General features: G+C 47.2%; 1 protein-coding gene across 2 annotated transcripts; it reads right to left on the bottom strand.

Annotated features, from left to right (window-relative positions):
• Window positions 1-83932: 83932 nt before the first annotated feature.
• On the bottom strand, window positions 83933-233386 carry EDC4 (enhancer of mRNA decapping 4). 2 transcript variants are annotated; one of them, XM_040408982.1, is made up of 29 exons: window positions 233201-233386; window positions 209410-209578; window positions 206739-206850; window positions 204335-204434; window positions 203789-203975; window positions 198707-198857; window positions 190559-190663; window positions 189222-189331; window positions 185944-186000; window positions 185189-185272; window positions 182287-182382; window positions 180402-180501; window positions 172843-173023; window positions 164195-164261; window positions 162768-162862; window positions 158379-158557; window positions 151337-151422; window positions 139590-139752; window positions 136054-136505; window positions 128245-128397; window positions 118991-119027; window positions 118700-118877; window positions 118381-118536; window positions 109673-109788; window positions 106262-106427; window positions 97527-97713; window positions 91943-92162; window positions 89447-89610; window positions 83933-84476 (listed from the first exon to the last, which is right to left on the bottom strand). In XM_040408982.1, exons 1-29 carry the CDS (start codon window positions 233277-233279, stop codon window positions 84287-84289), a joined length of 4140 nt encoding a protein of 1379 aa, XP_040264916.1. In that variant the 5' UTR covers window positions 233280-233386; the 3' UTR covers window positions 83933-84286. The 2 variants fall into 2 exon arrangements, with proteins under 2 accessions (XP_040264916.1, XP_040264917.1); XM_040408983.1 differs by lacking the exon at window positions 185944-186000.
• Window positions 233387-288358: the final 54972 nt, after the last annotated feature.

Genomic DNA, 288358 nt, shown 5'->3' with positions numbered 1-288358 from the left:
AGCCGTCTACACAAGCGACATTTCCCCAATGTCGTTGCTGGTACCTCAACCCAACCGTCACCCCGAAAAAGATGTTCTGTCTGTAGCAGGAGTGGAATGAGGCGTGACACCCGCTATTTCTGTCCTGACTGCCCTGACCACCCTGCCCTATGCTTAGGGGAGTGTTTCCAGAAGTACCACACACAGGTACACTTAGCATAGGGATTGCATCTCACAGGACAGGCACACAGGGCTATTAGGGCCCTTTTACTCACAGCTGCTGCATACCTCTCCTTTCACCTGGGATAAAGTGCATAATGTACTTCGCCACATCTTTGGGCGATTTGCGCTTTGCACATTGTCCCATGGGGAAGAAGAGGTTTGTCCTATAAAGGTAAAAAAAAAAAAAAAAAAACACCGGTAAGTAAAAAAGTTAACGTTCAGTTCAAAAAGTTAAATAAAGTTTATATGTTCCGTTCAAATTTTATTATAAAGTTAATAAATTTATTGCGTTGCGGCCTGGTTTTTTCTTTTTTGTTTTGTTTTTTTTACCTTCCAGGTGGACCAACCGATGAACCAGCTGCAGCACTGATGTGCATTCTGACAGAAGCATTGCGCTGCTGTCAGATTACACAAAAGTCGGTGTATGCGGCGCTGCAAGACGAGATTTCTCCTCTGCAGTAAAAGATATGTTTGCCGAGGCATATGAGCTGAGGAGGCGGCGGTGTTCATATACTTTGGCAAACACTTTGTATATAAAAAAAATTAAAATCCCGGCAATGATTTATTCATCCACATCGATTGATGTGAATGGAGAAATCGGGTTTGCCAGGGCATACGAGCTAAGTGGGTATGGATGTTGGGCGGAGCTCCTATGTCCTGGCAGACGCCTTTCCCCTTCTTTTTTTTTTTTGGCAGAGATTTTTTCATCCACATTGATCGATGCGAATGAAGAAATCTGTGCCGTTCATTTTTTCTTTCAGCCCAGAGGCTGAACGAAAAAAAAAAAATCTCATTACCCGTATGCTCAATATAAGGAGAATAGCAGAAACTCCTAATGCTGGCCATACATGTAATGATTGCGGAGACCCTCAAATGCCAGGGCAGTACAAACACCCCACAAATGACCCCATTTTGGAAAGAAGACACCCCAAGGTATTCACTGAGGGGCATATTGAGTCCATGAAAGATTGAAATTTTTGTCCCAAGTTAGCGGAAAGGGAGACTTTATGAGAAAAAAAAATCTATTTCCGCTAACTTGTGGCAAAAAAAAAAAAATTCTATGAACTCGCCATGCCCCTCATTGAATACCTTGGGGTGTCTTCTTTCCAAAATGGGGTCACATGTGGGGTATTTATACTGCCCTGGCATTTTAGGGGCCCTAAAGCGTGAGAAGAAGTCTGGGATCCAAATGTCTAAAAATGCCCTCCTAAAAGGAATGTGGGCCTCTTTGCGCATCTAGGCTGCAAAAAAGTGTCACACATCTGGTATCTCTGTACTCAGGAGAAGTTGGGGAATGTGTTTTGGGGTGTCATTTTACATATACCCATGCTGGGTGAGAGAAATATCTCGGTCAAATGCCAACTTTGTATAAAAAAATGGGAAAAGTTGTCTTTTGCCGAGATATTTATCTCATCCAGCATGGGTATATGTAAAATGACACCCCAAAACACATTGCCCAACTTCTTCTGAGTACGGCGATACCAGATGTGTGACACTTTTTTGCAGCCTAGGTGGGCAAAGGGGCCCACATTCCAAAGAGCACCTTTAGGATTTCACAGGTAATTTTTTACACATTTTGATTTCAAACTACTTACCACACATTAGGGCCCCTAGAATGCCAGGGCAGTATAACTACCCCACAAGTGACCCCATTTTGGAAAGAAGACACCCCAAGGTATTCCGTAAGGGGCATGGCGAGTTCCTAGAATTTTTTATTTTTTGTCACAAGTTAGCGGAAAATTATGATTATTATTATTTTATTTTTTTCTTACAAAGTCTCATATTCCACTAACTTGTGACAAAAAACTCACTTTGCCCATCACGAAATACCTTGGGATGTCTTCTTTCCAAAATGGGGTCACTTGTGGGGTAGTTATACTGCCCTGGCATTCTAGGGGCCCTAATGCGTGCAAAGTAGTTTGAAATCAAAATCTGTAAAAAAATGGCCGGTGAAATCCGAAAGGTGCTCTTTGGAATGTGGGCCCCTTTGCCCACCTAGGCTGCAAAAAAGTGTCACACATCTGGTATTGCGGTACTCAGGAGAAGTTGGGGAATGTGTTTTGGGGTGTCATTTTACATATACCCATGCTGGGTGAGAGAAATATATTGGCAAAAGACAACTTTTCCCATTTTTCTTTACAAAGTTGGCATTTGACCAAAATATTTCTCTTATTACTCAGCTGCAGCGATCCACAGATATTTCTCTCATTACTCAGCTGCAGCGATCCACAGATACCGCACTTTGATAGTACGGGAAGTGCCAGAATGCTTCCGTGATGCCCAGGAGATTTGGCAACTCATGCAATAGATCTCTCCATTTTTCAGGAACCTCCTGAATATTCTTCTTTTTTCTTTTCTTTTTTCTTTTTATCCCAAAGACAGAATTAAATGAAACATATCGCAAAAAAAGCAGAGAAATAAAAATTTAGAAAATTTAGAAAAAGAGTCTCTTAATGGCTTGGATAATTAAAGCATCCCAAAGTTACAGATTTTTAAAACTAGGCTCTGCCAGGAAGGTGGAAAATAACAGGAACGGGATAAAATCCATCTAGTGGGATTATTAATAATAATGCTTATTTACGGCATAGTGAAATAAAAAAATATATATATTCCTTTAACCATATGCACCTTGCTATAAACAAAAAAGTTGAGGTATTTCAGGGGAAAAAGAGCAAAAGTATGGACACTAATGGGAAATTTAATTTGCATCAACCCTACCAACACTTTGCTATGGAGGTAATAATTGGTCCACCTCGTAGTCGCACACATCAGTTGTGCTGCGCTCAGGGCTCGGGCTGTTGTGTGCTCCTCCAGTCCCAGGCTGTAGAGAACAGAGAGCTGCTGATTGGTGGATTAGAATCTGATCAACCAATCAGCACTTCCCCTCGGAAACATTAATGATAATTGCTGTTACCAACTGTCATTCCTGGTTGCCGGCTGCAGGAGGAGGAAGATGTCTCCCAGCTCTGCTGCATCACCCCCTCTGTCTGCAAGAGAGAAGCATCCGTGTGTCTGTAGTGAGGTCTGCGACCCCTCTTTAGATCATGGTAAGTTCTCAGTCAGACATTGCAGGAGGGGGATCATTACTGGACCATGGAACTGTATGGGATGATTTATGTGTATGAAGAGGTTCATCTAAACCACTGCATAAGACGAGTGGAGCTTGTTCATAGCAGCCAATAAGGTTCCTGTGCTTTTGGTTCATCTATTCACTGCCCCCTTCATCGTACTGGTCACTTCCCACCCTAATTTACAGATCACTGCCTTATCTTACAATTCACTTCCATATATTACTGGTCACTGTCCTTTCTTACTGGTCTCTATCCGCCCTATTTTACAGCTAACTGTCCTATCTTCTCACTGAGATTGATGATATAGAACACCAAAGAAGATGTGTTGGGAATTATGGGTTATCTCAATGTCCTGTTTTTGGGTATGGTCATGAATCAGTAAAATCAGTTTTTTGATACTACAATTGGGGTTATGGATGATATTTATTGTGGGTGACAATCACAACTTACCCATTATTAATTATTGTATCGCCCATTATCGTATGTATCAGTGGTCTTAATAGTCTGACATTTCCACTGTCTTAGGCTACTTTCACACTTGCGTTCGGGGTTCCGCTTGTGAGCTCCATTTGAAGGCTCTCACAAGCGTCCCCGAACGCATCCGTCCAGCCCTAATGCATTCTGAGTGGATGCGGATCCGCTCAGAATGCCTCAGTCTGGCTCCGCTTGGCCTCCGTTCCGCTCAGCAGGCCGACACCCTGAACGCAGCTTGCAGCGTTCGGGTGTCCGCCTGGCCATGCGGAGGCAAACGGATCCGTCCAGACTTACAATGTAAGTCAGTCAATGGGGACGGATCCGTTTGAAGTTTACACAATATGGTGCAATTTTCAAACGGATCCATCCCCATTGACTTTCAATGCAAAGTCTGGACGGAATCGTCTGACTAACTTTCACACTTAGATTTTTTTCTGAACTATAATGCAGATGGATCCGTTCTGAACGGATCCCAACGTTTGCATTATAGGAGCAGATCCATCTGTGCAGACACCAGACGGATCCGCTCTGAACGCAAGTGTGAAAGCAGCCTTACTGGTCATTACCCTATCTTACTGGTTATTATTCATCCTATCTTACTGGTCTCTGTCCTATCTTACTGCTTACTATCTCCCCTCTCTTCCTGGATGCTGCTCTATCTTACTGGTCTCTGTCCTATCTTACTGCTTACTATCTCCCCTCTCTTCCTGGATGCTGGTCTATTTTACTGGTCAATCTCCCCCCTATTTCACTGGTCACTGGTCACACAAACACCAGCAACCATGATAACACCAAGGTAAGGAGAGGCGATGATTAATTCTACTTTCAAACTGGCATTTTAGCTTTCCGTTTGCGAGATCCGTTCAGGGCTCTCACAAGCGGTCCAAAACCGATCAGTTTTGCCCTAATGCATTCTAAATGGAAAAGGATCCAATCAGAATGCATCAGTATGGCTCAGTTTGCCTTCGTTCCGTCTCCATTCCGCTTTGGTGTCCGTCTGACGCAACTGAGCCACAATGTAAGTCAATGGGGACGGATCCGTTTTCTATGACACAATCTGAAACAATAGAAAATGGATCCGTCCTCCACTGACTTTTAATGGTGTTCAAGACGGATCCGTCTTGGCTATGTTAAAGATAATACAAACGGATCCATTCAGAACGGATGCAGACGGTTGTATTATCTGAACGGATCCATTGTGCAGATCCATGACCTGAATCCAATTGAGCACATCTGGGACATCATGTCTCGCTCTGTCCACCAACGTCACGTTGCACCACAGACTGTCCAGGAGTTGGCAGATGTTTTAGTCCAGGTCTGGGAGGAGATCCCTCAGGAGACCGTCCGCCACCTCATCAGGAGCATGCACAGGCATTGTAGGGAGGTCATACAGGCACGTGGAGGCCACACACACTACTGAGCCTCATTTTGACTTGTTTTAAGGACATTACATCTAAGTTGGATCAGCCTGTAGTGTGCTTTTCCACTTTAATTTTGAGTGTGACTCCAAATCCAGACCTCCATGGGTTGAAAAATTTGATTTCCATTTTTTTATTTTTGTGTGATTTTGTTGTCAGCACATTCAACTATGTAAAGAACAAAGTATTTCAGAAGAATATTTTATTAATTCAGATCTAGGATGTGTTATTTTTGTGTTCCCTTTATTTTTTTGAGCAGTGTATGTTATAAGTAATATTTTTATCATCCTACCGATAACTACTGACTCTATTCAGACAATTTCTATACGCTGCTATCATTTTAATATCATATTGCTGCTATTAATTTATACTGCGGTTTCCTATATATATGCTGCTACTACTCTAGGATTTTGGCTGATTAATTGTAGTCCTTTTTTATATTTTATACCTATAATAATAAACATATATAGTTGATGCCATAGTGTGAGTGCTCGCTTACTCCATTTATTATCAATGTTTTGACAGTTGCTGGCTATTATGGGATGATGGGAGTTGTATTTCTACAGCAGCACTTGCTGAGCCAAAAAATAAAAAATTCTAGGAACTCGCCATGCCCCTCACGGAATACCTTGGGGTGTCTTCTTTCCAAAATGGGGTCACTTGTGGGGTAGTTATACTGCCCTGGCATTCTAGGGGTCCTAATGTGTGGTAAGTAGTTTGAAATCAAAATGTGTAAAAAATGACCTGTGAAATCCTAAAGGTGCTCTTTGGAATGTGGGCCCCTTTGCCCACCTAGGCTGCAAAAAAGTGTCACACATCTGGTACGCCGTACTCAGGAGAAGTTGAGCAATGTGTTTTGGGGTGTCATTTTACATATACCCATGCTGGGTGAAATAAATATCTTGGTCAAATGCCAACTTTGTATAAAAAAATGGGAAAAGTTGTCTTTTGCCAAGATATTTCTCTCACCCATCATGGGTATATGTAAAATGACACCCCAAAACACATTCCACAACTTCTCCTGAGTACGGCGATACCAGATGTGTGACACTTTTTTGCAGCCTAGGTGGGCAAAGGGGCCCACATTCCAAAGAGCACCTTTCGGATTTCACCGGCAATTTTTTACAGATTTTGATTTCAAACTACTTTGCACGCATTTGGGCCCCTAAAATGCCAGGGCAGTATAACTACCCCACAAGTGACCCCATTTTGGAAAGAAGACACCCCAAAATCATCATTTTCCGCTAACTTGTGACAAAAAATAAAAAGTTCTATGAACTCACTATGCCCATCAGCGAATACCTTAGGGTGTCTACTTTCCGAAATGGGGTAATTTGTGGGGTGTTTGTACTGTCTGGCCATTGTAGAACCTCAGGAAACATGACAGGTGCTCAGAAAGTCAGAGCTGCTTCAAAAAGCGGAAATTCACATTTTTGTACCATAGTTTGTAAACGCTATAACTTTTACCCAAACCATTTTTTTTTATTAAAACATTTTTTTTTTTATCAAAGACATGTAGAAAAATTTATATATGGATGTTGTTTTTTTTAAAAAATTTTACAACTGAAAGTGAAAAATGTCTTTTTTTTGCAAAAAAATCGTTAAATTTCGATTAATAACAAAAAAAGTAAAAATGTCAGCAGCAATGAAATACCACCAAATAAAAGCTCTATTCGTGAGAAGAAAAGGAGGTAAAATTTATTTGGGTGGTAAGTTGCATGACCGAGCAATAAACGGTGAAAGTAGTGTAGTGCAGAAGTGTAAAAAGTGGCCTGGTCATTAAGGGGGTTTAAGCTAACGGGGCTGAGGTGGTTAACTTAGGGGTTTGCTACGAGGTCTGAAATAATTTAGGGTTCTGGTCAGAGGTTAGAATACATTTTTTGGCTTGGTTTGGGTCTGAATTAATTCAGAGGTCAGGTCTGGGGTCTCAATTACATATACAGCAAGCTGTAATGCACAGTGTGCTCTGACTCCTTTTTCCTGCTTCCAGTACATCAACTTCAGGAACTGAATGTTCACTTGTCACCTTATATGTATAATCCACAATTGATATTGACACAATATAATGTTGTTCAGTTCACCTACGGTATGTGGTTCCAATGTTATGGCTGATCGGTGTGTAATGTACTGTGCACCGCAGTTGGGCAGCCATATAGCAGAGCAAGTTTTCATTGCAACTTTAATTCTGATGCCCTTTCCTTAGGTTAGGCCATCAGTGCTTGATTTCTTGGAGTCTGCCATGTCCCTTTCATAGTATACACAGGCACAAGCACAGCCCCTTTCTGCAGACCATGCACAATTCTAATAGGCCACACATCCTTTTCATGACATGGCACTGCCCCCTCGGAGTACATTTGGGGGCCACAGCTGCATCTGATCCCACACACAGGTTCATGGAGGACTATAGTACGGGAAGTGCCAGAATGCTTCCGTGATGCCCAGGAGATTTGGCAACTCATGCAATAGATCAGTCCATTTTTCAGGAACCTCCTGAATATTCTTCTTTTTTCTTTTTTCTTTTTATCCCAAATACAGAATTAAATTAAACATATCGCAAAAAAAGTTAAATACAAAAGCAGAGAAATAAAAATTTTGAAAATTTAGAAAAAGAGTCTCTAAATGGCTTGGATAATTAAAGGATCCCAAAGTTACAGATTTTTAAAACTAGGCTCTGTCAGGAAGGTGGAAAATAACAGGAACGGGATAAAATCCATCTAGTGGGATTAATAATAATAATGCTTATTTACGGCATAGTGAAATAAAAAAAAATATTTTCCTTTAACCATATGCACCTTGCTATAAACAAAAAAGTTGAGGTATTTCAGGGGAAAAAGAGCAAAAGTATGGACACTAATGGGAAATGTAATTTGCATCAACCCTACCAACACTTTGCTATGGGGGTAATAATTGGTCCACCTCGCAGTCGCACACATCAGTTGTGCTGCACTCAGGGCTCGGGCTGTTGTGTGCTCCTCCAGTCCCAGGCTGTAGAGAACAGAGAGCTGCTGATTGGTGGATTAGAATCTGATCAACCAATCAGCACTTCCCCTCGGAAACATGAATGATAATTGCTGTTACCAACTGTCATTCCTGGTTGCCGGCTGCAGGAGGAGGAAGATGTCTCCCAGCTCTGCTGCATCACCCCCTCTGTCTGCAGGAGAGAAGCATCCGTGTGTCTGTAGTGAGGTCTGCGACCCCTCTTTAGATCATGGTAAGTTCTCAGTCAGACATTGCAGGAGGGGGATCATTACTGGACCAGGGAACTGTATGGGATGTTTTATGTGTATGAAGAGGTTCATCTAAACCACTGCATAAGACGAGTGGAGCTTGTTCATAGCAGCCAATAAGGTTCCAGTGCCTTTGGTTCATCTATTCACTGCCCCCTTCATCGTACTGGTCACTTCCCACCCTAATTTACAGATCAGCCTTATCTTACAATTCACTTCCATATATTACTGGTCACTGTCCTTTCTTACTGGTCTCTATCCGCCCTATTTTACAGCTAACTGTCCTATCTTCTCACTGAGATTGATAATATAGAACACCAAAGAAGATATGTTGGGAATTATGGGTTATCTCAATGTCCTGTTTTTGGGTATGGTCATGAATCAGTAAAATCCGTTTTTTGATACTACAATTGGGGTTATGGATGATATTTATTGTGGGTGACAATCACAACTTACCCATTATTAATTACTGTATCGCCCATTATCGTATGTATCAGTGGTCTTAATAGTCTGACATTTCCACTGTCTTAGGCTACTTTCACACTTGCGTTCGGGATTCCGCTTGTGAGCTCCATTTGAAGGCTCTCACAAGCGTCCCCGAACAGATCCGTCCAGCCCCAATGGATTCTGAGTGGATGCGGATCCGCTCAGAATGCCTCAGTCTGGCGGCGTTCAGCCTCCGTTCCGCTCAGCAGGCCGACACCCGAACGCAGCTTGCAGCGTTCGGGTGTCCGCCTGGCCGTGCGGAGGCAAACGGATTCGTCCAGACTTACAATGTAAGTCAATGGGGATGGATCCGTTTGAAGTTGACACAATATGGTGCAATTTTCAAACGGATCCGTCCCCATTGACTTTCAATGCAAAATCTGGACGGATCCGTCTGACTAACTTTCACACTTAGATTTTTTTCTGAACTATAATGCAGACGGATCTGTTCTGAACGGATCCCAATGTTTGCATTATAGGAGCGGATCCGTCTGTGCAGACAGCAGACAGATCCGCTCTGAACGCAAGTGTGAAAGTAGCCTTACTGGTCATTACCCTATCTTACTGGTTATTATTCATCCTATCTTACTGGTCTCTGTCCTGTCTTACTGCTTACTATCTCCCCTCTCTTCCTGGATGCTGGTCTATCTTACTGGTCAATCTCCCCCCTATTTCACTGGTCACTGGTCACACAAACACCAGCAACCATGATAACACCAAGGTAAGGAGAGGCGATGATTAAGGCTACTTTCAAACTGGCGTTTTGGCTTTCCGTTTGTGAGATCCGTTCAGGGTTCTTACAAGCGGTCCAAAACTGATCAGTTTTGCCCTAATGCATTCTGAATGGAAAAGGATCCAATCAGAATGCATCAGTATGGCTCAGTTTGCCTTCGTTCCGTCTCCATTCCGCTTTGGTGTCCGTCTGACGCAACTGAGCCACAATGTAAGTCAATGGGGACGGATCCGTTTTCTATGACACAATCTGACACAATAGAAAACGGATCCGTCCTCCACTGACTTTTAATGGTGTTCAAGACGGATCCGTCTTGGCTATGTTAAAGATAATACAAACGGATCCATTCAGAACGGATGCAGACGGTTGTATTATCTGAACGGATCTATTGTGCAGATCCATGACCTGAATCCAATTGAGCACATCTGGGACATCATGTCTCGCTCTGTCCACCAACGTCACGTTGCACCACAGACTGTCCAGGAGTTGGCAGATGCTTTAGTCCAGGTCTGGGAGGAGATCCCTCAGGAGACCGTCCGCCACCTCATCAGGAGCATGCACAGGCGTTGTAGGGAGGTCATACAGGCACGTGGAGGCCACAAACACTACTGAGCCTCATTTTGATTTGTTTTAAGCACATTACATCTAAGTTGGATCAGCCTGTAGTGTGCTTTTCCACTTTAATTTTGAGTGTGACTCCAAATCCAGACCTCCATGGGTTGAAAAATTTGATTTCCATTTTTTTATTTTTGTGTGATTTTGTTGTCAGCACATTCAACTATGTAAAGAACAAAGTATTTCAGAAGAATATTTAATTAATTCAGATCTAGGATGTGTTATTTTTGTGTTCCCTTTATTTTTTTGAGCAATGTATGTTATAAGTAATATTTTTATCATCCTACCGATAACTACTGACTCTATTCAGACAATTTCTATACGCTGCTATCATTGTAATATCATATTGCTGCTATTAATTTAAACTTCGGTTTCCTATATATATTCTGCTACTACTCTAGGATTTTGGCTGATTAATTGTAGTCCTTTTTTATATTTTATACCTATAATAATAAACATATATAGTTGATGTCATAGTGTGAGTGCTCGCTTACTCCATTTATTATCAATGTTTTGACAGTTGCTGGCTATTATGGGATGATGGAAGTTGTATTTCTACAGCAGCACTTGCTGAGCCAAAAAATAAAAAATTCTAGGAGCACGCCATGCCCCTCACGGAATACCTTGGGGTGTCTTCTTTCCAAAATGGGGTCACTTGTGGGGTAGTTATACTGCCCTGGCATTCTAGGGGCCCTAATGCGTGCAAAGTAGTTTGAAATCAAAATCTGTAAAAGGCCGGTGAAATCCGAAAGGTGCTCTTTGGAATGTGGGCCCCTTTGCCCACCTAGGCTGCAAAAAAGTGTCACACATCTGGTATCGCCATACTCAGGAGAAGTTGGGGAATGTGTTTTGGGGTGTCATTTTACATATATCCATGCTGGGTGAGAAAAATATCTTGGCAAAAGACAACTTTTCCCATTTTTTTTATACAAAGTTGGCATTTGACCAAGATATTTATCTCACCCAGCATGGGTATATGTAAAATGACACCCCAAAACACATTCCCCAACTTCTCCTGAGTAAGGCTATACCAGATGTATGACACTTTTTTGCAGCCTAGGTGGGCAAAGGGGCCCACATTCCAAAGAGCACCTTTCGGATTTCACCGGCCATTTTTTAAAGATTTTGATTTCAAACTACTTCACACGCATTTGGGCCCCTAAAATGCCAGGGCAGTATAACTACCCCACAAGTGACCCCATTTTGGAAAGAAGCCACCCCAAGGTATTTCGTGATGGGCATAGTAAGTTCATGGAAGTTTTTATTTTTTGTCACAAGTTAGTGGAATATGAGACTTTGTAAGAAAAAAAAAATAAAGAAAAAAATCATCATTTTCCGCTAACTTGTGAAAAAAAATAAAAAGTTCTATGAACTCACTATGCCCATCAGCGAATACCTTAGGGTGTCTACTTTCCGAAATGGGGTCATTTGTGGGGTGTTTGTACTGTCTGGCCATTGTAGAACCTCAGGAAACATGACAGGTGCTCAAAAAGTCAGAGCTGCTTCAAAAAGCGGAAATTCACATTTTTGTACCATAGTTTGTAAACGCTATAACTTTTACCCAAACCATTTTTTTTTACCCAAACATTTCTTTTTTATCAAAGACATGTAGAACAATAAATTTAGAGAAAAATTTATATATGGATGTCGTTTTTTTTGCAAAATTTTACAACTGAAAGTAAAAAATGTCATTTTTTTGCAAAAAAATCGTTAAATTTCGATTAATAACAAAAAAAGTAAAAATGTCAGCAGCAATGAAATACCACCAAATGAAAGCTCTATTAGTGAGAAGAAAAGGAGGTAAAATTCATTTGGGTGGTAAGTTGCATGACCGCGCAATAAACGGTGAAAGTAGTGTAGGTCAGAAGTGTAAAAAGTGGCCTGGTCATTAAGGGGGTTTAAGCTAAGGGGGCTGAGATGGTTAACTTAGGGGTTTGCTATGAGGTCTGAAATAATTAAGGGTTCTGGTCAGAGGTTAGAATACATTTTTTGGCTTGGTTTGGGTCTGAATTAATTCAGAGGTCAGGTCTGGGGTCTCAATTACATATACAGCAAGCTGTAATGCACAGTGTGCTCTGACTCCTTTTTCCTGCTTCCAGTACATCAACTTCAGGAACTGAATGTTCACTTGTCACCTTATATGTATAATCCACAATTGATATTGACACAATATAATGTTATTCAGTTCACCTACGGTATGTGGTTCCAATGTTATGGCTGATCGGTGTGTAATGTACTGTGCACCGCAGTTGGGCAGCCATATAGCAGAGCAAGTTTTCCTTGCAACTTTAATTCTGATGCCCTTTCCTTAGGTTAGGCCATCAGTGCTTGATTTCTTGGAGTCTGCCATGTCCCTTTCATAGTATACACAGGCACAAGCACAGCCTCTTTCTGCAGACCATGCACAATTCTAATAGGCCACACATCCTTTTCATGACATGGCACTGCCCCCTCGGTGTACATTTGGGGGCCAGAGCTGCATCTGATCCCACACACAGGTTCATGGAGGACTATAGTACGGGAAGTGCCAGAATGCTTCCGTGATGCCCAGGAGATTTGGCAACTCATGCAATAGATCTCTCCATTTTTCAGGAACCTCCTGAATATTCTTCTTTTTTCTTTTCTTTTTTATTTTTATCCCAAATACAGAATTAAATTAAACATATAGCAAAACAGTTAAATATAAAAGCAGAGAAATAAAAATTTTGAAAATTTAGAAAAAGAGTCTCTAAATGGCTTGGATAATTAAAGCATCCCAAAGTTACAGATTTTTAAAACTAGGCTCTGTCAGGAAGGTGAAAAATAACAGGAACGGCATAAAATCCATCTAGTGGGATTAATAATAATAATGCTTATTTACGGCATAGTGAAATAAAAAAAAAAATTTCCTTTAACCATATGCACCTTGCTATAAACAAAAAAGTTGAGGTATTTCAGGGGAAAAAGAGAAAAAGTATGGACACTAATGGGAAATGTAATTTGCATCAACCCTACCAACACTTTGCTATGGGGGTAATAATTGGTCCACCTCGCAGTCGCACACATCAGTTGTGCTGCACTCAGGGCTCGGGCTGTTGTGTGCTCCTCCAGTCCCAGGCTGTAGAGAACAGAGAGCTGCTGATTGGTGGATTAGAATCTGATCAACCAATCAGCACTTCCCCTCGGAAACATGAAGGATAATTGCTGTTACCAACTGTCATTCCTGGTTGCCGGCTGCAGGAGGAGGAAGATGTCTCCCAGCTCTGCTGCATCACCCCCTCTGTCTGCAGGAGAGAAGCATCCGTGTGTCTGTAGTGAGGTCTGCGACCCCTCTTTAGATCATGGTAAGTTCTCAGTCAGACATTGCAGGAGGGGGATCATTACTGGACCAGGGAACTGTATGGGATGATTTATGTGGATGAAGAGGTTCATCTAAACCACTGCATAAGACGAGTGGAGCTTGTTCATAGCAGCCAATAAGGTTCCAGTGCCTTTGGTTCATCTATTCACTGCCCCCTTCATCGTACTGGTCACTTCCCACCCTAATTTACAGATCAGCCTTATCTTACAATTCACTTCCATATATTACTGGTCACTGTCCTTTCTTACTGGTCTCTATCCGCCCTATTTAACAGCTAACTGTCCTATCTTCTCACTGAGATTGATAATATAGAACACCAAAGAAGATATGTTGGGAATTATGGGTTATCTCAATGTCCTGTTTTTGGGTATGGTCATGAATCAGTAAAATCCGTTTTTTGATACTACAATTGGGGTTATGGATGATATTTATTGTGGGTGACAATCACAACTTACCCATTATTAATTACTGTATCGCCCATTATCGTAGGTATCAGTGGTCCTAATAGTCTGACATTTCCACTGTCTTAGGCTACTTTCACACTTGCGTTCGGGGTTCCGCTTGTGAGCTCCATTTGAAGGCTCTCACAAGCGTCCCCGAACAGATTCGTCCAGCCCCAATGGATTCTGAGTGGATGCGGATCCGCTCAGAATGCCTCAGTCTGGCGGCGTTCAGCCTCCGTTCCGCTCAGCAGGCCGACACCCGAACGCAGCTTGCAGCGTTCGGGTGTCCGCCTGGCCGTGCGGAGGCAAACGGATTCGTCCAGACTTACAATGTAAGTCAATGGGGACGGATCCGTTTGAAGTTGACACAATATGGTGCAATTTTCAAACGGATCCGTCCCCATTGACTTTCAATGCAAAATCTGGACGGATCCGTCTGACTAACTTTCACACTTAGATTTTTTTCTGAACTATAATGCAGACGGATCTGTTCTGAACGGATCCCAATGTTTGCATTATAGGAGCGGATCCGTCTGTGCAGACAGCAGACAGATCCGCTCTGAACGCAAGTGTGAAAGTAGCCTTACTGGTCATTACCCTATCTTACTGGTTATTATTCATCCTATCTTACTGGTCTCTGTCCTGTCTTACTGCTTACTATCTCCCCTCTCTTCCTGGATGCTGGTCTATCTTACTGGTCAATCTCCCCCCTATTTCACTGGTCACTGGTCACACAAACACCAGCAACCATGATAACACCAAGGTAAGGAGAGGCGATGATTAAGGCTACTTTCAAACTGGCGTTTTGGCTTTCCGTTTGTGAGATCCGTTCAGGGTTCTTACAAGCGGTCCAAAACTGATCAGTTTTGCCCTAATGCATTCTGAATGGAAAAGGATCCAATCAGAATGCATCAGTATGGCTCAGTTTGCCTTCGTTCCGTCTCCATTCCGCTTTGGTGTCCGTCTGACGCAACTGAGCCACAATGTAAGTCAATGGGGACGGATCCGTTTTCTATGACACAATCTGACACAATAGAAAACGGATCCGTCCTCCACTGACTTTTAATGGTGTTCAAGACGGATCCGTCTTGGCTATGTTAAAGATAATACAAACGGATCCATTCAGAACGGATGCAGACGGTTGTATTATCTGAACGGATCTATTGTGCAGATCCATGACCTGAATCCAATTGAGCACATCTGGGACATCATGTCTCGCTCTGTCCACCAACGTCACGTTGCACCACAGACTGTCCAGGAGTTGGCAGATGCTTTAGTCCAGGTCTGGGAGGAGATCCCTCAGGAGACCGTCCGCCACCTCATCAGGAGCATGCACAGGCGTTGTAGGGAGGTCATACAGGCACGTGGAGGCCACACACACTACTGAGCCTCATTTTGATTTGTTTTAAGGACATTACATCTAAGTTGGATCAGCCTGTAGTGTGCTTTTCCACTTTAATTTTGAGTGTGACTCCAAATCCAGACCTCCATGGGTTGAAAAATTTGATTTCCATTTTTTTATTTTTGTGTGATTTTGTTGTCAGCACATTCAACTATGTAAAGAACAAAGTATTTCAGAAGAATATTTAATTAATTCAGATCTAGGATGTGTTATTTTTGTGTTCCCTTTATTTTTTTGAGCAATGTATGTTATAAGTAATATTTTTATCATCCTACCGATAACTACTGACTCTATTCAGACAATTTCTATACGCTGCTATCATTGTAATATCATATTGCTGCTATTAATTTAAACTTCGGTTTCCTATATATATGCTGCTACTACTCTAGGATTTTGGCTGATTAATTGTAGTCCTTTTTTATATTTTATACCTATAATAATAAACATATATAGTTGATGTCATAGTGTGAGTGCTCGCTTACTCCATTTATTATCAATGTTTTGACAGTTGCTGGCTATTATGGGATGATGGAAGTTGTATTTCTACAGCAGCACTTGCTGAGCCAAAAAAATATCTTGGCAAAAGACAACTTTTCCCATTTTTTTTATACAAAGTTGGCATTTGACCAAGATATTTATCTCACCCAGCATGGGTATATGTAAAATGACACCCCAAAACACATTCCCCAACTTCTCCTGAGTAAGGCGATACCAGATGTATGACACTTTTTTGCAGCCTAGGTGGGCAAAGGGGCCCACATTCCAAAGAGCACCTTTCGGATTTCACCGGCCATTTTTTAAAGATTTTGATTTCAAACTACTTCACACGCATTTGGGCCCCTAAAATGCCAGGGCAGTATAACTACCCCACAAGTGACCCCATTTTGGAAAGAAGCCACCCCAAGGTATTTCGTGATGGGCATAGTAAGTTCATGGAAGTTTTTATTTTTTGTCACAAGTTAGTGGAATATGAGACTTTGTAAGAAAAAAAAAATAAAGAAAAAAATCATCATTTTCCGCTAACTTGTGAAAAAAAATAAAAAGTTCTATGAACTCACTATGCCCATCAGCGAATACCTTAGGGTGTCTACTTTCCGAAATGGGGTCATTTGTGGGGTGTTTGTACTGTCTGGCCATTGTAGAACCTCAGGAAACATGACAGGTGCTCAAAAAGTCAGAGCTGCTTCAAAAAGCGGAAATTCACATTTTTGTACCATAGTTTGTAAACGCTATAACTTTTACCCAAACCATTTTTTTTTACCCAAACATTTCTTTTTTATCAAAGACATGTAGAACAATAAATTTAGAGAAAAATTTATATATGGATGTCGTTTTTTTTGCAAAATTTTACAACTGAAAGTGAAAAATGTCATTTTTTTGCAAAAAAAATCGTTAAATTTCGATTAATAACAAAAAAAGTAAAAATGTCAGCAGCAATGAAATACCACCAAATGAAAGCTCTATTAGTGAGAAGAAAAGGAGGTAAAATTCATTTGGGTGGTAAGTTGCATGACCGCGCAATAAACGGTGAAAGTAGTGTAGGTCAGAAGTGTAAAAAGTGGCCTGGTCATTAAGGGGGTTTAAGCTAAGGGGGCTGAGATGGTTAACTTAGGGGTTTGCTATGAGGTCTGAAATAATTAAGGGTTCTGGTCAGAGGTTAGAATACATTTTTTGGCTTGGTTTGGGTCTGAATTAATTCAGAGGTCAGGTCTGGGGTCTCAATTACATATACAGCAAGCTGTAATGCACAGTGTGCGCTGACTCCTTTTTCCTGCTTCCAGTACATCAACTTCAGGAACTGAATGTTCACTTGTCACCTTATATGTATAATCCACAATTGATATTGACACAATATAATGTTATTCAGTTCACCTACGGTATGTGGTTCCAATGTTATGGCTGATCGGTGTGTAATGTACTGTGCACCGCAGTTGGGCAGCCATATAGCAGAGCAAGTTTTCCTTGCAACTTTAATTCTGATGCCCTTTCCTTAGGTTAGGCCATCAGTGCTTGATTTCTTGGAGTCTGCCATGTCCCTTTCATAGTATACACAGGCACAAGCACAGCCCCTTTCTGCAGACCATGCACAATTCTAATAGGCCACACATCCTTTTCATGACATGACACTGCCCCCTCGGTGTACATTTGGGGGCCAGAGCTGCATCTGATCCCACACACAGGTTCATGGAGGACTATAGTACGGGAAGTGCCAGAATGCTTCCGTGATGCCCAGGAGATTTGGCAACTCATGCAATAGATCTCTCCATTTTTCAGGAACCTCCTGAATATTCTTCTTTTTTCTTTTCTTTTTTCTTTTTATCCCAAATACAGAATTAAATTAAACATATAGCAAAACAGTTAAATATAAAAGCAGAGAAATAAAAATTTTGAAAATTTAGAAAAAGAGTCTCTAAATGGCTTGGATAATTAAAGCATCCCAAAGTTACAGATTTTTAAAACTAGGCTCTGTCAGGAAGGTGAAAAATAACAGGAACGGGATAAAATCCATCTAGTGGGATTAATAATAATAATGCTTATTTACGGCATAGTGAAATAAAAAAATAATTTTCCTTTAACCATATGCACCTTGCTATAAACAAAAAAGTTGAGGTATTTCAGGGGAAAAAGAGAAAAAGTATGGACACTAATGGGAAATGTAATTTGCATCAACCCTACCAACACTTTGCTCTGGGGGTAATAATTGGTCCACCTCGCAGTCGCACACATCAGTTGTGCTGCACTCAGGGCTCGGGCTGTTGTGTGCTCCTCCAGTCCCAGGCTGTAGAGAACAGAGAGCTGCTGATTGGTGGATTAGAATCTGATCAACCAATCAGCACTTCCCCTCGGAAACATGAATGATAATTGCTGTTACAAACTGTCATTCCTGGTTGCCGGCTGCAGGAGGAGGAAGATGTCTCCCAGCTCTGCTGCATCACCCCCTCTGTCTGCAGGAGAGAAGCATCCGTGTGTCTGTAGTGAGGTCTGCGACCCCTCTTTAGATCATGGTAAGTTCTCAGTCAGACATTGCAGGAGGGGGATCATTACTGGACCAGGGAACTGTATGGGATGATTTATGTGTATGAAGAGGTTCATCTAAACCACTGCATAAGACGAGTGGAGCTTGTTCATAGCAGCCAATAAGGTTCCAGTGCCTTTGGTTCATCTATTCACTGCCCCCTTCATCGTACTGGTCACTTCCCACCCTAATTTACAGATCACTGCCTTATCTTTCAATTCACTTCCATATATTACTGGTCACTGTCCTTTCTTACTGGTCTCTATCCGCCCTATTTTACAGCTAACTGTCCTATCTTCAATTCACTGAGATTGATGATCTAGAACACCAAAGAAGATATGTTGGGAATTATGGGTTATCTCAATGTCCCGTTTTTGGGTATGGTCATGAATCAGTAAAATCCATTTTTTGATACTACAATTGGGTTATGGATGATATTTATTGTGGGTGACAATCACAACTTACCCATTATTAATTACTGTATCGCCCATTATCGTATGTATCAGTGGTCTTAATAGTCTGACATTTCCACTGTCTTAGGCTACTTTCACACTTGCGTTCGGGGTTCCGCTTGTGAGCTCCATTTGAAGGCTCTCACAAGCGTCCCCGAACAGATCCGTCCAGCCCCAATGGATTCTGAGTGGATGCGGATCCGCTCAGAATGCCTCAGTCTGGCTCCGCTTGGCCTCCGTTCCGCTCAGCAGGCCAACACCCGAACGCAGCTTGCAGCCTTCGGGTGTCCGCCTGGCCGTGCGGAGGCAAACGGATTCGTCCAGACTTACAATGTTAGTCAATGGGGACGGATCCGTTTGAAGTTGACACAATATGGTGCAATTTTCAAACGGATCTGTCCCCATTGACTTTCAATGCAAAGTCTGGACGGATCTATCTGACTAACTTTCACACTTAGATTTTTTCCTGAACTATAATGCAGACGGATCCGTTCTGAAAGGATCCCAACGTTTGCATTATAGTAGCGGATCCGTCAGTGCAGACACCAGACGGATCCGCTCTGAACGCAAGTGTGAAAGTAGCCTTACTGGTCATTACCCTATCTTACTGGTTATTATTCATCCTATCTTACTGGTCTCTGTCCTGTCTTACTGCTTACTATCTCCCCTCTCTTCCTGGATGCTGGTCTATCTTACTGGTCAATCTTCCCCCTATTTCACTGGTCACTGGTCACACAAACACCAGCAACCATGATAACACCAAGGTAAGGAGAGGCGATGATTAATTCTACTTTCAAACTGGCGTTTTGGCTTTCCGCTCGTGAGATCCGTTCAGGGTTCTCACAAGCGGTCCAAAACCGATCAGTTTTGCCCTAATGCATTCTGAATGGAAAAGGATCCAATCAGAATGCATCAGTATGGCTCTGTTTGCCTTCGTTCCGTCTCCATTCCGCTTTGGTGTCCGTCTGACGCAACTGAGCCACAATGTAAGTCAATGGGGAAGGATCCGTTTTCTATGACACAATCTGACACAATAGAAAACGGATCCGTCCTCCACTGACTTTTAATGGTGTTCAAGACGGATCCGTCTTGGCTATGTTAAAGATAACACAAACGGATCCATTCAGAACGGATGCAGACGGTTGTATTATCTGAACGGATCCATTGTGCAGATCCATGACCTGAATCCAATTGAGCACATCTGGGACATCATGTCTCGCTCTATCCACCAATGTCACGTTGCACCACAGACTGTCCAGGAGTTGGCAGATGCTTTAGTCCAGGTCTGGGAGGAGATCCCTCAGGAGACCGTCCGCCACCTCATTAGGAGCATGCACAGGCGTTGTAGGGAGGTCATACAGGCACGTGGAGGCCACACACACTACTGAGCCTCATTTTGACTTGTTTTAACCACTTCCCATCTGGGCCCTTTGCCCCCTTCCTGACCAGGCCAAATTTTGCAAAACTGACATATCTCACTTTATGTGGTAATAACTTTGGAACGCCTTTATTTATCCAAGTCATTCAGAGATTGTTTTCTCGTGACACATTGTACTTCATGATAGTCATAAATTTGAGTCAAAATATTTCACCTTTATTTATGAAAACATCCCAAATTTACCCAAAAATTTGAAAAATTCGCAATTTTCTAAATTTCAATTTCTCTGCTTTTAAAACAGAAAGTGATACCTCATAAAATATTTATTACTTAACATTCCCATATGTCTACTTTATGTTGGCATCATTTTGGAAATGTCATTTTATTTTTTTAGGACGTTAGAAGGCTTAGAAGTTTAGAAGCAATTCTTCAAATTTTTAAGAAAATTGCCAAAACCCACTTTATAAGGACCAGTTCAGGTCTAAAGTCACTTTGTGGGGCCTACATAGTGGATACCCCCATAAATGATCCCATTGTAGAAACTACACCCCTCAAGGTATTCAAAACCGATTTTACAAACTTTGTTAACCCTTTAGGCGTTCCACAAGAATTAAAGGAAAATGGAGATCAAATTTTTAAATTTCACTTTTTGGGCAGATTTTCCATTTTAATCAATTTTTTTCTTTAACACATCGATGGTTAACAGCCAAACAAAACTCAATATTTATAACCCAGATTCTGCGGTTTACAGAAACACCCCACATGTGGTCGTAAACTGCTGTATGGGCACATGGCAGGGCGCGGAAGGAAAGGAACTCCACATGGTTTTTAGATGCCATGTCCCATTTGAAGCCCCCTGATGCACCCTTACAGTAGAAACTCCCAAGAAGTGACCCCATTTTGGAAACTAGGGGATAAGGTGCCAGTTTTATTAGTACTATTTTTGGGTACATATGATTTTTTGATCATTCATTATAACACTTTATGGGGCAAGGTGACCAAAAAAATTGGTTGTTTTAGCACAGTTTCTATTTATTTATTTTTACAGCGTTCACCTGAGGGGTTCAGTCAAGTGACATTTTTATAGAGCAGATTGTTACGGACGTGGTGATACCTAATATGTATACTTTTTCTCATTTATTAAAGTTTTACACAATAATAGCATTTTTGAAACCAAAAAAATATGTTTTAATGTGTCCATGTTCTGAGAGCTATAGTTTTTTTATTTTTTGAGAGATTTTCTTATGTAGGGGCTCATTTTTTGCGGGATGAGGTGACGGTTTTATTGGTACCATTTTGTGGGACATACGCATTTTTGATCACTTGGTGTTGCACCTTTTGTGATGCAAGGTGACAAAAATTGCTTGTTGTGACACAGTTTTTATTTATTATTTTTTTTTTACGGTGTTCACCCGAGGGGTTAGGTCATGTGATATTTTTATAGAGCTGGTTTTTACGGACGCGGCAATACTAAATATGTCTATTTTATTTTATTTTTTCTATTTTGAATTTTTTTTTTTATTCCTTACTTGGGATTTTTTTTTTTTTTACATGTGAAACTTTTTTTTATTTTATTTTTTCAACCCTTTATTTTTTTATTTTTTTATTTTACACTTTTCGTCCCCCATAAGGTCATACAAGACCTCTGGGGGACATTTACTTCACTTTTTATTTTTTTTTACACTGTTGATTTCTCCTGTAACTAGGGCTGACATAGTAGCCCCAGTTACAGGACAAATGCACCCCTATAGAGGCTGTACAGCAGCAATCCTGCGCTGTACAGCCTCACAGCAGGGCTGATCGAGGTCTCTGAGAGACCTCACACAGCTCCTGCACTCTCCGGTCACGGCGGTCACATGACCGCCGGGCCGGAACAGGAAGCGCACAGCGCTTCCTGCTCTGCAGACACAGCGCTCGGAGAGCGCTGTGTCTGCAGCGATCGTGAAGGCAGGGACACCTGGGCACTATCCCTGCCTCCTCTCTGGGTTGCCCTGCTGTCACTGACAGCGGGCAACCCGATCAGCAGCTGCACGATTAGCATGCAGCTGCTATTTCTGACAGGACGTTTTAAAACGTGCTGTCAGAAATAGACGTCCACCCATAGGACGTTTATATCCTATGGGCGGACGTGAGGCGGTTAAGGACATTACATCAAAGTTGGATCAGCCTGTAGTGTGCTTTTCCACTTTAATTTTGAGTGTGACTCCAAATCCAGACCTCCATGGGTTGAAAAACGTGATTTCCATTTTTAAATTTGTGTGTGATTTTGTTGTCAGCACATTCAACTATGTAAAGAACAAAGTATTTCAGAAGAATATTTAATTAATTCAGATCTAGGATGTGTTATTTTTGTGTTCCCTTTATTTTTTTGAGCAGTGTATGTTATAAGTTATATTTTTTATCATCCTACCGATAACTACTGACTCTATTCAGACAATTTCTATACGCTGCTATCATTGTAATATCATATTGCTGCTATTAATTTATACTGCGGTTTCCTATATATATGCTGCTACTACTCTAGGATTTTGGCTGATTAATTGTAGTCCTTTTTTATATTTTATACCTATAATAATAAACATATATAGTTGATGCCATAGTGTGAGTGCTCGCTTACTCCATTTATTATCAATGTTTTGACAGTTGCTGGCTATTATGGGATGATGGGAGTTGTATTTCTACAGCAGCACTTGCTGAGCCAAAAAAAATAAAAATTCTAGGAACTCGCCATGCCCCTCACGGAATACCTTGGGGTGTCTTCTTTCCAAAATGGGGTTACTTGTGGGGTAGTTATACTGCCCTGGCATTCTAGGGCCCCTAATGTGTGGTAAGTAGTTTGAAATCAAAATGTGTAAAAAGTGACCTGTGAAATCCTAAAGGTGCTCTTTGGAATGTGGGCCCCTTTGCCCACCTAGGCTGCAAAAAAGTGTCACACATCTGGTATCGCCGTACTCATTTGGGCCCCTAAAATGCCAGGGCAGTATAACTACCCCACAAGTGTCCCCATTTTGGAAAGAAGACACCCCAAGGTATTTCGTGATAGGCATAGTGAGTTCATGGAAGTTTTTATTTTTTGTCACAAGTTAGTGGAATATGAGACTTTGTAAGAAAAAAAAAGAAAAAATCATCATTTTCCGCTAACTTGTGACAAAAAATAAAAAGTTCTATGAACTCACTATGCCCATCAGCGAATACCTTAGGGTGTCTACTTTCCGAAATGGGGTCATTTGTGGGATGTTTGTACTGTCTGGCCATTGTAGAACCTCAGGAAACATGACAGGGGCTCAGAAAGTCAGAGCTGCTTCAAAAAGAGGAAATTCCCATTTTTGTACCATAGTTTGTAAACGCTATAACTTTTACCCAAACCATTTTTTTAAATTAAGACATTTTTTTTTTATCAAAGACATGTAGAACAATAAATTTAGAGAAAAATTTATATATGGATGTCGTTTTTTTAGAAAAATTTTACAACTGAAAGTGAAAAATGTCATTTTTTTGCAAAAAAAATCGTTAAATTTCGATTGATAACAAAAAAAGTAAAAATGTCAGCAGCAATGAAGTACCACCAAATGAAAGCTCTATTAGTGAGAAGAAAAGGAGGTAAAATTCATTTGGGTGGTAAGTTGCATGACCGAGCAATAAACGGTGAAAGTAGTGTAGTGCAGAAGTGTAAAAAGTGGCCTGGTCATTAAGGGTGTTTAAGCTAACGGGGCTGAGGTGGTTAACTTAGGGGTTTGCTACGAGGTCTGAAATAATTTAGGGTTCTGGTCAGAGGTTAGAATACATTTTTTGGCTTGGTTTGGGTCTGAATTAATTCAGAGGTCAGGTCTGGGGTCTCAATTACATATACAGCAAGCTGTAATGCACAGTGTGCTCTGACTCCTTTTTCCTGCTTCCAGTACATCAACTTCAGGAACTGAATGTTCACTTGTCACCTTATATGTATAATCCACAATTGATATTGACACAATATAATGTTGTTCAGTTCACCTACGGTATGTGGTTCCAATGTTATGGCTGATCGGTGTGTAATGTACTGTGCACCGCAGTTGGGCAGCCATATTGCAGAGCAAGTTTTCATTGCAACTTTAATTCTGATGCCCTTTCCTTAGGTTAGGCCATCAGTGCTTGATTTCTTGGAGTCTGCCATGTCCCTTTCATAGTATACACAGGCACAAGCACAGCCCCTTTCTGCAGACCATGCACAATTCTAATAGGCCACACATCCTTTTCATGACATGGCACTGCCCCCTCGGTGTACATTTGGGGGCCAGAGCTGCATCTAATCCCACACACAGGTTCATGGAGGACTATAGTACGGGAAGTGCCAGAATGCTTCCGTGATGCCCAGGAGATTTGGCAACTCATGCAATAGATCTCTCCATTTTTCAGGAACCTCCTGAATATTCTTCTTTTTTCTTTTTATCCCAAATACAGAATTAAATAAAACATATCGCAAAAAATGTTAAATACAAAAGCAGAGAAATAAAAATTTAGAAAATTTAGAAAAAGAGTCTCTTAATGGCTTGGATAATTAAAGCATTCCAAAGTTACAGATTTTTAAAACTAGGCTCTGCCAGGAAGGTGGAAAATAACAGGAACGGGATAAAATCCATCTAGTGGGATTAATAAAAATAATGCTTATTTACGGCATAGTGAAATAAAAAAAAATATTTTCCTTTAACCATATACACCTTGCTATAAACAAAAAAGTTGAGGTATTTCAGGGGAAAAAGAGCAAAAGTATGGACACTAATGGGAAATTTAATTTGCATCAACCCTACCAACACTTTGCTATGGGGGTAATAATTGGTCCACCTCGCAGTCGCACACATCAGTTGTGCTGCACTCAGGGCTCGGGCTGTTGTGTGCTCCTCCAGTCCCAGGCTGTAGAGAACAGAGAGCTGCTGATTGGTGGATTAGAATCTGATCAACCAATCAGCACTTCCCCTCGGAAACATGATTGATAATTGCTGTTACAAACTGTCATTCCTGGTTGCCGGCTGCAGGAGGAGGAAGATCTCTCCCAGCTCTGCTGCATCACCCCCTCTGTCTGCAGGAGAGAAGCATCCGTGTGTCTGTAGTGAGGTCTGCGACCCCTTTTTAGATCATGGTAAGTTCTCAGTCAGACATTGCAGGAGGGGGATCATTACTGGACCAGGGAACTGTATGGGATGATTTATGTGTATGAAGAGGTTCATCTAAACCACTGCATAAGACGAGTGGAGCTTGTTCATAGCAGCCAATAAGGTTCCAGTGCCTTTGGTTCATCTATTCACTGCCCCCTTTATTGTACTGGTCACTTCCCACCCTAATTTACAGATCACTGCCTTATCTTTCAATTCACTTCCATATATTACTGGTCACTGTCCTTTCTTACTGGTCTCTATCCGCCCTATTTTACAGCTAACTGTCCTATCTTCTCACTGAGATTGATGATATAGGACACCAAAGAAGATATGTTGGGAATTATGGGTTATCTCAATGTCCTGTTTTTGGGTATGGTCATGAATCAGTAAAATCCGTTTTTTGATACTACAATTGGGGTTATGGATGATATTTATTGTGGGTGACAATCACAACTTACCCATTATTAATTACTGTATCGCCCATTATCGTATGTATCAGTGGTCTTAATAGTCTGACATTTCCACTGTCTTAGGCTACTTTCACACTTGCGTTCGGGGTTCCGTTCCATTTGAAGGCTCTCACAAGCGTCCCCGAACGCATCCGTCCAGCCCCAATGCATTCTGAGTGGATGCGGATCCGCTCAGAATGCCTCAGTCTGGCTCCGCTTGGCCTCTGTTCCGCTCAGCAGGCCGACACCCGAACGCAGCTTGCAGCGTTCGGGTGTCCGCCTGGCCGTGCTGAGGCAAACGGATCCGTCCAGACTTACAATGTAAGTCAATGGGGACGGATCCGTTTGAAGTTGACACAATATGGTGCAATTTTCAAACGGATCCGTCCCCATTGACTTTCAATGCAAAATCTGGACGGATCCGTCTGACTAACTTTCACACTTAGATTTTTTTCTGAACTATAATGCAGACGGATCCGTTCTGAACGGATGCCAATGTTTGCATTATAGGAGCGGATCCGTCTGTGCAGACACCAGACGGATCCGCTCTGAACGCAAGTGTGAAAGTAGCCTTACTGGTGATTACCCTATCTTACTGGTTATTATTCATCCTATCTTACTGGTCTCTGTCCTGTCTTACTGCTTACTATCTCCCCTCTCTTCCTGGATGCTAGTCTATCTTACTGGTCAATCTCCCCCATATTTCACTGGTCACTGGTAACACAAACACCAGCAACCATGATAAGACCAAGGTAAGGAGAGGCGATGATTAAGGCTACTTTCAAACTGGCGTTTTGGCTTTCCGTTTGTGAGATCCGTTCAGGGTTCTCACAAGCGGTCCAAAACGGATCAGTTTTGCCCTAATACATTCTGAATGGAAAAGGATCCAATCAGAATGCATCAGTATGGCTCAGTTTGCCTTCGTTCCGTCTCCATTCCGCTTTGGTGTCCGTCTGACGCAACTGAGCCACAATGTAAGACAATGGGGACGGATCCGTTTTCTATGACACAATCTGACACAATAGAAAACGGATCCGTCCTCCACTGACTTTTAATGGTGTTCAAGGCGGATCCGTCTTGGCTATGTTAAAGATAATACAAACGGATCCATTCCGAACGGATGCAGACGGTTGTATTATCTGAACGGATCCATTGTGCAGATCCATGACGGATCCGCACCAAACGCGAGTGTGAAAGTAGCCTAATTATTATGTCCACTGCTTTTGGTAGTTCACAGCACAAGGAGAGATTTATCATTCCTGAACACCAGAAAACTGATAAACAAAAGTTGCAAATTCTGTTTAAAATGTTTGTAAATGGCTTTGTACTGCCAGCCTCTCCATTTTTTGAAAGGGGTGGGCTTGGACATCAGCCCCAGAAGATTTACTTAATGTATGCCAGTTTTCTGCTGTAAATGATGACCGAAATCTATGGCAGCTGTGAGCTGGCCAAGAATTATTTCAGGACGCATAGACTGTCAGAGGATGCACTTAATTTTTAACCAGGCATGAACTTCATGATAAATTAAATGCATCCCCCTGCTCTTGATACATTTCCCCTGAGATGTTTGGTGAGTGGAAAACAACTCCAAACATGTTCTGACAGTTGGTAACTGGAGGTTAAAAGGGGTGGCTCACTTCTGGTTGGTAATGGTGAGGTGCTACTAACTTGAATTGAGGACACCCTGCCTCAATCAACAAAGTATATTGATAATAAATGGAGTAAGCGAGCACTGACACTATGGCATCAACTATATATGTTTATTATTATAGGTATAAAATATAAAATATAAAAAAAGGACTACAATTAATCAGCCAAAATCCTAGAGTAGTAGCAGCATATATATATAAAACCGCTGTATAGCAGCAATATGATATTACAATGATAGCAGCATATAGAAATATACACTGCTCAAAAAAATAAAGGGAACACTTAAACAACACAATGTAACTCCAAGTCAATCACACTTCTGTGAAATCAAACTGTCCACTTAGGAAGCAACACTGAGTGACAATCAATTTCACATGCTGTTGTGCAAATGGGATAGACAACAGGTGGAAATTATAGGCAATTAGCAAGACACCCCCAATAAAGGAGTGGTTCTGCAGGTGGTGACCACAGACCACTTCTCAGTTCCTATGCTTCCTGGCTGATGTTTTGGTCACTTTTGAATGCTGGTGGTGCTTTCACTCTAGTGGTAGCATGAGACGGAGTCTACAACCCACACAAGTGGCTCAAGTAGTGCAGCTTATCCAGGATGGCACATCAATGCGAGCTGTGGCAAGAAGGTTTGCTGTGTCTGTCAGCGTAGTGTCAGGCCAGTACATTAGGAGACGTGGAGGAGGCCGTAGAAAGGGCAACAACCCAGCAGCAGGACCGCTACCTCGGCCTTTGTGCAAGGAGGAACAGGAGGAGCACTGCCAGAGCCCTGCAAAATTACCTCCAGCAGGCCACAAATGTGCATGTGTCTGCTCAAACGGTCAGAAACAGACTCCATGAGGGTGATATGAAGGCCCGACGTCCACAGGTGGGGGTTGTGCTTACAGCCCAACACTGTGCAGGACGTTTGGCATTTTCCAGAGAACACCAAGATTGGCAAATTGGCCACTGGCGCCCTGTGCTCTTCACAGATGAAAGCAGGTTCACACTGGGCACATGTGACAGACGTGACAGAGTATTGAGACGCCGTGGAGAACGTTCTGCTGCCTGCAACATCCTCCACCATGACTGGTTTGGCATTGGGTCAGTAATGGTGTGGGGTGGCATTTCTTTGGAGGGCCGCACAGCCCTCCATGTGCTCGCCAGAGGTAGCCTGGGTGCGTTTGGCCCTGGGTTCCTCCTAATGCAAGACAATGCTAGACCTCATGTGGCTGGAGTGTGTTAGCAGTTCCTGCAAGACGAAGGCATTGATGCTATGGACTGGCCCGCCCGTTCCCCAGACCTGAATCCAATTGAGCACATCTGGGACATCATGTCTCGCTCTATCCACCAATGTCACGTTGCACCACAGACTGTCCAGGAGTTGGCAGATGCTTTAGTCCAGGTCTTGGAGGAGATCCCTCAGGAGACCGTCCGCCACCTCATCAGGAGCATGCACAGGCGTTGTAGGGAGGTCATACAGGCACGTGGAGGCCACACACACTACTGAGCCTCATTTTGACTTGTTTTAAGGACATTACATCTAAGTTGGATCAGCCTGTAGTGTGCTTTTCCACTTTAATTTTGAGTGTGACTCCAAATCCAGACCTCCATGGGTTGAAAAATGTGATTTCCATTTTTTTATTTTTGTGTGATTTTGTTGTCAGCACATTCAACTATGTAAAGAACAAAGTATTTCAGAAGAATATTTTATTAATTCAGATCTAGGATGTGTTATTTTTGTGTTCCCTTTATTTTTTTGAGCAGTGTATGTTATAAGTTATATTTTTATCATCCTACCGATAACTACTGACTCTATTCAGAAAATTTCTATATGCTGCTATCATTGTAATATCATATTGCTGCTATTAATTTATACTGCGGTTTCCTATATATATGCTGCTACTACTCTAGGATTTTGGCAGATTAATTGTAGTCCTTTTTTATATTTTATACCTATAATAATAAACATATATAGTTGATGCCATAGTGTGAGTGCTCGCTTACTCCATTTATTATCAATGTTTTGACAGTTGCTGGCTATTATGGGATGATGGGAGTTGTATTTCTACAGCAGCACTTGCTGAGTCAGAGGTTGGAGACCATTGTTCTAGAAGTTGAAATAATTTCTTGCATTAATCGTTATCAGGGTTTTGGTTTATTTCTAGTTTACATCAAATTTTATATTTCTCCTCTATTGCCTCCACAATTGCCTGGAAATGATTTATATGTTCTATTCTTCCTTGCAGGTGTGCACATGTCCATTTTGAAGGAAGGATGACATCACAGCTACAGAGTTGACCGTCTGATAGCCTAGCTCGACTGCCCGCCTCTCCTGAAGACTCCTCAGTCGAGTGGAGGACATCATCTCTGAAAGAGGGTCCCACAGATGCATCCTAGCAGTTTGAGCACCATTCCTACAAGAGTCAATTCTCTGAGTGATTTCACTGGGGAATTACTCCAGGGTGGTACTTGTGTTGGGATGCACCTCTGGCTGACTATCATCATTCTATAAGATAAAAGATTTGTAAATGTTTAGATTAAATGGCTACTATCAGACAACCAGGAATGGATGTCTAACATCCCATGATCTATGCAGCTTATCTGGATACTTCATGCAGTACGGGAAGTCTAAGTGGCCATTTATGGACAGGTAGGAGAGATAGTTAGCTAATAAATGAGAAATGCATATATGAGTGATAATGTAATGATCAAAAGAGGAGAAAATGTGGCAGGAAAGAATTAACTCTGATTTCTTGTATCAATCATTATCAGAGTTTTGGTTCATGTCTGGTTTCTTTCCACTTTCCTGTTTCTCCTCTATTGATATAACATTCAATTATTGCCTGGAAATGATTAATATGTTATATTCCTAGTTGAGGGCGTGGATATGTCCATTTTGTATGAAGGATGACATCACAGCTACAGAGTTGACCGTCTGATAGCCTAGCTCGACTGCCCACCTCTCCTGAAGACCCCTCAGCTTTTTGAGAGTTGGGTGGAGGACATCATCTCTGAAAGAGGGTCCCACAGATGCACCCTAGCAGTTTGAGCACCACTCTTACAAGAAGAGTCAATGCCCTAAAAGCGTGATTTCACCGGGGATTACTCCAGGGTGGTCCTTGTGTTGGGATGCACCTCTGGCTGGCTGTCATCATCCTTTTAGGTAGATAATGAAGTGAGTGCTGTCAATAACCCCATAAAGAAGTGGGAATGTTCAGATGAAATGGCAACTATGAGGTGGTCAGGAAAGGATAGCTAACAACCCATGATGTATGCAGCTTATCTAGATACTTCATGCAGTACATGCAATTTAAGGGGCCTTTTCTAGACAGCTAGGACAGATAGTTAGCTAACAAATCAATGAGAAATGCATATGAGTTTTAATGTAATGATCAAAAGAGGAGAAAATGTGAAAGGAAAGAATTAACTCTGATTTCTTGTATCAATCATTATCAGGGTTTTGGCTTATGTCTGGTTTCTTTCCACATTCCGGCTTCTCATCTATTGATATTACATTCAATAATTACCTGGAAATGATTAATATGTTATATTCCTAGTTAAGGGTGTGGACATGTTCGTTTTGTAGGAAGGATGACATCACAGCTACAGAGTTGACCGTCTGATAGCCCAGCTCGACTGCCCACCTCTCCTGAAGACCCCTCAGCTTTTTGAGAGTTGGGTGGAGGACATCATCTCTGAAAGAGGGTCCCACAGATGCACCCTAGCAGTTTGAGCACCACTCTTACAAGAAGAGTCAATGCCCTAAAAGCGTGATTTCACCGGGGATTACTCCGGGGTGGTCCTTGTGTTGGGATGCACCTCTGGCTGGCTGTCGTCATCTTTTTAGGTAGATAATGAAGTATGTGCTGTCAATAAGCCCATAAAGAAGCGGAATGTTCAGATAAAATGGCTTCTATGGGGTGGTCAGGAAGGGATATCTAACATCCCATGATGTATGCAGCTTATCTAGATACTTCATGCAGTACATGCAATTTAAGGGGCCTTTTCTAGACAGCTAGGACAGATAGTTAGCTAACAAATCAATGAGAAATGCATATGAGTCATAATGTAATGATCAAAAGAGGAGAAAATGTGAAAGGAAAGAAGTAACTCTGATTTTTGTATCAATCATTATCAGGGTTTTGGCTTATGTCTGGTTTCTTTCCACATTCCGGCTTCTCATCAATTGATATTACATTCAATAATTACCTGGAAATGATTAATATATTATATTCCTAGTTAAGGGTGTGGACATGTTCGTTTTGTAGGAAGGATGACATCACAGCTACAGAGTTGACCGTCTGATAGCCCAGCTCGACTGCCCACCTCTCCTGAAGACCCCTCAGCTTTTTGAGAGTTGGGTGGAGGACATCATCTCTGAAAGAGGGTCCCACAGATGCACCCTAGCAGTTTGAGCACCACTCTTACAAGAAGAGTCAATGCCCTAAAAGCGTGATTTCACCGGGGATTACTCCGGGGTGGTCCTTGTGTTGGGATGCACCTCTGGCTGGCTGTCGTCATCCTTTTAGGTAGATAATGAAGTGTGTGCTGTCAATAACCCCATAAAGAAGCGGAATGTTCAGATGAAATGGCTTCTATGGGGTGGTCAGGAAGGGATATCTAACATCCCATGATGTATACAGCTTAGCTAAATACTTCATGCAGTACATGCAGTTTAAGGGGCCTTTTTTAGACAGCTAGGACAGATAGTTAGATAAAAAAAATCAATGAGAAATGCATATATGAGTGATAATGTAATGATCAAAAGAAGACAAAAATGTGAAAGGAAAGAATTAACTCTGATTTCTTGTATCAATCATTATCAGGGTTTTGGTTTATGTCTGGTTTCTTTCCACTTTCCTGCTTCTCCTCTATTGATATAGCATTCAATTATTGACTGAAAATAATTAATATGTTATATTTTTAGTTGAGGGCGTGGATATGTCCATTTTGTAGGAAGGATGACATCACAGCTACAGAGTTGACCGTCTGATAGCCCAGCTCGACTGCCCACCTCTCCTGAAGACCCCTCAGCTTTTTGAGAGTTGGGTGGAGGACATCATCTCTGAAAGAGGGTCCCACAGATGCACCCTAGCAGTTTGAGCACCACTCTTACAAGAAGAGTCAATGCCCTAAAAGCGTGATTTCACCGGGGATTACTCCAGGGTGGTCCTTGTGTTGGGATGCACCTCTGGCTGGCTGTCGTCATCCTTTTAGGTAGATAATGAAGTGAGTGCTGTCAATAACCCCATAAAGAAGCGGGAATGTTCAGATGAAATGGCAACTATGAGGTGGTCAGGAAGGGATAGCTAACAACCCATGATGTATACAGCTTATCTAGATACTTCATGCAGTACATGCAATTTAAGGGGCCTTTTCTAGACAGCTAGGACAGATAGTTAGCTAACAAATCAATGAGAAATGCATATGAGTCATAATGTAATGATCAAAAGAGGAGAAAATGTGAAAGGAAAGAAGTAACTTTGATTTCTTGTATCAATCATTATCAGGGTTTTGGCTTATGTCTGGTTTCTTTCCACATTCCGGTTTCTCATCTATTGATATTATATTCAATAATTACCTGGAAATGATTAATATGTTATATTCCTAGTTAAGGGTGTGGACATGTCCATTTTGTAGGAAGGATGACATCACAGCTACAGAGTTGACCGTCTGATAGCCCAGCTCGACTGCCCACCTCTCCTGAAGACCCCTCAGCTTTTTGAGAGTTGGGTGGAGGACATCATCTCTGAAAGAGGGTCCCACAGATGCACCCTAGCAGTTTGAGCACCACTCTTACAAGAAGAGTCAATGCCCTAAAAGCGTGATTTCACCGGGGATTACTCCGGGGTGGTCCTTGTGTTGGGATGCACCTATGGCTGGCTGTCATCATCCTTTTAGCTAGATAATTATGTGTGTGTGCGTTGTCAACAACTCCATAAAGATGTGTGAATGTTCAGATGAAATGGCTACTATGAGGCGGCCAGGAATGGATGTCTAACATCCCATGATCTATGCAGCTTATCTGTATACTTCATGCAGTACAGGCAGTCTAAGGGGCCTTTTCTAGACAGGTAGGATAGATAGTTAGCTAATAAATCAATGAGAAATACATATGTGTGATAATGTAATGATCAAAATGGTGAAAAACTTTAAAGAAATAAATTATTTCTGATACCCTGCCTGCCTGTAATCTAATTTCATTCATATTAATAATATATTCTTTTGTGCTTGAGAAAATTATACTTCTATACGCATAAAAACTTTTTTAACAAGAAGACCTCATATCTTGAGGACCCGTCGAGCCTACCATCAACACCCCCACATTCCAAGAAGACAGAAGACAAGGACACATATCTCTGGAATATGACTGCTCGCATTCTGATTAGTTGTTTACCATGTTCAATACTACATGCTCTTTGCATGCTGTATGTGACTATATTGTCATATTACAATATATTGTCATATTACTTTATTGTAATCCCCTGTGGGGACCCTTAAAATGAGTGGAGAGGCAATTCTTCTTGATCTAGATGATCGCGTTAATTGTCTTATGAAGAATGCCTTCATTAAAGTGGGCAACGTTAACCAGTTGTTGACTGCCCATTTATGTACATCTGGGGGTGTGTGTTGCATTTAACTCCACAAGGACATTTCTGAGTGTCATTGCAGAGTTACGATATTTTCACATCTGCGCTTTAACTTTCAACTATTGAGATCCGTCATAGGATCTCAAAAGTGGGGAAAATGCATCAGTTTTGTCCCCATTCATAGTCAATGGGGACAAAACTGAACTGAAGGGAACAAAGTGCACCAAAATGCATTTCGTTCCATTTCATTGTGTTCCACTGACGCACACAAAAACACTGCAAGCAGAGCTTTTGAGTGCGTGCTGGGATACAGAGCAAGACGGATGGTAAATAAATGGTGACATGCACTCGGCTGGGATCCGGCTTTTGCGGATCCGCCATTTACAGACAATAAAACACTTAAGACCGGGTACATGAGACCTAATATGTATATTTACTCATATTCCTATGTAGTCCTACAGCCTGTCCACCTCATGCTGTGAGTAGAGACTTTATCTCTAGACCTCCATACATTTCCTTGGGATTGAGTGATTTGCTTGTGTGAAGATTGGTGCTTATCTTATTAAACAATACCATAAGGGCCCAGTTGACCCAACATCTGGTATTAGCATAATTGAATTGGATGAAACAATAGATGTTCCTACCACCACACAGCCTCCCAGATTCAGCGGAGCCGAAAGTCATCCTTTATCAAATACAGAAGGATCAGAACAATATGGGATACAACTCACACAATGAGATATATAATACCCTCTACAAGATAGGCCATCTATCTATCGCAGGTCCGATTCTACCTAACTGGTCTGAAAATTCAGTCATCCAACTGTCCTGAAAATTCTTAGATGACACTTAACCAGTTCTGTTTCAAAATGAAAGTCATAGTTTATTTCAGTTTAAGTAGTCATAGGGGAAAACAGCAGGACACTTTTATTTGGGCTCCTTATCACATAGAGAAATAAACATAATACACGGTTATCCATTTCAAAATCATTTATTAAAACAAAATCCCTACAGAGAAAAATTGTGATCCAGAAGAAGGCAAAAACCAGCCCTTTAATAACAGAGGACACAGCACCCTCTGAGCAGATCCTGGAATGTCACCTTCATTATGTTGTAGGGCTGGTAGGACATACGCACGTACACAACCAGTTCTGGCTGCTATGGCATGGCCACATGGGGAAGATTGCCCAACATGGAAATTTTACTGCAGATTTTGCTGACATTCCACAGTGGATTTCGGTGCGGATTTACCAAAGATCTAACTCTACGGATTGCAAACAGTGAAAATATACAATGGAAATCTGTAGCATAAATTAAACCAATCAGATTCCATCTTTTATTTTGAACAGCTCCTTTGAAAAATGAAATGAGGAATCTGGTTGGTTTCTATGGGCAACTAAGCCAGTTCTACTTTACACCAGTTTGATAAATGACCCCCATAATTCGTTTTGAATGTGTACTCTTTGTGGAAGCTTCCATGCTGATTTTTTTTAGATGAGGTATTGGTCATTTCAAAGACAATGTATGAGAAACTGGTTATACTAATATCTTGTTAATGTGATAGTTTGGTAGATCGCTACTTATTGGCACCAAAAGAAAAGTCCACTGGAATGTAGCAAATGGACTTGAGGCCATGGATGTGCATCTTACACCTCAAATCTGTCTTTACACTCCCTAACTTACTATTGTTAGGGCAGCTTTTAAATGCCATAGTGATTAGGGGCCTTTCTAGTGACAAGTACATTGTAGAGTCTCCAGTCAGTCAAGAAAGGGTTAATACTTGGGACCACTGTGGCTGACTTCATAGTAAAAGTGCATAAGGTAGGAATCAATAATAAGCCCCTGTAGTAACTATGGCAATTGTTCTGCTGATGTCATAGATGCATAAGTCTATGACATAAAGTACCCACAGATGAAGGTTCCATAAGAGAAGGACAAACAGCCATTTGCAGAGTCATGCTTGATGTGTCTGGAGACCTAGAGCTTCACCATCTATAGAGGGAGGAAGGGGACGCCCGCCTAGCCAGCCAGATCAGCCCAATCCACCTAGTCAATCAGGTCAGCCCTAACCGCCTAGCCAATCAGATCATCCAAATTAGCCCTAACCATCAATGGGTCGACAGATGCTGCAGCCAGATCTCCCTCACATCCAGCGCCAGGTGCTGAAAATTTACGTGTAAGGCCAGGAGTGGTGGAATTTGGCTATCTCTGTAAGAGGCTGGCACAGAGTGTTTAATATTGTGTAACTCAGGGATCAGCAACCTCCGGCACTCCAGCTGTTCTGAAACTACACTTCCCAGAATCCTCCTTTCACTTCTGTGGGAGTTACAAGAACAGCCAAGTAAGTTTGCATGCTGGGAGTTGTAGTTTCACAGTAGCTGGAGTGCCGAAGGTTGCTGATCCCTGGTGTAACTGCTTACTAATCTGTTTCTTTAACTCTTCAACATTGAACATGTACACCTTCTGATAAAATATCTTGTTCCATTTTAGCATTAAACTTCTAAGCCCCTAAATCGATACTCTTCCCCTTATATGACATGGACCCTATACAACTCCCTAGCGGGGATTTGCCTATAGTATCTAACTTCAAATATCTGGGTATCACTATTACAAAAAATGCTGATTCCTTTCAGGCTCTTAATGTTAGGCCTCTTTTGGACTACTGTAAAGATAAATTTAGGATCTGGGGAGGCCTACCATTATCGGTGGCAGGCCGCATTTATTTGATCAAATTGGTCGTCCTACCTAAATTTCTATACATTATGGAGAATGCTCCCGTTATTATCCCAAAGAAAACCTTCCAGCAGTACAAGTCCATGCTAGCGCCCTTTCTGTGGGGACCTAATAGACACAAACTATCGGTGGATACCCTATGTCGTCAGAGGAGAGATGGAGGCATGTCTTTACCAGATCTATATACTTACTACTTGGCAGGACAATTACGTTACTTGAAGGCATGGTTAAGTACTGAAGTCCAAACACCCAGATCTGAATTCCTTCTGGCTGAATATTTGAATGTGAAATCGTTATGGCCTGTTCTAGAACGTCCAAGTTTATTCCCTAGACGACTGCTACCAATACATAGGTTGGGTATTCAGGTATGGAAAGCATGTAAAACCTTACATGGGTATTCGGATCACATTCCAGATGTCCCTCTATGGGATAATCCTATGTTCCCATCTCTACTGTCATTGCCTGGAATTCAGTTCTGGAAGAGGCATAATGTATATCAGCTAGGGGACCTATACGATGATAACAATTTCTGTGCATATGATACACTGTGTAGTAGATATGACCTGCCTAGGAATTCATTTCACAAGTTTCTACAGATACGCCATGCTCTGCAGACACATTTTGGGGCGGCACGGACCCAAATCACCAGATTTCCTATGATTGGAGTGATTCGATCCCAGGGACCCAAAGGATTTATTTCAGGATTGTACACCCATCTATTGAATACCAAATATAAACTAACTCCATTAAAGGTGATATTGAAATGGCAAGCATTGATTCCGGATCTTGCTGATGATGATATTGAGGATTTACTAGAGTCCCCGGTGCTGGTGTCCCCAGCAATAAATAATAAGTTTATACAATTATGTATATTGCATCAGGGATACTTATCTCCTTTACGTTTGTTTAAAATTGGTTCACTGACTCATTCCTGTTGCCATAGATGCTCCATGGAAGGCGCTGATTTTTGGCATCTGATTTGGATGTGCCCACACATCCAGAGGTTCTGGACGAAAATTACAGATTTTTTAACTAGTCTTATGAACCGCCCAGTGCCCATGGATCCCAAATTGTGCATCTTTGGCATCTTAGATGATGAGTTATGGGATCATTATGAGAGGATACTTTTGAGGGAGACCTTGTTTATGGCAAGGAAGGCAATAGCAATTAGGTGGATGGGAGAGAAAGAACCCACATTGAAACAGTGGAAAAATTTAGTAAATATCATCATCCCATATGAAAATATTGTGTATAAGAACAGAGGGTGTGCCTCCAAATCCGCTAAAGTGTGGGAAAGATGGTGTTCCTCACCGCAATCATTGTATACTAGTCAAGATCTATCTAATTCCCTGGCTGCTGTATCTAGACAAGTGTGAATTATTTAATAAAATATTGCACTGAATGTACTGAAGGCAAGCATAATGTATATGGAAATGTGTATTTGGTAACGTGAGTGATCAACATGACATGGTACATATTGTATTTATGGTTTTTTTGTACGGTACATACCGTTGTGTGTACTTTATATACCTGTTGTATTTATATGCTCAATAAAAAGAATTAAAAAAAAAACTTCTAAGCCCAATGGAAGGGCAACCCTCCAGCCATGGTTCCCTAGAGGTTTCCCTTACAGGGGGTTTTCCTCTCCTGAGTGCGGGGGGGGGGGGGGGGGGAATGACTCTTCGTGAGTCGGGGGTGTGCCATGTTCAGTGCCCTATTCATAGCGATTGGCCTTAGAATAAATTGGAGGTACTAAATAAAAATACAGTCATTTGATGTTAAATTAATTCTCTCTATTTTACACCCAATTTAAGATTTTTGTGCACTTCTTTCATAATATTTGGATTGGTTGGTATTGCTTGGGAGTGAGCGTCCAATAAATATTACATAGCGACAAAGCCAGATATCCAGTGGTGCGTTTTTAAATCTGTGCAGCAAGAGGATGGAGCAGAGATGACAAGCTTTTCAGCGATGACACATTTATCAAAAAGGAACTCGTGTCATGATAAAGTTGATGTGCAGCGCCCTGGCTCATAGAAAAGGCACTAGGTGAGGAGAGAGGAGAGGGTAGGAGCGGTGACTGAGGCAGTGAGGGTGGCTGTGGTCCTCAAGGTGCCTGACACTATGAGCCTATGGCTTCATTTTCCAGCTAAGTGCATAATCTTTAACGCTGGTAGTTGAACGGACATGGCTGCTCATTGTGTCCTGACCACAGTTCCATGGCCCCGGGTACTGACCTCACATTCTCTTGTTGCGTGGACCTCAGGTACTGGGGGTGTGAAAGGATGCTAGCTCCAACTCAATAGAGATCAGTCATGCCAAGAGGACTGCTTCATCTTCCTCCCTGGGGCTTAAAGGGTTTGTGTAGGTGCTATACATTGATGAGCTATCCACAGAATAGGTCATCAATATCTGAGCGGTGGGGGTCCAACACCAGGCACCCCGACCGATCAGCTGTTTGAAGAGGAGACAGTGCTCCACTTCCCGTGGTCTCGGAAGTGAAGTGTAATCACAAGTACTCGCTCTATTCACTTGAATGCCACCACTGCAAAGGATTCGCCGCCGAGTGTAATGAAGAGGAAGCAGCTCGTGCATGGAGCGTCACCTCTTCAAACCGCTGATCAGCCGGGATGTCAGACCCCCACCCATCAGATATTGATGACCTGTCCTGAGGATAGATCATCAATATATTCCTTCTGCACAAACCCTGTAATCTTCTCCTGGAAATGTAATGGGACCCTAGCAGTCGCTGAGCCCACACCAGAGTTCCTTGTCTCCGGGAACCAGTGGCGTTTTTCCCCCCAGTGACCCCGAACGGGTGGGGATTGGACCTTGCAGGGGGACGGTGCTTGCAGGGGAACAGTCTCCTCATAGCAGGGCACATGTTGATTTTTAAAGCAAGCTCAAAGAGGTAAGGTTCTAATTTGCCATCGGAGGAGGAAATCTGAAATTGCTCCCTTATGAAGCATCAGCAGACGTTGTGTCTAGGGCAGAGTTTTGCAGCCTCGGGTTCCAAACTGAGGTTTTACCAATTCCTGGATCTTGGGCCAGAGGTTTAAAACTGTGTTTAAATGGGTCTTGCAAACATTTAGTAAGCTTACCATGTCAATTAATTTGAAGACCATTGGCCGAAATACCCAACTTTCTGCCTGGCCCTCAAGGACTCGGTAATGGGCTTAGTTACCCCACAGCAGGCTTCATATTCCTTCCAGAAGAGAAGCTCAATCTTCCTTCCTGGGGCTTCATCTCCACCCTGGGAAGTTCACCAGTAATGACAGTAAAATCTGTCATTCTGCACAATCCACCTTTCCCCATCCCCATGCCACATTTATATCAGCCAGTTGTGCTCACCCAGATGCTTTTGCTCTACAGGCACATCAGATATACCAAGTGGACTGACATGCAGGCTTTCTCCGACTGCACCCAATCATTCCAAAGAGAACCAGGATCTTTTTCATCAGCCTCTCAGCGTATTCGACTGGCCAGGTGTAGAAATCATTATCCTATTATTCATTTATGCTTTTAATAAGGCCTGAGGGCATTATTATACATATTAGATCCCAATTCTGTAGAAATACTCACCAACTTCTGATTGCTAGTCATCTTTTAAATTCCCAATTGATAAGGGCCTGTCTAGTGACGTGCTCATATTAGAGGCTTTTGTACACCCACAAAAACCCACACATTTTTGAATTTGTTAGGGCAAGAAGAGTTTCCTTTGAAGAGTCTGCATTTGAAAAGAAATGTGAACACATCATTATCAGATTGTGGAACCGCGGGTATAATGTCAATCATTTAAGTGGGGCCAAAGAAAGCACTGCTGCTTGAAGAACCCATGTACACAACAAGAAGATCATCTCAAGATAGATGTGCATCTACATGTGACAAATTTACCATGAGTACACATTTCAGCCATATCTGTAAGGATATTGTGGCAATCATCTGCAAATCCATACTTGTCCTGTGTAAGGATGCTGACCTACGTTTCATTTTACAAAAGAAAGTTACTTTTATATAAAAAAGAGCTGTTACAGAGGGAAACATTTTTTTTCCCCCACAGCATTTAAAGGGGTTGTCCCACAGAAAATATTCTACAGTTTTCAAACCAGCACCTGGGTCTGAATATTTTTGTATTTATATGTAATTAAAAATTTTGCATAGCCACAGAGTTATTCAATAAAATGTATCTGTGCAGCGCCACTTGCTGTTTTATTTATTTTTCTTATTTCTTCGACCTGCTCACTGAGATGGCCGCACATGCTTAGTTTCATCCTTCAACTGGCTCCTGAGCTGTGATAGGGAGAGCATGCACATGCCCCCTTAGCTGCAGCAGAAAAGACAGTCCATTTGAGCTGCCAGATTTCATAAGGACAAGAGGGATGTCATTGTACTGTCCAAAATTCACGGTAACGGCATCACCCCTGTCCCTGTGCAAGGTACCGCGGCAATGGTCCTCAAGCCCGATTGTATCGTCGACTACAATCGGTATATAGGAGGTGTTGATCTCTCTGATAAAGTCCTCAAGCCATATAACGCCATGCGCAAAACCCGGTCATGGTACAAAAAAGTTGTGGTCTACTTGGTACAGGTTGCCTTGTACAACTCTTTTGTGCTGTCCCGGAGCGCTGGCAACACAGGGAAATTCCTCCAGTTCTATGAGGCAGTCCTCAAGGCCCTGATCTTTTCTGACCGGGAAAGAGCAGCCCAGAGTACCTCGGGAACTGGAGGCGCCCGGATCGTCCCTGGCCAACACTTTCCAGGTGTGGTCCCCCATACTGGAAAGAAGGGACGGACCCAAAAAAGGTGTAGAGTGTGTCACATGAGGGGGATACGGAAGGACACCACCACTCAGTGTGCCACGATCATCCGGGCCTCTGCATTATTGGGTTGCTTCAGGGAGTAACACACTTCCATGGAGTACTAAATTTATAAATCCCTTCCCCAATTTTAATTCAATTTGTTACTGACAATTGAAAAAAAAACTACAGTCAGGTCCATAAATATTGGGACATCGACACAATTCTAACATTTTTGGCTCTATACACCACCACAATGGATTTGAAATAAAGCAAACAAGATGTGCTTTAACTGCAGACTGTCAGCTTTAATTTGAGGGTATTTACATCCAAATCAGGGGAACGGTGAAGGAATTACAACAGTTTACATATGTGCCTCCCACTTTTTAAGGGACCAAATGTAATGGGACAAAATAATAATCATACATCAAACTTTCACTTTTTAATACTTGGTTGCAAATCCTTTGCAGTCAATTACAGCCTGAAGTCTGGAACGCATAGACATCACCAGACGCTGGGTTCCATCCCTGGTGATGGTCTGCCAGGCCTCTACTGCAACTGTCTTCAATTCCTGCTTGTTCTTGCCTTCAGTTTTGTCTTCAGCAAGTGAAATGCATGCTCAATCAGATTCAGGTCCGGTGATTGACTTGGCCATTGCATAACATTCCACTTCTTTCCCTTAAAAACTCTTTGGTTGCTTTTGCAGTATGCTTTGGGTCGTGTCCATCGGCACTGTGAAGCGCCATCCAATGAGTTCTGAAGCATTTGGCTGAATATGAGCAGATAATATTGCCTGAAACACTTCATAATTCATCCTGCTGCTTTTGTCAGCAGTCACATCATCAATAAATACAAGAGAACCCGTTCCATTGGTAGCCATTCATGCCCACGCCATGACACTACCACCACCATGCTTCACTGATGAGGTGGTATGCTTAGGATCATGAGCAGTTCCTTTCCTTCTCCATACTCTTCTCTTCCCATCACTCTGGTACAAGTTGATCTCTGTCTCATCTGTCCATAGGATGTTGTTCCAGAACTGTGAAGGCGTTTTTAGATGTCATTTGGCAAACTCTAATCTGGCCTTCCTGTTTTTGAGGCTCACCAATGGTTTACATCTTGTGGTGAACCCTCTGTATTCACTCTGGTGAAGTCTTCTCTTGATTGTTGACTTTGACACACATACACCTACCTCCTGGAGAGTGTTCTTGATCTGGCCAACTGTTGTGAAGGGTGTTTTCTTCACCAGGGAAAGAATTCTTTGGTCATTCACCACAGTTGTTTTCCATGGTCTTCCGTGTCTTTTGGTGGTGCGTTCCTTCTTTTTAAGAATGTTCCAAACAGTTGTTTTGGCCAGGCCTAATGTTTTTGCTATCTCTCTGATGGGTTTGTTGTGTTTTTTCAGCCTAATGATGGCTTGCTTCACTGATAGTGACAGCTCTTTGGATCTCATCTTGATGCTCCTGATGAAGGGGAGTTATATATCCCCGAAACGCGTTGGGCCTCCTCCTCACCCCACCCTGATTGTCCAAATAAAGGAATTGACAAGAAGTTCCAGCTACAGGACTGCCGTTTTTTCCTGATATTCTAGAAGCGAACCAGGCGCAGGAGGAAGGGTTTGGGGGTGTTTTGAGTTTATCCCCCATCTCTCCTCCTGGGTGAAGTGAGTACGAAACAAGTTTCACTTTACAGATATGGTTTTATATGCTTTTGGCTCAAAATCCACTGAATAATCAATTTCCAGTTTGTCAGACATAGTGACTCTGGTAAAATATTTTAGAAAATTTTTAAGATAATATAACCATTTGGTAATTTAATATTGCAAACAATCATTTAAAGAGTGGCGCCCCCTTGTGAGATAAAAAACCTTTTTACTCCTCCCTAATTGCTTAATCTTGAGAGTTGACAGCAACAGATTCCAAATGCAAATAGCAGACTTGGAATGAACTCTGGACCTTTTATCTGCTCATTGTAATTGAGATAATAAGGGAATAACACACACCTGGCCATGGAACAGCTGAGAAGTCAATTGTCCCATTACTTTTGGTCCCTTAACAAGTGGGAGGCACATATGTAAACTGTTGTAATTCCTGCACCGTTCACCTGATTTGGATGTAAATCCCTTCAAATTAAAGCTGACAGTCTGCAGGTAAAGCACATCTTGTTCGTTTCATTTCAAATCCATTGTGGTGGTGTATAGAGCCAAAAATGTTACAATTGTATCCGTGTCCTAATATTTATGGACCTGACTGTATGGTTCTCAGACTTGAGACACCCAAAAAAAAAATTTTTTTCCCCAAAATGATATTTTGTAAAGCTAAAATAAATAAAAAAGTAGACATATTAGGTATGGCCGCGTCTGTAAAAATCTGTTCTATCTTTCAAGTTATGGAAACGGGGATTCTGGCCAAACAGGGATGTAAATATATATCTTTAATTCTGTTGATGGCTAAAAGTTGGAGGACGGTAAAAGAATTATGGTTCCAAACCGGGTTCTATGTAGACAACATAATATAGGATAATAGTATCCTCACAGAATTAAAGTTAATTGAACAGAAAACCTGGTGGAAATACGGTATATACAAATTAGGTCAGGTATGGGAGGAGGGGGATATAATATCTTACGAAGAGTTAAAGAGGAAATACCAACTGAAAAACATAGGGTCAAGGTTTTATTATTTACAACTAAAACATGCGCTGTATAAGACGATAGGGAAAGGCACACAAATAACTACTTTACCACAGACTTTGGAGAATATTACTAAGTTAACAACTGGCAAGAAATTAGTTTCAAGAATATACCAATGGTTGTCGTACCAAAAGAGAGAGAGAGGGGAGTAATATTTCCTTTTTCTTTCTTCCTTTTTTCTTTCATAGCAACCGAAAATATTTATATGTAATGTAATAATATAATAATGTAATGTGGTAAGGTGAACAGAAAAGTGTATGGTAGAGTCCTGAAAGGGGTGTATATCCCACCCAGCTTCCTCAACTGGGTGAGGTAAATAAAATCCAGAAGGTTAAAATGGTCTCAGCAATGTGTAGGTTGCTGAGACAGTTTTGTTAAGTTTATGGGCTGGATTTTATTGGACTGGGAGAAGGTAGGATTGGTAGAGGGACCTCCCCAGTCCACCCCATTCCGGGACAGGTTTTCCCCTAGCCTGAGGGATCCCAGCTGAAGCCAGCTGGGATCATCAAGGGGAAATAAAGCACAGTCCAGGCTGTCAGTCTGGGGAGAGTAATGCCTGGAGAAAGTCTGGGAAGCTGGCTGCCCTGCTGGCTAGAGAAGCCAAGTTCTCTGTGTGACCTGTGTTCAATAGGTGAGCTAGGATCTTCACTGTATTAGCCAGGGCCCAGACAGGCAGGTGTTTATTTTAGTTTGGTTTATGTTTTGTGGTTTTGGACCTTCACCTTACCCAGTGAATTATAACTGGGGTTGCCTGTATTGCCGGAGTGTGATAAATAAAGCAGCATTTGGACTTTAACCCTGTGGTCTGCGAGAGAATCTGTCATCGCCGCCCAGCCTGAGAGTGTAACCCCTTACAGTAAGAATAAGATGATTATTGAATAACTATGTAAAAATTGGAAAAATGCAATAAAGATTTAGAAAAAAAATAAAATCTGTTCTATAAAAATACCCTATGACTTAAACCCTCAGATGAACACGGTCAAAAAAAAACAGTGCAAAAAAAGGTATTTTTTTGTCACATTACATCACAAAAAGTGTAATAGCAAGCGATCAAAAAGTCATATGCCCCCAAAAATAGTGCCAATTAAACCATCCTCTCATCCCGCAAAAAATGAGCCACTAACTAAGACAATCGGCTAAAAAAATTAATAAAATTTACTCTTAGACTATGGAGATACTAAAATGTTTTTTTTTTGTTTAAAAAAGGATAATATAGTGTAAAACCTAATTAAATTTAAAAAAGTAGACATATTAGGTATCACCGCGTCCGAAAGAATCTGCTCTATAAAAATAGCAAGCGATCAAAAAGTCATATGCCCCCCAAAAGAGTGCCAATAAAAACATCCTCTCATCCTGCAAAAAATGAACCCCTACCTAAGACAATCGTCAAAAAATAAAAAAAGGCCTCTTTCACACGGGCGTTGCAGGAAAATGTGCGGGTGCGTTGCGGGAACACCCGCGATTTTTCCACGCGAGTGCAAAACATTGTAATGCGTTTTGCACTCGTGTGAGAAAAATCGCGCATGTTTGGTACCCAAACCCGAACTTCTTCACAGAAGTTCGGGCTTGGGATCGGTGTTCTGTAAGATTGTATTATTTGCCCTTATAACATAGTTATAAGGGAAAATAATAGCATTCTGAATACAGAATGCATAGTAAACTAGCGCTGGAGGGGTTAAAAATAAATAAATAATAATTTAACTCACCATAGTCCACTTGATCGCGGCCAGGCATCTCCTTCTGTCTCCTTTGTTGAATAGGACATGTGGTGAGCATTAATTACAGGAACAGGACCTTTGATGACGTCACTCCGGTCATCATATGGTACGTCACCATGGTAAAAGATCATTAGACGTACCATGTGATGACCGGAGTGACGTCATCAAAGGTCCTGTTCCTGTATTTAATGCTCACCACAGGTCCTATTCAACAAAGGAGACAGAAGGAGATGCCGGCTACGCGATCAAGTGGACTAAGGTGAGTTAAATTATTATTATTTTTTTTAACCCCTCCAGCGCTGTTTTACTATGCATTCTGTATTCAGAATGCTATTATTTTCCCTTGTAACCATGTTATAAGGGAAAATAATAATGATCAGGTCTCCATCCCGATTGTCTCCTAGCAACCGTGCGTGAAAATCGCACCGCATCCGCACTTGCTTGCGGATGCTTGCGATTTTCACGCAGCCCCATTCACTTCTATGGGGCCTGTGTTGCGTGAAAAACGCAGAATATAGAGCATGCTGCGATTTTCACGCAACGCACAAGTGATGCGTGAAAATCACCGCTCATGTGAACAGCCCCATAGAAATGAATGGGTCGGTATTCCGCGCGGATGCGATGCGTGAGGTGAACGCATTGTTCACCTCACGCATCGCATCCGCGCGGAATACGCGCCCGTGTGAAAGGGGCCTGAGGATGCCTGCACATGGTGCAGATTTTCATATGGAAAAACCGCAGCGTAATAGAGTACCAGCAAAGTGTATGAGATTAGACAAATCTCATCTACACGTTCTTTTTACCTTAGGTGCAGAAATTGACCTGATATGAGGATTTTGAAATCTGCGGCATGTCAGGTGTTGCTGCATTTTTCTTGAGTGGATTTCACCCTTTTCAATGGAAGGATGAGATCTGCAGGAAATCCACACCAAAAACCACATAACCACACTGTGCGGCTTTGGTGAGGAATCCATGCGGATTTTCTGCACACAAATCTGCACAGTGTGCATCTGGCCTAAATGTACAGCAAGGTGTATGAGATTGCACAACCCTCATGTACACTTAGCCTTGCGGATTTAGAAATCTGCAGCATGTCGGCTATATTTGTGGCTTTGGTGTGGATTTCACTCTTTTCAAAGAAAGGGTAAGATATGTGGCAAAACTGACCTAATACACACCGAAACCCGCAATTAACACTTGCGGTTTTTGGTAGGGTTTGGGTTCAAAGACATAAATTTGTGTGGATATTCTGTACGTTCACCTGCACACTTTGCGGATTATGTGCAGTTTTCCCACATGGATGTTTCTGTGGAAAAAACACAGCATAATACACTGCCAGCAAAGTGAGTAAAATCTGACACATCTCGTGTACACAACAAATTTGCATGAAACACATAATTATGCCAGGTTTTTATAGCGGATTTGGTTCTCTTGAACAGAGTGTCCACCTACATGAAGATTGTATGGAGCCATAAGTCATATGGACAGGGATCATATCCCAACACCAAATAAAAGGAATACAAAAATCCAAATCTTTTATGGTGGGGGTATATACATAGGTACTGTGACACAGTAAAGGGAATTGTATGTGAATGCAGGTATTTTCCTCCCAGTGTGTGCTGCTGGACTAATTAGCAGTCAGGTAAGGTCAAACCTTTGTGTCAGGTGGAGGTGGGAGTCACTCCCGTGGTGGCTCTGCTGGACTTAGGGAGTCGGGTGACCCTTGTGAGGGCTTCCCTGGTGCAACCCACCGAGTTTACGGAATGGAAAGTTGGGGTGCTCAGCATACATGGGGATTTAAAAGAGTACCCCACTGCTCTGGTGTACCTAATCACGTGTGCCAACAGGCAGATCCATGAGGTGGCCGTAACCACCAGCATGCACTATAAAGTGATACTAGGAAGAGACTTTCCATTGTTCCCAGCCTTGTGGTCGGCTGTTGTACATACTGATCCCCGGGAGATAGGGAAAGCTCTAGTAGCAAGGCCTGGCCCAATTGTGGTGTTAGAACACCAGAAACCCAAGGCGGAGGGGCCTACGGTAGGTCCAATGGGTGAGGGGGAGACAATCCCACTGAATAGGATAGGTAGGGAGCATAGGAAGATAGCTCAGCCAGCCCAGAATCGGGCCTATAATCGAGCATCTGGGGTCCGTAACTGTTGCCGGGGAGATACGGTTTTGGTTTTTGGGCCTCCTGTACAGTAAGTTCCTCGCTAGGTGGCAGGGGCTCTACAAAACATCAGAGAAAGTTGGAGACACAAATTACAAGGTACGCCAGCCAGGTCGGCAAAAGCCGAGGCAGGCCTACCATGTCAATTTACTAAAACCTTGGAAGGTTAGGGAGACCTGTACTGAGAACAGCCCGCGGCTGTTCTAGGGGAAGAGACTCCGCTCCCTCTGCTACAGGGGAAGCTGCTGCCACAGAAAAGATTACTGACAGCCTTTTCCGCTAAACAGACTCAGGGGGCCAGGGAGTTCGTTAGTTGGAACCAGGGCCGATGCAAGGATTTTTGCCGCCCTAGGCAAGATAAAAATTGCCCCCCCCCTTATCAGATGATCTGCCCATATCATGACATCACATATGTTCCACCCCTTTCTCAGCTTTTAAATTAAAAGAACTGCTATGTTTCCCTTAGGGTTAATCCAGCTTCTTGTAGCTGTCTCTTTTTGCGGAACAGAATTGCGGACCCATACATTTCTATGGGATCCGCAATTCCGATCCTGAAAAAAATAGAACATGTCCTATTCTCGTCCGCAATAGCGGACAAGAATAGGCATATTCTCTTAGTGCCCGCAAAATGCGGAACGCACATTGCTGCTGTCCGTGTTTTGTGGATCCGCAAAACACACATGGATGTGTGAATGGACCCTAAATGTGAGGTAAATTAGTTTCCAATGTAGTAACTAAACAATTACATAATAAACATATTGCATTGTCTACTTACCACCAGGACAATAAGATGATCTGGTCTCTGGCTGCATTCTGGCTCTTGGTCTGGCTCTGGGGACTCCCTTGTCACTCTCTTCTCCCCCCCTCCCTTGTCACTCTCATTCCAGTCCCCCCCTCCCTTGTCACTCTCATTCCAGCCCCCCCCCCTGTCACTCATTTTACCCCCCCTCCCTTGTCACTCTCATTTTACCCTCCCCTACCTTGTCACTCTCATTCCAGGCCCCCCCCTTGTCACTCTCATTTTACCCCCCCCTTGTCACTCTCATTTTACCCTCCCCTACCTTGTCACTCTCATTCCAGGCCCCCCCCTTGTCACTCTCATTTTACCCCCCCTTGTCACTCTCATTCCAGCCCCCCCCTTCCTTGTCACTCTCATTGCAGCCCCCCTTCCTTGTCACTCTCATTGCAGCCCCCCCTTGTCACTCTCATTCCAGCCCCCCCTTCCTTGTCACTCTCATTGCAGCCCCCCCCCCTTCCTTGTCACTCTCATTGCAGCCCCCCCCCTTCCTTGTCACTCTCATTGCAGCCCCCCCTTCCTTGTCACTCTCATTGCAACCCCCCCTTCCTTGTCACTCTCATTGCAGCCCCCCCTTCCTTGTCACTCTCATTGCAGCCCCCCACCTTCCTTGTCACTCTCATTGCAGCCCCCCCCCCCCCCCCGTCCGTCACCTAGTGTAGCGTGGCCGAGCTCTGTGAGCACTTCCTGTCAGTCCGGCCGGGTACAGGAAACAAAAGCTCCTGTACCGCGGACCGAACAGAGCTCGGCCACGGACAGCACAGAGCTGACACAGAATGACAGCAGGCGCAGGCAGGCTGCGCAGCACTGAGCCGGCGGCCGGAGATTCTTTAGAGTGGCAAGCGCTCAGCCGCTCAGGAGGCGCAGCATGAGGGGCGCCGCCGGCCGTCCGAACTTATATAACCAACTTTTTTTTTTTTTTTTTTTACACTGCAACGGGCGCCCCCTGCTAAATGGCGCCCTAGGCGACTGCCTAAGTCGCCTTACTGGTGGCGCCGGCCCTGGTTGGAACACAGATGTGTCCTCTGACCTCCCTGAACGCCCTTCCGTAACCCACCGTGATATTGTCACTGAGCCCCAGGCAAAAGTCTGGTTAAAGCTGTACCGGGTGCCCGTGGCTCGGCGGCAAGCCATCTCTGAAGGAGTGATACGAAGTTGGCCACGGCCTGTCACCAACTGGACAAAGAGAGAAAGTTCCGGGTCACCAGATGGCTCTGGTCACTGCAGAACTTTGAGTTCATGGTGGAACACAGAGCAGGCCGGTTGCAGGGAAACGCGGAGGCACGGTCCCGGGTGCACTGTTTATGCATGTGTTCACCCCCTCAAGGTTGAACAAAGGGGGGGTATGTGACACAGAAATGGGAATTGTATGTGGAGGCAGGTATTTTCCTCCCAGTGTATGCTGCTGGACTAATTAGCAGTCAGGTAAGGTCAAACACCCGACTAGATCGCAGGTGCAGGTCCAGGTTTTTGTTAAAGGGTTTCTATCACTTCGTATGACATAATTAGCTGTCAGACACTAGCGATCCGCTAGTGTCTGCTCTGGCCAACCATCCTAATATAACAGCTCTTGGGGCAGCCGTTTTGCTAAAAAAAAGAACTTTTATAAATATGCTAATGAGCCTCTAGGTGCTATGTGGGCGTCATTAGCACCTAGAGGCTCCGTCTACCTTCATAAACCGTCGCCGCCCAGCGCGTTCCTCCAGCCCGCCCATTTCCTGCTGAATGCGATCCTCCGTGTGACGCAGCGGACGAATTCTCGCGCATGCGCCGTGCGCGGCTGTATTCGGTGCATGCGCAGTGAATGTCTGACCGCTTCCCTGCTCAGACATCTCCACTGCGCCTGCGCCGATGACGTCATAGTGCTCCAAGGAACAGGCGCAGTGGAGATGTCTGAGCAGGGAAGCGGTCAGACATTCACTGTGCATGCGCCGAATACAGCCGCGTACGGCGACGAGAATTCGTCCGCTGCGTCACACGGAGGATCGCATTCAGCAGCAGATGGGCGGGCTGGAGGGACGCGCTGGGAGGCGGCTGTTTATGAAGGTAGACGGAGCCTCTAGGTGCTAATGACGCCCACATAGCACCTAGAGGCTCATTAGCATATTTATAAAAGTTCTTTTTTTAGCAAAACGGCTGCCCCAAAAGCTGTTATATTAGGATGGTTGGCCAGAGCAGACACTAGCGGATCGCTAGTGTCTGACAGCTAATTATGTCATACGAAGTGATAGAAACCCTTTAACACCTAGCTGCCTTTAAAAGACAGCTGGGTTCATGCAGAGGGGATCTCTGTATTGGGATCTGAGGCTTGTGCCGGGGAGGAGGGCTGAGACCCTATGTGAGGGGAAACAGGCTGACTAAAGCCTGCTGATGGACTCTTGTTGGCAGAACAGGCCGCATGGTGTGAACTGACACCAATCCTGCAAGGTGACATTTTTGCTTGAAAGTGTTTTTTTGTTCTGTGAACTTTCTAACGTGTGAATAAACACTGAACTTTTGGTTTACAAACTGGTTGTTGCCTCTATACTGTGTCCGCTTATCCAGTTTACCATCGCGAATCCCTACAGTACATAGAAATAAAATAGGTACATATGAGATTGTAGATATTATAGACATGAGAATGATTGATTGATTGATAGACATAGAGGGATGGATGGATATAAGAGATAAATAGATACAGTACGAGAATGATAGATAGATATGATACAGTCATGTGAAAAAATTAGGACACCCTTTGAAAGCATGTGGTTTTTTGTAACATTTTTAATAAATGGTTATTTCATCTCCGTTTCAACAATACAGAGAGATTAAAGTAATCCGACTAAACAAAGAAAACTGAAGAAAAGTCTTTTCAAGATCTTCTGTAAATGTCATTCTACAAAAATGCCTATTCTAACTGAGGAAAAAGATAGGACACCCTTGCCCCTAATAGCGAGTGTTACCTCCTTTGGCTGAAATAACTGCAGTGAGACGGTTCTTGTAGCCATCTACCAGTCTTCGACATCGGTCTGAGGAAATTTTACCCCACTCCTCAATGCAGAACTTTTTCAGCTGTGAGATGTTTGAGGGGTTTCTTGCACGTACAGCCCTTTTCAAGTCACCCCACAGCATCTCAATGGGATTCAAATCTGGACTTTGACTTGGCCATTCCAGGACTCTCCATTTCTTCTTTTTCAGCCAATCTTTGGTTGATTTACTAGTATGTTTTGGGTCATTGTCATGTTGCATGGTCCAGTTCCGCTTCAGCTTTAATTTTCTAACTGATGGTCTCACATGTTCTTCAAGCACCTTCTGATACACAGTAGAATTCATCGTGGATTCTATGATGGTGAGCTGACCAGGTCCTGCTGCAGCAAAGCAGCCCCAAACCATGACACTTCCACCTCCATGCTTCACAGTTGGTATGAGGTTCTTTTCTTGGAATGCTGTGTTTGGTTTACGCCAAACATGTCCTCTGCTGTTGTGTCCAAATAATTCAATTTTGGACTCATCTGTCCAAAGAACATTATTCCAGAAGTCCTGGTCTTTGTCAACTTTATCGCTGGCAAATGTCAGTCTGGCCTCGATGTTTCTCTTGGAAAGCAAAGGTTTCCTCCTTGCACACCTCCCATGCAAGTTAAACTTGTACAGTCTCTTTCTGATTGTAGAGGCATGTACTTCTACATCAACAGTAGCCAGAGCCTGCTGTAGTTCTCGAGATGACACTTTAGGGTTTTTGGATACCTCTTTTAGCATCTTGCGGTCTGCTCTTGGGGTGAACTTGCTGGGGCGACCAGTCCTGGGCATGTTGGCAGTTGTTTTGAAAGCCCTCCACTTGTAGACTATCTTCCGGACAGTGGAATGGCTGATTTCAAAATCTTTTGAGATCTTTTTAAATCCCTTCCCAGACTCATAGGCTGCTACAATCTTTTTTCTGAAGTCCTCTGACAGCTCTTTTGCTCTCACCATGGTGCTCACTCTCACTTCAACAGTCAGGAGCACACCAAACTAAATGTCTGAGGTTTAAATAGGGCAAGCCTCATTCAACATGCAGAGTAACGATCTACTAATTATGTGCACCTGGTGTGATATACCTGTGTGAGATCTGAGCCAATTTAAGAGGGAATACATGTGAGGGTGTCCTATCTTTTTCCTCAGTTAGAATAGGCATTTTTGTAGAATGACATTTACAGAAGATCTTGAAAAGACTTTTCTTCAGTTTTCTTTGTTTAGTTGGATTACTTTAATCTCTCTGTATTGTTAAAACGGAGATGAAATAACCATTTATTAAAAATGTTACAAAAAACCACATGCTTTCAAAGGGTGTCCTAATTTTTTCACATGACTGTATATATAAATAGATACACACATATAGACTGACATAGAGGGGTGCATGGATAGATATTAGAGATAAATTGTTACAGTATGAGGATATGTAACACCCCAGAGTGATGTTACCACTTCTGCACCTTGCTTTTATCTTTTATGGTCTAACCTGTATGTCACCTATATATTTATTTCCAGGTCCCTCAACATTGTGCATTTATAATAATGTTATGTAACTGTTCATTTCATGTGCCTGGTTCACCAGCAGATGGCAGCGTTTTTGGCAGAGCTATCTTAGATAGACTGGAACTTACCATTCCATCCCCCCCCCCTCCCCCCGGAGAGAAGTGAGCTAGTCCTACTTCCTGCAAGAAAGGTGGGGACCAATTAGAGTTAGAGTTTAGTTTACCCCCTGCAAAAAGAAGGGTGTGAAGGGGCATGTCTTTGCTGGACGTGCCTACGCCAGCCAGAGCACCTTAAGCTCTGCTGGCCATGGAGGTAGAAGCCTAAAGCCTCAGAAGCCAGTAGTAAAGTTTCTTGGCTGACGATAAGAACGACAAAAAAGTGAAGTGCAGCATAAAGAAGAAGCCAAGTTATCCAGTCAGCTTGTCAGTACAGCAGAGTAAGAGAAGGATAGAGCAGAGTTGAGTTTGCCTGCCAGTTTAATGCTAAATCCTGCTGGAACCAAGACAAAGCCTGTGAACTGTTTGAAGAAACGTTTATTCAAAGTAAAGCTGCCATTAAACTTCATCTGAAGGTCTGGACTCAAGTTCTTTCCAATCCCTTAATTTTTACCCCTTTTCATTGCTTCGAAGCCAAAGCCTGGGGTCCAGCAGTATCCACGTGGTAGCACCGTGACACATAAAGAGACATTTAGGGCGCACTACACCACTCGGCATTTCCTACATCTGGGACGCGTTATAGGAGGGCCCTGGTGGGAGGTGCCCGTTGCAGATAGATAGACAGACTGACATCGAGGTATGGATGGATAGATATAAAAGATATGAAAGATAAATAGTTACAGTATGTTGATAGATAGATAGATAGATACATACATACATAGATAGATATCGTACTTGTATCTTAGTGCTTTTAGTGGTGTGCTGCTACTTTATTTGTATGCTTTATTTAGTGGTGTGCTGCTACTTTATTTGTATATACATAGCTTGCTAGCATAGCATGGTAGCTTGCACCTGCTATTAACCCTGGAGGTGCTGGTTCATTCTTTGATTATATAGATAGATAGATCGATAGAAAGAGGTAGATATAGACAGACTCACCACTTGAAGCCTTTGTAGTAACTTAGTGAAGCATGTCAGGGACAGCACCAGCAGGTCATCTCTGTGGGGTTAGAAAACAAGTAATGCTGTGGATAGGTCGGTATACACTCCATCTACAATATATTCTATATTTTATATGAGGCCCTTTGTACCTGTTGGTCCACCCCTGTCCCCCTTTATGCCATTAGTGCTGAGGACTCACCCCAGAATTTATAAAGATGGCATACATCTGATTGATGAATTTTTTATTATACATGTATTTTATTGGTGTTTAGTGGTCTATTGTATGCCGGGATGGTGTTTTTTCTGTCCCTTCTCCCCTTTTTAATGGCAATATATGTAACATTTATTATGTATAATAAAGTATTTTTTCATAATTGGTTGTTTAGCAGCTCAAGTCTTCTTTTGTTTTTCTCACCTCTGTGGGGTGTCCGGACGAGGTGCACAGTGCACCACACAAACTGTTCCCAACAAAACAGCATGTGGGAGGAAGCAGTTGTTGCTTTCCTTCTCAAGAGACTTCACAGCTCACAAGAAACTCAGGGGCCGTCACAGTTGTTAGGTAAGAGCTGATGACGGGGAAAGAGGGATGGAGCAAGGTGAAAATGAATAGCTTCATTGCCTTTGGGAAAGTTGCTCTTGGGAAAGTTGTGTCTGCCCTGTCGCCCTCATCCAAGAGTATAACTGCAAAGTATATAAAGTATTTTTTCATAATTGGTTGTTTAGCAGCTGAAGTCTTCTTTTGTTTTTCTCATCTCTGTGGGGTGTCTGGACGAGGTGCACAGGGGGGGCTTGGATAGTAAACAGACCGCTGATGTGGAGGGGGGCTAAGCAGACAGATCGCCGACGGGGGGGGGTTTAAGAACAGGTTCCCTACTCAACGGCGGACTCCCAGGGTCACGACACATACACCATATATATCTAACACATATACACATAAATACACCATATACATGGTACACATACATAAATACACTATATATACAGCCCCAATGAATATGGCCCAATTCTCTAAGTCCCCCCCTCCCCCTGCATTTTGCTGTACTTGATTTACAGTTGCACGTACCACTCACATCCAGGGCCTCCCAGGTGATGTCTCCTCCAATGTAGATCTTCTCTGTCATCATCTTCTCCATTTGTTCCAGACACTTCTTTCAGCCGCTCCTCATCTCTGCATAGTGTGACACACAGACATCTTAGTGTCCTCACTTTTCTATCATCATCCCCGAACCTGGAGTCCCCACAGTGTTATCCTGCTGCTCACTGTGCCTCGGCCCCAATACCACAAATACTATCCTGAAGAAAAAATAGTGCCCCATAGTAATAGTGCTCCTCCTTGTCCAACCAATAGTAAATCCCTTCTACAATGCCCTCATTAGTAATACTGCCCCCTACACTGCCCCACATTAAGTAATATGCCCCCCTACACTGCCCCACATTAAGTAATATGCCCCCCACACTGCCCCACATTATGTAATTTGCCCCCACACTGCCTCACATTATGTACTTTGCCCCCCACACTGCCCCACATCATTTAATTTGCCCCCACACTGCCTCACATTATGTAATTTGCCCCCACACTGCCTCACATTATGTAATTTGCCCCCACATTATATGATTTGCACCCCCACACTGCCACACATTAAGAAATTTGCCCCCACACTGCCTCACATTATGTAATTTGCCCCCACACTGCCTCACATTATGTAATTTGCCCCCCCTCCCTACCCCACATTATGTAATCCCCCCCCACCCTGCCCCACATTAAGTAATTTTCCCCTTCACACTGACTCACATTATGTAATTTGCCCCCACACTGCCCCACATTAAGTAATTTGCCCCCACACTGCCTCACATTAAGTAATTTGCCCCCCACATTATGTTATTTGCCCCCCACACTGCCTTCCATTATGTAATATGCCCCCCACTAAGTAATTTGCCCTCACACTAAGTAATTTTGCCATCACACTGACCTCCATTATGTAGTTTGCCCGCCACACTGCCCCCCACTAAGTAATTTGCCCCCCACACTAAGTAAATTTGCCCCCCACACTAAGTAAATTTGCCCCCAGACTGCCCTCCATTATGTAGTCCCCCCACCCGTACTTGTGTCGCTGATCCTGTACAGTTTGTACTTGCCGGCTGCACGAGCATGAGTTCAGTTAAGTTCAGTGTCCTCGGCGCGCAATCCCGTCCTGCGGCGCGTGATCCCGTGAGACCCACCGCGGGAGGTTACGGGTCTCGCGGGATTGCGCACCGTAGTGACTGAACTCATGCCTGAGCAGCCGGCAAGTAGAGGATAAGATCAGCGACACAAGTACAAGGGGGCGGGTGCTAGTGGTGTTGGGAACTTGGGTGCGGCGGGTGACACCCCATCAGACTGGTGTCACCCGGTGTGGCCAGCACCCCCCTCACAACGCCACTGTGTATCCCCTATATAAAAATGACTGAAATTGAAATGGGCCTTAACCTCTTACCGACACAGGGCGTACCTGTACGCCCTATGTATTCCCGATCACCGCCGCGCTGCGGGCGATGATCGGAACTGGATGCCTGCTGAAATCAATCAGCAGGCACCCTGGGACAATGCCGAGGGGGGTTCTGTGACCCCCCTCATATCGGCAATCGATGCAAACTGCCGGTCAATACAGACCTGCGGTTTGCAGCGCTTTCGGAAATTTCTGATCCCCGCGATCAGAAACTTAAAAATGACCTACATTTTTAAATTTCCAGGATGGCCGAACGACAGGCTTCTGGCTTTCCATGGTGCTGATCAGACTTCTGCTAAAGGGAGAAGTCTGATCAGACTAAGTGTAAAGTGAAAATACAGTACAGTACACTATATAGTGTACTGTACTGTATTATACAGACATCAGACCCACTGGAACTTCAAGAACCAAATGGGTCTGGGTCAAAAAAAAAAAAAGTAAAAAAAAGTCAAAATAAAAAATTGCACTGACTAAAAATGAAAAAAAAATAAAAATGCACTACACATATTAGGTATTTCCGTGTCCGTAATAACCTGCTCTATAAAAATATCACATGACCTAACCCCTCAGGTGAATTCCGTAAAAAAAAGTGTAAAAAAAGCTATTTTTTGTCACCTTACATCACAAAAAGTGTAATAGCAAGCGATCAAAAAGTAATACGCACCTCAGAATAGTGCCAATAAAACCGTCATCTCATCCCGCAAAAATCATACCCTACTCAAGATTATCGCCCAAAAATTGAAAAATATATGGCTCTAGGACTTTGGAGACACTAAAACATGATTTTTTTTTGTTTCAAAAATGAAATAATTGTGTGAGATGTACATAAATAAAAAAGTAGACATATTAGGTATTGCCATGTCCGTAATAACCTGCTCTTTAAAAATACCACATGATCTAACCTGTCAGATGAATGTTGTAAATAACAAAAAATAAAAACCATGCCAAAACAGCTATTTCTTGTTACCTTGCGTCACTAAAAAGTCTAATATAGAGCAACCGTAAAAGGGATACCTGTCATCCAGCGCCTAAATACTAGGCCTACAATTTATATTCAGCTAAATCTGTTGTTACTGCTGTGGCTGGTCAATCTATTTAGTGTCTGCCAAAGCACAGTTTTTGTTCTGGGTTGAAATACAATTCCCAACTTAGCAATTCCCTAAATTTGTGGTTTCTGCTCTATCAGGCCAGGTTAAATCTATCCATAAAATGGTATATTAGATTGAAGGTGCGGATAGGGTCATCCTCAATAACTTCACACGCTACCGTGCATTTCCAAGTCTAATTCTGTCCGTAAAAGGGATACCTGTCATCCAGCGCCTAAATACTAGGCCTACAATTTATATTCAGCTAAATCTGTCGTTACTGCTGTGCCTGTATTAGTGTAATACGGTACCTAAATAGATAGCCAGATAGTGTTAGGTGCCTGTAAAAAAAAGGCCTGAATTTGAATTCAATACATTGGGCCAAATAATTTTTTTATTATTGTGGTGAACGGTAACAATGAGGAAAACATCTAGTAAGGGACGCGGACATGGTCGTGGTGGTGTTAGTGGACCCTCTGGTGCTGGGAGAGGACGTGGCCGTTCTGCCACAGCCACACGTCCTAGTGAACCAACTATCTCAGGTCCCAGTAGCCACCAGAATTTACAGCGATATTTGGTGGGGCCCAATGCCGTTCTAAGGATGGGAAGGCCTGAGCAGGTACAGGCATTAGTCAATTGGGTGGCCGACAGTGGATCCAGCACGTTCACATTATCTCCCACCCAGTCTTCTGCAGAAAGCGCACAGATGGCGCCTGAAAACCAAGCCCATCAGTCTGTCACATCACCCCCATGCATATCAGGGAAACTGTCTGAGCCTCAAGTTATGCAGCAGTCTCTTATGCTGTTTGAAGACTCTGCTGGCAGGGTTTCCCAAGGGCATCCACCTAGCCCTTCCCCAGGGGTGGAAGAGATAGAATGCACTAACGCACAACCACTTATGTTTCCTGATGAGGACATGGGAATACCACCTCAGCACATTTCTCTGATGATGACGAAACACAGGTGCCAACTGCTGCATCTTTCTGCAGTGTGCAGACTGAACAGGAGGTCAGGGAGGAAGACTGGGTGGAAGACGATGCAGGGGACGATGAGGTCCTAGACCCCACATGGAATGAAGGTCGTGCCACTGACTTTCAGAATTCGGAGGAAGAGGCAGTGGTGAGACCGAGCCAACAGAGTAGCAAAAGAGGGAGCAGTGGGCAAAAGCAGAACACCCGCCGCCAAGAGAGTCCGTCTGCTACTGGCCACCGCCATCTGGGAACGAGCACCCCAAAGGCAGCTTCAAGGAGTTCCCTGGCATGGCAGTTCTTCAAACAATGTGCTGACGACAAGACCCGAGTGGTTTGCACGCTGTGCCATCAGAGCCTGAAGCGAGGCATTAACGTTCTGAACCTTAGCACAGCCTGCATGACCAGGCACCTGCATGCAAAGCATGAACTGCAGTGGAGTAAACACCTTAAAAACAAGGAACTCACTCAGGCTCCCCCTTCTACCTCTTCTGCTGCTGCCGCCGCCTCGGCCTCTTCCTCCGCCTCTGGAGGAACGTTGGCACCTGCCGCCCAGCAAACAGAGGATGTACCACCAACACCACCACCTCCGTCACCAAGCATCTCAACCATGTCACACTGCAGCGTTCAGCTCTCCATCTCACAAACATTTGAGAGAAAGTGTAAATTCCCACCTAGCCACCCTCGATCCCTGGCCCTGAATGCCAGCATTTCTAAACTACTGGCCTATGAAATGCTGTCATTCAGGCTGGAGGACACAGACAGCTTCAAACAGCTCATGTCGCTTGCTGTCCCACAGTATGTTGTTCCCAGCCGCCACTACTTCTCCAACAGAGCCGTGCCTTCCCTGCACAACCAAGTATCCGATAAAATCAAGTGTCCACTGCGCAACGCCATCTGTGGCAAGGTCCACCTAACCACAGGTACGTGGACCAGTAAGCACGGCCAGGGACGCTATATCTCCCTAACTGCACACTGGGTAAATGTAGTGGCGGCTGGGCCCCAGGCGAAGAGCTGTTTGGCGCACGTCCTTCCGCCGCCAAGGATCGCAGGGCAACATTCTTGGCCTCCTGTTGCCGCCTCCTCCTCTTCTTCCACCTGCTCATCCAGTCAGCCACACACCTTCACCACCAACTTCAGCACAGCCCGGGGTAAACGTCAGCAGACCATTCTGAAACTCATATGTTTAGGGGACAGGCCCCACACCGCACAGGAGTTGTGGCGGGGTATAGAACAACAGACCGACGAGTGGTTGCTGCCGGTGAGCCTCAAGCCCGGCCTGGTGGTGTGCGATAATGGGCAAAATCTCGTTGCAGCTCTGGGACTAGCCGGTTTGACGCACATCCCTTGCCTGGCGCATGTGCTGAATTTGGTGGTGCAGAAGTTCATTCACAACTACCCCGACATGTCAGAGCTGCTGCATAAAGTGCGGGCCGTCTGTGCGTGCATCCGGCGTTCACATCCTGCCGCTGCTCGCCTGTCTGCGCTACAGCGTAACTTCGGCCTTCCCGCTCACCGCCTCATATGCGACGTGCCCACCAGGTGGAACTCCACCTTGCACTTGCTGGACAGACTGTGCGAGCAGCAGCAGGCCATAGTGGAGTTTCAGCTGCAGCACGCACGGGACAGTCGCACTGCAGAACAGCACCACTTTACCACCAATGACTGGGCCTCCATGCGAGACCTGTGGGCCCTGTTGCGCTGTTTCGAGTACTCCACCAACATGGCCAGTGGCGATGACGCCGTTATCAGCGTTACAATACCACTTCTATGTCTCCTTGAGAAAACACTTAGGGCGATGATGGAAGAGGAGGTGGCCCAGGAGGAGGAGGAAGAGGGGTCATTTTTAGCACTTTCAGGCCAGTCTCTTAGAAGTGACTCAGGGGGAGGTTTTTTGCAACAGCAGATGCCAGGTACAAATGTGGCCAGACAGGGCCCACTAGAGGAGGACGAGGATGAGGATGAAGCATGTTCACAGCGGGGGTGGCACCCAACGCAGCTCGGGCCCATCACTGGTGCGTGGCTGAGGGGAAACTCAGGACGATGACGATACGCCTCCCACAGAGGACAGCTTGTCCTTACCTCTGGGCAGCCTGGCACACATGAGCGACTACATGCTGCAGTGCCTGCGCAACGACAGCAGAGTTGCCCACATTTTAACGTGTGCGGACTACTGGGTTGCCACCCTGCTGGATCCCCGGTACAAAGACAATGTGCCCACCTTACTTCCTGCACTGGAGCGTGATAGGAAGATGCGTGAGTACAAGCGCGCGTTGGTAGACGCGCTACTGAGAGCATTCCCAAATGTCACAGGGGAACAAGTGGAAGCCCAAGGCGAAGGCAGAGGAGGAGCAAGAGGTCACCACGCCACAGCTAACTGCACCACCACCTGATACGGAACGTGTTAGCAGGAGGCAACATTTCACTAACATGGTGGAACAGTACGTGTGCACACCCCTCCACGTACTGACTGATGGTATGGCCCCATTCAACTTCTGGGTCTGCAAATTGTCCACTTGGCCAGAGCTAGCCTTTTATGCCTTGGAGGTGCTGGCCTGCCCGGGGGCCAGCGTTTTGTCTGAACGTGTATTCAGCACGGCAGGGGGCGTCATTACAGACAAACGCAGCCGCCTGTCTACAACCAATGTGGACAAGCTGACGTTCATAAAAATGAACCAAGCATGGATCCCACAGGACCTGTCCATCCCTTGTGCAGATTAGACATTTATAACTACCTCCCCTTAACCATATATTATTGTACTCCAGGGCACTTCCTCATTCAATCCTTTTTTTATTTTCATTTTACCATTATATTGCGGGGCAACCCAAAGTTGAATGAACCTCTCCTCTGTCTGGGTGACGGGGCCTAAAAATATCTGACAGTGGCCTTGTTCCAGTGTTGGGTGACATGAAGCCTGAATCTCTGCTATGAGACCTCTCTCCTCTGTCTGGGTGCCGGGGCCTAGAAATATCTGACAGTGGCCTGTTCCAGTGGTGGGTGACATGAAGCCTGATTCTCTGCTATGGGACCTCTCTCCTCTGTCTGGGTGCCGGGGCCTAAATATCTGACAATGGCCTGTTCCAGTGTTGGGTGACGTGAAGCCTGATTCTCTGCTATGGGACCTCTCTCCTCTGTCTGGGTGCCGGGGCCTAAATATCTGACAATGGCCTGTTCCAGTGGTGGGTGATGTGAAGCCTGATTCTCTGCCATGAGACCTCTCTCCAATTGATATTGGTTCATTTTAATTTATTTTATTTTAATTTTAATTCATTTCCCTATCCACATTTGTTTGCAGGGGATTTACCTACATTTTGCTGCCTTTTGCAGCCCTCTAGCCCTTCCCTGGGCTATTTTACAGCCTTTTTAGTGCCGAAAAGTTCGGGTCCCCATTGACTTCAATGGGGTTCGGGGCGAAGTTCGGGGCGAAGTTCGGGGCGAAGTTCGGATCCTGAACCCGAACATTTCCGGGAAGTTCGGCCGAACTTCTCGAACCCGAACATCCAGGTGTTCGCTCAACTCTACTTATGAGGGCTTATTTTTTTTAGGGACAGGTTGTACTTTCTAATGGCGCCATTTACGGTTGCATACCATGTAGTGGAAAGCAGAAAAAAAATTCCAAATTGGATAGAATTGGGGCAGAAACCATTCTGATAAAAAAAAAAAAAAAAAAAAAAAGAACTTTATTACACTGTACACTATGCGGTAAAATTTACCTGTTGTCTTCATTCTCCAGGTCAGTACGGTTCCAACGGTACCACACTTGTCTAATTTTTCTTGCGTTTTAATACTGATTTTATTTTTTAAACCTTTGAGGCGAAAAAAAAACATTTTATAACCATATTCCGCCCCTGTAACTTTTTTGTAGTTATGTGTACAGGGCAGTGTGAGGGCAAATTTTTTGCGGGACGATCTGTTCTTTTCAGTGTTACCAATGAAGTGTGCGACTTTTTGATCGCTTTTTATAAAAAAAATTATTGGGTAGTTGAAGTGCCAAAAAATGGAAAATTGGCTGTTTTTTTTTTTTTTTTTATAAAAATATAAAAAAAAATACCAAATTCACCTAAAATTTGTAAAAAAAAAATAGCAAATTTCCAAGTTTCAATTTCTCTACTTCTATAATACATAGTAATGCCTCCAAATATAGTTATTACTTTACATTCCCCATATGTCTACTTCATGTTTGGATCATTTTGGGAATGATATTTTATTTTTTGGGGATGTTACAAGGCTTTTGCGAGGCTTACATAATAGAAACCACCCAAAAATGACCCCATTCTATAAACTACACCCCTCAAGGTATTCAAAACTGATTTTACAAACTTTGTTAACCCTTTAGGTGTTCCACAAGAATTTATGGAAAATAGAGATACAATTTCAAAATTTCACTTTTTTGGCAGATTTTCCATTTTAATAATTTTTTTCCAGTTACAAAGCAAGGGTTAACAGCCAAACCAAACTCAATATTTATAGCGCTGATTCTTCAGTTTACAGAAACACCCCATATGTGGTCGTAAACTGCTGTACGGGCACACGGCAGGGCGCAGAAGGAAAGGAATGCCATACGTTTTTTGGAAGGCAGGTTTTGCTGGACTGTTTTTTTTACACCATGTCCCATTTGAAGCCCCCTGATGCCCCCCTAGAGTAGAAACTCCATAAAAGTGACCCCATCTAAGAAACTACGGGATAGGGTGGCAGTTTTGTTGGTACTAGTTTAGGGTACATGTGATTTTTGGTTGCTCTATATTACACTTTTTGTGAGGCAAGGTAACAAGAAATAGCTGTTTTGGCACCGTTTTTATTTTTTGTTATTTACAATATTCATCTGACAGGTTAGATCATGTGATATTTTTATAGAGCCGGTCGATACGGACACGGCGATACCTAATATGTATACTTTTTTTTAAAATTTAAGTAAGTTTTACACAATGATTTCATTTTTGAAGCAAAAAAAATCATGTTTTAGTTTTTCCATAGTCTGAGAGCCATAATTTTTTTCAGTTTTTGGGCGATTACCTTGGGTAGAGTATGATTTTTGCGGGATGAGATGACGGTTTTATTGGAACTATTTTGGGGTGCGTGTGACTTTTTGATCGCTTGCTATTACACTTTTTGTGATGTAAGGTGACAAAAAATGGTTTATTTAGCACAGTTTTTATTAAAAAAAAATTACGGTGTTCATCTGAGGGGTTAGGTCATGTGATATGTTTATAGAGCCGGTCGATACGGATGCTGCAATACCAAATATGTATACTTTTTTTTATTTTTGTAAGTTTTACACAATAATAGCTTTTTTAAAACAACAAAAAATGTTTTAGTGTCTCCATATTCTGAGCCATAGTTTTTTTTAATTTTTTGGGCGATTGTCTCAGGTAGGGGCTCATTTTTTGCGGGATGAGGTGACAGCTAGATTGGTACTATTTTGGTGGGCAAACGCCTTTTTGATCGCTTGCTGTTGTACTTTTTGTGATGTAAGGTGACAAAAAAATTGTTTATTTAGCACAGTTTTAATTTTTTACGGTGTTCATCTGAGGGGTTAGGTCATGTGATATGTTTATAGAGCCGGTCGATACGGACGCGGCGATACCTAATATGTATTATATTTTTTTCCCTATTTTTTTTAACTTTATTTGGGGAAAATGACGTTTTTGTTTAGTTTTACTTGAAACTTTTAATTTTTTGGGGGGGAAACTTTATTTTTTCAATTTTTTTTTGTCTCACTTTGGGACTTGAACTTTTGGGGGTCTAATCCTTTACAATGCATTCCAATACTTCTGTATTGGAATGCATTGGCTGTATGAGTAATACTGTGTGTATTACTAATACAGCTTCCGGCCTGTGAGATCCAGGGGGCTGGATCTCACAGGCTCTCCACCGGAAGGCAGCGCAGATGCCTCAGGAAGGCATCGCGCTGCCTTCCATGCCATTGGGTCCCCACCACAGCCCCATGGGGACCCGATGGCACCGCCTACCGCCGCACCAGGTAAAGCCGACACGGGGGGGGGGCACCTTGAGCAGGCACCTTGTTCCGATCGCCGGGCGGCGGTGATCGGAACAACACATGACGTACCGGTACGTCATGGGTCCTTAAGGACTCGGGAACCATGCCGTACCGATACGTCATGCGTCCCTAAGGGGTTAATATTGTTATATTTTAATAGTATGGCATTTTCGCGCACGGCGATGCCCATGATGTTTATTTTTTTTTATTGGTTAAGTATTTTTATTTTAAGGAAAGGGGGGGGATTTTTTTTTAAGTCCCCTTGGGTGACAATAACTGGCAATCATTAGATTGCTCATTGTGTTTCTTGATGGCTATATAGCTATGATTGAAGACTTCATTTGCACTATACCAATACAATGCTGCTACCTAGTGGCCTGTATTAGTATAGTCCTGAAATAAGCTCCGAAGCTTCCTTGAGGCTTCAGGCTATTTGATAGATATAACAGGTTCCCCGATCAGTGCGCAACTTCTGCTTCCGGACTGCGAAAATTCCGTGGTCACATTAGACCACGGCATCTAAAGGGGTAAATGTATGCGATCAGCCTTATGGCTGATCGCATACATGTGCCGCGGGTCTCTGATATTTAAAATAGCAGAAACCCGGCGGCTATGGCGCCATGTTTAAAGACCGGCCCGATGACGTACATGTATGTTATCAGGCGTGAAAGGGATAAACATGGATAGATAAGACACAAACTCATGATAGGATATATGTATAATAAAGTAAATGAATAACAATAAATAAAAGATTATAAAAAAACTATGGGGGATTTTATCATGAGGGGAATATTTTGTCATTTTTGCTTGAGTCTGTACTGGCATCACATTTATCAAATGTTGCATGTTTGATAAATTTACTTCATCCTTAAGGGATCATGCACACAACCGTTGGTTGTTTTCCGGATATCAGCTGAGTGCGTTCTGCATTGTGTGGAACGGGATGGCTGCACCTCATAGAACAGTCCTATCCTTGTCCGTAATACGGAGAAGAATAGGACATTCTATAATTTTGCGGATGACGCTGAACGAACGTGCGGACAACAAACAGAGTGCTGTCCGCATCTTTTGCAGCCTGATTGAAGTGAATGGGTCCGCATCTGACCCGCCAAAAATATGTTTGCGTGCATGAGCCCTAAACCTTACACTTAGAAAAGCTACTTCAGTTTTCCTATTCCACCCTTCTACTGCAGTGAGATTGCGACTTTAAAAAAAAAAAGAAAAAAAGATAAATCTGGAGTGAAACACAGTAACATGGCTAACCACACCCACTTTTCCAACCACATCAAAACTGGAGTGAGTGTTATAAAAATGCAAAAAGTCACAAAAGCCATATTTTGCTACTTTTTGAAGCCAGACTTCTTGAGTGAAGGTATGATAAATCAGGGCCAATTAATCAAGAGCGGTAAAAAAAACCCGATGAATATAGACTTATATAGAATAGTAAATGGATTATATATTAAGTAGCTAAAATTCATGATAGTGATAAACACGTTTAGAAGCTAAAAATTTACAGTGGTGCGGACATTATTGAATATAGTCTGGCACTTTACATTAATTTAGGTTTTGATAAAAAGAAGTGACTGTTGGTGACCCATTAAAGGCTCTCGATAATTACCTTCTCAGTCAACCTTCGTAAATTAGTGTTAAGTGTTGAAGCCTCCTTTTATGCCCCTTCTCAGCAATATGCCCCATTTAATACTTCCACGAATTAATGGGGAACCCTTAATGCCTCTAATTTTTAATGCCCCTTTTTGCTCGTCTCATTAATAATACATCTTAATTGCCTCCCTCAGTCAATTATTGGGAACAAACCATTTGTTCCCGATAACTGCATACTCATCAGAGGGAATGAGAGCTGCATTTATATACAGCAATCTTCTCTGTAAGGAGTCGAGTGGTCGGTGCAGCAATCACTTGTCCCCATACAGATTCATCATTTCTGGGCAGCAGATAACGATTTAAACTTCTTTCACACCTGTGGCCAGGTGTTCCTGCCGGCAGACAGTGCCGGGAATCAGTGGGACAAAAAAACGATGCAAGCAGTGGTTTTTGTCCAGCCGATTCACAGCATGTTTGCTGGTTAGTGGCCAGATCTATAGTCAATGGGGTGCACCGGGAAGGCGGTAGAATCTCGCAATGCCCGATCTGGAAAACTTCAGCAGGCTGTTCTCTACCGGAAAAGCCTGCAGGATTTCCCTGCCGCAACTGTGAAACCAGCCTTAGGCCTCATGCACACGGCCGTTGTGTGTTTTGCGGTCCGCAAATCGCTGATCCGCAAAAAACGGATGGAAGCGCGGACAAGAATAGGACAGGTTATTTTTTTTTGGGCGGAGCAAAGGATGCGGACAGCACACGGAGTGCTGTCCGCATCTTTTGCAGCCCTATTGAAGTGAATGGGTCCGCATCCGAGCTGCCAAAACTGCGGCTCGGATGCGGACCAAAACAATGGGCGTGTGCATGAGGCCTTAGACAGCACAATCTGCTTCCCAGAAATGATGATTTAGGTGTCCAGAGATGCTTTCACCTGATGAACCAGTGTTTGCTCGTTCATCAGGTTATCTGTGGCACCTTTACACAGGGCAATTATCAGAAACGAGTATTACTAGGTATTATCATTCTCGATAATTGCCAAATCATTGGCCAGTGTAAAGGGGCCTTACGAACTTCTATGGTTTTTTGCCTACATAAATATTGTTTCTGTTTTATGGTCTGTTAAAAGTATCACTGTCCAGTGATTACTGATATTTATGTGCCTTTTTTTATTTTTTTAATGTCACAAGTTTTTACCCAAAATAGCACTTGTTCAAAAAATTTTGTATGCCACAAAAACAGCACACATCATTTTGTAAATCCCACCATCAGTGTGAATGTTGGGGGTGGTGCCCTGGTGATATGGGTCAGGGAATCATGCCAATGTCACATGTCCTTGGTTGCACTATTTGCAGACTTACAGCGCTTTGGTCCTGGCTTTAATCCTTCTCAGACATTTGACGTAATAGTACGTCACAGCGGGAAGTGGCTTACTGCAAATTGACATACTATTATGTCATGATCGGATGGGGAGCAGAGCTGTGCACTCCCAATCAGTGCAGTGGCCCAACTGTGACGGACAGCCGGGACCCTGCTGTATCCACAGGCATTACTCTAAACGCTGATGGCAGCAGATTAACCCATTATATGCCTCAATCAATGATGACTGCAGCATATAGAAGTTCTAAAAGTTTATATTAAAAAAAAAAGTAACCCTTTCCGTTCATCAAGCAACTTTTAATAAAAAAATAAATAAATTAAAAATGTAAAAATAGACAGGTATCGCATCTGTAACAAGCGGCTCTATAAAAATATCACGTGATTACCTCATCAGGTGAACTCTTTAAAAAAAAAAGTCCCAAAAAAGTGTAATATCGAGCGATAAAAAAATTAGATGTACCCAAAAATGGTACCAATAAAACAACATCTCTTTCTGCAAAAAACAAGGCCCCACACAAGACAATCAGCAGATAAAAACAATATGGCTTTCAGAAAATATTGACATAAAAACTTGAATAAAAATGCTTTTATTGTTTAAAACTGAAACACACAAAAAATAGACATTAGATATCATTGGCTCTAAAAAAATATCACATTCCTCCCTCCTGAAATATATGCTTCAAGCCGCTAGAACGGTCATCCCTCGTCATTGGAAGTCATCTTCCCCCCCTGTACTCAAGGAGTGGTTTGAGGAAATTGCTCTCCACCAAAGAATGGAGGACCTGATCTGTGTTACCCCTCCAGATGTTGCTCGTTTTACTAAAGTATGGAGTCCCTGGGAGCTGTTTCGCACTTCTGACGAATTCCGGGAAGCGTGTCTGCAGCAAGTGTTCGTATAGGGTTCCCTCCTTTCCTCCCCTCCTTTCTCCCTTGTCGTTTCTCTCTCTCTTGTCCGTGTCTTGTTTTTTCGTCCCTTGTAATTGTTGAATTTTTATTTTTTTATTTTTTCTCTTTTTGGTACTATTCCTCTTTTGCGGTTATTACTGTTATTGGGATAGGCTCCCAATTGTATTGAAAAACTATTGTTGCCTTATGTATTCTACACTCACCAGTAAAAATCTTGTATTTACCTTGTAACCTTGTCAATACTTTTTCTGGAAAAAAATAAACGTTTTGAATGATAAAAAAATATCACATTATCTACCCCATCAGGTGAACGTGGTAAAAAAAACAAAAAAAAACTTTTTTTGGTCACCTTTGATCAAAAAAGCCATATGTACCAATTAAAATGTCAACTCTTCCTGCAAAAAAAACGAGCCCCCACACAAGATGATTGCAGTCTGCCAGCAGTCTATGCAAAGTAGCATAGTACCGCCTATAAAACAGCCTAGAGCAGCGCTATAGACCACCCATTTATGCAGGTGACATCACCAGGCTCACTACTAGGCAGAAGTCTGCACTTAGCATAGTGATGTGTAGCCCGATACGCCTCTGGCAGTAAACAATGCAGCACAAAGCAATGGGGAGCATCTGAGCAAGAAAATGCTCCGATGATCCATTCATACACTACACTAGAGGGCTGCAAAAGGCAGCAAAATGTAGGTAAATCCCCTGCAAACAAATGTGGATAGGGAAATGAATTAAAATAAAAATAAAATGAATTAAAATTAACCAATATCAATTGGAGAGCGGTCTCATGGCAGAGAATCAGGCTTCATGTCATATCAGAGAATCAGGCTTCACGTCACCCACCACTGGAACAGGCCATTGTCAGATATTTAGGCCCGGCACCCAGACAGAGGAGAGAGGTCCCATAGCAGAGAATCAAGCTTCACGTCACCCACCACTGGAACAGGCCACTGTCAGATATTTTTAGGCCCCGGCACCCAGACAGAGGAGAGGTTCATTCAACTTTGGGTTGCCCCGCAATATAATGGTAAAATCAAAATAAAAAAAGGATTGAATGAGGAAGTGCCCTGGAGTACAATAATATATGGTTAAGGGGAGGTAGTTATAAATGTCTAATCTGCACAAGGGATGGACAGGTCCTGTGGGATCCATGCTTGGTTCATTTTTATGAACGTCAGCTTGTCCACATTGGCTGTAGACAGGCGGCTGCGTTTGTCTGTAATGACGCCCCCTGCCGTGCTGAATACACGTTCAGACAAAACGCTGGCCATCGGGCAGGCCAGCACCTCCAAGGCATAAAAGGCTAGCTCTGGCCACGTGGACAATTTGGAGACCCAGAAGTTGAATGGGGCCGAACCATCAGTCAGTATGTGGAGGGGTGTGCACACGTACTGTTCCACCATGTTAGTGAAATGTTGCCTCCTGCTAACACGTTCCGTATCAGGTGGTGGTGCAGTTAGCTGTGGCGTGGTGACAAAACTTTTCCACATCTCTGCCATGCTAACCCTGCCCTCAGAGGAGCTGGCCGTGACACAGCTGCGTTGGCGACCTCTTGCTCCTCCTCTTCCTTCGCCTTGGGCTTCCACTTGTTCCCCTGTGACATTTGGGAATGCTCTCAGTAGCGCGTCTACCAACGTGCGCTTGTACTCGCGCATCTTCCTATCACGCTCCAGTGTAGGAAGTAAGGTGGGCACATTGTCTTTGTACCGGGGATCCAGCAGGGTGGCAACCCAGTAGTCCGCACACGTTAAAATGTGGGCAACTCTGCTGTCGTTGCGCAGGAACTGCAGCATGTAGTCGCTCATGTGTGCCAGGCTGCCCAGAGGTAGGGACAAGCTGTCCTCTGTGGGAGGCGTATCGTCATCATCCTGCGTTTCCCCCCAGCCACGCACCAGTGATGGGCCCGAGCTGCGTTGGGTGCCACCCCGCTGTGAACATGCTTCATCCTCATCCTCCTCCTCATCCTCCAGTAGTGGGCCCTGTCTGGCCACATTTGTACCTGGCCTCTGCTGTTGCAAAAAACCTCCCTCTGAGTCACTTCTAAGAGACTGGCCTGAAAGTGCTAAAAATGACCCCTCTTCCTCCTCCTGGGCCACCTCCTCTTCCATCATCGCCCTAAGTGTTTTCTCAAGGAGACATAGAAGTGGTATTGTAACGCTGATAACGGCGTCATCGCCACTGGCCATGTTGGTGGAGTACTCGAAACAGCGCAACAGGGCACACAGGTCTCGCATGGAGGCCCAGTCATTGGTGGTGAAGTGGTGCTGTTCCGAAAGTGCGACTGACCCGTGCGTGCTGCAGCTGCTGAAACTCCACTATGGCCTGCTGCTGCTCGCAGTCTGTCCAGCATGTGCAAGGTGGAGTTCCACCTGGTGGGCACGTCGCATATGAGGCAGTGAGCGGGAAGGCCGAAGTTACGCTGTAGCGCAGACAGGCGAGCAGTGGCAGGATGTGAACGCCGGAAGCGCGCACAGACGGCCCGCACTTTATGCAGCAGCTCTGACATGTTGGGGTAGTTGTGAATGAACTTCTGCACCACCAAATTCAGCACATGCGCCAGGCAAGGGATGTGCGTCAAACCGGCTAGTCCCAGAGCTGCAACGAGATTTCGCCTATTATCGCACACCACCAGGCCGGGCTTGAGGCTCACCGACAGCAACCGCTCGTCGGTCTGTTGTTCTATACCCCGCCACAACTCCTGTGCGGTGTGGGGCCTGTCCCCCAAACATATGAGTTTCAGAATGGCCTGCTGACGTTTACCCCGGGCTTTGCTGAAGTTGGTGGTGATGGTGTGTGGCTGACTGGATGAGCAGGTGGAAGAAGAGAAGGAGGAAGCAGAGTAGGAGGAGGAGGCAACAGGAGGCAAAGAATGTTGCCCTGCGATCCTTGGCGGCGGAAGGACGTGCGCCAAACAGCTCTTCGTCTGGGGCCCAGCCGCCACTACATTTACCCAGTGTGCAGTTAGGGAGATATAGAGTCCCTGGCCGTGCTTACTGGTCCACGTATCTGTGGACCTTGCCACAGATGGCGTTGCGAAGTGCACACTTGATTTTATCGGATACTTGGTTGTGCAGGGAAGGCACGGCTCTCTTGGAGAAGTAGTGGCGGCTGGGAACAACATACTGTGGGACAGCAAGCGACATGAGCTGTTTGAAGCTGTCTGTGTCCTCCAGCCTGAATGACAGCATTTCATAGGCCAGTAGTTTAGAAATGCTGGCATTCAGGGCCAGGGATCGAGGGTGGCTAGGTGGGAATTTACGCTTTCTCTCAAATGTTTGTGAGATGGAGAGCTGAACGCTGCCGTGTGACATGGTTGAGATGCTTGGTGACGGAGGTGGTGGTGTTAGTGGTACATCCTCTGTTTGCTGGGCGGCAGGTGCCAACGTTCCTCCAGAGGCGGAGGAAGAGGCGGTGGCAGCAGCAGAAGAGGTAGCAGGGGGAGCCTGAGTGAGTTCCTTGTTTTTTAAGGTGTTTACTCCACTGCAGTTCATGCCTGTCATGCAGGTTGTGCTAAGGTTCAGAACGTTAATGCCTTGCTTCAGGCTCTGATGGCACAGCGTGCAAACCACTCGGGTCTTGTCGTCAGCAGATTGTTTGAAGAACTGCCACGCCAGGGAACTCCTTGAAGCTGCCTTTGGGGTGCTCGGTCCCAGATGGCGGTGGCCAGTAGCAGACGGACTCTCTTGGCGGCGGGTGTTCTGCTTTTGCCCACTGCTCCCTCTTTTGCTACGCTGTTGGCTCGGTCTCACCACTGCCTCTTCCTCCGAATTCTGAAAGTCAGTGGCACAACCTTCATTCCATGTGGGGGTCTAGGACCTCATCGTCCCCTGCATAGTCTTCCTCCCTGACCTCCTGTTCAGTCTGCACACTGCAGAAAGACGCAGCAGTTGGCACCTGTGTTTCGTCATCATCAGAGACGTGCTGAGGTGGTATTCCCATGTCCTCATCAGGAAACATACAGTTGCAAGAAAAAGTATGTGAATCCTTTGGAATGATATGGATTTCTGCACAAATTGGTCATAAAATGTGATCTGATCTTCATCTAAGTCACAACAATAGACAATCACAGTCGGCTTAAACTAATAACACACAAAGAATTAAATGTTACCATGTTTTTATTGAACACACCATGTAAACATTCACAGTGCAGTTGGAAAAAGTATGTGAACCCTTGGATTTAATAACTGGTTGAACCTCCTTTGGCAGCAATAACTTCCACCAAACGTTTCCTGTAGTTGCAGATCAGACGTGCACAACGGTCAGGAGTAATTCTTGACCATTCCTCTTTACAGAACTGTTTCAGTTCAGCAATATTCTTGGGATGTCTGGTGTGAATCGCTTTCTTGAGGTCATGTCACAGCATCTCAATCGGGTTGAGGTCAGGACTCTGACTGGGCCACTCCAGAAGGCGGATTTTCTTCTGTTTAAGCCATTCTGTTGTTGATTTACTTCTATGCTTTGGCTTGTCCTGTTGCAACACCCATCTTCTGTTGAGCTTCAGCTGGTGGACAGGTGGCCTTAAGTTCTCCTGCAAAATGTCTTGATAAACTTGGGAATTCATTTTTCCTTTGATGATAGCAATCCGTCCAGGCCCTGACGCAGCAAAGCAGCCCCAAACCATGATGCCGCCGCCACCACCATACTTCACAGTTCGGATGAGGTTTTTATGTTGGTGTGCTGTGCCTCTTTTTCTCCACACATAGTGTTGTGTGTTTCTTCCAAACAACTCAACTTTGGTTTCATCTGTCCACAGAATATTTTGCCAGTACTGCTGTGGAACATCCAGGTGCTCTTGTGCAAACTGGAAACGTGCAGCAATGTTTTTTTGGACAGCAGTGGCTTCTTCTGTGGTATCCTCCCATGAAATCCATTCTTGTTCAAGAGATGGTCCAAAGGCCTATATACGTGGTTTGGCAGGTGCGCCATTTTCAAAATGAACGTCCTCCCACGCTTACTGTATCTGTTTCAGACCCTTCCTATCCACATTCCGGCCAGTTTCTTCTCTGTTGTACATCGGGATCTCTTTAGATTTCTGTGGGCAGGGAAAAATTCGAGACTGTCTAGATCCTTATTACATGTGCCGAAGGAAAGGGGGGGCCTGGGGATCCCTGATCTAAGAAAGTATTATGCAGCCTCTATGTTTCAACGTGTGGTAGATTGGTCCCGGCACACTCAGTTCAAGCAATGGATCTCAATTGAGCAATTCACATCACGAACTCCTTTGGCCCTCCTTCCATGGACGGATGGGAAGGTCCCTAGTGACCTTTCCTCCCATCCTCTCATAGGTCCTACCTTAGCTCAATTCCGTAAGTACCAACAGATATCTACAATCTCCCCTGCACCATCTCCAATGTTCCCTATCCTAGGACATCTGGACTTCCCAGCGGGTTGCTCAGGGGGTCCGTTCGCACAGTGGAGGTCGAGTGGTAGGTGTAGGGCACCATTCTTCAGAACTTCTGGCAGATGGCTCACTTACTCTGAACTATTAGGTCTGACAGACCCCTGTCCTCTAGGTCCATGGAGATCAAGGCAGCTACATAATTTCCTTTCTTCTATTCCATCCACTCAGGGATATGATAGGGCACTTACTTCTTTTGAAAAAATATGTATAGGTTCCGGCCTATATCGGCACTCTCTCTCAGAATTATACAAGGCATTGGTAACGCCGGGTTCGGACTATCTCCCACCTTACTCAGCAACATGGGCTCAGGACTTGCAGAGGGATATTTCCTCCGACCAGTGGCTTAGAATTTTCCAGTTTACTCATAAATCATCCATTGCAGGTAAATATCAGGAGGCCAGTTACAAATTACTATCGAGGTGGTATTATGTTCCTACCCGTCTCCAAAAAATGTTTCCGTCGGCTTCTCCTCTATGTTGGAGATGTGATGCCTACCAAGGTTCCCTCCTGCATATTTTCTGGCAATGTGACAAAGTTAAACCATTCTGGGAGGCTGTCCAAAAGGCCCTGGCCTCCATTTTTCCCTTTTCAATCCCTAACACACCAGAGTTTTTCTTACTCTTTCTTTCGGACTTGCCGTTGATATTACTTCGACGATCTTGTCTACGTTATCTCGTTATAGCAGCTAGAGCTTGTGTCCCTGCGAGGTGGAAGTCTGGTTCGCCTCCCTCCGTGGGAATGTGGATTCAGAAGGTTGAAGAGATTCGGAGAATGGAGGAACTCACAGCATCTTTGAAAGGTGGTAACAGAGCTTTTGTTGCTATGTGGTCTCCTTGGTTCACCTTTCAGGACTCCGCGGAGTATCGGAATTTGCTGTCCTGAGAGTCTAGACCGGACACTACTGTACACTTCATTTATCCCCCCCTGCCTCCTTAAATCCTTTCCCCCTCAATTCTTCCTTTTGTATCCTTGTCTTGTGCCCCCCCCATTCATGTCATTGTCTGTCGAATTTTCTTTTATTTTCATGCTATAGCTACATTTTCTATGGCCTTTTTTGATTTTTGTATGGTTCTTGTTGATGAATCGAGGTGCCTTATTGTCACCTTAGGCTGAACATCAAACACAGACTTATGTGTTGTAATTGTATGTAAATTGTTGGATTATGCTTCATGATATCAGTCGTTATGGACTCGACTATTATTTTCTAAAGTATGTGATTCAACATGCAATAATGCTGTTATTTTTACAAAATAAGAAATAAAGAATTAAAAAAAAAAAAAAAAAAGAAATCCATTCTTGTTTAGTGTTTTACGTATCGTAGATTCGCTATCAGGGATGTTAGCATATGCCAGAGACTTTTGTAAGTCTTTAGCTGACACTATGATTCTTCTTCACCTCATTGAGTAGTCTGCGCTGTGCTCTTGCAGTCATTTTTACAGGACGGCCACTCCTAGGGAGAGCAGCAGCAGTGCTGAACCTTCTCCATTTATAGACAATCTGTCTTACCGTGGACTGATGAACAGCAAGGCTTTTAGAGATACTTTTATAACCCTTTCCAGCTTTATGCAAGTCAACAATTCTTAATCGTAGGTCTTCTGAGAGCTCTTTTGTGCGAGGCATCATTCACATCAGGCAATGCTTCTTGTGAAAAGCAAACCCAGAACTGGTGTGTGTTTTTTGATAGAGCAGGGCAGCTGTAACCAACACCTCCAATCTCATCTCATTGATTGGACTCCAGTTGGCTGACACCTCACTCCAATTAGCTCTTGGAGATGTCATTAGTCTAGGGGTTCACATACTTTTTCCATCTGCACTGTGAATGTTTACATGGTGTGTTCAATAAAAACATGGTAACATTTAATTCTTTGTGTTATTAGTTTAAGCAGACTATGATTGTCTATTGTTGTGACTTAGATGAAGATCAGATCACATTTTATGACCAATTTGTGCAGAAATCCATATCATTCCAAAGGGTTCACATACTTTTTCTTGCTACTGTAAGTGGTTGTGCGTTAGTGCATTCTATCTCTTCCACCCTTGGGGAAGGGCTAGGTGGATGCCCTTGGGAAACCCTGCCAGCAGAGTCTTCAAACAGCATAAGAGACTTCTGCATAACTTGAGGCTCAGACAGTTTCCCTGATATGCATGGGGGTGATGTGACAGACTGAGGGGCTTGGTTTTCAGGCACCATCTGTGCGCTTTCTGCAGAAGACTGGGTGGGAGATAATGTGAACGTGCTGGATCCACTGTCGGCCACCCAATTGACTAATGCCTGTACCTGCTCAGGCCTTACCATACTTAGAACGGCATTGGGCCCTACCAAATATTGCTGTAAATTCTGGTGGCTACTGGGACCTGAGGTAGTTGGTTCACTAGGACGTGTGGCTGTGGCAGAACGGCCACGTCCTCTCCCAGCACCAGAGGGTCCACTAACACCACCACGACCATGTCCGCGTCCCTTACTAGATGTTTTCCTCATTGTTACCGTTCACCACAATAATAAAAAAATTATTTGGCCCAATGTATTAAATTCAAATTCAGGCCTTTTTTTACAGGCACCTAACACTATCTGGCTCTCTATTTAGGTACCGTATTACACTAATACAGGCACAGCAGTAACGACAGATTTAGCTGAATATAAATTGTAGGCCTAGTATTTAGGCGCTGGATGACAGGTATCCCTTTTACGGACAGAATTAGACTTGGAAATGCACGGTAGCGTGTGAAGTTATTGAGGATGACCCTATCCGCACCTTCAATCTAATATACCCTTTTATGGATAGATTTAACCTTGGCCTGATAGAGCAGAAACCACTAATTTAGGGAATTGCTAAGTAGGGAATTGTATTCAACCCAGAACAAAAACTGTGCTTCGGCAGACAGTATTACAATTGGCTAGCCACAGCTGAAACACCAGATTTAGGGTACTGCTATTTTGGCAATTGTATTTTACCCCTCAATAAAATAGCAAACACAGCCAAGCCCCTGATGTAGGATAGCAAAAAAAAACAACACACTATTGATGGTTAAAAATGGACTTGGTGGCAGCTTGTGCTGGCGCACCACAAGACACAAAATGGCCGCCGATCACCCCAGAAAAAAAGTGACTTAAAAACGCTCTGGGCAGCCTTAAAACAGTGAGCAATTGAATAGCAGAGGTTGTATGATACACAGCTGTATATCGATCACTTCAGTAAATAAATCCCTGCCTAATCTCGCCCTAACAGCAGCAGCTGCATCCTCTCCCTACACTGATCAGAGCAGAGTGACGTACGGCGCTACGTGACTCCAGCTTAAATAGAGGCTGGGTCACATGCTGCACTGGCCAATCACAGCCATGCCAATAGTAGGCATGGCTGTGATGGCCTCTTGGGGCAAGTAGTATGACGCTTGTTGATTGGCTGCTTTGCAGCCTTTCAAAAAGCGCCGAACACCGAACCCGAACTTTAACGAAACTGTTCGGATCAGTGTCACGGACACCCCAAAATTCGGTAATAACCCGAACTATACAGTTCGGGTTCGCTCATCCCTACTCATAAGGCTATGTGAACGAAAAAATAAAAACATTAGGACTATGGGAAGACGGGGAGTGAAAAACGAAAACGCAAAATGAAAAATAGCTGGGGTCTGAAAGGGTTAAGATCACTGACCTCATTCCCCTGGGGGTTCTTTTCACTTTGTTCTCGCTTTATAATAGGGAGAAGACTGTTTTTATTTTACTGCTATGGTTTTTGTATCACTTTATTAGACTTGAGGAAGACGTTCTTTACTCTGAAAGGTGTTGTACAATTAAGAGACTCCAATAAAGAAGCTTTCACATACCTCCTTTGTGGTTTTGATGTGTCCCTCAAAATGTATCCGGTGATGTGACAGGTGTCCCTTTTGGCTGAATAACCTGAACTGGTGGCAATATTATTGGAGATGAACAAACAGCAGTACAAGAGAATTTCACACAATATTACCGTACCAGGATTCTGTGCCAAACTTTATTGTATGACCCTTTATAAAGCCTACAGTGGTGCTTGAAAAAGTTTGTGAACCCTTCAGAATTTTTTATATTTCTGCATAAATTTGACCTACAATTATATCACATTTTTTCACAAGTCCTAAAAGTAGATAAAGATGACCAAATCAAACAAAGGAGTCAAAAATATTAGACTTAGCCATTTACTTTTTGCGTAAATAGATGCAATATCACGTCTGTGAGCAAAAGTATGCGAACCTTTAGGATTAGCAGATAATTTGAAGGTGAAATTAGAGTCAGGTGTTTTCAATTAATGGGATGACAGGTGTGGGTGGGCATTAGAACAGTGATCTATTAAAGTCCGATCTTCACAACTCATCTCTGTGGAAGTACATCATGGCACAATGGAGATTTCTGATGACCTCAGAAGAAGAGTTGTTAATGATCATTAGGGTGGAAAAGATTACAAACCCATTTCTAAAGAGTTTGGACTCCACCAATCCAGTCAAATTGTGTACAAATGGAGAAAATTCAGTACCATTATTACCCTTCCCAGGAGTGGTCGAACAACAAAGACCACGCCAAAAGGAAGAGGTGTTACAGTCCATAAAGTCACAAAGGAACCCAAGATAAACTAAGCAACTGAAGACCTTTCTCACATTAGCCAATGTTCATGAGTCCATCAGGAAGACACTGATCAACAGTGGTATGCATGGTAGGATTGCACGAAAAAAAGACGCTGAAAAGAAAATTTTGCATTCCAGCATAAAACCCTCATCCCATCTGTAAAACATGATGGTGGTAGTATCATGGTTTGGGCCTGTTTTACTGCCAAGATAGCTTGCCATCATTGATGGCGCAATGAATTCTGAATTATACTAGTAAATTCTAAAAGAAAATATCAGGACATCTGTTCATGATCTGAATCTCAAAAGGATTTTATGTAGTAACACAACAACCCTAAACACAAAAGTATAACATACCTCCTTGGCTACTAAGGGTTATATCTCAGGATGTATAGCACCCATAGATAAACCTGCATATCTCACTCCTGAGTTGTAATAGTTTTATCCTGGGATGTATGGCACTGCAATTTGGTCTTGTTTAAAAGGTTAAATTATTAGCTTTAAAAGAAAACTTGGCTCATACCTCTAGGTGCTGTGCAGCCTGAGATATTCCAGGTTGATGAAGACCCCCCTCTTTTTTAAAAAGCAAGTGTAGGGCTGTCCATGACCCTAGGATTAGGTGTTCTATGTAGTTTCTGGTGATGGTGCGGACTACATATTTAACACTTTCCGGCTGTGCACAGCGGTATTTGTCTGGCCAATTTTTTGGCATATTTGCTGGGTTGTGGCTGAATCTTCGCTGGTCCCCATTATAGATAATGGGGCTGGCGGGCATTCAGGCAGCAACTAAAACGAAAGTTATGCGTCTTGGGATGCGGCGATGCACAAAAAAAATAAAAATAAAAAAGCAAAAGTGTAAAAAAACAGAACTACATGTATTTGATATTGCTGTAATCTTACTGACCCAAAGAATAAAAAGTATGTTATTTATGCCAGAAAATAAACGCAGCCAAATTTACAGGTGAAACTCAAAAAATTTGAATATCGTGCAAAGTTCATTTATTTCAGTAATGCAACTTAAAAGGTGAAACTAGTATATGAGAGACTCATTACATGCAAAGCGAGATATTTCAAGCCTTTATTTGTTATAATTTGGATAATTATGGCTTACAGCTTATGAAACCCCAAAATCAGAATCTCAGGTACCCCTTTGCTCAGGGGATATGGATTAATTAGAAGACTAGAGTGTGACACTTTGAGCCTAGAATATTGAACCTTTTCACAATATTCTAATTTTAAAGTTGCATTAATGCAATTCCTTTTAAGTTGCATTACTGAAATAAATGAACTTTGGCACGATATTCTAATTTTTCGAGTTTCACCTATATAATGTAGAAACACAGTGGCAGTATTCCTGTTTTTCTCATCCCCTTCAGAAAGAGGTAATAAAAGTTAAGCACTAAGTTATGTGTATCCCAAAATGGTGCCATTAAAAACTACAACTTGTCCCACAAAATACAAGTCTTCGTTCGGGTACATCGACTGAAAAATAAAAATTGTTGATACTAACGGTTTAAAAGTAACACTTGTCTAGAAATGCTACTCCAGTTTTTCCATGCCACCCCTCTACTTGAAGTCACCTTGAAGAGCGCCACCTGAGGCGACAGACTCTACTCACCTCGTGGCCTGCCCTGGTACAGTGAAACAGATCCAACACTGCTTTGGTCATAATGTCCTCCAGCGGCCACACTGCTGGGACGGCACATGTGGCCTGTGTAAATAGTGACACCTCTCAATGGTCACACTGCTTGGTCAGCCAGGGACAATATAGAAATCCTATCTCAATGTGAAACAGGGAGGAAATTAAAGAGCCAGTACAAGAAATGTAGCTGCAATAAATCTGATTTATGTTAATATAACCTAACAAGAACAGATAAAGAACACATGTAGTAGCGAATATCTACTAGATGCTGAAGCGGTGTGTAGTAGTAAATGTTAGATTGAAGGGAAAAGACAAGCCAAAGATAGCAACCATTACACACAACTATTAGTGTCTGTACTCAAAGTATCAGCACACAGTACCAGGCCACGCTCAAAACATCAATCCCAACATAAGCACGTAAGTGCCCAAGGCCAAAATGTAAAGAACAAAAAAAATACATATTTATTGAAATATTTGAAAAAGTTAAAAATGAGTTCACTATGAAAAAAAATAATAATAATAATTTCCGGTTGCACAGTACATAGAAGTCCACACGATAGAATATAAATATCTTTATGTAAACTCCATGTATATCTCTATCACACAGGTAAAGACTGAGTAACATGCAAAGTGCACCATAATTACGGTAGTTATATACCAACATACACGTCAAGGAGTAAAAGAAAGTACTCGCCCACAACGTTCAAGTGACCGCCAGTCAGCATCTGCCTCGATGTGCATTTTAACTCAAAGCGTAGTCCAGGACTTTGGGCCACAGTGCAGGCAGCCACTGTCCTGGTGGCCACTTGAAAGTTATGGGTGTGCAATTTCTTCTAAGCTTCTGTGCCGCACTTTGTGCACTCATGTATCATTTGAATAGGGGAGGGGTCTTTTCTGTGCCATTGCGAACTCATTTTTTCATTTTGACAATTTTTTTTAAAACTTTTATTTTATTATTTATTTTTCTGATACTTTTTAACTGATGACCTACCTATCCCTCTGGATCGGTCATCTGAATCTGATTGGTGGGGATCTGACAACAGGTACCCCTGCTGATCAGCTGTTTGAGAAGGCAGCCGAGCTCCTGTGAGTGTCATGGCCTTCTCACAGCTCACCAGACACAGCGCCGTACATTGTATAGTGGCTGTGTGACCGATGAAAGTGATGTCCGTAGATAAATAGGAGCACCGGTGCCTTCTCAAAACAGATGATCGGATGTCGGACCCCACCGATCAGACACTGATCCTATCCAGAGGATGCGTCAACAGTTAAAAAGTCTTTGAAAACCCATTAAAATTTTGGTCTTTTTGCTTGATTTTTTTTTTGAAAAGTATGTTAAATAGATAAAATTATTACTAAAGCTAGACATTTTAAAATGTACATGGGTAAGATATCCCGATTCATTTAAATGTGTTTTCCGGGATCTTAATATACACTAAACAAAAATATAAACACTTTTGGTTTTGCTCCCATTTTGCATGAGCTGAACTCAAAGATCTGAAACATTTTCTACATACACAAAAGACCCATTACTCAAATATTGTTCACAAATCTGTCTTAGTGAGCACTTCCATCCCACCTCACAGGTGTGGCATATCAAGGTGCCGATTAGACAGCATGAATATTGCACAATAAAAGGCAACTCTGAAATGTGCAGTTTGATCACACAGCACAATGCCACAGATGTCGCAACATTTAAGGGAACGTGCAATTGGCATGCTGACTGCAGGAATGTCTACCAGAGTTTTGGCCCGTGCAATGAATGTTCATTTATCTACCATAAGCCATCTCCAAAGGAGTGTCAGAGAATTTGGCAGTACATCCAACTGGCCTCACAACCGCAGACTACACCAGCTCAGGACCTCCACATCCAGCATGTCCACCTCCATGATCATCTGAGACCAGCCACCCGGACAGCTGCCGCAACAATCAGTTTGCATAACCAAAGAATTTCTGCACAAACTGTCAGAAACCGTCTCAGGGAAGCTCATCTGCATGCTCATCCTCCACATCAGGGTCTGGACCTGACTGCCGTTCGTCGTCGTAACCGATTTCAGTGGGCAAATGTTCACATTCGATGGCGTCTGGCATGTTAGAGAGGCGTTCTGTTCACGGATGAGTCCCGGTTTTCACTTTTCAGCACAGATGGCAGACAGCGTGTGTGGCGTCGTGTGTGTGATCGGTTTGCTGACGTCAACATTGTGGATCAAGTGGCCCATGGTGGCGGTGGGGTTATGGTATGGGCAGGTGTATGTTATGGACAACGAACACAGGTGCATTTTATTGATGACATTTTGAATGCACATAAATACTGTAAAGAGATTCTGAGGCCCATTGTTGTGCCATTCATCCACGACCATCACCTCATGTTGCAGCATGATAATGCATTGCCCCATATTTTAAGGATCTGTGCACAATTCCTGGAAGCTGAAAACATCCCAGTTCTTGCATGGCCAGCATACTCACCGGACATGTCACCCATTGAGCATGTTTGGGATGCTCTGGATCGAAGTTGATATTCTGCAACTTCGCACAGCTATTAAAGAGGAGTGGACCAAGTGGCCACAATAGATACTGACTAGTTTTCTGACACCCCCCCCCCCTTCCCCCAGTAAGGCAAAACTGTGCACATTTCAGAGTGGCCTTTTATTGTGGGCAGTCTAAGGCACACCTGTGCAATATTCATGCTGTCTAATCAGCACCTTGATATGCCACACCTGTGAGGTGGGATGGATTATCTCGGCAAAGGAGAAGTGCTCACTAACACAGATTTGTGAACAAGAGAGAGTAATGGGTGTTTTGTGTATGTAGAAAATGTTTCAGATCTTTGAGTTCGGCAAAACCGAAAGTGTTGCGTTTATATTTTTGTTCAGTGTAGATGGCCTATTCTCAGGATGGGTCATTAGTATCAGATTGGCGGGAGTGTGACTTCTGATACCCCCACCAATCAGCTGCATGAAGAGGCCACGGCGGTACATGAGCACTTAGACTTCTTCATAGGCCATGAGAGGTCACATTGTTTTGTCACATGGCCTAGGCGCAGCTCAGTCCCATTTGGGATTGGTAACATGTGGGAGGGCCGCAGCTTCCTCAAACAGCTGATCGAGTGGGGTGCCAGGAGTGAGATCCCTACCAATGTCATATTGATTACCTATTCTGAAAATAGGTAAAATCGGTATGAAAATCCCAGAGAGCCCCTTTAAAAACAGAATATATAACAGAAAACAAACATGTATACATAGAAACTGAAACTGAGTAGTGTATAGGTAGTTCAACTTTTTGCTTACACAATATTATAGACTATACTAAAGAATGATCAATGTGCAAGAATGAAAATTTATTAGATATATTTTTTTTTATATTGTCTAAAAACACAAATATGTAAATATGCTTTCTCGCAATTTTACAATGAAGGAAAAAAAATAAAAATTAAAATTTCACCCAATAAAGATATTCAATGATTAAATAAGACTGATAAGGATATGTGGCTGTTCAGTCAACAATCACAAGGACTCCACCCTTCCCCCCCACTGTATGCTGAGGAACATAGGCACAGTTTGAAAGAACATTTAAAAAAATAGCCATATATAAGAGAAGGGAGGGCGAGAGAGAAAAAGCAAAAGCACCTAGTTTACAATCAGTTCAGTTGCTGAGAGCCTGTACAGCGTTGGAATGCGTCTAATTGATGGAGGGGACAATCCCCTGAAGCATAATCATCAGTCGCCTTGCTGACTTCTGTAAGGAGGTATGAGGCTCCACTTGCAAGAACTGGAATAGTTTTTGCCGCACTTGACCGACGATGCTTCCCATGTGATCTCTTGTCACAGGGTCGTTATGATCAAGATGCATAACTGCTTCTTCTAAGTAGCTAAAAAAAAAAAAAAAAAAAAAAAGTTTAAAAACAGGTATACATTAAAAAATCATCACAAATCATTAAAGTACAATTTATCTTACTTTTCTAATTATTTTAAGTTTTTATTTTTCTGATTGCTTTTAAAGCATGTTCGATTCACATCTCACTGGCACTGTAGAGGTAGACATCCAGAAGCAGTCAGTGGATGGCTAGTTTGTATTTTATAGGCTCCTTTTTACCCCCCCCCCCCCCCCCCCACTTGACTGACAGGCTTTTTTTTTATTTATTTTTTAATAGATCAGGAGAACATGCCATAGATCATATATAAACTTCTATACATTAGTGCTGTTTATTGTGAGAAAATGTCTATCAGTCTAAGTGATATTGCTGAATATCACTTAATAAAAAGATTTAAACACAAAAAAATATACAAAATATAACTACAGAGAAGAAAACCTTATCACAAGGGGAATATGTAGAGTACCTGCACACAATACAGGTTTATATGCAGAAAAACCTGCACAAAAAAAAACATATCCGCACAAATTGTTTTGGTGTTTTTTTTTTGTATAGTTTTGTTGTGGATTTTCTGTTTAACACCCTTAATACACTACTTACAAAAAGGTAAAAAAAATTGGAACACATAAAAGTTCACACTACAGTGATATTATATCATGAACCTATGGCATTTACGTAGCAGCAGCAATGGTGATTTCCTCATCTCAAACAATTTATTGTAACAAAAGCCACCACCAGTGTCTCAATGTCAGTGTCTCAATAACTTGTCATGTGTCCTTGAGCATCAATTACAGCTTGACGACGACGTCTCATGCTGTTCACAAGTCGACTTATTGTCTGCTGAGACATGGTATCCCACTCTTCTTGAAGGGCGGCCCTCAGGTCATTGAGGTTCTGGGGTACAGAGTTATGAGGCTCTACACGGCGACTCAGCGGATCCTATAGGTTTTCAATGGTATTCAGGTCTGGAGAAAGTGCAGGCTACTCCATCTGAGGTACCCCAGCCTCCAGCAGCCATTCCCTAATGATGCGACCTCGATGAGCTGGCGCATTGTCGTCCATGAAGATGAAATTAGGCCTGTGTTGTTCATGCAGAGGCACAATGACTGGAATAATGTTCTTATTCAAGGATCAAACACCTGTTGTGAATTTTGAAGTTAATCTCCTTGTTAGAGAACAGCAAGTTGTGCAAGAAGTACTGAAAACATTGAACAGTTGGACATGTAAAGGGCAGAGTGCATTTTAGGTTCATCCTGAAATTTCAGCCACAAGACAAAAATCCCAAACTTTTTGTGAGTAGTGTATCTATGAGGAAACCACTCTACATAAGGTGAGGAACGGCAAAAACAGTTGACATGCTGCGGATTTCTACATCCACAGGTCAATTTCTACACCTATGAAAAAGCAAAGTGTACATAAGTCTTGTCAATTCTCATTCCCTTTGCTGGTGCTCTATTAAGTTGCGTTTTTTCCACGCTGAAAAACTGTGCGTAGACCGCAACGATTGCAGGTAGTGTTAAAGTCAGTTTTGCAGGAGTCTGTGTTGCCTTAATTTGCACCAAATTTATCAGACTTTCACACACTCCAGACATTTTCTATTGTAAATTTGCAGTGAAATCCATTATAAAATCTGAAATTTTTAAAGATTGCGCTTTGTACAACACTCATGAAAATGAGAAACCTACCCTAAAATAATTGCACTGGCAATATCTCAACTGTTACATCATATTCCCAAATATCATATATACCAAGTGTGGCTTCAATCTGCATTCTGGACACACAACTGGGCTTAAAAAGTGGGCACAACTGAATTAATTCCAGGCCCCATCACATGCTTTCAAGAGCACTGAGCCATCAGAGTGCTAATGACCTCCCAGAAATTACTGCATCTTGAAAACTTGAAGGGGTTTATCGACCATTGGGGAGCCTTTTGGCTTCACCCCCCCCCCCCCCATCATTGTACCTGCTCCTCTCCGCTAAGTTCTGGCTCCTTTGTGCTGTAATCCAGTGTGTCAATGCACCAGTGACGTGTCCCCCATGAATCACATCAATGGGTCACATGATTAATGGAGGACATGCCCCAACTGCAGCCAGTCATTGGCTGCAGCAGTACAAGTGACCCCCGTTAAACCAGATGCTGACAAACGGGACCAAAGCGCATCAGTGGGGGACCAAAAAAGCTGAAAGCCAGTGGCATGGAGCAGGTAAGTATGCTTCCCTCCACAGGTGCAACAAGGTGCAGGGTCTGACCGAAAGGCCTAGGAAGGTCAACAACCCCTTAAAAGATATTTATCTTGGGGTGTAGGGAGTATTTAGATACTATAATTTTTCATGTAAGTAATGCAAACCAAGTGAAAATTTTCTATTTGCATTTATCCTACGGTAATTTCACTTTTACTGGGTTTTTTTTTTCTTGTAAAATACTGAAATACCAAGTGTACAACAAGCCAAACCAGAAAAGCAGCAGGAGATTAGGGAAGTAAAATAAGTGGCTCAAGAACTGGTGTAGGCAGGAGGGGTTTGGGCTCCTGGAGAACTGGACTGACTTGTCTGTTGGCTACAGACTTCTCTATGGGTCACATGTGAATGGGGAGGCTTCTAATGTATGTGTGGGGATTACACAGCAAGGAGGTTAGAGGAGTGTTAAAGTAGAAATCAGAGGAGAGAGAAACTGCACATGTAGAGGGCAAGATCGTGTACTTAGTCATCTAAACCAGTAGGTGGAAGGGGTTGCAGCCACCCTATTGTGTCTGCCTCGTGAAAACCCAGCCTTAGGCATTTTGGAGAGAAGAGGCAAGTTCATTATTTTTTTTTTGATGGAGCTTGGGGGTCCAATCTACAGATCTGATGGAACTTGGGGGTCTGATCTGAGGTTGAATGGAGGTATGATTTGAGGTCTAAGAAGGAATAGGGTTCTGATCTAAAGAAATGCGGTAATTGACAGCCATGTCTGAACTAGTAAAATATCATGCATGATTAACACCATAGCCGAAAAACATTTAAAATGTCCGATTTGTAGGTTTATGTCATTTTCCCCAACCCTCGCCCACACAAAAAAAATAAAAAAAATTGCATAAAAAGTGATCAAAAAGTTGTATTTGTTATATTGAAAACTAATATTAATCCTTATTTATAAAGCGCCAACATACTCCACAGAGCTTTACAATCAGAGTACATGTACAGAAAGCCCTCAAATAGCTCTGTAGAGGGGAATTAAAAAAATGATTGTCAGAATATAGAGATGCAAAGAAAATTTGCTTTTAAAGGTAACATAATAAATACTATAGCAATGTGGTAGTGATGTAACTGTACACAGAATAAGGTCATCATGTAATTTTTTGATCACAGTGAAAGAAACAACCCCCCCTAAAAAAAAAATAAAAAAAAAATAACAAACAAAAAAAACAAAAACGAACAAAATCCCCAAAACATGGTGGAACTGAGGTTTATTGCTCACTGGGTGCTTGATGGCACATATATAGGGGGCAATTATCGGGAATGTGTCTTCTATCCTAACAACTGCTCACTGTAAGGGCTCATTCAGACGGCCGTATGCTAGCCGCAAAAATGCAGATCCGTTTTTTTGCGGATTAGATGCTGACCCATTCACTTCTATGGGGCCCTTTTCTATTCCACGGTTCCGCAAAACAAATAAAACATGTCCTATACTTGTCCGTGAAAATCAGGACACGGCCCCATTGAAGTCTATGGGTCCGCAAAAATACTGAATGCTATCAGTTTTTTTTGCGGATCCACAAAAAAAAAACAAAAAAAAAAACAACGTATAGCATTCAATTTTTTTGAGGACAGCATACGGCCGTCTGAATGAGCCCTAAAAGAGTCTTAAGTGCTATTTTTAGAAGCGTGACCTTTTTATTTTATTAGTTACACCGAACTAAGATTTGCCGACGTTCCACCTTACTAAACCAACGATTAAACAGCCACAGCTAGCATCATGGCATCCTCCAAACCTATCTGCACAACCATAAGACCTTGCAAATGTTGTGTTAGAGGCACTGAATAGTATCCGGCTGTGCACGGTGCCTGAAGGGATGCCATGTCTGCGCTGACACCATTTCATATCATTAACAGCACCCACAGACAGCAATCAATGAAATACAAACGCATTGCTGGGGATGTGACGGGGTAGCAGTAGCGTCTATGGAGCGGTGAGAAGCGCAGCAGCAATACACTGCTTTGAAATGTAATACTTAGAGAGTTGCATCTGACTACTGCTGGATATTATATTGTTAGTGCAGCACACTGATAGAGGATACTCTCACATATTTTTACATTAATCATATACCGTGTGGACCACACAGTGAACTTTCTAAAGTGTCCTGGACCAAACATGTTTAGAGGATCTAAGTTGCGCTGATAGTTTATTACATTTTATTGATTTTAATAGTTTTTATTACTAGAAGAAGCAGCGCAGCCCAAATCAAGCCTTGTTCTGGTTCACCGTGCCCTCCAGCAGACAGATATACAGCACTCCAGATGTTAAAACATTTACAGATTTAGGTCTCATGCACGCAACCATGTGTTTTGCGGAACCGCAAAACATGGATGTTGACCCTACTAATATGAATGGGTCCGCATCCGATTCACAAAAAAAAAAAAATGCAGATCGGGTGCGTAACAAAAGTACGGTTGTAGATCTGGCTTAGTTGCCAATAGCAACCAGATTCCTTCTTTCATTTTCCAAAGGAGCTGTCCAAAATAAAAGGTGAAAGCTGATTGGTTGCAACTCAGCCAGATCTACTTTACCCCAGATAAATGACCCCCTTAGTCTTTATCAAGTTTAATAAAGGCCAAGTATGGTTGAAACGTTGCTGTATCTGTGTGAATAAAGCTGTAAATGGTTTCACATCTGGAGTGCCGAGTTTCTTTGCTGCATTATATACACAGGCATATGCATTTGTGTGCGTCTTATTAGCGGTACTATTATCCTTAAAGGGAACACTTACTTGAGTTTGAGTTCAGTACGGGTACAAAGGTCAAAAGACAGCTGCTGGATGAGAGAGAGCAGGACAGGCTGAGTGAGAGGGCAGGGATGTTGACCAAAGACTTGTTGAGAGTCCACCGTCTCACAGACGTACAGGATCAAGTTCAGGTCTGAAGCTGTTAGGGCCTATTAGAAGACACGTATAAATGCGTTATGTACACTACACAGTAACTCAATATAAAGCAATGAGGGGAAAATCGTCACATACCACCAATAAAATCGATATTGTGAGATACAATTCTGATTACTTGCTGAATGAAAGTATTAAACGGACACGTATCCAGTTAGTCATCAGAAATCAGGTTAATGAAAATCCCTCTGTTTCCACACCGGCTACTCCGTGTCAGAGACAGGGGCCCCATGTCTGCCATCTGTAATTGCCCATTAGGTCCTGTCAAAGGCAGGGTAGCCTCCAATAAATGCGCCCAGCACTAAACAAAACTAGGGAGACAAAGTACTGTAGGTAGTTGAAGGGGCTCTACCGCAGATTATTACTTTGCTGTTCGATCAGGAAAAACAACAACTTTTAATTGGAGCAGTTCTATTAATCCCCATCGTGGCCCACTCTGGACTTAAGGACGCAGCAATTTTTATCTGTTTTTCATTCCAGCATTTTGAAAGCAATAGTTTTTTTTTTTTTTTTTTTTTACTTAGAATTTTGTTTACTGCACTGTATTATCACGTGTGATTACCTCCCTTTCACACCTATTCAGCCCCCAACTGTCATAGTAACTCATTGGTGGCGCTGATAGGAACAATATTGTGAGCCCCCTCCTTCTGTCTAGCACAGAGTTGCCAGCTGAGGGCATTGGTCGACGGAGCATCTGGCCACATGCGACCAAGACTTGCCCATCTATGGCAGGTACTGACCACAAGATGTGGCAATCATTGGCAGCAGTGTGTGTGGTTTGACCACATGTGGCCAGCTGCACCATTGTGCCATACCCTAAAAGGTTAATATGAAGAAGATTCCAGAAGTTGCTGTATAGTTAGATGTAATTTATTTCATTCAGCAAAGAGATTACAGAACACGCTTCAGCCCGTCCCAGCCTTTTTCAACTGTTGAAAGGCTGAGAAGGGCCGAAACGCGTCCTTTAATCTGTTTGCTGAACGAAATAAATTACATCTAACTATACAGCAACTTCTGGAATCTTCTTCATATTAACCTTTTAGGGTATGGCACAATGGTGCAGCTGGCCACATGTGGTCAAACCATACACACTGCTGCCAATGATTGCCACATCTTGTGGTCAGTACCTGCCATAGATGGGCAAGTCTTGGTCACATGTGGCCAGAACGAAAATTCTGATGATCCCAATGCTAACAAGCATTCGTAGTAACGCTCGTTAGCGATCATCTGCCAGTCCAATCCCGCCTCCGATTTCCCAATGAACGAGCAAATGCTTGTTCATCTGGCAATTCATGCTGAAAGATCTGGATTTGCCAGCAGCAGATCGTGCTGTGTAATCAGACTGGAAACCTAAAATAACTAAACAAGTGGCCCCATATTGAAGGAGGGTCTAAATTGACAGGATGCGGAGCAACAAAAGGATAGGGGGTCAGCAATTCCATAGTGCAAAATACCATATACCACACAATATATTGCCCCAAAAGCTGTCCTCCTGTGGTGGCCATCAATAGAGACCATTTTCTGTCCTCATCCTCCAGTTGTCTCTGAATAAGATATGGAGCAGTGGCTTAGGAGGTGAGATGTGGGACATGTCAGTGGCCGAGTATCCGATTCTCAAAGCGTTAATTACCACTGATAGCTTATTATGTATCCAGCCAGGCATCGGCCCACCAGGAAATTTGCCTTTACGGTCTATGGCTAATCCGCCACCGACACACCGCTGTCCCACATGGGGACGAGCAATGGCATAGCAGTCGCTCCTCTGCTAACTATCTGGTGACTGCCGGGAGGGAATGCTTCTAATGTCTAATACACCCTTTAAAGAGGACCTTTTATCAGTTTTGACATAGGCCAATTATGCTATTACCTTGTAGGGCGGCCCCCACTGATGCCATGGGTGTATTTTTTTTTTTAAAGCCACCCCAAGGTCATCCGCTGTGGCCCCCCCGATGATTTGGCACGCTGTATTATAATGAGCATTAAACTCGCAACGGGGAGGAGACGTAGTCTTCTTCTCCCTGGCTGTGAGCGCGATCCAATCAGAGCGGACCGCTCACAGCCAGGGGGAAGGAATACACCCATGGCATCAGTGGGGGCCGCCCTACAGGGTAATAGCATAAACTGATGAAAGGTCCTCTTTAAAGGGAGTATACAGAGATAACTCCCCTGCAAACTGGAGAGATTGAAATGTATAAATTACAAGTTTTACTGAATATTTTCCCAGAAAACTATACATCAATCTGCCCGGCTCCTCCTGCTCTGTAATGTGCTGCCTGCAGATTGCACTGCAAAGGTCCTCTTTAAGGTGTCGTTGTAGGCAGCACGTACCTGTTGAAAAGCTTGGTTAAGGTGGCCTTGCTGAAGTAGCTGCATGATGTGTGTCTGTTGAGACTGATAGTCGAGATGGGAAGAAGGAATAGGTGTCCCTGCAGCAGATCTCATGGCATGCATAATGCTTGAGGTAACCGCCGCTTGCTGTTCCTTCATTGCATGGTTCACTTCTTCTTTGATGATTCTTTGAACCTGTGATAAGATGGAGTCTTGCATACTGCAAACAGAAGGGACATGTAGTTAATAAACAAAACTAAATGTGGTTTGGGGCAAATGGTTCAAGCACATTATAATAAAAAGATAATCATTGCATGTATTATGGAAGTGTGTGGACACTGACATACTGTACTATGCTGCATAATTACCCTTCGGAACTGTGCTGCGGCAAAATCCGAATATAATATCGTGACTTTGCCTCAGATTCTCTGCACCAAATACATCCACGTGGATGGACAACAAAAAGGTATGGCCGCAGGTAGCAGATTTTACTCAGGATTGGGTGTGGAAAATCTGCTTTTGTATACAGTAGCAGCAAAGTCAATTTTTTAAATTTATTCTTACAAAATTTGAAAAATCTCATTCACACCGCAGAAAGTTTCTGCAACAGAATACATACACGATTTGACTCGTGGTGTGGATTTTAGATCTGTGGCATATGAAATCTGCCGAAACTAATGCACAACTAATGCAGATTTGTCGTGATTGTTCTGCAACAAAATCCATCCCAAATGGATGCACCCCAATAATATCCTACAAACGGCTTGATCATGAGCAATGGGCAGAGACTTGGAAGTAAACCTGAGGTTTATGGTAGTTTGTGTCTAGTGTGACTTTTTGTGCTGACTAAAGGGCAATGAAGCTTTCAAACACACCCCAAAAGCTTTGAGCCTTTAGACTGACTAATAAAATGGCTCGACTGCTAAGAATATGGCCACACGTGCAGACTTTTTGATACGGTTTGTAAAGCCAAAATCAGGAGAGATCAAATAAAGGGGTGATACTACCTCGCCTCTTTTTTTGAATGAATGGCTCCTGGTTTCGGTTTTAAAAAAAACTGCATCAAAAACCCTGCAAGCGTGGCAGCTCCCTAATGGTCACCAAGGCGAAGAGCCTATGACTGTGGCTGAAGTGCCAAATCTTCATTCCAATTAAACTAGACTTTTTTGAATCAAATCTTTCTTATTGCGATACCTTCCCATCACCATTCAAAGCAACAAGTCTACGAGATTAAACTACAACATTATAATGTGATATCCAAAGTGACCATATTTTTTCGAATTTCTTATTACTTCCTCGTTTCTGGTATACGTAATTCTCTAGTCTTACTAGCATATGAATCTTATCCAGCAAGTTCTGGATTTCCAACACCTGTCTCCCTGCTGCAAGCACGGCTGCAGGGTGATGATGGTCCGTAACGGAGAATGATCAGACAGCCTCCTAGGGAGGTAAGCGATATCAGGTATACAACGGCCCATAGTCTCATTTTCCTAGCACCAAGTCTGCACCCATCTCAGCTCTGTCTTTATAAATTAGCAGGGATTCACTTATGTCAGAGACATGCCTGGGTACAGCGCCTGCAGCGGTATTTTCTTCCTCCGAATCAGTGGGAGGATTGTGTGTGTTGCCACCGCTATTCTTTGCTGGGGTTGAGGCTGCATTACAGGCATACTTGCCCAGCTTAGCTGCTGCTTCCCGCTGAACCTCCCCAGCGCGCTCTCGGGCGCCTCAGCGTGTCGGATCCGGCGCCATCTTGAATATCCCTATCGGTGCTTTTGGCTCCTCTCCGGCCGGTCATTTTTCCTCCTGCTGCTGTAACACAGGTACCGGAGGACTCGGGGCACCGTTAGGCAGACTTTGGGGATCCAAATATAATAACTGGGGCGGTTTGTCAGGATAAAATGCCGAAGTGCGGGAGCTCACCGGACCTGCGGCCGCTCACATGCTCGGCTAGCCACGTCCCCCAAATTAAACTATACTTAGCAAGTTTGCTGACCCAACATATACATCAACGAGTACTGAACAGCCAATAAGGAGGATGCATATATGAATATTCCGCTGGAAGGCTCTTCAGTAAATCTACATTCAGCTGAATATAATGATTGGTGCAAATCCAGTGAATGGAGTAACATCTGGGACAGTATGGGATTTACATGGGGGGGATGCTTGAATGAACACTGTTTTTTGCCTATCAGGACTGTCACCAAATTCAGTTTTTTTGAGCTGGTGAATGCCTTTGCGTGAATTTCCTACATGCATTTACGCCACTTGTGTGGCCATACCCTTAGAGATCTGCGATTTTGAGGCTACCATACTACATAGATCAGCAATAACCATAAGTTTACAGTTAAAGGGTTTCTCTCACTTCAGCAAGTGGCATTTATCATGTAGAGAAAGTTAATGCAAGGCACTTACTAATGTATTGTGATATATCGCCTTCTTTGGTAACTGGGTCCATTTTTCCATTACATTATACATTGCCTGTTTCCATGGTTACGACCAGCTTGTAATCAGGCAGTGGTGGTCGTGCTTATACACTATAGGAAAAAGCACCAGCCTATGAGCCTTCCCATGGTCCCAACCACCAGAAAGGCTGGTGCTTTATCCTACAGTGTGCAAGCACGACCACCACTAATGGGTTGCAGGGGACAAGCAGTGTATAATGAGATGGAAAAAATAAATCCAGCCAGCAAAGGCAGCAGTATGGACAATCACAATACTTTAGTAAGTGGCTTGTATTCACTTTCTCTACATGATAAAATGCCCCTTGAAGTGACAACCCCTTTAACACCACCAGGTAATGCTACACATGCTATCTTTCTATAGGTTATATTTCTATCTACCGTACGTAGCTGTATGAGGGGGGTGATGTTTTTTGCAGTAGGAATTGTTTTTTCCATTGGTGCCATCTTGGGATACTCAGAATTTACAGACTAACTTTTATACTGTTTATTTTGGGAGGAAAAGTGGAAAAATACAGAAAATACGTAATGTTTTTTCTTTCTTTTTACGCCAAGCAGTAGGAATATTCTTTTTTCTACAGGTTGGCATTAAAATGGATTAAATAAACACGTGTCGCCAAGTGGTGCCCATAGGTGCATATGGAAGTTCATGTATATCAACATGCCTTCAACCACAGAGCATTTGGACATACATGTTCATCCAAATATTCTAAGCAGTTAGAAAGGAGTTGTCTTGTGGGAACACTTTTAAAAGCTTCTAATTGTCCTTTATAAAAAAGTACAAATCATAAAAACCTATGTTTGCAACAGAGGACATTATTTATGTGAGGGAACAAGGACCGCAGCGAGATAAAATGCAAAATGTGATCTAATGTGATAAATGTAATTTGTTTTTACTGCAGGTCTCATACAGCTGCTGACAAATACATAATAAAAAGACTGATCTGCTTTAAAGGGACCAAAGTATTTACAGTATATAATACAAAACCAAAAATTCATACACAGATATATCGCAGATTTTCAGGAATGGATTCTGCAAAAAATAAAGTGAGTATTTCACTTTGCTAAATTAAGTCCTGCTGTTACTTTCTTATTCAATAAACTCCTTGATCCTGGCCAATTCAATACAAAGACACCACACTCAGCCGCAGGTGCGGGGACATCTGGAGCCAGGAAATATGTAATGGAAAAAGGTGCAGTCTGGCACAAAGTCTCTGTTAAAAACATCATTGAAGTCCATTTAAAAAAAATATATAAAAATAAAAAAAATCACATACCAAGAGTACAGCACTGCAGTCCGGTCTACACGTTTCAAAATTGATAGTTCTTAAATCACGATTAAGAACTACTGTGCAAACCCAAATCTGCACAGAAATCCATGCCGATCTTATGCATGTTTTCTGGGCTGCGCTGCGATCCTCTGCAGCAGCCACTTCCAGGATCACAAGCCATATATTGGGCACGTGGTCGTAGCCTGGGGTTAAAATGCACAGCTTATGCACGAGTCTGACTCTCCCGCTAGCACTGTGGGTTCGGTCAATGTATGGCACATGATCCTGGAAGTGGCCGATGCACAAGATTGCAGCACATCCCGGATAACCCCTTTAAACGGTGTAATGTGAATGAATAAAGTAGGGGTGGGAGATATGGCCTAAAATCTATATTGCAATATAATTTTAAGCATGTGCGATATATATCGCGATATATTGTTTTCTATATTTTGGGGGGGGGCTAAACTTTTTTTTTAATAACCATTAGCCTCCTTAAGGGCTAGAACCCTTGTCATATTCACCCTAATAGAGCTATTAGGGTGAATAGGACTTTACACTCTCCCTGCTGCCCTGTGCTTTGCTCACACAACAGCAGGGAGCTGACCATGGCAGCCAGCCTCTCATGTGCCCCCCAGCCCCTGATCCGCCCCCCAGCCTCTCCCTCTTATCAGCCCCCTCTGGTAACTCAAACCCACCCCCCCTCCCCAGTATTAATCATTGGTGGCAGTGGCCACAGGGTCCACCTCATCCCCCCATCATTGGTGGCAGTGGGCAGTTCCGATCGGAGTCCCAGCAGTGTAATGCTGGGGCTCCGATCGGTTACCATGGCAGCCAGGAGTCACGCTACTGAAGTCCTGGCTGCCATGGTATGTTAGTGAGCAGCATTATACTCACGTGCGCCGTGGCCGCTCCTTCTCATAGGTCTGTGCGCCGCACAGACAGAAGAAGGAGCGACCGGCGGCCACGGCGCACGCGAGTATAATGCTGCTCACTAACATACCATCGCAGCCAGGACTTCAGTAGCGTGACTCCTGGCTGCCATGGTAACCGATCGGAGCCGCAGCATTACACTGCTGGGACTCCGATCGGAACTGCCCACTGCCACCAATGCAGAGACTGAAGAACATTCCCGGCACCCGACCTCTGATAGGATGCTGTGATCCGTGCGATTAACCCCTCAACTGAGGGGTTAATTGCGGCGGATCGCAGCGTGCAGTCAAAGGGGCCGGGATATGGCCGGCACATTCATTAGTGGCGCAGTGGCCACAGTCCCTCCCCTCCTCTGTTCTCATTGGCGGTCAAGAGCAGCCGCGCACAGTGGGGAGGGAGGGACTCCCTCCTTCTCCACTGTGCCGGCTCAGGAGAACATGGTGCGCGCCTAGAGCGCAATCATATCGCGGTCCGGCGATATGCACAAAATCCATATCGTGGCACAAATTTATATCGCATATATCGCCCACCCCTAGAATAAAGTTCTAAAACCTGACAACTATTATAGATTACTTATAGGCTTTTCTTCCATGCATTCAGCCATGACACTCATTGTAGAGGTGTATATTTAGTTTGTGTATAATCAATATTAATTTCAGCACATATTCATTAATATTATTTGTACAATTAATTTTAAAATTTCATAGCTTCCCACACACACAACCAGGTTACATTCAGTAATTGTGAGAAGATAATTCAGGCAAGAATGATTGCAGAAGCTACAACACCACATTTTTAACATCTGTGAATGAAGGAAAGTAATTTGGAGGATCGGGGGGTGCAGAAAGCCGACAGCTTTCTTGTCTGATCATGTAAGGGACGCCTCATATTATGGAAGATCATCCAGACGACGTTACTTACGTTGCTACAGCTACATGTAATTGCTGCTGCACTTCAGATCTCACATTCCCACTCAGGCTTGAAGACAGCTGGTCCGTCGTTGACTGGAGAGAATCTAGAAGTTGCTGTAGTTGTGTAACCAGGGGCTCCCTCATTTCTTGTTCATTTTCTTTTTTCGTCTTAAGATGAGTTTCCAATTGCTGCATATCTGAAAATGTTAAATTAGAACAAAAGAAAAATACTAATATATTATACAACTCTTAGAAACTAATAGAAATGAATACCTTTCACACAAGAATGGGCAAAGTATACATTATGGGGAATAAAACATGACTGCTTCCAAAAGCCACACGTTCCCTGTATGCACGCTACAGAAGTTACTGTCTTTATAAATATATTTTAATTTTTTACTTTATATTTTTTTCTGCATTCTCAGTTATACATATTTTTATAGTTTGCCTTTGCTACATTTTTTTATAGTGCATTACCTTCCCTGTCAATGTCAAAGAAAAAAATATATTCAATGTTCTAGAATCCATCTCATATATGCAACAAACTTACAAGAATAAATTGTTTTGTCCGCTTACGTTGTATGTATAAGGCCTCATGCACACGGCCGTGTTCCGCGGCCAAGAGCGGTCCGTGGTGACCCGGCCGGGACGCTGCTGTACAGCGATACACCTGTATGATCTATACGAGTATCACTGTACAGCAGCGGCGGCATGAAGCGCACGGCGTCATAGCAACCAATGACGCCGTGCGCTCCTGCTGTCAGAAGGAATCCAGGACGGGTTACCACGGACCGCTCTCGGCCGCGGAACACGGTCGTGTGCATGAGGCCTAAGAGCTAATTTCCGGGGGATTTTTTTTTTCTTTTCTTTCTGGTTGCCCTGTTCCACATGTGTCGCACCCAGTTTTGTCTAATTTGAGGTCCACTTTCTCCTATACTGTGAGTATATTTACCTTCTTGGTCAAACTTGACCACATCATGACGTCACATTTTACCTTAACTCCTGCATTTTTTTTTGTACAATTCCCCTTCGCCTGATGAAGACATTGGTTCGGTACTGTAACATGTAGTATTTTTAAATAGAGAGTCTGTCACGAGTTTTAAACCCTCAAAACTGCTGACAGCACTTGATGGGCAGCAGGGGAAGCAGTTAAACTGTACCTAGGGAGATATTTATGCTTGCTTAATAGGTCAGAAATAACAGTAAAGCGCTCTCTGTTTGACTACAACTTTGCTTTTATTTCTGGCCTACACAACATAATCACCATCCCAGGCTTGGTTTAACTGCTTTTCCATAACCCATCTAGTTCTGTCAGCAGTTTATAGGGTTTAAGACTGCTGACAGACTCCCTTTAATAAAAGTATCCAATTTTACAACCCCAATTCCCCCCAAAAAGTTGGGGTTCTATGTAAATCAATGTAAAGAACAGGATGCAACGATTTCCAAATCTCATAGACCCATATTTTTTTCACAATAGATCATAGAACACATATCAGATGTTGAAAGTGAGACATTTTGCCACTTAGTGAAAAAAAAAAAAATGAACACATTGAGGGAAAAAATTTCCCGGGTGAAATAGGCCTATAGTGACACCACAGGCTGATTTATTTGCCGACATTTTCCTGCAGCAAGTACATGTAATGTTCTGCAAATCTCACTTTGCCGCTACTGCATTATGCTGCGGATGTCAGAATGAAATTCTGCTGCGGACAATCCAGTGTATCCGCCATGTGTGGTCCTCCCCCAATAAGGAGATTTTTGTGAAACTCACCTGTAAAATCTTTTTCTCGTAATTTCCATTGGGGGACACAGACCATGGGTATAGCTTAGAGATATTACTAGGAGGGACACTATGCAAAAAAAGAAGCTCCTCCTCCTCGGGCTATACCCCCAGGCACCTCCAGGAGAACTTCAGTCGTTGCAAAAGCAGTAGGAGAAGGAGAACGGAAACAAAACATTATGGAAACCATCACACAGCACACCCTAAGGCGTAAACCAAAAAAGGGGGCGGGAGCTGTGTCCCCCAATGGAAATTACGAGAAAAAGATTTTACAGGTGAGTTTCACAAAAATCTCCTTTTCTCGTTCATTCCATTGGGGGACACAGACCATGGGACGTCCCAAAGCAGTCCATGGGGTGGGAAAAAAGAACAAATCCAACACCGCCAGGAATAAACGTCCAGTAGTCAAACCGGAACCACAGCCTGCAATACCCTGCGCCCAAGAGCAGCATCAGCCGAGGCCAGAGAGTGTAACTGATAAAACTTTGTGAAAGTATGTAAGGACGACCAAGTGGCCGCCTTACACAACTGGGAAACGGATGCGCGATTGCGTCTAGCCCAGGAAGCACCCACTGCCCTTGTGGAGTGAGCGGTAATCCGCGACGGCGGAACGTGGCCGCGAGCGCGATATGCCGCAGCAATAGCGGAACGGATCCACCGCGCCACGGTGACCTTGGAAGCCGCCAGGCCCTTACGGGACCCTTCAGGAATCACAAAGAGAGAGTCTGAACGCCGGAAGGAAGCGGTAGCCCCCAGGTACACCTTCAGGGCCCTGACGACGTCCAGGGAGTGGAGAGCACATTCCTTGGGGTTCACCGGAGAAGGACAAAAAGAGGGCAGGACAAGATCCTCGTTAAGGTGGAAGGGAGAAACCACCTTGGGCAAAAAAGAAGGCACCGGCCTGAGCACCACCTTATCCTGGTGAAAGACCAGAAAAGGTTCCCGGCAGGAAAGTGCGGCCAGCTCCGAAACTCGCCTGATGGAGGTTATGGCCACCAGAAAAACTACCTTCCAGGTGAGTAAAACCAGAGAGATCTCCCTCAGAGGTTCAAAAGGCGCCGCCTGAAGGGCGCGCAGAACCAAGTTGAGATCCCAGGGGGGCAAGGGAGGCACATACGGAGGAACCGAATGCGCCACCCCCTGCAGGAAGGTTTTTACAGGTCTCAAAAAGGCAATGGACCTCTGAAAAAAGATAGCCAAAGCACAAACCTGACCCTTTAAAGAACTGAGCGACAGACCCATGTCGAGGCCGGACTGGAGAAAAGACAGCACCACTGGGACAGAGAAACGTAGGGGCGAGTAGCCCGATTTCTCACAAAACACCAGGAAGGCCTTCCAGGTGCGATAATAGATTCGTGAAGAAGCCGGCTTTCGAGCCCTGATCATGGTTCTTACCACCGCATCAGAGAAGCCTCTCTTCCTCAGGATGGCGGTCTCAACAGCCACGCCGTTAAACGCAGCTGCCGTGAATTCTGGTGGAAGAGCGGCCCCTGAGACAAGAGATCCTCTCTGTCGGGCAGAGGCCACGGGACGTCCGCCAACATACGCGCGACGCTGGAGAACCAGGCGCGACGAGGCCAATCCGGAGCGACGAGAATGGTTGGTATCCCCTCCGCCTCGATCTTGCGCAGCACCTTCGGCAACAGAGGAATCGGAGGGAAGACGTAAAGGAGGCTGAACCGCTGCCATGGAAATACCAGCGCGTCCACCCCGTCCGCCCGTGGGTCTCGAGCGCGGGCAAGATACACCGGCACCTTGTGGTTGAGCCGGGAAGCCATCAAATCTACGTCCGGACGGCCCCATCGGTGGCAGATGTCCTCGAACACCTCCGGATGGAGAGACCACTCTCCCGGATCCACCTTGGTGCGACTCAGAAAATCCGCCGTCCAATTGTCGACTCCCGGGATGTACACTGCCGACAATACTGGAACATGAGACTCCGCCCATAAGAGGATCCTCGCTACTTCCCGCATTACTGCCCGACTGCGAGTCCCGCCCTGATGGTTGACATAAGCCACAGCCGTGGCATTGTCCGACTGAACCCGCACCGGGCGAGTCGCCAGGAGAGGAGTCCAATGGGAGAGGGAGTGGAAAATCGCCCTCAATTCCAAAACGTTTATCGGGAGACGGGATTCCTCCGTCGACCAGACACCCTGAACTGTGAGGTTCCGGAAAACACCTCCCCAACCGATGAGGCTGGCGTCGGTGGTGACTATCGTCCAGGAGAACGGAAGGAAGGACTTTCCTGACGATAGGTTCAGGGGAGACTGCCACCAAGGGAGAGACGCTCGAACTTGCCGGGACAGACGAACAGGAGTGTCTAGACCCCGAGGGTTCTTGTTCCAGAGGGCAAGGATCATCTGTTGTAGCGGACGAGTGTGAAATTGGGCGTACGGAATCGCCTCGAAAGAGGAGACCATAAGGCCCAGCACCCGCATGCACTCCCGAATGGTGGGACGTGGAGAGCGTAGAAGGAGCACCATTGCCAGACGAATCTGGGAAGCCTTGGAATCTGGAAGAAACACCCGAGAAATCGAGGTGTCCAAGATCATCCCCAGGAACGAAAGTCTCTGGGAGGGGTGCAGAGAGGACTTGGGGAGATTGATCAGCCATCCGAACCGTTCCAGGGATTGAACCGTGATTCGGATGCTGTCCTCGGCCTGTGGAAGAGACGGAGCTTTTATCAAGATGTCGTCTAGGTATGGTAACAAAGAGATGCCCCTGGTGCGAAGAAGCGCCATGAGAGGCGCCAGAATCTTCGTAAAAACTCGAGGGGCGGTTGCCAACCCAAAAGGTAGGGCGACGAACTGGTAATGACGCCCCCCTATGGCAAAGCGCAGAAAGCGATGGTGGGACTCTGCAATAGGGACGTGCAAGTAGGCGTCTTGAATGTCCACAGACGCGAGAAATTCTCCTGGACTCAGAGAAGCAATAACGGAGCGAAGGGACTCCATGCGAAACTTCCGCACCCGTAGAAACTTGTTGAGAAGTTTTAGATCCAAGATTGGACGCACTGACCCCTCTTTCTTTGGAACAACGAACAGGTTTGAGTAAAAACCTGTCCCTTGCTCTTCTGGGGGAACGGGGGAAATGACACCACGGTCCAGAAGAGAGGAGACCGCAAAAAAGAGGTCCGAGGCCCTGGCTGGATCCCCCGGAACGCGAGAAAGGAAAAAACGTTCCGGCGGGCTGGACGCGAACTCCAACTTGTAGCCGGACGTCACCACTTCCAGAGCCCAGGCGTCCTGAACGTGAGCCCTCCAGACCTGTTGAAAGGAGAGCAGACGGCCCCCCACCACGAGGGGTGGGGGCACCCCTTCATGCGGAGGGTTGCTTGGGAGCAGGAGGACGGGCTGACTGCGCCCGAGGCCGCCAAGAAGGCTGGGGCTTGAAGAAAGGCTTCTTGCGGGAGTCCTGAGACCCCCCTGCCGATGAGGATGACGGCGTCCTGGCAGTGGAGAAGCGACGAAAGGACTGGCCCCGGAAACCTGAAGGCCGAGACCGAAAGGGACGCTTGGTCCTGGGCTGGGGTAGATGAGTGCTCTTGCCCCCTGTTGCGGCAGAAATGAATTCATCTAGTTGAGCCCCAAAGAGTCTGGACCCTTCAAAGGGAAGGTTAGCGAGGGATCGCTTGGATGAGGCATCAGCATCCCACACCTTCAGCCAGACCTCCCTGCGCTGAATGACAGAGAGGGCCGAAATACGGGCAAAGAGGGAGCCGATGTCCATTGAAGCCTCACAGAGATATTTAGACGCTTGAGACATCTGGATGATAAAATCCAGAGTATCTGCAGAGGCGTCCTGCTCTGACAGATCCTGGTGGTGGCGCTGCAACCACGTTGTAAGGGCTCTGGCGACCCAAGCCGACGCAAAGGCCGGTCGCAGGGAAGCGCCCGCCAGCGAGAAGATGGACTTGGAAAGTGAATCCAAACGTCTGTCCACCGCATCCTGCAGAGAGGAACCGTCTAGGACGGGAAGGGCCGTGTTCTTGGCTAACCTGGCCACCGGAGGATCTACCTTAGGGGAAGAAGTCCACTTTTCCACTGTGTCAGCTGGAAAAGGATAAAGCGTATCCATACGCTTGGTGGCCGAAAATTTTTGATTAGGTCGATCCCAAGCTTTTGATAGGACCGCAGTGAATTCCTCGTGAATAGGGAACACGGCGGACTCCTGTTTCTTGGGTGGAAAAAGGGAGAACTCCCGACTAGTGGAGGGAGGAGAATCCCCTTGTATATTAAAAGTGTCACGGACAGCTGCCACCAACTCGGTTACCATGGTGGAAAGCTTAGGCAGGGGTTCCCGCTCCGTGACTTCGTCCGATCCGGACAATTCCCCATCGGATTTGCGCTCCCTGCGAGGGGGAGAGTCAACCGGGCATGCCTCAAGGCGAGGGGGAGAAGCGGAGTCATCCGAGGAGGAATGCTGCCGCTCACGCTGCCTTTTAGAAGTCAGACGCCCTCTGTGAGAGTCGCTGAGAGGGGATGGAGTGGTGGATGCCACTGGAGTAGTAGCCGCCATGCGCTCCATGAAGGACATGGCTGCCTTGGCAACTAAGGCCAGATCAGCTGCCGCATTAGACATGGCGGAGGCCCAGGCGGGTACCGCTGGATCCGCAGGGGCAGAGGGAGGACCGGGCTGAGCAAGAGAAGGAGGCTGATCCTGTCCGGGAGCAGGGCATGAGTCACAGGAACCAGTGACAGAAAAAGGCCTAAGGCATATTTTACATGACTCCAGTGGAGCCTGAGAGGAAGCCTTGGAAGGCTTAGGGGCCCCAGGTTTAGGCATGATGGTATTCCAAAAAAGATTTCCTACCAGGTTGCTGCAATTCCTACCACCCAGGCAACAGCAGAAGTCTCCGGTCACCGAGAACTGAGGAGCTGCACGGCCGCAATCCAGCAGAGTCTCCGGCGTAGGGAGAGACAGAGCTGGACGCCGAGGCTCCGCCCCCTTGGACGCGTCATTGCGGCGCGAAATAAGCGCGCGAAATAAGCGCGCGCGCGCACTTCAAATACACCCCTTCGCCAGAAACGGCGCAGCGGGGGTTAATATCGGGAGGAGCAGGCCGGCGGGAGCTGCAGAGAGCGCAGCGGCCATAAGATAAAATACACTCCTTCAGTGCCAAGATTGCCGCCGGTGCGGCCATAGTCTGAGCTGCAGGCAGGTATCAGTGGAATCACCAGCCCTCCCCAGAAGGGCCCCCTCCCAACGGGAAAAAATGCCCCCAGCCGGTCCTTCTCTAGCTCACCTCAGGTCACAGAGCGCCAGACAGACGACATGAAGGGGTGGGGGGAGGGGGGGGGAAAGGAGGGAGATTGAAGCAGGCAATACTTATCTGCACAGCATGCTCCCTCGATGTCCAGACCAGCAGGGATTCACCTCTTCAGACGTCTGACTCCAATCAAGGAGAGCAGTGCTCTGGTGGAGGGTAGGCAGCAGGTGTCCCAGCAGCTGGTGGGATGCCAGAGCTAACATGTCGAGCCTGGATCCACTTTTCTTCTGTGGGGGAATGGGAGGTAGCCAGGAACCTTCAGAAGACCGTGGCAGACCCTCCACAGGGGCCAGGAAAGCGCAATGCTGACCTGCGTCCCCATCTGAAACCAGAAAAAAATAACAAACAGGAGAAGAATAAATGTCAACCTCCTTGAACGGACACTAAGCAAAGACTGAAGTTCTCCTGGAGGTGCCTGGGGGTATAGCCCGAGGAGGAGGAGCTTCTTTTTTTGCATAGTGTCCCTCCTAGTAATATCTCTAAGCTATACCCATGGTCTGTGTCCCCCAATGGAATGAACGAGAAAATGGTACTTACATGGTAGAACATGACATAGGCTCCGTAGAAGTACACAATCACACATCTATTCTGCAAGTGTTAAAACCTCTCTCAGCTTAGACTGCTTCTGGATATCCACAATTTATATGTTAATAGCAGAAATAAGTTCTAATATAAATCTTAATATCAAAGTGGTTTCGGAATAGACTGAAATGCATATAAACAATTAACAAATGGAAATCTGTTTCTACATCAACTTTCCAAACACTTGTAGTCAGAGGTGGACTGGCAACTTCTAGTGACCCTGAAATAAAAAAACTAAACGTGGCCTCATGTTGTAGGCGGGTCCAAACTGACAGAAGGTTGGACAACAGAAGTAGGCGGGGCCAGCTATAATGCAGTGCAGAACCAAATACCACAGTGCAGAACCAAATACTGCCGCCCGCCCCACAGTAGGAAGCTGTGTCATTGTCCTGAGGGCGGCAATATAACTGTATTCAGATGGGCACCTGGGACCACTGGCCAGATGAATAAGTGCCCAATGCTTCTACATTAAAGGGGTATTACCATCTCAGATAGTGGGGGCATATCGCTAGGATATGCCCCCATTGTCTGATAGGTGCGGGTCCCACCTACAACGAGAACGGAGCGGGGAGAGCTGTCGCTGGAGGACCCCGGATTTCCCGCGGTCCGTCCACCACCAAGCGCTGCTCCCATAGAAGTGAATGGGAGCGCACCACGCACACGAGGCCCCTGCTCCCATTCATTTCTATGGGGCAGACGGAAAAAGCTGAGCCAGCGTTTGGCTATTTTCGGCGGCCCCGTAGAAATGAATGGAGGGCGATATGCCCCCATTATCTGAGATGGCAAAACCCCTTTAATTAACGCTGAGAGCATCAGATCTTGATGTACTCAGCCAACAGCCAAGAAGAGGGATTAGGTGGCCCCCTGGGAAATTTCCCTGTAGGTTCTATGGCCAATCCGCCCATGCATGCAGTCCAATATGAAATTATTGAATCGTGTTGCAGGAGCTAAGTAAAAACAGAGGCACAGCATAATATGAAGCTTACAAGCAGGCACAATTAATGGAAGCTTATTGTTACACCTAAGTGTATGAGCATGTGTGTGTGTGTGCGTGTTATTTAAATGCTGGCAACTGCATTGAAAGAGTAAATCAATCTAAAAGTGAAGAACTTACACTCTTGGGTGCCTTGCTTGAAGCTGCTGTTTATTTGCTGGAACATAGACTGACAACCCTTCTCAAAAGCTGGAAGTACAGTGTTCTGGAAGGCTTCTCTGTAAGTTGTATGGATGGGTACATGAAGTGCATCAGCAACTGCTCGGCCTATAGCATCTGTAATGTTCTAAAAAAAATATTTTACGCAGTCAACACATTTGAGACACTTTAATCAATTACAACCCTTCACAGAGAGATAGAGGGGAAAGAGTAAAAAGTGACGCTGTAGTCCACAGATTTATATATTATGCCTGGAGAAAGACATAATTCACATGATATTACTTGGTGAATGGATTGGCAGATTACCAAATATGGAGAAAATGCTATGTCTATACTTAGAGTTGTAGTCCATTTGTTGCACAAACGGGAACAGCAACATCTGGAAAAAGACAAAAACACACTACAGGATGGATGAGGCTGCTGAATAATAAAGATAAAGTATACCTGTGGCTTATCTGGTGAATGCTGCTTTGCAGGTAACTTAGTAAAGGATGGAGAGTGGATTGCTGCGTGACCCGATAGTGAAGGAAAGCTTTCTCCTGAGACTTGAACATCACTTATTGCAGAATACCCATAAGAAACATTTGGGGACTTGGGTTGCTGCCCCTGTATACAGCTTTTGGTTGTGAGATAGACAGTTGGAGAGGCAATCATCAGAAAGAATAATAAGGCTACTTTCACACAGGGCTCAGCAAAAACGCTTCCGTTACTGATAATACAACCATCTGCATCCGTTATGAACGAAATCCGGTTGTATTATCTTTAACTTAGCAAGGACAGATCAGTCATGAACTCCATTGAAAGTCCGTCCCCATTGACTTGCATTGTGGGTCATGACAGATCCGTCTTGCTCCACATCTCCGGTCTGGGAGCGCAACCAAATGGAACGGAATGCTTTTTGGAGCATTCCGTTCTGCTCAGTTACGCTTTGTCCCCATTGACAATGAATGGGGACAAAACGGAATAGTTTTTCTCCGGAATTGAGGTCCTATGACGGATCTCAATACCGGAAAATAGAAACGCTAGTTTAAAAGTAGCCTTAAAGAGGTTGTGCGATTGTAATCTTTTTGAAGTGTGCTGAATGCATGCGTAGTTCAGTTTCACAGCCCCGCAAAAAACAGAGCATGTCCTATAATAGGCATATCTATCCTAGGGCCAGCCATGTGCGGTCTGCAAAATATGGAACGCACGCGGCCAGTATTCGTGTTCTGCGGATCACAAATTGAGGACCACAAAACACTTACGGATGTCTGAATGGACCCTTGGGTACATGTTCTGTGCTGTCCACACAGAGGTCTTCTCCATAAGACAGCCACTGATTGAGGGCCATGTGACCGGGCAATTCACCTCCATGTGTGAACACTGCACTAATCTTTCAGCAGTAGGTCCAGTGTGTTTCAATGGAGGAGAAATCACATGGAAGTAACTTGCCCGGTCACATAGCCCTCCATCAGTGGCCGTCTTATGGAGAAGACCTCTGTGTGGACAGCACAGAAGACTTGGCAAACAAGGAGAATTACCTTATGAAATATAGTAAACGGCACAGAATATTAACAAAGGCTACATTAGCGCTGTGGGCAGCATGGAGGCTCAATGGTTAGCACTGTTGCCTTGTAGCACTGGGGTCCTATGAAATTTGTATGTTTTCCCCGTTTTTGTGTGGGTTTCCTCCAGGTTCTCCGGTTTCCTCCCACACTTCAAAAAAAAAAACGGATAGGGAACTTAGATTGTGAGCCCCACTGGGGACAGCATGATGCTAATGTCTGTAAAGCGCTGTGGAATATAGCAGTGCTATGTAAGTGCATACAATAAAATAAATGCCATATAGACATCTTACAAACACATTGGTCAACAGTAACAAGAAAGTGACCAACCCCTGTAAACTATCAACACCAATGTTCTCAGCACATGTGCAGCTAGTAGTATATAGTAATATATAGTGGCCAACCTCTTTAAAGAGGAGCACCAGGGGCTGGATGGCCCGACGACTTGTCTGGCAGTCCCTAATGCAGGGGTTCACAACGTTTGCTGCTTGGGGGCCACATAGTCAGACTGAACCTACGTCAAGGGCTGAATTTTTTTTTTTTTAAGGGGCATTAAAAACTGGAATACTGTATTTATGGCATATTAAACATACAGTATGCACCATTAATGTCTAGTTACAGTTCCTGGATTCCCATCTTATGGGGGAATACATGAAAAATACATGCAAGACATACATGTCTGTTACCAGATGGTTGGGGGCCGCACAGAATGATATCAAGGGCCGCAGGTTGTGCCCTAATGTGTAGGTGTATTCTATTGCAGCTCAATTACAGCATTTTAAGGGAAACTGTCCGCTGCGCTATGTTGTGCTCACTGGGGGGGAAGCATAGTGAAGGGACAGAACCACTGGTTAAGGGTCCATTCACACAACCATAGTTTTGTTCCGCATCTGATTTGCAAAACCTATTCATTTCAATGGGGCAGCAAAAGATGCTGACCGCACACCATGTGCTCTCCGCATCCATATGTCCTTTCTGGGATGCACGCAGTCTGTATCCGTGTTTTGTAGATCAGCAATTTGCGGACCGCCAAATGGACAAAGTCGTGTGAATACCCCCTTAGGATCCATTCACATGTCCGCAAAATGGATGTGGACTTATTCATTTTCAATGGGGGCCGCAAAAGAGGCGGACAGCACACTGTGTGCTGTCCTCATCCGCACTTCCATTCCGCGGCCCCGCAAAAAAATAGAACATGCCCTATTCTTGTCAGACACAGAGAAGAAAAGGCATTTCTGTTATGGTGACGGCCATGTGCGATCCGCAATTTGCGGACCGCAAAACAGTTGCGGACGTGTGAATGGACCCTTATAGTACTGACCTTCCAAAGTAATTACCTGTCTCTAATAAAGATAATGTAATCTACCAGATCTCAGACTCACTTTTCCAGCACTTATTCTTGAGGTTTGGGACAAAGGGAAGTATATTCTAGCGATAAGAGGATGTATTAGATTTATTCCTATAAAGCACAATCCAATGTTTTACAAATTAGAGGATTTTGGGCGATGGGAAGACTGATAAGTTGCATTCTAGAAATAACAAAAGGATTCCATCAACTTTTTTACAAGTTTTTGCCCCTAACACTCAAGTGAGGGCCACTCCACTCAGCCTAACACATTGGGGGCGATTTATCAAAACTGGGGTGACAGAAAACTGGCTTAGTTGCCCATCGCAACCAATCAGATTCCACCTTTCATTTTTCCACATTCTTTTGGAAACACCCATTTTAGGTGCAGGCCTGGAGAACCCCTTTAAACATGTAGGACGAGGATGATGATGAACAACTGTCAAGAGTCCTTGAAACACTTCTAGTGAAATAATTACTTACCTTAGATTTAACCATCTTGCCAATGTTTTCCTTTAGTGATCCCTCAATAGAAGTCAGTTTTGCTCCAATTGTGCTGCTAAGCTGCGCAGTGACTGGATCCAAGCTCTTACTGATGCCTAAAAAATAAAATAAAAAATAAGTTCACTTAAAATGCAAGGTTATATAGAAAAACAATACGCAAAACATTTTGCAAACCATTCAAAATGTAGAAAATAAACTATGGGTTTTTGCATAGAATTTTTTTTAGAGAACCTATTTATGTAAAGTGAAAAAAATAAATAAAAAATCGGCACGGATTTGATCACATTCTGTGAATTAAAAAAATAAATAAATCCCGCTGTAGATTTTTTCCATATTTTGCTGCAGATTTAACCTAGATCATAGAGGAAACTGAAGGTAAAATAATCACATAAGGCCTCCCTTTCCTGACATGCGGTAAAAACAACATGTGGCCTTTTCTTTGTACCAGGTGGTAGGAATGTAGGGATCCCCAAATACATTTTTTTTATGCTTTAATAATTTTGGACAATAATGGGGAAAAACATCATTTATGACACCACCTTCTGGAAGCCATAATTTTTTACTTTTCCATTAACACAGCAGTTTCAGGGATTGTTTTTTTGCAGGACTTGTTGGGAGTTTTTAGAAGGGTACATATATGGTAGTTTATTTATTACATTTACTTTTTTTTTTTTAGGGGAGCTTGGAATTTTTACATTTTCTTCCCAAAGAAAGTATTGCTGTGCATCTGGCATGGCCTAATAGGCAGATGCTTATGGCAGACCTGTAAGTGTTTCAGCTGGTACAGGGTGGCCCACAAAAAAAGTAGCCCGCCTCCAGCGATAGTATGCCAAGATGAGCGAGCAAGTGGATTGTTTTTATAAAGTACCCACAAGTCACAAAAGATGCTGAAAGTGGCCCCCGTTCACATCTCTGCATCTTTGGGCACCTCGGATTATGTTGGCTGATACTGCTTGCAGCTCTTTAACCACCTCAGCCCCCAGTGCTTAAACACCCTGAAAGACCAGGCCACTTTTTACACTTCTGACCTACACTACTTTCACCGTTTATTGCTCGGTCATGCAACTTACCACCCAAATGAATTTTACCTCCTTTTCTTCTCACTAATAGAGCTTTCATTTGGTGGTATTTCATTGCTGCTGACATTTTTACTTTTTTTGTTATTAATCGAAATTTAACGATTTTTTTGCAAAAAAATGACATTTTTCACTTTCAGTTGTCAAATTTTGCAGAAAAAACAAGATCCATATATAAATTTTGCTCTAAATTTATTGTTCTACATGTCTTTGATAAAAAAAAAATGTTTGGGTAAAAAAAAAATGGTTTGGGTAAAAGTTATAGCGTTTACAAACTATGGTACAAAAATGTGAATTTCCGCTTTTTGAAGCAGCTCTGACTTTCTGAGCACCTGTCATGTTTCCTGAGGTTCTACAATGGCCAGACAGTACAAACACCCCACAAATGACCCCATTTCGGAAAGTACACACCCTAAAGGTATTCGCTGATGGGCATAGTGAGTTCATAGAACTTTTTATTTTTTGTCACAAGTTAGCGGAAAATGATTATTTTTTTTTTTTTTTTCATACAAAGTCTCATATTCCACTAACTTGTGACAAAAAATAAAAACTTCCATGAACTCACTATGCCCATCACGAAATACCTTGGGGTCTCTTCTTTCCAAAATGGGGTCACTTGTGGGGTAGTTATACTGCCCTGGCATTCTAGGGGCCCAAATGTGTGGTAAGGAGTTTGAAATCAAATTCTGTAAAAAATGACCTGTGAAATCCGAAAGGTGCTCTTTGGAATATGGGCCCCTTTGCCCACCTAGGCTGCAAAAAAGTGTCACACATCTGGTATCCCCGTACTCAGGAGAAGGTGGGGAATGTGTTTTGGGGTGTCTTTTCACATATACCCATGCTGGGTGAGATAAATATCTTGGTCAAATGCCAACTTTGTATAAAAAAAAAAAAAATGGGAAAAGTTGTCTTTTGCCAAGATATTTCTCTCACCCAGCATGGGTATATGTAAAATGACACCCCAAAAGTACGGAGATACCAGATGTGTGACACTTTTTTGCAGCCTAGGTGGGCAAAGGGGCCCATATTCCAAAGAGCACCTTTCGGATTTCACAGGTCATTTTTTACAGAATTTGATTTCAAACTCCTTACCACACATTTGGGCCCCTAGAATGCCAGCGCAGTATAACTACCCCACAAGTGACCCCATTTTGGAAAGAAGAGACCCCAAGGTATTTCGTGATGGGCATAGTGAGTTCATGGAAGTTTTTATTTTTTGTCACAAGTTAGTGGAATATGAGACTTTGTATGAAAAAAAAAAAAAAAAAAAATCATCATTTTCCACTAACTTGTGACAAAAAATAAAAAATTCTAGGAACTCGCCATGCCCCTCACGGAATACCTTGGGGTGTCTTCTTTCCAAAATGGGGTCACTTGTGGGGTAGTTATACTGCCCTGGGATTTTCCAGGGGCCCTAAGGTGTGGTAAGTAGGTTAATGACCTGTGAAATCCGAAAGGTGCTCTTTGGAATGTGGGCCCCTTTGCCCACCTAGGCTGCAAAAAAGTGTCACACATCTGGTATCTCCGTACTCAGGAGAAGGTAAAGAATGTGTTTTGGGGTGTCATTTTACATATACCCATGCTGGGTGAGAGAAATATCTTGGCAAAAGACAACTTTTCCCATTTTTTTATACAAAGTTGGCATTTGACCAAGATATTTATCTCACCCAGCATGGGTATATGTAAAAAGACACCCCAAAACACATTCCTCAACTTCTCCTGAATACAGAGATACCAGATGTGTGACACTTTTTTGCAGCCTAGGTGGGCAAAGGTGCCCAAATTCCTTTTAGGAGGGCATTTTTAGACATTTGGATACCAGACTTCTTCTCACGCTTTGGGGCCCCTAAAATGCCAGGGCAGTATAAATACCCCACATGTGACCCCATTTTGGAAAGAAGACACCCCAAGGTATTCAATGAGGGGCATGGAGAGTTCATTGAAAAAAAATTTTTGGGCACAAGTTAGCGGAAATTGATTTTTGGGATTTTGTTCTCACAAAGTCTCCCTTTCCGCTAACTTGGGACAAAAATTTCAATCTTTCATGGACTCAATATGCCCCTCAGCGAATACCTTGGGGTGTCTTCTTTCCAAAATGGTGTTATTTGTGGGGTGTTTGTACTGCCCTGGCATTTGAGGGTCTCCGCAATCATTACATGTATGCCCAGCATTAGGAGTTTCTGCTATTCTCCTTATATTGAGCATACGGGTAATGAGATTTTTTTTTTCCGTTCAGCCTCTGGGCTGAAAGAAAAAAATGAACGGCACAGATTTCTTCTTTCGCATCGATCAATGTGGATGAAAAAAGCTCTGCCAAAAAAAGAAAAAGGAGGGGAAAGGCGTCTGCCAGGACATAGGAGCTCCGCCCAACATCCATACCCACTTCAGCTCGTATGCCCTGGCAAACCAGATTTCTCCATTCACATCAATCGATGTGGATGAATAAATCATTGCCGGGATTTTTTTTTTATATATATACAAAGTGTTTGCCAAAGTATATGAACACCGCCACCTCCTCAGCTCATATGCCTCGGCAAACATATCTTTTACTGCAGAGGAGAAATCTCGTCTTGCAGCGCCGCATACACCGACTTGCGTGTAATCTGACAGCAGCGCAATGCTTCTGTCCGAATGCACATCAGTGCTGCAGCTGGTCGATCGGTTGGTCCACCTGGAAGGTAAAAAAAAAAAAAAAAAGAAAAAACCAGGCCGCAAAGCAATAACTTTATTAACTTTAGAACAGAACATATTAACTTTTTTTTTAACTTTTTTACTTACCGGTAATTTTTTTTTGTTTAATTTTTTTTACCTTTATAGAACAAACCTCTCCTTCCCCATGGGACAATGTGCAAAGCGCAAATCGCCCAAAGATGTGGCGAAGTACGTTATGCACTTTATCCCAGGTGAAAGGAGAGGTTTGCAGCAGCTGAGAGTAAAAGGGCCCTAATAGCCCTGTGTGCCTGTCCTGTGAGATGCAATCCCTATGCTAGGTGTACCTGTGTGTGGTACTTCCGGAAACACTCACCAAAGCATAGGGCAGGGTGGTCAGGACAGTCAGGACAGAAATAGCGGGTGTCACGCCTTATTCCACTCCTGCTACAGACACGACATCTTTTTCGGGGTGACGGTTGGGTTGAGGTACCAGGAACGACACTGGGGAAATGTCGCTCGTGTAGACGGCTAACTACACTGGTGGATGGGGCCACGGAACCTCCTGGGTAAAGGAGGTTCTCGATGATCTCTTCCTGGAATTTGAGGAAAGATCGTGTTCTCCCAGCCTTACTGTAGAGAACAAAACTATTGTACAGCGCCAATTGAATTAAATATACAGACACCTTCTTATACCAGCGTCTGGTTCTGCGGGAAACTAAATACGGAGACAACATCTGGTCATTGAAGTCCACCCCTCCCATGAGCGCATCATAGTCGTGGACACAGAGGGGCTTTTCAATGACACGGGTTGCTCGCTCAATTTGGATTGTCGTGTCTGCGTGAATGGAGGAGAGCATGTAAACGTCACGCTTGTCTCTCCATTTCACCGCGAGCAGTTCTTCGTTACACAAGGCAGCCCTCTCCCCCCTTGCAAGACGGGTGGTTACAAGCCGTTGGGGGAAGCCCACGCGACTAGTTCGCGCGGTGCCACAGGCGCAAATCCGTTCTAGAAACAAATGCCTAAAGAGGGCCACACTTGTGTAAAAATTGTCCACATAAAGATGGTACCCCTTGCCGAATAAGGGTGACACCAAGTCCCAGACTGTCTTCCCACTGCTCCCCAGGTAGTCAGGGCAACCGACCGGCTCCAGGGTCTGATCTTTTCCCTCATAGATCCGAAATTTGTGGGTATAGCCTGTGGCCCTTTCACAGAGCTTATACAATTTGACCCCATACCGGGCACGCTTGCTTGGGATGTACTGTTTGAAGCCAAGGCGCCCGGTAAAATGTATTAGGGACTCGTCTACGCAGATGTTTTGCTCGGGGGTATACAAATCTGCAGATTTCTGGTTGAAATGGTCTATGAGGGGCCGAATTTTGTGGAGCCGGTCAAAAGCTGGGTGGCCTCTGGGACGGGATGTGGTGTTGTCGCTAAAATGCAGGAAACTGAGGATGGCCTCAAATCGTGCCCTGGACATAGCAGCAGAGAACATGGGCATGTGATGAATCGGGTGCGTGGACCAATATGACCGCAATTCATGATTTTTTGTCAGGCCCATGTTGAGGAGAAGGCCCAAAAAAATTTTAAGTTCGGAAACTTGGACCGATTTCCACCGGAAAGGCTGGGCATAAAAGCTTCCCGGGTTGGCGGATATAAATTGTGTGGCATACTGGTTGGTCTCTGCCACGACTAAGTCCAAGAGCTCCGCAGTCAAGAACAGCTCAAAAAATCCCAGGGCCGAACCGATTTGAGCTGTCTCAACCCGAACTCCAGACTGGGCGGTGAAAGGGGGAACTACAGGTGCGGCTGAAGTTGGTGACTGCCAATCAGGGTTTGCCAGCACCTCAGGGATTCTAGGGGCTCCACGGGCCTGTCTGTGCGGTGGCTGCGACGGGGTAACTAGTGAACAAGCCACCGTACCAGCTTCAACTGCCCTTCTGGTGCTCGCCACGTCACCATGTTGTACGGCAGTGCTGGTACTAGGTCCAGGGAGGGCTGCGCTGCTGGTGTATGCCTCACCACGTGACCCGGCAGCGACAGCCCCACTCTGCTGCTCTTGAAGCGGATCCTGCATAACCTGTGGTCTAGCGACACGGGGCCGGGTACGCCTGGTGCTGCCAGGGACCTCAACCTCCTCGTCCGAACTTTGGGTCAGAGAGCCACTGCTTTCCACAGGTTCATATTCTGACCCGCTAGATTCGTCAGATGAGGGTTCCCACTCCTCATCCGACCGGGTCAGAATCCTGTAGGCCTCTTCAGAAGAATACCCCCTGTTTGACATTTGGACTACTAAATTTAGGGGTATTCCCTGAGAATACCCAAGAAAAAAAGCAAGCCAGTCTTACAAAGGGGAGGCTAGCGAAGTACCGGAGGCCGTTGCGGTTGATAAAAAATATCAAAACTGATTTTTTTATCGCCGCAGTGCGTGTAAAATGAATGTGCAGTGATCAAAAAAAAAATATTTTTTGTCACTGCGGTGGGGCGGGCGTGGGTGAACGCACGTGTGGGCGACCGATCAGGCCTGATCGGGAAAACGCTGCGTTTTGGGTGGAGGGCGAACTAAAGTGACACTAATACTATTATAGATCTGACCGTGATCAGTTTTGATCACTTACAGATACTATAAAAGTACAAATGCTGATTAGCGATACGCTATTCAGCGAATAAAAGTGACTGCGGTGCGGTGGGGTGGGCGCTAACTGACGCTAACTACCTAACCATGGGGCCTAAACTATCCCTAAAACCTAACAGCCAATACCAGTGAAAAAAAAAAAGTGACAGTTTACACTGATCACTTTTTTTCCTTTCACTAGTGATTGACAGGGGCGATCAAAGGGGTGATCAAAGGGCTAATTGGGGTGCAGGTGGGTGATCTGGGGCTAAGGTGTAGTGTTTGGTGTACTCACAGTTCAGTCTGCTCCTGTGCTGGATCCAACCGACGAAAAGGACCAGCAGAGGAGCAGACAAGCCATATAACAGATCATATTTACTAATATGATCTGTTATATGACTTTTGATTGGATTTTTTGAAAATCGCCAGCCTGCCAGCCAATGATCGTTGCTGGCAGGCTGGTGACGAACTTGTTCTTTGAATTTTGCCGGCCCGCGATGCGCATGCGCGGGCCGGCTTTGAGCGAAATCTCGCGTCTCGCGAGATGACGCGTATATGCGTGATTGTGCGCAGCGCTGCCACCTCCGGAACGCGAATCTGCGTACAGCGGTCCGGAGGTGGTTAACAGTGATGCCGCAGAAGTAAAATGTGGGGGACATGCCACCCCTCAGGGACGGGTTCATTAATGGTTTACGGAAGAAAGAGCTGTGAGCAAGGGGTAATGGTCTTCACATTCCCGAGACTTGTCCACATGAGATTTTTATCTGTGGGGAAATTTTTAACAGAAAGTGTCCGCTAACAATCCACATCCCCTGGATGAACTCAAGGAGAACATCTCAAACACCATCCACAGCATCACAAGCCGTATCAGCCAACATAATCAGACGTGCCCAAAGCGACGTGAACGGGGGCCACTTTCAGCATCTTCCATGACCTGTGTGTAATTAAAAAAAAAAAAAAAAAAAAAACTATCCACTTTCTCACTCATCTCGTCATACTATCACTGGAGGCAGGCTACTTTTTCGTGGGCCACCTTCTAGTACTCAGTTTTATTGAGGTTCTTGCAATCAGATGAGTCTGACAATGTGGCCTCTCATGTGCATCTCTGCAATAGGAAAAGGCCCCGGGATTTTAAGGCACTGTAGTGGATGTAAACAAGGAGTATAGGGAAAACCTTACTGCCTACAACATACAATGACAGGTTTTATACCGATCGACTACCAGCTTCCCAATCTACAGCAATGACGCCGCCTGTAAAAGTATAAGTAGCCATACTTGTCCAAAGTCTCCATTTTGTCTAAGGCTTGTCTAAGGAGACTAGACAATAAAAAAATTTTGTCTTACAGATTTGCCTTTGTCTGCAGGTGCACCTATGTAGCATGTCTGTATGAAACAGTAGAAAGGCAGCTGAAGCCGTGTTGCGACTATACATGTAGGTTGTCTTGTCCTATGACCTCCCTATAACGGCCAATAAGAACCTCTATACCTTGGTCATCTAGATTGGTATAGAAGTATTATTCTAATCATTTTCATACTACATTATTTTACTTGTATCAAGACTATAATGTAATATTCTCTGTGGTTTTTTTCTATCATCTTAGTCGCACATCTATGAGATTATCGTATATTTATTTATAGTTTTTTTTATTTTTTATATAGCATTGCAGATTTACGGTATACTTGCCTACATGTGTCTGGTGTGCACAGAGTCATATAGGGAGTCCATTTTGACATCAGTCATCTTATTTGGGATCAGTCTTTCCTGCTATATTTTGCAGGATTTTAACCATGTTTTTGCATGATGATGCTGCATAATTTTTGATTTGCTTTTGACGTAGTACAAACTACATTCTTCACCGGTGTATTATAGCGTCCTGATGTGCTTGTTCAAAGACCTATGCCTTCTTCAACTAGTCAGCATAAGGACTTCTCACAGCTCTTCTACCTTTCTTAATCAAATTCTGTGCCACCAGTCTCTGTATTGGGAAATAACAGTAGGGACTTGGCTGCAATAATAGTTCTTCCTGTTCATAAAAAAGGTACTGGCAACACGACAACCACAGTCTGCCTTTACTTATCTCATCTAAGGAAACCCAACCCTTAAAAAGCCCTCCGATGAACTCTTAAAACAGTGTATGTGGAAACACGGCACTACTGCATACATAAAAAGAGACAAGATCAGATGTATGTAAGGATTTCTGTATATTCATCCTAAAAGGTGTGTTTACGTATATTAGTGCTCCATTACAAGCCAGTTCCGGCAGCATTCCGCTCATACACGATGTGCAGGTAAAACTGGGACCGTATAATTTTGCTACACCAGAAAACAAAACATCATTTTACTTACACTGAGGAATGGACTTCTTAAACTCTTCACGGACTGTTTTGTCAAGTCTACTGCAGAGTGAACCAGAAAGAGAATGGGAAAGTTGCTGAGAAAGGTACTCTTGTAGCTGACCACTTCTTTGCTGTCCGTCATTTAGGATTCTGTCTAATCTCCTTTCTGGAAAATCAGCAGTTAAGGTTTTTTTTTTGTTGGTAGATAGGTATTAAAGGTTAACAATTTGGATGAAATTATCTGTAATTAGGACCACAATCACTAAAACATGCCATGAGTTCTCCTTTTTGGAGGACAGGACACAAAGAACTGTGTGAATAAAGGATACGTTCTTGCTGCTGTTGCGTATCAATCACACGTTCCATATGGCCCATGATAGAGCTCTGAACTGCATCCAAATGATCAGTCAGTCTTTGCATAAGCTCAATCTGGTTTTGACGCAGCTCTGAAAGTTCCCTTTGTTGCATGTACAGAAGAGACATCAGTTCCCCATGTTCGAAGTTCGCCTGAGAATTATTATACAAATAAGACATTAAGTAAAACTTTTCTATTCATTCTGTTACATGTGGCTCTAAATACACTCAATACAGGTATTTGCATTTTGTTTTTCGACACTTACATGGTTTTCAGCCAATTTTGGAGACAATGGTAGGTCTCTGCAAAAAATAAAAATAAATGGGTATTTATAGGAACATCAAACCTGAAATCATCTGGTGTATAAGCTTATGACATCAATGGCATAACCATAGAATACACCATCAAATATTCAAATCTAGAAAAAGACTTTCAAGTGCAGTTAACGCTTAGGAAACCTTCCCTAACTTTTTTATATTACCATTTACATATCCATATGAGGGCTTGGTTTTTGCAGGACAAGTTGTACTTTCTAATGCCACCATTTAACATGGCATACAATGCAGTTGGAAGTGAAGAAAAAAAATTCCAACAAAAAACAAACAATTCCGCCACAGTTTTACGGGTTTTGTCACTACGGTGTTCCTTATGCTGCAAAACTAACCTGTGCCCTTCATTCTCTGGTAAGTGCAATCACAATGATACCACATATGCATAGGTTTTAGAGTACTTTCACACTTCCAGCAGAGGAATCCGGCAGGCAGATGGGAAGTGCAGAAAAAACGCACTCATCTCTCATTGATCATTCAGGGGTCTGGCACGGCTACTGTTAGATCCTAAAGTAGTTTTGAAGAACAGATCTTAAACATATTTAACATGTGGATAAGGGGGGAGATTTACCATTTCTGCTTAAAATGTAGACAGTATAATGTGTAAAGATGTGCCTAATTTATCACAGTAGCTCATGCTGTAGGATAACGCTCTGGTTCACTTCCCATAAAGAAACAGTCCTGGTGACCACCCCCTTGACAGTGCAAAGCCTCACTAGAATGTCAGGAACCAAAAACTAGATTTTAGTACTTGCCGTAAAATCTGGAACCATGGGTATAGCTGCTGCCACTAGGAGGCCATACCAGAGCCGGACACACGCTCCCTCATTATCAGTAGGGGCTGTGTTTGCTCCACACGTGTCTGAATAACCTGTAGACGCGATACCGATTTACCGGAGGGATTTGCGTTGTTTCCACATGCTAACTCTCGTTCACACGCTGGAGAGGTAAGGAGCCGTGTACTCATGTGACTGGTCCCCGGTGACCCTGCTCCCCCTCCTCCTGTCACCCCACAGGGAAAAAGCTGAGCAGACTCCATCGACTATGATGGGATCCGTTCAGTTTCCGTTCGGGGTCTTGCCTTTTTACCAGACACAAAAGTGCTGCATACAAGGCTATTTTGTCTCCAAATTCAGCCTCCAACGCAGATTTGAAGGCCTACGTATTATGTATTTTAGTAATGCTCACACTTGCCCCCCTCACAGTGTTTGCATTTTTTTCTGGCAAAGCTACCTGGGTCTGGCCTGCGAAATTTATACCATGTCTAGTGCGGCCCTCAGCTGAAATATGGTTGGGCACCACTGTTTTAATGTATTGCTCCTGATGATCCAGCGCTGACTGGAGAAACGCGTAGAGCGAGACAGATATAATTAATCAAGCGACAATAAGAGTGTATGAAGATACAATTTACTAAGCGACAGAAAGTCACACATTTACTGATGCACTCAGTTTATTGCCTGCATTAGATCTGTGACAGCAGTTAAAGTGTATTTAGGTACCTACTGCGCAGCACAACAGATCTAACATGGGGCCTGAATAAATAATTTTTTTCCAAGGGCTTCAGACCATACATCTCTTGACCGATTTAACATCTGTCAGTATTAGTGTATGGTCCCAATACATGCCCAGAACAAGGGTGTGTAGCCTGGAAATAGAAGTATTATCGACCTCTAGATAACTATTTATTATCTATACACTGCGTGCAGAATTATTAGGCAAATGAGTATTTTGACCACATCATCCTCTTTATGCATGTTGTCTTACTCCAAGCTGTATAGGCTCGAAAGCCTACTACCAATCAAGCATATTAGGTGATGTGCATATCTGTAATGAGAAGGGGTGTGGTCTAATGACATCAACACCCTATATCAGGTGTGCATAATTATTTGGCAAAATGGGTCAAAAGAAGGACTTGACAGGCTCAGAAAAGTCAAAAATAGTGAGATATCTTGCAGAGGGATGCAGCACTCTTAAAATTGCAAAGCTTCTGAAGCGTGATCATCGAACAATCAAGCGTTTCATTCAAAATAGTCAACAGGGTCGCAAGAAGCGTGTGGAAAAACCAAGGTGCAAAATAACTGCCCATGAACTGAGAAAAGTCAAGCGTGCAGCTGCCAAGATGCCACTTGCCACCAGTTTGGCCATATTTCAGAGCTGCAACATCACTGGAGTGCCCAAAAGCACAAGGTGTGCAATACTCAGAGACATGGCCAAGGTAAGAAAGGCTGAAAGATGACCACCACTGAACAAGACACACAAGCTGAAACGTCAAGACTGGGCCAAGAAATATCTCAAGACTGATTTTTCTAAGCTTTTATGGACTGATGAAATAAAAGTGAGTCTTGATGGGCCCATGGCTGGATTGGTAAAGGGCAGAGAGCTCCAGTCCGACTCAGACGCCAGCAAGGTGGAGGTGGAGTACTGGTTTGGGCTGGTATCATCAAAGATGAGCTTGTGGGGCCTTTTCGGGTAGAGGATGGAGTCAAGCTCAACTCCCAGTCCTACTGCCAGTTTCTGGAAGACACCTTCTTCAAGCAGTGGTACAGGAAGAAGTCTGCATCCTTCAAGAAAAACATGATTTTCATGCAGGACAATGCTCCATCACACGCGTCCAAGTACTCCACAGCGTGGCTGGCAAGAAAGGGTATAAAAGAAGAAAATCTAATGACATGGCCTCCTTGTTCACCTGATCTGAACCCCATTGAGAACCTGTGGTCCATCATCAAATGTGAGATTTACAAGGAGGGAAAACAGTACACCTCTCTGAACAGTGTCTGGGAGGCTGTGGTTGCTGCTGCACGCAATGTTGATGGTGAACAGATCAAAACACTGACAGAATCCATGGATGGCAGGCTTTTGAGTGTCCTTGCAAAGAAAGGTGGCTATATTGGTCACTGATTTGTTTTTGTTTTGTTTTTGAATGTCAGAAATGTATATTTGTGAATGTTGAGATGTTATATTGGTTTCACTGGTAAAAATAAATAATTGAAATGGGTATATATTTGTTTTTTGTTAAGTTGCCTAATAATTATGCACAGTAATAGTCACCTGCACACACAGATATCCCCCTAAAATAGCTAAAACTAAAAACAAACTAAAAACTACTTCCAAAAATATTCAGCTTTGATATTAATGAGTTTTTTGGGTTCATTGAGAACATGGTTGTTGTTCAATAATAAAATTAATCCTCAAAAATACAACTTGCCTAATAATTCTGCACTCCCTGTATATTTTTTGGATACGGTACTGTTTACACCAATTATTTTTGCTCAGTGATTTACTAGCAGGCGGACACTAAGCACAATGGTGTGAGCTCCTCCCTTCAGCTATACCCTTCCTACAGGTAGTAAACTAAAACAGTTTGTGCAAAAGCAGTAGGAGAAGCAAGAGAAAAACAGGAAAACCAAACAATGTACAAACCCAGAACCACGCAGGCCACAAAGTGGCCCGTAAAAAGAGAATGAGCGGGTGCTGTGTCCCCCAGTGAGTGGAAGAGAAACAGATTTTACGGTAAGTACAAAAATCTAGTTTTCTCATCCGTATCATTGGGGGACACAGGCTTGACCATGGGACGTTAGAGTAGTCCCAAGGGTGGGTCATAAACGAAGAAAAAACCTTCCGGCCAAATCAGAGGGGAGAGTGACTGCTTCTCCCCTGTGCTGCTGAGGGGACATGGAGCGCGCTCCATGTTCTGTGATACTAGGCTGCGCAGCCTAGTATCAGTAAATGGCAAATCCTGGTATCAAATAGATACCGGTACAAAAGTATCGATTAGGTATTGATAATTCGATACCCGATGCAACCCTAGTATAAGGGGACAAGGCCTCCGTGGGGGTCATTTACATAAGGTAACCTGAGAAGGGGAGGGAGGAGGAAGAAGGGGTGCTTGTGGGCCAAGAATACTCACCCGTCTGGCCTGTTCTGCTACCCTGGTTCCAGCCGGATCACCACCTTCGGTGTGCGGTCCCCTTGGGGAGGGCTGCTACACCGGAACAGAGGGGACTTAACGAGGGCGGCTGTGGTGACCCGCAGGCTGGTGGGATACAGAGGATTTGGGAACCTCTGGTCCTCGTCTTCTGTAGATCGGGAACGAGTAGTGGGCTTGGGGACCCCCTGGTCTCCCCTCTCCTGAGTGGGAATGCAGGTAGCTAGAGCTGCCTGTGGCCCAAAGAAGAAGGGAGAAGAAAATAAAAGAGAAATCAGCAGACCTGCAAAGCAGGAAGGTCTTCCTCCTACAGACACTAAGCTAGAACGGTTTTAGCTTGGTCCCTGTAGGAAGGGTATAGCTGAAGGGAGGAGCTCACACTTTGTGTGCCTAGTGTCGCTTCCTAGCGTCAACACCTATACCCATGGTCAAAGCTGGTGTTCCTCAATGATACAGATGAGAAATTAACAGCAATTACTGGGGACCAGGAGGCCAGCAAGAAAAAAAAAAAGCAGCTTCAGCCAGGTAAGGGCAGCTGGAGTTGGTAGATGACATGAAAATAAAAGCCCACACTCAGATGGCCTATAAGGAATATCTTACTCCCTTATATGCAGAAATTATTTAATGAAGCATTAAATGGTACCCAATTTCATCAAAAGTCACTTATCACAAATGTCCATAAAACACTATCTACATCAAACAGCAGCTGCAGGATAATTTCTGTACAAATTGTGGATTTTTCTCTTTTAAATTATAGCCCTTAGATTTTTCCCTGCCCTTCCCACCCTTATGAGCCACAAACAAGGAGGGGAAAGACAATAGACTATTCCAGTTACTCTACTATGCACCAATGTTGAAAAGCCATTTGACTGTGTTAAATGGACACTACCAGCAAATTTGTTAATATGAGAGGAAAAAAATCTGTATGTGAATATTCTAAGTTTTTTTTTTCTTGAAAAAAATAAAATAAATGTGTGGCTCATATGCTGGCTATATATTTTTGTCACTCCATGTACACCCTGCCTGGCCCTTTAACGTTCTCCTTTGATTGGACTTTTAGTACAGCAAACATTAGTACAGCAAACAGCCTTGCTTTCTCATTCTGACCATTCAACTTCATAAGGGGATGAGTGACTTAATTACAGCAATTAATAAGACAGGTTTAGATGCTCCGATGTACAGCTGATTGTTGGGAAGGAAGAGTTCCTTCCCGACAGTCGGCTGCTTGTTCAGTGGAGAAAGCTGCATATCCATGCAGCGATCTCCTTCACAGTATGAGGGATTTCTATTGTGATAGCTCCTCTCCATACAGAATCATTGCTTCTGGGCAGCAGATCACTGTTTAGACCACACGATCTGCTATTCAGAAGCCATGATCGGTGCTGCCTGCATGAACGACGGGATCACCCAAAGAGTGTTTCGCTCGTCCATCGGGTGATTGGTGGCACATTTAGACAGACAGATCTTTAGGAATGAGCATTCGCATGAACGTTTGTGCCCAATTACCAGGCATTTTAAAGGGAATCTGTCACCTATTTTGACCATATAATACTGTTAACATAGCAATGTGCAATAAAGTACATTCATTCCAGCATGTGTCCTCTTTCTTTTATTCAACTTTTCATTCAGATGAAAAAGCGATTTTTCTGATATGCCAATTAAGCCTCAAGGTGCCCAGATGGGCGTTATTACTCTCCTCTAGTACCCAGTAACGCCCCCCTGCAGTGCCCAGCACGCCTCCTAAGAAATAAATGTACTCCCACATACTTGCAGAACGGCGCCGCCCCCTCCACTACCTCATGTAATTTATTCACCCCACCATCCTTGCGTCCTCCTCTCTTGGCCTCCGAAATCCCGCGCAGGCGCAGTATCGCTGAGTGCCTGCACGATACTCCTACTCCTGAGGGCAACAACCTCAATAGTGTCACTGGGCATGTGCCGAGCCCAGTGACTTAATCAGAGCGCTGTTGCCTCAGGAGCCGGAGTATCGTACAGGCGCAGGCACTCAGCGATACTGCGCCTGTGCCGGATTTCGGAGGCCAAGAGAGGAGGACGCAAGGATGGTGGGGTGAATAAATTACACGAGGTAGTGGAGGGGGCGGCGCCGTTGTAGGAGTAAATTTATTTCTTAGGAGGCGTGCTGGGCTTGGAAGAAAGGCAGGCTAGGCACTGCAGGGGGGCGTTACTGGGCTCTAGAGGAGAGTAATAACGCCCCTCTGGGCACCTTGAGACTTAATTTGCATATCAGAAAAATCGCTTTTTCATCTGAATGAAAAGTTGAATAAAAGAAAGGACACATGCTGGAATGAAGGTACTTTATTGCACATTGCTATGTTAACAGTTTCATATGGTCAAAATAGGTGACAGATTCCCTTTAAATCTACCTTTAGGCTCCATTCAGACGTCCGCACTTTGGGTGAGGAGCTGTTCATTTTGAACGGGGACAGAAAAGATGCGGACAGCATTTCCAGTCCGAAAAAATAGAGCATGTCCTATTCTTGTCCGCAGCTGCGGACAAGAATAGGCATTTCTATGCCGGCCCGGTAAATGGACCCTTTCACGGTGTCATGCTTTTCTGTGGGCATCTTAATCTAGGCCTGTCAAGAGAACAATACAACTGTCACACTGTTATCCCAATTCTACAGTCAGCAGTAAACTGGCAATGGGTTAGCTATATCTATAGGAACTTTCTCTCTATGCATGCTACAGTGAGGCTACTTTCACATTTGCGGCAGAGTGATCCGGGAAGCAATTCCGGCAGATGCGGATCACTCTTACTAATGCATTGCAATAAAGGATCCGTCTCTCCGGATGACTGATGTCATCCGGAGAAACTGATCCGTTATATATCTTTTTCACATTTGTACCGGTCTGCGCATGCGCAGACCGGAAGGACGGATCCGACATTGCAGTATTTTTTATGCCGGATCCGGCACTAATACATTTCAATGCTGCAGTATTTCTTCCGTCCAAAACGCCAGTGACTGAACTGAAGACATCCTGATTCATCCTGAACGGATTGCTCTCCATTCAGAATGCATGGGGATAAAACTGACCAGTTCTTTTCCGGTATTGAGCCCCTAGGACAGAACTCAGTGCCGGAAAAGAAAAATGCTAGTGTGAAAGTACCCTAAGACAATATACTGCGTTTAATTTTAAAATGGTAAGGTAATGTTAAAATGAAAAATAAAACACATGGAAAAATTCTTAAAGATGGCTTTCTATTGAGTAAAAAAATAAACAATATTCCTTTTTGATGCAAGTGTCCCTTTAACTGCCCAGCCCATGTTCTTGTCAATTATTTGCTCTCCACCCCATCTGCAACAGCACAGGAATGCCAATTATCCCTTTCATTTGTGCTCACTATATAGAGACACTACTCCAAAAATTAGGCTAAATGATAGAATTATCTGCAGTAATTGTGGATGTGTAGAGCACAAGGCAGAAGCATACGTCGGTAATTACTTAAGGATCTCGAACCCCACAGAACACAGCAGGGGACCCGGGGGATTACTAGGAAAATAAAAAAGAGAGATCTGGACTCTTGTCTGCAGTACTAATGTAATATTGCAGATAATAGTCCAAGATTAGGGTGACATATTCCCTTTCATTTTTTCAGGATCATACACTATCAGAAGTTACACTCTACTAAAAATTAGGGGTGCACCGAAAACCGAAACTGCCTTTTTGCCCAAATACTTTTAAAATACTTTTTTTTAAATGATAATAATTCTTTTTCATTAAGGAAATTCATCTGTGGGTGGCGCTGTTATGGAGGGGGGGATATGTGCACTGTTATGGGCATAACAGTGCACAGATCCCTTTCCCCATAACAGTGCACAGATCCCTTTCCCCATAACAGTGCACAGATCCCTTTCCCCATAACAGTGCACAGATCCCTTTCCCCATAACAGTGCACAGATCCCTTTCCCCATAACAGTGCACAGATCCCTTTCCCCATAACAGTGCACAGATCCCTTTCCCCATAACAGTGCACAGATCCCTTTCCCCATAACAGTGCACAGATCCCTTTCCCCATAACAGTGCACAGATCCCTTTCCCCATAACAGTGCACAGATCCCTTTCCCCATAACAGTGCACAGATCCCTTTCCCCATAACAGTGCACAGATCCCTTTCCCCATAACAGTGCACAGATCCCTTTCCCCATAACAGTGCACAGATCCCTTTCCCCATAACAGTGCACAGATCCCTTTCCCCATAACAGTGCACAGATCCCTTTCCCCATAACAGTGCACAGATCCCTTTCCCCATAACAGTGCACAGATCCCTTTCCCCATAACAGTGCACAGATCCCTTTCCCCATAACAGTGCACAGATCCCTTTCCCCATAACAGTGCACAGATCCCTTTCCCCATAACAGTGCACAGATCCCTTTCCCCATAACAGTGCACAGATCCCTTTCCCCATAACAGTGCACAGATCCCTTTCCCCATAACAGTGCACAGATCCCTTTCCCCATAACAGTGCACAGATCCCTTTCCCCATAACAGTGCACAGATCCCTTTCCCCATAACAGTGCACAGATCCCTTTCCCCATAACAGTGCACAGATCCCCCCCTCCCCATAACAGTGCACAGATCCCCCCCTCCCCATAACAGTGCACAGATCCCCCCCTCCCCATAACAGTGCACAGATCCCCCCCTCCCCATAACAGTGCACAGATCCCCCCCTCCCCATAACAGTGCACAGATCCCCCCCTCCCCATAACAGTGCACAGATCCCCCTCCCCATAACAGTGCACAGATCCCCCCTCCCCATAGCAGTGCCATAGACCAATCCCCCTACCCATAACAGCCCCGGCCCTGCTGCTCACAGCAGACTAATCACTCACTGCATCTTTATTTTACCTTACAATCGTGACGCTCCAGTAACAACTCTGCAGGCAGAGCGGAGGGCGGCGTAACGTCACTTGCTCACGTGACGCACCTGCTCCGCCCACTTTATGAATGAAGGAGGCGGAGCAGGCGCGTCACGTGAGTAAGTGACGTTACGCCGCCCTCCGCTCTGCCTGCAGAGTTGTTACTGGAGCGTCACGATTGTAAGGTAAAATAAAGATGCAGTGACTTAAAGTAAACCGCCCGCCCGGCGCGGGTGACAAATCCCACACCCCATATTTTCTGCCGATATGTACCAATATCGGCCGAAATGGATTAGGCCCATTTTCGGCCGCCGGAATTTCGGTGCACCCCTAAAAAGCAAACTGGTAGCGCCAAAAGAAAAATGTATATAATGTAGAAACATACATGTCATCTTTGATGCACTTCTTGTAGGGTTTTGGGGAACAACGTGGCGATACTTGGGTGTTCCAGTCCTTCACAAGCAGACGTGGACTCTGCCCCTTTCCTCCAAAACTATTTAGGCTGGCTGCAAATGTGGCCACTTCATCATCGCGGTCACTGAAAAGAAATAAATAGTTTTGCATTTGCTCATGAACCAGATTGAAAATAAATTCTCAACTTTGGAGCCACCGTCAGGGTGCATTCACACGGCCGTATGTATTTTACAGAGTACAAAATGCAGATCAGCAAAAAAATACGTATGACGTCCGTATTGCATCTTTTTTTTGCAGATCCATTAAAACAATGGCTATTCCTTTCTGCAAAACAGACAAGAATAGGACATGTTCTATCTTTTTTGTGGAGATGCAGAACGGACATATGCATGTGGACAGCACAGTATAATGCTGTGCGATTCCGTCAGAGGCGCGGAGGCCAGAATGGGAGCTTTCACTGACACGCTGCGAGTTTGCATTCAACTCACTCGGGTGCGTCTGGCCTAACTTTGCCCTCAATGTTTGAGCTGCCTCTGCATATGAAGAGGGATGTGATGTCATAGGACACAAATACCGAAGATTTCTAGTACAAGTCATCCTAATTGAGAATGCCAGTTGGATGACGAGCGGGACGTCTAAGAAAAATACAAGTCCAGTTGCTCTGACTTATTACTATTAATATACCATGACCTGGATGATTGAGAACCTTCACAGACATACATATGAGTGTTAATGTAAAAATGGCATTGTAAAACTTTCTATTCTTGTCCGCAAAAAGGACATGTTCTATTTTTGCTGCAGAGATACATGACAAATGGATGTGGACAGCACGTGGATGATATCAGTGTGCGGTCTTCACTTTTTTGGGTGTGTGTTTGATCCATGAAAATAAAACTTCAATGGGTCTGCATTTTGCCAAAAAGCATACATTTTCTATCTATTTATGGAACGGGCATATGGGTTCGTAAAGCACACAGATGATCAGTGTGCTTTCTGAACCCGTATGCCAGTCACAGAAAAAACAAGATTTTTGCATAACTTACCAGTAAAATCTCTTTCTCGCTCTTCCTTGGGGGACACAGGAGACCTTGGGTATAGCTCAACTCCCTAGGAGGCGTGACGCTAACTGAAAACTGTGAAGCCCCTCCTCCAGCAGCTATACCCTCAGCCTGGAGAGAGACAGACTGCCAGTTGCGTGTCCAAGTAGTGAGAAAAGGCAATGTCCAACAAGTGGAACCAACAAACCAACTACCCAACGGGGTAAACCAAGTCCGGAAACAGTGTAGAAAAAACAAAGAATGGGTGGGTGCTGTTCCCCCAAGGAAGAGCGAGAAAGATTTTACTGGTAAGTTATACAAAAATCTCGTTTTCTCGCCCATTTTCCTTGGGGGACATAGGAGACCTTGGGAGGTTCGAGAGCAGTCCAAGAGGGGAGGGGGGGGGGGGGGGGGGCACAGTTCCAAGGCGAAGCACCCGAAGGCATCAAGGAAACCGCCGCCTGCAAAACCAGGCGGCCCAAGGCAGCATCCGCCGAAGCCCGAGTATGCACCCTGTAGAACTTGGTAAGGCGTGCAAGGAAGACCGTGGCCGGCTTGCACAATTGCGCGGCCGAAGCCCAATGTCTCCGGCCCAGGAGACACCGACCGCTCTGGTGAAATGAACAGCGACACCGAAGGCGGAACCCTGCCCTTGGTGCGGTAACCTCAGCAATAACCATTCTGATAAGGCGGGCGAAAGCCACCCTGGAGGTCGTCAAACCGTTGCGTGGACCTCCTAGAACCACAAGAGTCATAGCGTCGACAAGAGCCGGTGATCTCCAAGTAAAAACTGCAAGGCCCGAACAACGTCCAATCGGTGAAGTGTCCGTTCCCGGGTGGAAAGGGGAGGACGATGGCCTCGTTGAGATGAAAGGCAGATACCACCTTCAGAAGGAAGGAAGGAAGAAAGGGACGGGATGGAGAACTGTCCTGTCCTGGGGAAGGACAGAATGCTCGGAACAAGAAGGGCCGCCATCCAGACACCCGTCTGAGAGACACGATTGTTACCAAAACAACCGTACAGGACAGAAGTAGTAGAGAGAACTTCTGTAACGGCTCCAAGCTGGAAGCTTGGAGCGCCGAGAGCACAGTATGCAGTCCCCAGGGCGGTACCGGGGAATGGTACAGAGGAACCAATGAGCCACTCTGTGGAAGAAGGTCTTGACAGGCCCAAGAGGGGCCAGGGAAAGCTGGAAGAGGATGGACAGCGCCGACACTTGACCCTTCAAGGAACAGAGTCCCAGTCCCAGGTCGGACTGGAGAAGGACAGAACCATGGGGAGAGAAAGGCAGAGTGGGGGAATGCCCAGCTTCCCGCAGAACCCCATGTAAAAACTCTAAGTCCGATATCGATCCTGGACGAAGCACGGCCGGGAGCGAACACTAGCGTGCCCGCTGGAATCGCCTGGGCAAGCGGGAAAACCCCAACGTGATCAGGCGCAGACCAGTAACACGGGCAGAATAGTCCGGCAAAACTGATCCCGTAGGACCCCAAGCAACGTCGTCCCATATCCACCTGGAGTGGGGAAGCAGAAGGGCAGACGGAAGGAACCGAAAGGCTCCGCCCAGCATCAGACAGATGCCAGGACAAGACAGGCTAAAGTTCATGTCAATGTTACCACCAGAAAAAGGAGATCTACCGTCCCGGTGTGGGAGATCTAAGGGCAATCTTGACCGAAGGGTAATCCTCCCAAGTTACAGAGAAGGTAAATCTACAGCAGGATAATCGTCTTGAATGGAAAACGCAATCTGCACCCAAGCGTACAGCCAGTGTGAACGAGTGAGAAGGTACGAGGCCACAAGGAACACCGGAACCATCCAAGTGAACAACCATGCCCTCCCCAGAGGGGAGGGCAGTGAAGGAACAGCCTCTAAAGCCTGGCCGGGGCAGAAGCCACATGGAGTGATATGCCCCGAGCGAGAGCCAAAACAGAGTCGGCGAGAAAAAAGCTACTCTGGCAAATACCCTGAAGAACCCAAAGTGGAGGTCCCCCGGACCTGGATAATAGAGCACCCAAGAGAAGTTGGGTGACCTTCCCGAGGGGAGCGGCCCGAACCTGGTAGCAGAGCAGAACTGAAGTGCAGAGGGCGCCCAGAGGAAGGACTCATACCACACTGCATCCGAAGAGGAGGAATTGGTAGTAGGCGAGGGAACCGCAGTCCCGCCAGAACCAACGTAGAATTCGAGGGGCGCTGCAGACAGCACTCTCGTCCATGTGACCGCTTGCGCAGGGAAGCAATGCAGCGGGAGGACGAATGGGTACGCATCTAGGAACCACGAACACTCCCCAGGTGGAAGGGCCAACGAACATGGTGGATACCGTCACAACGGAACCTCAATATACAATCCAAAACAGAGAATCAGTACCGCCTAGCTCGGTGCAGTAGAGAGCAAGCAGAACCCGTCCGGGGTCAGGTGGAAGCAGAATTATCTCTTCAGAGAAGAGTGCAAGGCTTGCGGCAAGCATCGTATCCCAAGAGAAACAAGTATGTCGCAGGAGGAAGGGAGGCATACGTACGAGCAGCCCCGTAAGCAGTGAGAAGGCCAACCCACCTATGGGAGGAGAAGGCATACACGGCCCAAACAACGCAGAGCGCACAAGAACGTCCGCTCACTGCAAAATAGTCACTCAGCGAAGGAGGCCAGCCACAGAGTCCCACAGTATCTACGGAAGTGCAAAGTGCAGCCTGGAAGGGAGTTATGCACAAGACTAGTATGGCATGCGATGGAACGCAAGCAGTCCGCCCAGAAAGGGGGGAAATATACCTGGCAAACACTGCAGTCGGTAAGAGTGCAAAGGCCCGCCCCAAAAGAGGGTGACACCCAAGGCCAGTACCGACTTCAGAGAAGTAGGACATACCATATTCCGCACAGAAGGGGGCCATGCACATGGCCGCACTGTATCTAGTAGGAACGCAGTAGGTCCGCCTAGTGAAAGGGGAAAATGCACAGGGTAATCCTAGCATTAAGGGATGGTGCAATAATCCACCCAACACCGAATTTCGTGAGAGTGCAACTACTCCCGCCAATGAAGGGGGACATGTACGAGTCCAGCACAGCATGTACAAGGACAGCCGTGAGTCTCATGAGCGTGCAAAATTCCGCCCATGGAATGAGAGGTGGTCATGCACCAGGCCAGCACCGTATCCAATGGGAGTGCAAGCATTCCACCCATGGAAGAGGGCCATGGTCATGGCCAGCAACGCATCCGGCGAGAGTGCAGTATTCCACCCAGAGAAGGGGGGTCATGCACATGGCCAGCATCGCATCCAGTGAGAGTGCAAGCACCCCGCCATGGAAGGGTGTCATGCACATGGCCAGCAACGTACCGGCGAGAAAACAACCACAGTCAGTGAGAGTGTACGTATGCCGCCTGAGGAAAGGAGGCATGCACATGGCTGGCAGCGAATGCAGAATTCCGCCTACAGAAGGGGGTCATGCACACGGCCGGCAGCGAATCCAGCGAGAGTGCAGCGTTCCGCCTGTGGAAGGGGGTTGTGCACATGGCCAGCACCATAACTGAAGAGGGTGACGAATTCTGCCTATAGAAAGGGCGGAAGGGGGCGCATGCACTTGGCCAGCGCCGCATGCCGGGAGAGGACAAGGGTCCGCCTAGAAGGGGAACATGCACCTGGCCAGCACCGCAGCCGGGGAGCGCGACATGCCTCCTATGGAAGGGGGGCATGCATACGGCCAGCACTACTGAGATCAGCTGCAGCGTCCTGCGCAGCCAACAAGAATTCCGTTATTTATTTACCTTGCCACCCGTCTTTTTTTTTTTTTAAAACACAGCCTCTCTGAGGCAAGAAGGGGGTCACCATACAGGGGCACAGCCTGAGAGGCAGGAAAGGGGCCAGCCATACAGGCCCATGAGGAAGCCCAGATCATAGATGGTCTCCTCTAGATGGGAGCCGGCCGGTACCCAAAAGGTTAACAAAGATCCGGCCTGGGGGGCGGCGCAGCAATCCCCTGGGGGCGGGGGGACCTCCAGGCGGGAAGAATTCGCGCCTGGAGAAGTTCCCGCCCCCTCCAACCGAGGCCGGAATTTTGCGGCCTAGTAGGCCGCGAAGCCAGGGCCTAAATCTTTGCAGCGCCTGGCCGACCGGAATGCACCAACGGTCGGCCGGGGCCTGTTGGAGCATCGCGCTCAGTACATGCAGGCCGCGGGTGCCCACCCCGGCGGGCCGGAAGCGAGGGCCCTGCGCCTCGGCAGCGTCAGGAGCGGGCTCCTGGCCCTGAGCAGCGCACCGGTATTGGGGGGACCCTGAAGTCCAGCAGAGCAAACCCTGCCCTTGGTGGATCGGGTGCCTATAGAGGAAGGTCAGGGGCAGCTAGGCGCGGGCCCCCTGGCCCTGAAGCAGCAACGGGTAAGAGGGAGGGGGGCCCTGAGACCGGGTGCCCGTGAGGGTAGAGGAGGGACGCAGGCATAACCCCTGTGTCAGGGGCAGCTAGGTGCGGGCCTCCGGGCCCTGTCGCAGCATTCCTCTCGCAGCAATCTGCAGCTACCTTCAGGAGTCTGCAATATCCTATGGAGGGAAGGAGAGGGAGCAGATCGTCTCCCTGCGGCACCCCAGGGGCCAGCCTAGGTCCAGCAGGGACAGAAGGGTCCAGAGGCACCAGTATGGGGGTCAGGCACGCAGGAGACCGGGGAAGGATGGGGGGGGGGGGGGGGGGGGGGGACAGGACACGTAGGGCGGGGACGTAAGGCTGGAGAAGCCACTCTCTCACCAGCCGTCTTCACCCTCGGTCCATTCCAGCAGGGTCGCCCCTTCAGCTACTGGCACCATAGTGGCAGGACGCTGGAAGAGGCACTTGGCGTGCAGGCGACCCTTGCGCTGGCGGGATGTAGGGGAGCTGGGCTGCCCTGATCCACCTTGTCTTCTGTGGGGGAGGCAGCAGTGCGGGTGACCGGCACTGGCGCAGCTCGACCCCGGGAGAAACAGAGAGGTCTATTGCGTCTCTGTTGTCCCTGATGGTCTGGAAGAAAAAGAAAAAATCAAACTAAACAAGGAGAAGACAGCCCTGCAGGGAGTGTCTTGCCTTCTTGGACACTAAGCAAAAACTGGCAGTCTCTCTCTCTCTCTCTCTCTCCAGGCTGAGGGTATAGCTGCTGGAGGAGGGGCTAAACAGTTTTCACTTAGTGTCACGCCTCCTATGGAGCTGAGCTATAGCCAAGGTATCCTGTGTCCCCCAAGGAAAATGGGCGAGAAAGATAGACTATGTCCACAAAATGCAGACTACGAAAGCAATGGTTCTACAAAAGAAATGCAGACCGCATACGGACTGCAAAACGGATACAGTTGTGTGCATAAGTCCTAAGACAGTCATTCCTCACAAAATAGCTAATATTTTACATTTCACCAAATCTCCACTTTGTATTGGCATAATTTTTTTTAAACATACAGTGGTCCCTCAAGTTACTTAAAGAGGACCTTCCATGGGTCCAGATATTATGAAATAAGTAGGGGGTTTGTGTAGGGCATAATTCATGGATGTAATATCGCTTACTAGTGTGTCTGTCCGGCGCCCTGTTCCCCTGCTGTGGCCCCCGTTGTATTCTCCTGCATGGTATGCTAATGAATAGCATCAGTACTGGGAGGAGGAGACTGCCCTGTTTCTAATTGGGCGTCTGCTTCTCCCTGGCTGTGACGCTCTCCGCTGTGATTGGACTGCGCTACAGCCAGGGAGAAACAGGTACTGATGCTATTCATTAGCATACCAGGCGGGCAAAGTGAACGGGGGGCACAGCGGAGGAACGGGGCGCCGGACAGACACACTAGTAAGCGATATTACATCCATGAATTATGCCCTACACAACCCCCTACTTATTTCATAATGTCTGGACCCATAAAAGGTCCTCTTTAATTGGTTCCAGGACGTCCACTGTATTTGAAACTATTGTAAGTTCAGTAATCAGTTCCAAAGCCTTAAAATGTCATCCAAGATGAGAAAATGAATATTCAAGAAAAATAAGCAGATAACCAAGATGGATAACAAGTCCTCACATATAACAGTCAGCTAATACAGCTATTTTACTAGAGAGGTGGCGTGGATTGGTTGGATCTGGGTCTGAGACATTGTATGTCGAGTCTGGTTTCAACTTACGATGGGTCAGAAAAGATCATTGTATGTTGAAAATATTATATCCTGAGGACATTGTATCTTAAGGGATCACTGTACTTTAAGTGGGTTAACCCCTTAGGGTTTGTTAACCTTTAGGTATCTCACAGGAATTTACTCAAAATAGAGTTGAAATTTCAAAATTTAACAGATGTTGAGAGACCTAAAACTCAAGATTTATTACCTTGATTCTACAGTAATTAGAAATATCCAACATGTGGTACTAGTGTGCTACTTGACGCTAATACTGGCCTCATAAAGGTGCACCTCTTGGATTTAGGGGGCTCCATTTTAAGGGTGTTCTATCTGGCACAATTTCAAGTTTTACAATGGTTTGTAGGAGAGAAAGCAGCGCAAAAAACAATTTCTCCCAAGTACAGCAACCCTCCATATGTGGTCATAAACTGCTATTTGGGCATACAGTAGGGCTCAAAGCAGAAGGAAGGGTGAATTAGGCCTAAGCGAGCCCATGCCGGGTGCTAGATTTTATGCACGTGTATGCAATAAGTGTGGCTGAAATAGCTGAACTCCGTAATCAGAAGGTAACTTCACATACTTTTAGCCATATAGTGCATGCAAAAATTCGCAAGCATTACTATAACACACCTTCATAAAAAATATACCTTTCTATTAAGCTGTTATTGGTTTCTCGCGTTATATCGGGTGCTGCTGGCCACGGCTGGGAAATAACTTCCTCCATCTGATCCTTAAGCTTTGAATTTTCTAGACCTGGTGCACTAACAAGCTCACTATCAGCCATGGAAGACGGAAACTCCAGCGGCCGTAGTCCAAGCTCGGATGTGTTGCGGCTACGCGTCGATAAAAGCTGAAGTGCAGAAGCGGCAGAGCTCATGCTTGGGGCATGATTGGATGCACAATTCTCTTCTTGGACAACAGATATAGATGACGGATAACTTCTTTGCAGTGACACAGAAGCAATTTCTGGGATATCTTGGGATATGACTGTGGAAGCGCTTGATATCACATCAGGAGATCGTTCACGAGTCGGGGAAGACTGTGGTACCACCAAGGGTTCCAAACTCTGGAGTTCGATGGGAAGGTTAGGTGAAGAAACCTTAAAAAAAGAAAATATATATAATAATTAGTTAGACACTAATCAAGTTCCTTAAAATTAGGAAAGCCCCAGGGGTTGACAGGTGGCCAGCATCTTACTATTAAAAAAAAATAAAAATAAGCCATTCTAATCTCATTGCTGGATTCTGCAATCACCTCCTATGGTGCAGTCAAATGCCTCCTTACCTTCTGGACACTATGATTGCATCAATTCCAAAATCAAAGTCCGCTTCTGACCTGTAAGTTACTGTCCTATATTTCTTATTAGGGGTTATCCAGCTCTCTAATATTGATGGCATATTAGTGGTTGACTGTAAGACTAGGCAAGATTGCAAAATTATACCACAATTCTGGCGTAAAATTCAGTCTCAAGCTAAGCCAACCAATAATTGGTAGAGTAAATTTGCCCCACTGTCTGTAAATAGTCAACAGACTGATTTGCTCAGACATTATTCTGGAGGTGTTCAAGGGATGCGCCATGTGTGCATACAGTGAGGAACAGAAGTATTTGAACACCCTGCGATTTTGCAAGTTCTCCCATTTAGAAATCATGGAGGGGTCTAAAATTCACATTGTAGGTGCATTGCAGAATAAATAAATAATTCAGGAAATCACACTATGGTTTTTAAAGAATTTATTTGTCTTGCACTGCTGAACATAAGTATTTGAACACCTGAGAAACAGCAAGAATTCTGGCTCTCAAAGACTTGTTAGGGTACTTTCACACTTGCGGCAGGACGGATCCGACAGTACGGCAGTTCGCCGGACTAAAAAGTCAGACATGCAGGACTTTTAGTCCGACGGCCTTTCGCCGTGCACTGCTGTGCCGCGCCGGAGCTCTGCCCCCGTTCCCGTTATAGTCAATGGGGACGGAGCGGCGGTCCGGCAGCACGTCGAAATAGCGGAAGGACAGATCCGACAGGGTGAACAGCCTGTCGGATCCGTCCTGCCGCAAGTGTGAAAGTAGCCTTACTGTGCCTTTAAAAAGTCCTCCACAAGGCTGGAAAGGGCTACGGGGCAATTGCCAAGCAGCTTGGTGAAAATAGATCAACTGTTGGAGCAATTGTTAGAAAATGGAAGAGGCTAAAGACGACTGTCAGTCTCCCTCGGACTGGGGCTCCATGCAAGATCTCACCTCGTGGGGTATCACTGATGATAAGAAAGGTGAGGAATCAGCCCAGAACTACAAGGGAGGAGCTGGTCAATGACATGAAGAGAGCTGGGACCACAGTTTCAAAGGTCACTGTTGGTAGAACACTACGCCATCATGGTTTCAAATCATGCATTGCATGGAAGGTTCCCCTGCTCAAGTCATCACATGCCCAGGCCCGTCTGAAGTTTGCCAATGACCATCTGGATGATCCAGAAGAGGCATGGGAGAAAGTCATGTGGTCAGATGAGACCAAAGTAGAACTTTTTGGTCTAAACTTCACTCGTCGTGTTTGGAGGAAAAAGAAGGATGAGTTGCATCCCAAGAACACCATCCTTACTGTGAAGCATGTGGGGAGGTAATATGCTTTGGGGGTGCTTTTCTGCAAAGGGGACAGGACGACTGCACTGTATTAAGGAGAAGATGAATGGGGCCATTTATTGTGAGATTTTGAGCAAAAACCTCCTTCCCTCAGTGGCTGGGTCTTCCAACATGACAACGACCCGAAGCACACAGCCAGGATAACCAAGGAGTGGCTCCCTAAGAAGCATATCAAGGTTCTGGAGTGGCCTAGCCAGTCTCCAGACCTAAATTCAATAGAACATCTTTGAAGGGAGCTGGAACTCCGTGTTGCTCAGCGACAGCCCCGAAACCTGACAGATCTAGAGGAGATCTGTGTGGAGGAGTGGGCCAAAATCCCTGCTGCATTGTGGGCAAACCTGGTCAAGAAGTACAGGAAACGTTTGACCTCTGTAATTGCAAACAAAGGCTTCTGTACCAAATATTAACACTGGTGTTCAAATACTTATGTTCAGCAGTGCAAGACAAATACATTCTTAAAAAAAAAAAATATCATACAATGTGATTTCCTGATTTATTTTTTTATTCGGTCTCTCAGAGTGGGAATGCACCTACAATGTGAATTTCAGACCCCTTCATGATTTCTAAGTGGGAGAACTTGCAAAATCGCAGGGTGTTCAAATACTTCTGTTCCTCACTGTATGACTGGTACAGAACAGTGTGCACAGGCATTGAATCTTTTTTTCAGAACCTGTCCCGCACTGCGAGTGCTGTAAAAACAACACCCAAAAATCAATGGCAGCATTCCTGTTTCTTTTTCCTATTCTGCAGCCCCAAAAAACACAAACTTTTCAATACATTGCTCCAATGACTCATGTTACATGTTTGTATATTTCTGTATATTTTAGGCCGTGACCGATTGAAACACTAATGTCAGCCCTTAAAGAGGACCTTTCACCTTGAAAAACATTGTGAACTAAGTATGCTGACATGTAGAGCGGCGCCCGGGGATCTCCCTGCACTTACTATTATCCCCGGGCGCCGCTCCGTTCTCCCGTTATCCCCTCCGGTATCTTCGCTCTGTAAGTTATAGTAGGCGGTGCCTGCCCTTGTCCTGTGGGTGTCTCCTTCTCCTAGGCTGCAGCGCTGGCCAATCGCAGCGCACAGCTCACAGCCTGGGAGGTTTTTTTCTCCCAGGCTGTGAGCTGTGATTGGCCAGCTCTGCAGCCTAGGAGAAGGAGACGCCCACAGGACAAGGGCAGGCACCGCCTACTATAACTTAGTGAGTGAAGATACCGGAGGGGATAACGGGAGAACGGAGCGGCGCCCAGGGATAATAGTAAGTGCAGTGAGATCCCTGGGCGCCGCTCTATATGTCAGCATACTTAGTTCACAATGTTTTTCAAGGTGAAAGGTCCTCTTTAAATGGTCATGATTGGAGAGCTCTTAATAAAGACAAATACATTTAGCATCACAGTCCTCGAGTGCCAATGGTTTATCGGATCTACTTCTTGGAGATGATCACCAGCTCAGGGTGCTGACCATAAACTCTTCACCATTTATCAAAACAATGCGATGTACTGTATGGTCTACTCAACAAAACACAATTTCTACAATAAAGAAAGCTACTGATACCTGAACAACAGGTTTAGGTGTTAGTGAGTCAGACAGTCCGGGAATAAGCACTGCAGGGGTTCTTGAAGATGCTTGAAAGCTTCCACTACTTGATCCACTCATACAACCAGTTATGCTATTGTCCATTTTTAGCTTTGGACTAAGTGTAAGTTCATCAACAGACCTAAAAAAAAGAAATAAATAGTAAATTATCATTTTAATTTTTTTTTGTCTGTGTTTTATGGGTTTATGGTCAAGGTTCCGCTGCAAGGATTTCAGCCATATGGGGGGCTGCACGAGCTCAGCAGACTCTTATACTCAGAACAGATTTGCAGCTATGCCTTACAGCATTGTAAAGTCTATGGGGGCTGTATTCCCCCTGTAACTGGGGGAATGTCAGCCCCTGTTACAGCAGAAATCAGCACAAAAAAAAAAAAAATGTAAATTTAAATGTCCCCCAAAGGTGTTGTATGATTTATGGGGGGCACAAAATGTAAAAAACAAGATTTTTGTAAAATTTACCAGTAAAATCTCTTTCTCGCTCTTCATTGGGGGACACAGAAACGTGGGTATAGCCATGTCCTCTAGGAGGCGTTGACACTAGTAAAAGCTGTTAGCTCCTCCGCTGGCAGCTATACCCCCTCCAGCCTGGAGAGAGCGCTTCAGTTTGTGAAAAGCAGTAGGAGAAGTAAACCAACGAAAAGGAGATTTTTTGTGAAACTCACCTGTAAAATCTTTTTCTTGTCTTTTCCATTGGGGGAAACATACCATGGGTATAGCTTAGAGGTATTAGTAGGAGGGACACTATGCAAATATAAAAGAGAGTTCCTCCTCATCAGGCTATACCCCCAGGCTCCACCAGGAGGAACTCAGGCATTGCAAAAGCAGTAGAAGGAGACAAGAAAAAAAAAAAAAATTTAAGCCATCGGACCAAAGCCCATGAGGTCCAACCACAAATCAGAACTGAACTGAAAACCCCTCCTGCAACAGGCAGAATGGGTGGGAGCTGTGTCCCCCAATGGAAAAGACGAGAAAAAGATTTTACAGGTGAGTTTCACAAAAAAATCTCCTTTTCTCGTACTTTTTTCCATTGGGGGACACAGACCATGGGACGTCCCAAAAGCAGTCCATGGGGTGGGAAAAAATATCAACACCGCCAGGAGGAACGTCCAACGGTCAAACAGGAACCACAGCCTGCAAAACCCTGCGGCCAAAGACAGCATCAGCCGAAGCCAGCGAATGCAACTTAGAAAAATTCGTAAAAGTATGTAAGGACGACCAGGTGGCCGCCTTACACAGCTGAGACGCAGAGGCACGATTGCGCCTTGCCCAGGAAGCTCCCACCGCCCTAGTGGAGTGAGCGGTAATCCGAGCCGCGGTACCCCCTATCACGAGCGCGATAAGCCGAGGAGATAGCCGAGCGGATCCATCTCGCCACAGTGACCTTGGAGGCCGCCAGACCCTTACGAGGTCCCTCGGGAATCACAAAGAGGGAGTCTGAACGGCGGACGGAGGCGGTAGCCGTCAGATAAACCTTCAGAGCCCGGACGACATCCAGGGAATGGAGAGTGCGTTTTTTTGTGGTTTGCCAGAGAAGGACAAAAGGAAGGCAGGACAAGATCCTCGTTAAAGGTGGAATGGAGAGACCACCTTGGGCAAAAACCAGACGGAGCACCACCTTATCCTGGTGAAAAAACAGAAAAGGCTCCTGGCAGGAAGGTGCGGCCAGCTCCGATATCCGCCTGATGGAAGTTATGGCCACAAGGAAGACCACTTTCCAGGTGAGAAAAGTCAGGGAAACCTCCCTCAGAGGCTCGAAGGGGGCCATCTGGAGGGAGCGCAGGACTAAGTTGAGATCCCAAGGAGGTAAAGGGGAGACGTACGGAGGGACCGAATGTGCCACCCCCTGAAGAAAAGTCTTCACAGAACCCAGGAGTGCAAGGGACCTCTGAAAAAAAGACGGCCAGAGCCGAAACTTGACCCTTCAGGGAGCTCAGCGACAGTCCCATCTCGAGTCCGGACTGAAGAAAAGAGAGTACCATCGGGATGGAAAAAACAAAGGGGAGGGAAACCAGAGTTCTCACAAAAGGCAAGGAAGGCCTTCCAGGTATGATAGTAAATCCGGGAGGAAGCTGGCTTCCTCGCTCTGATCGTGGTTCTAATCACCGAATCTGAGAACCCCCTCCTCTTCAGGATGGCGGTTTCAACAGCCACGCCGTTAAACGAAGTGACTGTAAATTCCGGTGGAAGAGTGGGCCCTGAGATAGTAGATCTTCTCTGTCGGGAAGAGGCCATGGGGAGTCCGCCAGCATCCAAGCCACGTCCGAGAACCATGCGCGGCGAGGCCAATCCGGGGCGATGAGAACGGTCGGAATCCCTTCCGCCTCGATCTTGCGTAGGACTTTCGGCAGCAGAGGAAGTGGAGGGAAGACAGAGGAGGCTGAAGTCCTGCCACGGAGACACCAGCGCGTCCACCCCGTATGCCTTCGGATCCCGGGCGCAAGCCAGGAACACCGGGAGCTTGTTGTTGAGCCTGGATGCCATCAAGTCCACATCCGGACGGCCCCACCGGTGGCAGACGTCTTCGAATACATCCGGCTGCAGAGACCACTCGCCTGGATCCACCTTGTTGCGGCTAAAAGTCCGCTGTCCAGTTGTCTACTCCTGGAATGTATACTGCTGACAACACCGGAATGTGAGACTCCGCCCACAGCAGAATTCTCCTCACCTCCTGCATCACCGCCCTCCTCACCTCCTGCATCACTTGATGATTGATGTAAGCCACAGCCGTGGCATTGTCCGACTGAATCCTTACCGGGCGGCCGTTAAGGAGGGGAGTCCAATGGGAGAGGGAGTGCAAAATCGCTCAGCTCCAGGATGTTGATCGGGAGGAGAGATTCCGCCTCCGACCAAACCCCCTGAACCGTGAGGGATGGGAGAACGCCGCCCCAACCCAGAAGGCTGGCATCGGTGGTGACGATCGTCCAGGAGAACGGGAGGAAAGATCTTCGACGTCAGCTTCATAGGGGACAGCCACCAGGGAAGAGCCGCCCGAACCCGCAGACACCGGTGGATGCGAGCGTCCAGACCCCGAGAGGTCTTGTCCCAGAGGGAAAAGATCTCCTGTTGGAGCGAACGAGTGTGAAACTGGGCATATGGTACGGCCTCGAAAGAGGCTACCATAAGACCCAGGACCCACATGCACTCCCGGATGGAGAGACACGGGGAGTGCAGCAGGTGCGACACTGCCCCCTGGATCTGGGAGGACTTGGAGACTGGAAGAAACACTTTGGCGGCCGAGGTATCCAAAATCATCCCCAGAAAAGAGAGCTTCTGGGACGGGAGGAGAGAGGATTTTGGGAAGTTGATCATCCAGAGTCTGAACAGTGATCCGGACGCTGTCCTCGGCCTGCAGAAGAGAGGGGGCCTTTATCAGGATGTCGTCCATGTAGGGCAGCAAAGGAATGCCCCTGGTGCGAAGAAGCGCCATTCGCGGCGCTAGGATCTTGGTAAAGACCCGAGGGGCGGTCGCTAACCCGAAAGGAAGGGCGACAAACTGATATTGCCGGCCACCAATGGCGAAGCACAGGAATCGTTGGTGAGATTCTGCGATCGGGACATGAGAATAAGCGTCCTGGATGTCTACGGACGCAAGGAACTCCCCTGGAAGAAGAGAAACAATAACGGAGCGGAGGGATTCCATTCGAAACCTCCGCACCCGCAGAAACTTGTTGAGCAGCTTTAGATACAGGATCGGACGCACCAACCCCTCCTTCTTTGGGACCACGAACAGGTTTGAATAGAAACCTGTGCCCTGTTCCTCTGGGGGAATTGGGGTAATAACACACCGGTCCAGAAGGGAGGAAACTGCCATCAAGAGGTCCGAGGCTCGGGCCGGATCCCCCGGAACGCGAGAAGGGAAAAAAACGTTCCGGCGGTCTGGACTCAAATTCTATCTTGTAACCTGAGGTTACAATTTCTAGAGCCCATGCGTCCTGAACTTGAGCCCTCCAAACCTGCTGATAAGCGAGCAGGCGGCCCCCCACCACGAGGGGCGAGGGCGCCCCTTCATGCGGAAAACTGCTTGGGAGCAGCAGGGCAGGCCGACTGAGCCCTCTGGCGCCAGGAAGGCTGGGGCTTGAAGGAGGGTTTTTGCGGGAGTCCTGAGACCCCCCCAGTGGAGGAAGCAGGCGACGTCCTACTAGACGAAAAGCGGCGAAAGGACTGGTACCGGGAGCTGGAGGACCTGGTCCGAAAAGTGCGCTTGGACCTGGGTTGGGGAAGATGAGTGTTCTTGCCCCCAGTGGCGGCAGAGATGAACTCGTCCAGCTGAGCCCCAAAAAGTCTGGAACCCCCAAAGGCGAGATTAGCGAGGGAACGTTTGGAAGAGGCGTCGGCGCCCCACACCTTTAACCAGACCTCTCTGCGCTGAATGACAGATGGCTGAAATGCGGGCAAAGAGGGAAGCTTCGCACAGGAACTTAGAAGCCTGAGACATCTGGAGAACCAAGTCCAGTGTGTCAGTAGACGCATCTTGTTCCGGCAGGTCTTGGTGGTGGCGCTGCAACCACACCGAGAGGGCTCTGGCCACCCATGCTGAGGCAAAAGCAGGTCGCAGGGACGTGCCTGCCAGAGAGAAAATGGACTTTGAAAGAGTCTATGCGCCTGTCTACAGCGTCCTGCAAAGAGGAGCCGTCTAAGACAGGGAGGGCCGTGTTCTTGGCTAATCTGGCCACCGGGGGATCCACCTTGGGGGGAGAAGACCACCATTTCACACTGTCAGTCGGAAAAGGATAAAGCGTATCCATGTGTTTGGTGGCAGAGAACTTTTGATTAGGACGGTCCCAGGCCCTGGATATGGACAGGAAACGCGGCAGCCTCCGGCTTCTTGGACGGAAAAAGGGCGAACTCTGACTAGTGGAAGGAGGAGAATCCCCTTGGACATTAAAAGTGACTCTGACAGCCGCCACTAACTCAGCCACCAAGGTGGAGAGCTTAGGCGAGGGGTCCCGCTCCATGACCTCGTCCCCCTCTGTTCCCCTTCAAATTTGCCTCCCGGGGGGGGGGGGGAGGAGGAGGAGAGGTTGAGTCGTCCGAACGTGCCTCTAGGCGAGTGGGGGAAACTGAGTCATTCGAGGAGGGATGGTGCCACAGGATTGGAAACTGCCATACGTTCGATAAAGGACATGGCTGCCTTGGCGACTAAGGCTAAATCAGCGGCCGTGCTGGACATGGCAGATGCCCAAGCGGGAACCGCGGGCTCCGCAGGGACGGGGGGGACGGCTGGGCTAGGCAAGCGAAGGAGGAGAAGGGTGATCCTGTCCAGGGGCAGGGCAGGAGGCACAGATACCAGAGACCGAAGTGGAAGACGACACTCCTTACAGGACCCAATTGTGGTCCGAGAAGAGGTCTTGGCAGGCTTAAGGGGGGCCCCAGGCTTAGGCATGATGGCAACCAGTAAAAAGCTAAAAAAAAGTCCTACCACCCAGGCAACAGCACCGACCGGAGAGGAGCAGGGAGCAGCCACGCGAGTGAGGAGCTTCTTCAGCAAGCTGCAGCAGACGGCAGTGCAAAACACAGAGGCTCCGCCCCCACGACGCGTCACACCACCCCCTCAGAAGCGCGAAAAGAGCACGCGCGCGCGCTTTATGAAAGTAATGTCCCCTGGCGCCAAACGCGGCGTAGCGGGGGTTAATGAAGGGAGACGTGGCCCCAGAAAGAAGCAGGAGGCCCGCTGCCGGCGGGTGTTGTTGCAGAGTGGCAGGAGAAAAAGCCATACCGGCGCCAGACTGAAGTGCCCCATAGAAAAGCCATGACAGCTGAGACTTTCATCCCCAGCAGGGAAGGAGTCCCAAAGGTCCTAGTATAGTGCCTTCAGATACCCCCTCCTGACAGAAAAAGACACCCACTGCCCATTCACCCAGGCGGCCCATAGATATCATGGTCCCCCAATTGCAGGGGAAGGGGGGCAGAGGGGATTGCAGCCATACTTATCTGATACTGCAGTCTTCTCCCTCTGTTCCGTACCAGCAGGGCTCACCTCTTCAGACATCTGACTCACCGGCGTACAGTGCTCTGGATGGAGGGCAGCATCAGGTGACCCAGGAGCTGGTGGGATGCCTGAGCTAACAGGTCGAGCCCGGATCCGCTTGTCTTCTTGGGGGAAAATTGAGGCAGCGTCCAAAGACGGCGGCGGGCACTCCACGGGGGACCAGGAAAGCGCTATGCTGACCTGTGTCCCCATCTAGAAAGAAAATAACAAACCGGAGTAGAATTAAACAGAAGTGTCAACCTCCTTCACCGGACACTAAGCAAAGACTGAGTTCCTCCTGGTGGAGCCTGGGGGTATAGCCTGAGGAGGAGGAGCTCTCTTTTATATTTGCATAGTGTCCCTCCTACTAATACCTCTAAGCTATACCCATGGTCTGTGTCCCCCAATGGAAAAAAGTACGAGAAATAACGTGTAACAGCAACAATGCCAAGAACCCAAATAGGTTCTAACCAGCAACAGCCACAACTGTGGCCGAACAACAATACTGGGTGGGTGCTGTGTCCCCCCAATGAAGAGCGAGAAAGATTTTACTGGTAAGTTTTACAAAAATCTCGTTTTCTCACCCATATTCATTGGGGGACACAGAAACCGTGGGACGTCCAAGAGCAGTCCACGGGGAGGGAAAACCACAGACCCATGGAGCAAGCGCCCCTGCAGGCAACCAAGAACTGCCACCTGCAAGACCATGCGGCCCAAGGCAGCGCCCGCCGATGCATAAGTATGCACCTGGCAAAATTTTTTGAATGTGCATAAGGAGGACAGTAGCCGCCTTGCACAACTGTGCGGCCAAACCTTGAATCCTCCAAGCCCAAGAGAACCACCGCTCTGGTGGAGTGAACCGTGACTCCGAAGGGCAGAACCCTGCCCCGGGTGCAGTATGCTTCAGCAATTGCAGATGTGTAATTGCCACCCTGGAGGCCGGCAATGCCTTGCGAGGACCCTCCGGGATGACAAAAAGGAGGAGTCCATACGCCGGAAGGAACTGGAGGCTGGCAAATAAATTGTCAGAGCCCTGACAACATCCAAATGGTGTAACTCCCTACCCTAGGGTGTGAAGGGGAGGGACACAGTGATGGAAGGACAATTTCTTAATTGAAATGGAATCAGAGACCACCGTCGTGAGATGGAATGAACGGGCCGGAGAAGCGCTTTATCCCTGTGAAGAACCAGGAAGGGTCTCTGCAAGAGAGCGCCCCAACCCGGACACCCGTCTGATGGATGTGATAGCCACAAGAAAAAACTACAGGGTGGGCCATTTATATGGATACACCTTAATAAAATGGGAATGGTTGGTGATATTAACTTCCTGTTTGTGGCACATTAGTATATGTGAGGGGGGAAACTTTTCAAGATGGGGGGTGACCATAGCGGCCATTCTGAAGTTGGCCATTTTAAATCCAACTTTTGTTTTTTCAATAGAAAAAGGGTCATGTGACACATCAAACTTATTGGGAATTTGCATAGGTAGAAGTAGAGGAGATATGAGAATCACCGGCGGTGAGGAGTTTAGTCAGCGACCGTGTATTGACGGTGTAGCAACGCTGCTCGACGGAAATTCCGACCAGACCAAGATGAGAGACAAACTCCTGCCTTGGGGAGGAAGACTAGAAGGGGTGTTCCGTTCCAGGAACGAAACTCCATCAACGGTGGTGAGTCGTGACAGCACCCCCGCTCCGGATGGCGTGGTGAGTCTTAGTCTAGCCACGGAATGTGCAGTGAAAAGGCATGACTACCATCAAGGTTTGCGGAGTGACCGTGGACCCTGAGCCAGAGAAGAAAAAACGGAAGGAAAAGGGGGCAGGGCGAAGCCCATTCCCCATCTGAGACGGCACTACACAGAAGTAGCCACCGGATGATAGTGGCGACGCCATACTCCGCCTAAGGAGGAGGCCATGCAGCGTACACCACCGAATTCGGCGTTCGAAGAATCCGCCACCTGACGAAGGAGCCAGAGTATGTAATGGCTACTCCAGGACCCCCGTACCGCAGGAGCCGCAGCGTGCCCCGCCAGCACAAACTGAGGGGAAGAGTAGAGGAATCCGGTAGAAGCCATGGCATCATACTGCCTCAGGGAAGGAGAGCTAACCTTAAACAGTCCACCTGGGAAGGGCGTTGAACAGGAACAACCGCCAAGCCAGCGTCAGGGTGGAACCCCTACCTGAGGGAATGCCCCACTGCGACCGCTAGTACCAGTGTAAAAACCACACCAGCGGAGGGGAACACGCTGAAAGCTAAACCAGAGTGCCAGCACAACCACTTCCCACATCTGGAATGGCGGATAGAGAATATAGAGTCAGTGTATCACTCAACTTGCTGGAACGTAAACACAATATTACGTGCCATGGTGTACGCACTACATATTGAAGACACATATTGGTTCAATGGAGGACCATGGAGATAGGGGACGCTAGGACACATGAGTGGCGCTGGGCAACCCCCTGAGGAGAGAGGTTGTCATATTCATGCCCCAAACCGGCACCGAAGGAAAGGGACACAAAGTGGAAACAGCCACAGTATCCACTGGCGGCACCGAAATACCATTAGAAGAACAGTACAGGGCACCAGCGTGTATCGATACTCACTACGCTCCACTTATATAAGAAGCTAAGGCATCTATAGCCGTGGCGCAGATTAAGTGCAACATCCAAGATGTGTACTCATTCCCCACGGTAGTGGATCACTTGTGGACGGGGCAATGTTGCAATTATCCCACCAATGAAATGGGGTAATGCTTGCGGCAAGCACTGCACTCAGTGGTAGTGCAAGTACTCCACCATGAAGGGTGGCAGTGCAGTAATGCATCTAGCAGGAACCGAATCCAAGTAGAGAGTACGCCTCTTACGGAAAGGGCAAGGCATATGGAGAGTCACTGCGCGAATACTAAATGGGACGTCGCAGGCGCAGGATTTTACAGGCACAGAGGAGAACTAAGTCGTCAATCAACTGGACATGGGCGTGCCAAAGGGGGAGAGGACGGAGCCTCTAGATGCTGCAGCAACACCCCACTAGCATCTAGAGGCTCATTAGCATATTATAAAAGGTCTTTAAAAAAAAAATAAAAAAATTATACAGTTATGTTCTGCTGACATTAGCACATCGCTAATGTCAGCCAGATATATAACAATTTTTCTGATGACAGAAACCCTTTAAAAGGTGTCTCAGGACCTCGTTTTATGGCGGCTAATCCGCTGGATGTATAATCCACAGATAAAAGCCTTACAGGCATCCCACACTACTCCCACAGGTGCCGACCCAATATTATTAGTAAAGAATTCTCGGAGCTCCCCCCGTGATACCGTCCCCACTATCCACCAGCTGCAGCCAAAAAGGGTTGAGCCTTTATGTACTAACACCAAACTGGAGCACTACATGTATAGGGGAATGGACTCCTCGGCAGGTAGGCAACATCCACCACCAAAGACAACATATCCGGGGATCATATAGCCAGGTCAATCCTAGAGAAAGAAAGGCGAGTGCTGGAAAAAACAGGAGAATTGGTGCATGTCCGGATTTCTCACCCGCCAGATATCATGCAGATCCAGCTCTCGTAATACTGTGGCAAAATGAGTGTCTCTATCTGCACCTGACACTCCCGTCCTGTCCAACCTTGCGGACGGACAAGTATTAAAATCACCTATTATTAAAATGGGACATGGAGGGAGCTCCTCAATGTAGCCCTTAGCTCTTTCAAAACTTCGCCACTATAGGGGGAGGGATATATACCGCGACTAGGACAAAGGAGGAGTGGTAACAGGTACAACGCAGGCACACATATCTACCCATAGGATCTATACGAGACGAGTGACATATGAATGGTAGAGATTTGTGCACAAGCACACTCACCCCCTTGGAATGCGTGGAGAGTGTTGAGTGATAAGAATGACCCACCCACGGTTTGTGCAGCAAGTGAGTGGAGGTGGGAATCAAATGCATCTCCAACAGGCAAATCACAGCAGGCCGATAGTGCTGTAGCGCTAGGAATACCGCCGAGCGTTCTGCTGCCTCTCCCAGTCCCTTAACATTCCATCCTACAATTTTAAGTTGGTCAGGCATATTCTGACCATAAATCATGCCAGGAGAGATATCTTGAGAACTCTGGTGCTCTCATTCATCTGCCTGAGGTCTTGCCTGATGAGGGAGACATTTTCCTGTAAGCTGCCCATATTTGTATTAAATATCTTTAATAGTGGGCTCATCTCCAGGAGCAACAGTGTTCTCCAGCGCCATAAGTGTAGCTGGCACCTCAGATGATGGGGCGTCTTCCTGCATATCTTGCCCTCCTGCAGATTGCGAAGCCACCATTTTGGGGGCCAGATAGGCCTTTTCAGAGCCTGCAGTAGGGTCTGGGATGGGCTCCCCTAAGGGGTGTACAGGGGGATTAATCGTTGGTGTCAGAGGGGGCACATCAGAGGAGCGTGCATATCTACCCAGGCAGGCCGCGACCTTAGCAGCCTGCACCTCCACCGTGGTGCCATCTTGCTTTGGAGTTGCCAGAGGCCCGACATCTCTATGCTCCCTTCTTTCCAGTGCGGGTCAATCCGGCACAGGAGGTAGCCGCACAGGGAAGTCGCCCGGGGTCCGTACAGATGGCGAGTGACGCTGCAGACTCAGGATAGTGCAGGATCACAGGGAAGCAGGACGGGAGCCTCTCAGTGCTGCGTCCTCTCACATGCCTGACCAGGCCACGCCCACCCAGAGTCGATTAAAAGGGGGGGGGGGGGGGGGGGGAGGGCAGAAAGAAGAGTGGACTGAACACTTCAGCACTGAGGAGGAGAAGAAAACCAAGGAAGACTATTATTGATGGCTGTGCTTGATTGTTGAGGAGGGAAAACTTTGCAAAGCTTTACTTTATTATACCTCCTATTAACCTGAGCTGATAGGAGAAGTTTCAGGGACTCACAAGTAGTCACTGGTAAGAAGACTACCTTCATTATAATTTACATCATGTACCTTTCTAATGTCCCAAAGAATACAATAGCTTCGGGAGAGTTTCTTTAGGGCTAATTTACATCTGCGTTTAACCGATTTGGCAGATGTAGAGCCTGCTGGAGTTCACTGGATCCAGCATAGCCAAACTGAAATGAGATCTGTTGGTGATCTAGCCTTTTTCTGGCATAAGTGCTAGCTTCGGACGGACAAAAAGTCCTGCATGTACACCTTGTTGGCAGGCCGAAGCCGGCATTAAACAGGAAAGCACCCAGATCACCCCCCGGATCCCATTCCAGTCAAAGGGCTGTATCCGGCTATCCTGGATGCCGTGAACTACGGCAGGCTGTTCCTCAGCTGGAACAGCCTGATGCATCGGTAAAGTGCAGATGTGAATCAGCCCTAAGCTGTAAAGTCAGAAAAATAAAGAACAACCCTGATGTCAGACGTAATGTGCATTCTTAACAAAAATGATGGCCAGCTCAAGGAGGAATCCTGGGGTACGGAGGGAAGTGTGGATCACCAGTATTGAAGGCAAGGAAAATGAAGTAAAGCCAATTGTATAAAAGACACATTTATTTCATCCAGACAGGAACAATGACAAAAAGTGACACTGCGGCTTACTTCTGGCGCATTCCGAGTGGAACGCCCACGAGTCACTGTGTGTCCTTATACCTGTCTAGATCCTATGAAGATGAAATAAAGACATTCAGTGTCTTTTATCCGGTTGGCTGGACTTTACTTCAGATAAGACTTTACAGTGAGCATAACTAATGGAATGAAGTGTTACCTGGAGAGAGAAGTATCGCTGCTTGAGAGATTATTTAGTGTAGTGACAGAGGTGAGTGAACCAAGGCTTGTAGAAGTGGAGACAATCTGTAATAAGATAAAATATAGCAATAAACTAAATAAAGCAGTTTCTTAAACCTTGCAGACGACATCAAGCAAATAAACTTTTTATACATCTGAGCTCATAAGTTTCCATCAGCAGGATCTGCCAGGAAGCGGTGCATGGGGTGCACTTGGATTTGCCACGCGGGAATGATGCCAAACATAAGACCACGTTGACCCTTCAGTGGATGCGCCAGATGAAACTGAAGGTTTTGTGGTGGCAATCACATTTTCCTGACCTCAACGTCATTGAGCCACTTTGGAGAAAATACCAATATACAAAATAACTAAAGAATTTGCATTAACTAGGAGGCTTTTTGCTGGAGGTGTGGGAAACATGAGAAAACAAATGCCCTCATTCACAACATGTGTCACTTTATGAGGTAATAACTCTGAAACGCTTTTACTTATCCAAGCCGATCTGAGACTGCTTTCATTGTACTTCATATTCAGTGGTGAATTTTATATCAATCTGCTTTGCTCCTCCTGATCTAGAACATGCTGCCTACAGACTGCACTGCATTTTGTGGTGACATGTTCTCTTTAAATAAGCTATAAGATTATTAGGGTTGAGTGAAGAGAGCTTGGATCATAGATTCGCTTTGTTTGAATGCTTATGGAGATCAGTCTCCGTACAGAATTCAAATGTATGGGCTCCAGTGAGGTGAAATTCAATATCTCGGAAGTCTCGCGAGACATTGGTGAATACCTTTGATTTTTAAACTTGATCCTGACGTTGGCTTTGCTACCTCTCCGTACAGCATTCAAGCAAGGTTTTGACCGAAGAGACTTCCGATCTATGATCCAAAGCTGACGTCGCTCAACCCTAATAACCTTATAGCTTATTTAAAGAGGACTTGTCACCACAAAATGCAGGCAGCATGGTATGGATCAGGAGAAGCTGAGCAGATTGCTATATAGTTTTAGGCAAAAAGATTTGCTTCGATCAACACTAAAGATTATCTAACCTTGTACTCAAAAAGGAGACTTTTGTATTACTTACCAGTAAAGTCTCTTTCTCGCTCTTCCTTGGGGGACACAGGAAACCATGGGTATAGCTCTGCTCCCTAGGAGGCGTGACACTAAGCGAAAGCTGTAAGCCCCTCCTCCATCAGCTATACCCTTCAGCCTGGAGAAGAGACTGCCAGTTGCGTGTCCAAGTAGTGAAAGATAACCACCAACCGGAAAAAGAACTGTCGAGCCCCAACGGGGGCAACCAAGCCGGAACCACAACTGTAACCCAATGAAGGGCGGGTGCTGTGTCCCCCAAGGAAGAGCGAGAAAGAGACTTTACTGGTAAGTAATACAAAAGTCTCCTTTTCTCGCCCATATTCCTTGGGGGACACAGGAAACCATGGGACGTTCCAGAGCAGTCCCAGAAGGGAGGGACCAGAACAAACTCAACCAACACCAGAGGCATCAATCAACTGCCGCCTGCAACACCAGACGGCCTAAAGCAGCGTCAGCCGACGCATGAGTATGCACCCTGTAGAACTTGGTGAAGGTGTGCAAGGAGGACCAAGTGGCCGCCTTGCAAATCTGCTCCGAAGAAGCCCGATTTCTCTGAGCCCAGGAAGCCCCGACCGCTCTAGTGGAGTGAGCGGTAACACCAAGGGGAGGAACCCTGCCCTTGGCGAGATAAGCCTCAGTAACAGCCATCTTGACAAAACGAGCGATAGCAACTTTGGATGCCGCCATCCCTCTGCGCGACCCTTCCGGGACCACAAAGAGCGAGTCAGTATGCCTGAAAGAGCTGGTTACTTCCAGGTAAATCTTGAGCGCCCTGACAACGTCCAGGCGATGAAGCTTCCTCTCCCACGGATGGGAAGGGGAAGGACACAAAGAGGGGAGAACGATGTCCTCGTTCAGATGAAAGGCGGAGACCACCTTAGGAAGGAAGGAAGGGACCGGACGAAGAACCACCTTGTCCTGGTGGAACACTAGGAAAGGTTCCAGACAGGAGAGTGCAGCCAATTCGGACACCCTCCGAAGAGAGGTGATGGCTACCAGGAAAATAACCTTGCAGGACAGAAGTCGCCAGGAAACCGTCCGCAGAGGCTCGAAAGGAGAAGCCTGGAGCGCTGAGAGAACCAGGTTCAGGTCCCAGGGCGGTACCGGAGGGCGATACGGGGGAACCGCGTGAGCCACGCCCTGAAGGAAGGTCTTGACAGGACCAAGGGGGGCCAGAGGGCGCTGAAACAAAATGGACAGCGCAGATACCTGACCCTTCAAAGAACTAAGGCCTAGACCTTGGGCCAGTCCGCTCTGCAGGAAGGACAAAACGGTGGGGAGAGAAAAGCGGAGCGGAGGAATCCCCAGATCGGCACAGAACCCCAAAAAAGTCCTCCAGGTCCTATAATAGATCCTAGAAGAGGACGGCTTACGTGCGCGGATCATGGTGCGGACGACGTCCGCAGAAAAGCCCCTACGTGTCAGGATGGTGGTCTCAACAACCACGCCGTCAAACGTAGGGACCCTAAACGCGGGTGGAAGATCGGTCCCTGAGAGAGAAGATCTTCCCTGGCGGGCAGTGGCCAGGGCGCGTCTGCCAGGAGCAGCATGAGGTCGGCATACCAAGACCGGCGGGGCCAGTCCGGAGCGACCAGAATCACCGAGACGCCTTCCGCCGCGATCTTCCGAAGGACCTTGGGCAGGAGAGGGATGGGAGGGAATATGTATGGGCGCGCGAAGCCTCGCCAAGGAAGAACGAGGGCGTCGGCTCCGCAAGCTCCCGGATCCCTGGCCCTGGACAGATAGGCGGGGACCTTGTGATTGAATTTTGAGGCCATGAGGTCCACGTCCGGACTGCCCCAACGAAGGCAAATGGCCTTGAATACCTCCGGGTGAAGAGACCACTCGCCGGGGTCGACGGTGGTGCGACTGAGGAAGTCCGCCGCCCAATTGTCCACCCCTGGAATAAAAATTGCAGATAGGGCCGGGACGTGGGCTTCCGCCCAACGGAGAATGCTGGTGACCTCCCGCATCGCTGCAGCGCTGCGAGTGCCCCCCTGGTGGTTTATGTACGCCACGGCCGTGGCGTTGTCTGATTGTACACGAACTGGATGACCCTTCAGCAGATGAGTCCAGTGTCGTAGAGACAGAAGGGCCGCTCTCAGTTCCAGGACATTGATCGAGAGTTTGGACTCCGATGGAGACCAAATGCCCTGGACGGATCGGGGAGGAAACACGCCTCCCCAGCCCGAGAGACTGGCATCGGTTGTAACCACCAACCAGTTGAGTGGAAGAAAGGACCTGCCCAGAAGAGGGGACTGTAACCACCAGCGGAGAGATGACCGCACCGGAGGCGAAAGATGGAAGGGATGATCCAGAGACTGCGGCGATTTGTCCCAGGAGGAGAGGATCGCCCGTTGGAGAGGGCGGGAGTGAAACTGCGCAAATGGGATCGCCTCGAAACAGGCAACCATCTGCCCCAGTACCCGCATGCAGAAGCGGAAGGACGGTCGACGGTGGAGAAGGAGACCCCGAACCGCCCCACGGAGGATCAGACGTTTTTCCGAGGGAAGACGTACCTCCGCCGCTCCCGTGTCTAAAAGCATCCCCAGGAAGACGAGTTGTCTGGAGGGGGGAAGGGAGGACTTGGGGAAGTTGATGACCCAACCGAACCTCGCCAGAGTCTCTAGAGTGAGATCCACGCTGGCAACCGCTTGAGAAAGGGACGGAGCCTTGATGAGGATATCGTCCAAGTACGGTAGCAGAAAAACACCCCTGGAACGGAGTAAGGCTAAAACCGGGGCCAGGACCTTGGTGAACACCCGGGGGGCTGTTGCCAGTCCAAAGGGAAGGGCGACAAATTGGAAGTGGAGGTCCCCCACGGCGAATCGAAGGAAGCGATGGTGACACTGGGCTACCGGAACATGGAGGTAGGCATCCTGTATATCGATGGAAGACATGAAATCTCCCTGCTCCAGGGAAGCCACCGCGGAGCGGAGGGACTCCATCCGAAACCGTCGAAGGAGGAGAAAGCGGTTGAGCTTTTTGAGGTCCAAAATGGGCCGCACCGAACCTCCCTTCTTGGGAACTACAAAGAGGTTCGAGTAGAACCCTTGGAATCTTTCCTCTAGAGGAACGGGGGTAATCACCCCCCTGTCCAGTAAGGCTTGAACGGCCGCGGAGAACGCAGCCGCGTCTTTCGGGTCTCGCGTGGGGCGGGAGCGAAAGAACCGATCCGGAGGGAAGGATGCAAATTCGATTTTGTATCCGGAGGACACAATTTCGAGGGCCCAGGCGTCCGAGACGTGAGCCATCCAGACGTCCTTGAAAAGGAGGAGCCGGCCCCCCACCCGGGTGGGTGGGGGCGCGCCTTCAGGCAGAGGACTGTTTTGCTGCGGGTGTGCGGGCAGCCTGCGGCTTGCGCCAGGAGGGCTGCGCCCGAAAAAACGGCTTCCTACGCTTGTCCTGGGGAGGAGCCGAAGCGGCAGCTGTGGTGGAAGCCCCAGAGGCCCTGCGGGAGGACCGAAAACGAGACGCACCAGGGCGTCCGCGGGGGGCGCCCCTGGCTTGGGGTTGAGGAAGATGGGTGCTTTTACCACCCGTGGCCTCTGAAATAAGTTCGTCTAAGCGGACCCCGAAAAGGCGGGAACCCGCAAACGGTAGCCCCGCCAAGGAACGTTTGGAGGCAGCGTCCGCTTTCCAGACCTTCAGCCAGAGCTCCCTCCTGACGGCAACTGCCAGGGCGGAGGAGCGTGCAATAAGGGCTCCCGCATCAAGGGAGGCCTCACAGACAAAATTCCCGGCCCGAATAATAAGCTGGGCCAAGGAACGTAGGTCCTGGATGGGGATATCCGAGTCCAACTCCTGTTCCAGCTGTGTACCCCAAGCAGAGATTGCTTTCCCTGCCCAAGCAGAGGCAAAAACCGGTCTGAGGGCAGAACCGGAGGCAGCAAAAATGCCCTTGGACAGGGTCTCCATGCGACGGTCCTCCGCTGACTGAAGAGAGGACCCGTCGGGAACAGGGATGGCCGTGTTCTTTGACAGCCGGGCCACAGGGGGGTCCACCTTGGGTGGGGAAGACCATGTGGCCACGACATCGGCTGGAAAAGGATAGCAAATGTCCAGCTTCTTTGGGTTGACAAAACGGGCGTCCGGGCGAGCCCAAGCCTTAGACACCACGGAGGAGAAATCAGAGTGGATTGGAAAGACTTTTGAGGCCTGCCTGGGTCTGATAAAGGAGACGCTAGCTGCGTCCGAGCTAGGGGGGTCATCCTGCACCTTAAAGGTGTCACGTATATCAGAGATGAGTTGACCCATCGCTGAGGCTAGCTTGGACGGCAGGGCCGAGTCCATTTCCAAATCTGAAGCCGCCAATTCACCTTCAGAGAGCGAATCCTTTGGAGAGGAGAGGCTCGTCTGGGTGCGCACGCGTGGCGGGGAGAGGGAGGCATCCGAGGAGGAGGCTCGCTCTACTCTAATACGCTTCTGAGAGTGCCTAGCTCGGGAGGGGTCACTAGGAGAGGGTGAACCCGCTGCAGCGGCAGAAGCAGTGGACCCGGAGGGCGCGACAGTCAGAGTGGCGTCCTGCGGGGTAGGTGGCCTGTCTATTAGGCGGCCCACGACATGAGTGAGGCTTTCCACGGCCTGGGACAGGGATCTAGCCCAGTCAGGCGGGTCAGAGGAAGCAGGGAGCGACACAGCGGGCGACTGAGGCTGCGGTGGAGCTCGGCATGCAGTACAGTGCGGATCAGACTGCCCCCGGGGAAAGGGTTCCCTACAAGCAGTACAGGCATGGTACCATGGCTTGGCGGCTGCAGAAGGGTCTGACATGGTGGAAAGATGTTGCACTTAAAAGTGAGAACCAAGCAACAGTACTGTGGCACGGAGGGGGTTAAACAGTCCTACCAGACCCGGAGATACAAGCGGCAGCTGTAATGGGGAACAGACTGAGGAGGCTGTGGAGGAGAGGCAGCGGCACGGAGCTGAATGGCTTCAGGATCGCACGGCAGAGAGATGAACCCGGAAGTAGCGGAGCGCAGCAGCACGGAGCTGAATGTGTAAGGAAGCTCCGCCCCCCCTCTGCCGCGCTGAAGCCGAAGCAGAGCCGCGCGCGCGCGGCAAAATGATTTTAACCCCCAAGGATGTTGAAGTGCCGGCCATGACATGTCGCCGTTCATGCCAGGAAAACGGCTCCCACCGCGCCAAGATGTAGCAGACGGCTTGCAAGTCTGCAGCCGTCCCCTGTAAGGCAGCGTTCTAGGACTTGCCCAGATAAACTGCCCTCCAACTAAGCCCGGTAACGTCCCGATATGCGGGGGGGGGGGGGGGGGCGGGGGGGGGGGGGGGGGTTGTCCGGGATTGTAGCAGTGGCCATGTAACAGTGGCCATGTTGGTAGCAGCGGTGGGAGGGAGGAAGGGGAGGCTGGAGCAGCCACTCTCACCATACGCTGTCTTCGCCCTCAGTCCATCCAGCGGGGGTCGCCCCTTCAGCTCCTGGCACCGCGGTGGCAGGCAGCCGGGGGAGGGACTTGGCGTGCGGGCGACCCTGAGCTGGCGGGACGCAGGGGAGCGAGGCTACCCTGGTCCACCTTGTCTTCTGTGGGGGAGGCGGCAGTGCGGAATTACCGGCACTGGCGCAACTCAACCCCGGGAGAAACAGAGGGGTCTAACGCGCCTCTGTTGTCCCTGTAGGTAGAAAAAAACCGAATTAAAAACAACAAATACGTAAAAATAAAAATCATAGGATAACAACCCTGCATAAGCAGGGGGTGTCTTGCCTCCTTGGACACTAAGCAAAAACTGGCAGTCTCTTCTCCAGGCTGAAGGGTATAGCTGATGGAGGAGGGGCTTACAGCTTTCGCTTAGTGTCACGCCTCCTAGGGAGCAGAGCTATACCCATGGTTTCCTGTGTCCCCCAAGGAATATGGGCGAGAAATAATCAATAAAACGGAAATACTAAAAGAAAAAAAAAAAAAAGTGTGAGGATTTACCTGCTGAACTGTAACACTGGGCATCATGAAAGCATCAGGAGTCATCAGTTTAGGTTTCGAGTCTGTTGGCATCAACAGAAAGTCTGCAGAGGCTCTTAGACTATCAGGCAGAAGTTCATGATGGGATTCTGAAACCGGACACATTTCAGTTCCAAGATCTATTATCTGATCAGGAGTAGCTGGAAACAAACACAGACGGTTGATCTAAATGTCCGTACAAAGCCCAAGGTACCAACAGCCAAAGACGGAGGCCTGGTAGTAAATAAGTTATGGTTCACATCTGATCTTTGTGCTCTCAACAGCAATGGACTGGAAGCCATGAACAGTTCTGGTCCTTGAACACTGACCTGCACCAACCACTTAGCATCTCATAACATTTGTCTAGGAGGCAAGGGGGTAAGTAAAGAAGCTGCAAGACTAGACCTGTATGCGTTTCAGATAGCAATGAGTCATACTGAGGAGCCATGTGTAGAATACATGTGGTGCTGATGACAAGGAAAAAAAGCAGCCTAATGGCTCATTCACACATCAGTGTTCTGTCAGGGATTTCCATCAGTGATTGAGCCAAAACCAGGTGCGGCTCTAAACACAGAACAGGTGCAGATCTTTCCATTATACCTTATATCTGTGGAGGCTCCAATCCTGGTTTTGGCTCACAATCACTGATGAAAATCACTACCAATACTGACGTGTGAACGAGGCTTTATTCTAATACTTCTAATCTCGAAACAAAACCCTTAAAGGAAATGTCACTAAAAAGTTTATCTGCCAGTTAAAACCAGATAGTAGCACATCCTTTTTGCCTCTTGCCTCCACATCGGCATTACCTGGAGGTTACTACGCCTCCTTCAGGGGGCAGGAAACAATTAGATTAGTGCATAACAAGGACATATGCCTCAGATGAGGTCTCCCAGAAAAAGCAACCTTTTTGCCTCAAAAGAGAACAAAAAAGTTCTGAAATATTTCTCCTTATCCCACCAGGACCAACCATTACAGGTGGTTGCTCTAGCGGGTCAGTGGCCGCAGGGCCTTCTTTATGCCTTCCCACCATTTGCCTTAATACCAAGAATTCTAATGAAAGTGAAGGAGGAGAGAGCACAACTAATTCTCATAGCCCCGATCTGGCCAAAGAGGGCCTGGTTTCCCGTTCTGAAGTCCCTATCAAAACAGGACTTTTGGCATCTTCCTCAAATTCCGGATCTCCTATGCAAGGACCCAGTGATACATCCAGACATTCCTCAATTACGGCTGACGGCTTGGAATGGGCAATCTTAAAAAAGTTAAGGATTATCGAATGCGGTAATAAATGCATTAATGCAGAGTAGGGCTGCACGATATGGGAATTTTGGGCGATTGCGATTAGGGCCCTAAAAATTGCGATAACGATGTGCGATGTGATATTTTAAGGGAATTGTGCTAGAGGTCTATTTGCTTGGATTTTCCCATATGAGCCGCTGACGCGGCTGGGGATGACGCCGTGTTGTGGGGGATCTGTGGATGACGCCGTGTTGTGGGGGATCTGTGGATGACGCCGTGTTGTGGGGGATCTGTGGAGGACACATAGGGCCATGAGGGGGGCAGCATAAGACATATAGCATCTTATGCTGGTCCCCCTCATGTGTCCTAAACTGCTCACATAACTGGCTTTATGTGTAAAGTATTTTACTAGTGTGTGAAACAATCTCTCTCCTATTGATAACAGGTCCAGCCTCTGTACTCACTGTCACTATGAATGTACTGCAGCGGGACGGCCGGCGCGTGACTGACGTCACTTAGTAACGCTTCTCCCACTTCAGGAAGCAGGAGCGTTACTAAGTGACGTCAGTCAAGCGCCGGCCGGCCCGCTCGCTGCAGTGCATTCATAGTGACAGTGAGTACAGAGGCTGGGCCTGTTATCAATAGGAGAGAGATTGTTTCAAACACTAGTAAAATACTTTACACGCAAAGCCAGTTATGTGAGCGGGGCCCCTTCATATATAATCGCGGCATTTTCGGGTCGGCCAAATCGCCATATCGCATTTGCCGATTATCGCGATTTAATTATTTTTTCAATTTATCGTGCAGCCCTAATGCAGAGTAGAAAGCAAGTGACGTCAAAAAAATATATATATTAGAGCTTGGAAAGCCTTTTTGCTGTCAGTGTCTGAAATCTGGAACCCATCCATGGCTCCGGATGTCAATATAATATTGGATTTTTTGCAAGCAGGCCTAGAGAAAGACCTCAGAGTAAGTACCCAGAAGGTACAAGTATCGCCCCTAAGTGCCTTTATGAGAACCAGATTAGTTGAGCTGGAATAAATAAAGAAGTTTTTCAAGAGAGCTAGTAGAATTCGTCCTTCTATTAGGTCTAAGGTACCCCCATGGGACTTGAACCTGGTCCTCTCCGTTGTAATGGATACTCCCTTTGAACCTCTTGCTGATATTTCAGAAAAGTTATTGTCTTTTCTTCTGGCAATTACAACCGCCAAAAGGGTGGGAGAAATTCAAGCCTCCTCAATATTTCTCCCCCAATATTTTTTGTTAAGAGATTACTTGATTAAATTGTTGCATCTATTCTTGAGTTACTAGGGTATTAACTGGAGCAGGACATAATGTTTCCTGCCCCTGAAGGAGGTGAAGTAACCTCCAGGTAATGCCGTTGTGGAGGCTGAAGGAAAATCCAAATTACCGGTAAGAGTAATTTCAGTTTTTTTCTGATCTCCTCTTTTTCTGATTACAGATTTTTTTTATTCTGTTACCTGAACATGATTATGGGGGCGGCCATCTCGCCTGAGCCGTTCTTAACAGCATTTAAAAAGAATTAAGAAAATTGCTTTACAGTAGCCCCCCTGGTCTATAGACACAATGGTCAGGAGGGGACCTCATTGACTTCTATGGGAGAGTTTTCTAGGCATGGTATGTGACCTGCACAGAGGACATTGTCACATCTCATCTATTCTTTCCTTGTACAATCACCTATTGTGAATGGTGGATCCTGTCTTATCTGTACACAGAGGTGATATTATTACAGACAAGATTAAAGTGACAGATAAGCAGATAACTGCAGTAAAGTGATCTGTACAGACCAAGAAGTGGTGGCTATAAGGCTTAGTAGCCAGTGTGAAAACTGCAGGATTTTCTGTAACATTATATGATCAAAAAATATGTTAAACATAAAAACGTGATTTAAACAACTGTATCATTTTCTGATGACACATTCCCCTAAATGGTGAGGGTCCCACCTTTGGGACCCAAACCTACAGGGCCGCCCATGAAGAAGTATCCCGCCTCGAGCGATAGTATGACAAGATGAACGAGCAAGTAGATTGTTTTTTTGTTTTTAATTACCCATAAGTCAGAAAAGATGCTGAAAGTGGCCCCCGCTCACGCCTCTGCATCTGTGGGCATGCCAGATTATGTTGGCTGATGCTACTTGCAGCTCTGATGCTGCAGAAGAAAAATGTTCCAAAAAGATGGGGCAACATGCCGCACCTCACAGAACTCACTGGCACAGGTTCATGATCTGTTTACAGAGGAGCGAACTGTGAGCAAGGGGATATGGCCAACACGTTCCCCAGACTTGTCCACGAGATTTCTGGGGAAATTTTAAACAGAAAGTGTCCGCTAACAATCTACATCCCCTGGATGAACGCAAGGAGAACATCTCAAACACCATCAGCCAACATAATTAGACTTGCCTAAACATTCATAGGACGTGAACAGGGACCAATTTCAGCGTCTTTTGTGACTTGTGGGTAATTAAAAAAACAAACACACACACACAATGCACTTGCTCGTTCATCTGGTCACAGTATCGCTCATTCATCTGGTCATACTATCGCTGAAGGCAGGCTACTTTTTCGTGGGCCACCTTGTATCTCGGCAACGGGGCAGTAAGAATAACCCCTTTTCAAGGGAATCTGTAAGCTTCCATATGCACCTCTTCTTACTAATGGAAGCATAGTGTAGTGACAGACCTGCACGTCCTCAGTCTATTACTCCTGTGATGACAGTCAGAAGTTTTAGACTACCCACCCGGCAAAGCCTGCAGCAGGCTACAGTGATCAGCGGTTTTCAGAGTCGCTCCAGAACTACACAGCCGTCCCATTATGTAGAGGAAGGAGCCGGTAACCACTGTGCTGCCCCTATTAAATGGAAGAAGTGCTGTAGTTACAAAGCTCCATCCACTGGACAGGTGTCTACTCTGGATCACAATAGGTGATTGAGACTGTTCATCTACTCGCCCTGCACAATAACCTCTGCACAGGTCACAAAGCCGCTCTAGTAAGTTCTCCAATAGAAGTCATTGAATATAATGATATGCATATAAAAAATATATGAACATATATAATACAATGTTTGCCCAGGAAATACTTTACAAAGACGATGACAATGAAGATGTGCAATTACCAAGACCATCATGTCTGTCTCTTGAAGACAGGGCAGCGGTTTCTGTTGACGGGCCCTGGTGCGGTTTAAATCTGATCTGAACATCCTGCAAAGCCCTAAAAAGGCACAGAAAAGTTTATGACACCATTGTTCATACAATTCCCAGCACAATGGTGGAGAAATATTTTCTTTTAGAAAATCACCTGACAACAAACATAGCATTTCAACGTTTGATCGTATCATATTTGACCCTTTGAGGACATCACAATTTTCCATTTTGGGGTCTCTTTTTCACTCCCTGCATTTCCAGAGCCATATCTTTATTTTTCCATGCACATAGCCATATGAGGGCCTATTCTTTGTGGGGCACGTTGTACTTTCTAATGTCACAATTCTTCCTAGGGCCAACTGTTCCTCCTCTCTGAACATGAAGTCTTTTACACAGATAAGCATAGCTGCACTGTGTATTCTGGGCCAATTGTCTTCCCTACTATTCTTCCGCCTCTCTGTGAATAGACATACACGACCGCCCTATGACGTTTACACAGAGCCAGGCAGTGAAAGAGGAAGACTTCCCCCAAGTACATTTCAAAGAGAAGAAAGAATTAAACTGAGAGGAAGCAGAGAGCCAATAGCTGAACAATGGAAGTAATGGTATAAATTGTGAGCGACATTTTGACATTTCGTCAAAATCCAGTATGAAAAAGGTCATTTTGTTTTTGTGAGGTGTTAAGTACCTATAGTTTACAATAGGGTTGTCACAATACCAAAATTTTGATTTGATTTCAATACAATAAAAAAAGTATTGCGATACCACAAGAAAAAACACAAAAAAGGCTTGTGCATTACGTGTTGTATGGAACGTCCAGCCCATAATAGAACAGTTCTACCCATTTTTATTTTATTTTCTGGGGGGGGGAGAGAGACAGTTTCCAAAAAATGTATACTGTGCCACCAATGACTATAATACTGTGGATGATGGGGGGGGGGCGCAATTAATATAATACTAAGAAGGGGGGGGGGGAGAGTAGGAGGGGTTACACTATATTCATTGGTGGCGCAGGGGCCACAGTCCCTCACCTCCTAGTCCTCGCCGTTCTCATTAGTGGCCAGCGGCAGCCGCACACAGTGGGGAGGAAGGGAGGGACTCCCTCCTTCTCCACGGTGCCGGCTCAGGGTAACATGGTGCACGCAGTCAGTGATACTAGAGACTGTGCAGCAGCGTAGCCTAGTATCGTTAAATATCTGCAGTTAATCAAAGAGCACAATTTGGGGGGATGTATTAAGACTGGCGTTTCTTATGCCAGTCTTAATAAACCTCACTGGCGTACGATGTGCCAGAATTATTAAGTAGTGAATCTCAGGTTAGAAAAATTCAATTCAAAGTTTTTCTGCTCAAGTATAATGCCAAAAATTGTAAACGCGAATTAACAGAGTTAAATACTTACTTTGTGTGGACACAAAAGAGCTTTATAAGAACCGCCGAGTCTTCTTCATCCATTTCCAGGTTATCGTCTACAAACACAATGGAAAAAAAAATACCAATTAAAAACAAAAACCTTTTAGTAGAGATACAAATTCGTTAAAACACCAAAATTATGAAGCAGCAAAAATATCAACCCCATGCACATTGTTGTAAGGTTGAAAGTATGGTCGCGCGGTTCAGTACTGACTGCTCCGTATTTCATTAGTCCCTGGTCTGCTCTATGGAGTCCCAGTCAGCACTCTACAGATAGATTTCTATATACCAGTACATTGTATAGTTGTTTGTTTAGGGATAAGATGGTGGTGGTAGTCCTGTAATATCCTGCTGAAAATATTCCATTCCCTATATAGTATGTTATTGTACTGCATAGAAGAGTGGTCCTCACTGCTGTCACTGAAATAGTCTAGTCTTCCAAGGACATGTGGTACACCCATTAAGACCATCTCAAGATGGTGGTAGTCATGTCTCATCCAGCTCTAAGCATTCCATCTCCTACACTACACATAGCTTAGTACATTGCTCTCTATAGAAGGGTTGCACTCCCAGCTCCTTTACAGTGTTATCTCCTACATGGACAGGTGGTACTCCCATTTAAAACACGCTCAAGCTGATGGAAGTAAGGGTACTTTCACACTTATATCATTTGTAGACAGTGTCATCCGGAAAAACGGATCCGGTATTTTTAAAAGGTCTGCGCATGCAAGCTGCGGTATTTTCTCTGGCCAAATACCGCGAGAGAGACTGAACTGAAGACATCCTGATGCACACTAAACAGAATGCTCTCCATTCAGAATGCATTAGGATAACACTGAAGCGTTTTTTTCCGGTATTGAGCCCTTAGGATGGAACTCAATACCGGAAAAGAATAATGCTAGTGTGAAAGTACCCTAATCCTACCACATCCAGCTGCTGTTTCCCAAAGGATACTACATAAAACATGTCAATCATAACCTGATCGTTAATGGCCATGGAGGCCTGCGGGTTCACGAGTCAGATTTCTAATGGACACACAGTTCCTTCAGACTCGAGAATCTTGATACAACACTTGGTATCAGCATCAAAGTTCAAATTTTGGTATTGTGGCCACCCTACTTTAAAGAGGTTTTCCAGAAGTTCAACACTGATGGCCTATCCTCAGGACAGATGTTCAATATCTAAACGGTGGGGGTCCAATTCCTAGCAACCCTGCCAATCAGTTGCTACAGCCTCTTTCTAGGCTAGTGATATCACGTTCATTGGTCACATGACCTGTTTGCAGATCAGTCAGATAAAAGTAAATGGGCCTGGGTTGCAATACCAAGCACAGCTGCTGAACAATGCATGGTGCTGTGCTTAGTATGCTTGATGGCAGTGCCAGCGGTTGGACCCCCACTGATCAGATAGGATAGGCCTCTGATGGCTAACCTCCGGCATGCCAACTGTGGTAAAAAATGGATTTTTTGTACTCACCGTAAAATCCTTTTCTCGTAGTAGGCATTGGGGGACACAGCACCATGGGTATATGCCCAGCTGCCACTAGGAGGCTGACACTAGAAACAAAAAAGTGTTGGCTCCGCCCAGGTGGGCTATACCCCTCTGCAAGAGCCGAGATACACCAGTCGGTACAAAAGCAGTAGGAACGCCATACACCTGAACAAACAGAAAACTGAACGCCAACAAGTCTTCAACTGGGGAAACCCAACGACCACAAATCGCCGGGACCACAACAAGAAGAAACTCAGTAAGAAAATGGGAGGGATCTGTGTCCCCCAATGCCTACTACGAGAAAAGGATTTTACGGTGAGTACAAAAAATCCATTTTTCTCGTGCATGGCATTGGGGGACACAGCACCATGGGACGTCCCAAAGCAGTCCCTGAGGGAGGGAAGAAGAACGCCATGTCGCCAATCTAAAGCACAGCTGCTTGCAGAACCTTGCGCCCCAGGCTAGCGTCAGCGGAAGCCAGGGAATGAATGTGATAAAACTTAGAAAAAGTGTGAACTGACGCCCAGGTGGCGGCCCGGCAGACCTGGGAAGCAGATGCCTGATGACGCACCGCCCAGGAAGCCCCAACTGCCCTAGTCGAATGAGTGGTCAACCTGGAAGGGGGAGCACGGCCCTTTGCGATATAGGCCTCCTTGACAGCCGACCGAACCCAGCGAGAGATGGTGGCCTTGGAGGCAGGCAAACCCCTACGAGGACCCGCCGGGACCACGAAAAGGGAATCCGAACGACGGAAAGGTTCCGTGAGGCGAAGGTACAGGCGAAGGGCCCGAACAACGTCAAGGCAATGGAGGGATTTCTCCCTAGAGTGAGAAGGATTAGGGCAGAAAGAGGGAAGGACGATCTCTTCATTGATATGAAACGAGGAGACCACTTTTGGAAGAAAAGAGGGAACGGGACGCAACACCACCTTGTCCTGATGGAAAACCAGGAAAGGCGAACGGCAAGAAAGCGCCGCCAGTTCGGAAACCCGGCGGATGGAGGTGACTGCCACTAAGAAGGCCACCTTGAACGAGACAAACGACAGAGATATCTCTGCCAAAGGCTCGAAGGGAGAAGACTGAAGGGCGCCAAGGACGAGATTCAGGTCCCACGGCTCCACTGGAAAGCGAAAGGGGGGGGCTCGGAGAGCGACACCCTGTAGGAAAGTCCTAACCTGAGCCCGCGAGGCCACAGGACAGTGGAAAAGGACTGAGAGGGCCGAAATCTGTCCTCTGAGAGAAGCCAGGCGAAGACCCTTCTCAAAACCGGCCTGAAGGAAGGCCAGAACGTTAGGGACGGAGAAATGAAGAGGGCGGAAGCGCCCAGACTCGCACCAGGCAAAATACGCTCTCCAGGTCCGGTAGTAAATACGGGCTGACTGGGGTTTGCGAGCGTGAAGCATCGTCTGAATGACAGAATCCGAGAGGCCACGGGACTTCAAGACCGCGGTCTCAACGGCCACGCGGTCAAATGAAGCTGAAGTAAATTCGGGTGGTACAGAGGACCCTGAGAAAGGAGATCGTGGCGCAGAGGAAGTCGCCACGGAGCGTCGGCGAGCAGAAACACTAGATCTGCGTACCACGCCCTGCGGGGCCAATCCGGAGCCACCAGGATTGCCGAAACCCGGGCTGCCTTGAGACGCTTGAGCACTCGGGGCAGGAGGGGAATGGGGGGGAACAGGTACAGGAGGTTGAACTGAGACCAAGGCAGAACTAGGGCGTCTACCGCGAAAGCCTGAGGGTCTCTGGACCGCGCGACATAGCGCGGAATCCTGTGGTTGAGACGTGACGCGAAAAGATCCACGTCCGGAGTTCCCCATCGGTGACAAAGTTGGAGGAACACCTCTGGGTGAAGAGACCATTCGCCCGGGTCGACTAGCTGACGGCTGAGGAAGTCTGCCGCCCAATTGTCGACCCCGGGAATGTGCACCGCGGAGAGGACGGGAACGTGGTTTTCCGCCCAGCGCAGGATATGGGAGGCTTCCTGCAAGGCCATCACGCTCCTGGTGCCCCCTTGGTGGTTCAGATAAGCCACGGCGGTGGAATTGTCTGTTTGAACCCGGACCGGGAGACCGCGAAGACGTGGGGTCCAGTGAGACAGTGCCAGGAAAATTGCCCTGAGCTCGAGTACATTTATCTGCAGGGAGGACTCCTGAGCAGACCAAAGACCCTGGACTGTGAGAGAGTCGAGGACAGCTCCCCAACCCGAGAGGCTGGCGTCCGTCGTGACCACCCGCCAACTGGGGGGAAGAAAGGAACGGCCCAGGGACACCGTCCGAGGAAGAAGCCACCAGGAAAGGTCCTGGCGAAGCTGGAGAGGGAGACGAACCAGGCGATCGAGACCTGCCTGGGACTTGTCCCACCTGGATAGAAGAAACAACTGAAGGTCCCGGGAGTGGAATTGGGAATAGGGAATGGCTTCGAAGGAAGCCACCATCCTCCCCAGGACGCGCATACACGTCCTGATAGTCAGGGTGGACGGGCCGCGGAGAAGCGTCACCCCCGCCTGAAGGGAGGCAATCTTTTCTGGGGGGAGAAACACCCGCCCGAGGCGAGTGTCGAAAATCATGCCCAGGAAGGGCATCCTCTGGCATGGGACGAGGGAGGACTTGGAGTGGTTGACGAGCCACCCGAACTGAGCAAGAGCTGAGAGGGTGATGTGCAGGCTGGACAGGTTGTCCTCCAACGACGGGGCCCGAATCAGAAGGTCGTCCAGGTAAGGTACCAAAGCGACCCCCCTGGTACGTAGAAGGGCCATGAGAGGCGCCAACACCTTGGTGAAGACCCTCGGAGCAGAGGCCAGGCCGAAGGGCAGGGCTACGAATTGGAAATGAAGAGAACCTACCGCGAAGCGAAGGAACCTTTGGTGGGAGAGGGCAATGGGTACGTGGAGATAGGCGTCCTGAATGTCGATGGACGACAGGAACTCGCCCGACTCCAAGGAGGCGATCACCGACCGGAGGGATTCCATACGAAAGTGGCGGACCCGGACAAAGTGATTCAGCGCCTTCAGGTCCAGGATAGGACGGAGCGAACCGTCCTTCTTGGGAACCGTGAACAGATTCGAATAGAACCCCCGAAAACGATCTGATTCTGGAACCGGAACGATGACCCCTAGAGAGCGAAGGGAACGAATGGCCTGAAAAAAAACCTTCTGCCCTGGAGGGGGACCTGGGGGGAGACGTCAGGAAGAACCGTCCCGGCGGAAGATCGGAAAACTCGATCCTGTATCCGGAGGAGACTACCTCCAGAACCCAAGCGTCTTCTACGCTTGCTCGCCAGACGTCCTGAAAGGCGAGCAGACGCCCTCCCACCTTGACAGAGTCATGCGGAAGGAGGTTTAGTGGACTGAGGGCGAGCAGGTTTGGGCTTGGCATGCCAGGAGGGCTTGGCCTTAAAGGAAGGCCTGGAGGACTTCTTGTCAGTTCGGGCAGCGGGGGCCCGAAAGGACTGCGCCCGAGAGGACGACCCAGGAAAGCGACGGCGGCGAGGCTGATTCTGGGGAAGAAGAGAGCTCTTACCGCCAGTGGCCTCCGAAATGAGCTCCTCCAAAGGCTTCCCAAAGAGCTTCCCACCGAGAAAGGGAAGGGAAATCAGAGCCTTCTTGGAGGCGGAATCTGCCGCCCAAGAACGAAGCCAGATGGTGCGGCGAATGGCCACAGAGTTAGCGGCCGCACGGCCGGATCGGCGGGCCGATTCCATAGAGGCATCGCAAAGAAATTTGGACGCCTGGTAAATTTGAGAGGCAAGCACTGCCAGTTCCCCTTGATCAGAGTCTGGGGGTAAGGCGCGAACAAGCTGTTTTGCCCAGATAGCGCAGGCCTTAGCCACCCAGGAGGCGGCAAACGCAGGGCGGATGGCGGCACCCGCTGCGACGAAAACAGACTTGGCCAAAGAGTCGACCCGTTTGTCAGCGGGATCCGACAAGGAAGCCGCGTCAGCCAGGGGAAGGGTAGTAGCCTTCGCCAGGCGAGCAACCTGAGGGTCCACCTGAGGAGGAACCGTCCAGGTGTTGACAGACTCCTCAGAAAAGGGATAGGGGACGTCAGAGGCCCTGGTAAGATGAAGGCGCCGATCAGGATGACGCCACTCCTTAGCCAGAAGCGCGTCCAGATCCTCGTGATTCGGGAAGACCACAGTGGAACGTCTAGCCCGGCGGAAGGACACCGACTCCAGGGAGGAGGAGGAGGGAACGTCCTGCACATGGAGCGCGTCACGGACGGCTTTGATGAGGTCCTGAATGGCCGCAGACATCGCCGAGCACCGCTCTGATTCAGAATCAGAAGCGGAGGAGTCCCCAGGAACGGCGGAAGCGGCTGAAGAAGAAATTTCGCCCGACTCAGACCTAACCGGGGAGTGATCCGGGGTAGCTGAGGAAGAATGGGACCCGGCCGAGGCTGTGCGAGGTCGCTTGCTGGACCTTGTACCAGAGCGGGAACGGACTTCCCCGGCGGGGGGGTCCCTGCCCGAGGCGGCCGCAATCTGAGCGGGCAAGCGGTCCAAGGACTGCGCTAGGGATTGGGAGAGGCTGGCAAGGTTACCTATAGCCTGGGATAGGGTAGCAGCCCATTCCGGAAGGACCGACAAGGAGGAGGCCGCAGGGGCGGACTGGGTGGGCCCGGGGGGAAGGCACTGCACACAGAGAGAGGAAGACTGACCACATGGGAACTTCCTACTACACACAGAACAGGCGTAATGAGTAGAAATGGTGGCAGGGGGAGTGGGGGCCCGACCAGAAGAAGACATGAGGGCGGTATGGAGGAGCCTCCAAAGCAAAAAAAAAAAGGAAGAGTCAGCCAGAGGCTGCCTACCAGACCCAAGGTGCTGTGTCCCACAGAAGCACGTCCAGAGAGACGAGTCGCAGGAGAAGCTGCAGGCAGGACAGGAGCCGGTAGTAGAGGAAGCCACACCCCCCCAGCAGCCCGCGCTGGGGTAAGAAAAAGCGCGCCTCCCAGGGCGCCACCCACAGAGGGGAGGGAGAGGCGAAAAGCCCGGGAAGGCAGGAGGCGGAGCGGAGCTCCGCCCCACGTGACCTGCGGCCTAGGCTGTAGAAAAACCGGGGCCTAAAGTAGAAAAAACTGCCGGAAACGGACGCCCGCGATCGCGGTAACGCCCGGAGGCAGCAGCAGAAGCGGAGACGCAGCGCCGAGTCCCCGGCGGGGTGCGGGGGCCCGGAAGGCCAGGTAGGAGCAGGGGAAAACCCGTAAGTACGGGAAGGAGCCGAAAAAACAGAACCGGCCGTCTTAAAGGGCCAGACCCTAGAAACGAGGGTGCCCCAAAAGGTTTTGCCCCACGCAGAAAAGAACCCCAGGCAAGCGTGCAGTGCCCCCTAAGTTGGAGGGACCCAAGTGCTAGGCTAAAAAGGGGGCCAGGACACAAGGAGACACAGGGTGGTGGGGGAGGGGGAGACATGCCATACTCACCTTCTGACGTTTTCAGGCGCAGCAATGACCACCCCCTCGGCGGACTCAACACGGGAGCCGTGGGTCCGCCGGAATTCCTCTGCGGAAGCAGATAAGTGGGGACTAGGTGGCTGCCGGGTACCTGAGTACGCGCCCGCAGGGGGGCAACTAAAGTGGAACACGATGGAGCCACCCCTGCATCAGGAAGAACCTGTAGAAAAAAAGAGAAAAAATAAAAAATAAATTCAGCAGGATGACCTGCAAGACAGGTCATGTCTGCCTCCTACGGACACTAGAACTAGACTGGTGTATCTCGGCTCTTGCAGAGGGGTATAGCCCACCTGGGCGGAGCCAACACTTTTTTGTTTCTAGTGTCAGCCTCCTAGTGGCAGCTGGGCATATACCCATGGTGCTGTGTCCCCCAATGCCATGCACGAGAAACTACAACTTCCAAGATGCACACTTGCTTGGCTGTTCTCAGAACTCCCTAGAAATGAATAGAGCATGCCATGCTAGGAGTTGTAGTTCCTGCACAGCTGGAGTACCAGATGTTATCCCAGTGATGGCTAAGCCATCAGTACTGAACTCCTGGAAAACCCCTTTAAAGGGATCCTGTCACCAATTTATGGTGTCCTAACTAAGGGCAACATAAATAAGTGACTGATTCTCTTAGCACAATGCTGGGTCACTTTCTTTAATTGACCCAGTCAATCTGCCAACATCTTGTATTGAAAAGCTCCAGCTCATAATGAGGAGTCCTGAATATTCATGAGCTCCTGACTCTCCCCGCCTACCTGCTGCTGATTGACAGTTATTTTCCATATGAATCAGCAGCAGGTGGGCAGGGGAGTGGCTATAGCTAAATTAAATAAACGCTGGACTCAATGACATCACGCTGGACTCAAATCAGCTCATTGGCATGTGGCATCTTTGTGTGTATATTATAAGGTAACCATCTGTCACACCAGTAAGTGAATACATCTAAGGTACTTTTTAGTAGTTAATGATTGTATATAATTAGTTAGATTATAATCAAATATCCACATGACAGGTTCCCTTTAAGTGCGAACAATTTTATTCTTATAAATGTTTTTTGATGGCACAGACAAAAATCCACACAGTGGATTCAATGCAGAATGCAAGCAAATTGGATGAGTATTTACAAGACGCGGAACCAGCGTCTAAATCCCCCTTAAATCCTGGAAATGTAAACAGGCTTTTAGTTTTTGTTTGAAATTGTCTGCAATGGCCTCTCCTGCCTGGAAAGAGGACCTTTCACCGATTCTTACCTTATGAACTAACTATACAGATATGTAGAGCGGCGCCCGGGGATCTCACTGCACTTACTATTATCCCCGGGCGCCGCTCCGTTCTCCTGCTATGCCCTCCGGTATCTCCGCTCACTAAGTTATAGTAGGCGGAGATACCAGTCCCTAAGTTATGGTAGGCAGAGTCTGCCCTAGCGCTGGCCAATCGCAGCGCAGAGCTCACAGCCTGGGAGGTTATTTTCTCCCAGGCTGTGAGCTCTGCAATGCGATTGGCCAGCGCTAGGGCAGACTCCGCCTACCATAACTTAGGGAACGGAGATACCGGAGGGCATAGCAGGAGAACGAAGCGGCGCCCGGGGATAATAGTAAGTGCAGAGAGATCCCCGGGCGCCGCTCCACATGTATGTATACTTAGTTCATAGGGTAAGAATCGGTGAAAGGTCCTCTTTAAATAATGATAAAGAAATAGATACACACCTTCACTGACATTGTCGCTCTCTACTTCTGAAGGAAGAACTTCTGTATGTTGAAAACGGCAACGGCTCACATCCTGGATTCCAAAACTCAAAACGGGGTGAGTAAGCAGAAACTCAGAAATGGAGGTAAAAGCAGCCTTTCCATTTTCTTGATTCTGTTGTAACTCCATTACGTATAGAACCTACAAAAATATAACCCACAACTTCTTAGAATGCAATATTAAATTATACCTACTACAACAAGAATGGTTATTCTCTGACCTGTTAGAAAGGTACATGATGTAAACGGTAGGGAAGGTAATCCTCTTACCAGTGACTGTATTTGGGAGTTATAACCTCCCTTCTGATCCTCAGCTGTGTCATGTGACCAGCAATCAGACTTTCTAAATAATGCAGGAAGTCAGTTTCTCTATGTATTCCTCTGGGAACCTCAATGTCAGTCTCATAGGAATGAATAGAGAAGTAACTGACTTCCTGTCCCTTGTCAGGTGGAGATCAGAGAGTTGGTCATAGGGAGGTTATAACTCACAAATACAGTCACTGGTAAGAAGATTACCTTTACTACTACTATCATGTACCCAGGTCAGAGTAAAATTTTGTGGGAGTGCTACTTTAATCCTAGCATTTCTGTAGGCTGAACGTACACAGGCAGTTTTGATTCGGTTTCTATGAGCAAAAGCAAGTATTTAATGCAACGAGAAGAAAATCTAAAAGGAGTATTACAGTAATTTGAAGATTTGAACTTAACAGGACAGGAGGTAACCTTAAGATTGGTGAGGGTCCTATAGGTGGGTACCTCCACTATATCCAGTAGAAACCCCATCAAACACCCCCCCCCCCCCCCCCCCCCAAATGAATGTAGCAGCAGGTCGAGCATGCACCCTGGCACTCCATTCATCTGTACAAGAATAGAGCGGGAGTGCGTATTCTCAACCTGCTGCTCCACTCTTTTTTTTTTTGGGGGGGGGGGGTATGCTGTAGCTGTTCTCTTGATCGTAGAAAAATGTCCAGCAGTAGGCTCCCTACCGATCCAATGTTTAACCCCTATGCTGTGAATTGGGAATAACTTAAAATTACTGGAAAAATTGGATTTTTTGTACTCACCGTAAAATCCTTTTCTCGTAGTAGGCATTGGGGGACACAGCACCATGGGTATATGTCCAACTACCACTAGGAGGCGACACTAGACATAAAAAGTGTTGGCTCCTCCCCGTTGGGCTATACCCTCTCCACAGACACTAGGCAGCTCAGTTTGTACCAAAAGCAGTAGGAGAGAGAAGAAAGGCAAGGAACCAACAACTCCCGTACCGGGAAAGATCAAGAGACCAGCCCGGAGAAGCTGAAGTAAAACAACATAGGGAGGGATCTGTGTCCCCCAATGCCTACTACGAGAAAAGGATTTTACGGTGAGTACAAAAAATCCAATTTTCTCGTGCATGGCATTGGGGGACACAGCACCATGGGACGTCCCAAAGCAGTCCCCGAGGGTGGGAAGAACAACCATGCCACCTGTGGGCATACAGGTGCGGGAGAACCATGTGACCCAACAGGAGAAAAGCACGGAATAAGCAGGAAGCCTCATAACAAGGGAGAAACTCGGAGGCCACAGTGACGACTGCCAGCACCCCAGGACAAATGCCTGGGAGAAGGTCCCAAATGCAAGAAGAAGGCAAAGGAACACCCAGCTCAGCCGAAGGCTGGAGGGAAAGTAGGACAGCGTCGCGTATCGGATCTACCCAACATCCCAATTGCCTCAGGCGAAAGCACAGACACCCTGAGGAGAACCCCTGAAGGGCCAGGGGAGCAAGGGAAATTGGAATCACTGAAGGCCAAACGAGAGAATGAAGCTATAGCAAGGCTCACATGTGAGTGGAGCGGGTCTCCTCTCACCTCAAAGCAGGTGAAAAAATTAAATCGCCCTATTGAAAGGAAAAAATCCTAAAAGGCGCTAAGGGAAACCGCCGACCCCTGGAAGGGGAGGGGGTTGAAAGTAAAAACCAGGAAAAGAGAAAAGACAAGACCTGCATCCCCAACCAGGAGACGAGGAACGAGCCTCTGAAAACAAAATATCGCTGAGAAGCGCAAGACCGGAGAAACTCTGGCGAAACTAATCATCAGGGAAGAAGGGAACCAGATGCAAGCCCAGGAATCTCAGCAGGGGCACACTGGAGTGAGGGAAGCCATAGCAAGGCTCACATATGAAGGGAGCAGGACTCCCCCCACTGCAAAGCAGGTGATGAAGTTAAACGTCCTATTGGAAAGTGAAAACCCCCAAAGGCGCTAAGGGAAACCGCCAACCTTTGGAAAGGGAGGAGGTAGGAAGTAAGGGCCAGGTAAAAAGAAAAAAATAAGAGAAGACCTGCATCCCAAAATCAGGAGATGAGGAACGAGCCTCTGAAAACAAAATATCGCTGAGAAGCGCAAGACCGGAGAAACTCCGGCCAAATGAAGTATCAGGGAGATGCAGGCCCAGGAAATCTCAGCAGGGACACACTGGACTGAGAGACATGGAAGGAGAAGGAAAGTACTCCCAACAGTCTAAGGAGGAAGGCTCTTCAAACAGGAGGAAGTCCCTCCCGAAGGAGACCATAAGGTGGAAATGCAAACCGTAGCACTAAACCACTCAATACCAGGTACTTGAAGTGGGAGGATGGAAAGACAGACATGAACCCCATGAGGTCCAAAAGGCTATTGGAACCCGCAAGGGGAACAATCAACCCAGGCCCCTCCCAAACAACGATTATCCTACAGAATCTGTGTGGTCAAATGAACGGGGACAGGGACTCCAGAAAGGAGTACCCGCAATGGGCTCACAAGGAACCGAACCACCAGAGGACAACAAAAACCAGAATATCCAAGAAAAAATGAAAAGAACCACCCTATGGGAAGGAATTGGCCATGGACAACTAGCCATTCAAAGAATAGTGGCTAGCAATCAGCATACATTGTCCCGGGGAGGGCAAATACAGCGGCTTGGGTTGTACCACTAAAACAACAGACGCCCATATGCATAAGGAATGGTGAAGTCGCTATAAAAGAAGCGGGAGTGACTACACGAAATGTAGAAACCAGCTGCGACCGACATACAGAAGGCTCCCAGGGGGAGAGAGTACCGGATGGGCGCAGACAATAGCAAGGTCCCGATGGACTGCCCTCTGATAGATAGTACAACTAAGCATAGATATAAGGGAACACCCGGACCAAGAAGGAACTACGGAACCCTGTCCTATGTCAGAGCAATCAGCAGAAAATTCACCTACCAGGCAGGTGTGTGACGCTCAGTGGTTCTGTCCCTGACTCATCAGGGAGGACGTCCAGCGAGGATATGTCGCTGACCCCAGGAGGATTCCGTGTGGCGGAGGACATCCAGTGATGGCCGAAAACTGCTGCAGCGGCCGGTGCTCAGCAAGCTACGTATCCCAAAAAGGAGAAGATCCAGTGGAGATCACTGTACTCCACCAGGAATGGTCCGCCCTGTAATAGAAAACAACGCGGTGCTCCTTTATAATATGGGGAACGCGGAGTGCAGCCAAAAGTAGTATTTGATAGGGATGGCAATAGCAACCCTAGCACAAAAACCAACAACCACCAGGCCATAGTGTAGGGAGCGTGGTTGTATGTGGACCACCCACCAGATCAGAACAGATCAGTCATATACTGGGTACACCAGAAGCAGTAATAGACCGACAAGGAGGAGGTTGGGCTGGCCCACCCCTGCCAGATATGGCTACCATGTTCGTGCTGAACCAGGATGGCCGAAAAGGGAAGTGACCAACATCCGCAGCACAGAGTAGAGCCCGGGGAAGGAAGCACCCAGTAATACAGAAACCGTATGGGCCACAGATTGCACCATAGGGCCCAGCACGTGGGGACTAAAAATACACACCCAAAACCGAGGTAAAGTGGCTGCATGTTGCACACTAAGGAGGGTGGAAACAAAGCCACAGCATCCAGGAATGCGACCGCATTTGGAGGGTACAGGTCCTCAACCTGTAAGGTAGAAAAAAGGCTGTGTAGTGAAGAGATACGACCAGCGAGGTGCAATGGGTACAGCATCTGGAGATGGCAGAGGTACTAGGTCTAAGATTAGAGCGATGTGGCCACATGGAGCACCCTAGGACCAGAGAAGTGCAACGGCTGCCACGTTAGCTATGGCACCTATATTTCGCTCGGGAAAAATAGGGCCGTACGGTACCACAAGGAACGACAGGTGCACACCACAACTAGGTAAGTGCAATGGCAAATGAAGAATGCCCTCTATTTCACCTGAAAGAGGGAAACAGGGCCGCATGTCACACCATAGAGCCCGACAGGTGTAACGGCTGCAGCATCAGAGACGGTGCAGGAACTCACCTAAGAAGGGAGTAAGATGGCTGTTTGGTGCACACTAGATGAGGTTGCAGTGGCAACGGCACTACAAAGTGGCCTCAATATCTCGTCCAGTAAGGGAGAAAAAGTGCCGCAAGGAACACCATAAGGCCCGACAGGAGCAACGGCAACAGCTCCTGGAGATAGAGAAGTTAAATAAAAATGAAGGGCACAAGGGGGCAGCCTGGTGCCCACTAGAACCAAACAGAGGTAATTGCACAGCAATTGAGAGTGGCCTCTAAATCTCGCCGAGAAGGGAGAAATAGTGCCGCACGGAACACAATAGAGCCCGCCAGGGATATTGGATACAGCATCAGGAGATGGTGTAGGGACTCTACCCATGAAGGGAGCAAGGTGGCTGGAAACAGACAGGTGCAATTGCTACGGCAATTGAAGGCAGCCTGTGTATTTCGCCCGGTAGGGGGAAATAGTGCCGCATGGAACATCTAACCAGTCAGCAGGAACTCTACCTGCGAAAGTAACAAGGCAGCTGGAAACAGACAGATGTAATCGCCACAGCATAGAAGCCGGCCTGTATTCTCTGGTACAGGCACTACAAAAGAACCTTTAGAGGCCGAGAAGGGGAGCCAACCCTACAAGTGGCGTTTGCCTGAATTATCAGCTTGCCTAGAACATAGCCCCTGGATAGGGGAACCAGGAAGGTCTGTCGTGCACAGCCTACGAGGGCGTACATACCAGAGACACCGCGTAGGTGTCCCAGTTGCTAAGCACGGTGACGGCTGCCTTACCTGTGCGATAATTACCTGTGCAGGCAGGAGAGCGCCATCCGAAAGTCCACTAGAGGGGCACCAAACCTGGTAGGGTAGGTACCACCATGCACGTTTGACTTGACCACGCAGAGGGATTCTGCACAGTGGAAGACCGCCTGATGCTCTGTTCCGAGGGAATCGGTGCAGAGGTGTCCCCAGAGGCAACTGACAGAGAAGGCTTCGTCACCAGCCTCCGGCCTGTCCTGGGGGGCCCGAGGATGCCGAGGAGGGGTGGAAGCTAGTTGAGACCACCCGAGGTTGGTCCATGGGCTACTCCTTGTGTGACCCAGTATCTGAGCGTGAGCGTGGCTCAGGGGGGGGGGGGAAGGAGACCGCAATTTGTAGGTAGCGCTCCAGTGACTCCGCCAGGGATTGGGCGAGTCAGGCAAGGTTCCCATGGAACGACATGGAGGAAGCCCACTCAGGGGGGACCTACACACAAAAGGGTGGGAGGGGGGACAAGGCGACCACGTGGAAACCTCTGAAGACAACGGACGCACGTAAATACGTGGCGATCCGATAGGGAGGCTGGGAGAGGAGGCCCCATAGAGCAGCAGGGCTGTCCTATCTGACCCCGGATGTCACGTCCCCCAAGAGGTGCTGCAGCAGCTATAGAGCAGTGGAAGGGCTGCAGGAGAATGCAGCAAAAGAGAGGGGAGGGAAGGAAAAGAGCCTGTGGGGAAATTCAGCCAGAGGCTGCCTACCAGACCCCAGTAACTGTGCAGCGCACCCAAAGCTGGAGACCAGAAGATGGCGACCGGAGAGTGCAGGAGCCGACAGCCGGAGGAAGAAACGTCCCTCAGAGAGAGAGAAGGAACCTGGGGCTGGACTGGCAGGCAGGAGAGGCCCCTCCCAGGCTCCCCCCACGGAGGGGAGGTGATAGAGTTAGCCCGGGAAGGTTAGAAAGTGGGCGGGAAGTTGCGGCCTAGTAGGCCCGAAAAGCCGGGGACTAAATTAGTGGAGCGCGGCCCGAAAAACGGCCGCGATCGCGATAGTGCCCCAGAGAAGCCGCGACGAACGGGGGCCAGGTGGGGGGGAGAACAGAAGAAGCGACCCCCAGAGAGAGAAAAACGGAAGGCCAGGGGGCTTCTGGGGCCAGGATACAGCAGAGAGTTAAAAGTGACTGTTGGGGCCTGAACCTACAACCTGCTGTATCAGAGGTAAGGCACTTATCAGAAGCAAGGCTCCCACACAGCAATGGAGCTGTATCAAATATGGGGGAAAGGGGGAGAGGAGGGAACGCACCCAGGCCCGGGAGGGAGGGAGACCCTAAACTAACATACTCACCCTCAGACGTCTTCAGGCGCAGCAGTAACCACCCCCTCGGCGGACTCAACACGGGAACCGTGGGACTACCGGAATTCCACTGCGGAAGCAGATTTGGGGACTGGGTGGCTGCCAGGTACCTGAGTACGCGCCCGCAGGGGGGCAACTAAAGTGGAACACGATGGAGCCACCCCTGCCGCAGGCCGAAACCTGCAGAGAAAGAAAAAATGATTAAAGAAAAAATAAAATAAAAAAGTAGCAGGATGACCTGCACAAAAAAGCAGGTCAGGTCTGCCTCCTATGGACACTAGAACAAAACTGAGCTGCCTAGTGTCTGTGGAGAGGGTATAGCCCAACGGGGAGGAGCCAACACTTTTTATGTCTAGTGTCGCCTCCTAGTGGTAGTTGGACATATACCCATGGTGCTGTGTCCCCCAATGCCATGCACGAGAAAAAACATTTAAGGCCAGAGTACATTTGTGCTGTGTAGTCAAAAATGTGCAGTGTGTGCTTGTATAAAGCACTTCTGGTATTTTATGATCTCTTATGCTCTTTTGCTTCCCCCCCCCCCCCCCCCATCTTAGAGAAAAAAATCAAATGCTACAGTCATGAAACACGGCTTCAAATGGGTTCTCTGGGGCTTTACCTAAATTCTCTGTTTCAGTTAACCTGTGACTGCCCAACTGGCTGTAGGCTTTTACGCAGAAGTCCCGACTGTAAAGCCCCTTTCAGACAAGGAAGTTCCAGGCATTGGACTCGCAGCGAGAGTATGCAACAGCACCCGTCCTGTCCTCCCAGCACTGACAGGGTCACATGGCATTATATTGGTTTATGATGCTATGTAACTAAAGGTTACATAGAATCATAAACCAATATAATGCTATGCGACCCTGTCAGTGCTGGGAGAGGTCGCATACTCACACTACAAGTCCGATGCGCGGAACTCGCTCATCTGAAAGGGGCCTAAGAGCTACTGTTTCTTCCTGTTCAGCTGCTTGTACATGGTGCAGATCCTTCCACTACACAGGGGACAGAGTTCCTCTATACCGTTTCATGGTTAAAGTACAAGAAGAGAATGAAAAATAATCAGAAAATAATTTTGCACCAATTTAAATAGATAGTCCAATAATTCAAAAGAAAACCTCAAGACACCTACTTTTCTGTGGACATCAGTAAGTATGAGGAACTCTGCAGATAAATCTAGAGAAGCTTTTAATCCTGGCAGGACACTCGAGCTGAACGGGTCTGGAGAAAACCTAGAGGAAGATAATAGGCATTTACAGTGTCACTATCATTTCAGCTGAATATTCAGAATAAGCTATTGTGTATGTGTGTATACAGGCAATGACACCATTTCAGGATATTACATGACTTGTAACCAACATTTTAGAGCAATTGCTCCCCCTCCGTAGCTCCCCGATTGCCATTGTAGAAAGAAACTGGTCTGCACCCCAACTCTCCCATAATCATACAGAGCGGAAGATGAAGCTTCTCCAACTCTCTCTCACACCAAAACCCAACAACAGCATGAAGGACAGAATGCAGAAATACTAAGCAGTTTTGCTCCAGCCCTAGGGTGAGGTAGCAAAACACTTAGGGCTCATTCAGACGGCCGTATGAACGACACACGATGAATGAGTGTTTGCTCGTTCATCGGGTGATCAGCAACACATTTACATGGACAGACTGTCGGGAACAACCGTTCACACGTTTCATTTCTGATAATCTGCTATACTCGAGGAGTGTAAATGCAACTTAATGGCCAGAAGGCATTGGATCACCATTATCTGTGATCTACAAATAGAGGAATGCAGGGATAACAAGTCCAGTTACTCCCAGCATCCTAGAGTCAGGAAAAAAAATAATGTACAAGAGATAAAAGTTTTAAAGGGGCTGTCCCATCTGGACATTTACAGCATATTGATATACCATAAATGTCCAATAGGTGCTGGTCCCACCTCAAGAACCCACTCCTATTTTAAGAACAGGGCCCCGCCACATGTGGTGAGCATATGTGCAGCATCCTCCCCATTCACTGCTATAGGACTTCCTAAAATATTCAAGTGAGGGTGCTCTGCTATTTTCTAAAGTCCCGTAGCTGTGAATGGAGGAAGCCACATATGTACAGTTTGCTTTCCATTCACACCAATAACCCAATCTTGAGATGGGAGCTGGTCCCGGATGTAGGACACACAACTATCAGACATCTTATTGATACGCTATACAGGTGAAACTCGAAAAATTAGAATATCGTGCAAAGTTCATTTATTTCAGTAATCCAACTTAAAGGGGCTCTGCACTCTGCTTAAACTGATGATTTATCCTCTGGATAGATCATCAGTTTCTGATCGGCGGGGATCTGACAACCGGGACCCCCGCGATCAGCTGTTTGAGAAGGCAGCAGCGCAGCGGCCTTCACCGTTTACCGCCGGCCCAGTGACGTCACGTCTAGTATAAACTGGCCTGGGAGGGGCTAAACTCCATTCAAGTGAACAGAGCTTAGCTGCGCCCACGCTAGTTGATACTAGTCGTGACTTCACTGGGCCAGCGGTGAACAGTGAGAAGGCCACGGCGTTACTGCCAGCACCGCTGCCTTCTCAAACAGCTGATTGGCAGGAGTCCCAAGTGTCGAACCCTCGCCGATCAGAAGCTGATAATCTATCCAGAGGAGAGATCATCAGTTTAAACAAAGTGCAGAACCCCTTTAAAAAAAAGGTTAAACTAATATATGAGCGATGCATAGCGAGAAATTTCAAGCCTTTATTTGTTATAATTTAGAGGATTTTGGCTTTTAGCTTATGAAACCCCAAAGTCACAATTTTCAGGTACCCTTTGCTCAGGGGATATGGATTATTAGCTGACTAGAGTGTGACACTTTGAGCCTAGAATATTAAACATTTGCACAAACCCTCACTAATCCAATAGTTCACCCCTCTGAAGTGGATAGCGGATAATTTGCAGATACTGGAAAACAGATATCCTTCCCTTAAATAAAAAAAAGGAGAGAGTCATGAATTCATCTCAGAAGCCAGTTGTCTCACCGGATTGTCTGTAGGCACGTCCAAGAAACTGTGCACCACATCTTAATTTGTCTGTTCTGGTCAGCCCCTGTGATGAGAAACCTCCAAAATGGAACACTGTGGAGGCACAAAGCAAAATAATCAATCACTAAATATTTCTACATTTGAGATACTATTGATAGATTATGAATCAATATATTTCCAGCAAAAAAAAAGTGGCCATTTCAATTTTCTTTCGCAAATATTAAGACAGTCATTTGGCTTTATTCTTTCTTCACTCCATTCCAGAGTTATGATGCTTTTTCTTAACATGCAAATTAGGCATTTGGTGCAGCGAGGGCATCACCATTGCTCCGCTCCTTTCTGTGGCCAGCCCTTCCCTGGCTGCTTTACCACGGCCTGGCCCTGTCAATCAAGGTAGCCAGGAAGGGCTGAAAGGTCAGAGCTGATAAAAGTGGTCCTTTGTTCAAGGCGAAGGGCCTTTTCACACAGGTTGATGATCAAGAGCCAACAACACCTGTTCCCAATGACCTGACATTGAGTTTATTGGGTGATCAGATAGCTTACACAAGCTTAAAAATGTCTATTTGTTGGTGGCATATATCCTATGTAAAAGATGACATTCTAGCTGAATGAGCACGAACAACTGTGTATGTAAATGCAGTTAAGGACTTGGCCCAGCTACCAGACAGAATAGCTACTTGTGTAAGAGGATCCCAACTGCATTTTAAATAAGTAAAAATGAAAGTAAAAGATTAAATATTTTATAATGAAATTTATGCATGTTTTCCCATTTAAAAGCCATTAAAATGATTCCTTGATGTTATTATAGTTACCGTATATACTCGAGTATAAGCCGACCCGAGTATAAGCCGAGGCCCCTAATTTTACCCCAAAAAAAGGGGAAAATTGATTCGAGTATAAGACTAGGGTGGGAAATGCAGCTATAATGCAGAGTGTATGTGTATATAATGCACACACTCTACATTATATACACACACATCTGCAAGAGGGTGACTCAGATTGATGGGAGTCTGACTCTGACTCCCTGTATTTAATGCAGAGTGTGTGCATTATATACACACACACACACACACACACTCTGCATTAAATACAGGGAGCCATCCACAGATCTCCCCCCTAAACAGTGCCATCCACAGATCCCCCTCCCCGACGCTCACAGCAGTATATTTATAAACTACCGTAATCAGTAACTACCGTACTTTAACTTTAATCATCGCTCATTGCTGAGCTCTTTACTCTGATTATTTGGATATCTTACCGGTACTTTGTCTTAGCTCCGGTAATAGCAGTCAGTGCGGGGAGCGGCACTCACTGACGTCACGCGCCTGCTCCCACTAGGGGGCGCAGGCGCGTGACGTCAGTGAGTGAGCGCCGCCCCCCGCACTGACTGCTATTACCGGAGCTAGACTAGACTCGAGTATAAGACGAGGGGGCTTTTTGAGCACAAAAATATGTGCCAAAAAACTTGTCTTATACTCGAGTATATACGGTACTTCTCATTTAAAGTTCTCAATCTCACCCACAAAGCCCTCCCTCCCCAGTGCTGCACCCCCTACATCTCTTCCCTCATTTCTGTCAACCATCCTACCCATGCCCTCCATTCAGCAATGACTTAGGACTAACATCCACCATAATCCGAACCTCTCACTCCCATCACCAGTTCTCTGGAACGCCCTACCCCAGGCAATTAGGTTAATTAACAACATCCAATTTTTAGCCGCTCCCTAAGAACACATTTTTTAGGTTGGCCTATCGCATCCCCTAATCTTTCTCTCCCCTCTCCCCCCCCCCCCCCCCCCCCCCAGACTCCCAGGCAAATCTATGGTGTGTGGGAAATTGAGTGGTCTGTACAGTTCTGTAGGTTTTTCCCCTAGTAACTCTTAAAGGCTATAAACACATTTGGGGGCATTTTTTTAGTGCGTTGAAAATATTTTAGCCCAAAATAAGTACAACAGCCTTCAGGATTCACCAGTTCTGCCGACTGTTCTTTCCTCATCTCCCTGAAATCAGTGAACTATTCTGCCTTGAGAGCTCGTACACATCAGCTCATTTAAAAGGGGTTATCCAAGAGTAAGGACTCATGCACACGAACTTAGTCTTTCCGTGTCCGTTCCTTTTTTTTTGCGAACTGTATACGGAACCATTCATTTCAATGGGTCCGCAAAAAAAAAAAAAAAAAAAAAAAAGGAAGTTACTCCGTGTGCATTCCATTTCCGTATGTCCGTTCCGCAAAAGAATAGAACATGTCCTATTACTGTCCACATTACGGACAAGGATAGGACTGTTCTATCAGGGGCCAGCTGTTTAATTCCGCAAAATACAGAATGCAAACTGATTTTTTGCGGATTTGTTTATTGCGGACCGCAAAATACATACGGGTCGCGTGCATGAGCCCTAAGACAGATCTCCCAAAGTGGCCAACTCACAACAACTAGTCATGTGATAGCAGGGACCAGGTAAGTATAATCTCCACCACAGGTTGCCCGCTCTGGGAGGTCTGCTTTTATTGTTGGAGAACTTTGAGCTGAACTATGATCAGCAATACCCAGTCCCCATAGCTCTGTGTGCTTTTATTGTGTAAAAAAAAACGATTTGATACATATGCAAATTAACCTGAGATGAGTCCTGTATGTAAGATGAGTCAGGGACAGGACTCCTCTCAGGTTGGGGGGGGGGGGGGGGGGGGGGGGGGGGACTGCTTACCCAGTGACCAAAGTAGTGTTCATAACAAATCCTTTTGGAATAAATGACAGAAAAAAAGCCCTGTGTTCAGACACACTGAATGTGAGTAAATGAGAAATATTACATTATGCATTTTACACCTGAAAAACTGCCCCAACCAAATGCCTTTCATTTGGCAGTTGATATTTATAAAAAGGCATAATGGTCCATTACTTACTCGGGATCTTGTTTCTTATGGTTGTCGCAGAACAGCAGACACGACACAGGCCGTCCATTGTGAGGCTTCCACTCGTGGAGACACCTGAAGAGATTGCAGAATGAATGACCTCCGCAGCATAAACCTCACACAGTACAACAGAAAGTACAAGAAAGACTATATAGGGCCAGATTATCATTACACTTAAAGGGAACCTGTCACCAGGATTTTATGCACAGAGCTGAGGACATGGGTTGCTAGATGGCCGCTAGCACATCCGCAATACCCAGTCCCCATAGCTCTGTGTGCTTTTATTGTGTAAAAAAAAATTAAAATTGATATATATGCAAATTAACCTGAGATGAGTCAGAGCTTGAAAATATGACTTCTCTGGTCACACAAGATACGACTCTGATGTTAAATTTGCATATGTATCAAATGTTGTTTTTTTACACAATAAAAAGCACACAGAGCTATGGGAACTGGATATTGCGGATGTGCTAGCGGCCATCTAGCAGCCCATGTCCTCAGCTCTATACACAAAATCCCGGTGACAGGTTCCCTTTAAATCTTACTTCACTATTACATATGTCCAAAGTCACTTTTGGCTAAGTCAGATTTATTAATGGTCCTTTAATACTGTGATAAATGTGGTTTGACAGTAGCAGTAAGTGGGACAGTAGCAGTTTATCCTTCAGTAAGTGGCTTTATAAAAGTCGCATGTTTATAGATTTCTGACAGAAAAGTCGCAAAATGTACTTCATTATCAGTTGTACCTGAGAGAACATGGCAAACATGGACCCATCTTTGATGACAGGTCTTTGATGACAGATCTTTTTGATGATGGAAAAAAAAAAAGGAAAAAGAAGAATTTTACAGAAGAAAAAATATAAGTTGAAAAGGTTAAAAAAAAAAAGGAATCAGTTAAAAAAGTGTAATAAGTGTGTATAGTGTAATATTTGAATGTGAAGTGCATTTTTTTTTTTTTATGCGTGTCCCTTTTAAACATCCATTGTCTCATCTGTTTGAGGGACCACCGCATGCAGATACAGGACCCATTCACTTTAAATGTGGTCTGCGATACCCATCAGACTGTCCACATTTATAGAAAACTATTTTTTTTTTATTTTTTTCAAAAAAATAACAGTGCAAAGCCCAAAATAATATTTTGGAATATATTTTATTTTTTTATGAAACTATAAAAATTTTTTATATATATATATATATATATATATATATATATATATATATATATATATATATATATATATATATATATATATACACACACATATACACATATACATACACATATATATATACACACACACACACATTATATATATATATATATATGCAAATTTTTTTTGAGACTTTTTGAAATTGTCACAATAGTAAATCTGTCTAGAGATTAATTTACATAAGAAAACACACCCACTTTCAGAAAACTGGCGACCATAGCACAGAGCCAGAAAAAGTCGCAAAATTTGCGACTTTCACGCCATAATTGTGACTTTAGCTAATGATAAATCCGGCCCCATGTGGAAGGAATTAGCTAATCATAGCGACCAAACATTTCCCTCCATCCAGAGATCCTTCTGTGTGCATCTAACACTCATCTACCACTAAACTGCTAGTAACTACAATAAGAAGATCAGGAGATAAAGGTGTTGTGTTCTATGTGACGGTGCAGTGGAAATGCTAGAAGAAAAACTGTTGTCCTGAATTTCATCTCTGCATCTCAAAATTGTTTCTAATAAATATTCAGCTGGACGTCCGCTTCTGTCCTCGCAGACTCGATTCAGATAATGTAAATAGTGCAAATCATTCATACCAGTGTGGTTTTTAACCGAACTCCCAGCATGTACCATTCATCAGTATGTTGCAGGATAGACTCAATTATTCAAATAAATGGGTCCAAATAAATAAAACAGACACACCAAGACTTCCAAGATGTCCATAAACCAGAACAGCCTTGGGGCTCATTCAGATGGTGGTATGTTGCTTTCAGCATTTGGTTCGCAATTTTACAGATTAGATGCAGACCCATTCACTTCTATGGGGCCCCAAAAGATGCGGACAGCATACCGTGTGCTGTTCATATCTTTTCTTCCATGCCACGGCCCCGCAAAACAAATAAAAACATGTCCTATACTGGTCAGCGAAAATCAGGACATGACCCGATTGAAGTCTATGGGTCCGCAAAAATACAGAATGCAAATTTATTTTGCAAATATGCTGAACTGTCCGCCAAAAAAATGAATCTGCATTTTTTGCGACAGCAAACCACATACGTCCGTCTGAATGAGCCCTTAGGCTAACAAAGTTTCAATTTTTAGCACTTTTTCTGGCACTGGCAGCACTGATTAGATAGTGACAGCCTTTGCTGGGACACACCCTGAACTGGTAACACCCAGCTGGACCTTCATTGCAAACTGCTAGCAATTCACTCCTAACTTCTAGCAGGAATGGCACACCAAACAGTCATAAGAATGGAATTGTTACTACATGGGGGATGCAAGTACAGTAGTTCCTCAACCTGGCAAGTAAGGAGAGGCGACAGCTCCTCTTTAAACCAAATATGAATACGTCACAAAGGGGTATTCCCACCTTAGACATTTATAGCCACAAGATATGCCACCTCAGAGACTCTCCAGAAGCAGGGCCCGCTAGTCCAACTACCAGCCACTCCATACAGGCAAAGAATAAACTGAGTAGCGGCCATACATGTCTGAAACCTTCTATATCAATGATCCCCAACCTGTGGCTCACCATGGGTGTTTTAAGTTATGTCCAAATGTATTGGCAATTGACAATGTTGCGACCTATCCTAGATTAACCACCAAACAGTGCCAATTTGGATGGTATAATACTAGGTGTTAAATTTAACACTAAAATATTTTTCTGCAAATCTCTGCAGTTTGTTGTTTCCCCATATTCAAAATTTCTCTCCTCTACTTCGGAATTGACTGTTGCTCCTGACCATCACTGAAAGGCGTCTGTGGTTCACAACATACAAAAGGTTGGGGACCTCCAGTCTATACAACTCCACGATTCCGTGACTCTCATAGAAATGAACAGAGACCCATGACCACTGCTCCATTCATTCACCCCTAGATGAGGTAGCTGAAGGCTGTCCAGAGACATTTCTTCTAGAGCTAGATGCAGGTCTCGGAGGTGGTAGACACTTTATGGCATGTCTATGGAATACCAAGGTGAAAATACCCCTTAAGGGTCCATTCACACGTCCGTAAGTGTTTTGCGGATCCGAAAATTCCAGGAACGAAATTGCGGATCCCGAAAAAACGGATGTGGATTTGCATCAGTTCCAGCCCCATTGAAAGTGAATGGGTCTGCAAATTGCGGAACGAATGCGGACCCAAATTACGGACGTGTGAATGGACCCTTATAGGGATTCTGTCATCAGGTTTGGGGCTATAGAGATACGGACATGCACGGCTAGATTGCCGCTAGCATGTCCGCAATATATGTGTCCTAAGGATTTTATAGATCTGTAAATGAGTCTTGTATGTGTCCAAGGGGCTGTACGAACCTTCCTGGAGCCCAGCCGTGCCCGCCTGTGAAGGAGACCAGCACCGCCTATGTCTCCTCCTTTCATCAACGATAGATTGCCGCGAGCTCGCGCAGTGCCGGTATAGTGTTCCTTCCCTGTGCTGGCATCAGCCTCAGGGAAAGAACTGCGCATGCGCGAGCTCGCGCAGCGCAAGATTACGGCTATCTATCGTTGATGAAAGGAGGAGACATAGGCGGTGCTGGGCTCCTTCACAGGCGGGCACGGCTGGGCTCCAGGAAGGTTCGTACAGCCCCTTGGACACATTAAACACTCATTTGCATATCTAGAAAATCCTTTTTTAAAGAAATTAAAACCACACAGCCCTATAGGACACATATATTGCGGACATGCTAGCGGCGATCTAGCCATGCATGTCCGTATCTCTATAGCCCCAAACCTGATGACAGAATCCCTTTAAATGCAAATGTTATGTTACCTTCACAATTATACAGAAAATGGTTAGCCGTTATAAATGCTTACCTTGGCTGATCTTGCCCCTCAATATAAATCTGCCAGAACTTCACGTAACCATCATGGCTAGCAGTTGCCAAAACTGTACCATCAGGAGACAGAGCTCCTTCACTTAAACACTGGACAGAAAAACAAATTACGGTAAAAATGTTAAATCTATTTATATGAGGAAAAACATTGGACAACTTACATTCAGTTTAAATCATATTTCTATTTTTTCCTACAAATTGCATGAGATGAGAAAACTAAGAAATCAGATTCCAGGCCCTTTGTGCAGTCAAGATGCTTCCTACTGACCACAAGATGAGCTGTATTCATTTTGCTCCTGCATTAAAGTCACAAAATTCCTACATGACATTACACATAGTAGGTTAGTATATCGATTAAAGGGACAGCACCAAGTGGAATTCATGATTCGAATTGTAGGTTTGATTTTTTTTCATAATCTGCCAGTAAAATACACCAAAACAGGAAAAAATTGGCTACCTTCAGGCTTATATGTTTGTCAAGAAGTTGTGCAACACTGTAGAGCTTTAGTAGCATTTCATTGGCACCCCAAGGTCACATCTCAGGGGTGCCAAAGGGGTGAAAAAAAGGAGACCCTTTTCTCTTTCTGAACGCCTACACTGACCACATTAATGGCTCAGGATCAGTTACTTCCAGTCATAGGTGAGGCACCTAAGGGGTTAATAGCGGCAGATCGCAGCGTGCAGTCAGAGGCTGGGTGCCGGGTATGGGAGATGGCCAGCACCCGCAGCACCGAAACTCCCCCCCCCCCCCCCCCAACCCCAGTATTTAGATCGGAGCCCCAGCAGTGGGGCTCCGATCGGTTACCATGGCAGCCAGGATGCTACTGAAGCCCTGGCTGCCATAGTCGGCTCCCTGCTGCCCTGTGCACAAAGCACAGGGCAGCAGTGACAGTGTGAAGTCCTATTCACCCTGATAGAAATCTAGGGATGAAAGATCCCAGGATCTAGCCCCTAAGGGCTCTCTTCCTCTAGCAATCAGTGGGCAGGGGAAGCTGGGAGCTCATGAATTTCCTTTCACCTTTATGTTGCCCTCAGGAAAAGGGGAACATCTTTTTTTCTTTACGCTTCACTAGCAAAAATGACAACAAACCTTGAAATCGCTCTGTAGCCAAATACCTCTTAGTATAATAAATTTAACCAACTATTTTTGACCACTGGTTAACAGCAGTCAAATGAAGCGAGAAAAATGGTAGCGAATCTTTCCAAAAGGGGTGACAGTCTCTAATCACTTAGAAGCATAGCTGACATTATCTGGAGAAAAACAGGGGGGGGGGGGGGGACACAACAACAAATGCAAGTACAGAATAAGTAACTTACACCAGAATGTCCGGTCACAGATATGAATCCTTCTTTGATGTCACTAATAAGAGTAGGCCAGGAGCTATGGTTTGCTCTGATGATGTCCAGATCCCAGATTTCAGCCTAGAGTTTGAAAGCAGCATGTGAAAAAACGGTTCAATAAGATAATATATAAATTAAAATATATATTAACACGACAGCCAAGAAAAGTGAGAGGCCACCAATAGAAAAAAAAAGTGAGCTTTTAAAAAGGGAACCCGTCACCTCTACTATTCTCCAGCGCTGCGTGGGAGATGAGTCTGAGGAGACTTGCTGGCTCCTTTTCTCATCTGTATCATTGGGGGACACGGGCTGCTGCCACTAGGAGGCGACACTAAGCACAAAAGTGTGAGCTCCTCCCTTCAGCTATACCCTTCCTACAGGGACTAAGCTAAATACGTTTTCGCTTAATGTCGGTAGGAGGCAGACCTCCCTGCTTTGCAGGTCTGCTGATTTTTTTTTATTTTATTTGGGTTACAGGCAGCTCCAGCTACCTGCGTTCCCACCCAGGAGAGGGGAGACCAGGGAGTCCCCAAGCCTGCTGCTCGTTACCGCTCTCCAGAAGACAAGGAGGACCAGAGGTTCCCAAATCCTCTGTATCCCACCAGCCTGCTGTTGACCACGGCCGCCCAGGTTAAGTCCCCTCTGTTCCGGTGTAGCAGCCCTCCCAAGGGGCCGCACACCGAAGGTGGTGACCCAGCTGGAACCATGGGGGGGGGAAGGGGGGGGGGAGAACACGCCAGGACAGGCGAGTATTTTTTGCCCCCAAACTCCCCCCCCCCCCCCCCCCCCCCCTTCATCCTCCTCCCTCCCCTTCTCCGGTTATCTTATGTGAATTATCCGTTCACATCTATCTGTGTCAAACGTCATCTTTCCGATGGACGGATACGCTGTTCGGTATCCCAGAGGGGCCGAGACGAGGACTGGCTGCCTCCAAAGCTTCCATTTCCCGATGGATTTGTTTGGCCATTGTGGAAGCGTACCACATCAGTGAACGGGCCCCACCCTTCTGGGTTACTGCTCATTCTGCTTGGGCAATGGGGGCATCTTGGGCAGTGCATCATGGGGCTTCGGCCCTTCAGGTATACAAGGCGGCTACCTGGTCATCTTTGCACACCTTTTTAAAGTTTTACAGAGTGAACAACTTTGCGTCTTCTGACGCTTCTCTGGGGCATAGAGTTTTGCAGATGGCAGTTCTCCGATTGTCCGGATGGTTTTCTTCATTTATAACCCACCCTTGGGAACTGCTCTGTAACATCCTATGGTCAAGCCTGTGTCCCCCAAGATTACAGAGGAGAAAACTTGATATTTGTACTTACCGTAAAATCTGTGACGACAGCTCCCGCCTATTTTCTTTTTACGGGCCTCTTTATGGCCTACATGGTTCTGGGTTTGTACATAGTTTGGTTTTCCTGCTTCTCCAACTGCTTTTGCACAAACTGTTTTAGCTTAGTCCCTGTAGGAAGGGTATAGCTGAAGGGAGGAGCTCACAGTTTTGTGATTAGTGTCCACCTCCTAGTGGCAGCAGCTCTACCCATGGTCAAGCCTGTGTCTCTCCCCCCGACAATGAACGGAAGAGAAACAGATTTTACGGTAAGTACAAAAAACGAGATTTTTGTATAACTTACCAGTAAAATCTCTTTCTCGCTCTTCCTTGGGGGACACAGGAAACCTTGGGTATAGCTCATCTCCATAGGAGGCGTGACACTAAGTGAAAGACTGTTAAGCCCCTCCTCCAGCAGCTATACCCTCAGCCTGGAGCGAGCGACTACCAGTTATGTGCCCAAGTAGTTAAAACAAAGGCAAGGATCAACCAAATTAACACCAACAAGTCAAAACTCCCGTCAGGGCAACCAAAACAATGGGTGGGTGCTGTGTCCCCCAAGGAAGAGCGAGAAAGAGATTTTACTGGTAAGTTATACAAAAATCTCGTTTTCTCGCCCAATTCCTTGGGGGACACAGGAAACCTTGGGACGTTCAAAAGCAGTCCACAAATAGGGAGGGACCACAACCCAAAGTGAATTAAAGCACCATAGGCATTAAGGCACCGCCGCCTGCAAGACCAGGTTGCCCAAAGCAGCATCCGCCGATGCATAAGTGTTCACCTTGTAGAACTTGGTGAAAGTGTGCAAAGAAGACCAGGTGGCCGCCTTACACAATTGTTCAGCCGAAGCTCGATTTCGCTGAGCCCAGGAAGCCCCGACCGCTCTGGTAGAATGAGCGGTAACACCAAAGGGCGGTTCCCTGCCCTTAGCACTGTAAGCCTCAGCAATAGCCATCTTGATGAAGCGGGCAATAACCACTTTAGATGCCGCCAGCCCCCTGCGCGGACCCTCCGGAACCACAAATAGAGAATCCGAGCGCCGAAAGGGTCTAGTTACATCCAAGTAGATCCTCAGAGCCCTAACAACATTCAGACGGTGAAGATCCCGTTCCCGAGGATGAGACGGGGACGGGCACAGAGAAGGAAGGATAATATCTTCATTCAGGTGAAAAGCGGACACCACCTTCGGAAGGAAATCCGGAACCGGGCGGAGAACCACCTTGTCCTGGTGAAAAACCAAGAGGGGTTCTACGCAAGAAAGTGCCGCCAATTCAGACACACGCCGAAGAGACGTGATGGCTACGAGGAAAAAAACTTTGCAAGACAACAAGCGAAGGGAAACCCTGCGCAAAGGCTCGAAAGGAGAAGATTGGAGAGCCGTCAGCACAACATTAAGATCCCAAGATGGAACGGGAGCGCGATACGGGGGAGCATAGTGAGCAACCCCCTGCAGAAAAGTCTTAACTGGACCGAGCGGAGCCAGAGGTCGCTGAAAAAGGATCGAAAGCGCTGAGATCTGACCCTTTAGGGTACTGAGACCCAAACCCAAGTCCAGACCAGACTGCAAGAAGGATAAAATCGTGGGGAGAGAAAACCGAAGGGGATGAACATCTAAGGTCTCGCAGAAGTTCAAATAGGCCCGCCAGGTTCGGTAATAAATCCTGGACGATGCCGGTTTACGCGCACGAATCATGGTACGGACCACGTCAGCAGAAAACCCCCGCCGCGTTAGGACCGCGGTCTCAATAGCCACGCCGCTAAACGTAGCGACCCTAAATGCTGGTGGAAGATCGGCCCTTGAGAGAGGAGGTCTTCTCTTAGAGGCAGAGGCAAGGGGGCGTCTGCCAGGAGCAACATAAGGTCGGCGTACCAAGGACGACGAGGCCAATCCGGGGCTATTAGGATCGCAGGCGTGCCCTCCGCCGCGATCTTCCGAAGGACTCGTGGAAGAAGAGGCAGGGGCGGAAAAACGTAGAGGAGAGAGAACTCCGTCCAGGGAAGGACGAGCGCGTCCGCGCCGTAAGCGTCCGGATCCTTGGTTCTGGCCATGAAGGTGGGGAGCTTGTGGTTGAATCTGGAGGCCATGAGATCCACGTCCGGACGACCCCAACGGAGGCAAAGAGACTCGAAGACGTCGGGGTGCAGAGACCACTCGCCCGGGTCGATCGTCGTCCGGCTGAGGAAATCCGCCGCCCAATTGTCCACCCCCGGGATGTAGATGGCCGAAATGGCTGGAACATGAACTTCCGCCCAGCGAAGGATTAGAGACACCTCCCTCATTGCTGCCGCGCTGCGAGTGCCCCCTTGATGATTTATGTATGCCACAGCCGTGGCATTGTCCGATTGGACACGAACAGGGTGACCCTGAAGCAGCGAAGTCCAATGCCGGAGTGAGAGGAGAATCGCCCTCAGCTCCAGAACGTTGATCGGCAGTTTGGACTCCGATGGAGACCAAGTGCCTTGTACGGACCGAGGAGGAAACACCCCCCCCCAACCCCGCAGACTGGCATCGGTGGTAATCACCAACCAAGTTATCGGTAGGAAGGACTTCCCTTGGAGAGGGGTCCGTAACCACCAGAGTAGAGAGGAGCGAACCTGGGGGGGAAGGGGAAAGTGCTGATCCAGACTTTCCTGGGACTTGTCCCATGCGGACAGAATGGCAGTCTGAAAGGTGCGGGAGTGATACTGCGCGTAGGGGATTGCTTCGAAACAGGATACCATCTGTCCCAAGACCCGCATGCTGAACCGGAAGGAAGGACGGCGGTGGTTCAGAAGGCTCTGAACCGACCGATGAAGGAGCTGGCGCTTCTCTGACGGAAGCCGAACCTCCGCTGCATCTGTATCCAGCAGCATCCCTAGAAAGATCAGTTGCCTGGATGGAACAAGAGCGGATTTGGGAAGATTGATAATCCAACCGAACCGGCGTAAGGTTTGTAGCGAGAGGTCCACACTGGCAGATGTCAGTGACAGAGAGGGTGCCTTGATAAGGAGATCGTCCAAATATGGAAGAAGAAAAACTCCCCTGGAACGAAGTAAGGCGAGGACAGGGGCTAGGACCTTTGTGAAAACGCGAGGGGCTGTCGCCAGCCCGAAGGGGAGGGCAACGAACTGGTAGTGGTCGGACCCCACTGCAAAGCGCAGAAAGCACTGATGACACCGAGCGATTGGAATATGAAGGTAGGCGTCCTGGATGTCGATAGAGGCCAGGAACTCCCCTTTTTCCAGAGAGGCCATTACCGACCTGAGAGACTCCATCCGGAACCGCTGAAGACGAAGGAAAACGGTTTAACCGTTTTAAATCCAGAATGGGACGAACCGAGCCTTCCTTTTTGGGGACCACAAAAAGGTTCGAATAGAACCCTTTGAATCTTTCCTCCATAGGAACCGGAGCGATGACCCCCTTGTCCAGAAGGGTACGAGTGGCAGTAAAGAAATCGGCCGCCCTTTGGGGATCTCGAGGAACCCGGGAGCGAAAGAACCGAACTGGGGGGAGGGACGCAAACTCGAGTTTGTACCCGGAAGACACCACCTCGAGAGCCCAGGCGTCGGAGACGTGCGTCTGCCAGAAGTCCCTGAACAGGAGGAGACGTCCCCCCACCCGGGTGGGTGGGGGCGCACCTTCAGGTAGGGTTCTGCTTGGTCGCGGGAGGACGAGCAGGCTGTGACTTGCGCCAGGAGGGCTGGGTCCGAAAAAAAGGCTTCTTACGTCTGTCTTGGACAGGGTTAGAGGATGGACCTGAAGTGGTGCGAGGTGTGGGAGCTCTGCGGGAAGACCTGAAGCGAGAAAAGGTGGGACGGCCTCGAGTGGTGCTCCTAGTCCTGGATTGGGGAAGATGTGTACTCTTCCCTCCCGTGGCTTCAGAGATGATTTCATCCAAGCGGGCCCCGAACAATCGAGAACCAGTGAAGGGAAGGCCAGTAAGAGACCGCTTTGACGTGGCGTCCGCCGTCCAAACCTTTAACCAAAGCTCCCTTCTAGCCGAAACGGCCAGGGCAGATGAACGGGCTATAAGAGCCCCCGCATCCAGGGATGCCTCACAGACAAATTTTCCGGCTTGAACGATAAGTTGGGCCAGAGCGCGGAGGTCCTGAATAGGGACGTCGGATTCAAGCTCCTGATCCAGCTGAGACGCCCATTCTGAAACCGCTTTTCCAGCCCAAGCGGAGGCAAAGACCGGCCTGAGGGCGGAACCGGAGGCTGCAAAGATACCCTTTGTAATGGCCTCTATCCGGCGATCTTCCGTGGATTGTAAGGAAGAACCATCTGCAACGGGAATAGCCGTGCTTTTGGACAAACGGGCCACAGGGGGGTCGACTTTAGGTGGTGACGCCCAGTTTGTAATGCAATCCGCCGGGAATGGATAACAGATATCCAACTTCTTAGGCGGGGTAAAACGGGCATCAGGACGGGCCCAGGCCTTAGAAACCACCGACGAGAAGTCAGCGTGGAGGGGAAAAACCGCAGACGCCTGTTTTTGGCGAAAAAAGGAAACACTGGCCTTTTCAGAATTAGGAGGGTCATCGTGAATCTTAAAGGTATCACGGATATTGTTAATAAGATGGCCCACAGCAGAAGCCAGCTTTGAAGGCAAGGCCGAGTCCATATCCCAATCAGAATCGGCTAGTTCCCCTTCAGAGGGCATATCCTGTAATGAGGAAGGACCCGACTGAGGGCGCACCCTTGGGGGTGATACCGAAGCATCCGAGGATGATAGGTGCTCCGCCCTGGACCGCTTCTGGAGTTGACGGACTCTGGAGGTGTCGCCTGGAGAGAGAGACTCAGACGGGTCAGCTAAGGTAGCGGACCCGGAGGGCCCAGCAGGGGAATTATCCAGCTGCGGTAAGGGCAATGTATCTGCAAGGCGGCCCACAACATTAGTGAGACTGACCACAGCCTGGGAAAGGGATCTAGCCCAGTCAGGGGGATCCAAGAGGCCAGGGGGTGACACAGCAGATGGCGGACCCTGTAATGGGGCTTTGCAAGCCGAGCAATGCGGGTCAGGCTGCCCTTGAGGAAGGGGTGCCTTACATGCGGTGCAGGTATGATACCAAGGACCAGCAGGCACTGAGGGGTCAGACATGTTGGCTGGAAGTAATATACAAAAAAACGTCCAGGCCAGAGGGCTGCAGTGCTGGAAGGGGTCAACAGTCCTACCAGGTCACAGTGGGAGCAGACGGCACAGCAGCGGCAACAGCAGCGGCAACAGCAGCGGCAACAGCAGCGGTCCTCAGAGCCCTGAGGTAATCTGTCCTGAGAGCAGGCAGGCACGAAGAGGAGGCGGGGCTAGTGAGGAGCGGGAAGAAAGACGTCCGCCCCTTGACTGAAGCCTAACATGTACAGTGGAACGGAACGAAGCTCCGCCCACCGATAAAACTTCTCGCGCGCGCGCGTGATTCAAAATATTACATGCCGCCGAAACCCCACAGAATAATGTCCCCCGTTCACTTCCATATAAGTGGAGGCGAACGCACACCAGTGGCCGGACAAGAGCGTGCGCTTGTCAGAATATCAGCCGACAGTTGAACACAGCCGCAGTACACGTGTGCCTGCTATCCAGCAGCTGATAACGAAAGGCGGCCCACGGCCGCCGCACCTGAGGTAAAACTGCGCTGTAACCCTCCCCCACGAGCATCGCTCCGCTTTTTCCCCACACACAAAGGAGCCGCAGGACTCACAGCTAAGAGAGCTGTTACTTGTAACTGACATGAAGGTCAGGCAGAGGGGACAGCAGCATCAGGCCCTAACGGGGGGGGGGAGGGGGTAGAACGGCTGCACAGCCACCTCACCATCGACGTTTTCACCCTCTGTCCATCCAGCAGGGACGCCCCTTCAGCCACTGGCACCGAAGTGGCAGGGAGCTGGAGAGGGGCTTGCAGGTGGGCGACCCTTGTGCTGGCGGGATGCAGGGGAGCTGGGCTGCCCTGGTCCTCCTTTTCTTCTGTGGGGGAGGCAGCAGTGCGGATAACCGGCACTGGCGCAGCTCAACCCCGGGAAAACAGAGAGGTCTAATGCGACTCTGTTGTCCCTGTTGAAAAAAGGAAAAAAAAGTTGAAAATAATAAAAGAGAAAAAATAAAATCTTTAGCAAAGACAGCTCTGCAGTGCAGAGAGTGTCTTGCCTCCTTGACACTAAGCAAAAAACTGGTAGTCGCTCGCTCCAGGCTGAGGGTATAGCTGCTGGAGGAGGGGCTTAACAGTCTTTCACTTAGTGTCACGCCTCCTATGGAGATGAGCTATAGCCAAGGTTTCCTGTGTCCCCCAAGGAATTGGGCGAGAAATCTAGTTTTCTACATGTCATCAGTATACAAGTCTCTTAAAACCCCATTATAGGGATTATCTGACACTAACAAATGCCCCCCCATACTGATTCTACTTACCTGGCTGACCTGGTTTCGGGGGGGTATCAGCCAATGGCAGGCGGGGCCGCGCGAAGCTCATCCCTGGCACTGCCTGCCATCAACTGCCCCAGCCCCCCCACTGGATGTTTTCATCTGTGCACGGGGAGAAGCAGCAGTGGTGCGGGGACCAGGAGAGGCGCGGGGAGCGGGGAGCCAGGTAAGTAGAATCAGTGTGAGGGGCCGGCGCATATGGAGGGGCATTTGTTAGTGTCGGATAACCCCTTTAAACAATAGGTCATTTTCAAATGACACATACATTTCAAAAAATAAAGCTGAGCTCTGCTTAGTTGCTATGTAAAACAAGGCCAGCAGTTAAACTTTGGGCCTCCTTTATCCAAACTGCATTTCACAATCATAACTTTTGTAATGGGTGATCCACAGACCAAGGAAAGAAATGTGCTTTACCATATCTTCATGCAATAACGCAATAGTCTGGCTAGAATCCTCTGACAAATTATCCTCGTTCTCGTCAGGAATGTAGGGGCACCAGATTATCCGTCGATTACAATTTAACGGAATTGGGTCTGGTCTTTTTATGTGAACAAAAATTTCGTCTCTATTAAAAAAAACAAAAAACAAATTTACAATGAAAGCATACTATACATTGTTATACCAACTTTGATAATGAAACCGGAAAGACAACATTGTGTAAAACAGATGAATAAAACAGAGACTGAGAGACAAGAAGGTAAACCTAGAATTATAAAAAATGGGTTGTCTCACAAATAAAAGGTCTTTTTTTGGCTTTTTTAGCTCCTATGATGGGCTTTTATCGCTGTGGGCAGTGGCGTCTGGTACGGTTAGGCGATATACCGGTATCACGATGTACCGCGGTATTAAAAAAACAGCGATATGGCGATATCGCTGTTTCCTAATTACCGTGGTATTTTGTGACGCGAGTCCGCGGCCGCCCACCCCAGCAGGATTCTATACCAATTGCTGCCCGCAGGGGCTACCCCGGCTCCTCCATGCAGGCTCCCATAATGCAGTCTCTGCCCACTGACATCTGAATCAGATGACAGGCGAGGCTACGCAGGACAGGAGCGTCACCAACACTTCTGCTTACAGCCTGCAATACACCTTCTAGTACATGATACACAAGATTACTATAAACTAGGGATCGACCGATATTGATTTTTTAGGGCCGATACCGATAATTTGTGAACTTTCAGGCCGATAGCCAATAATTTATACCGATATTCTGGGAATTTTCATTTTTGAGAAAAAAAAAAATTCCTACACAAATCTGCTGAAAATTAATATGTTTATTGTTAATGTGTATTTTTTTTGTTTATTGCTAGGGTGTATTTTTTTTTATAAATCTTTTTCATTTATACTTAATATTTTTGTGGTTTTTTTTTTTACTAACTTTTAACCCCCTTAGGGACTAGAACCTTTGTCCTATTCACCCTGATAGATCTCTATCAGGGTGAATAGGATCTCACACTGTCCCTGCTGCTCTGTGCATAGTGCACACAGCAGCATGGAGCTGAACATGGCAGCCAGGGCTTCAATAGCGTCCTGGCTGCCATGGTAACCGATCGGAGCCCCAGGCTTACACAGCTGGGGCTCCGATCGGAGGAGCAGGGGAGAGGGGATCCTGTGGCCACTGCCACCAATGATTAATACTGGGTGGGTGGGGGGGGGGGGGCGCACTGCGCCACCAATGTTTTTACTATTGGCCGGGATCTGCCACCAATGATTAATACTGGGGGACTTGGGGGGGCGCACTGCGCCACCAATGAAGATAAGTCTCTCGATCATTCATATACAGGAGGCGGGAGCTGGCTGCAGAATCACATAGCCGGCTCCCGACCTCTATCAGCGGTAGCAGCGATCCGCGGCACCTGAGGAGTTAACTACCGCGGACCGCAGCTATTGCTCATAGAGGTCGGGAGCCGGCTATGCGATTCTGCAGCCAGCTCCCGCCTCCTGTATATGAATGAATGAAAGGCTTATCTTCATTGGTGGCGCAGCGGCCACAGCCCCTCCCCTCCTCTTATGTTCTATCCCCTCATTGGCGGCAGCGGCAGCAGCACAGGGGGAGGAGACACTGCTTCCTTCTCCCCTGTGCTGCGGAGGGAACACAGAGAGCGCTGAGAGCAGCGCGATCTGTGTTCCCCATACGTTATCGGTATATCGGCAAAATAGATGCCGATACCGATAACGTTCAAAATCCTCAATATCGGCCGATAATATCGGCCAAACCGATAATCGGTCGATCCCTACTATAAACCACTCGTTCTGGTACAGAATTAACCCTGTAATGTTTTGGTTGTTACTAGAAGTCAATCGACTAGTTACAGATACCCGAAATGGAGAAAAATGACATATAAAAGTATAACAATTAACGTCTCCTTGTGGCTGCCCCCACACAGTATAACGTCTCCTTGTGGCTGCCCCCACACAGTATAACGTCTCCTTGTGGCTGCCCCCACACAGTATAACGTCTCCTTGTGGCTGCCCCCACACAGTATAACGTCTCCTTGTGGCTGCCCCCACACAGTATAACGTCTCCTTGTGGCTGCCCCCACACAGTATAACGTCTCCTTGTGGCTGCCCCCACACAGTATAACGTCTCCTTGTGGCTGCCCCCACACAGTATAACGTCTCCTTGTGGCTGCCCCCACACAGTATAACGTCTCCTTGTGGCTGCCCCCACACAGTATAACGTCTCCTTGTGGCTGCCCCCACACAGTATAACGTCTCCTTGTGGCTGCCCCCACACAGTATAACGTCTCCTTGTGGCTGCCCCCACACAGTATAACGTCTCCTTGTGGCTGCCCCCACACAGTATAACGTCTCCTTGTGGCTGCCCCCACACAGTATAACGTCTCCTTGTGGCTGCCCCCACACAGTATAACGTCTCCTTGTGGCTGCCCCCACACAGTATAACGTCTCCTTGTGGCTGCCCCCACACAGTATAACGTCTCCTTGTGGCTGCCCCCACACAGTATAACGTCTCCTTGTGGCTGCCCCCACACAGTATAACGTCTCCTTGTGGCTGCCCCCACACAGTATAACGTCTCCTTGTGGCTGCCCCCACACAGTATAACGTCTCCTTGTGGCTGCCCCCACACAGTATAACGTCTCCTTGTGGCTGCCCCCACACAGTATAACGTCTCCTTGTGGCTGCCCCCACACAGTATAACGTCTCCTTGTGGCTGCCCCCACACAGTATAACGTCTCCTTGTGGCTGCCCCCACACAGTATAACGTCTCCTTGTGGCTGCCCCCACACAGTATAACGTCTCCTTGTGGCTGCCCCCACACAGTATAACGTCTCCTTGTGGCTGCCCCCACACAGTATAACGTCTCCTTGTGGCTGCCCCCATACAGTATAACGTCTCCTTGTGGCTGCCCCCACACAGTATAACGTCTCCTTGTGGCTGCCCCCACACAGTATAACGTCTCCTTGTGGCTGCCCCCACACAGTATAACGTCTCCTTGTGGCTGCCCCCACACAGTATAACGTCTCCTTGTGGCTGCCCCCACACAGTATAACGTCTCCTTGTGGCTGCCCCCACACAGTATAACGTCTCCTTGTGGCTGCCCCCACACAGTATAACGTCTCCTTGTGGCTGCCCCCACACAGTATAACGTCTCCTTGTGTTTTTTTCTTCTAAATGGGCATTTATCACGATATATAACGTTATAGCGATAAGTTTCCTAATATCGTTATCATGGGAATATTTTTGATATCGTCAAACCCTAGCGTCTAGCCAGATGCTGCAAGGGAAATGTAATACACCACAGCCAATCAAATCAATGCTTATTCAGGAACATTAATGTGAGAACCGCTCTTAGGAGACATTCACACAATGGATTTTACAGCGGAATTTTGGCCCAGCCACCGCGAAAACTCGCCCACATCCTTTATGCCTTTCATGAATATCAATGGGAGGCAGCGCTGAGGATCATGGCGCGGTGGCGAGAAGGGAAATGTCCCTTCCATGTGCCATCTGCCTCCCATTGAAATGAACTGAAGGTCAGCAGTGACATCACTGGAGCATGTTTTTGTCCCATACTCACCTGACTTCTGATCCCTTGGTTCCAGCAACGTCCTTCAGCCTCACAAGTCCCTCCCTTTGGTGGGGGAGGATTGGTGCTTGAGGTAGAGAAGACCCGATTCTGGCAGGCAGGGGAGTATTTGGTGATCCTCCACACCAACCTTTCTTCTGTCCTGGCTACTGGGGATGTTAGGGGGCATCCCGCTGTGTTGCCAGGTGGGTAAATGGGGGAGAATTCCTCCCTGGGCCCTTCAAGTGTGTGAAAAAGCAAGACCTGCAGAGCAGATGTCTGCCTCCTACATGCATTAAAGGGGTTCTGCACTTTCATTTAACTGATGACCTATCCTCTGGATAGATCATCAGCTTCTGATCGGCGGGGGTCCGACACCCGGTACCCCCGCCGATCAGCTGTTTGAGAAAGGCAGCAGCGCTCCAGCAGTGCCGCGGCCTTTTCACTGTTTACCGCCGGCCCACTGACGTCACGACTAGTATCAACTAGCATGGGCGTGGCTAAGCTCCATTCAAGTGAACAGAGCTTGGCCACGCCCACTCTAGTTGATACGCCCGGCGGTAAACAGTGAGAAGGCCGCGGCACTGCTGGAGCGCCGCTGCCTTCTCAAACAGCTGATCGGCGGGGGTCCCGGGTGTCGGACCCCCGCCGATCAGAAGCTGATGATCTATCCAGAGGATAGATCAGTTAAATGAAAGTGCAGAACCCCTTTAAGCTAAAACTGATTAGCTCAGTGCCTGCAGGAGGGGTATAGCTGGTGGGAGGAGTTAACAGCTTTTGCTTAGTGAGCACCTCCTAGTGGCATCAGCTATACCCAAGGTCTTTGCTGTGTTCCCCATTGACATGGACAAGAAAATAAGCTTTTCTAAAATGTATATGAAAGTTATTAACAACAGATAATATTTTTAAAGCTGGAGTCAGTCAGTACATTTCTACTGACTCCACCCAAAACTAACTTGGACTAACTCCACAGCCCTGTTTAGAAAAAGGTTATAAAAGTTTAAAAAAATAAAATGATCACATAAAAAAAAAAAAAAAAAAAAAAAAAGGAGGACCTGTCACCACTCCTGACAGCCGTTTTAATAGCTACAAGCATTCCCCATGTAATATCATTTATCATTTCCAGAGCTTCTATTCTTATGGCTCTATGTTGTGCCGTTCCTTTATTATTTCTACTAGAAGTTATAAATGAATTGCGGTTAGCTTTCACAGTAAGGGTACAGAGGGAGGTAACCAGTTGGGGGTGTGTCCCTGCACAGTCTTAAAATGGCAGAACTGATTGGATAGAGTCAAACTGTGCAGGGACACACCCCCAACTGGTTACCTCCCCTCTGTACTCTTACTGCAGACTGCTAGCAATTCATTCCTAACTTCTAGTAGAAGGAAGGAGCAGTGAAAGATCTTATTTAAATAAAATTTAACTAGCTAATCCAACGTGCCATTTCTTTCCAAACAATAAAAAACCTACATTATTTTGCCATTCTTCATGGTGAGTTTCCATACAAAGAGGCTTCCTGCTTCATCCAGACATGCCAGCTGGTCGGAGTTGAGGTGAGCAAACGCCAGGTCGGTGACACTACCAGTAATCCCTTTTAGTAAAATCCGCTCTGCTGTGGTGATGCTGAGGACTCTTATCATAGCTGTCCCATTGGAACCTGGTAAAGCAAAAACATGATGACAATAAATACACTTGTTCGGTACAAAATTCCACGTTGGTATGAGCCATTTTTCTCTCCATCTGCCGCTAAATAACGATTTGTACTGCAATGCATACTTTAGGTTCCCCACTGGATACACCAAACCGGATGTTGACACCAGGGCACCAAGGACCTTCAAAGCTAGTGGAGCAGCAATGGGCCTGGAACTCAGTGGCGAGGATCAGATAAGTATAATTACCACCACGGGCCCAGACAGGCTGTGGGGTCTGCAGAAAAGCACTAAAAGGTTACAGCCCCTTCAAGCAATTTAATCATATATTCCACATAAAGAAATAAACTTAGAAACCCCATGATACCTCTTGTAGCATATGCAAGGTAGTCATTAGACACCGCAATCAAATTTCCATTGTAGTACTTCTGTTCCCAGTCATATTTTGCCACGGGCTGTATTTTCACCTATGTACGAAGAAAGAACATAATAATTAAGTACATTAACAAAATAACGAAGCCAGCATTTTTTATTTTTTTTAAGCTGTTCTTGATGTCTTAAGCCAGGATTTGTCAACACTGGATTTGAGAATATCCCACAGAATGAATACATGTGGTAAGTCCTGATGGATGGACACTCATTATATCACCTGCTCAGGTGGATCCTGAGGACCGGAGTTCAGAAACCCTGTCTTAAGCACTATCCTTTATCCTTTACAACAGATCATCAATCTCAGACTGGAGGAAATTCAAATCCCATCCCCCCCCCCCCATCAGCTGTGTCGAGGAGCACAGAAACTACACAGCTCCATCCACTGTGTAGTGGCCGTGTTGGGTAACTGCAGCGCTGCTTCAATTCAAGTAAATGGGATTAGAGATGAAGTGACCAGCTCCTGGAAACTGCTGATGGACAGGGGTGCTGTCAGTCTCCCTTTAGCAAGTACTAAAAGCCTTGGAGAAGTATAGAATTATGAAATGAATTTATGGTTCTAGTCTCCAGTCTGAAACAATTTTAAAGTATGGTCTGCGGTCCGAACCATGAAATTTGGGGGGGGGAAACAAAACAAACAATAAACTGCCTATTCAACTGGCTGTGGGGGGGGGGGGAGGGGTTTTTGCACGGATGCGTTGCGGGAGGTGAACGCATTGCATCCGCACGGAATCCTGACCCATTCATTTCTATGGGGCTGTTCACATGAGCGGTGATTCACCATGGTAAAAGATCATGTGACGTACCATGTGATGACCGGAGTGACGTCATCACAGGTCCTTGACCTATAATTAATGCTCACCACAGGTCCTATTCAGTAAAGGGGACAAAGGCAGATGCCGGGCTACGCGATCAAGTGGATTAAGGTGAGTTAAATGATTTTTTATTTTTTTTAACCCCTCCAGCGCTATTTTACTATGCATTCTGTATTTAGAATGCTATTATTTTCTCCTATAACCATGTTATAAGGGAAAATAATACAATCTACAGAACACCGATCCCAAGCCCGAACTTCTGTGAAGTTCAGGTTTGGGGACCAAACACGCGCGATTTTTCTCACGCGAGTGCAAAACGCATTACAATGTTTTGCACTCGCGCGGAAAAATCGCGGGTGTTCCCGGAACGCACCTGCACATTTTCCCACAACGCCCGTGTGAAAGAGGCCTTACTCTTTTACTCAGGTTTTCTGGCATAGAAGACTGAAATTTACACCAGCTCCAACCGGTCATAGGTTTCAGTCAGAGCATGGCCTTCCAGAAGATTCGTCCAATTTATGACAAGGCATGCGCATCATGATAAATTAGGCCCATCTGACAGCTCAGGGGAAATCATAGACCAGGTAAAACGCTGGTCTATGATAAATTCCCCCCTTTATTGTCCTTACAGTTACCACAGTCACAGGCCCGATGCCCGTACAGTCAGGTAATGCAGTTGGGAGCTTCTCTGCTCGCAGTCATTGGCAAGCAGCTGCGAGTAAAAAAAAAATATATGATTTTTTACTTGAAGGGGAGATGTGGTGACAGTTCAATGTGAACTACTAACACACCTCCCCTTTACATAAGTATTGTGCCACAGTACTACGCCTCTACAGATGTAGCAGGGTTAACACACAAACTCTTAACTCAAATTTCTTAACTCATCGCGTTATCTTGAAACAAAGGCCATTGAAAAGCAATTGAAGGCGTTTGCTTAACGCATTTGGTTTAGATAACACATCTCATAAAGCATGCGTGTGTTAACTCTACTACATCTGTACCTCATCTGGAACCACATTCAGCATCATGAGAAGAAAATGCCTTTTCTATGCATCAAATGTGCCTGCAGGGACCTCTGCCTCCATGTCACAGAAGATAATTCTTGGTGGCAAGAGGTGGTTTATATTTTATATCTTTTTAAAAATACTTTCATTTTCTGGTTAATTGGGAGTAGGGTCACGTGCACCCAAGGCTGACGTGTGTGGAGAGCAAAGGCTAGCCCATCTGCCCCGATCTCGCAGAAGAGCTACTGTAGCACAAATTGCTGAAAAAGTTGATATACTGGCCATTAAAGAAAGGTGTCAGAACAGATATCAGTCAATTAGAGCAAGCAGAGCTGTGCCATAAAGCCTGGAGTATGGCGGTAGAGAAACAGTAGTGGGGGCTGTTTTCTCTATGTCTAGCCCTCACTACTGAACACAGCGGAGCATTCAATAGTTAACCGTGTCATTAAAACCGCCTGGGGAGCTTTGTACACGTGGCATACATAATAAATAGTATTTTTAGTATGTAGTTTAAAATTCTTACCTTATTGCTTCCTCTTGCTTTGCTACAAATATTAGAATCACTACTGGCCACAATTTCGACATCTTTCCCAACAATCTCAATGCAGGGAGGAGAGTCACCTCCAGACAGGCAACTAAAGGTGGGGGGGGGGGGGGAAACAAAATTTGACAATTTAAAACAGTTTTTAAGCTACTATTGTAAAGCCTCAAGTCAAAATTGGCTAATATTTTAAGTGTAGTTAATGCGGTTGTCCGTCCTAGATGGGGGATGGGCATCACCATAGTGATGGATCGTGTGACGGACCATGTGATGAGCGTAGTGACGTCAAAGGTCCTGTTCCTCACAGAACAAGACAGAAGAGATGCCGGCTGCGCGAACAAGTGGATTAAGGTGAGTTCAATTATTATTTATTTATTTTTAACCCCTCCAGCCCTATTGCCTATTTAAAGGGTCGAACATTGACTTATAGGATAGCTGCCTTACATCTGTATTCAGAATGCTATTATTTCCCCTTATAACCATGTTATAAGGGGAAATAATACTATCTACACAACCCCGATCCCAAGCCTGAACTTCTGTGAAGAAGTTCAGGTCTGGGTACCACAGTCAGTTTTTTATCACGCTCGTGCAAAACACATTGCACCCGCGCAATAAAAACTGAACATCGGAATGCAATCGCAGTCAAAACTGACTGCAATTGCGTTCCTACTCGCGCGGGTTTGCCGCAATGCACCGGGACGCATCCGGACACACTCGTCTGCAAGTGGCCTTAGTATTCCAGCGCCGCTCTCCCAATTCTGCAGACCGGAAGTGGTTGACCATGCGACCAGTCACTGGCCGGAGTGGTCATATGTTCTGTTCTATAACGGCAGTTCAATAGGAGCAGCTCTGCCGTTACCAGCTCGATCTATTGTAAGACGTGACGGGGCTGTCTAGTTGCGGTTCTAGAGCTACATTTGGGGGGAGGGTACCATCTCTCCTTGGGGAGAGAGAGTCTTAATCGAGTGAGGGGGCTTATAGGCCATACATGCTCTTCTGGGAAGAAAGGGATGCAAATGAGCTCTTAACAAGCTCTGCCTCTAATGTCACCAGATGTAAGGCAGCTATCCTATAAGTCAATGTTCAACCCTTTAAATAGGCCTTGAGACATGACTTGGATATATATGGCCTATAAGTCTCCTCATGCCAATTAAGGTGTTCTCTCCCCAAGGAGAGATAGTACTCCCCAAATCCTGACTTAGGCCTCTCACCCAGTTAAGCTAGTACTCTCTGCTTGTCATGTCTCAAGGCCTATTTAAAAGGGTCGAACATAGACTTATAGGATAGCTGCCTTACATCTGGTGGCATTAGAGGCAAAGCTTGTTAAAAGCGCATTTGCATCCCTTTCTTCCTAGAGCTACATTGTAACAGCTAATCAGTGGGGGTGAGAGGTGTCTGAACGCCACCGATCTGATATTGATGGCCCATCCCGAGGGTAGGCCATCAACATCAAAATCCGCTTTAAAGGCGAGCTTACACCTTTCACTGTCCGTTCTTTCAGCCCAGTACTAATAAAGAGTGGAAAAGTGTCTAAACACATACTGCAGTTTAGAACAGGTAGCAGTTGAATGAAATAAAAATTTAAAGAGGTTTTACACTCAGCAATTTATAATGGTGGAAGATCAGGTAGGATCTGGGTCTGTCTTTTCAAGCCAAGCCTGGTTTTTCTTTTATAATTGGCTGCGAAAAAATTCTCACAGTGGCTGAGGCTTGAATACAGATCTGGCACATCTATACACTGTCTAGTCTACGTTTACAACACCTATTTATTGGCTAAGGCCCGATTCACACGACCGTGTTGGGTCTGGGAAACACTGCTTGTCCATGGGTCCCCTGACTGCATCGTAGCAATTTATGATACAGGGGGAGGAGTGATCGTTAACGCCATCGTTCGTCACCATACAGAATCATTGTTTGCTGGCGGCAAATTGTGATTTAGGTGGATTCACAAATGCTCGTTAGGGATTATCTGGCCAATGCTCAGCTAGTGTAAAGGGGCCTTAAAGGGGTTGTCTGGCCAAACATATTGATGACCTAGCCTCAGGATAGGTCATCAATATTCGATCAGTGGAGGTTTGACACCCGATCAGTGGAGGTTTGACACCCACGCCGATCAGCTGTTTGAAGAGAAGGCGCATGCCGTGCCAGCGCTGCCTCCCTTTCACCGTTTACCTTCTTGCCGTTGCATCTGCAGCGGTGAGCAGGTGTAATTACACCCAAGCGTTCCCATTCATTTCAATGGTACGGATCGCTGTATTGGAGCGATCCGTACCATTGAAATTAATTGGACGGCTTGGGTGTAATTACACCTGCTCACTGCTGCAGATGCAACGGCAAGAAGGTAAACTGAAGGGGAGGCGGCGCTGGCAAGGAGCGCGCCTTCTCTTCAAACCGCTGATCGGCGGGGGTGCCGGGTGTCGGACCCCAGCCGATCTGATATTGACAACCTATCCTGAGGATAGGTCATCAATAAATATAACTTGGACAACCCCTTTAATGCCCCGTGTCTCTGCTGTCTGGAGCGGGGTTTGGCATTCTTTCACGCAGCGGATTCCACGCACGGCATTCGCTCGGGTGAAAGAGCTCTAAGCATACAAAAGGTGCATAAAAAAAAAAAACAAAGAACAAATATATATATATAAAAATCACTTACATCACTTGCTTGTCAGAGAACGGCATCTCAACTTCCCGGAGAGAACTGTCCAGCAAAGGCCCATCCACACTTGTGGCCTCTGGGTGTGCTACAGGATCACAGATGAAGCCATTTAGCTCTCCATTGAAAGAACTTGACTTTCGACTGCCGGTACTTTCATTTACAGGATCTAACAAAAGAGACACAACAGTATAGTCAATGCTTGCCCAAGTACAAGATCACACAGCAAACTCAACTGTGGCTGTGGTTTTACAGATTTTCCTAACTTTTTTTTTTGGGGGGGGGTCTGGTTCCCCATTGACTTCGATGGATATCCACAACATACAGTATGGATGGTGTTTAGAACATTGATTACTCTGCGGAAAAAAGTCTGTTTTGCGGCACTAAATCAGTAGCAGATTTTGTGAACATGGCCTGAAGGACAGAGCCGCACACAGATACACGAGAATGAGACAGATTCGTCCATGAAGATATTATTCACACACAGCAGGTCACAGACTTTCAACAGTTGTAAAGTCTTGTATATTATAAAATAAAATAAAATAAATCTAAGCATTTTATATATTTTAACATTTAAAAAATGAAATTAGACTTTGCAATTTGTGGTGATCCTATAGAGAATGAATGGAGAGGCAGGGTGCACGTTTGACCTGCCGCTCCATCAGATATAGAGAACAAGACCCTGGTTCTCGGGATTTGTGGGGGTCCCAGAGTCCCAGCAGTCACACCCCCAGCAATCAGTTACTTATTCAGGGGATAGCTTCTAAATTTGGCAGAACCACCTTAATGGACACAGAATAAGGCTACATGCACACGAACGTTGTTAGTTTCCGTTGCGATTTTTTTGCAGATAGGATGTGGACCCATTTATTTCAATGGGTCTGCAAAAAATGCTGTCCGCATCAGTATGTCTGTTCCGTAGCTCCGCAAAAAAATAAATAAAAATATAGAACATGTCCTAATTGTGTCCGTTTTAGGCATTGTTTCAATGGATCCGCAAAAAAAAAAAAAAAAGAGAAAAGGATGGCATACAGATTTTTGGGGCGCATCCGCAATTTGCAGACCGCAAAACACATACGGTCGTGTGCATGTAGCCTAACCCAAAACTGAGAACGTGACCATATCTAGTTTTAATCTTCCAACAAGGTTTAGACCAGCGCCAACTACAGGCGGCCCCCGGCTGACAGCTGAGCACACCTGTCACTGACACTAATCAATAAATCTACAAAGAGTCTAATAGTTTGATTTTCTTTTCTTTCAACAACATCCAGACCGGGGCAATACTTGTGTTTTTTATGTTTTTTTACATGTCATTTTATGAGCCATTTTATTACTTTACGATTCATGATACAACCTTAGGACTCATGCACACGACTGTGTGCTGCCCGTGTCCGTATTGGCCCCGCATACATTGGGTCCGCAATACACGGGCACCGGCCGTGTGCATCCCGCATCATGGACCCATTCACTTCAATGGGTCCGCAATCCGGGAGATACGGAATGGAAGCACTACAGAGGGCTTCCGTGGGTTTTCTGTTCGTGCCTCTGCACTGCAAAAAAGTAGTGCATGCACTACCTTATTGCGGTGTGGACAGATTACGGACCCATTCAAGTTGAATGGGTCTGAATCTGTCTGCGGCCGCCGCAAGGATGTTGCCGTGCATTGGGGACCACAAATTGCAGTCCCCAATGCACGGAACGGCCAGCACATTGTCGTGTGCATGAGCCCTCATTCAGAGCCCATACTATATAAGTAATACCAATAGAATTCTATAAAATTAACACCAATTTTGACATCGGAAATAAATATTGGGGTTTTGGGAAATGAGTGGAAGTGTCTTCGGGTAGCCGGAGAGCTTCCCTCTGGTACAATGTATGAAATAAACCTTGGAAGTGCTTCACCTGGACGCTGCAGAAACTTTTCTTCTGCTTCTAATGGAAAAAAGCTGCAGAGTCTCCCAGCCAGCGCCTGCTTTCTAATCCCTTTATTATCACGGGACACGGGGTATGAAACAAAACTACTAGGGATAAGCAAATTGACTTTGGATGAAACATCCGAAGTCGATTCGCATAAATCTTTGTTCTAATACTGTACGGAGCAGGAGCTCTGTACAGTATTAGGCCTCTTGCACATGACCGTATGGCTTTTTTCAGTATTTTGTAATCCGCAAAAAACGGATCTGCAAAAAATACGGATGTGCATTCTTTTTTTTGTGGAACGGAACAGCTGGCCCCTGATAGGATAGTACCGTTCTATGTTTCTATCCTTGAACGGAAAAACAGAAATGGAAGGCATATGGAGTACCTTCCGTTTTTTGTTTTTTTTTGCGGATCCATTGGAACCAAAAACTGAAAGTAAACAGAAAAAAAAAAGGAGACTTTTGTATTACTTACCAGTAAAGTCTCTTTCTCGCTCTTCCTTGGGGGACACAGGAAACCATGGTATAGCTCTGCTCCCTAGGAGGCGTGACACTAAGTGAAAGCTGTAAGCCCCTCCTCCATCAGCTATACCCTTCAGCCTGGAGAAGAGACTGCCAGTTGCATGTCCAAGTAGTGAAAGATAACCACCAACCGGAAAAAGAACTGTCGAGCCCCAACGGGGGCAACCAAGCTGGAACCACAACTGTAACCTAAATGAAGGGCGGGTGCTGTGCTGTGTCCCCCAAGGAAGAGCGAGAAAGAGACTTTACTGGTAAGTAATACAAAAGTCTCCTTTTCTCGCCCATATTCCTTGGGGGACACAGGAAACCATGGGACGTTCCAGAGCAGTCCCAGAAGGGAGGGACCAGAACAAACTCAACCAACACCAGAGGCATCAATCAACTGCCGCCTGCAACACCAGACGGCCTAAAGCAGCGTCAGCCGACGCATGAGTATGCACCCTGTAGAACTTGGTGAAGGTGTGCAAGGAGGACCAAGTGGCCGCCTTGCAAATCTGCTCCGTAGAAGCCCGATTCCTCTGAGCCCAGGAAGCCCCGACCGCTCTAGTGGAGTGAGCGGTAACACCAAGGGGCGGAACCTTGCCCTTGGCGAGATAAGCCTCAGTAACAGCCATCTTGACAAAACGGGCGATAGCAACTTTGGATGCCGCCATCCCTCTGCGCGACCCCTCCGGGACCACAAAGAGCGAGTCAGTATGCCTGAAAGAGCTGGTTACTTCCAGGTAAATCTTGAGCACCCTGACAACGTCCAGGCGATGAAGCTTCCTCTCCCGCGGGTGGGAAGGGGAAGGACACAAAGAGGGGAGAACGATGTCCTCGTTCAGATGAAAGGCGGAGACCACCTTAGGAAGGAAGGAAGGGACCGGACGAAGAACCACCTTGTCCTGGTGGAACACTAGGAAAGGTTCCAGACAGGAGAGTGCAGCCAATTCGGACACCCTCCGAAGAGAGGTGACGGCTACAAGGAAAATAACCTTGCAGGACAGAAGTCGCAAGGAAACCGTCCGCAGAGGCTCGAAAGGGGAAGCCTGGAGCGCTGAGAGAACCAGGTTCAGGTCCCAGGGCGGTACCGGAGGGCGGCACGGGGGAACCGCGTGAGCCACGCCCTGAAGGAAGGTCTTGACAGGACCAAGGGGGGCCAGTGGGCGCTGAAACAAAATGGACAGCGCAGACACCTGACCCTTCAAAGAACTAAGGCCCAGACCTTGGGCCAGTCCGCTCTGCAGGAAGGACAAAACGGTGGGGAGAGAAAAGCGGAGCGGAGGAATCCCCAGATCGGCACAGAACCCCAAAAAGGTCCTCCAGGTCCTATAATAGATCCTAGAAGAGGACGGCTTACGGGCGCGGATCATGGTGCGGACGACGTCCGCAGAAAAACCCCTACGTGTTAGGACGGTGGTCTCAACAACCACGCCGTCAAACGTAGGGACCCTAAACGCGGGTGGAAGATCGGTCCCTGAGAGAGAAGATCTTCCCTGGCGGGCAGCGGCCAGGGCGCGTCTGCCAGGAGCAGCATGAGGTCGGCATACCAAGACCGGCGGGGCCAGTCCGGAGCGACCAGAATCACCGAGACGCCTTCCGCCGCGATCTTCCGAAGGACCTTGGGCAGGAGAGGGATGGGAGGGAATATGTATGGGCGCGCGAAGCCTCGCCAAGGAAGAACGAGGGCGTCGGCTCCGCAAGCTCCCGGATCCCTGGCCCTGGACAGATAGGCGGGGACCTTGTGATTGAATTTTGAGGCCATGAGGTCCACGTCCGGTATGCCCCAACGAAGGCAAATGGCCTCGAATACCTCCGGGTGAAGAGACCACTCGCCGGGGTCGACGGTGGTGCGACTGAGGAAGTCCGCCGCCCAATTGTCCACCCCTGGAATAAAAATTGCAGATAGGGCCGGGACGTGGGCTTCCGCCCAACGGAGAATGCTGGTGACCTCCCGCATTGCTGCGAGTGCCCCCCTGGTGGTTTATGTACGCCACAGCCGTGGCGTTGTCCGATTGTACACGAACTGGATGACCCTTCAGCAGATGAGTCCAATGTCGTAGAGACAGAAGGGCCGCTCTCAGCTCCAGGACATTGATCGAGAGTTTGGACTCCGATGGAGACCAAATGCTCTGGACGGATCGGGGAGGAAACACGCCTCCCCAGCCCAAGAGACTGGCATCGGTTGTAACCACCAACCAGTTGAGTGGCAGAAAGGACCTGCCCAGAAGAGGGGACTGTAACCACCAGCGGAGAGAAGACCGCACCGGAGGCGATAGATGGAAGGGATGATCCAGAGACTCCGGCGATTTGTCCCAGGAGGAGAGGATCGCCCGTTGGAGAGGGCGGGAGTGAAACTGCGCAAATGGGATCGCCTCGAAGCAGGCAACCATCTGCCCCAAGACCCGCATGCAGAAGCGGAAGGACGGTCGACGGTGGAGAAGGAGACCCCGAACCGCCCCACGGAGGATCAGACGTTTTTCCGAGGGAAGACGTACCTCCGCCGCTCCTGTGTCTAAAAGCATTCCCAGGAAGACTAGTTGTCTGGAGGGGGGAAGGGAGGACTTGGGGAAGTTGATGACCCAACCGAACCTCGCCAGAGTCTCTAGAGTGAGATCCACGCTGGCAACCTCTTGAGAAAGGGACGGAGCCTTGATGAGGATATCGTCCAAGTATGGTAGCAGAAAAACACCCCTGGAACGGAGTAAGGCCAAAACCGGGGTCAGGACCTTGGTGAACACCCGGGGGGCTGTTGCCAGCCCAAAGGGAAGGGCGACAAATTGGAAGTGGAGGTCCCCCACGGCGAATCGGAGGAAGCGATGGTGACACCGGGCTACCGGAACATGGAGGTAGGCATCCTGTATATCGATGGAAGACATGAAATCTCCCTGCTCCAGGGAAGCCACCGCGGAACGGAGGGACTCCATCCGAAACCGTCGAAGGAGGAGAAAACGGTTGAGCTTTTTGAGGTCCAAAATGGGCCGCACCGAACCTCCCTTCTTGGGAACTACAAAGAGGTTCGAGTAGAACCCTTGGAACCTTTCCTCTAGAGGACGGGGGTAATCACCCCCCTGTCCAGTAAGGCTTGAACGGCCGCGGAGAACGCAGCCGCGCTTTTCGGGTCCCGCGGTGGGCGGGAGCGAAAGAACCGATCTGGAGGGAAGGATGCAAATTCGATTTTGTATCCGGAGGACACAATTTCGAGGGCCCAGGCGTCGGAGACGTGAGCCATCCAGACGTCCCTGAAAAGGAGGAGCCGGCCCCCCACCCGGGTGGGTGGGGGCGCGCCTTCAGGCAGAGGACTGCTTTGCTGCGGGTGTGCGGGCAGCCTGCGGCTTGCGCCAGGAGGGCTGCGCCCGAAAAAACGGCTTCCTACGCTTATCCTGGGGAGGAGCCGAAGCGGCAGCTGTGGTGGGAGCCCCAGAGGCCCTGCGGGAGGACCGAAAACGAGACGCACCAGGGCGTCCGCGGGGGGCGCCCCTGGCTTGGGGTTGAGGAAGATGGGTGCTTTTACCACCCGTGGCCTCCGAAATAAGTTCGTCTAGGCGGACCCGAAAAGGCGGGAACCCGCAAACGGTAGCCCCGCCAAGGAACGTTTGGAGGCAGCGTCCGCTTTCCAAACCTTCAGCCAGAGCTCCCTCCTGACGGAAACTGCCAGGGCGGAGGAGCGTGCAATAAGGGCTCCCGCATCAAGGGAGGCCTCACAAACAAAATTCCCGGCCCACCCTGGGCGGGCGATGTAGCAGTGGCCATGTAGCAGTGGCCATGGGGGATGTAGCAGCGGCCATGGGGGATGTAGCAGCGGTGGGAGGGAGGAAGGGGAGGCTGGAGCAGCCACTCTCACCATACGCTGTCTTCGCCCTCAGTCCATCCAGCGGGGGTCGCCCCTTCAGCTCCTGGCACCGCAGTGGCAGGAAGCCGGGGGAGGGACTTGGCGTGCGGGCGACCCTGAGCTGGCGGGACGCAGGGGAGCGAGGCTGCCCTGGTCCACCTTGTCTTCTGTGGGGGAGGCGGCAGTGCGGAATTACCGGCACTGGCGCAACTCAACCCCGGGAGAAACAGAGGGGTCTAATGCGCCTCTGTTGTCCCTGTAGGTAGAAAAAAAAAAAAATCGAATTAAAAACAACAAATAACGCAAAAATAAAAAATCATAGGAAAACAACTCTGCATAAGCAGGGGGTGTCTTGCCTCCTTGGACACTAAGCAAAAACTGGCAGTCTCTTCTCCAGGCTGAAGGGTATAGCTGATGGAGGAGGGGCTTACAGCTTTCACTTAGTGTCACGCCTCCTTGGGAGCAGAGCTATACCCATGGTTTCCTGTGTCCCCCAAGGAATATGGGCGAGAAATATATATTGTCTGCAGAATGGACACGAATAGGACATGTACTTTCTTTTTCACGGGATGGCGGAACAGACACAATGAATGGGAGAGAAGGACAGAAAGAAGAGACCGGATGGCGCTTAGGAGGAGGTGAGGAAAGCAGAGACTGGAACTACACGGCTCCTACTTTGTGGGTGGCACTACTATTGTACACGAAGTGCCATGATTTTGTACAACAGCAGCTACATGGTAGCACCAACCGCAAAGTGGCAGCCACCCAATAGCGCCAGCCATTCTGCAGTGTTTATAATAAAGCTCACGAAACACAGTATAACCATTAACCTCTTAATGACCGCAGGCGGTGCAGGTCCTCAGCTTGCAGCAACGTCTTTAGGCATCGCTGCAGTTGACGGGGGTTAAGGGCCGCCAGAAGGCCCCGGTGCTAAGAACCGGCCTGAGTCACAGCAAGACTCAGAGGAAGCTTCAATACCGGCTGTTAACCCACTGACCATGCCGTGGTCTACACCACAGCATGATCAAAGTAGAGCGCCCCCTCTGCAAGCCAGCAGCACAGAGGAACACTGGGGTTAATGTGATTCATTAACCCCAAAGTTGACATTGTGCGAGATGGGTTATTTACTATTAATGTGAGGCACATGGTGTTATTACTTTTGTACCTCCATGTGCCTTACATTACTAGTGACCCCATTCAGTACCGCCTCACATGATGAGGTTACTCACCGATACTATTAGGCTAGGGCTACACGGCGACATGAAAAAAGGTCACAACTGCAAATTAATTTTGTAATGACAGTCAATGGTATTGCGCTGCGACAGTCAATAAAACATGGATGGATTTATTGTGGCAGTGATGTCGCAGTGTGACACCATTGACTATTATTATAAAAGTAAAAAAAAAAAAAAAACGGTCACACGTTTCGTGCGACTTCTTGACGCAGAAAAGTCTTTCGAAACATCTCACCGTGTAGTCCTAGCCTTGAATAACAATCCGAAATGGGCTTTGGTTCAGAGTAGGGCTGGGCGATATGGCCTAAAATCTATATTGCGATATCATTTGAACTATGTGCGATAACGATATATATCCCAATATATGTATATCATCCATGTCCCCCAGCCAGCGCCATCAGCCCCATGCCATAGTCATCCTCCAATCCAACCACCGCCCACCCAGAAGGATCAGGCAAAATATTTTAACCCGATCCTTTTGTTCTCCTGGGAGATCAGGTGCATGGTAGCGGTTTTCTGCCCTCTCCACTTTGGATACACACATATACGGCCTAGTAGACCGTGTCGGGGGAGCCGGGAGCGAGTCAGGAGAGCTGCCGGTTTACTTGCCTACCCACAACACTGTCATTCAACCAAATTAAATATTGATTTTCCCTATCCAAACTATAAAATTGTCTCATGGTTTGTTCCATGTGATCTTTTTCTGAGTTGATCATTTGATGGACTTATGTCTTATTTCAACCGTATTAACTATGTACCTAGATGGGCCAAGCCAGGCGGAGGTTTCCTGGGTCAACATCTGGAATAATAGGGTATAATTCCCACATGTAGGTTCCGATTAGAATTTCTGATGCAGTTTTTGGAGCCATACGCAGGTGTGGATAATAAAAGGGCAGTAACTATAAGCGTAGTGGCCACCGCACGGCCGAGCCGCAGCTGGAATGCAGACAAAAGCCCTTTGTCCGCGAGGATAGCTAATAAAGTATTAGCTTGTCGCCGATTGTCCATGGCCACATGCCTAAAACATCAGCCAGGCACCACTTATTCCACTGACAAATTGTGCAGTCAGGGGGCTTTTAGTCACATCACAGCTGTGCCTGAGCCTCTCCACTATGGGGGACACCACCCCAGAGGCCAGCTGCGCCTGAGCCTCTCCACTATGGGGGACACCACCCCAGAGGCCAGCTGCGCCTGAGCCTCTCCACTATGGGGGACACCACCCCAGAGGCCAGCTGCGCCTGAGCCTCTCCACTATGGGGGACACCACCCCAGAGGCCAGCTGCGCCTGAGCCTCTCCACTATGGGGGACACCACCCCAGAGGCCAGCTGCGCCTGAGCCTCTCCACTATGGGGGACACCACCCCAGAGGCCAGCTGCGCCTGAGCCTCTCCACTATGGGGGACACCACCCCAGAGGCCAGCTGCGCCTGAGCCTCTCCACTATGGGGGACACCACCCCAGAGGCCAGCTGCGCCTGAGCCTCTCCACTATGGGGGACACCACCCCAGAGGCCAGCTGCGCCTGAGCCTCTCCACTATGGGGGACACCACCCCAGAGGCCAGCTGCGCCTGAGCCTCTCCACTATGGGGGACACCACCCCAGAGGCCAGCTGCGCCTGAGCCTCTCCACTATGGGGGACACCACCCCAGAGGCCAGCTGCGCCTGAGCCTCTCCACTATGGGGGACACCACCCCAGAGGCCAGCTGCGCCTGAGCCTCTCCACTATGGGGGACACCACCCCAGAGGCCAGCTGCGCCTGAGCCTCTCCACTATGGGGGACACCACCCCAGAGGCCAGCTGCGCCTGAGCCTCTCCACTATGGGGGACACCACCCCAGAGGCCAGCTGCGCCTGAGCCTCTCCACTATGGGGGACACCACCCCAGAGGCCAGCTGCGCCTGAGCCTCTCCACTATGGGGGACACCACCCCAGAGGCCAGCTGCGCCTGAGCCTCTCCACTATGGGGGACACCACCCCAGAGGCCAGCTGCGCCTGAGCCTCTCCACTATGGGGGACACCACCCCAGAGGCCAGCTGCGCCTGAGCCTCTCCACTATGGGGGACACCACCCCAGAGGCCAGCTGCGCCTGAGCCTCTCCACTATGGGGGACACCACCCCAGAGGCCAGCTGCGCCTGAGCCTCTCCACTATGGGGGACACCACCCCAGAGGCCAGCTGCGCCTGAGCCTCTCCACTATGGGGGACACCACCCCAGAGGCCAGCTGCGCCTGAGCCTCTCCACTATGGGGGACACCACCCCAGAGGCCAGCTGCGCCTGAGCCTCTCCACTATGGGGGACACCACCCCAGAGGCCAGCTGCGCCTGAGCCTCTCCACTATGGGGGACACCACCCCAGAGGCCAGCTGCGCCTGAGCCTCTCCACTATGGGGGACACCACCCCAGAGGCCAGCTGCGCCTGAGCCTCTCCACTATGGGGGACACCACCCCAGAGGCCAGCTGCGCCTGAGCCTCTCCACTATGGGGGACACCACCCCAGAGGCCAGCTGCGCCTGAGCCTCTCCACTATGGGGGACACCACCCCAGAGGCCAGCTGCGCCTGAGCCTCTCCACTATGGGGGACACCACCCCAGAGGCCAGCTGCGCCTGAGCCTCTCCACTATGGGGGACACCACCCCAGAGGCCAGCTGCGCCTGAGCCTCTCCACTATGGGGGACACCACCCCAGAGGCCAGCTGCGCCTGAGCCTCTCCACTATGGGGGACACCACCCCAGAGGCCAGCTGCGCCTGAGCCTCTCCACTATGGGGGACACCACCCCAGAGGCCAGCTGCGCCTGAGCCTCTCCACTATGGGGGACACCACCCCAGAGGCCAGCTGCGCCTGAGCCTCTCCACTATGGGGGACACCACCCCAGAGGCCAGCTGCGCCTGAGCCTCTCCACTATGGGGGACACCACCCCAGAGGCCAGCTGCGCCTGAGCCTCTCCACTATGGGGGACACCACCCCAGAGGCCAGCTGCGCCTGAGCCTCTCCACTATGGGGGACACCACCCCAGAGGCCAGCTGCGCCTGAGCCTCTCCACTATGGGGGACACCACCCCAGAGGCCAGCTGCGCCTGAGCCTCTCCACTATGGGGGACACCACCCCAGAGGCCAGCTGCGCCTGAGCCTCTCCACTATGGGGGACACCACCCCAGAGGCCAGCTGCGCCTGAGCCTCTCCACTATGGGGGACACCACCCCAGAGGCCAGCTGCGCCTGAGCCTCTCCACTATGGGGGACACCACCCCAGAGGCCAGCTGCGCCTGAGCCTCTCCACTATGGGGGACACCACCCCAGAGGCCAGCTGCGCCTGAGCCTCTCCACTATGGGGGACACCACCCCAGAGGCCAGCTGCGCCTGAGCCTCTCCACTATGGGGGACACCACCCCAGAGGCCAGCTGCGCCTGAGCCTCTCCACTATGGGGGACACCACCCCAGAGGCCAGCTGCGCCTGAGCCTCTCCACTATGGGGGACACCACCCCAGAGGCCAGCTGCGCCTGAGCCTCTCCACTATGGGGGACACCACCCCAGAGGCCAGCTGCGCCTGAGCCTCTCCACTATGGGGGACACCACCCCAGAGGCCAGCTGCGCCTGAGCCTCTCCACTATGGGGGACACCACCCCAGAGGCCAGCTGCGCCTGAGCCTCTCCACTATGGGGGACACCACCCCAGAGGCCAGCTGCGCCTGAGCCTCTCCACTATGGGGGACACCACCCCAGAGGCCAGCTGCGCCTGAGCCTCTCCACTATGGGGGACACCACCCCAGAGGCCAGCTGCGCCTGAGCCTCTCCACTATGGGGGACACCACCCCAGAGGCCAGCTGCGCCTGAGCCTCTCCACTATGGGGGACACCACCCCAGAGGCCAGCTGCGCCTGAGCCTCTCCACTATGGGGGACACCACCCCAGAGGCCAGCTGCGCCTGAGCCTCTCCACTATGGGGGACACCACCCCAGAGGCCAGCTGCGCCTGAGCCTCTCCACTATGGGGGACACCACCCCAGAGGCCAGCTGCGCCTGAGCCTCTCCACTATGGGGGACACCACCCCAGAGGCCAGCTGCGCCTGAGCCTCTCCACTATGGGGGACACCACCCCAGAGGCCAGCTGCGCCTGAGCCTCTCCACTATGGGGGACACCACCCCAGAGGCCAGCTGCGCCTGAGCCTCTCCACTATGGGGGACACCACCCCAGAGGCCAGCTGCGCCTGAGCCTCTCCACTATGGGGGACACCACCCCAGAGGCCAGCTGCGCCTGAGCCTCTCCACTATGGGGGACACCACCCCAGAGGCCAGCTGCGCCTGAGCCTCTCCACTATGGGGGACACCACCCCAGAGGCCAGCTGCGCCTGAGCCTCTCCACTATGGGGGACACCACCCCAGAGGCCAGCTGCGCCTGAGCCTCTCCACTATGGGGGACACCACCCCAGAGGCCAGCTGCGCCTGAGCCTCTCCACTATGGGGGACACCACCCCAGAGGCCAGCTGCGCCCTGAGCCTCTCCACTATGGGGGACACCACCCCAGAGGCCAGCTGCCCCTGAGCCTCTCCACTATGGGGGACACCACCCCAGAGGCCAGCTGCGCCCTGAGCCTCTCCACTATGGGGGACACCACCCCAGAGGCCAGCTGCCCCTGAGCCTCTCCACTATGGGGGACACCACCCCAGAGGCCAGCTGCCCCTGAGCCTCTCCACTATGGGGGACACCACCCCAGAGGCCAGCTGCCCCTGAGCCTCTCCACTATGGGGGACACCACCCCAGAGGCCAGCTGCCCCTGAGCCTCTCCACTATGGGGGACACCACCCCAGAGGCCAGCTGCCCCTGAGCCTCTCCACTATGGGGGACACCACCCCAGAGGCCAGCTGCCCCTGAGCCTCTCCACTATGGGGGACACCACCCCAGAGGCCAGCTGCCCCTGAGCCTCTCCACTATGGGGGACACCACCCCAGAGGCCAGCTGCCCCTGAGCCTCTCCACTATGGGGGACACCACCCCAGAGGCCAGCTGCCCCTGAGCCTCTCCACTATGGGGGACACCACCCCAGAGGCCAGCTGCCCCTGAGCCTCTCCACTATGGGGGACACCACCCCAGAGGCCAGCTGCCCCTGAGCCTCTCCACTATGGGGGACACCACCCCAGAGGCCAGCTGCCCCTGAGCCTCTCCACTATGGGGGACACCACCCCAGAGGCCAGCTGCCCCTGAGCCTCTCCACTATGGGGGACACCACCCCAGAGGCCAGCTGCCCCTGAGCCTCTCCACTATGGGGGACACCACCCCAGAGGCCAGCTGCCCCTGAGCCTCTCCACTATGGGGGACACCACCCCAGAGGCCAGCTGCCCCTGAGCCTCTCCACTATGGGGGACACCACCCCAGAGGCCAGCTGCCCCTGAGCCTCTCCACTATGGGGGACACCACCCCAGAGGCCAGCTGCCCCTGAGCCTCTCCACTATGGGGGACACCACCCCAGAGGCCAGCTGCCCCTGAGCCTCTCCACTATGGGGGACACCACCCCAGAGGCCAGCTGCCCCTGAGCCTCTCCACTATGGGGGACACCACCCCAGAGGCCAGCTGCCCCTGAGCCTCTCCACTATGGGGGACACCACCCCAGAGGCCAGCTGCCCCTGAGCCTCTCCACTATGGGGGACACCACCCCAGAGGCCAGCTGCCCCTGAGCCTCTCCACTATGGGGGACACCACCCCAGAGGCCAGCTGCCCCTGAGCCTCTCCACTATGGGGGACACCACCCCAGAGGCCAGCTGCCCCTGAGCCTCTCCACTATGGGGGACACCACCCCAGAGGCCAGCTGCCCCTGAGCCTCTCCACTATGGGGGACACCACCCCAGAGGCCAGCTGCCCCTGAGCCTCTCCACTATGGGGGACACCACCCCAGAGGCCAGCTGCCCCTGAGCCTCTCCACTATGGGGGACACCACCCCAGAGGCCAGCTGCCCCTGAGCCTCTCCACTATGGGGGACACCACCCCAGAGGCCAGCTGCCCCTGAGCCTCTCCACTATGGGGGACACCACCCCAGAGGCCAGCTGCCCCTGAGCCTCTCCACTATGGGGGACACCACCCCAGAGGCCAGCTGCCCCTGAGCCTCTCCACTATGGGGGACACCACCCCAGAGGCCAGCTGCCCCTGAGCCTCTCCACTATGGGGGACACCACCCCAGAGGCCAGCTGCCCCTGAGCCTCTCCACTATGGGGGACACCACCCCAGAGGCCAGCTGCCCCTGAGCCTCTCCACTATGGGGGACACCACCCCAGAGGCCAGCTGCCCCTGAGCCTCTCCACTATGGGGGACACCACCCCAGAGGCCAGCTGCCCCTGAGCCTCTCCACTATGGGGGACACCACCCCAGAGGCCAGCTGCCCCTGAGCCTCTCCACTATGGGGGACACCACCCCAGAGGCCAGCTGCCCCTGAGCCTCTCCACTATGGGGGACACCACCCCAGAGGCCAGCTGCCCCTGAGCCTCTCCACTATGGGGGACACCACCCCAGAGGCCAGCTGCCCCTGAGCCTCTCCACTATGGGGGACACCACCCCAGAGGCCAGCTGCCCCTGAGCCTCTCCACTATGGGGGACACCACCCCCAGAGGCCAGCTGCCCCTGAGCCTCTCCACTAGGGGGGACACCACCCCAGAGGCCAGCTGCCCCTGAGCCTCTCCACTATGGGGGACACCACCCCAGAGGCCAGCTGCCCCTGAGCCTCTCCACTATGGGGGACACCACCCCAGAGGCCAGCTGCCCCTGAGCCTCTCCACTATGGGGGACACCACCCCAGAGGCCAGCTGCCCCTGAGCCTCTCCACTATGGGGGACACCACCCCAGAGGCCAGCTGCCCCTGAGCCTCTCCACTATGGGGGACACCACCCCAGAGGCCAGCTGCCCCTGAGCCTCTCCACTATGGGGGACACCACCCCAGAGGCCAGCTGCCCCTGAGCCTCTCCACTATGGGGGACACCACCCCAGAGGCCAGCTGCCCCTGAGCCTCTCCACTATGGGGGACACCACCCCAGAGGCCAGCTGCCCCTGAGCCTCTCCACTATGGGGGACACCACCCCAGAGGCCAGCTGCCCCTGAGCCTCTCCACTATGGGGGACACCACCCCAGAGGCCAGCTGCCCCTGAGCCTCTCCACTATGGGGGACACCACCCCAGAGGCCAGCTGCCCCTGAGCCTCTCCACTATGGGGGACACCACCCCAGAGGCCAGCTGCCCCTGAGCCTCTCCACTATGGGGGACACCACCCCAGAGGCCAGCTGCCCCTGAGCCTCTCCACTATGGGGGACACCACCCCAGAGGCCAGCTGCCCCTGAGCCTCTCCACTATGGGGGACACCACCCCAGAGGCCAGCTGCCCCTGAGCCTCTCCACTATGGGGGACACCACCCCAGAGGCCAGCTGCCCCTGAGCCTCTCCACTATGGGGGACACCACCCCAGAGGCCAGCTGCCCCTGAGCCTCTCCACTATGGGGGACACCACCCCAGAGGCCAGCTGCCCCTGAGCCTCTCCACTATGGGGGACACCACCCCAGAGGCCAGCTGCCCCTGAGCCTCTCCACTATGGGGGACACCACCCCAGAGGCCAGCTGCCCCTGAGCCTCTCCACTATGGGGGACACCACCCCAGAGGCCAGCTGCCCCTGAGCCTCTCCACTATGGGGGACACCACCCCAGAGGCCAGCTGCCCCTGAGCCTCTCCACTATGGGGGACACCACCCCAGAGGCCAGCTGCCCCTGAGCCTCTCCACTATGGGGGACACCACCCCAGAGGCCAGCTGCCCCTGAGCCTCTCCACTATGGGGGACACCACCCCAGAGGCCAGCTGCCCCTGAGCCTCTCCACTATGGGGGACACCACCCCAGAGGCCAGCTGCCCCTGAGCCTCTCCACTATGGGGGACACCACCCCAGAGGCCAGCTGCCCCTGAGCCTCTCCACTATGGGGGACACCACCCCAGAGGCCAGCTGCCCCTGAGCCTCTCCACTATGGGGGACACCACCCCAGAGGCCAGCTGCCCCTGAGCCTCTCCACTATGGGGGACACCACCCCAGAGGCCAGCTGCCCCTGAGCCTCTCCACTATGGGGGACACCACCCCAGAGGCCAGCTGCCCCTGAGCCTCTCCACTATGGGGGACACCACCCCAGAGGCCAGCTGCCCCTGAGCCTCTCCACTATGGGGGACACCACCCCAGAGGCCAGCTGCCCCTGAGCCTCTCCACTATGGGGGACACCACCCCAGAGGCCAGCTGCCCCTGAGCCTCTCCACTATGGGGGACACCACCCCAGAGGCCAGCTGCCCCTGAGCCTCTCCACTATGGGGGACACCACCCCAGAGGCCAGCTGCCCCTGAGCCTCTCCACTATGGGGGACACCACCCCAGAGGCCAGCTGCCCCTGAGCCTCTCCACTATGGGGGACACCACCCCAGAGGCCAGCTGCCCCTGAGCCTCTCCACTATGGGGGACACCACCCCAGAGGCCAGCTGCCCCTGAGCCTCTCCACTATGGGGGACACCACCCCAGAGGCCAGCTGCCCCTGAGCCTCTCCACTATGGGGGACACCACCCCAGAGGCCAGCTGCCCCTGAGCCTCTCCACTATGGGGGACACCACCCCAGAGGCCAGCTGCCCCTGAGCCTCTCCACTATGGGGGACACCACCCCAGAGGCCAGCTGCCCCTGAGCCTCTCCACTATGGGGGACACCACCCCAGAGGCCAGCTGCCCCTGAGCCTCTCCACTATGGGGGACACCACCCCAGAGGCCAGCTGCCCCTGAGCCTCTCCACTATGGGGGACACCACCCCAGAGGCCAGCTGCCCCTGAGCCTCTCCACTATGGGGGACACCACCCCAGAGGCCAGCTGCCCCTGAGCCTCTCCACTATGGGGGACACCACCCCCAGAGGCCAGCTGCCCCTGAGCCTCTCCACTATGGGGGACACCACCCCAGAGGCCAGCTGCCCCTGAGCCTCTCCACTATGGGGGACACCACCCCAGAGGCCAGCTGCCCCTGAGCCTCTCCACTATGGGGGACACCACCCCAGAGGCCAGCTGCCCCTGAGCCTCTCCACTATGGGGGACACCACCCCAGAGGCCAGCTGCCCCTGAGCCTCTCCACTATGGGGGACACCACCCCAGAGGCCAGCTGCCCCTGAGCCTCTCCACTATGGGGGACACCACCCCAGAGGCCAGCTGCCCCTGAGCCTCTCCACTATGGGGGACACCACCCCAGAGGCCAGCTGCCCCTGAGCCTCTCCACTATGGGGGACACCACCCCAGAGGCCAGCTGCCCCTGAGCCTCTCCACTATGGGGGACACCACCCCAGAGGCCAGCTGCCCCTGAGCCTCTCCACTATGGGGGACACCACCCCAGAGGCCAGCTGCCCCTGAGCCTCTCCACTATGGGGGACACCACCCCAGAGGCCAGCTGCCCCTGAGCCTCTCCACTATGGGGGACACCCACCCCAGAGGCCAGCTGCCCCTGAGCCTCTCCACTATGGGGGACACCACCCCAGAGGCCAGCTGCCCCTGAGCCTCTCCACTATGGGGGACACCACCCCAGAGGCCAGCTGCCCCTGAGCCTCTCCACTATGGGGGACACCACCCCAGAGGCCAGCTGCCCCTGAGCCTCTCCACTATGGGGGACACCACCCCAGAGGCCAGCTGCCCCTGAGCCTCTCCACTATGGGGGACACCACCCCAGAGGCCAGCTGCCCCTGAGCCTCTCCACTATGGGGGACACCACCCCAGAGGCCAGCTGCCCCTGAGCCTCTCCACTATGGGGGACACCACCCCAGAGGCCAGCTGCCCCTGAGCCTCTCCACTATGGGGGACACCACCCCAGAGGCCAGCTGCCCCTGAGCCTCTCCACTATGGGGGGACACCACCCCAGAGGCCAGCTGCCCCTGAGCCTCTCCACTATGGGGGACACCACCCCAGAGGCCAGCTGCCCCTGAGCCTCTCCACTATGGGGGACACCACCCCAGAGGCCAGCTGCCCCTGAGCCTCTCCACTATGGGGGACACCACCCCAGAGGCCAGCTGCCCCTGAGCCTCTCCACTATGGGGGACACCACCCCAGAGGCCAGCTGCCCCTGAGCCTCTCCACTATGGGGGACACCACCCCAGAGGCCAGCTGCCCCGGGGCCTCTCCACTATGGGGGACACCACCCCAGAGGCCAGCTGCCCCTGAGCCTCTCCACTATGGGGGACACCACCCCAGAGGCCAGCTGCCCCTGAGCCTCTCCACTATGGGGGACACCACCCCAGAGGCCAGCTGCCCCTGAGCCTCTCCACTATGGGGGACACCACCCCAGAGGCCAGCTGCCCCTGAGCCTCTCCACTATGGGGGACACCACCCCAGAGGCCAGCTGCCCCTGAGCCTCTCCACTATGGGGGACACCACCCCAGAGGCCAGCTGCCCCTGAGCCTCTCCACTATGGGGGACACCACCCCAGAGGCCAGCTGCCCCTGAGCCTCTCCACTATGGGGGACACCACCCCAGAGGCCAGCTGCCCCTGAGCCTCTCCACTATGGGGGACACCACCCCAGAGGCCAGCTGCCCCTGAGCCTCTCCACTATGGGGGACACCACCCAGAGGCCAGCTGCCCCTGAGCCTCTCCACTATGGGGGACACCACCCCAGAGGCCAGCTGCCCCTGAGCCTCTCCACTATGGGGGACACCACCCCAGAGGCCAGCTGCCCCTGAGCCTCTCCACTATGGGGGACACCACCCCAGAGGCCAGCTGCCCCTGAGCCTCTCCACTATGGGGGACACCACCCCAGAGGCCAGCTGCCCCTGAGCCTCTCCACTATGGGGGACACCACCCCAGAGGCCAGCTGCCCCTGAGCCTCTCCACTATGGGGGACACCACCCCAGAGGCCAGCTGCCCCTGAGCCTCTCCACTATGGGGGACACCACCCCAGAGGCCAGCTGCCCCTGAGCCTCTCCACTATGGGGGACACCACCCCAGAGGCCAGCTGCCCCTGAGCCTCTCCACTATGGGGGACACCACCCCCAGAGGCCAGCTGCCCCTGAGCCTCTCCACTATGGGGGACACCACCCCAGAGGCCAGCTGCCCCTGAGCCTCTCCACTATGGGGGACACCACCCCAGAGGCCAGCTGCCCCTGAGCCTCTCCACTATGGGGGACACCACCCCAGAGGCCAGCTGCCCCTGAGCCTCTCCACTATGGGGGACACCACCCCAGAGGCCAGCTGCCCCTGAGCCTCTCCACTATGGGGGACACCACCCCAGAGGCCAGCTGCCCCTGAGCCTCTCCACTATGGGGGACACCACCCCAGAGGCCAGCTGCCCCTGAGCCTCTCCACTATGGGGGACACCACCCCAGAGGCCAGCTGCCCCTGAGCCTCTCCACTATGGGGGACACCACCCCAGAGGCCAGCTGCCCCTGAGCCTCTCCACTATGGGGGACACCACCCCAGAGGCCAGCTGCCCCTGAGCCTCTCCACTATGGGGGACACCACCCCAGAGGCCAGCTGCCCCTGAGCCTCTCCACTATGGGGGACACCACCCCAGAGGCCAGCTGCCCCTGAGCCTCTCCACTATGGGGGACACCACCCCAGAGGCCAGCTGCCCCTGAGCCTCTCCACTATGGGGGACACCACCCCAGAGGCCAGCTGCCCCTGAGCCTCTCCACTATGGGGGACACCACCCCAGAGGCCAGCTGCCCCTGAGCCTCTCCACTATGGGGGACACCACCCCAGAGGCCAGCTGCCCCTGAGCCTCTCCACTATGGGGGACACCACCCCAGAGGCCAGCTGCCCCTGAGCCTCTCCACTATGGGGGACACCACCCCAGAGGCCAGCTGCCCCTGAGCCTCTCCACTATGGGGGACACCACCCCAGAGGCCAGCTGCCCCTGAGCCTCTCCACTATGGGGGACACCACCCCAGAGGCCAGCTGCCCCTGAGCCTCTCCACTATGGGGGACACCACCCCAGAGGCCAGCTGCCCCTGAGCCTCTCCACTATGGGGGACACCACCCCAGAGGCCAGCTGCCCCTGAGCCTCTCCACTATGGGGGACACCACCCCAGAGGCCAGCTGCCCCTGAGCCTCTCCACTATGGGGGACACCACCCCAGAGGCCAGCTGCCCCTGAGCCTCTCCACTATGGGGGACACCACCCCAGAGGCCAGCTGCCCCTGAGCCTCTCCACTATGGGGGACACCACCCCAGAGGCCAGCTGCCCCTGAGCCTCTCCACTATGGGGGACACCACCCCAGAGGCCAGCTGCCCCTGAGCCTCTCCACTATGGGGGACACCACCCCAGAGGCCAGCTGCCCCTGAGCCTCTCCACTATGGGGGACACCACCCCAGAGGCCAGCTGCCCCTGAGCCTCTCCACTATGGGGGACACCACCCCAGAGGCCAGCTGCCCCTGAGCCTCTCCACTATGGGGGACACCACCCCAGAGGCCAGCTGCCCCTGAGCCTCTCCACTATGGGGGACACCACCCCAGAGGCCAGCTGCCCCTGAGCCTCTCCACTATGGGGGACACCACCCCAGAGGCCAGCTGCCCCTGAGCCTCTCCACTATGGGGGACACCACCCCAGAGGCCAGCTGCCCCTGAGCCTCTCCACTATGGGGGACACCACCCCAGAGGCCAGCTGCCCCTGAGCCTCTCCACTATGGGGGACACCACCCCAGAGGCCAGCTGCCCCTGAGCCTCTCCACTATGGGGGACACCACCCCAGAGGCCAGCTGCCCCTGAGCCTCTCCACTATGGGGGACACCACCCCAGAGGCCAGCTGCCCCTGAGCCTCTCCACTATGGGGGACACCACCCCAGAGGCCAGCTGCCCCTGAGCCTCTCCACTATGGGGGACACCACCCCAGAGGCCAGCTGCCCCTGAGCCTCTCCACTATGGGGGACACCACCCCAGAGGCCAGCTGCCCCTGAGCCTCTCCACTATGGGGGACACCACCCCAGAGGCCAGCTGCCCCTGAGCCTCTCCACTATGGGGGACACCACCCCAGAGGCCAGCTGCCCCTGAGCCTCTCCACTATGGGGGACACCACCCCAGAGGCCAGCTGCCCCTGAGCCTCTCCACTATGGGGACACCACCCCAGAGGCCAGCTGCCCCTGAGCCTCTCCACTATGGGGGACACCACCCCAGAGGCCAGCTGCCCCTGAGCCTCTCCACTATGGGGGACACCACCCCAGAGGCCAGCTGCCCCTGAGCCTCTCCACTATGGGGGACACCACCCCAGAGGCCAGCTGCCCCTGAGCCTCTCCACTATGGGGGACACCACCCCAGAGGCCAGCTGCCCCTGAGCCTCTCCACTATGGGGGACACCACCCCAGAGGCCAGCTGCCCCTGAGCCTCTCCACTATGGGGGACACCACCCCAGAGGCCAGCTGCCCCTGAGCCTCTCCACTATGGGGGACACCACCCCAGAGGCCAGCTGCCCCTGAGCCTCTCCACTATGGGGGACACCACCCCAGAGGCCAGCTGCCCCTGAGCCTCTCCACTATGGGGGACACCACCCCAGAGGCCAGCTGCCCCTGAGCCTCTCCACTATGGGGGACACCACCCCAGAGGCCAGCTGCCCCTGAGCCTCTCCACTATGGGGGACACCACCCCAGAGGCCAGCTGCCCCTGAGCCTCTCCACTATGGGGGACACCACCCCAGAGGCCAGCTGCCCCTGAGCCTCTCCACTATGGGGGACACCACCCCAGAGGCCAGCTGCCCCTGAGCCTCTCCACTATGGGGGACACCACCCCAGAGGCCAGCTGCCCCTGAGCCTCTCCACTATGGGGGACACCACCCCAGAGGCCAGCTGCCCCTGAGCCTCTCCACTATGGGGGACACCACCCCAGAGGCCAGCTGCCCCTGAGCCTCTCCACTATGGGGGACACCACCCCAGAGGCCAGCTGCCCCTGAGCCTCTCCACTATGGGGGACACCACCCCAGAGGCCAGCTGCCCCTGAGCCTCTCCACTATGGGGGACACCACCCCAGAGGCCAGCTGCCCCTGAGCCTCTCCACTATGGGGGACACCACCCCAGAGGCCAGCTGCCCCTGAGCCTCTCCACTATGGGGGACACCACCCCAGAGGCCAGCTGCCCCTGAGCCTCTCCACTATGGGGGACACCACCCCAGAGGCCAGCTGCCCCTGAGCCTCTCCACTATGGGGGACACCACCCCAGAGGCCAGCTGCCCCTGAGCCTCTCCACTATGGGGGACACCACCCCAGAGGCCAGCTGCCCCTGAGCCTCTCCACTATGGGGGACACCACCCCAGAGGCCAGCTGCCCCTGAGCCTCTCCACTATGGGGGACACCACCCCAGAGGCCAGCTGCCCCTGAGCCTCTCCACTATGGGGGACACCACCCCAGAGGCCAGCTGCCCCTGAGCCTCTCCACTATGGGGGACACCACCCCAGAGGCCAGCTGCCCCTGAGCCTCTCCACTATGGGGGACACCACCCCAGAGGCCAGCTGCCCCTGAGCCTCTCCACTATGGGGGACACCACCCCAGAGGCCAGCTGCCCCTGAGCCTCTCCACTATGGGGGACACCACCCCAGAGGCCAGCTGCCCCTGAGCCTCTCCACTATGGGGGACACCACCCCAGAGGCCAGCTGCCCCTGAGCCTCTCCACTATGGGGGACACCACCCCAGAGGCCAGCTGCCCCTGAGCCTCTCCACTATGGGGGACACCACCCCAGAGGCCAGCTGCCCCTGAGCCTCTCCACTATGGGGGACACCACCCCAGAGGCCAGCTGCCCCTGAGCCTCTCCACTATGGGGGGACACCACCCCAGAGGCCAGCTGCCCCTGAGCCTCTCCACTATGGGGGACACCACCCCAGAGGCCAGCTGCCCCTGAGCCTCTCCACTATGGGGGACAGCACCCCAGAGGCCAGCTGCCCCTGAGCCTCTCCACTATGGGGGACACCACCCCAGAGGCCAGCTGCCCCTGAGCCTCTCCACTATGGGGGACACCACCCCAGAGGCCAGCTGCCCCTGAGCCTCTCCACTATGGGGGACACCACCCCAGAGGCCAGCTGCCCCTGAGCCTCTCCACTATGGGGGACACCACCCCAGAGGCCAGCTGCCCCTGAGCCTCTCCACTATGGGGGACACCACCCCAGAGGCCAGCTGCCCCGCTCCACTATGGGGGACACCACCCCAGAGGCCAGCTGCCCCGCTCCACTATGGGGGACACCACCCCAGAGGCCAGCTGCCCCGCTCCACTATGGGGGACACCACCCCAGAGGCCAGCTGCCCCGCTCCACTATGGGGGACACCACCCCAGAGGCCAGCTGCCCCGCTCCACTATGGGGGACACCACCCCAGAGGCCAGCTGCCCCGCTCCACTATGGGGGACACCACCCCAGAGGCCAGCTGCCCCGCTCCACTATGGGGGACACCACCCCAGAGGCCAGCTGCCCCGCTCCACTATGGGGGACACCACCCCAGAGGCCAGCTGCCCCGCTCCACTATGGGGGACACCACCCCAGAGGCCAGCTGCTCCGCTCCACTATGGGGGACACCACCCCAGAGGCCAGCTGCTCCGCTCCACTATGGGGGACACCACCCCAGAGGCCAGCTGCTCCGCTCCACTACGTGGGACACCACCCCAGAGGCCAGCTGCTCCGCTCCACTATGGGGGACACCACGCTAAAGACGAAAAGCTCCACAGGACACCACCCTAAAGGCCAGAAGCTCCGCTACATGGGATACCAACCTAAAGAACAGATGCTCCACTATTACTAGAAGGGTTCTCCAGGCTTTTTAAGAAATCAGTCCTTTCTCTGGCCACAAGTTGCGGGCTCTTCCCCTCAGTTCCTGACCAGATGTGTGGCCCTGTCTGGTTGGTACCTAGGCAGAAGATCCCACAGCCTGTGTTAGTGCAGCAGAGTGGGCGGCAGGGCAAGTACTAACTAAATTATCTTTCTTCAACATGATAGATTACAGGATTGATTTCCTAAAAAGTGCGGAGAACCCCTTTGACGGTGGAAATAAAACCGTGATTTCTTGTAATAATCCATGTGTAGTCCAGGAGGCGCTGCAGCCACTTACCGCATAATTACTACAGGACAATAAAACCGCTCCTGCTGCCTAGGAACCTGTTCACACTGACAGGACGCTTCCCAAGGCAGAGGGGAACTTTCGCTCCTGAGCACATCCACTTCATGACTAGGACTTCCCTGGGAACAAGCAGAGCATGGCCTCCTCCTCTCCAGGACGCTGTGCTCCTCCATGGAGAAGTTCTCTCAGGCACAGAACAGTGGAGCCCCCAGCCTCTACTTCCCAAACTTCCCTTCCACCCCCTGAGCAGGACCCCCCCTCTCCTCACCTCCAGGACGGTCCAGCTTCAGAATGTCCCTCAGGTGCTGAGTGGCGTCTACGTCAATGTTAGAAGCCGAAGCCATCATTTATGGAGCGATCTCCCGCCTCGTACACACGAAGCGCGTAAGAGCCGTTCACCAACTCAATCTACTTCCGTTCCGTTCTGTGCTCCGTTTTCTCCTTCCCCTCAGGAAACGAGACCGCAGCTCAATGGTTCTGTTTGTTCTGCTGATGCGCGAGTCACGTGGTTGACAGATGGTCACGTGGTTTGCCTCCGCTAGTCAGTGCAGGAACTGGATGGAGGGTGCGGGTCATGGACGGCGTTCTGACAGATTACTATACCTTATCAGAAGGCTATACCCTCGTCACGAGGTATAGTAATCTGTCAGAACTACGGCAGTGTGAAAGAGCAGAGTAACGTGAGGATAATGGCGGAGATTTATCTAAAACTGGTGTAAAGGGAAACTGGCTTAGTTGCCCATGGCAACCAACCAGATTCCAACTTTCATTTTTCAGAGCTCCTTTGGGAAATGAAAGGTGGAATCTGATTGGTTGCTGTGGGCACCTAAGCCAGTTTCCCTTTACACCAGTTTGATCAATTTCCCCCAATGTGCTTTATGGGAGGAATGGTGCTTTCAAAGTAGAGGACTGAAGGGTAGATATGTGGGATGAGGGCTGTAGATGGGGTTGATATGCTGGATGTGGGCATCCTTTCCCAACCATAGGGCCAAATTAAGCCACACCCCAACGGGTGGGGCGTGGCTTAAAGGGGTTCTACAGTTTGTTTTAACTGATGATCTATCCTCTGGATAGATCATCAGCATCTGAACGGCGAGGGTCCGACACCCGGGACCCCCGCCAATCAGCTGCAGAACCCCTTTGTGGTTCCCAGTATTAATAGTGCCCCCAGAATTGATAATTCCCCCCATTAGTGCCCCTAGTAATATTAATGCCCCCATTAGCGCTCCCCAAAATTAATGTCCCCATTAGTGCCCCCAGTAATTGTAATGCCTTCATTAGTGCCCGACAGAATTAATAATACCGCCATTAGTGCCCTAGTAATATAAATGCCCCTAGTAGTGCCCCCCCCAGTAATAGTAATGCCTTCATTAGTGCCCCCCAGATTTAATAATGCCCCCATTAGTGCCCCTCAGTAATATTAATGCCCCAATAGGGCCCCCAGAATTATTAATGCCTCCATTTGTGCCCCCAGTAATAGTAATGCCTCTTTTAGTGCCCCCCTAGAATTAATAATGCCCCCATTAGTGCCCCTCAGTAATATTAATGCGAAAATTAGTGCTCCCCAAAATTAAAAATGCCCCCATTAGCGCCACCCAGAATTAATAGTGCCATCATTAATGCCCCCATTAGTGCCCCCAGTAATATTAATGCTCCAATTAATGCCCTCCAGAATTAATAAGGCGCCCATTAGTGCCCCACAAAATTAATAGTACCCCCCAGAATTAATAGTGCCTCCAGTAGTGCCCCCCAGAATTAATAGTGCTCTTATTAGTGCCCTCCAAAATTAATAATGCTCCCTTCTCTACTCATACAAAAAAAAATCCCCTCCTCCATTTGCTTGCGCTGGGAACACTCACTGCTCACTGGAGGATAGGACCTGCAAAACGTCATCACGCTGGAGCGCAGGTCCTGTCCTGCACATCCGGTCAGCAGCAAGTGACCGGAGGGGAGTTTTTTTTCTTGACACAAGTGGGGGTGGGGGCGGGAGTTAAAGGCTTTACTAATGAGTACTCCACAATGAAAGCGCTCATTAGTAGCAGTCCTTAAAGGAAAATACCAGCCAGGTGGCAACCCTAAGTTGAAGGGATGGTTGGAGGTCATTAAACATTTTTAGAATCCCCCCTTTCGTATCACCCCATTCTTATAATCACCCCTTTCTACAGCACCTTTCTCTGCAGAACTGGTCCGCTCTGTGGCGGTACTGTATATGGCATTTGACAACTGCAGCTAATCACTGTCCTAACGCATGTGACCGCTGCAGCCATTCATTGGCCCCAGCGGTGCACCCGACAAGGCTAATAATTGGCTGCAGCTGTCAGGTTGTCAGTGTGCTATCACCGCTGAAGCCAGCTAAGTAAAACCTGGCCAGGAGAACCAGAGCTAAGGTGCAGCACCTGTAGAGTACGTACATACCTGTTCTTCATTTCAGACAGATCCCGGGGTCTTCTCCTGAGACCAGACAACCCCTGTAAAGATCTTTAAGTTGGAAAGCACTGTACAGAGCCTTGTACTGTGCTTTTTATATTCCTTATCCTCCCAGCACTACCTCCACTCCTCATCAGCAGTCTCCAAACAAAAGAAAAATGGCCACTGTGTGTGTATGCGTATATATGTATATATCTTGTAACATGGTGACTGGTAAAGTACTGATGGTGATGTCTATCTCCTCCAGAATGCTTAGATGGGTCAGGCAAAAGAATCCAGGAAAGCTGGGTAGCTTCAGCAAAGTGTAGTTTGCTGAGGCACTTTGTTCAAATGTATTATGGGCTGGATTTTTATGGAATGGCAGGAGGTTTTGGTAGTGGGACATACCATTCCCTCTCCACTCCAGTACACCACTTTCCCCTATTGAGGAAAACTCAGGTGTAGCTGCTGAATAAATACAGGGCAGAAGCCTCATTCAGTCAGTGCCTGGAAGCTGCAAGATCTGATTGTTGTGCAAAGCCTGATTGTCACAGACGTACCGAGACAAACGGACGTCTCCATGACAGTGAGTGGCAGGAGACCTTTGAGACTGGCAACACGTGGTTTGATTTGACATGTTTACCTTGTGGATCAATAGGTGTCTTTGTTGTTTCTGGTACTGGCCACACCATTTATGTCCAGGTGTTGCTATTGTGATCATTTAACCTTCCCTATTTATAGTTGCCTCTCCCACAATGCTGTGCGGTTTATAGCCTCAGTTGGACCTGTGGATATCTGGTGTTTGGATCTCGGCTGAGTTCCTGGTGCTGCCATAGCTTCTTGGAAGTTAAGTGTTACCTTTCCCTTTGTATTTTGGCTTTTCTGTGTGTTGCATTTCTTTGTTGTTTTGTAAATTTAAAAGTTTCTATCATATCCCCTCTGTCTCTTCTTTCTTCCAAGCTATACATATTAAGGTCCTTTAACCTTTCCTGGTAAGTTTTATCCTGCAATCCATGTACTAGTTTAGTAGCTCTTCTCTGAACTCTCTCTAGAGTATCTATATCCTTCTGGAGATATGGCCTCCAGTACTGCGCACAATACTCCAAGTGAGGTCTCACCAGTGTTCTGTACAGCGGCATAAGCACTTCACTCTTTCTACTGCTTATACCTCTCCCTATACATCCAAGCATTCTGCTGGCATTTCGTGCTGCTCTATTACATTGTCTTCCCACCTTTAAGTCTTCTGAAATAATTACTCCTAAATCCCTTTCCTCAGATACTGAGGTCAGGACTGTGTCAAATATTCTATATTCTGCCCTTGGGTTTTTACGCCCCAGGTGCATTATCTTGCACTTATCCACATTAAATTTCAGTTGCCAGAGTTCTGACCATTCTTCTAGTTTTCCTAAATCCTTTTCCATTTGGCGTTTCCCTCCAGGAACATCAACCCTGTTACATATCTTTGTGTCATCAGCAAAAAGACAAACCTTACCATCGAGGCCTTTTGCAATATCACTTATGAAGATATTAAACAAAATTGGTCCCAGTACAGATCCCTGTGGAACCCCACTGGTAACATGACCTTGTTTTGAATGTTCTCCATTGACTACAACCCTCTGTTGTCTGTCACTCAGCCACTGCCTAATCCACTCAACAATCTGGGAGTCCATGCTCAATGACTGCAGTTTATTGATAAGTCTTCTATGTGGGACAGTGTCAAAAGCCTTACTAAAATCTAGATATGCGATGTCTACTGCACCTCCACCGTCTATTATTTTAGTCACCCAGTCAAAAAAATCTATAAGATTTGTTTGACATGATCTCCCTGAAGTAAACCCATGTTGTTTTTCATCTTGCAATCCATGGGATTTTAGATGTTCCACAATCCTATCCTTTAATAGGGTTTCCATTAATTTGCCTACTATTGATGTCAGACTCACTGGTCTATAGTTGCTCGATTCCTCCCTACTACCTTTCTTGTGAATGGGCACGACATTAGCCAATTTCCAATCTTCCGGGACGACTCCTGTTACTAATGATTGGTTAAATAAATCTGTTAGCGGTTTTGCCAGCTCACCACTAAGCTCTTTTAATAATTTTGGGTGTATCTCATCAGGCCCCTGTGACTTATTTGTCTTCACCTTAGACAGCAAACTTAGAACATCTTCCTCTGTAAAGATACATGCATCAAACGATTTATTAGTCATCCTTTCTAGTGGAGGTCCTTCTCCTTTTTCTTTTGTAAAAACTGAACAGAAGTATTCATTAAGGCAGTCGGCTAGCCCTTTATTCTCTTCTACATACCTTCCGTCCTTTGTTTTTAATTTAGTTATTCCTTGTTTTAATTTCCTTTTTTCATTTATATATCTGAAGAATGTCTTATCCCCTTTTTTCATAGACTGAGCTAGTTTTTCTTCTGCCTGCGCTTTAGAAGTTCTTATAACTTGCTTGGCCACTCTCTGCCTAATCTTGTAGATTTCCTTATCTTCATTGCTCTGGGGTTTTTTATAATTACAAAATGCTAGCTTTTTATTTTTAATGATTTGGGCCACTTCTGCTGAGTACCACAGTGGTCTCTTCCTTTTTTTGCTTTTACTGACAAGTCTAATGCAATTTTCTGTTGCCTTCAATAATGCACCTTTTAAGTAGTCCCATTTCTCCTGGACTCCTTGTAATCCGTTCCAGTCTGATAAGGACTCATGTATGACTAATTTCATTTTTGAAAAGTCTGTTTTTCTAAAATCTAAAACTTTTGTTTTTGTGTGGTGGGACTCTTTCACAGTTCTTATATTAAACCACACTGACTGGTGATCACTAGATCCCAAGGTTTCGCCTACAATGACATCATATACCGAATCCCCATTTGTGAATACCAAATCCAAAATGGCCTCCCTCCGGGTTGGCTCCTCAACCACTTGTTGTAGAGATAACCCCAGTAGGGAATTTAGAATATCTGTACTCCTGGTAGAACTTGCTATTTTGGTTTTCCAGTTTATATCTGGAAGATTGAAATCTCCCATAATGATAACTTCTCCTTTCATTGTCATTTTAGCTATTTCTTCAACTAGTAGATCATCTAGTTCTTTAACTTGACCAGGTGGTCTATATATCACACCTACACGAGTTACTGCATGGGTAGCAAACTGCAACGTAACCCAAACTGACTCTATGTTGGCCTCACCAACTTGTATTAGGTTAGATTTAATGCTATCTTTCACATACAGGGCCACTCCTCATCCTTTCTTGCCTTCTCTGTCTCTTCTGTATAAAGAGTACCCTGGTATGGTTATGTCCCAGTCATTTCTTTCATTAAACCATGTCTCCGTAACAGCCACTAAATCGACATTCTCAGATGCCATTATTGACCCAAGTTCATTGATTTTTTTACCTAAACTGCGAGCATTTGTAGACAGGACTCTGAGCTTATCATTTCTTAACCTCTGTGCTTCTGACCTGTTCTGGCATTGTTTCGGGGGGCAATTGGACTCTTTTATTTTCACTCTTTTGCCCCCCCTTCCTAGTTTAAATACTCTTTCGCAAATTCTTGGAGTTGTTCACTAAGTACATTTGTTCCTTTGAGAGAAAGATGCAAACCATCTTTTTTGTACAGTTCCTTTCTATTCCAAGTAGAGCTATCATGAGAAACAAAGCCAAATCCTTGCTCTTGACACCATTTACCAAGCCATATGTTGAACTCCTTTATGCGCCTCTGCCTATCATTCTGAACATTATGCACAGGCAGAACTTCAGAAAATGAAATGGTGGATGCAAAATCCTGTACGTCATTACCAAGTGTGATAAAAGATTTTTTCACCTCTGACACTTCATTGCAAGCCAGGTCATTTGTCCCTAGATGGACAAGAACATCCACGTCCCCTTCCTGCTTTGCTTGCTTAACAATATTAATAATACGTCTTCTATCTCTTCTAGCAGTAGCCCCAGGGAGACATCTCACAAAACCATTTTCTTTAAGCTCCACACTTCTTATGATTGAATCACCCAGCAACAGCTGCTTCCTTTGAGACTTCACTTTATCTTTTTTGTTGCATACATTAGACATAGGAGTCGATGGTTTCACACCCTCTGTGCTTGAGTCCATATCCATGTTGTCCTTACATTCTGAGAGTGCTGCAAATGAATTATGGAGAACCACCGACTGTGGGACATGTCTTCTATCCACCACTCTAAGACTTCCCGAACCTACAGTAACCCATCTGCCATTTCTGGGGGTCCTCTGTGGCAGTGGCATTGCAGGAGTCCTAGCTGGAGTTTGTTTAACAGATAACCACAGGCTGTTGGTCCTGGTGGTGGAAACCAGCCCTATCTGGAGCCTAAAGTTGCCCTCTCGGACAGATTCTCTGGGGGACGTGATAATATCATTTTGTTTAGGGAGTTGTGCAAACTGAATTTTAGGCTACATCCACACTCATCTGGGCATAAGAAACAGCGAGTCGGTGTGGTTATTTCATTGCTTAAGGGGAATGCGCAGTAATGGGCTTTTTCTCTGCCGACCGGATCGCAGTCTCTCCAGTCGGTGGATTAATTTTTCGAAGTTTCGAGATTGTTCTGCTGAGATTTATTGCTCTGAGTTTAGGAGGTGGGCTACGGATACTGAGTGGAACGATCTGGCTCTCCATAGCCAGTTTTGTCAGGGTTTATCAAGGAGGCTGAAGGACGCTTTGGCCTTTCATGAAACTCCTGTGTCTCTGGAGGCTGCTATGTCTCTTGCCATACGCATTGATAGACGCCTGAGAGAAAGATCTAGGGGCCCCCACTCTCAGGACGTACTATCACATGATGTATCGTCCTCCTCTGACACTTTGGGTGAAGATGCTCCTGAGTTTAAGTCTGGGGACGAACCCATGGGGTCTGGGGATGAACCGCATACTGGTCGTAAGAAGGGAGTGTGTTTTTTCTGCAGACAGGAGGGTTTTTTTCTGCAGACAGGAGGGACATTTTATCGGAGTATGTCCATACATTCAGCGTAAAAAAAAAGGAAGTTTAATTCCCATCTGACTCTTGGAGGGGTGAGCGGAAAGTCAGAAAATGTGCATTTTTCTTTGACTGGTAATACCCGATTTCTCCTGACTGCTGAGGTGGTGCTAAAGTCAAAAACTCTGGGGGTTGAGGTGTTTATCGACAGCGGGTCAGGGGTGAACCTGATTGATGCTCAGTTCATCCCTATGCACGGGTTGTCACCGAGTGCATTAGAGAAAAATATTTCCATTTTTGCTATTGATTCTGCACCTCTAACTCAGAAGTGTTTATAGGTGTCCATCTTCCTTCCCTAGTTTTTAGGCCTTATCTCCTTTTCCCTTTCCCTCCTATGTTCGGTGTACCTAATGTATAGTTAGGGTACTTTCACACTAGCGTTTTTCTTTTCTGGCACTGAGTTCCGTCAAAAGGGCTCAATGCCGGAAAAGAACCGATCAGTTATATCCCCATGCATTCTGAATGGAGAGCATTCCATTCAGGATCTCTTCAGTTCAGTCTTTTTGACTGATCAGGCAAAAGATAAAACCGCAGCATGCTACAGTTTTATCTTCAGCCAAAAAAACGGAAGACTTGCCTGAATGCTGGATCTGGCATTTTTTTCCATGGGAATGTATTAGTGCCTGATCCGGCATTCAAAATACCAGATCCGTCCCTCCGGTCTGCGCATGCACAGACCGAAAAAAAAGGTGAAAAAAATAAATGCCGGATCCGTTTTGCCGGATGACACCGGAAAGACGGATCCAGCATTTCAATGCATTTTTCTGACTAATCAGGCATTTTTAAGACTGATCAGTCTTACAAATGCCATCAGTTGGCATACGTTTTGTCGAATCTGGCAGGCAGTTCCAGCGATGGAACTGCTTGCCGAATCACTCTGCCACAAGTGTGAAAGTAGCCTTAGTGTCCAGATGGGCAGGTGTTTGTTTGTTTTTTATTTTGTTTTGTTACTGTTATGGATTATGTTTCAGTGGGTTCAACCAGGTGAATGTTAAACGTGGATGCCACTGTGTTGCTTGGAAGATAAATAAATATTTGGACTTTTAACCTATTGGAGCCTGTGGCTTTGTCATCGGCAACCCCACACCCAGATCGCAATATATATACCGTACATATGCTTACATATTGCACATACTTGTATATGTATTCAGTGGGGAGAGAGGATCAAGCTGCTCCCAGACACTTCAGGTGGTGGCTTATCTTCCAGGACAACAAAAGGATACTTTGCCCAATCTTTCTCTCCTCCAACATCTTCTGTCAGGGGAGAGTCAGGAGCTCTCCCCACACTTTAGACTGTCAGCCGATCCTGCCATTCTTGCTGGGTTTGGCTGACAATATATTAATGTGTGTGGGGGCCATCATGTAGCTGGCCAGCTAAGACCTGTCTTAGGTTGCTAACATAGCTCATATGTTTATACAGCTAGACCTGCCAATAACCTTAATACAGTTCCTATGTTTGTGTGTTAAAGACAAAAGCAGAGTTATTTACAGTAACTTTATGTTTGGATGTCATATAACTGTTATATATATTGTGTTCACAGAAGCAGAAAAGATAATATGCCTATAAGATTCATTATATGGATGTGAGGTAAGCTTAATGACACAGCAGAAACAACAGAAAGCATAGAGTTAAACAGTTGTTGCTGGGCAGGAGTCTAGACCAATCACAGTCAGCCTCACACACAGCAGGAGTCTTGGCCAATCACAGCCAGCCTCACACACAGCCTGTGTGGGAAATTCCCTAGCAGGAGCTGCTAGAAATTATTATTCACCAGAGAGAGAAGCTGAACAGACATTCACTCCACTAAGAGCTGTGTTTTATGGAAGCAGAAAGGCCAAAATAGTTCCACCAATTGGAAACTGCAAAGTTCACAATTGCAACCATTCAAATTCCATATTGCAATCCAAATTGCATACAACCATACCAGATCATACTCAACCAATCTGCAAATAGTTACTGCTAACTGCATATTGCAAATTGCGACCAAATTCAGCAAGTGAACTATTAGACCTCAGATATACCTCTCAGAGAGATCATAAAGTGCTTAGATAACTTAAAGTGAGATTACAGATACTGAAGAGAGAAATATATCCACCATTTTATGTTGAATGACAAGATTGAACCACCATCTTTTGCATACCGCCATTTTGTGATACTTTATTCAGCATGTGTTTTGTACATGGACTATTTGCTGCGGAGGCGGCAAAAGTTGAAGTTAATAAAGAAGTTATTTCAAGCATTTGGTGTGCTCTTTAAACCTACTGTTTCCATAGAACGGCGCTAGAGGAATTACAAAGTAATAGACAGTCTGGTTAGACTAAACGTCAGAGATGTCAAAATTCTTCTAATGCCACAGCGCAAAAGGCACTTCATAGTGCTGCGCCTGCCACAATGGAACTATTACCCTCAGAGGGCAAAGTGATTGCGCTTCTCAACTTGTATACCGCCGCGCAGCAACTGTTTCCTGAGTGAGTAAGCAAGGACACCTCAGCGGAGCTACTATAGAGGCGATAAAACGTGTGCATTAGTCAAACTGCAGCCGACTCTTAAAGTGGCAGAATGGCAAAGGCAAAAAAGTCAGAGAAAGAGCGCCAACCCTTCTGCGATCCCTAGAGAGAGAAAGAGATGCATGGTGGGAGGCCAAATTCCAGAGCTAGAGTGCCTGCACCACTATACACGGAGAGACCACATACTGCAGCCAGCTAGTTTCCCGCCACTAGGCCCAAAGCCTGCAAGCAGCGTATCCAAGCCAGCGCATCGCAAGTCATCACAGATCGTCGCAAGTCATCACAAAGCATTATAAGTCTGCACAGAGCATCGCAACTCAGCGCAGAGCATCGCAAGTCAGCGCAAGCATCGCAACACATCAAGAAAAGACACTTCTCCTTTAAGACTGACATAAAAGACAAAGGACAGTTTGTAATACACGGACTCTATTGCATTTAAAGTTAAATACATTTATTGCCTGCATTTATCTCTGTTACATTTAAAGTGAAAGTCATTTATTTCTGCATTTTTCAATATTGCATTTAAAGTGAAAGGCATCTTATTATTCAGACGCTCTCTTACTTTTCTTCCCGCTGCGAACTCTGACAGGAATAAGTCGGTTGTAGAGACAGAGTCGGAGCAGAGAGCGTGGCAGGGGCAGACTGGGCATGCGCTGCTCTTATTAGGAAAAGCAGCACATGTGCAGTTAGAATAAAGCCATGGACGAGCTTTCTCTAAAGCTCCTCCATGTCGCGTGCAGCCATGGACGAACTGGCTGCACGCAGAGCGGGGCTGAGGGGGCGGGGCTCATTATAAAACATTACCATTCAGATTTTTTTTAATAAAGTATATTAGGAAACTCTTTTTTACCCTACCTCCAACTATATAGTGGAAAGTACTTATATAGTGGCCAACGACTTTAAAGCAAGAAGTAGAATGAATGAGCTTTTTATGAGAGACTATGCTAGGTCCTAAAGTGGTACCACAATCTCAAGTGTGACTTCCTTCGCTAGCAGAAGTGCCACCCACATATCAGAGTCCTCAAATACTTCAGCAAAAAGAAAGGAATTAGCTGAACAACTTGCTGTCAAGAGATCAGAAATTGAAATGGAAGCTCCCATCGAGGTGCAGCGCCAACTGATGGCTGAAAAGGAAGCTGAAAAGGATGCACAATGCCATCAGATAGAAGCACAGCACCAACAGAAGAAAAGTCTGGAAAGGCATAAAGAAGTTAAGATCATAGAAGCCAGACTCAGACTACACGAGGAGGATATGAGTCAGAGTAGTCATAGGTCTAAATCTGTACTAAGTGAAGAGGCAGACTCCTACTTTCTACATTCTCCCAGGAGAACGGAAGGAAATCTCCAGCACTTAGTGAAGAATTAAGTCATTATCCTTCCATCCCTGCACAGAAAGACAAAGAGAGGCCTAGTCCAGTGTTAGGAAAAAGGTGTGTGACCTTCTATCTCTAATGGAAAAAATGAAGAAGGGGACTCACCTGATTCAGAACTAAGTGAGAAAATAGAACTGGATGATTAAATTCCTAGATGTCACTGCAACGGTCAGAAGAATGTTATAACCATTGTCCCACCAAATCAACAGAGAACAGCCCTCGCTAGACTTCCCATTCTGGAACATATTGTATTTTCAGGAGACGTGCTGAAGTTCATAGAGTGGAAGGCAAGTTTTGAAATGATCATTGAGCATCATTGCTTCAGTCCAGTCGACAAGTTATTCTACCTTCAGAGATGTGTTGGTGGGGAAGCAAAGAAAGTTCTTGAAGGTAACTTCTATAGAAAAGACGAAGAAGGCTACAAGCAAGCTTGGGAAAAATTAAATGCAAGATATGGTCATCCTTTCTTAGTACAAAGAGCTTTTAGAGAGAAAATGATTAACTGGCCCAAAATATGTCCTAAAGAACACCTCAGACTCCAAGAGCATGGTGACTTCCTGAAAGCATGCAGCAATGCCATCCCACATGTTCAAGGACTAGAAGTATTGAACGACTATCTAGGAAACCACAGGATGCTAACTAAGCTACCTGAAGAAGTGGCTTCTAGATGGAATCGCTATGTGACTAAACACTTATATGTCGAGTATTTATTTCATATAAGATATGAAATCATAAAAATTATGATTTCATATTTTTATGAAAAATAAAAAATTTAATTGGCGGACATACAGTACAGACCAAAAGTTTGGACACACCTTCTCATTCAAAGAGTTTTCTTTATTTTCATGACTATGAAAATTGTAGATTCACACTGAAGGCATCAAAACTATGAATTAACACATGTGGAATTATATACATAACAAACAAGTGTGAAACAACTGAAAATATGTCATATTCTAGGTTCTTCAAAGTAGCCACCTTTTGCTTTGATTACTGCTTTGCACACTCTTGGCATTCTCTTGATGAGCTTCAAGAGGTAGTCCCCTGAAATGGTCTTCCAACAGTCTTGAAGGAGTTCCCAGAGATGCTTAGCACTTGTTGGCCCTTTTGCCTTCACTCTGCGGTCCAGCTCACCCCAAACCATCTCGATTGGGTTCAGGTCCGGTGACTGTGGAGGCCAGGTCATCTGGCGCAGCAACCCATCACTCTCCTTCATGGTCAAATAGCCCTTACTTTCAAAGTTTTCCCAATTTTTCGGCTGACTGACTGTCACTACCAGAGCTTTGGGACGTTCTCACAGCTCTGTTTCTCCACCCCTGTGATGATGTCACTATTAGAGCTGGGAGGAGTTTTCTGTTTCCTTCCTCCCAGCTGTTTCTCCTCTGTTTGATTTCCCTGCCTTTATATTCCCCCTCCTCCTATTGTAGGTGTGGATTATATTTCTCATTTGGGTTGTAGCTCTTGCTTGAGTATCTTCCCTTGTATGCTATCCTTTCACTGGACCTGTGTTCTGCTGCAGCAAGTACTCCGGATATTGCCAGCCTGTCTTTGGATCCGTCTTCACTGCGGCTGCAGCCCTTCAGCTAAGTGTGCAGACATTGCTGTGTATCTGTGTGTTTTCTGACTGGATCCGAGGCGACCACGGTTCCCTCCATATACTGAGCAGGGCACCGGTGGCCGTGCCCCTTCCACTATTGTAGGGGTTACAGTGGCCATCAGTCTTAGGTACGCGGGCATGCGTCCTTCCACCATTTGGATCCGGGCATGGGCTTAGCAGCATAGGGAGAGCTTTTGAGGGTCGGACAGGGGTCACCCTTTATCCTCCCTAGTTTGGGTCCGGTCAGTAGCTCTATTTTCTGTGCATGCTCTTGTTGCTCACACACAGCCGTGACACTGACTGACCTTCATTTCTTAAAGTAATGATGGCCACTCGTTTTTCTTTTCTTAGCTGCTTTTTTCTTGCCATAATACAAATTCTAACAGTCTATTCAGTAGGACTATCAGCTGTGTATCCACCTGACTTCTCCTCAATGCAACTGATGGTCCCAACCCCATTTATAAGGCAAGAAATCCCACTTATTAAACCTGACAGGGCACACCTGTGAAGTGAAAACCATTTGAGGGGACTACCTCTTGAAGCTCATCAAGAGAATGCCAAGAGTGTGCAAAGCAGTAATCAAAGCAAAAGGTGGCTACTTTGAAGAACCTAGAATATGACATATTTTCAGTTGTTTCACACTTGTTTGTTATGTATATAATTCCACATGTGTTAATTCATAGTTTTGATGCCTTCAGTGTGAATCTACAATTTTCATAGTCATGAAAATAAAGAAAACTCTTTGAATGAGAAGGTGTGTCCAAACTTTTGGTCTGTACTGTATGTCCGCCAATTAAATTTTTTATTTTTCATAAAAATATGAAATCATAATTTTTATGATTTCATATCTTATATGAAATAAATACTCGACATATAAGTGTTTAGTCACATAGCGATTCCATCTAGAAGCCACTTCTTCAGGTAGCTTAGTTAGCATCCTGTGGTTTTCTAGATAGTCGTTCAATACTTCTAGTCCTTGAACATGTGGGATGGCATTGCTGCATGCTTTCAGGAAGTCACCATGCTCTTGGAGTCTGAGGTGTTCTTTAGGACATATTTTGGGCCAGTTATTCATTTTCTCTTTAAAAGCTCTTTGTACTAAGAAAGGATGACCATATCTTGCATTTAATTTTTCCCAAGCTTGCTTGTAGCCTTCTTCGTCTTTTCTATAGAAGTTACCTTCAAGAACTTTCTTTGCTTCCTCACCAACATATCTCTGAAGGTAGAATAACTTGTCGACTGGACTGAAGCAATGATGCTCAATGATCATTTCAAAACTTGCCTTCCACTCTATGAACTTCAGCACATCTCCTGAAAATACAATATGTTCCAGAATGGGAAGTCTAGCGAGGACTGTTCTCTGTTGATTTGGTGGGACAATGGTTATAACATTCTTCTGACCGTTGCAGTGACATCTAGGAATTTAATCATCCAGTTCTATTTTCTCACTTAGTTCTGAATCAGGTGAGTCCCCTTCTTCATTTTTTCCATTAGAGATAGAAGGTCACACACCTTTTTCCTAACACTGGACTAGGCCTCTCTTTGTCTTTCTCTGCAGGGATGGAAGGATAATGACTTATTTCTTCACTAAGTGCTGGAGATTTCCTTCCGTTCTCCTGGGAGAATGCAGAAAGTAGGAGTCTGCCTCTTCACTTAGTACAGATTTGGACCTATGACTACTCTGACTCATATCCTCCTCGTGTAGTCCGAGTCTGGCTTTTATGATCTTAACTTCTTTATGCCTTTCCAGACTTTTCATCTGTTGGTGCTGTGCTTCTATCTGATGGCATTGTGCATCCTTTTCAGCTTCCTTTTCAGCCATTCCCCTGAAATGGTTTTCACTTCACAGGTGTGCCCTGTCAGGTTTAATAAGTGGGATTTCTTGCCTTATAAATGGGGTTGGGACCATCAGTTGCGTTGAGGAGAAGTCAGGTGGATACACAGCTGATAGTCCTACTGAATAGACTGTTAGAATTTGTATTATGGCAAGAAAAAAGCAGCCAAGTAAAGAAAAACGAGTGGCCATCATTACTTTAAGAAATGAAGGTCAGTCAGCCGAAAAATTGGGAAAACTTTGAAAGTAAGGGCTATTTGACCATGAAGGAGAGTGATGGGTTGCTGCGCCAGATGACCTGGCCTCCACAGTCACCGGACCTGAACCCAATCGAGATGGTTTGGGGTGAGCTGGACCGCAGAGTGAAGGCAAAAGGGCCAACAAGTGCTAAGCATCTCTTGGAACTCCTTCAAGACTGTTGGAAGACCATTTCAGGGGAATACCTCTTGAAGCTCATCAAGAGAATGCCAAGAGTGTGCAAAGCAGTAATCAAAGCAAAAGGTGGCTACTTTGAAGAACCTAGAATATGACATATTTTCTGTTGTTTCACACTTGTTTGTTATGTATATAATTCCACATGTGTTAATTCATAGTTTTGATGCCTTCATAGTCATGAAAATAAAGAAAACTCTTTGAATGAGAAGGTGTGTCCAAACGTTTGGTCTGTACTGTATGAACGCCAGTTCTTTTATTGATGAGATCTAAAGTCAATTTGTGCAGCTAATGAAACAGGGTGCAATTAATTATACAAATTAGAGTATATGAGGATATCGCAAGAAAGTAGGGGGTGTCACGCAAGACCTCTTAGGTATATTTAATGTTGTTCTATAGCTGATTGAATGGATTGGACGGCAGCCAATATGGGGGGGGGGGGTATTATTAGTATAATTATTATTATATTGGGTGTAAACTTATATTGATCGGTACAAGTTTGCCACAATGATGTTTATAATTATTGTGTTATGTATACTGACTTGATCAATATTGGACTTTGTACTAATTTGTGGTTTCTAAAATAAAATAAATATTTATAAAAAAAAAAAATTATATAAAATATAATTTATTACAAATACATACAATAAAAATGGCATACAAATTAATACAAGAACAATATCAAAATTGACTACAAGATGGTTCTCCACCGTTTAGGCTAGGCTCACTTAATTTACTACACCAAGTACAATACAATGCTACTCTTTTTTAAATCAAATTATTACTGATTAGTGTACTGGTTCTCAAAACATTATGATGCAACGAAAAAAACTATAGAAATGAATCTGTGGAAAGTCCCTTATGCTCAATCAAAGAATATGCCAGTAAGAGACACTTTATAAATACGCCCGTTGGCCTAACTACGGATAATAAAATCCGATCAGAGATCCCACTCTGATAGCAATATTACAGGAATTCTAATGATGTGCACGTTCATTAAAATTTCCCATAAAATTATTGTTTTAACACTATTGACCCACTGATAATGGGGTCTCAACTATATGCCCATTGGAGCGATGTATAATTACTGCAAATGAAATAAATTATACATTACCCCTGGCTTTGGGATAAAGAGCTTTTAGAAGGGACCCAGCTTTCCAAGATTTAGATCTGTCAGTTTCTTTTTACGAGTCTCAGGTGTGTCCCTGGAAGAATTCCTTAGGGCAGTGGTGGGCAAACTTTTTTGTCAACTGAGCCAAATATCGCCAAAACCACGATTGAAATTTCTTTCGAGAGCCACATTTTTAAAACCTAAAATATTGCGTCAACAGTACCAGTGAGGCCTATTAGGGCTCATGCACACAAATATGTGCCCGCCGTTGCCATATTGCAGGTAGAGATGTCACGAACATAAAATTTTCTGTTCGCGAACGGCAAACGCGAATTTTCGCGAACCGCTATAGACTTCAATAGGCAGGCGAATTTTAAAACCCACAGGGACTCTTTCTGGCCACAATAGTGATGGAAAAGTTGTTTCAAGGGGACTAACACCTGGACTGTGGCATGCCGGAAGGAGATCCATGGCAAAACTCCCATGGAAAATTACAGAGTTGACGCAGAGTCTGGTTTTAATCCTTAAAGGGCATAAATCACCTAACATTCCTAAATTGTTTGGAATAACGTGCTCTAAAACATCAGGTATGATGTTGTATTGATCAGGTAGTGTAAGGGTTATGCCCGCTTCACAGTGACAGACCAAACTCCCCGTTTAACGCACCGCAAACAGTCCATTTGCACAACCGCAAACTCCCCATTTGCACAAGGTTGGATATCAAGCTAGCCATGTCCCGTTCCTTGTCCTCACTGATGTCATTGAAGGTCTCTTCCTCCACCCAGCCACGTACAACACCAAAGAGTTGTCAATAGTTGACACACTCATGACATAAATTTTATACCTCTATGCGTCAATCTTGGTGTAGTTATGACTGTGCTCGTGCGCACGTTTGGGAGATTGCAGGCGATGGGGGTTTTACAAAGCCTATGGTCATGCTGAGGTAGTTCAGTGACAGTAGAGTGACCCAGAAAACAATGATTCTGCAGTGTGGGCCCATTGTTGGCCTAGTAGGCTTTAATGATCACCTTAGATGATCACAAAGAAAATTAATGTTTTTTCTATGCAAAATTATCCAGCCGATCGCTTTTGGTCTGTTCACAATGAAGCAACGACCTTATCATCTGGGGTGTGCCAACATTGCCATTGCCAACACACTCATAGAGGTGGTCACTTCATTGTGATACGCAAGCTCCTTCACCGCGGCAAGGTAACGATCACGAAGGGGAATTGACACATGTATGTGCCTTTTTTTTGTTTGGTTTTTGAAGCCACAGTGCAGCACCAGAGGCCAGAAAAATTAGGCATGTACACATGCCTGAAAAATTAGGTATTGTTGCAGAAAAATTGATGTTTGTTTCCCAGGCAGAAAGTGCCCTAAAACATTGCGGCTTGAACCCTAGTTGGTGGCGGATAAGTCACGCAAGTCATCCGGCATTCAGAGATAAAATACAGCAGCGTGTGGACCATTTTTAGCCCAAGGCAGCTCATCTCATCAGGCCTTTTTTAGCCGAATGTATCGCCCACTGTCAGTCCCTTCGGGATCCATCCCTCATTCATCTTAATAAAGGTGAGGTAATCTAGACTTTTTTGACCTAGGCGACTTCTCTTCTCAGTGACAATACCTCCTGCTGCACTGAAGGTCCTTTCTGACAGGACACTTGAAGCGGGGCAGGCCAGAAGTTCTATCGCAAATTGGGATAGCTCAGGCCACAGGTCAAGCCTGCACACCCAGTAGTAAAGGGGTTCATCGCTCCTCAGAGTGTCGATATCTGCAGTTAAGGCGAGGTAGTCTGCTACCTGTCGGTCGAGTCGTTCTCTGAGGGTGGACCCCGAAAGGCTGTGGCGATGCGTAGGACTTAAAAAGCTCTGCATGTCCTCCATCAACAACACGTCTGTAAAGCGTCCTGTCCTTGCCGGTCGTGGGAGGAGGAGGATTACTTTCACCTCTTCCCCTGTTAGATTCCCGTTGTGCTGTGACATCACCCTTATACGCTGTGTAAAGCATACTTTTTAATTTGTTTTGGAACTGCTGCATCCTTTCCGACTTGCGGTAATTCTGTAACATTTCAGGCACTTTCTGCTTATACCGGGGGTCTAGTAGCGTGGACACCCAGTACAGGTCGTTCTCCTTCAGCCTTTTTATACGAGGGTCCCTCAACAGGCACGACAGCATGAAAGACCCCATTTGCACAAGGATGGATGCCGAGCTACTCATGTCCCGTTCCTCGTCCTCAGTGATCTCACTGAAGGTATTTTCTTCCCCCCAGCCACGTACAACACCACGGGTACCAGATAGGTGACAACGAGCACCCTGGGATGCCTGTTGTGGTTGGTCTTCCTCCTCCTCCTCAAAGCCACATTCCTCCTCTGACTCCTCTTCCTCACAATCCTCTTCCAGCATTGCCGCAGGTCAAGCAAGCGATGCTGATAAGGCTGTTTCTGGTGGTGATGGTGACCACAACTCTTCCTCTTCACGCTCATCAAAACAAATGGTATGATGTCGCTGATGGTGCCTTCGGTGCGACTGACTAGGTTTGTCACCTCCTCAAAAGGACGCATGAGCTTACAGGCATTGCGCTCCGCAGAGGCTGTCCTAGCACCCCGGTCATACAAATACTCGTTGACAGCTTTTTCTTGTTGGAGCAGGCTGTCGAACATTAGGAGTGTTGAATTCCAACGTGTTGGGCTGTCGCAAATCAAGCGCCTCACTGGCATGTTGTTTCGCCGCTGGATATCTGGAAAGTCCGCCATGGTCGTGTAGGAACGCCTGAAATGGCCACCCACCTTCCTGGCCTACTTGAGGACGTCCTGTAAGCCTAGGTACTTATGCACAAAGCGTTGTACGATCAGATTACACACATGTGCCATGCACGGCACATGTGTCAACTTACCCAAATTCAATGCCGCCAACAAATTGCTTCCGTTGTCACACACCACTTTGCTGATCTCCAGTTGGTGCAGAGTCAGCCACTGATCCACCTGTGCGTTCAGGGCAGACAGGATTGCTGGTCCAGTGTGACTCTCTGCTTTCAGGCAAGTCAACCCCAAGACGGCGTGACACTGCCGTATCCGGGAAGTGGAATAGCCCCTGGGAAGCTGGGGGGGGGTGCCGTTGATGTGGAGCAAGACGCAGCAGCAGAAGAGGACTCAGCCGAGGAGGTTATGGGAGAGGATGGAGTAGGAGGAGTAGAGGAGGTGGCAGCAGGCCTGCCTGCAAGTCGTGTCTGTGTCCCCAACTCCTCTGCAGAGCCACGCATTCCATGCTTGGCAGCCGTCAGCAGGTTTACCCAATGCGCAGTGTAGGTGATATACCTGCCCTGACCGTGCTTTGCAGATCAGGTATCAGTGGTCAGATGGACCCTTGCCCCAACACTGTGTGCCAGACATGCCATTACTTCCTTTTGCACAATCGAGTACTTGTTGGGGATTGCCTTTTGTGCAAAGAAATTTCGTCCGGGTACCTTCCACTGCGGTGTCCCAATAGCTAAAAATTTTTGGAACGCCTCAGACTCCACCAGCTTGTATGGTAAAAGCTGGCGGGCTAAGAGTTCAGACAAGCCAGCTGTCCAACGCCGGGGAAGGGGGTGACTTTGTGACATTGGCTTCTTACTCTCAAACATGTCCTTGACAGACACCTGACTGTGGGCAGATGAGCAGGAAGTGCTCAAGGCGAGAGACGGAGTGGCGGATGGTTGAGAGGGGGCAAGGAGGACAGCAGTGGTTGACGTGGCTGAAGATGCTGGACCAGGAGGAGGATGGCGGCTTTGAGTTTGTGTGCTGCTTGTACTCATGTGTTGATCCCATAGGCGTTTGTGATGTGCGATCATGTGCCTTCGCAAAGCAGTTGTACCTAGGTGGGTGTTGGACTTCCCACGACTCAGTTTCTTTTGGCACAGGTTGCAAATGGCATCGCTGTTGTCAGAGGCAGACACACAAAAAAAATGCCACACTGCTGAGCTTTGCAATGACGGCATTCTGGTGGTGGCAACAGCATGCGTTGATTGGCTTGCTGTCTGGCTGACCCCGGGTGCCGATGCATGCTGTCTGACTGTGCCACTAGCTCCTTGCAATGACCTCCCCCTGCTTCCAACTCGTCTCCTCCTCCTCTCTGTCTCCCCATCTGAACTTTCCCCCTGTTCTTCTCTTCTAGCGGGCACCCACGTGACATCCACGGACACATAGTCATCATCAACCGCTTCACTTGTATCTGACAACTCAGCAAAGGAAGCACCACTGGAACAGGCCACTGTCAGATATTTTTAGGCCCCGGCACACAGACAGAGGAGAGAGGTCCCATAGCAGAGATTCAGGCTTCATGTCATAGTAGAGAATCAGGCTTCATGTCATAGCAGAGAATCAGGCTTCATGTCATAGCAGAGAATCAGGCTTCACATCACCCACCACTGGAACAGGCCATTGTCAGATATTTAGGCCCTGGCACCCAGACAGAGGAGAGAGGTCCCATAGCAGAGAATCAGGCTTCATGTCATAGCAGAGAATCAGGCTTCATGTCATAGCAGAGAATCAGGCTTCACGTCACCCACCACTGGAACAGGCCATTGTTAGAGATTTAGGACCCGGCACCCAGACAGAGGAGAGAGGTCCCATAGCAGAAATCAGGCTTCATGTCATAGCAGAGAATCAGGCTTCAAGTCATAGCAGAGAATCAGGCTTCAAGTCATAGCAGAGAATCAGGCTTCACGTCACCCACCACTGGAACAGGCCATTGTCAGATATTTAGGCCCTGGCACCCAGACTGAGGAGAGAGGTCCCATAGCAGAGAATCAGGCTTCATGTCATAGCAGAGAATCAGGCTTCATGTCATAGCAGAGAATCAGGCTTCACGTCACCCACCACTGGAACCGGCCATTGTCAGATATTTAAGCCCTGGCACCCAGACAGAGGAGAGAGGTCCCATAGCAGAGAATCAGGCTTCATGGCATAGCAGAGAATCAGGCTTCACGTCACCCACCACTGGAACAGGCCACTGTCAGATATTTTTAGGCCCCGGCACCCAGACAGAGGCGAGAGGTCCCATAGCAGAGAATCAGGCTTCATGTCATAGCAGAGAATCAGGCTTCAAGTCATAGCAGAGAATCAGGCTTCATGTCATAGCAGAGAATCAGGCTTCACGTCACCCACCACTGGAACAGGCCATTGTCAGATATTTAGGCCCTGGCACCCAGACAGAGGAGAGAGGTCCCATAGCAGAGAATCAGGCTTCATGGCATAGCAGAGAATCAGGCTTCACGTCACCCATCACTGGAACAGGCCACTGTCAGATATTTTTAGGCCCCGGCACCCAGACAGAGGAGAGAGGTCCCATAGCAGAGAATCAGGCTCCATGTCATAGCAGAGAATCAGGCTTCAAGTCATAGCAGAGAATCAGGCTTCATGTCATAGCAGAGAATCAGGCTTCACGTCTCCCACCACTGGAACAGGCCATTGTCAGATATTTAGGCCCCGGCACCCAGACAGAGGACAGAGGTCCCATAGCAGAGAATCAGGCTTCATGTCATAGCAGAGAATCAGGCTTCATGTCATAGCAGAGAATCAGGCTTCACGTCACCCACCACTGGAATCGGCCATTGTCAGATATTTAAGCCCTGGCACCCAGACAGAGGAGAGAGGTCCCATAGCAGAGAATCAGGCTTCATGGCATAGCAGAGAATCAGGCTTCACGTCACCCACCACTGGAACAGGCCACTGTCAGATATTTTTAGGCCCCGGCACCCAGACAGAGGAGAGAGGTCCCATAGCAGAGAATCAGGCTTCATGTCATAGCAGAGAATCAGGCTTCAAATCATAGCAGAGAATCAGGCTTCATGTCACCCAACACTAGAACAGGCCATTGTCAGATATTTTTAGGCCCCGGCACCCAGACAGAGGAGAGAGGTCCCATAGGAGAGAATCAGGCTTCATGTCATAGCAGAGAATCATGCTTCATGTCACCCAACACTGGAACAGGCCACTGACAGATATTTTTAGGCCCCGGCACCCAGACAGAGGAGAGAGGTCCCATAGCAGAGACTCAGGCTTCATGTCATAGCAGAGAATCAGGCTTCATGTCACCCAACACTGGAACAGGCCACTGTCAGATATTTTTAGGCCCCGGCACCCAGACAGAGGAGAGGTTCATTCAACTTTGGGTTGCCCCGCAATATAATGGTAAAATGAAAATAAAAAAAGGATTGAATGAGGAAGTGCCCTGGAGTACAATAATATATGGTTAAGGGGAGGTAGTTATAAATGTCTAATCTGCACAAGGGATGGACAGGTCCTGTGGGATCCATGCTTGGTTAATTTTTATGAACGTCAGCTTGTCCACATTGGCTGTAGACAGGCGGCTGCGTTTTGTCTGTAATGACGCCCCCTGCCGTGCTGAATACACGTTCAGACAAAACGCTGGCCGCCGGGCAGGCCAGCACCTCCAAGGCATAAAAGGCTAGCTCTGGCCACGTGGACAATTTGGAGACCCAGAAGTTGAATGGGGCCGAACCATCAGTCTGTAAGTGGAGGGGTGTGCACACGTACTGTTCCACCATGTTAGTGAAATGTTGCCTCCTGCTAACACGTTCCGTATCAGGTGGTAGTGCAGTTAGCTGTGGCGTGGTGACAAAACTTTTCCACATCTCTGCCATGCTAACCCTGCCCTCAGAGGAGCTGGCCGTGACACAGCTGCATTGGCGACCTCTTGCTCCTCCTCTGCCTTCGCCTTGGGCTTCCACTTGTTCCCCTGTGACATTTGGGAATGCTCTCAGTAGCGCGTCTACCAATGTGCGCTTGTACTCGCGCATCTTCCTATCACGCTCCAGTGCAGAAAGTAAGGTGGGCACATTGTCTTTGTACCGGGGATCCAGCAGGGTGGCAACCCAGTAGTCCGCACACGTTAAAATGTGGGCAACTCTGCTGTCGTTGCGCAGGCACTGCAGCATGTAGTTGCTCATGTGTGCCAGGCTGCCCAGAGGTAAGGACAAGCTGTCCTCTGTGGGAGGCGTATCGTCATCGTCCTGCGTTTCCCCCCAGCCACGCACCAGTGATGGGCCCGAGCTGCGTTGGGTGCCACCCTGCTGTGAACATGCTTCATCCTCATCCTCCTCCACCTCCTCCTCATCCTTGTCCTCGTCCTCCAGTAGTGGGCCCTGGCTGGCCACATTTGTACCTGGCCTCTGCTGTTGCAAAAAACCTCCCTCTGAGTCACTTCGAAGAGACTGGCCTGAAAGTGCTAAAAATGACCCGTCTTCCTCCTCCTCCTCCTGGGCCACCTCCTCTTCCATCATCGCCCTAAGTGTTTTCTCAAGGAGACATAGAAGTGGTATTGTAACGCTGATAACGGCGTCATCGCCACTGGCCATGTTGGTGGAGTACTCGAAACAGCGCAACAGGGCACACAGGTCTCGCATCGAGGCCCAGTCATTGGTGGTGAAGTGGTGCTGTTCCGCAGTGCGACTGACCCGTGCGTGCTGCAGCTGAAACTCCACTATGGCCTGCTGCTGCTCGCACAGTCTGTCCAGCATATGCAAGGTGGAGTTCCACCTGGTGGGCACGTCGCATATGAGGCGGTGAGCGGGAAGGCCGAAGTTACGCTGTAGCGCAGACAGGCGAGCAGCGGCAGGATGTGAACGCCGGAAGCGCGCACAGACGGTCTGCACTTTATGCAGCAGCTCTGACATGTCGGGGTAGTTGTGAATGAACTTCTGCACCATCAAATTCAGCACATGCGCCAGGCAAGGGATGTGCGTCAAACCGGCTAGTCCCAGAGCTGCAACGAGATTTCGCCCATTATCGCATCACCACCAGGTCGGGCTTGAGGCTCACCGGCAGCAACCACTCGTCGGTCTGTTGTTCTATACCCCGCCACAACTCCTGTGCGGTGTGGGGCCTGTGCCCCAAACATATGAGTTTCAGAATGGCCTGCTGACGTTTATCCCGGGCTGTGCTGAAGTTGGTGGTGAAGGTGTGTGGCTGACTGGATGAGCAGGTGGAAGAAGAGGAGGAGGAAGCTGAGTAGGAGGAGGAGGCAACAGGAGGCAAAGAATGTTGCCCTGCGATCCTTGGCGGCGAAAGGACGTGCGCCAAACAGCTCTCCGCCTGGGGCCCAGCCGCCACTACATTTACCCAGTGTGCAGTTAGGGAGATATAGCGTCCCTGGCCGTGCTTACTGGTCCACGTATCTGTGGTTAGGTGGACCTTGCCACAGATGGCGTTGCGCAGTGCACACTTGATTTTATCGGATACTTGGTTGTGCAGGGAAGGCACGGCTCTCTTGGAGAAGTAGTGGCGGCTGGGAACAACATATTGTGGGACAGCAAGCGACATGAGCTGTTTGAAGCTGTCTGTGTCCACCAGCCTGAATGACAGCATTTCATAGGCCAGTAGTTTAGAAATGCTGGCATTCAGGGCCAGGGATCGAGGGTGGCTAGGTGGGAATTTACGCTTTCTCTCAAATGTTTGTGAGATGGAGAACTGAACGCTGCCGTGTGACATGGTTGAGATGCTTGGTGACGGAGGTGGTGGTTTTATGCCAACGTTCCTCCAGAGGCAGAGGAAGAGGCCGAGGCGGCAGCAGCAGAAGAGGTAGCAGGGGGAGCCTGAGTGACTTCCTTGTTTTTAAGGTGTTTACTCCACTGCAGTTCATGCTTTGCATGCAGGTGCCTGGTCATGCAGGTTGTGCTAAGGTTCAGAACGTTAATGCCTCGCTTCAGGCTCTGATGGCACAGCATGCAAACCACTCGGGTCTTGTCGTCAGCACATTGTTTGAAGAAGTGCCACGCCAGGGAACTCCTTGAAGCTGCCTTTGGGGTGCTCGGTCCCAGATGGCGGTGGCCAGTAGAAGACTCTCTTGGCGGTGGGTGTTCTGCTTTTGCCCACTGCTCCCTCTTTTGCTACGCTGTTGGCTCGGTCTCACCACTGCCTCTTCCTCCGAACTCTGAAAGTCAGTGGCATGACCTTCATTCCATGTGGGGTCTAGGACCTCATCGTCCCCTGCATCGTCTTCCACCCAGTCTTCCTCCCTGACCTCCTGTTTAGTCTGCACACTGCAGAAAGACGCAGCAGTTGGCACCTGTCATCAGAGACGTGCTGAGGTGGTATTCCCATGTCCTCATCATCAGGAAACATAAGTGCAGGGGTCAAGTCCTGGGGAAAAAAGTGTGGGAACTTACCCAAGATCCACTGCAACCCCCCCCCCCCCCCCCCCCCAAAAAAAAATATATATATATACTGTATTTCGCTGAAAATTCAGTGCAAAATTTATCGTAAAGTGCCAGTTTACACAAACAACTGCAAAATTAACATGAAATAAACATGGAGATCCCAGTGCCAGCTGCCTTGCTGGTGGACGATTGGCATATACTTCTGCTGTGGCCCACAGCATAAGTATATGCCAATCGTCCACCAGCAAGGCAGCTGGCACTGGGATATCCATGTTATTGGTCAGTTAATACATCAGGGACCCCCTGGCATGGGGCCTGGGCATAGCTAAGTGCAAACTGGGTGATCCATAGGCAGGACCGGGTGGCTGCCCTCATCCACCAGCCCGTCCCTAATGCCAGTCAATACCCCCTTAGGAAATCTCTCATCAGATGTGAGAGCAGCAGCGATCGATCAGCCAGGATTAATGTGCACAGCCTGGGTGGGAGGCCCCCCTTACCCTGGCCTTAGGCAAGTGACAAACTTCCCCCCCCCCCCCCTCCTCAATCTTAGGCAAGTGACAAACTCAGCTCTGCTACATCTACAATGAGCAACTACAACAAATGTAATGCCAAACTGCAGTTCCTCTATGTGAAGCCTTGGATAGCTTCCACTGGACCCACAGGCTGTGGGTCCAGTGGAAGCTATCTGAGGCATCACAATCGCATAGAGGAATTGCAGTTTGGCATTACATTTGTTGTAGTTGCTCATTGTAGATGTAGCAGAGCTGGGTTTGTCACTTGCCCAAGATTGATGAGGGGGGGGGGGCAGTTTGTCACTTGCCTAAGGCCAGGGTAAGGGGGGCCTCCCACCCAGGCTGTGCACATTAATCCTGGCTGATTGATCTCTTCTGGCCTGCTGCTGTGCTGCCTGCAGTCACATCTGATGAGAGTACTGACTGAGATAAAAGAGGGGGTATTGACTGGTCTGGTCTGGGGCTGCTGGCCACCGGCGCTCCCACCAGGCGGGTTAGGGCCCCCGGACTCACTCAGGGACAATCACAGACACTTAGACTGGTCTGGACCGGACCACCAGGACCCCGGTCCGGTCGGATGGTCTAGCCACGCTCACCTCAGCAGACAGTCAGGCAGGGGCGTACACAGAAATCATTGCTTTTATGCCTTGCAGGATAGCAGGAAATCTGAGTGACATTACATGATGTAATAGCACCCAGCTTTTCTGCTCTCCTGCATGGCACATGTGGAGAGACATGAGAAAGCTGAGTAACACAACCCTCATATCTTCTCATGCCTCTGCACTTTTGCCATGCAGGACATCAGGAAAGCTGAGTCACATTACATAATGTAGTGACACCCAGCTTATCTCCTGTTCTGAATGGCATATGTGCAGAGGAATAGCCTGGGAAAGCTGAGTGACCTTGCCCCCTTCCACACACACACACCTCTGCACTGTCCTCACCTACAAGTGGTCACTTACTTCATTACTGGTTGTGGCAATCCAGAAGAATCAGGCGGGGGCGGAGCTAACATACAGGAGGTGGAGCTAGGAGGCGGGGCTAGCAGACGGGAGACAGTTAGGAAGATAGACAGGGGCGGGGACTCTCCTCCACTGCAGGGCCCCCCCTTCCTCACGGGCCCCATAGCAGCTGCGTGGTCTGCCTATATGGTAGGTACGCCACTGCCTGAGTCGCAGGCTCAGGATTGGAGGAGGGGAGCTCTCAGCCAGGAGGGGGGGGAGTCAGTCAGTGAGTCTTCCGTCCTCAACTGAAGCCGCTCCCCTTCCCTCCTCACTTAGCCTGCCCTGCACAGTGCGAGTCACGCAGGGCCTCGCCTCCGCTCCGCCCCCTGTGAATCTGATTTCACCGCTTCCCCTCCTGGTCCTTTTGCCCTGAAAGGGAACGGCGTTCCTGCCATGAAAAAAGTGCAGGAACGCCGTTCCCACGCGTTCCCCCTCGACTCGACCCCTGCATAAGTGGTTGTGCGTCAGTGCATTCTATGTCTTCCACCGCTGGGGAAGGGCTAGGTTGATGCCCTTGGGAAACCCTGCCAGCAGAGTCTTCAAACAGCATAAGATACTGCTGCATAACTTGAGGCTCAGACAGTTTCCCTGATATGCATGGGGGTGATGTGACAGACTGATGGGCTTGGTTTTCAGGCGCCATCTGTGCGCTTTCTGCAGAAGACTGGGTGGGAGATAATGTGAACGTGCTGTATCCACTGTCGGCCACCCAATTGACTAATGCCTGTACCTGCTCAGGCCTTACCATCCTTAGAATGGCATTGGGCCCCACCAAATATCGCTGTAAATTCTGGCGGCTACTGGGACCTGAGGTAGTTGGTTCACTAGGACGTGTGGCTGTGGCAAAACGGCCATGTCCTCTCCCAGCACCAGAGGGTCCACTAACACCACCACAACCATGTCCGCGTCCGCGTAGGCCTAGTATTTGTAGGCCTAGTATTTAGGCGCTGGATGACAGGTATACGTTTACGGACAGAATTAGACTTGGAAATGCACGGTAGCGTGTGAAGTTATTGAGGATGACCCTATCAGCACCTTCAATCTAATATACCCTTTTATGGATAGATTTAAACTTGGCCTGATACAGCAGAAACCACTGATTTAAGGAATTGCTAAGTTGGGAATTGTATTTCAACCCAGAACAAAAACTGTGCTTTGGCGGACACTAAATAAATTGACCAGCCACAGCAGTAACAACAGATTTAGCTGAATATAAATTGTAGGCCTATTATTTAGGCGCTGGATGACAGGTATACGTTTACGGACAGAATTAGACTCGGAAATGCACGGTAGCGTGTGAAGTTATATAGGCCCTCTATAGTGTCTATAATCTGTGGCGTTCTGTAGCCAACAGTGTGCCAAGTCAGAAAACAGTGTGTGTATGGCAGATTCCAGTAATCTGGGCCTAATAGTGTGTTTAGAATCTGCGGTGTTCTGTATACAATGCTGTACTACATCAGAGAATATTGTATTGCAGATTCCAATGCTTCTGGGCCCTCTATAGTGTCTATAATCTGTGGCGTTCTGTAGCCAACAGTGTGCTAAGTCAGAAAACAGTGTGTGTATTGCAGATTCCAGTAATTTAGGCCTAATAGAGTGTCTAGAATCTGCGGTGTTCTGTATACAATGCTGTACTACATCAAAAAAGATTGTATTGGAGATTCCAATGCTTCTGGGCCCTCTTTAGTGTCTATAATCTGTGGCGTTCTGTAGCCAACAGTGTGCTAAGTCAGAAAACAGTGTGTGTATGGCAGATTCCAGTAATCTGGGCCTAATAGAGTGTCTAGAATCAGCGGTGTTCTGTATACAATGCTGTACTACATCAGAAAAGATTGTATTGCAGATTCCAATGCTTCTGGGCCCTCTATACCTAGCCTTCTAGATCCTGCAAGTTTTAGATCTTCTGGACTATCAGTTGGTGAGATATGAGTGCTTAAGTGGGGCCTAGTTTTTATGAACTTGCTCTCTAATATCTGCAAGTTTTAGATTTTTAGGACCTTTGGCTAGGGAGATATGAGTGCTTAAGTGGGGCATAATTTTTCAGATTTTTCTATTATTGTCAATGGGAAAATTGCTCTGGTTCTGATTCAAATATCTCACAACCCAAACGCAGCTTAGTCAAACCCTTTACAAAGCTTGAAGGTTATACCTAGCCTCCTAGATCCTGCAAGTTTTAGATCTTCTGGACTATTAGTTGGTGAGATATGAGTGCTTAAGTGGGGCCTAGTTTTTATGAATTTGCGAAAATTGCTTCGGTTCTGATCCAAATGTCTCCCAACCCAAAGAAAACCCTGTCACCCCTTTATAAAGCTTGAAGGAGATACCTATCCCTCTAACACCTGCAAGTTTCAGATCTTGCGGACTATCAGTTGGTGAGTTATGAGTGCTTAAGTGGGGCCTAGTTTTTATGATTTTCCTTTTAATGTTAATGGGAAAATTGATTTGGTTCTGATCCAGACTTCTCAGAGGTCAAAAAGAACCCAGAAGAACCATTTACACAGCATAAAGGTACTACCTTGCTCTCTAATATCTGCAAGTTTTAGATTTTTAGGACCTTTGGCTAGGGAGATATGAGTGCTTAAGTGGGGCATAATTTTTATGATTTTTCTATTATTGTCAATGGGAAAATTGCTCTGGTTCTGATCCAAATATCTCACAACCCAAACGCAGCTAAGTCAAACCCTTTACAAAGCTTGAAGGATATACCTAGCCTTCTAGATCCTGCAAGTTTTAGATCTTCTGGACTATCAGTTGGTGAGATATGAGTGCTTAAGTGGGGCATATTTTTTATAATTTTCCTATTATTGTCAATGGGAAAAGTGCTCCGGTTCTGATCCAAATATCTCACAACCCAAAGGCAACTTAGTAAAACCCTTTACAAAGCTTGAAGGTTATACCTAGCCCTCTAAGACCTGCAAGTTATAGATTTTTTAAACTTTTGGTTTGTGAGATATATGTGTTTTAGTGGGGCCTATGCTTTAACATGGGAAATCAGTAAGAAATTGCTTTTATCAGAGGTGCATTTCAAAATGCTTTATAGATAGAAGTCTGAATTTTTTCATGCTAGTACTTTACAATATGTTGAACAACTGTGATTAATTTCAAGCCTCTACGCCGCAGCGTTTTTGAGAAAAAAAATCGCCATTATCCTCAAAATTGCCTATAAGGCGAAAAAGCAAGATTCAATAGGGGGCTGCGTAAAAACTATAGAGCGTAGGATGACAAAACTTGGCATAAATGTACTTCAGGGTGTCCTAAATATGTGGGAAAAGATCTCACATGTCTTTGGTTTATAGTTTTTGAAAAATACTAAACATAAAGCGCATAAAATCATATGTAGTTAAAAATGAGGCTTCATGTAAAAATTCCTGCGCGGTCCCCTTTTGTCCAAAATTCACGGAAATTGGAATGGAAGTTTGAGATTGTGTCTTCTGTGTCTGTGGGAAATTTCATGTGTCTAAGAAGCATAGTTTTTGAGTTATTGGCCCTAAAACACAAGTAGGTTTTGGAAAACGCGGCTTTGAGTCGACTAAATTTGCATATTGCGCAGGGGCCCTTTAAGGCAACGGAGTGAGTCAGGTGTCAAAACGCTCGACTTCAAAGGCCCTTCGAAACTTCACATTCAGATTTAAAAAATTCTAACTTTTTTTTTTTTCTCAACTGGTTGCCAAATTTGGCAAAATGTCAAAAACGTTGAAAAACGGTCACCGTCTGTGCGATTGTTTGCAAAACGGAAACTTAAGCTAAGGGTTGCGCGAAGTTTCCACTCCACATCGACTCACAAAAATCCGAGCAATTTGGGCCGAGTTATTCTTTGGGGGTTTGCGCCATATATGGCACAGATTACCGACTTCAGGTCACCCCGAAATCCCATACAAAACTTTATAGTCCAGAATGATCAGGGGGTCCCAAAACATGCTCCCCTGCGAAAAAACCATTTTTGAGAAATCACGCGATAACCCTGTAAGTTAGCCTGTTGAGGATGACCCTATCCGCACCTTCAATCTAATATGCCCTTTTATGGATAGATTTAAACTTGGCCTGATACAGCAGAAACCACTGATTTAAAGAATTGCTAAGTTGGGAATTGTATTTCAACCCAGAACAAAAATATATCCTTTGCCAGACAGCAGACAGTATTACAATTGGCTAGCCACAGCTGAAACACCAGATTTAGGGTACTGCTATTTTGGCAATTGTATTTCACCCCTCAATAAAATAGCAAGCACAGCCAAGCACCTGATGTAGGATATAGCAAAAAAAAAAAACACACTATTGATGGTTAAATGTATTTGGTGGCAGCTTGTGCTGGCGCACCACAAGACACAAAATGGCCGCCGATCACCCCAGCAAAAAGTGACAGAAAAACGCTCTGGGCAGCCTAAAAACAGTGAGCAATTAAATAGCAGAGGTTGAATGATTTACAGCTGTAGATCGATCACTTCATTAAGTGTTTTTGAAGAGTAAATCACTGCCTAATCTGGCCCTAACAGCAGCAGCTGCATCCTATCCCTACACTGATCAGAGCAGAGTGACGTGCGGCGCTACGTGACTCCAGCTTAAATAGAGGCTGGGTCACATACTGCACTGGCCAATCACAGCCATGCCAATAGTAGGCATGGCTGTGATGGCCTCTTGGGGCAAGTAGTATGACGCTTGTTGATTGGCTGCTTTGCAGCCTTTCAAAAAGCGCCAAGAAAGACTTTTACGAAAATGTTCGGGTTCGGGTCCGTGTCACGGACACCCCAAAATTCGGTGCGAACCTGAACTATACAGTTCGGTTTCGCTCATCCCTAATTACAATGTCTTCATTACGGCCTGTGACCTCCAGCTTACCACCATCATTTCTCATTAGATCTATTTTGCTGTCCACATAACACAGCGTAAGCCACCCACCATTCCAATATGACAATGTAAGTATAACACCTTGTGAGATCCATAGTGTTATTATTGCTGTGTAACTATAGGGGGTAACTATCAAGACACATAAAGGCTGCGCCAAAGATAAATGTGCAACTTTAGTAAGTGACTAGGGATTGTGTGATCGTAGTAGTTTTGTCTTTTAGCCTAATATTTACTTCCATCCATTTAGTGGTTAAAAAGAATTAGGCCCAAGTCACACGACCATATTTTTGGTCCGCATCGGATCTAAATTTTGCAGATTGGATGCAGACTCATTCATTGCAATGGGTCTGAAAAATGTGGACAGCATCCGTATATTTATTTCACAATCCCACAAAAAATATAGAACAAGTCTTATTCTGGTCCATTTTGCAGACAAGAATAGGCATTATTATAATGCATCTGCAAAAAAAAACAATGCAACACGCATCCAAATTTTTTGAGGACCGCAAAATACATACGGTCGTGAGAATGTACCCTCAGACTATTTTTATCCAACCAAGCTATAACTATCCTTGGGTGACTAGAAGTGGTGATACTTGAGGAGCCCCACCAGGTCTACAGAATAAAGCCGCTATTAGACCCCACAATTATTGGTTTGTAGTCTTCACAGGATAATTAACTTGTATAATCGAGCAGCCAATCAACAAGCATTTGCTTGTTCATCGGTCGATGGGCATCTTTTATCAGAATATAAGATGGTCGATTATCGGCAGCACATCTCTCTGTGTAATCAGGGTTGTGCTGCTGATAATGAATAGCCGGTAGCAGTCGCTCCTCCAGCATCCTGTTTGCATTGTCCTGTGTAATCAGGACGGTGTAACCAATCACCAATTGATATGTTCTCCTCCATCGGCGCTTGCACTGCCCGTACTAATTTCACAGGATCCAGCACAACCTTCCAAATACAACTGTCACGATGAGGTAGTGTAATAGGACATTTAATGTGAAGATCTAACTGTCCTTGTAAAGATTACATGATATGGAAAGTAAAAAAGGTAAATGAGGCGCACAGGAACACACAAAGACCAAGCAGAGGTGCACTCAGTAAAGTGGACTCACCCAGTCCACTAAAATAACGTGAAACTTGTGAAAAATGAACTGGGCACTCTCAGGATACAGGGATCACACAGATATTTATTAATATATAAGGCAATAAAACGGCAATAAAAGAGAGAATATGGCCCTCCTGTAGGAAAGCTATGTGTAAAACAGCACGTGCTCACTGTAGCTGGCACTCTGAATCTAGAAGGGTATTATAAACTGCACATGGCATATTCCTACAATAAAACAACATTAAAAAAGGTACATCATAGGTTATTCACACAATAAAAATCGCACAGTTAAAACGCATACATATTGCAGATGCTGAATGTTCACTGGGAAAACTACAATGCGAGTTGTTCCCCAACTCACTGGCAAAGTTCTGAAGCTCCAAGGTAACAGTTAGAGGCACCGTGACGTGATAGTCCCACAACAAACAGGTATAGCGGCGTCCCGCTCTATATTCAACCAGTAGCGTCCCACTGGGCTAATAGCATTTAAGTCTTGTTAAATCTCCTGTCAGCAAATATTTGATGAAAAAGATAGTCTTACCGGACAGGTTCTCCTCACCACTTCACTGCACACCGTCGCTCTGCTGGGTCGTGTTTTTAATTACCTCCAGACTTTTTTGAGCGGTCAGGTTGTTGAAATCCCAAGTAGGAAAAAGTTTGACATGTGCAGCCCGGTCTCTGCTGTAGGCTGACACGGATTCCTTATACTTGAACCTTATCGTGGTGTTGAGCAGTATGGTACGAGGTTCCGGCACTATCTGTTGGTCCTCAGTCCTTAAAAATTCGGGGTCCTGTTAGAGCTAGACGCGTTTCGGGGCTTAAGATTGTCCCTTCCTCAGTAGCTACCAGTCCCCCTAAAAATGCTTCCTTTTATAGTCCTGGACTACTTCTTCAAAACCCGGCATGGATCCTGACCGGAATCGGGACCCACAGTTTACTGGGGCTGATGTTTGCTCCTAGAACACATGGAGCTTTGTTTCTTTCATGCTTCCAGCATATTAAGTTAATAAATAATAGTATTCAATAACCTACATCATGTTTATACAAAAACTGTTAAAAACACATCAAAGCAATATCAGTTTTAAAAAATATTCATACCAGTGACTTATCTCTCTCTGCTGATTGTATTGCACCAAAAAACGCATCTGCACCCATGCGGTTTTGGTGCGTTTTTCATGCGTTTTTGCACACACTAACTTTTTTATTTAATTTATTTACTTATTTATTTATTATTATTTTTTTAAATAAAATAAAATATAATAAAACATCTGTTCATGTTCCCTACTGTCTGTTGGGTAGTGGACAATGCATAACAATTAAATTCAAAGTGATAAAAAACAGTTGCTTGAGAGCATACTTCTAAAAATAACAAAATACAAAATTCATCAATCAATACTACTAATGAGCAGTTTCAATATAACTATTTGGGTCTTGCCATTCGATATTTCCAATATTACGCAAAGTTGTAGGAGTGGGGGGATATGTGAGGGAGGGAGTGGGAGCCCACTTTATTGTGTGAATAATCTATGATGTGCCTTTTTTAATGTTGTTTTATTGTAGGAATATGCCATGTGCAGTTTATAATACCCTTCTAGATTCAGAGTGCCAGCTACAGTGAGCACGTGCTGTTTTACACATAGCTTTCCTACAGGAGGGCCATATTCTCTCTTTTATTGCCGTTTTATTGCCTTATATATTAATAAATATCTGTGTGATCCCTGTATCCTGAGAGTGCCCAGTTCATTTTTCACATGATATGGAAAGTGTTTATTCTATCAGATACTGACCCAGACATGTATATCTGTCTTCTTACAGCAAACACCGGACAAGACAACTCAACCGGACTTTCCCTTTAACCGGATTTGACAAACCTACCGAATGTCCACCACTGAACATCCACGTAGATTGGAGCACCAACAATCCAGGGTTTCATTCCGATCGCCATATTTGGGGTCAGGGAGGAATTTTTTCCCCTTATATGAGGACAACTAATATTCCTCAGGGGTTTTTCGCCTTCCTCTGGATCATCATAGCAAGTAATTAAAGGTTGAAATTGAAGGACTTCTTTCAGCCATACTTGCTATGTAACCATCTACAATGTGGTGGCAGAGACAGAAGGAACCTGCAAAGATAGAAAGCAGATCCTTCACCTACCGGACATGACAGAAGGAAGCTGCTATAATATAAAGCAGCTCCTTCACCTACTGGATGAGACAGAAGGAAGCTGCTAAGATATAAAGCAGCTCCTTCACTTACCAGACATGATTGTAAGATCTTTCATGAATTAATAAATATTAAAATCTATAGAGAGTTTGTCTTTATTATATCTATACACAACTACAATAAGTATGGTTTGACTTCACATTATGATGGGCTAAGATCAAGGCAGAAATTCAGCCCTGGTATTTGAAAGCATACAGGCCCACCACAAAATGAAGGCTTCACAGAAACACATGTTGGGGTTGTCACCATCCCAGTAGGAGAGGGCATTCATGTGAATATTTCTTAGCTATTTGTGCATTTCTGGTTATTTTTCTAGTACGTGCTGATTGCAAGTTATATTCTTTTACTATTTATTTGGTATCATATCCTTCGCATGTACACACAGAACAATGGTCGGGGACAAGTCTTTATGCTTCCAAGATGGCTAGATAGGGAATGGATCGATAGATGATAGATGGGGAATAATGGATGGATGGGGGATGGATAGATGAGATAAATAAAGGTACATAACCATAAGGTGTGCAGAGATTTTGGTTGCACCTGCGCCTCCCATGTGAATTCTAAGTGGTATAATGCTTCCCCTATCGCTGATAATCCCTGTTCTATACTTGTATAAAGGCTCACTACATCAAATGAGACTAATTGGTCGCCCTCAGTTATGTCCACACATTTCATTTTAGATAAAAAGTCAGAAGTATCTCTAACAAATTAAGAAGCTTTGCTAGCAAATCCCTTGAGGACTTTGTCTAAAAAGGTAGCTGTCATGGTGCGGTTCACTGTGACAGTTGTGCTATGTAGGCTGGCTGCATGCTCTCTTGCATACTGGCTGCAATCTGAAACCTATGTATGCTGGTTGCTTGGGGCTGTGTGGTGGCTGCGATGTTATATGTGAACTATTGCCCGTGTGTGTCTCCCCATATCCATATCACTGTGGTTCCTGTCACCGGTGCCATGCAGGCTCGCTGCATACACTTTGTGTACTATTAGCTGTGGGTGTTCCCATGTATGCTGGTTCTGTGATGTGTGCTAGCTGCGGCCTTAAGTGTTATCTGCGTCTGAGTATGGATGCTGTATGTGGTTCTGTCACTCCTTGTTGTTTAGGCTGGCTGCCTGTAACCGCGTACTGGCTACAATTTATCCTGTGTATGCTGGTTGTTGTTTGGGCGTGCTGGCTGCAGCATTCTGTGACTGTGTGAACTGAAACTTGTATAGTTTGTTCTATACTTCTTGTTACTCCTGGTGCTGGTGGGGTTAACATTCCCTGGTCTGTTCCTGGGCATGGTTTATCTGGCGCCCTCTTATGTAGCTATTTCTATCTGTGAGCTGTGGGGCTTGTGGTCTGTCTGTCTTGTGCCTTGCTGGGTGTTGCCCCTTGCTGCCAGGCAGTGCCTAACCGCTTTTGATCCTGTCTGTTCCATGTATAGCCTGGCAGTGCCCAACTGCTTCTGATCCTGTCTGTTCCATGTATAGCCTGGCAGTGCCCAATTGCTTCTGATCCTGTCTGTTTCATGTATAACCTGGCAGCAAAGCTGCTTCTGATCCTGTCTGTTCCATGTATAGACTGGCAGTGCCCAAATGATTCTGATCCTGTCTGTTCCATGTATAGACTGGCAGTGCCCAACTGCTTCTGATCCTGTCTGTTCCATGTATAGCCTGGCAGCAAAACTGCTTCTGATCCTGTCTGTTCCATGTATAGCCTGGCAGTGCCCAACTGCCATCTGATCCTGTCTGTTCCATGTATAGCCTGGCAGCGCCCAACTGCTTCTGATCCTGTCTGTTCCATGTATAGCCTGGCAATGAAACTGCTCTTGATCCTGTCTGTTCCATGTATAGCCGGGCAGTGCCTGTTTCTGATCCTATCTGTTTTATGTATAGCCTGGCTGTCCTTACTGCTTCTGTTTCTGGCCTGTGTTTTTTTGTTTCAAAAATGATATTATTGTGTAAAACCTAAATAAATAAAAAAAAAGGTACACATATTAGGTATCGCTACGTCCGTAAGAACCTGCTCTATAAAAATAGCACATGATCTAACCTGTCAGATGAACGTTGTAAATAATAAAAAATAAAAACTGTGACAAAACTGTCCATTTTAATACATTTTTCCCCGTAACAAAGCAAGGGTTAACAGCCAAACAAAACTCAATATTTTTTGTCCTGATTCTGTAGTTTACAGAAATGCCCCATATGTGGTCGTAAACTGCTGTATGGTTTTTGGAAGGCAGTTTTTGATGGTCTTGTTTTTTGACACCATGTCCCATTTGAAGCCCCCTCTGATGCACCCCTAGAGTAGAAACTCCAAAAGTGACCCCATTTAAGAAACTACACCTTCAAAGAAAGTGAAATTCAGAAATTTTATCTCCATTTTTCATGAAATTTTATGGAACGCCTAAAGGGTTAATAAAGCTTGTAAATCAGTTTTGAATACCTTGAGGGGTGTAGTTTCTTAAATGGGGTCACATTTTGGAGTTTCTACTCTAGGGGTGCATCAGAGGGGGCTTCAAATGAGACATGGTGTAAAAAAAAAAAAGGCCATCAAAATCTGCCATCCGGAAACCATTCCTTGTGCTCCCTGCCGTTTGGTCATACAGCAGTTTACGACCACACATGGGGTGTTTCTATAAACGACAGAATCAGGACAATAAATATTGAGTTTTGTTTGGCTTATAACCCTTGCTTTGTTACTGGAAAAAATGGATTAAAATGGAAAATTTGACAATAAATTGAAATTCAGAAATTTTATCTCCATTTGCCAATAACTCTTGTGGAACACCTAAAGGGTAAACAAAGTTTGTAAAATCAGTTTTAAATACCTTGAGGGGTGTAGTTTCCAAAATGGGGTCATTTTTGGGTGGTTTCAATTATATAAGCCTCACAAAGTGACTTCAGACCTGAACTGGTCCTTAAAAAGTGGGTTTTGGAAAATTTCTGAAAAATTTCAAGATTTGCTTCTAAACTTCTAAGCCTTGTAATGTCAGCCAGGTTTTTTTATTTAATTTTTTTGACTCCATTTTACCAGTGTCATGAAGTACAATATGTGATGAAAAAACAATCTCAGAATGGCCTGGATAAGTAAAAGCGTTTTAAAGTTATTCACACATAAAGTGACACTGGTCAGATTTGCAAAAAATGGCCTGGTCCTTAAGTTCAAAATGAGCCCGGTCCATAAGGGGTTAAGGAGCATATCTACAGTCAGCCAGGTAAGTATGTTATTTGAGGTATTTACACCAGTGGCACCACCCTCATGAGATGCCATCTTTTCTTTTGTATATACACAGCTAAAAAAAACATTTAGGAGCTCTGCCTTCTCTTGATCCCCAGTGACCAACACCCCGTTATCATAATTTTGGGGCCGTTCATGTCCTGACCTTGGGTTTTTGCTTTTATGTATTTAAATAATTTTTTGGGGTTGTTCTTACTTTCTTTGGCCCCCTGTATTTCATTGTGTATTTTAGCTGATTTTATTACACCCTTACATAATTTATTTAGTTCTTTTAAAGGCTACAGCTAACCCCTCAGATTTGTATTTCTTAAAGGCCCTCTTTTTGTCATTTATTACCCTTTTTACACTATTTGCAAGTCATGTGGGGTTTAATTTTATTAGCTTGTACTTGAATGTATTTACTAATATATTTATCCAAAGTAGATTTAAAGCAATCCCATTTAGCATTAATGTCATTATGTGACAATAGTTGCTCTCATGTCCTGAAGTGTAGCACTCAACCCTTGGAAATTCGCCTTTATCTATATTACATATATATATACACACACATATACAATTTATATATGGAAAATGTTGTCAGGAGTAATGATACTTATACATTACACAATTCCATCAGAGAGAATTCTGATTGGCTCCAAATTTATTCTGTAGCAGAACAGGGGCCCCAAACATAATGTCAATATCATTAAGAACTGTCTTCAGCGTAAAAAAAAAAAAGGGAGTCCAAGAAGTGAGGAAATGGCCTCCACAAAGCTCCTGATTTCAACATCAAATCTGTTTAAGGACAGAAGGATCTGAACAAGCCTACATCCATAGAAGATCTGTTGTTAGTTCTCAAAGGTGCTTAGAATAAACTCACCGCCAAATTCTTTTAAAAAAACGTTATTCAAGTGTACCTAGAAGAACTGATGCTGTTTTGAAGACAAAGGGTGGTCACACCAAATATTGATTGGATTTAGATTTCACTTCGTATTTTAATAAAAATAAACTATTTAAACACTTCTATTTTTCTTAATCTTATTCTGCAGCATTTTTCACACACCTGCCTAATATTTTTGTACAGTATTGTGTGTGTATATGACATAAACATATATATATATATATATACAGTACAGACCAAAAGTTTGGACACACCTTCTCATTCAAAGAGTTTTCTTTATTTTCATGACTATGAAGGCATCAAAACTATGAATTAACACATGTGGAATTAAATACATAACAAACAAGTGTGAAACAACTGAAAATATGCCATATTCTAGGTTCTTTAAAGTAGCCACCTTTTGCTTTGATTACTGAGTTGCACACTCTTGGCATTCTCTTGATGAGCTTCAAGAGGTAGTCACCTGAAATGGTCTTCCAACAGTCTTGAAGGAGTTCCCAGAGATGCTTAGCACTTGTTGGCCCTTTTGCCTTCACTCTGCGGTCCAACTAACCCCAAACCATCTTGATTGGGTTCAGGTCCAGTGACTGTGGAGGCCAGGTCATCTGGCGCAGCACCCCATGACTTTCCTTCATGGTCAAATAGGCCTTACTTTCAAAGTTTTCCCAATTTTTCCGGCTGACTGACTGACCTTCATTTCTTAAAGTAATGATGGCCACTCGTTTTTCTTTACTTAGCTGCTTTTTTCTTGCCATAATACAAATTCTAACAGTCTATTCAGTAGGACTATCAGCTGTGTATCCACCTGACTTCTCCTCAACGCTACTGATGGTCCCAACCCCATTTATAAGGCAAGAAATCCCACTTATTAAACCTGACAGGACACACCTGTGAAGTGAAAACCATTTCAGGGGACTACCTCTTGAAGCTCATCAAGAGAATGCCAAGAGTGTGCAAAGCAGTAATCAAAGCAAAAGATGGCTACTTTGAAGAACCTAGAATATGACATATTTTTAGTTTTTTCGCACTTGTTTGTTATGTATATAATTCCACATGTGTTAATTCATAGTTTTGATGCCTTCAGTGTGAATCTACAATTTTCATAGTCATAAAAATAAAGAAAACTCTTTGAATGAGAAGGTGTGTCCAAACTTTTGGTCTGTACTGTATATATATATACACATATACAAAGATGATAGATAGATAGATATATAGATAGATACACATACATACAGAGAAGGAGAGAGAGAAAAAAACAGTCGATGACATCACAATTGCTGGTGACGTGTTTAGAAAAGGCACCATATTTGGTCGATGACATCACAATGGCTGCTGACATCACAGTGGCTACCTAGGCAGCTGCACAGGTAAGAATCTTTGCATTCACTTGCTGCAGCCAGCAGAGACACTTGTGAGCGCCATCCCTTGCGGATTTTATCTTCGATACTTTTGCCTATGCCAAAAAATGAAGGCAAAAAAGAAGAGAAAACATTTAGATAAAGGAGAGAAGAAGGAGGAAGAAAAGAATGGTGGTGATGATGTCCAGGAGAAGCCAGGTAAAGCTGAGAAACCAAGAAAGAACCGGTTCTTAGCGCGCCTGCAGAAAACCTGGGCAAGGATTGCTGGGCATAGGAGGAGAAGAACTTCCATCCAAGAAAAGAGAAGTTTTGAAGAACTCCCAGGACCCAGCCAAATCATTTTTGTGGACAGCACAGGTAGGAGGACATCGTGTACCTTCTTATATAATACAACGGTATGGTCATTATTATAGTACCCCATGTTACTGACAAAATCATCCCAGTGCTATAGATACAAATTTATAGAAATAGTGAGGGAATTATCAAAAGTGGAGAAAAGTGAAGGAGTTGTCTATAGCAACCAACCAGATTACAGCTCTCATCTCTTACAACCATAAAATAATAATAAAAGCTATCTGACTGGTAGCTGCAAGCAACTTCTTCACTTTCCATCTGTACCACTTTCTAAAGAGCAATGGTGACATGTCATAGTGAATATAGTATGTATGATACCAATATATAAAGCAGCCTTCCAGGCTCTGATGTGACTACTTATCATCTATATATTTGTTTATAGTTGACATTCCACCAAAAGAGAAGGAAAAGATGGACCAAACGGAGGTAAATCAGATCATCATGGCTGATTACAAGGAGACAGAACTGGTGACAGACAATTTAGTGGAACAGGAAATGCTAGCAGAATACCATCAGATTCATGACCTGATCCACAACATGGAAGAACTCTACATCCAGTACTATGGTGGACAGGATAAAGAACAACAATATGAAGCTGAAATCCTAGCAGAATACCATCAGATTCATGACCTGATCTACAGCATGGAAGAGGTCTACATCCAGTACTATGGTGGACAGGATAAAGAACAACAATATGAAGCTGAAATGCTAGCAGAATACCATCAGATTCATGACCTGATCCACAGGATGGAAGATCTGTACGTCCAGTACTATGGTGGACAGGATGGAGAAGAACTGCAAAATGAGGATGGAAATAAGAAAGATGGAGAGGAGGGACAGGAGAATGCACAGAGAGCCAAGAAAAGCCAAAAAAGCCTGTTCTTAAACCGCCTACAGAAATCATGGGCGAGGATTGCTGGGTTTAAATGGAAGAGGACAAGTCCCATTAAAGAACAAAGTCCTTGTGAAATCCCAGGACCCAGTCACATCAGAGGTAGGAAATCATGAAAGATCTGGATTTGGAAATGTTCATGGGAATAGTTCAGAACCTTTATAGGTTACACAGAGTTAGGGTGCATTCACACAATGCCTGAGGTATTATTTAGTGTATGTTCCAGGTAGCTCATGGCATATACGGGAATGAGATCCAGAGCAACTCTCCGAATAAAAAGAATTATAGCTTTTAGAGTACGTCTACGCGGCGATTTTTAGCAAGACAAGTGATGCGTGCCGGCTTGGTGCCCAAGATTTGCAGAGAGCAGGGCTACCATAGGAATGAATGGGGTTACAGTGTGACTCATATGTTTGCTACAACATGTGAATTTCTAATTTCGGTGCATGGTGGTCGCAACAAACGTGCGAGTCGTGCTGTGACCCCATTCATTCCTAGGGCAGCCCCGCTACACTGGGATCTTTGGGCTTAAGTTGTACTCTTATTCAAGTCCTTTTAAAACCATCCTCTAAGCAGTCTCCAAACATCATAAAGTGGAGTACAGCAGAAGCATTTAGTACAACATTAGTCCTTATTCATGACTAGTGTTGTCCGAAATGCGTCAACTGGGGGGAAGTTTTTCCTATTTATACTGTATATGCTTCTGCTGCACCCCATTTTATAATATTTACACACTGCACTCATGTTGCTTTAGGAGATTTGGTGATAATATAATTTAATATTTTATTACTGTGTTTAGCTCGTGGCATATCTGGGAGATCTTCATATAACCTGTGCAAACACTAAGTGTGAATTCACATTTTTGGGATCATGTATGACCAAATATACGCCACTTTTTTGTGTATATTTGGGGCATATTTTGTCACAAAGGTGATTTGCAGCAAAACGTGTGACTTCTTAACCTACCACGCCACGTACGCCAGTTCTAAGAAAAAAGAGGGGTGCGGCGCGGGCGTGGAACACGGCGGGCCGGCAGGCCCATCTCATTTAGCATTTTCTATGGCAGTTTTTGGCGTTGAAAATTATCTAAATCTACGCCAGCATGTGTGCTGGTGTAAATTTAAGGCTGTTATATGCCGGCGCCTTAAATAGAACTTAGGCTTAGGATCAAGAGTAAGTGTAGGGTTATTAAGACTGGTGTCTGAAACGCCAGTCTTAGTAAATGACCCCATTTTTCTCTAATCATAGAAACACATAGGCCTCAGATTGGTATTTCGGTTTTTATTTAGGGTTTTATCCTGTGCAGAATATAATGTAGGTTTTAGGTTTCATGAATGATTATATATGAACATGTTTTGATGTGGGTTTTACTTGTATAAAATTCTACATAAATTGATTCTTTCTTTTCTGCAAACAGCCAAAGTGTCAACTAAAGGGAAGAAAAAGGAGGACGATAAAGGGGAAAATAAAAGCATGAAGGTCAGTGATAAGAGAAAAGATGATGGATCTGAAAAGTCAAGCAATAATAGCAGCTCTCTAGAACGGGAGAAACCTGAGGAGCTCAGCAGATCTACCAAAACACCTCAGAGCAGCAGTAGCCATCAACAGAAAACTGGCAACTGTCTGGAGGAACCTGACCAGTCTGGCAAGAAAACACCTGCCACAGTACCCCTTTCATTACAGTCCTTCACTTTCCATCAGAAACTGGGAGCAGGAAGCTTTGGTCAAGTCTACTTGGCAAGAGATGTCATCCGCCAGGAATGTGTTGCCATTAAAGTGGCGGATAAACAGGATTTTACGGAGCGTGGATACAGTTTGGTAGAACGCCATATCCTACAACTATCCCACCAGAGTCCTTATCTGATTCATGGCCTGGCCACCTTCCACACCCGAAACTTTGTCTATTATGTAATGGAATTGGCCACCAGAGGGGACCTATTTGTTTTTATGAGAAAGATCTTTCCTCTTGATACTGCCACCATACGATTCATCTTGGCAGAAGTGGTCTGTGGCACAGAGTTCCTGCACAACAAAGACATTCTACACAGGGACCTAAAGCCACTAAACATCCTTCTGACAGTAGACGGCCATGTCAAAATAACAGACTTTGGCATGGCAGCAATGGGTGTGCATCAGGGTCCCTCAAAGAGGTGCATAGGTACACCAGGATTCGCAGCCCCAGAACTGGTGAACGGCCACTCACATGGACGAGGGGTAGATTATTTTGCAATTGGCGTGATTCTGTACAAACTCTACACAAGAAAGGCTCCTTTTCCTGGAAAACATCAAATAGAAATTGAGCATTCTGTCCTCAACTGTCCTCCAGTCTCCCGAGAGTCTCTGACTCCTGAAGTAAACAACCTCTTACAAGGGCTGCTGTGTAAAAATCAGTTCCAGCGGCTAGGAGTGAAGGGAGACATAAAAAACCATCCATTTCTTGCAGACATCAGTTGGGAAGATGTAGAAGCCAGAAGAATTGCACCACCAGCGACCATGATGGCAGCTCCTATTGACCTTAATATGAACCAAACTCTGGACTATGCTGAATCGCCAAACAAAATAAGATCTAAACACCAGAAGATCTTCAATCAGTTTAGCTTTGTATGTCCGGAGTGGTCAAGACAATATCATCCTGTCATCATGCAGAACCAAACTTGGATGGCCAAACTATTTTCTAAGAGGCCATTCAGTAAGAAATAAAAGTAACTGGTCTGTGGATAAAGCTGGTGGATGACTAAGTCAAACCAGAAGAGCCTATGAAATCCATCAATATTCTCCATCTCTGAATTCCACAATCTACTGTACCTGTCACCATAAAGCAGCTCCTGTAGAAGGCAGCCCTGACAGCAATAATACCAGTAGATGCTGCCATACCAGGTGAGTATGGAGTGAAGAGAAGACATTCCCCTCAAGATTTCATGTAAACTGAGAAAGCAATTGTTATATCTCTCATAGATGGTCAATCGACATTAGAAACAAATTGATTCATGCTTTATCTCTTTTTTCATAGGGGATTCTGCTTATTACAATGTCTTCATTACGGCCTGTGACCTCCAGCTTACCACCATCATTTCTCATTAGATCTATTTTGCTGTCCACATAACACAGCGTAAGCCACCCACCATTCCAATATGACAATGTAAGTATAACACCTTGTGAGATCCATAGTGTTATTATTGCTGTGTAACTATAGGGGGTAACTATCAAGACACATAAAGGCTGCGCCAAAGATAAATGTGCAACTTTAGTAAGTGACTAGGGATTGTGTGATCGTAGTAGTTTTGTCTTTTAGCCTAATATTTACTTCCATCCATTTAGTGGTTAAAAAGAATTAGGCCCAAGTCACACGACCATATTTTTGGTCCGCATCGGATCTAAATTTTGCAGATTGGATGCAGACTCATTCATTGCAATGGGTCTGAAAAATGTGGACAGCATCCGTATATTTATTTCACAATCCCACAAAAAATATAGAACAAGTCTTATTCTGGTCCATTTTGCGGACAAGAATAGGCATTAAATGCATCTGCAAAAAAAAACGATGCAACACGCATCCGTATTTTTTGAGGACCGCAAAATACATACGGTCGTGAGAATGTACCCTCAGACTATTTTTATCTAACCAAGCTATAACTATCCTTGGGTGACTAGTAGTGGTGATACTTGAGGAGCCCCACCAGGTCTACAGAATAAAACCCTTATTAGGCCCCACAATTATTGGTTTGTAGTCTTCACAGGATAATTAACTTGTATAATCGGGCAGCCAATCAACAAGCATTTGCTTGTTCATCGGTCGATGGGCATCTTTTATCAGAATATAAGACGGTCGATTATCGGCAGCACATCTCTCTGTGTAATCAGGGTTGTGCTGCTGATAATGAATAGCCGGTAGCAGTCGCTCCTCCAGCATCCTGTTTGCATTGTCCTGTGTAATCAGGACGGTGTAACCAATCACCAATTGATATGTTCTCCTCCATCGGCGCTTGCACTGCCCGTACTAATTTCACAGGATCCAGCACAACCTTCCAAATACAACTGTCACGATGAGGCAGTGTAATAGGACATTTAATGTGAAGATCTAACTGTCCTTGTAAAGATTACATGATGTGGAAAGTGTTTATTCTATCAGATACTGACCCAGACATGTATACCTGTCTTCTTACAGCAAACACCGGACAAGACAACTCAACCGGACTTTCCCTTTAACCGGATTTGACAAACCTACCGAATGTCCACCACTGAACATCCACGTAGATTGGAGCACCAACAATCCAGGGTTTCATTCCGATCGCCATATTTGGGGTCAGGGAGGAATTTTCTCCCCTTATATGAGGACAACTAATATTCCTCAGGGGTTTTTCGCCTTCCTCTGGATCATCATAGCAAGTAATTAAAGGTTGAAATTGAAGGACTTCTTTCAGCCATACTTGCTATGTAACCATCTACAATGTGGTGGCAGAGACAGAAGGAACCTGCAAAGATAGAAAGCAGATCCTTCACCTACCGGACGTGACAGAAGGAAGCTGCTATAATATAAAGCAGCTCCTTCACCTACTGGACGTGACAGAAGGAAGCTGCTAAGATATAAAGCAGCTCCTTCACCTACTGGACGTGACAGAAGGAAGCTGCTAAGATATAAAGCAGCTCCTTCACCTACTGGATGTGACAGAAGGAAGCTGCTAAGATATAAAGCAGCTCCTTCACTTACCAGACATGATTGTAAGATCTTTCATGAATTAATAAATATTAAAATCTATAGAGAGTTTGTCTTTATTATATCTATACACAACTACAATAAGTATGGTTTGACTTCACATTATGATGGGCTAAGATCAAGGCCAGATTGGGACAGAAATTCAGCCCTGGCATTTGAAAGCATACAGGCCCACCACAAAATAAAGGCTTCACAGAAACACATGTTGGGGTTGTCACCATCCCAGTAGGAGAGGGCATTCATGTGAATATTTCTTAGCTATTTGTGCATTTCTGGTTATTTTTCCTAGTACGTGCTGATTGCAAGTTATATTCTTATACTATTTATTTGGCATCATATCCTTCGCATGTTCACACAGAACAATGGTCGGGGACAAGTCTTTAAGCTTCCAAGATGGCTAGATAGGGGATAAACAGATAGATTGGGAATGGATCGATAGATGATAGATTGGGAATAATGGATGGATGGGGGATGGATAGATGAGATAAATAAAGGTACATAACCATAAGGTGTGCAGAGATTTTGGTTGCACCTGCGCCTCCCATGTGAATTTTAAGTGGTATAATGCTTCCCCTATCGCTGATAATCCCTGTTCTATACTTGTATAAAGGCTCACTACATCAAATGAGACTAATTGGTCGCCCTCAGTTATGTCCACACATTTCATTTTAGATAAAAAGTCAGAAGTATCTCTAACAAATTAAGAAGCTTTGCTAGCAAATCCCTTGAGGACTTTGTCCAAAAAGGTAGCTGTCATGGTGCGGTTCACTGTGACAGTTGTGCTATGTAGGCTGGCTGCATGCTCTCTTGCATACTGGCTGCATTCTGAAACCTATGTATGCTGGTTGCTTGGGGCTGTGTGCTGGCTGCGGTGTTATATGTGAACTATTCCCCGTGTGTGTCTCCCCATATCCATATCACTGTGGTTCCTGTCACCGGTGCCATGCAGGCTGGCTGCATGCACTTTGTGTACTACTAGCTTTGGGTGTTCCCATGTATGCTGGTTCTGTGATGTGTGCTAGCTGCGGCCTTGAGTGTGATCTGCGTCTGAGTATGGATGCTGTGTGTGGTTCTGTCACTCCTTGTTGTTTAGGCTGGCTGCCTGTAACCGCGTACTGGCTACAATTTATCCTGTGTATGCTGGTTGTTGTTTGGGCGTGCTGGCTGTGTGAACTGAAACTTGTATAGTTTGTTCTATACTTCTTGTTACTCCTGGTGCTGGTGGGGTTAACATTCCCTGGTCTGTTCCTGGGCATGGTTTATCTGGTGCCCTCTTATGTAGCTATTTCTATCTGTGAGCTGTGGGGCTGGTGGTCTGTCTGTCTTGTGCCTTGCTGGGTGTTGTCCCTTGCTGCCAGGCAGTGCCTAACTGCATTTGATCCTGTCTGTTCCATGTATAGCCTGGCAGCAAAGCTGCTTCTGATCCTGTCTGTTCCATGTATAGCCTGGCAGTGCCCAAATGGTGCCATGGTAACCATTCAGAAAAAGCTAAACGTCGGGTCCGGCAATGCGCCGAAACGACGTTTAGCTTAAGGCCGGATCCGGATCAATGCCTTTCAATGGGCATTAATTCCGGATCCGGCCTTGCGGCAAGTCTTCAGGATTTTTGGCCGGAGCAAAAAGCGCAGCATGCTGCGGTATTTTCTCCGGCCAAAAAACGTTCCGTTCCGGAACTGAAGACATCCTGATGCATCCTGAATGGATTTCACTCCATTCAGAATGCATTAGGATAAAACTGATCAGGATTCTTCCGGCATAGAGCCCCGACGACGGAACTCTATGCCGGAAGAAAAGAACGCAAGTGTGAAAGAGCCCTAACAATGCAAGTCAATGGGGACGGATCCGTTTGACGTTGACACAATATGGTGCAATTGCAAACGGATCCGTCCCCCATTGACTTTCAATGTAAAGTCAGGAGTCCCTATTAATATACCATCAGATCAGAGTTTTCTCCAATCCGATGGTATATTTTAACTTGAAGCGTCCCCATCACCATGGGAACGCCTCTATGTTAGAATATACCATCGGATTTGAGTTCGATCGTGAAATTTAGATCCGACAGTATATTCTAACACAGAGGCGTTCCCATGGTGATGGGGACGCTTCAGGTTAGAATATACTAAAAGAACTGTGTACATGACTGCCCCCTGCTGCCTGGCAGGTGCTGCCAGGCAGCAGGGGGCAGACCCCCCCTCCCTCCCCCCCGTATTTAACTCATTGGTGGCCAGTGCGGCCCCCCCTCCGTCCCCTGTATTTAACTCATTGGTGGCCAGTGCGGCCGGCCCCCCCTCCCTCCCTTGTATTTAACACATTGGTGGCCAGTGTGGCCGGCCCCCCCTCCCCCTCCCTAATTAAAATGACCGACCCCCCATCATTGGTGGCAGCGGAGAGTTCCGATCGGAGTCCCAGTTTAATTGCTGGGACTCCGATCGGTAACCATGGCAACCAGGACGCTACTGCAGTCCTGGCTGCCATGGTTACTTAGCAATTTTAGAAGCATTATACTTACCTTCGATGTCCGTGACCGGTCGGGCGCTCCTCCTACTGGTAAGTGAAAGGTCTGTGCTATAAGCAATGCGCCGCACAGACCTTTCACTTACCAGTAGGAGGAGTGCCCGGCCGGTCACAGACATCGCAGATAAGTATAATGCTTCTAAATTTGCTAAGTAACCATGGCAGCCAGGACTGCAGTAGCGTCCTGGTTGCCATGGTTACCGATCACAATCCTACACAAATCTGCTGAAATCTTTGTTTTTCATTTATACTTAATATTTTGGTGTTTGTTTTGTTTTTTTACTTTTTTTTTTTACTAACTTTTAGCCCCCTTAGGGTCCATTCACATGTCCGTGTGTGTTTTACGGATCCGCAAAACACGGACATCGGCGATGTGCGTTCCGCATTTTGCGGACCGCACATCGCCGGCACTTAATATAAAATGCCTAATCTTGTCATCAATTGCGGACAAGAATAGGACATGTTCTATTTTTTTCGGTAACGGAAGTGCGGGTCCGCAATTCCGGATCCGGGCAGCACATTGTGCTGCCCTATAGAAATTAATGGGTCCGCAATTCCGTTCCGCAAAATGCGGAACGAAATTGCAGACGTGTGAATGGACTCTTAGGGACTAGAACCCTTGTCCTATTCACCCTGATAGATCTCTATCAAGGTGAATAGGACCTCACACTGTCCCTGCTGCTCTGTGCACACAGCAGCAGGGAGCCAACTATGGCAGCCAGGGCTTCAGTAGCATCCTGGCTGCCATGGTAACCGATCGGAGCCCCAGGCTTACACTGCTGGGGCTCCGATGGGAACTGCCACTGAGGAGGAGGGGAGGGGACCCTGTGGCCACTGCCACCAATGATTAATACTGACCATAGACTGCCCAGCCCCTGAAGACGCCGGTACTCGGCGAAACATGTCGGGGGGCAGATTCTAAGTTATAGTTTTAGCTCAGGTAGTGAGCATAATGAAATAAATACAGCTAACAGAGCAAATCAATAGAAGCATCTGTGGGAGCGCGCAGCCACAGATGCTATTCAAGAGTGTACAGAATCTCAGCGAGACCGCCGGTCACCCTGAAAGTTCTAACATTAGGTTCTCATTGATATAGTAGATTTAGGTATTAATGATAAACATTAAAGGTGAAGTTTTAACAATTAGTGTGGGGGAGGAAAATGCGTAATTCAGCTGTTGAAATACAGCTTAAGCCACAATTGGAACCTCCAAACGCTGCTCCACCACAATAGGGTTCTTGTGAATATACCACCCTATAAGATTCATTATACTCTAAGTTTGGGGCCAGAAGCAGAGATCATAGAATAGCAAAAAGGAAGAATTTCTCTATATTGCAGTAGCTGCTGATAGACAGTAGGTGGTGCAAAGTTAGACGGCTAACCTCCGGCACTCCAGCTGTGGTGAAACTACGACTCCCAGCATGCTCCATTAATTTCTATGGAGTTCTGAGAACAGCCAAGCAAGTGTACATCTTGGGAGTCCTAGTTTTACCACAGCTGGAGTGCTGGAGGCTAGCCATCACAGGACTAGACAGTCTATAGATGCGCCAGACGTATCATCCAGCATCAACCACTGTGAGAAATCTGCTGCCGTTTAGGACTGTCTCACTCAGTAAATGTGGCCAGTGTGGTTCTCTTTACACCATCAGAGGCAATGTAAAATAGGTGATGTATTACCGATTCAGTATATGGCCGTATCCATGATGAATCCTTAGAGTATGGTCACACAGTCAGGTTTCCTGATGCAGTTTTGGAATCCAAAATCAGTAGTGAAGTAAAAAAAGAGGAGATGTTGTATCTGCCCTTTATACTTTCTCTTCTTTTATGATCCAGTCCTGATTTTGGCTTCATTAACGGGGCAACTAGCAAAAGTCTAAATCACTTCATCTAAAAAAATCTGCCTGCATCCACCTGAATAAAAAGCTTTAGAATCATGAACACTAGGGGTCTCACTTTCAAAGTCCACTTTCTGGTGTCAGGCAAGATCCGTCCCTGGAAGAGTGGAAGACAGCTGAGAGAAAGTGGATCTCAGCTGGCTCTGTTAAAACAACTGCTTCTACACTGCTATGAGCTCAGAAGCTAAAAACTAACATAGTGGGAAGTAAGGGAGAGGACATCACAGCAATACAGTGGGGGCAGATTCCACAGAAGAGAGATGCCCCTGCTTGTGAGAGAAATGCATCTAGCTGTGCAGCTGAAGAGGGGAATAATTAGGATAAAAAAAAACATTAGGAAAGCCCAAAAAGACCAGTTCCTTCACAGTTATGATTGTACAAAAAAGCACAGCCACTATGCAAACTTTTTTTTTTTTTAACTCAGGCATGCTTTAAAGAGGACCAGTAACCTCTCCTGACATGTCTGTTTTAGTACCTTGAAATCTTCTTGTAGTAACAATTCTCATGACTCTATGTTGTGTCATCCCATTATTATCCCTTGGGGTACAGCCACACAGTCAGGTTTCTGCATGTAGTTTTGGAAGCCAAAATCAGTAGTAGATGATAAAAGAAAAGTATAAAGGACAGATACGACTTCTCTGACAGTGTGGTCGAACTCTAAGAGAAATTATGAATTAAAGGGGTTATCCAACCCCCCCCCCCCCCAAAGTCTCATATAGATTATACGTACCCCGTTCCCCAGCACCTGCGTTACTCCCTGCGCGGCCGCCACTGATCAAACATCCGGTGACAGGGGGTAGCAGTTAATAGCAGGCCACGCCGGTGATGAGCCTCCCAGCGGGTATAAGTATAATGTATATGAGGTGCCTAGTCTAGGGCAGGGATAGCCAACCTGCTGCTCTCCAGCTGTTTTAAAACTACAATTCCCACCATGCCCTGCTGTAGGTTGATAGCTGTAGGCAGTCTTTGCATGCTGGAAGTTGTAGTTTTGCAACAGCTGGAGAGCAGCAGGTTGGCCATCCCTGGTCTAGGTGGATGTCACATGTTAGGAGTGTGTCCCTGCACAGTCTGACACCATCCAATCAGTGCTGCCAGTGTCAGACTGTGCAGGGACACACCCCCAACTGGTAACACCCAGCTGATTCTTCATTGCAAACTGCTAGTAATTCATTCATTATTTCTAGCAGGAATAATACAGGAATACCTCAACATAGAGTCATAAGGATAGATGCTCCAGAATTGTTATTACAGGGAAGTTGCAAGTAGTTACTAAAATAAACATGTCAGGAAAGGTAACAGCTCCTTTTTAAAGGGATTTTCCAGTCTCTCAATATTGACAACCTATCCTTAAAGGGAATCTGTCACCGGGATTTTGGGTATAGAGCTGAGGACATGGGTTGCTAGATGGCCGCTAGCACATCCGCAATACCCAGTCCCTATAGCTCTGTGTGCTTTTATTGTGTAAAAAACCCAATTTGATACATATGCAAATTAACCTGAGATGTGTCCTGTACGTGAGATGAGTCAGGGACAGGACTCTTCTCAGGTTAATTTGCATATGTATCAAATCGGGTTTTTTTACACAATAAAAGCACACAGAGCTATGGGGACTGGATATGGCGGATGTGCTAGCGGCCATCTAGCAACCCATGTCCTCAGCTCTATACACAAAATCCCGGTGACAGGTTCCCTTTAAGATAAATCAACATCATCAGATTGGTGTGGGTCCCGGCACCGCCACTAATCAGCTGTTTTCGGGAGCTACATGGAAATCAAAGAGTGGAGAGAGCTGGGAGCAGAAGTCTCCATACACAGTGTAGTGGCTGTGCCGGGGTACTGCAGCTTAGCTCCCATTCACATGAAAACATCCATTCAGGAGAATGGGAGCTGAGCTGCAGTATGTCAGCGGTCACTACACTGTGTATGGGGCTTTCTGCTTCCAGCTTTGTCCACTCTTTTGTTTCTGGCGCTGGCTGCCGCTGAAAACATTGGTGGGGGTGCCTAGTGTCGGCCCAATATTGAGATACTGGACAACCCCTTTAAGGAGATATTCATATGAGGTAGATTTGTTACAAAAGTTTCTGCAATAATTCTCTTGCATGTGTATTCAACTTCACATTTATGGTATATGCACGGTCTCTATGATTCACCGTCCCCATAATATTTATTGAAATGAGAGGAGGCCACATGCTTTAGGGTAGGTTCACACACACACACAGGTTTTTGTGGTAGTTTTTGAGCCAAAGCAAGAAGTGAGTGGGTTGGAAGGAAAGACTTAGGCTTTGGTTTTGCATACAAGTTGAATCAGTTTTGTCTGTGACCGTGTTCAGTGTGTCTGTTAGGATTCAATCCATTTTATACACACATGGAAAAAAACTGAAGACTAACACACATCTACTAGCAACCATCAGTAAAAAATGGACTGCATCCAGATGCCATGCGTGTGCTGACCGTTATTTTTCACGGACCCATTGGGGCACACTTATCAAGCTTGGTTTTCCGTACAACAGGTTCATATTCACTTAGACTGGTCCAAGGCCCCTTGCAGACGAGCGTGTCCGGATTAGGTCCGGATGCGTCCCGGTGCATTGCGGCAAACTCGCGCGAGTAGGTACACAATTGCAGTCAGTTTTGACTGCGATTGCGTTCCGTTGTTCAGTTTTTATGGTACCCATAAAAATGTGGTACCCAGACCCGAACTTCTTCACAGAAGTTCAGGTTTGGGTTCAAGGTTGTGTAGATTGTATTATTTCCCCTTATAACATGGTTATAAGGGGAAATAATAGCATTATGAATACAGAATACATAGTACAATAGGGCTGGAGGGGTTAAAATAAATAAATAAATAATTTAACTCACCTTAATCCACTTGTTCGCGCAGCCGGCATCTCTTCTGTCTTCTTTTGTGAGGAACTACGCTCATCACATGGTCCGTCACATGATCTTTTACCATGGTGATAGCTCATGTGACGGACCATGTGATGAACATAGTGACGTCATCAAAGGTCCTATTCCTTAAAGAAGAAGACAGAAGAGATGCCGGCTGCCCGAACAAGTGGATTAAGGTGAGTTAAATTATTATTATTATTTTTTTAACCCCTCCAGCGCTATTGTACTATGCATTCTGTATTCAGAATGCTATTATTTTCCCTTATAACCATGTTATAAGGGAAAATAATACAATCTACACAACCTTGAACCCAAACCTGAACTTCTGTGAAGAAGTTCGGTTCTGGGTACCACATTCAGTTTTTTATCACGAGCGTGCAAAACACATTGCACCCGCGCGATAAAAACTGAACAACGGAACGCAATCGCAGTCAAAACTGACTAAAATTGGGTACCTACTCGCGCGGGTTTGCCGCAACGCATCCGGACACTATCGTGTGAAAGAGGCCTAAAAGAACAACTTATAGCAAATGAGGCAGTGGAAAAATGGCCCAAGGGTCATTGAAAGGGGTTTAGGCAGAAACCCTTCTGTGCGGGGGGGCCTGGTTTGATCCTTGCTATGGGGCCCTTACTTCTCTATGTACGCCACTGAGTGGAGGAAAACGCTTCCGTTTTGTCCCCTTTCATTGTCAAGGGGGACAAAAAAAAAAAAAAAAAAGGAAGTGCACCAGAATGCATTCCGTTCCGTTTGGTTGTGTTTCCATGCCGAACAGAAAAACTCTGTAGGCAGTCTTGGGATTGATCCAGCATGACACACAATGTAAGTCAATGGTGACGGATCAGTTTTCTCGGACACAAAAGTAAACGGATCAGGCACCCATTGACTTACAATGGTTTTAGTGCCGAATCCGTCATGGCTGTTTAAGAGATATCACAACCGGATCCGTTCATAACGGATGCAGACGGTTGTATTATCATGACAGAAGCGTTTCTGCTGATTCCCTGCCGGATCCAGCAAAAAAGCAGATAAAAAAGTAGCCTATTTAGTATGCGCATAAAAAAAAGAAAAGAAAGCACATCTGATGTGCGACTCTGAAAAGTACAACAGGTTCATATTCACTTAGACTGGTCTAGGGCCCCTTGCAGACGAGCGTGTCCGGATTAGGTCCGGATGCGTCCCGGTGCATTGCGGCAAACTCGCGCGAGTAGGTACACAATTGCAGTCAGTTTTGACTGCGATTGCGTTCCGTTGTTCCTACATAAATAGAATGGAAAAAAGCCGCAAAAGTTAGAAAACCTCTGAAAACTGGTACTTTCACACTATTGTTTTTTGATTCCGGCAGGCCATGTACAAACGGATCCATCTCATCTGGAATAACGGATCTGGCATTTAAAGATCAAAAGCAAAAATAGCTCCTCCTATGACCGGAAAACCGGATCCAGCATTTTCCGGAACACTTGGTACCGGATCCGGCATTAATACATCTCTATGGAAATCAATGCCGGATACGGCAAGTGCGGTATTGTTCCGGGATTTTGTCTGCAAAAAATACCGCACAATGCTGCGGTATTTTCTCCGGTCAAATACCGTACGAGGGACGGAA

This window comes from Bufo bufo, chromosome 10 (assembly GCF_905171765.1).
Source record: "Bufo bufo chromosome 10, aBufBuf1.1, whole genome shotgun sequence".
NCBI lineage: Eukaryota > Metazoa > Chordata > Amphibia > Anura > Bufonidae > Bufo > Bufo bufo.
This window is presented reverse-complemented; position numbering and strand designations above follow the sequence as displayed.

Coding starts and splice junctions, on each gene's coding strand:
- EDC4 (XM_040408982.1), bottom strand. CDS start 233,279: ATGATGGCTTCGGCTTCTAACATTGACGTAGACGCCACTCAGCACCTG. Junction 190,664..198,706: donor CGTTATTGCATGAAGATATG/GTAAAGCACATT, acceptor TTCAAACTCTAG/GCTGAAATCTGGGATCTGGA. Junction 119,028..128,244: donor AAGTGCATCAAAGATGACAT/GTATGTTTCTAC, acceptor TATTTTTTGCAG/AGACCTACCATTGTCTCCAA.